This window comes from Jaculus jaculus, chromosome 13 (assembly GCF_020740685.1).
Source record: "Jaculus jaculus isolate mJacJac1 chromosome 13, mJacJac1.mat.Y.cur, whole genome shotgun sequence".
NCBI lineage: Eukaryota > Metazoa > Chordata > Mammalia > Rodentia > Dipodidae > Jaculus > Jaculus jaculus.
Window position 1 is genome coordinate 25,363,583 of NC_059114.1, and position 288,358 is coordinate 25,651,940.

At 42.3% G+C, this 288,358-nt stretch overlaps 2 protein-coding genes, 1 non-coding gene and 2 pseudogenes across 6 annotated transcripts; 2 read left to right on the forward strand and 3 right to left on the reverse strand.

Moving 5' to 3' along the window:
* Window positions 1-20,816: 20,816 nt before the first annotated feature.
* On the reverse strand, window positions 20,817-22,432 carry LOC123454047 (annotated as a pseudogene).
* A 24,353-nt stretch (window positions 22,433-46,785) lies between these two features.
* Ift81 (intraflagellar transport 81) lies at window positions 46,786-191,597 on the reverse strand. Of its 3 annotated transcripts, XM_045133103.1 has the most exons (20): window positions 191,492-191,597; window positions 190,771-190,877; window positions 186,209-186,374; window positions 185,497-185,600; window positions 183,900-184,080; window positions 171,587-171,676; window positions 167,098-167,163; window positions 166,676-166,786; window positions 162,856-162,940; window positions 156,221-156,384; window positions 154,650-154,745; window positions 147,769-147,915; window positions 102,100-102,249; window positions 89,191-89,319; window positions 87,174-87,263; window positions 68,510-68,596; window positions 67,283-67,354; window positions 67,120-67,205; window positions 61,188-61,233; window positions 46,786-47,442 (listed from the first exon to the last, which is right to left on the reverse strand). In XM_045133103.1, exons 3-20 carry the CDS (start codon window positions 186,350-186,352, stop codon window positions 47,260-47,262), a joined length of 2,031 nt encoding a protein of 676 aa, XP_044989038.1. In that variant the 5' UTR covers window positions 186,353-186,374; window positions 190,771-190,877; window positions 191,492-191,597; the 3' UTR covers window positions 46,786-47,259. The 3 variants fall into 3 exon arrangements, with proteins under 3 accessions (XP_044989038.1, XP_044989041.1, XP_044989039.1); XM_045133106.1 differs by lacking the exon at window positions 68,510-68,596; XM_045133104.1 differs by lacking the exon at window positions 191,492-191,597 and having other exon boundaries at window positions 190,771-191,001.
* On the reverse strand, window positions 160,728-162,659 carry LOC123454167 (annotated as a pseudogene).
* Window positions 191,598-210,942: 19,345 nt separating the features above from the next.
* LOC123454373 lies at window positions 210,943-211,075 on the forward strand. The gene has a single exon (XR_006633339.1). It is a non-coding gene; the product is annotated as a small nucleolar RNA SNORA9 (small nucleolar RNA).
* A 15,664-nt stretch (window positions 211,076-226,739) lies between these two features.
* Window positions 226,740-267,486, forward strand: P2rx7 (purinergic receptor P2X 7). Of its 2 annotated transcripts, XM_004671000.2 has the most exons (13): window positions 226,740-226,864; window positions 234,404-234,572; window positions 235,901-235,969; window positions 240,767-240,839; window positions 242,759-242,855; window positions 247,120-247,200; window positions 248,652-248,781; window positions 249,702-249,838; window positions 254,766-254,856; window positions 259,543-259,608; window positions 259,694-259,843; window positions 262,283-262,384; window positions 265,671-267,486. In XM_004671000.2, the coding sequence occupies exons 1-13, from the start codon at window positions 226,740-226,742 to the stop codon at window positions 266,166-266,168; spliced, it is 1,788 nt and encodes a 595-aa protein (XP_004671057.2). In that variant the 3' UTR covers window positions 266,169-267,486. The 2 variants fall into 2 exon arrangements, with proteins under 2 accessions (XP_004671057.2, XP_044988694.1); XM_045132759.1 differs by lacking the exon at window positions 234,404-234,572 and having other exon boundaries at window positions 226,779-226,864.
* The last annotated feature ends 20,872 nt before the right edge of the window (window positions 267,487-288,358 follow it).

Below are 288,358 nucleotides of genomic sequence, written 5' to 3' on the forward strand. Positions count from 1 at the left end.
CCTAATCTTTATTATTTCTTCCCATCTACTTATTTTTGGTTTGCCTTGTTCTTTTTTTCAAGGCTTTAACATGAAGCATTAGGTTGTTTACTTGCAACCTTTCTAATTTCTTAATAAAGGCACTTAAATCTATAAATTTACCTCTTAGGACTGCCTTCATTGTGTCCTAAAGGTTTTGGTATGTTGTGTTCTCACTATCATTTGACACTATGAATTTATTTCCTTCCTGATTTCTTCATTGACCCATTTATCATTTAGTAGTGTATTGTTTAGTGTCCATGATTTTGTGTATGATCTATAGCTTTTCTTGCTATTGATTTGCAGTTTGATTCCATTGTGGTCAGATAGAATGCAAGGAATTATTTCAGTTTTCCTGTATTTGTTAAGATTTGCTTTGTGTCCTAATATATGGTCTATTTTAGAGAACGTTCCATGTGCTGCTGAAAAGAATGTATATTCTGCAGCATTTGGATGAAATGTCCTCTGTACATCTGTTAGGTTCATTTGTTCTATGACCTCATTTAGTCCAGATGCCTCTCTGTTTATTTTTTGCTGGGATGACCTGTCAATTGATGAGAGTGGGATGCTGAAATCACCCATTACCACTGTGTTTGGTGTTATCTGTGACCTTAGTTCTAATAGCATTTGTTTGATGAAGTTGGGAGCCCCATGTTAGGTGCATATATGTTTAGGATTGTAATGTCCTCCTGTTGGAGTGTGTCTTTAATCAATATGAAGTGACGCTCCTTATCTTTCCTAACTAATGTTTTACTGAAGTCTACCTTGTCAGAAATTAGGATAGCAACTCCTGCTTGTTTTCTAGCCCATTTGCTTGAAACACTGTTTTCCAACCTTTCACCCTAAGATAGTATCCATCCTTTGTAGAAAGGCAAGTTTCTTGGAGGCAACAAATTGAAGGATCCAGCTTTTTAACCCAGTCTGCAAACCTATGTCTTTTGGTTGGGGCATTGAGGCCATTGATATTAAGAAGTATTACTGAAAGGTGTGTATTTATTTTTGCCTTTTTTTTTTTTTGGTAGTTCTTCCAGTTTTACCTTTGCTTTCTTATATTAACTAGTATTTGATATGGTTTGCTTTTTTTCCCCAGGTTCCTTATTTATGTGCTTTTGTTTTTTTTCAGCATGGAGGATTATTTCAAATATTTTCTGTAGAGCTGGTTTTGTCTTCAAATATTCTTTTAGCTTGCTTTTGTTGTGAAATGTCCTTATGTCTCTATTTTTTTTTTTTTGTTTTGTTTTTTTGAGGTAGGGTTTCACTCTAGCCCAGACTGACCTGGAATTCACTATAGAGTCTCAGGGTGGCCTTAAAAGCACGGCGATCCTCCTACCTCTGCCTCCTAAGTGCTGGGACTTAAGGTGTGTGCCACCATGCCCAGCTTCTCTGTCTATTTGAATGGATAGCTTTGCAGCATAAAGTAACCTTGGTTGACAGTTGTTATCTTTCAGAACTTGGAATACATTACTCCAAGCCCTTCTGGCTTTGAAAGTTTGTGTTGAGTAATTTGGTGAGATCTGATGGGCTTACCTTTGTAGGTAACTTGATTTTTCTCTCTAACTTCTTTCAATATTTTTTCTTGGTTTGTATGTTTGGTAGTTTAATTATAATATGGCAAGGAGAGGTTCTTTCCAGGTTTTGTCTGGTTGGTGTTCTAAAGGATTCCTGTATCTGCATTGGCACCTCTTTCCCAATTTGGGGGACATTTTCTTCTATGATTTTGTTGAAAACGTCTACTATGCCTTTGGAGTGAAATTCTCCTCCTTCTACTATACCGTGAATTGTTATGTTTGATCTTTTCATAGTGTCCAGAATATCTTGAAATTCCCATTCATACTTTCCTATTAGTTTGTCTTTCTGTTTGTTGGACTGTATTAGATCTGCCACCTGGTCTTCTAGCTTAGATATTCTGTCCTCTCCTTCATCCATATAACTGGTGAGATTTTCTACAGAGTTTTTTTTATTTCATTGACTGTGTTTTTCATTACTAGTAATTCTGACTGGTTTTTCTTTATGGTTTCTATTTCCTTATTTATGTCTTGTATTGACCTCTTTATTTCATTAAATTGGTTTCCTGTGTCTTCTTTGATTCCTTTGATTTCTTCTTTGACTTATTTGAGCATTTTGTAATCATTATTTTGAAATCTTTCACAGGCATTTCCTCTAAATCATTCTCACTGGAGGTCACTTCTGATGCATTAATACTTTTTGGTGGATTTATATTGTCTTGATTTTTGGTGTTTCTTGTGTTATAATATACATATTTTTGCATCTTGTATTAACTTGATGCTTGAATTTTCTTTTTTTTTTTTTTGAGGTAGGGTCTCACTGTAGCCCAGGCTATCCTGGAATTCACTAAGGAGTCTCAGGGTGGCCTTGCACTCACAGCAACCCTCCTATCTCTGCCTCCTGAGTGCTAGGATTAAAGGTGTGTGCCACCACACCTGGCTCAGATTTTCTAGTTAGCTGCAGCATTATTAGTTGTATCAATCATTTTGATGTTATATATCTTCAGGGTAGGAGCTTAGTGTGCTATGTGTGGCTCTTAAGACTCTCAGAGTATCTATAAAAGTGACCCTAAGTGTTGGGTTTGCCTGCTATGAGAGTATTCAAGTAGGCTGAGTGGAACACAATACAGGTAGATTCTAAAATTTAATTAAACAATGTACACATTCATTGAAAAACAGCACAGAATATTTATGCAAGAGTAGGTATTATGACAACCAGATCCTCTAACAAAGTCTCTGTCCCTTAGGGTATGTGGTGCTCCACACCCTTAATCCTGTCAATTATGAGGTTAACATTTCTGGTCTGTTGAGGGTTCCAAGTTGGCTTGTGACCAAGTGAGACCCTTCCCTAATGAACAACAGAAGAGGAAACAAAGCCACTATAAATCAGGAAGCAACAAATAACAAGCTCAAAATATAGCTTATTTAAGAATGGCAAATCTGACCATCCATCAGATTTAACATATAATTTATCCTGATATGGAAGGTGCAATTAGCGCTTCCAACTCAAGCCTATATACCAGGCTTATTTGGTGGGTACTGACCTGGTGTAATCCCAGTTACCTTTTGGGATGATTTTGGTCTCAGTTATGCTGTGCTCCTGTTGGGTCCCTCTTTGGTGCACTGTGGGTTCAAGTAGGCTGGCTGGGTCATTGGATTGCTGCTCTGGTAGCCGGTGCTGGGTGCTGTGATCTTCCTTCCCTGGTCTCTGGTGCTTGCTGGTGCTTGCACTTGCGTGGGGAGAGGAGTCTGTGGATGGTGGTTCTAGTTCTCCCTCTGGTTCATGTGATCCTCTACCTTGTGATTTGCTCCTCTGTTATTCCCTGAGGTTCTCCACGTTTCTTGAGTTTGGGAAGAGCTGTGGTGTGAGTGGAGAATCCCCTCACCTGGTTTTTCCTGCGGCCCCAGCCGAGCCTTGTAACTGCGGCCCCACGGACTTGGTGTGTCCTCTGCTGGAGACGCTTCTGCCTGCCTATGTGGGCTCTGGATACTCTGGATCCCTCATACTTCTCTGATACCATTGGTAATTTCTTATACACCTCACTTTTTAGTAGAAGAGTGTATTTCGCTGTATTTTTTTTTTGCTTTTTCCCCCCCTGGGCTCCTGTGGCATGGTTCCTATGCCACCATCTTAACCAGAAGCTAGAGAAAATATTTGTAAAGCATATGTTATTCAAATGACTTATCTACAGCATAAAGACCTCTTATAGCTCACAATAAAAAAGACAATTCTGGGGGCTGGAGAGATGGCTTAGCGGTTAAGATGCTTGCCTGTGAAGCCAAAGGACCCAGGTTTGCTTCCTCAGAACCCACGTAAACCAGATGCACATGGTAGTGCATGTGCCAGGAGTTCATTTGCATTTTTACTCTCTGTTTAATAAATAATAAAATAAAATAAAACATAAAAGTAAAGCTGGGGCTGGGTATGGTGGGGTATGCCTTTAATTCCAGCACTTGTGAAGCAAAGGTTGGAGGATTGCTGTGAGTTCGAGGCCACTCTGAGACTACATAGTGAATTCCAGGTCAGCCTGGGCTAAAGTGAGACTCTACATCAGAAAAAACAAAAACAGAAAACTCAAGGGCTGGGGAGATGGCTCAGCAGTTAAAGGCACTATCTTCCAAAGCCTGACAGCCTGGGTTCTATTTCCCAGTGCCCCTGGAAAGCCAGATGCACAAAGTAGTGCATGCATCTGGAGTTTGTAGCAGAAAGAGGACCTGGTCTACCCATTTTTGCTTACTGTCTCTTTCTTTTAATGCCTGCAAATAGATAATTATTTAAGAATACAATTTAAAACATTTGACAAAGAGTCTAAGTAGACATTTAAAAATATATTTATTTATTTATTTGTTTGTTTATCTTGGTTTCTTGAGATAGGGTTTCACTCTACCTCAGGCTGACCTGGAATTCACTATGTAGTCTCAGGGTGGTCTCGAATTTATGGCTATCCTCCTACCTCTGCCTCTTGAGTACTGGGATTAAGGCATGTGCCACCATGCCCAGTTTAAAAAATATTTTTATTTATTTATAAGCAGAGAGAGAGATAGAAGAGAGACAGACTGAGAGAATGGGCTGCCAAGGCCTCCAACCACTGCAAATGAACTCCAGATGCATGCATCACTGTGCATTTGGCTTTATGTAGGTACTGGGCAATGGAACTCAGGTTGTTTGACTTTGTAGGCAAGTGCCTTAAGTGCTGAGCCATCTCTCCAGCCCCCTAAGTAGACATTTCTACAAAGAAGATATGCAAATGGCCAATAAGCACAGGAAGACTAATTCTCAGGGGAATGCAAATCAGAAACACAATGGAACAAATTCCTAGGTTGTCTATAAAAAAAAGATGGATAGTCACAAGTGTTGGCTACTGCAATCCCAGCATTTAGGAGGTAGAGGCAGGAGGATTAGGAGTCCAAGGTCAGTTTAAGGCCAACTTGGGCTAAATAAAACTTGTCCCCCCCAAAATTTTTAAAAACTAGGTGCTGGGGAGAAGGTTCAGTGGCTAAAGCACTCACTACTCAGTCCTGAGTCCCCACGTTTGATACTGCGAAGACCCAGTGTAAAAAGGTTCTATAATCCCAGCATTCAACTGGCAAGACAGAGGCAGAGATGAGATAATTTCCTGGAAGCTTCCAGCAAGCAAAGCAAAAAACACCAGAAGAGCAAGACCAAGCAACTCTGCCTCAAGCCGAGCACAGTGGTGCTCGCCTTTAACCCCAGCACTCAGGAGGGCTGCCGTGAGTTCAAAGCCAGGCTGGCCTACGTAGTGAACTTCAGAGTGAGACCCTGCCTCAAAAGAAGGAGTAGAAGCTGGGCATGGTGGTGCACGCCACTGAAATTGAACTCCAGATGCTTGTGCCACCTAGTGGGCATATGTGACCTTGAGCTTGCCTCACCTTTGTGCATCTGGCATATGTGGGATCTGGAGAGTTGAACATGGGCCATTGGGCTTCACAGGCAAATGCCTTAATCACTAAGCCATCTCTCCAGCCCTGGCTTCAGGTTTGATTCCCCAGGATCTGTGTGAAGCTGGTTACACAAAGTGGCACATGAATCTGGAATTGCAGTGGCAAGAGGCCATGGAGCGTATATTCACTCTCTGTCTGCCTCTTTCTCTCCCTCAAGTAAACAAATAAATTAAAAAGTAATATAGGCTGGGTGTGGTGGCCCCCACCTCCAGCCCTGGGGAGGCAGAGGTAGGAGGATCACTGTGTGTCTGTGGCCAGCCTGAGAGTACACAGTGAATTCCAGGTCAGCCTGGGCTAGAGGGAGACCCCACCTCAAACAACGACAAGCAGTGTAACTGGGGCTGGAGAAATGTTTCACTGGCTAAAGTGCTTGCCTGCAAAGCCTGACAGCCTGGGTTCAATTCCCCAGTAGCCATGTAAAGCCAGATGCACAAAGTGGATCACATGTCTGTAGAAGGGCCTGGAGTGCCTATTCTCTCTCTCCTACTACTAATTCCTCCCCCCAACAATAATTTTTGTTTGTTTGTTTGCTTGCTTTTCAAAGTAGGGTCTCCCTCTAGCCCAGGTTGACCTGGAATTCACTCTGTCGTCTCAGGGTGGCCTCAAACTCATGGCGATCCTCCTACCTCTGCCTCCCAAGTGCTGGGATTAAAGGTGTCAGCCAACATGCCTGGACCTAAAAATATTTTCTTTTAACGTTGTATAACTAAGCTGGGCACAGTGGCACATGCTTTAAATCCCAGTACTTGGGAGGCAGAGGTAGGAGGATCGCCGAGAGTTTGAGGCTACCCTAAGACGACAGAGTGAATTCTAGGTCAGCCTGAGCTAGAATGAGACCCTACCTTGGGAAACAAACAAACAAACAAAAAGTACTATAACCAGGGCTGGAGAGATGGCTCAGTAGTTAATGCATTTATTACAAAGACTAATGACCTGAGTTCAAGTCTGCAGGACCCACATAAAGCCAGATACACAAAGCGGCACACGCATCTGGACTTTGTTTGCAGTAGCTAGAGGCCCTGTTGTGCCCATTCTCTTTCTCTGTGCTGGGTGTGGTGGTGTACATCTTAAATCCCAGCCCTTGAGAGGCAGTGAAAGGCGGATTGCTGTGAGTCTGAGGCCAGCCTGGGACTACATAGTAAATTCCAGGTCAGCCTGGGCTAGAGCGAGACCCTACTTCAAACGAACAAACAAACAACAAAAACAAAAAAGTAGTATAACAATACAATGGAATATTCAGTCATAAAAAGGAACGACATAGGAAGGACAGACAGTCTTACATCTTGCTGCATGAAAGACATGGATAATGAGGTTCTTGGGGTCAACATTCTAAGTGAAATAAGCTAGTCAGAAAAAGACAAATGCTAAACCATTCCACTTATACGAGGCACAACTAAATTCATACATACAGACAGAGGCTATCATCATGGAAGGACAGAAAGGGGGTTTGTTACTCAATGGCTACAGAGTTTCAGTTCTGCAGGATGGGACATTCTAGAGATTGTTTACACTGTTCAGTTTACTGAGGTAGATTTACCAGTGATTTGTGGGGATGGGGAGCTGGCTCAACAGAAAAAACACTTGCCCCAAAAGCAGGAGAACCTGAGTTTGGCAAGCAACAAAAAGGCTGAGTGGGTGTGTTGGCCCATCTGCAATCCTAGCATCCTGGGGGAAACTGGCTAACTAGGTTAGTGGAGTCAGTGAGCTGTGGAGACACCTTGCCTCAGTAAACCAAGTGGAGAGCAATTGAGGAGGACTCAGAGCCTGGGGATATGGCACAGGGGATAGTGTGTGTGCCTAGCATGCATGAAGCCCTGAGTTCAAGTCTCTTCACATAAAACAGTGCATGCCTTTAATCCCAGCACTTGGGAGGCAGAGGTAGGAGGATCACCATGACTTTGAGGCCACCCTGAGACTACATACTGAATTCCAGGTCATCTTGGGCTAAAGGGAGACCCTACCTGGCAAAAGAAAGACACACAGAGAGAATATGAGAATTTATAGAGGCAGAAAGTAAGCTAATGGTTGCCTAGGACTGTGGGACCTGGGATAGATGGGGAGCTACTATTAATAGACACTAAAATAGATTAAATACATAAAAGATTTATTCTGTGGAGGGCCAAGGACATGGCTCAGTTGGTAAAGTGTGTGCCATGTAAGCAGGAAGACCTGAGTTCAGCTCTCACTACCCACATAAGATGCTGGGTATGCTGGAATGTACCAGCAATCCCAAGCCTAATTGGTGAGCTCCGGGCCAATGACAGACCCTGTCCCAATGGATGTGGATGACACGCGGGCCTGGTTTATCTGAGGATGACGCCAGAGGTTGTTCTCTGGCTTCCACACGCACCTGCACACATGTGTACCTTGTTTCCACGCAAACATAGAAATACGCTACAATTTTTTACTTTTGGGGCTGGAAAGATGGCTTAGCAGTTAAGGTGCTTGCCTGTGAAGCTTAAGGACCCAGGTTCAACTGTCCAGATCCCACATAAGCCAAACTCACAAAGGTAAGGTAAGCACAAGGTTGCACATGCCCACTAGGTGACTCAAACATCTGGAGTTCAATTGCAGTGACTGAGGCCCTGGTATGCCAATTCTCTCTCCCTCTGTCTCTGTCTCTCTCTCTCTAAAATAAAAAAAAACAACTTTTGGGTGCTAGGGATTGAATGCAAAAATGTTTAAATAGACATAAAAATGATAGGGGTTGGAGAGATAGTTTAGTGGTTCAGGCACTTGACTGGGAAGCCTAATGACCCTATTTCAGTTCCCTAGTATCCATGTAAAGCCAGATGCACAAAGTGGCACATGTGTGTGGAGTTTGCAGTGGCTGGAGGCCCTGGAGTGCCCATTCTCTCTGTCTCTCCTAGTTCCCTTTGCTTGCAAATAAATAAACATAAAATTAAAAAAAAATAAAAAAATGATAGTCAAATGGGCAGTACCTAGTCCTCAAAGGGAACTCTTTAAAAAAATATTATTTATTTATTTATTTCAGAGAGGTAGAGAGAGAGAGAGAGAGAGAGACAGAGAGAGAGAGAGAGAGAGAGAGAGAGAGAGAGAGAGAGAGGGAGAGGGAGAGAGGGCACATGAATGGGGCAACAGGGCCTCCAGCCACTGCAAACGAACTCCAGATGCATGTACCACCTTGTGCATCTGGCTTACATAGGTCCTGGGGAATTGAACCAAGGTCCTTTGGCTTTTTAGGCAAGCACCTTAACTGCTAAGCCATCTCTCCCACCCTTAAAAGGGAACTCTTACACCTGTTCTTATGTGGGTGAATCTTGAAGACATTATACTAAGTAAGCCAGACTGAAAAAGACAAATGATTCTACAATCATGAGGTACACATGTAATCAGCATCAGAGAAAACAGAAAGGTGAATGCCAGAGGGAAGCACAATGGAAAGTTGTTCAATAGATACCAAATTTTGTTTTTGCAACATGAAAATGCCTTGGAGATCTGAAGTACAATAAGAAGCCTATGGTTAATAAGGCTGAGCAGTATACTTAAATGGTTAAGATGGGCTGGAGAGATGGCTTAGTGATTAAGCACTTGCCTGTGAAGTCTAAGGATCCTGGTTCGATTCCCCAGTACCCATGTAAGCAAGATGCACAAGGGGCACATGCGTCCGGGGTTCGTTTGCAGTGGCTCTCCAGTCCTGATTCTCTCTCTCTCTGCCTCTTTCTCTGTCTGTCGCTCTCAAATAAATAAATAAAAATAAAAAATAGCAGCTCCAGGTTGAATGAGAGACTCTCTCAAGGAAATACACAGATGAATATTAGAGGAAGGACATCTCATATTCTCCTCTGGCCTCCACATCTGCATGCACCACACACATCACATACCATGCCACACATACTACACACACACACTTCAAAAATTGGCTAAGATATTGTATGTGGTGGCTCCTGCCTATAATCCCAGCATTTGGGAGGCTGACTGCCACAAGTGTGAGGCCAGTCTGGGTTATGTTATGTTTTTGGTACAGAGAATAGTTATTTAGTTAAAAGTCTTACTAATAATTTCATTTTTATTGTCATGATGATGGACATGGAAAGAATTTTCAAATTTGACAAACTTGTTAGATGTCTTTTTCTTCCTTCCTTCCTTCCTTCCTTCCTTCCTTCCTTCCTTCCTTCCTTCCTTCCTTCCTTCCTTCTTTCCTTCCTTCCTTCCTTCCTTTCTTCTTTCTTTCTTCCTTCCTTTTTTTTTTCTTGTTTTTTTGAGGTAAGGTCTCACTCTAGCCCAGGCTGACCTGGAATTCACTATGGAGTCTCAGGCTGTCCTTGAACTCATGGCAATCCTCCTACCTCTGCCTCCTGAGTGCTGGGATTAAAGAAGTGCGCCACCATGCCAGCATGCTTCTTTCTTTTTTAAACTACTGATAGAATAATGAAAACAGACCACTTGGTTTAATTTTGCAATTATTTTAACTTCCTGATTCTTGCTGGATTATGCAATTCACTGGGTTACAAATGGAAAAAGGAAAAGTTTAAGTGCCAGCCTATTATTTTATGGCATTGCATTAAAGAGGAAGGAGAGATGTTCCCACCTACATGACAACTTTTTCTGTTTTGAAATAGGATATCTGTAGTCCAGGCTGGCCTTGCATTCACTAAGTAGTGCAGGCTCAAACTCAAGACATTTCTCCCTCTCCAGGCGCCTGAGTGCCGTATAGTGTGCACCATCATGTTTGGCTCTACATGAAGGTTTTATGAAAACATATTTTTGTTTTGTTTTGTTTTGAGGTAGGGTCATGCTCTAGCCCAGGCTGACCTAGAATTCACTATGTAGTCTCAGGCTGGCCTTGAACTCATGGCGATTCTCTTACTTCTGCATCCTGAGTGCTGGGATTAACGGCGTGCACCACCACACCTGGCTGAAAACATATTTTTACGTAAATTTGAACTTGGGGGAATTGCAGCTAGACCAGCAATCTTTACTAAGATCTGTAAGCCTATGCCTTTTGTTTGTTTTTGTTTTTCAAGGTAGGGTCTCATTCTAGCCCAGGCTGACCTGGAATTCACTATGTAGTCTCAGGGTGGCCTCGAACTCACGGTCATCCGCCTACCTCGGCCTCCCGAAGTTGGGATGAAAGATGTGTGCCACCACGCCTGGCAGCCTATGCCTTTTAAATATTCACATGTATTCTTATTTGAATAGGTCTTAAATACACAAGCTTGCTGTTTCAACAAATCTAAAACGTCAAAGAATCTATCTTGAGTAATATACTACATCTTGAGTAATACACAAAATTCTACAGAGATTTAAAAAACTGTTGCCTTAACTTGACAATGTAACTATTTCTTGAAACTGATCCTGACATTTGATCAAGATATACTGAAAGGACATGACTTTGACTGGCTGACCCTTTGTTCAGTCATGTTAACAGGTGTTCTCCAAGCTTCAGCATATTCCAATCCTGGCTTCACTAATCTGTTTTGCACATGGATGTATAGGTATAACGATGACCTTTGAGAATGTATGTAAACACATATATAAATTACAGAAAATGTGTGCATTATATTTTAAAAAGTATTTTATTGTTATTTATTTATTTGAGAGAGTGAGAGAGAGAGAGAGAGGGAGAGGATGAGCTCACTAGTACCTCCAGCCACTGTAAACAAACTCCAGATGTGTGCACCACCTTGTGCATCTGGCTTATGTGGATTCTAGGGAATCGAACATGGGTCCTTTGGCTTTGCAGGTGAAGCACCTTAACTGCTAAATCATCCCTCCAGCCCATGTATGTATTCTTTTTTGAGCTACAGGTTCTTCTACACTCCATGCTAGGCAGGGACCCCATGCTTTACCTCTACCTAGGCATTTGGCTCCTACTTTGAGATCTGGTAGTGAAAGGAGAGTGTCAGGATCCAGGGTTCGATTCCCTAGTCACCCACATAAAGCCTGACAGCAGCAAGAGACCCTGGCGTTTATGTGCATGTATGTGCATACATACATGTGCAAATAAATAAATTTTTAAAAGCATTTTATATTTTTATTGAATTAATTTATTTGAGAGAGAGAGGAATATAAAGAGAATGGATATTCCATGCTCTCTAGCCACTGTAAATAAACTCCAGACACATGCACCACCTTTGCATCTGGCTTTACATGGGCATTGGAAAATAGAACATGGGTCCTAAGGCTTTGCAGGCAAGTGCTTTAACTGCTGATCTATCTCTCCAGCCCAACAAAACATTTTAAAAAGTGTTTAGAGTGGTGCTCTAAGTAGCTGAATTATAACCTCTTTTCCTTTGGTGCTAGGGATTGAATTTAGAGTCTCACACATGCCAAGCATGTGTTTTATCACTGAAATACACTCTCAGCCCTATAATCTCATTTGAAGTTCTATTAAAAATATTTTTGTTTCTTGGCTGGGTGTGGTGGTGCACGCCTTTAATCCCAGCACGCGGGAGGCAGAGGTAGGAGGATCACCATGAGTTCGAGGCCACCCTGAGACTACTTAGTGAATTTCAGGTCAGCCTGAACTAGAGTGAAACCCTACCTCGAAAAACAAAAACAAAAACAACAGAAAAATTTTTTTTTGTTTCCATTTATTTGGGAGAGAGAGAGAGAGAGAGAGAGAGAGAGAGGGAGAGAGATAGAGAGAGAGAGAGGGAACGAGAGAGGGGCAAATAGAGAGAGAATGTGTGTGCCAGGGCCTCCTGCAAGTGAACTGCAGATGCATGTACCACAATGTGCATCTGGCTTACATGGATCCTGGGAATTAAACCTGGCTCCATTGGCTTTGCAGGCAAGTGCCTTAACTGTTGAACCATCTCTCCAGCCCAATAATCTCATTTTTTAAAATGTATATTAAAAACTTCCTATGGGGCTGGAGGAATGGCTTAGTGGTTAAGGTGTTTGCCTGCAAAGCCAAAGGACCCAGGTTCCATTCCTCAGGACCCATGTTAGCCAGATGCACAAGGTAGTGCATACATCTGGAGTTCGTTTGCAGTGGCTGGAGGCCCTGGCATGCCCATTCTCTCTCTCTCCCTACCTCCCCTTTCTCTCTGTCAAATAAATGAATTAATTAAAATAACATATTTTAAAAACTCCTATGCCTACCTTAATTATTTGTTAAGATAATTTTCATAGAAAGAAGAGGCAAAGTTGCAAACAATTTGAATGTAAAGTGTCCCCATAGAATCATGTGTTTGAGTACTTAGTCCCCATTTGGTGGCACTATTTGGGAAGGTTATAGAACCTTTTGGGGTTGAAGGCCTTGCTGGGGGAAAGGTGTCACTGGGGCCTGACCTTGAGGTGTTCCAGCCTCCCTCTCTACCTCACTTCTGCCAATTTGATGATGTAACACCAGCTTCCTGTTCCTGCCATACTTTCCCTGACATGATGAAACTTCCCCTCTAAACTGTAAGGCTAGAGGCTGGAGAGATGGCTTAGTGATTAAAGGCACTTGTTTGAAGACCTGATGGCCCAGGGTTCAAATCCCCAGTTCCCACATAGAGCCAGACATGCATTTGGAGTTCATTTGCAGTGGTAAAAAGCCCGGGTGTGTTCATGATCACTCACTCTTTCTCTGAAATAAGTAAAAACATAAAAATCTGTATGCCCAAATAAACTCCATAAACTACCTCTGCTCAGGTATTTGTCCCAACAATGAGAAAACTAATTACAGGAGGTGATTTTAGTTTTTTATTTTTTATTTTTATGAGGTAAGGTCTTGCTCTAGCCCAAGCTGACCTGGAATTCACTATGTAGTCTCAGGGTGGCCTCAAAGTCATGGTGATCCTCCTACCTCTGCTTCCCAAGTGCTGGGATTAAAGGTGTGCTCCACCATGCCTGGTTTAGGAGGTGATTGAAAAAAACAAACAAACATTTTATTTGAGAGAGTGAAAAAGACAGACAGAAAGAGTGAGTATGGGCACACCAGGACTTCCTGCCACTGCAAACAAGCTCCAATGCATTTAGTTTTGCATGGGCACTGGGGAGTCAGACCCAGGGCATCAGTGTTTGCAAGCAAGTGCACTTAACCACTGAGCCATCTCTCCAGCCCCCACAGGAGGTAAATTTTACTTCAGGAGCACTTAAAATTTCTACAATGATTGTTAAGGATGTGCTTTCAGCTAGAGAAAAATGTTACATGAGAAATTTAAAATGAACCATAACAGCTTGACTTCACTTAAAATTTAAAAAACATGGGCTAAAGGTACAAGCCAGGGTACACTTGGGGAATAGGAAAATGATTCTGGGAAGGGCACTGGAAAGCAGATGGTTGAACGTTTTGAAGTGGTGACATGTTTAAGCACTGTCTATTGGTGTATAATGATCAGTGCTGTCCTTAGGAGCTTGACTTCCTTGTGGAACATTAATGAAATGAGATTCGCTACATTTAGAGAGTTACAAATGATCATGCAAGAAAGACTCCTAAGAGATGGCTTAGCGGTTAAGTCGTTTGCCTGCAAAGCCGAAGGATCCCAGTTTGACTCTCCAGGACCCATGTAAGGCAGATGTACAAAAGGGTGTACATGTCTGGAGTTCATTTGCAGTGGCTGAAGGCCCTGGCGTGCCCATTCTCTCTCTCTCTCTGTCTCTCAGCCTCTTTCTCTCTCTCAAATAAATAAATAAATAAAATTTTAAAATATTTTTTAAAAAGAAAGACTACTGTCATGTGCTAGGTGGGGGTTATTGTGAATGTGTGTGACGAGCAGTTAGGCAGTAAGCCAGCGATTTGTTTTATTGAATGGGTGGTATTCTTATACTAATACAAAGATCCAGCATTTACTCTTTGTTTCTAATTTTAGATCATTTCTACCAACATTTTTAAAAATTGTATGTAACATTTTTGGATTTGTGAAAAAAGTTGATAATTCCAAAGGAATTTAGCTGAGGAAGAGAATATTTTAAAGGGATATTTTTGTTGGGAGACCTTTTTATAACTTTATATAATTTCCTATATTTAAACAAATCCGCAAACGAAATCAAAGCCAGTGTTTCACTGCTTGCTTTCTCTTGATAGTAGAAAAAGAGGTTTCATTATAATGCTAGGTTGCCAAGAGTAGCCAAAGCCCTCAAAGACACCACTTGCCAGTGGCTTGGCTGTGTCAAACAAATGTTCAGCTTTTATTCTGACACTTCTTGAGGAACTTGATTGAAACTATATATGTCTAGATAACACTCAGCAAAGTGCCCTTCTTACATTTGTTTCAAGATATATTTGGAAACAAGAGAGATGACCTTGGACTCAGCTGCTTTTCCAAGTTAGGACTTACTTCTCTCTGGGTCTACAGAACAATCCCCCAACATTGAAACTCCAACAAATGGAAAAACATTTTAGTTACTCTGTAAGTCCTGTGGTGGAGGACATTTTCCCCAAGCAATATGTTCTGCTTCTAAAGGAGTGATATATTTAGCCCACAAACTCTACATTAGCTTTCTAACCATCTCCTTCAAATACATTTAGGAACACATTGACTTTTCATCAGAGCTTCTTTTGTCATCCAATTGAACTGTCCTTGTTTTTTTTTTTTAATATCCTTATTGTCTAAGAAATAAAAACATGAATAAATATAAAAACTACAGTTAACCCTTCACCTCTGATTGATTGCTGGCATTCCGAATGTGATTTGAAGCCAGGGTTCACTGTAGCTTGATGTAAGAGCTAAAAGGAGCTTGGAGGCGTTGGCTTTCCGTTCTAAGGTTATTGCCACCTGTCCAGATGACAATAGATGTCCTGCTGTTCCAGCCTCAAGCCTGAATGCCAAAGCTAGCTTCCAGTTGGGTCTATAGTTAGCCCATGGAGATGGGTGGTTTTAACTGTCACTCCAGTGGTATCCTTGTAGTTACTGTTTTACATATTTTGAAAACTTCACCCACTCCATTTTTAATTGGTCGTCATGGTCACAGGACAAGACTTAGGTGACCTTTTTGATAATGTTCCTATACTTTTAAGCAAATAATTATACTGTGATTATTGCCCCACATATCATGAGGGCTAGTAACATTTTCTATTTTTATATAGTTTCCTAACATGTTACAGGCAATCAGAGAGCATTTATAGAGATGATTATGTTGTTAGCAACCGTCTCCAGCATGAGCAATACATTGATGCCCAATAACTGCTGTTGCAATATGCACACCCATACCACACATGGAAATAAGCATACCATTTTATGATACTTTAAAGATAGCTTATTCTCAAGAATTCATTGTTATTTGATTTGGAATCAAATGTTCCATCAATTATAAGCCACAGGATGAATGATCTCGACCAGATAGAAAGTCCATGAAATTTAAGATGAGTGCTGCCTAAAACATTAAGTACTTTTCAATGTGACCCTTCCCATCTGATTACCCTGATCAGAACTTTGTTTTTTTTTGGGGTTTTTTAAAAAAATTTTTTTGTTTATATTTATTTGAGAGCAACAGAGAGAAGGAGACAGAGAGAGAGAGAGAGAGAGAGAGAGAGAGAGAGAGAGAGAGAGAGAGAGAATGGGTGTGCCAGGGCTTCCAGCCACTGCAAATGAACTCCAGACACGTGCGCCCCCTTGTGCATCTGGCTAACGTGGGTCCTGGAGAATCAAGCCTCGAACCTGGGTCCTTAGGCTTCATAGGCAAGCGCTTAACCGCTAAGCCATCTCTCCATCCCTGTCTTGGGTTTTTGAGGTTTAGTCTCTCTCTAGCCAAAGCTGACTTGGAATTCACTATATAGTCTCAGGCTGGCCTTGAACTCACAGCGATCCTCCTACCTCAGCTTCCTGAGTGCTGGAATTAAAGGCATACAACCACCATGTCCAGCTCCTGATCTTTTATTTTTAATTGCTATATATTGTGGTGCTAGCATTACTTTGTAGTTTCCTGACTCAAAAACTGAAAACTTTTGTTTTTAATCTGGCATTTTCTCCTTTTTAGAAACAGGTTTTGCATGGGTGTGGCTGTCCTGTGTACATTTCCATTATTTTATTGATGCTGAACTAGACCAATTGCTGAAGTCACCACACAGCCCTAATTAAGTAAATAAGAGCTCGTGGTGCCCGAGTGGATTGATTTTTACAGGATAAAGCAGTTAAGTTTGCTTTTCCTGGTACAAGAGTCTCCTCTGATTGCATAACTTTTGAACTCTGATTTTAAAGATACGGAAGAGAAAATAAAGAGATGTTCCTAAGAGCTGTGGTGCATAGAGGAAATTTTTCATAAGGAAACTGTCTCAACAGAAAGGCTAATTTTAAGTAATAGAAAAATTAAATGTGGGGCCGGAGAGATGGCTCAGCAGTTGAAGGCACTTGCTTGTAAAGCTTGATGGCCCAGGTTCAATTCCCCAGCACCCATGTAAAGCCAGATACACAAGGATAAGCACGTGACTGGAGTTCACTTGCATCAGCAAGAGGCTCTGGCATACTCATTCTTTCTGTCTTCTCTTCTCCTCTCTTTACCTTCCCTTCCCTCCTTCCTTTCCTCCTCTTATCTCCTCACTCTCTTTTTTCTCTTTCTCCTTTTCTAAATAAAATTTATTATTTTATTTAAATTATTTTGTTTATTTTTATTTATTTATTTGAGAGTGACAGAGAGACAGAAAGCAGCAGTTGGCAAGAGAGATAGAATGGGCATGCCAGGGCCTCCAGCCATTGCAAATGAACTTCAGATGCGTGTGCCCCCTTGTGCATCTGGCTATCGTGGGTCCTGGGAAATTGAACCTGGGTCTTTTGGCTTTGCAGCCAAATGCCTTAACTACTAAGCCATCCTTCCACCCTCCCAAAATATTTTTAAATATTTATTTATTCATTTTGGTTTTTCAAGGTAGGGTCTTGCTCTAGCCCAGGCTGACCTGGAGTTTACTATGTAGTCTCAAGGTGGTCTCAAACTCATGGCAATCCTCCTACCTCTGCCTCCCAAGTGCTGGGATTAAAGATGTGTGCTACCATGCCTGGCCAAGTGTATTTTTTTAAAATAATTTTTTGTTTACTTTTATTTATTTATTTGAGTGCGACAGACAGACAGACAGAAAGAAAGAGGCAGATATATATACAGAGAGAATGGGCACACCAGGGCCTCTAGCCACTGCAAACGAACTCCAAATGCATGCACCTTCTTGTGCATCTGGCTTACGTGGGTCCTAGGGAATTGAGCCTCGAACTGGGGTCCTTAGGCATCACAGGCAAACGCTTAACCTCTAAGCCATCTCTCCAGTCCAAAAGTGTTTTTTTTTTTTAATTTAAATTTTATTTTTTTTTATGAGGTAGGGTTTCACTTTAGCTCAGGCTGACCTGGAATTAACTATGTAGTTTCAGGGTGGCCTCGAACTCACGGCGATCCTCCTACCTCTGCCTCCCGAGTACTGGGATTAAAGGCGTGCGCCACCATGCCCAGCTCCAGAAGTGTTTTTTTGTTTTGTTTTGTTTTGTTTTTTGGTTTTTCGAGGTAGGGTCTCACTCTGGTCCAGGCTGACCTGGAATTAACTCTGTAGTCTCAGGGTGGCCTTGAACTCATGGCGATCCTCCTACCTCTGCCTCCCGAGTGCTAGGATTAAAGGCATGCGCCACCACGCCCGGCCAGAAGTGTTTTTTTAACCATTCTTTTTACTTCTTCTTTTTCTTGGAGGTAGTAGGGATTGAACTCCAGATCTTGTGTATACTAGGCAAATGCTCTAGCACTGAGCTACATGCCTAGCTTTCCTCATCCTTCTGAAAAACACACAGGGCTGTGGTTGTAGCTAAGTGAGAGAGAACATGCTTTGTATGTTCAAGGCCCTGAGTTCCATCCTCAGCAATACAATAAAGTAAAAACATGTATATAACTTTATTTTTAAATATTTATATACTTGCAAGCAGAGGAGGAGAGAAAATGCATGCATGTATGAATGGATGAGAGGGAGAAATGGGTGCACCAGGGCGTCTTACCACTGCAAAGGAACTCCATACACATGTACCACTTCATGCATCTGGCTTTACATGGGTATTGGGGATTCAAACCCAGGCCATCAAGACTTGCAAGCAAGCATCCACTGAGCCATGTCTCTAGCTCTGTATGCACAACTTTGAAGCTAAGGGTCAGAACACACCTGCGTGCTTTGTGCTCATTAAGTTTGTCAGCATGTTTCAGGGTCCCTTTCTCCAACTCGCTCTTCTTATACTTTCAGATACTCTCGGCTAAATAGGTATTATCAGTGTTCAATAGTTCTTATTGCTTGAGAACAAGTATCTCTTTCAACTTTTGTAAAGTTGGAAAGATTCCCAGCCACTACAGATTAATATGCTTCTCTAAACTCTTTTTATCTGTGCCTTCCCTAAATGGAATTTAAATCTAGCCATCTGCAGATTTATATAGAATCTCATTTATCCAAATATTTGCAGCCCATCCACTCAAAACTTTCTTATTTTTCTTATCATGACTATATATCTTACCTCAGTCTTTGTGTTACAAAGTCCACATATGTTTATTTAAGGAGGCAGACTTAACAGCTCATTTAAAAATCTTTTCTTCCCTAACCCTCTCCATCTTTTCTATTCTCACAATTTTCCTCCGTGTGTACCAGGTCACTCTGATTATACACACATTTTATTACCAAACCTGTTTAATTTTGGAGCATCTTTCAGAAATATTTACTTTACCTGAAATAACACACAGATGACAAAGTTGATGACATACGCCTGTAATATGTTGTCATCATATTGAAAAGGCATTACACCTGAAGAAGCAGGATTTCCAGTTTGAGACCAACCTGGGCTACATGCATATGGAGTTTGTTTTTGCAGTGGCTGGAGGCTCTGGTGTGTTCATTCTCTTTCTCTTCTTGCAAATAAATAAAAAAAAATATATATTTTTTTCAATGAAGATGTTTTATTTAGCTTTCTTTTATAAATGAAAGTTACTAAGTCTTTATTAAAATACATTAACAGTATGTCTTCAATCTAACACCTTTAAAAAAATATATATTTTATTTGAGACAGACAAGAAAGAATATGGACACACCAGAGCCCTGCCACTGTAAACAAACTCCAGACATGAATGTCATTTTCTGCATCTGGCTTTACATATGTACTGGGGAATTGAACCCAGGCCATCAGGCTTTGCAAACAGGTGCCTTTGGCTGCTAAGCCATCTCTCTGGCCCAAATCTGAGTTTTAAAAAGAGTTTAAATGTAAGCATCAGCAACTAGAATTTTAAGTATCTGGAAGTTGTGGGAAAGCTCTAAAGCAATTTTAAAATCTATTTGGAGCCGGATATGGTAAGGCATGTCTGTAAACCTAGTACCTGGGTCAAGGCAGGATGAGGAGTTTAAGGCCAGCCTGGGCTACGACAGAACAACAGGTCAATCGGCACATGACCCTGTCTCCAAACAAATGTCAACCTGATTGATTTATAAACACTCCTGACATTGTTCTGGGTCCCTAACTTAACTGTGTCACCTCTAAGGAAAGACATTTAATTTTACAGTTCATTTCTTTGGGCTCAAACATCCTGCTTTTACAGGTCAGGAGACATACCCAGACCAGAATCCTCATGGTGTCTGCTGTGATGGGATAGCTGATGATGTAGACAAGAGCAAAGAACTACAGGACAAGAGGGAATAAAGACCAAAAATAATAACTTAAGTGCTGGCTGTGGTGGCGCACGCCTTTAACCCCAGCACTCGGGAGACAGAGGGAGGAGGAACACCAGGAGTTCGAGGCCACCTTAAAACTATATAGTGAATTCCATGTCAGCCTGAGCTAGAGTGAACCCCTACATCAAAAATAATAAGTGTGATGGAGAATGGAATTTCAAAGGGGAAAGGGGGGAGAGGGAATTGCCATGGGATATTTTTTTATAATCATGGAAAATGTTAATAAAAATTTAAAAAAATAATAAGTGACCTTTACTATACACGTGCATATGAACAAGAATAGTATGGGGATATGTGACCAGCTGAGCATGTTAAGGAACAAGGACTAAGGCCTGAAGCCGGTCTCAACAGTTGATAATGCAGCAAACAGAAACCTTTCTACAATCAACAGGAACAGTTGTGTAAGTGTGTAAAGTTGTGCGTACTTGCGGCTCTTGAACTTGAAGACTAATATGTGTAAAATGTACTTGCCCTGTGAATTATATTCAAAACACACCTAAACTAAAAAATCTTAGGGCCAGGCGTGGTGGCGCACACCTTTATCCCAGCACTCGGGAGGCAGAGGAAGGAGGATCACCGTGAGTTCAAGGCCACCCTGAGACTCCACAGTGAATTTCAGGTCAGCCTAAGCAAGAGTGAGACCCTACATCGGGCGAAAAAAAAAAAATTTACATACTTAGAAATGACCACCTTAAAAATACAGGATAATAAATGGTACAACAGTAGTATTAAGTAAAAGTAACAAAGCAAGTTATGTCCTGATGGAACAAAAGCATAGCTCTTCTCAAATACTAGAAACAAACTCATTTTTTTCTTGGTCTTGAAAAATTGTTTTCCAAATAGCTAGGAAAAATGGATGCCTTCTGCATTGAATCCATGTAGCAATCTGATAAAGTCATCGATGTCCATGGAACGGGCCCGCTTTCACTAAAACCTGTGCTGGTTAGGATCTGCTGTATTTTATCTGCTATGCTGAAATCTTCGGGTACTGTAGTATTGTTCATTGAACAGTGAATTCTGTAATTTTTTTCCAACAGCTGTTGTACTGCACTTGATTTGAACGCAGCAGAAAGTGTCTTGTTCTTCCGAACAAAAGTGATTCTTACTAAACCATCCCATTCCTGAAAATTGATAGGTGGCGGTGGGTTCTTTGGTTCTATCCTTACAACAGTGGACTCCACCTTGGGTGGTGGTCTGAAATTATTCTTCCCAACCTTCATTAGATGGCCCACTCGTGCCAGCAGCTGTGTATTAATCGAGAGTCTGCAGTATAATTTATCTCCAGGTTTTGCAACTAGGCGGAGAGCAAATTCTCTTTGAAACATAAGTACAGCACATCTGAAAAAAGGTCGGTGCAGCAACAGCTTGAAGACAAAAGGTGAAGAGATCTGATAAGGCAAATTTGCCACACAAGCATCAAAGAACGGCAAGTCCGATTTCAGCACATCTCCCACCATTACTTGAAGTTTGCTTGCCAGAGAAGTGCCCTGAACTCTTTTGTGAAGCTCAGCCACCAGCCTTGGATCAAGTTCACAGGCAACTACCTTTTTTGCTTTTTCCAATAATTTTACAGTCATGTTGCCAGTTCCAGGCCCAACTTCCAGCACCACATCAGTTGGTCTTAAAGCAGCCTCCCGCACGCTGCTCCCGCCGCTCCCAGCGCGGGCCGCTCGCCCCGGACTTGACCTTGGGCATCTCCGAAGAGTGGACAGTGAGCACCTCCAAGTGACAGAGCCCGGGACGCGGCCTCCTAGCACGTGCCCTAAATAAAAATATTTTAAAAAAGATTACATTGCTTTCATACTGTATAGGAAATATACATCTAATAGAACTCTACCTTTTTTTTTTTTGGCTTTTTGAAGTAGGGTTTTGCTCTAGCCCAGGCTGACGTGGATTGAATTCACTACGTAGTCTCAGGCTGGCCTCGAACTCACAGCAGTCCTCCTACCTCTGCCTCCTGAGTGCTGAAATTAAAAGCATGTGCCACCACACCTGGCTGAACTCTGCCTTTTATAATGAAACTTTATTTATTTATTTAATTATTTGTAAGAGGAGAGAGGGAGAGAGAAAGATGCATGGGCCACCTTATGCCTCTGGCTTAGGTGGTACTGGTGAATCAAACTGGAGTCCTTAGGCTTTGCCAGCAAGTGCCTTAACCACTGAGCCCTCTCTCCAACCCAAATGAAACTGCTGATATCATGAAATATTGGTTACCTCCAGAAATTCTGAGGTATGTCTGCTAACTGCTTTGTTGGTTACATCTCTTATCTTGATGAGTAGACCTCACATTTTCTGTCACTCTCCAGAGCAACAATAGGGCAGGACTTGGGGGAGATGGGCAGTGAAAACTCCCTTCTACGTGTTCACTCCTGCAGTTCACCATCCTAATTCTAATCCTCATTCATCCTTCCAAACCTAGATCAAATCCTACCTCACTGATGAAGCCTCCTTGACTTTTCCTTCATCTTTACATCTTCCCTAGATCCCTGATTTTGGTTTGTCTTTTCTCTTCACTCTTTCCCTCCTTACTTCAACCCTCCCAGACAGGGTCTTATTTTGTTGTCCAATTGAACTTCTAGGCTCAAGGGAATCCTCTTTGTTTCAGCTTCCTCAGAACTGTGACAATAGATGTGCCAGGCCAGATCCCCTCCCCCCTTTTTTTGAGGAAGGGCTTCACTCTAGCCCAGGCTGACCTGGAATTCACTGTGTAGTCTCAGAGTGGCCTTGAACTCAAAGTGATCCTACCTCTGCCTCCTGAGTGCTGGGATTAAAGGCGTGCATCACCACACCTGGCCACCTGTTTTATTATTATTGTTTTTATGGATGTGTGTGTGTTCATGTTCATGTGTGGGGGACAGAGGACAACCTCAAGAGTTGTTCCTTGGAAACACCATTTACCTTTTTAAAAATTTTTTGGTTTTTCGAGGTAGGGTCTCACTCTAGCTCAGGCTGACCTGGAATTCACTATGTAGTCTCAGGGCATCCTTGAACTCATGGTGATCCTCCTACCCCTGCCTCCCGAGTGCTGGAATTAAAGGCGTGTGTCACCATGCCTGGCTCTTAGCCATTTTTTTTCTTTTTAAACATATTTTTAGTTATTTATTTGCAAGGGAGGAAGGAGGAGAGAGAGAATGGGTGCACTAGGGCCTATACCACTGCAAATGAACTCCAGATGCATATGCCACTTTGTGCACTTGGCTTTAAGTGGGTACTGGGGAGTTGAACCTGGGTTGTTTGGCTTTGTAGGCAAGTGCCTTAGCTGATGAGCCATCTCTCCAGTCCCCACCATTTACCTTTTCTGAGACAGGGTTTCTCATTGGCTTGGAGCATGCTAGATTGGCTGGCCAGTGGACAGGGATCCACCCATCTCTGCCTCTCCACTACTAGGGTTACAAGGGTGCTCACCCTATCTAGCATTTTAAAATTACTTTTATTGACCACTTCCATAATTGTAAACAATAACCTATGGCAATTCCCTCCCTTCCCCCACTTTCCCCTTTGAGCTCCATTCTTCATCATATCCCCTCCCCATCTCAATCAGTCTTTTATTTTGATGTCATGATCTTTTCTTCCTATGATGATGGTCTTGTGTAGGTAGTGTCAGGCACTGTGAGGTCATGGATATCCAGGCCATTTTGTGACTGGAGGAGCATGTTGTAAGGAGTCCTACCCTTTCTTTGGCTCTTACATTCTTTCTGCCACCTCTTCCGCATTAGTCCCTGAGCCTTGGAAGGTGTGATAGAGATATTGCAGTGCTGAGCACTTCTCTGTCACTTCTTCTCAGCACCATGGTGCCTTCTGAGTCATCCTAAGGTCATTGACATCTGAAAAGAGAAGCTTCTCTAAGCAAAAGTGAGAGTAGCATTAGTATATGGGTATGACCACTAAGAGAAGTGCTTACTGGGCAGTTTGGTGAGCATAGTACATACATTTAGCCAGACACCAGCAGATGTCACACCCCTCGGGCTCATGACTACCCCTGTTGTAGGTTTTCAGTATCAGGGATGTATTCCCTCCCATGGAGCAGTCCTCTAGTCCAGTTATAGAGTGATTAGTTTTCCCCATAATGCACATGCCACTATTGCACCCTGGCTGGCCAAATTTAAGGCTTGAAATGTCCACTGTTGAGGATCTCCACTGGCGATTTCTCTCTCCCCCATTGAACTGCATGCAGAATGGCATCTTCTAGCTTTCTGTCAGCTAGTCTACATGGAGGTGGAGGAGGTTTTCAGCTCAGCTCCAGCAGGATTTCAAGTGACCTTGCAGCCCAAGTATGTGGAGTCTTTAGCAATAGGGTCTTACCATCTACTCCTGGTGGGGAACCAAGAGCCTCAGCAATGGCCTGTAATGCTTTGGGAGCATCAGGGACCTCCCTGGCCAACAGGTCACTGGAAGGTATACCATCCCTGGCACTGAAAATTTTCTAGCAACAATCTACAGCTCCAGGAGTGTTCCATTGTCCAAAAAAGTAGGTTACCATATGACTTATTTATATCCTCTTTGATTTTGATTAGCCCTCTCTTCATCTTTCCTTTACTCAATCTCTTCTCCTGACCTCACTTAAGCCTTTTCACCCCCATTAATCTGTTCTTTTACTTACCTATATATAATACCATCCTATTAAGTCCCCCTCCCTCCTTTTCTATTCCCTTCATATCCCCTTTCTAGCTTACTGGCCTCTGCTACTGAGTTTTATTCCTACTCTCATAGAAGTCCAATCATTTGTAGCTAGGATTCACATATGGGAAAGAATATGTGCCATTTGGCTTTTCTGGGCCTGGGTTACCACACTAAGTATTATTCTTTCCAGATCCATCTATTTTCCTCCAAATTTCATTTTTCTTTACTGCTGAATAGAAGTCCATTGTGTAAATGTACCACATCTTCATTATCCACTCATCAGTTAAGGGACATCTAGGCTGGTTCCATTTCCTAGCTATTGTAAATACAGTGACAATAAACATGGCTGAGCAAGTATCTCTAAGGTAGTGAGATGAGTCCTTAGGATATATGCCTAGGAGTGCTGCAGCTGAGTCATATGGCAAATCTATTTTTAGCTGTCTCAGGAACCTCCACACTGATTTCCACAATGGCTGGACCAGATTACATTCCTCCCAACAGTGTAGAAGGGTTCCTCTTTTTCTTCCTCCTCGCTAGCATTTATGGTCATTTGTTTTCATGATGGTAGCCAATCTGACAGGAGTGAGATAGAACTACCAAGCATTTTTATGTGGGTTATGGGGATTGGATTCAGGTCTTCAAGGCAAGCATTTTACTGATGGAGCTGCCTCCCTGGTTCTAAATGCCATTTTTCCCCGTTTCTTCTTTCTTTTCTTTTTCCTTCTTTCTTTACCTTAATTTCTTTTTCTTTCTTTCTTTTCTTCTTTCTCCCTTCCTTCCCTCCCTTCTCCCTTCCTTTCCTCTTTCTTTCTTTCTTCTTCTTCTTTTTTTTTTTTTTTCCTGAGGCAGGGCCTCACTCTAGCCCAGGCTGACCTGGAATTTACTATATAATCTCAGGCTGGCCTTGAACTCACAGCAATCCTCCTACTTCTGCCTCCCAAGTGCTGGGATTAAAGGCATGTGCTACTATGCCCAGCTTTCTTTCTTACTTTTTAAAATTTTTGTGAGGCAGGTCTTACACTAGCATGGGCTAACCTCAAACTCACAGCAATTCTCCTACCTCAGCCTCTTGAGTGCTGGGATTAAAGGCATGAGCCACTAAGCCCAGCATGATTTTTTTTTTAACGTGTGTGTGTGTGTGGACATCCCTTGCTGCTATAAACACCTGGGCAGCAGACTTTGCAAGCATATACCTTTAACTGTTGAGCCATTTCCCCAAGATCCCTTTTCTTTATTTTTGTGAAAAAATAAAAAATATATTTATTTGTGAGGGGAGAGAGAATATGAATGGGCACATCAGAGTTTCTTGGCACTGCAAATAACTACAACCAGTTCTAGCTGGCTTATAAGCAAGTGCCTTTAACAGCCCAGATCCCTGTCTTGATTCACCTTGTACAGCACCACAGTAGTTAGCACTGGGTTATTATGTTTCAGTGTTTATGTTGCTTAGTGTATTTTAAGTTGGGTAAATGACAGCAGTCACATGTGCCTTTTTATGTAGTGTAGCTGAGTGCTGAGCATACCAACCAAAATAACCCTCTGTTTGTGGGGAATATGTTCAAGACCCTCAGTGGATATCTGAAACCAAAGATAGAACTAAGCCCTATTTATATAATATGCTGTAGATTTTCCTAGATATATATTCCACTATCTGGGTAAAGATTCACTTACAAACTTGACACAGTAAAAGATTAACTGTTGCGCCCCTCCCGCCAGCAGGAAGACCGACAACAGGATTCTTCTCAAGCACACTTTATTGGGAGCTCCTAGCTGATAGAGAGAAGAACCCCGACCCTACGGAGCGCCAAGCTTATATACTTGTGGTCATGTAGATGTGAAGCGTTGTCTGATTGGCTTAAGTCTCATCAGACGACTTTGCATCACCCAATCGGGATAGGTGAGCAGCCATGTTAGGATAACGTCATATGCTCATGTGCAAACGATTAGGATGCAAAAGCAGTAAACAAGCTGATGCAGCAAAGCCTGACGAAGCCAGCGCGGCTCCCAACAATTAACAGCTGTAACTAATAATAAAATACAATTACAAATATACCATAATAAGGGTTATTTGAAACTTATGAATTAGTTCTGAAAATTTCCACTTATTTTTGGACTACATTGACTGAAGGTAACTGAAACATCAGAAAGCAAAAGTGTATATAAAGAGGGACTGCTGTACAGAGAAGAGGTTAGCACATAGTAGGCGCTCCTTCCTCTCCCTTGTTTACTATAGAACTTAGTCACACTAATATTTTTTAAAAAAATTATTTATTTATTTGGATAGAGGGAGGTAGAGAGAGTGTGTGTGCAAGTGAGTGAATATGGGCATGGTAGGGCCTTTTGCCACTGCAAACAAACTACAGACACATGTGCCACTTTGTGCATCTGGCTTTATGTGGGTTCTAGGGAATCAAACCTGGGCCTGATCAGGGTTCACAAACAAGTGCCTTTAACCACTGAGCAATCTCTCCAGCCCCTACTAAGACTTTTCAAAAAAAAATTATATATTTGTGCTTGTGCTGTATTTGGACATACCGGGATCTCTTTCTGCTGCAAAGCTGCAAATGAACGCATGCAACACTTTTTGTTGTCTGGCTTTGCATGGGTTGAGGAGTTGAATCCCAGGCCAGCAGACTTTGCAAATGTCTTTAACTGCTGAGCCATTTCCCAAGCCCCTGAACACATCATATTCTTTGACCTCTTTGAACATATTTATAATTATTCTTTTGAACTCTTTCTCAGGCATTTCCTCTAACTCTTTCTCACTGGAGGACATTTCTGATGCATTAATACTTTTAGGTGGATTTATATCGTCTTGCTTTTTAGTGTTTCTTGTGTTATAATGTATATATTTTTGCATCTTGGATTAAGTAAATGCTTGGATTTTCTAGCTAGCTGTGTATTCTTAGCTGTATCAATTGATTTGATGTAATATATTTTCAGGGTAGGAGCTTAAGGTGTTAGGTGTGGCTCTTAAGACTCTCAGAGTATCTACAAAGATGTTCTTAGGGGTTGAGTTTCCCTGCTATAGGAGTAGTCAAGCAGGCTGAGTGGAATAAAATACAGGTAGATTCTAAAATTTAACTAAACACTGTACACATTCAATCAAAAACAGCCCCGAGTATGTATGCAAGAGTACTTATTATAATGACCAGATCCTCTATCGACAAAGAGGTTTAGATTTCTGGTCTGTTGAGGGATCCAAGTCAGCTTGTGACCAAGTGAGAACCTTCCCTGGTGCAATCCCAGTTACCTTGGGTGATTTTGGTCTCAGTCAAGTTGCTGCCTGGGTCGTCGGGCTGCTGTTCTGATTTCTGGAGCTGGGCACTTGCTTTTCCTATGGGGCAAACTGAGCCGCTGCTGCTGCCTCTGCTGCTGCTGTAGCTGCCACTGCTGGAGCCACCACTGCTACTGAAGCTGCTGCTGCTGTGTCCACTGCCGCTGCTCCCCCTGAAGCTGCTGCTGCCGAGTCTGCCGCTGCTGCCACTCCTGGGTCTGCTGCTACTGGGGTCGCTGTTACCGGTGCTGGAGCCACTGATGTTGCTGCCGAACTCTGCTCCTGCTTGGGTCCCGTTGTCAGCCCAAGTTGGCGTGGCCGGGTCCCGGGCCGCTGCTCTGTTCACTGGAGCTGGGTTCAGGTGGTGGGCAAGGGGAGGGAGCCGCGGCTGCTCTGGTTGTCTCGCTGTTCCACGTGTTCTTCTACCTCACAGTCTGCGCCTCCGCTGCTCGCTGCTGCTCTCCCCTCACGTTTCCCGAGTTGCGGAGAGCGTGGTGTGAGGGGAAAATCCCGCACCTGGCTTTTCCTGCGGCTCGAGCCGAGTCTGGCGGTTTTCTGTTGCGCCGCGGCCGCGGCAGTTGGCCAAGCTGCCGGAGCCGCTTTTCCCGCCTGTGCAGGCTCTGGATGCTCTGGATCTCTTCTACTTCCCCGCTGCCACTTCAATTTCCTATACACCTCACTTTTTAGTAAAAGTGTGTATTTTGCTGAGTTTTTTTGGTCTTTCCCCTCCCCCCCAGGCTGCTTTGGCGTGGTACCTACGCCGCCATCTTAACCGGAAGAGCCTGAACACATCATATTCTTAAATGCCTTTTATGTCTTCTATTTTCTTATGCCCATCAAAATCTCAACTCATCCTTGCAAATCAAGTCTCACTTCACTTTTCTGTTTTTGTTTTTGAGACAAGGCCTCTTGTAGCTCAGGGTGGCCTCCAACTCCTTATGTAGCCAAGGATACCTTTGAATTTGTAGTCTTCCTATTTCTAACTTCCAAGTCCTGGGATTACAGGTGGTATGCATCACCATGCTCAGTTCACATGGTGCTGTGGATCAAACCTGAGCTTTGTGCATACTAGGTAAACACCCTACCAACTGAACTACAGCCCCAAGCTTCACCTCTTCTATTAATCTTCCCTCAGCTCACTTCAAAATTAGCTACATACATAACTTATGTTTGTATTTTTTAAATGTATATGTGGGTGTGTGTGCACATGTGTGTGAGGGCTAGCTGTTCATGTAGAATGTCTTCCTCAGCCACTAACCATCTTATTTTTTTAAAATGATCTCTCACTGAGATTCAAATGTCACAAATGGGGCTGGACAAGCTAACCAGCAGACTCTAGCAGAGGCCCTCATGCTTCCATGCAAGCACTTTACCCATGGAGTCATCTTCCCAGCTCCAAGAACACTTAGTTTTGTTTTACATAATATTTGAATTTTTCAGACTGTGAGGCTTTTTTTTTTTTTTTGAGGTAGGGTCTCACTCTGGCCCAGGCTGACCTGGAACTCACACTGTAGAATCAGGGTGGCCTTGAACTCACAGCAATCCTCCTACCTCTGCCTCCCGAGTGCTGGGATTAAAGACGTGTGCCACCATGCCCGGCTTAGACTGTGAGGTTTTTGAGAGCAAAACCTAGGCCATAATGATTTTATGATTTTGTGTTTCATGTTCTAGCAGTGTCCCCTCACATACAGTATGTGAATAAATGAGTTTCCTTTTAATTTCATTCTCTGATCAATAAAGTAATAGCTTGTGAATTTCTTTTAGAAAGAACTATCTCGTAGCATTTTCATGGAGAAAGGCAAGAAACATCTATAAAAACTTTCTTTTTTTTTAAATTTTATTAACATTTTCCATAATTATAAAATATATCCCATGGTAATTTCCTCCCTCCCCACCCCCACACTTTCCCGTTTGAAATTCCATTCTCCATCATGTTACCTCCCCATTACAATCATTGTAATTACATATATACAATATCAACCTATTAAGTATCCTACTCCCTTCCTTTCTCCACCCTTTATGTCTCCTTTTCAACTTACTGGCCTCTGCTACTAAGTATTTTCATTCTCACGCAGAAGCCCAGTCATCTGTAGCTAGGATCCACATATGAGAGAGAACATGTGGCGCTTGGCTTTCTGGGCCTGGGTTACCTGACTTAGTATAATACTTTCCAGGTCCATCCATTTTTCTGCAAATTTCATAACTTCATTTTTCTTTACCGCTGAGTAGAACTCCATTGTATAAATGTACCACATCTTCATTATCCACTCATCTGTTGAGGGACATCTAGGCTGGTTCCATTTCCCAGCTATTATAAATTGAGCAGCAATAAACATGGTTGAGCATGTACTTCTAAGGAAATGAGATGAGTCCTTTGGATATATGCCTAGGAGCGCTATAGCTGGGTCATATGGTAGATCAATCTCTAGCTGTTTTAGGAACCTCCACACTGTTTTCCACAATGGCTGGACCAGATTGCATTCCCACCAGCAGTGCAGAAGGGTTCCTTTTTTTCCACATCCCCGCCAATATTTATGATCATTTGTTTATAAAAACTTTCAATAGAATTTAGATTCAAACATATTTTTGTAGTCTTCCTATCTTATTACATCCCAATTTTTATATTTCATTGTAGCATTATTTGTAAAGTAAAAAGTTAGATTAATTCTTTTTTTAAAATTTTTATTAACATTTTCCATGATTATAAAAAAAATCCATGGTAATTCCCTCCCTCCCCCCCCCCATTTTCCCCTTTGAAATTCCATTGTCTATCATATTACCTCCCCATCGCAATCATTGTACTTACATATATACAATATCAACCTATTAAGTACCCTCCTCCCTTCCTTTCTCTTCCCTTTATATCTCCTTTTTAACTTACTGGCCTCTGCTACTAAGTATTTTCCTTCTCACACAGAAGCCCGATCATCTGTAGCTAGGATCCACATATGAGAGAGAACATGTGGCACTTGGCTTTCTGGGCCTGGGTTACCTCACTTAGTATAATCCTTTCCAGATCCATCCATTTTTCTGCAAATTTCATAACTTCATTTTTCTTTACCGCTGAGTAGAACTCCATTGTATAAATGTGCCACATCTTCATTATCCACTCATCAGTTGAGGGACGTCTAGGCTGGTTCCATTTCCCAGATATTATAAATTGAGCAGCAATAAACACAAGCACGTACTTGTTGAGCATGTACTTCTAAGGAAATGAGATGATTCCTTTGGATATATGCCTAGGAGTGCTATAGCTGGGTCATATGGTAGATCAATCTTTAGCTGTTTTAGAAACCTCCACACTGATTTCCACAATGGCTGGACCAGATTGCATTCCCACCAGCGTGTAGAAGGGTTCCTTTTTTTTTCCACATCCCTGCCAACATTTATGATAATTTGTTTTCATGATGGTGGCCAATCTGACAGGAGTGAGATGGAATCTCAATGTAGTTTTAATGTGCATTTCCCTGATGACTAGTGACGTAGAACATTTTTTTAGATGCTTATATGCCATTCGTATTTCTTCCTTTGAGAATGCTCTATTTAGCTCCATAGCCCATTTTTTGATTGGCTTGTTTGATTCCTTATTAGTTAACTTTTTGAGTTCTTTGTATATCCTAGATATTAAGCCTCTATCAGATATATAGCTGGCGAAAATTTTTTTTCCCATTCTGTAGGTTGCCTCTTTGCTTTTTTCACTGTGTCCTTTGCAGTGCAAAATCTTTGTAATTTCATGAGGTCCCAGTGATTAATCTGTGGTTTTATTGCCTGAGCAATTGGGGTTGTATTCAGAAAGTCTTTGCCAAGACCAATATGTTGAAGAGTTTCTCCTACTTTTTCCTCTAGCAGTTTCAGAGTTTCAGGTCTGATGTGAAGGTCTTTAATCCATTTGGACTTAATTCTTGTGCATGGAGAGAGAGAAGAATCTATTTTCATCCTTCTTCAGATATATATCCAGTTTTCCCAACACCATTTGCTGAAAAGGCTGTCCTTTCTCCAATGAGTATTTTTGGCATTTTTTTTTTTTTTTTTTGGTTTTTCGAGGTAGGGTCTCACTCTGGTCCAGGCTGACCTGGAATTAACTCTGTCATCTCAGGGTGGCCTTGAACTCATGGCAATTCTCCTACCTCTGCCTCCCGAGTGCTGGGATTAAAGGCGTGCGCCACCACGCCCAGCTTTATTTTTGGCATTTTTATCGGATATCAGGTGGCTATAGCCACTTGGGCTTACATCTGAGTCCTCTATTCTGTTCCACTGATCTACATGTCTGTCTTTGTGCCAGTACCACGCTGTTTTTGTTACTATGGCTCTGTAGTATAGGTTAAAATCAGGTATGGTGATACCACCAGCCTTATTTTTGTTGCTCAGTATTATTTTAGATATTCGAAGTTTTTGTGATTCCAAATGAATTTTTGGATTGTTTTTTCTATTTCCATGAAGAATGCCTTTGGAATTTTGATAGGGATTGCATTAAATGTGTAGATTGCTTTAGGTAAGATTGCCATTTTCACAATATTGTATCTTCCAATCCTGGAACAAGGGATGTTTCTCCACTTTCTAGTGTCTTCTGCAATTTCTCGCATGAGTGTTTTAAAGTTCTCATTGTAGAGATTCTTTACTTCCTTGGTTAGGTTTATTCCAAGGTACTTTATTTTTTTGGATGCAATTGTGAATGGGAATGATTCTCTGATTTCATCCTCTGTGTGTTTGTTGTTAGCATATATGAAGGCTACTGATTTCTGTGTATTTATTTTGTATCCTGCTACATGGCTGTAGGTTTTGATCAGCTCTAACAGTTTGCTAGTAGAGTCTTTCTGGCTTTGAAAGTTTGTGTTGAATAATCTGCTGTAATCCTGATGGGCTTGCCTTTGTAGGTAACTTGATTTTTCTCTCTAACTGCTTTCAATATTTTTTCTTTGGTTTGTGTGTTTGGAAGTTTGATTATAATATGGCGAGGAGAGGTTCTTTCCAGGTTTTGTCTGTCTGGTGTTTTAAAGGTTTCCTGTATCTGCATTGGTACCCCTTTCCCAATTTGGGGGAAATTTTCTTCTATGATTTTGTTGAAGACACCTACTATGCCTTTGGAGTGGAATTCTTTTCCTTCTACTATGCCCTGAATTCTTATATTTGATCTTTTCATAGTGTCCTGAATATCTTGAAATTCTCACTCATACTTTTCTATAAGTTTGTCTTTCTCTTTGTTGGACTGTATTAGATCTGCCACCTGGTCTTCTAGCTTAGATATTCTATTCTATCCTTCATCCATTCTACTGGTGAGATTTTCTACAGAGTTTTTTATTTCATTAAATGTGTTCTTCATTGCTAGTAATTCTGACTGGTTTTTCTTTATTATTTCTATTTCCTTATTTATGTCTTGTATTGCCTTCTTTATTTCATTAAATTGGTGTCCTGTGTCTTCTTTGATTCCTTTGATTTCCTCTTTGATTCTTTGATTCCTTTGATTTGTTCTTTGACCTCTTTGAACATATTTACAATCATTCGTTTGAAATCTTTCTCAGGCATTTCCTCTAAGTCGTTCTCACTGGAGGTCATTTCTGATGCATTAATACTTTTAGGTGGATTTATATCGTCTTGCTTTTTAGTGTTTCTTGTGTTATAATGTATATGTATTTTATATTTATATTTATATTATATTTAAATTTTTATATTTTCCTTGGATTAAGTTAATGCTTGGATTTCCTAGCTAGCTGGGTATTCTTAGCTGTATCAATTGATTTGATGTTATAAATTTTCAGGGTAGGAGCTTAAGGTGTTAGGTGTGGCTCTTAAGACTCTCAGAGTATCTACAAAGGTGGTTGTAGGGGTTGAGTTTCCCTGCTATGGGAGTATTCAAGTAGGCTGAGTGGAATAAAATACAGGTAGATTCTAAAAGTTAACTAAACACTGTACACAGTCAATCAAAAACAGCCCCAAGTATGTATGCAAGAGTAGTTATTATAACAACCAGATCCTCTATCAACAAAGAGGTTAAGATTTCTGGTCTGTTGAGGGATCCAAGTCAGCTTGTGACCAAGTGAGACCCTTCCCTGGCGCAATCCCAGTTACCTTGGATGATTTTGGTCTCAGTCAAGTTGCTGCCTGGGTCGTTGGGCTGCTGTTCTGATTTCTGGAGCTGGGTACTGGCTTTTCCTGCGGGGCAAACCGAGCCTGGCAAGTGTGGCCCTGCAGATCAGCACACCTGCTGTTGGAACTGCTGCTGCTCTAGCTGCCCCTGCTGGGTCTGTCACCGCTGCTGCTGAAGCTGCTGCTTCTAGGTCCACGGCTGCTGCTGCCTCTGAAGCTGCCGCTGCTGGGTCTGCCACTGCTGCTGCTACTGGATCTGCTGCTGCTGGGGCCACTGTTACTGGTACCGGAGCTGCTGATGTTGCTGCCGGACCCTGCTCCTGCTTGGGTCCCACTGTTGGCTCAAGTTGGCGTGGCCAGGTCCTGGGACCGCTGCTCTGTTTGCTGGAGCTGGGCTCAGGCAGTGGGGGAGTGGAGGGAGCCATAGCTGCTCTGGTTCTCTCACTGTTCCACATTTCTTTTACCTCGTGTTCTGCTCCTCTGTTGCTCACTCACTGCCACTCTCCCTTCACGTTTCCTGAGTTGCGGAGAGCGCGGTGTGAGGGGAAGCGCCCACACCTGGATTTTGCTGTGGCTCAAGTTGAGCCTGGTGGCTTTCTGGTGCGCCACCGCCGTTGGCGGAGCTGCCGGGGCCGCTTTTGCCAGCTTGTGTGGGCTCTGGATGCTCTGGATCTCTTCTACTTCTCCGCTGCCGCTTCAATTTCCTATACACCTCACTTTTTAGTAAAAGTGTATATTTTGTTGAGTTTTTTTGGTCTCCCCCCCCCGGCCCCCCACCCCAGGCTTCTTTGGCGTGGTACCTACGCCACCATCTTAACCCTCAAGTTTCTAGATTAATTCTAATATCCAGAAATATAATTTTAACACTTTAACAAAGACAGATTTAAAAGATAATTTGTGCAGAACTTGTTTTCTCTGTATCTGAAACTATGTTATTACTTTCATGCATTTATTTGGCATCAATTTTTGTTGTTGTTGTTTTGTTATTTGAAGTAGAGTCTTGCTCCAGCCCAGGCTGACTGAATTCATTATGTGGTCTCAGGGTGGCCTTGAAATCATGGTGATCCTCCTACCTCTGCCTCCCGAGTGCTGGGATTAAAGGTGTGTGCCATCATACCTGACTTGGACTTTAGTTTTTAGTATATTTTCCTTCAGTGATTGGTAGAACTTTCAATCACTTATGGAGTTCATTCTTCAGATATAGCAAGCAAACACAGTTTTCAAAGAGCAGCATTAAATGTAATTAATGCATACTATGGTTCCTAAATATAAATAAACCAGCTTATAAAAATACACTTGTATATACAAAAGGGTTGCATGGCAATACAGTTTAGAGTCTCTACTGCAGGCATTATCTGTGTAGTATTATAGAAGACTCAGCTTAAAGACCCTTACCAATCAAATGGGAATACTGATACCTACTTCAGAGGGTTACCATAACAATTATATTGGTTATGAGCTGGAGAGATGGCTTAGCGATTAAGGTACTTGCCTGTGAAACCTAAGGACCCAGATTTGGTTCCCCAGTGCCCATGTGAGCCAGATGCATAAGGTGGCACACGTGTCTGGAGTTTGTTTGCAGTGGCTAGAGGTCACTGATTTCTCTGTCTCTTGTGCAAATTTTTTTTTTATTTTAAAATTTTTTAAAATAACAACTTCCATGATTATAAAAAAATACCCCATGGTGATACCCTCCCTCCCCCCACTTACCCCTTTGAAACTCCACTCTCCATCATACCCCTTCCCCATCTCAATCAGTCTCTTTTACTTTTGATGTCATGATCTTTTCCTCCTCTTATGATGGTCTTGTGTAGGTAGTGTCAGGCACTATGAGGTCATGGATATCCAGGCCATTTTATGTCTGGAGGGAACACATTGTAAGGAGTCCTACCCTTCCGTTGGCTCTTACATTCTTTCTACCACCTCTTCCGCATTAGACCCTGAGCCTTGGAAGGTGTGATCGAGATGTTACTCAGTACTCCAGTCACTTCTTTCCAGCACTATGACACCTTCTGAGTCATCCCAAGGTTACTGCCATCTGAAAAGAGAAGATTCCCTACCCAAAGTGAGAGTAGTGTTAATATAAGGGCATAAATATTAAGAGAAGTGCTTACTGGGCAGTTTGATAAGCATAGTATATACATTTATCCAGACATTAGCAGATGTTACACCCCTAGGGCTCATGACTACCTGTTTTAAGTTTTCAGTATCAGGGATGTGTTCCCCCCCCCCCCCATGGAGCGGGCCTCCAGTCCAGTTGGAGGGAAGTTGGTTTCCACCATGACAGACCTGCCACTATTGCACCCATTGGCTCATTTGGCCTGACTGGCCAATTATAAGGCTTGCAGTGTCCACTGTTGAGAATCTTCACTGGTGGTATCTCTTTCTCCCATTGGACTACATGTAGAATGGCTTCTTCCAGCTTTCTGTCAGCTGGTCTACATGGAGGAGGTTATCAGCTCACTTCCAGCAGGATTTCTCAGTGACCTTGCAGCCCAAGTATGTGGGGTCTTCAGCAATAGGTCTTACCATCTATTCCTGGTGGGAAGCCAAGGGCCTCGGCAATGGTCTATGTTTTGGGGACATCAGGGACCTCCCTGGCCAACAACTCATTGGAGGTATCCCATCCCTGGCACTGAAAATTGGCTCCTGAGTGTTCCATTGTCTGATACCAGAGGATTCCATATGATTTAGCAAATAAATATTTTAAACAAACTTAAAAGAAAAAGAATTACACCGGCTCCTGCACAAGCTCTCAACACACAGTGCCTGATATATTCTGAGTGTTTAGTCATGTGTCAATGACTTTCTTCATGATTACAGAGATATAGAATATATATTTGGTTTTTCGAGGTAGGGTTTCACTCTAGCCCAGGCTGACCTGGAATTAACTATGTAGTCACAGGGTGGCCACGAATTCATAGTGATCCTCCTACCTCTGCCTCCTAAGTGCTGGAATTAAAAGCATGCGCCACCATACCCAGCTGAAAAAATATTTTTTTTAAATATATATTTTTAAAATTATTTATTTATTTATTTGAGAGCGACAGACACAGAGAGAAAGACAGATAGAGGGAGAGAGGGAGAGAGAGATAATGGGCGCGCCAGGGCTTCCAGCCTCTGCAAACAAACTCCAGACGCGTGCACCCCCTTGTGCATCTGGCTAACATGGGACCTGGGGAACCGAGCCTTGAACCAGGGTTCTTAGCTTCACAGGCAAGCGCTTAACTGCTAAGCCATCTCTCCAGCCCATGAAAAAATATTTTTTAATGTTACTTTTTTTTGAGGTAGGGTCTCACTCTAGCCCAGCCAAGCAGTCTCAGAATGGCCTCAAACTCATGGTGATCCTCCTACTTCCACCTCTGCAGTGCTGGGATTAAAGGCGTGTGCCACCATGCCCAGCTGTTACTTTCTATAGTGGATGTTTAAAAAATGTTTTATTTATTTATTTATGAGAGAGAGAGAGAGAGAGAGAGAGAGAGAGAGAGAGAGGGAGAGAGGAGAGAGTGAATCAGTTCACCAGGGCCTCTAGCCACTGCAAATGAACTCCAGACCCATGAGCCACCTTATGCATCTGGTTTTACACAGGTACTAGGAAATCGAACCTGGGTCCTTAGGCTTTGCAGGCAAATGCCTTAACCACTGAGCAATCTCTGAAGTCCTGTAGTTGATGTTTTAACAAAGTTCTTCCTCAGTGAGTTGCTAGGCCTTCCAACTGTGGACTAATGCGGTCATGCTCTTTAACAATGGCACAGGCTCCCCCATGAGGAGTGAGCTGTTTACTCTATTGAGGCTGTAATTTGGTCCAAGCACTCCAGGCTGATTTTTGCACTGGAGAGAGGCCGGGAGAGTGAGCTTCTGCTAACAAATGATTATGTCAGTTGTTCTGACACTCTAAGAGGCTCCAAATCCTATGATTATTCTCATGTGCAGTGTTAGGTAGCTGCCTTGTCAGGAACTTGCTGTTACAACCCCAACTGAACTGGAAACTTGAGACCTTCACTGAAAAACAGAAATCTTTTTTTCTTCCTGTGCTCTTAATAGTGAATTTCCATAGCAGTAAACCCAGCTCTGTGACTCAAGCTCTCAGCAGTTTCTAGAAAGGAAATTGTGAAATTATCAGTTGACCAAGAAAGTACTTCCAGTTTGCCAAAAGAGGGAGCTTGGGAGCAGAAAGCACTTGGTAGAGGCCTCTCAAAAGCAACTTATTTGGATTGTGTGTTTTACTTTTTGGGTTCTTTAGTATGGAAGGGATGAGAGTAACAATAGTCAACTTTCTACTTTTGAAGATTGTCTTAAGACAGGGGAGCCAAACATCAAAACCCCACAGATCACTTTGAATGATCCTCCCCAGACAAAACACTCAGCTCACGCCAGCCCGCCACACACCAAACAGCTCTAATTAGGATGCTCTTTAAAGGGGTGGGGAGGAAGAGCTCCGCCAGTATGACTAGAGAAATACATATGTAATAAAAGTACAACTTTCTTTTCTGGCTGCCATGCACTGTGTGAAGAAGAGGAATGTATGTGGGATCTTGGTGTCACCTTCCCACAACCATGGAGAAACCATTAATATAACCAAGCTTAAGGAAAACTAGTCGGCAGAGTGCCACATTACCCACTCTCTGGGCCAAGCACTCCTCCCTGCCAAGCAAGAGGCATGATGTAAGCACCTAGAACCTGTTGTGGAAATAAGCCTTTTATTCACACTTATTAGTCACCAGTGTTGGGTGCATGTCTATGTAAGACAAGAGTTCTTTTTAGACATAAACCTCCACAGTAATTTTTCTTTTTTCCTTTTTTTGTTTTTTGGTTTTTCAAGGTAGGGTCTCGCTCTAGTCCAGGCTGGCCTGGAATTCATTATGTAGTCTCAGGGTGGCCTCGAGCTCATGGTAATCCTCCTACCTCTGCCTCCTGAGTGCTGGGATTAAAGGCGAGCGTCACCATACCCAGCCTTTTTTTTTTTTTTTTTGAGGTAGAGTTTCACTGTAGTCCAGGCTGACCTGAAATTCACTATGTAGTCTCAGGGTGGCCTCAAACTCATGGTGATCCTCCTACCTCTGCCTCCCGAGTTCTGGGATTAAAGACGTGTACCACCATATTCAGTTTTTTTTTTTTTTTTTTTTTTTTTGCCTCAGCCCTATTTTTATTTTTATTATTTTTTCAATTTTTTAAAACAACTTCCATGATTATAAAAATATCCTATGGTAATCCTGCCCCCCATTTTCCCCTTTGAAATTCCATTCTCTATCATATCCCCTTATTTAAAAATTTTATATATTTATTTGGGAGAGAGATAGGGGCAGAGACACAGAGAGAGGGAGAGAATGGGTGCACCATGACCTCCAGCCACTGCAAACCAACTCCAGACACATGCGTCACCTTGTGCATATGGCTAACATGGGTCCTGGGGAATCAAACCTGAGTCCTTAGGCTTCGCAGGCAAGTGCCTTAACTGCTAGGCTATCTCTTTAGCTCCCCCCCCCCCATTTTTTTGAGGTAGGGTCTCACTGTAGCCCAGGCTGACCTGGAATTCACTATGTTGTCTCAGGATGGTCTTGAATTTATGGCGATCCTCCTACCTTTGTGGGATTAAAGGTATGCGCCTCCATGCTTGGCTCATTCTGCGTTTAAACTTAAAAAATTAAAAAAATTCAATTCCAAAGAATTTTGTTAACATATATTTTTAGTTCTAGTGCATACTTAGCCTCTTATTTTACTCAAATTACAAAAAAAAGAAAGAAAGAAAAAGCCCTAGCTCTGAATCATCATGGCATTAAAATTAAGAAACAGGGCTGGAGAGATGGCTAAGTAGCTAAGGCACTTGCCTGTGAAGCCTAAGAATTCATGTTTGACTCTCTAGGCTCCACGTAAGCCAAATGTACAAAGTGATGCAAGTGCACAAGGCTGCACATGTGCACAAGGGGCGCACACATCTGGAGTTTGATTGCAGTGGCTGGAGGCCCTGGCATTCCAATGATCTCTCTCACACTCTTGCATCAAAAAGAAAAAAAAAAAAAACCCATAAAACTTAAAAAAAGAAAGCTTAAGTTTTTCTAAAAAATGTATAAATGTCATAATTGCTGTGGTGGGACCAAGCATTCAAAACATATGAGTTGGGTGGGGAGATGACTCAGTGGGTAAAGTCACTTGTTTGGGGTTTGGTTCCCAGTACCCACATCAAGCCCTAAATCTGCCCAAACAACACATCGCTTCCAGTAAGGCTCCACCTCTCATATTGCCATCAGTTGGGAGTCAAGCATTCAGAACACATGAGTTTATTATGGCGGACATATGATTCAAACCACCACATAAATGGCCCACAATTTCTGGTTTTATTTCCATATACTTTTCAAAAGATTCTCTGGCATATTCCCCAAACCAGGAAAATATGACCTTGAAGTCAGCTGTTAACATATTGTAACAGAAAGTACATCATCCTACTAAGAAAGTCTTCTTATAAAGGATAACCTTTAACATTGGATTGTTTCCTGAGCCAATAGTGACCAAGAGGAGAGTTGTGGCTAACACAGTGAGCCCCAGGCAGGTTGGCAATACCAAGCCCTAACAGAAAGAGATCCCTGAGCTCTGAGGCAGATTTCCCACACTGCATTCTTCTCCTTTATTTGGGTCATCATGTGAAAGATAAATTATTTTCTAAAACGATTAAGTACTCTCATCAATTAGCCAGCTAGAGTATTAATTCTGAAGGAAAAATATAATAAGCGCTTCTTCCCTAAGTGCCAGCTGTCAAAAACTGTCAAGAGTTAGTCAAAGCTTTTTAATGTTCCAATCAAATCTCGGAGCGAGTGGAAAGTCACTGCATGAAACCCATTAAGCTGCATAACTAAATGTCCAACATTACATAAAAACTATAAATAACTTGTACTTGTAGATTCTTTCAATTTGCTTTTCTTGAAGAAATAATGTTCTGCTTCGGTTAATAAGATAACTTTGGACCTGCACTTATGTTTAGTCTCCATACTCTTTTATTACAGCATAGAGATACCAAGTCAAATAATAAATCACAATCCTAGGCTTAACTGGTAGTGTGTTATTAACAATTAAATTTTTTATTAAAATTTTTTTGTTTATTTTTATTTATTTGAGAGCGACAGACAAAGAGGCAGAGAGACACAGAGAGAGAATGGGCACGCCAGTGCTTCCAGCCACTGCAAACGAACTCCAGACGTGTGTGCCCCTTGTGCATCTGGCTAACATGGGTCCTGGGGAATTGAGCCTCGAACTGGGGTCCTTAGGCTTCACAGGCAAGCGCTTAACCGATAAGCCATCTCTCCAGCCCAAATTTATTTTTTTGAGGTACAGTCTCCCTCTTGCTCAGACTGACCTAGAATTCACTATGTAGTCTCAGGGTGGCCTTGGACTCACAGCAATCCTCCTACTTCTGCCTCCCAAGTGCTTGTATTAAATGCATGTGCCTCCATGCCTGACCTTAAAATTTTTAGTTATTTACAGAGAGAGAGAGAGGGGGGTGGGGGAGAGAAGGAGAATGGGCACACTAGGGCCTTTAGCCACTGCAAATGAACCCCAGATGCATGTGCCACTTTGTGCATCTGATTTTTTGTAGAGTACTGGGAAATCGAACCTGGGTTGTTTGGTTTCACAGGTAAATGTCTTAACTGTCGAGTAATCACTCCCCCTCCCCCACCGTGTATGTGTATGGGTGTATAAGGCTAGGTCTTATTCTAGCCCAGGCTGGCCTTGAACTCATGTTGATCATCTTACTTTAGCTTCCTAAGTGCTGAGATTAAAGGCATACAGCACTGTGTTTGGCAGCCACCCACCTTTTTTGAAATGGTCTACACATTGGCCTGGAACTCACCAAGTAGACTAGACTGGCTGGTATCCATCTGCCTCTGCAATGCTAGGATTATAAACATGTGGCAGCATACCTAGCATTTTTAGAATTATGGGTTCTAACTGGGCATGGTGGCACATGCCTTTCATCACAGCACTCTCGAGGCAGAGGTAGGAGGATCACCATGAGTTCAAGGCTGGCCTGGAACTACATAACAAATGCCAAGTTAGCCTGGGCTAGAGTGAAACCCTACCTGGAAACAAACAAACAAAATACAATAAGACCATGGTTCTAAGGATACAACTCATGTTCTCACGCTTGTAAGACAAACACTTTACCAACTGCTCTATGTCTCAATCTGATGTTAATAAATTTTTTTGTTTTTTGAAGTAGGGCCTCACTTTAGCCCAGGCTGATCTGGAATTCACTCTGTCATCTCATGCTGGCCTCAAACTCATGGTGATCCTCCTATCTCTGCCTCCCAAATGCCAAGGCATGTGCTACCATGCCTGGCTCTGATATTAATAATTTTGAAACTTAAGTGGAGCACCAAATATAGTGGAGGGCTAAAAAAGAAGTGAAATCAATCACTATGCTTAATAATCTTGTAAGTTGACTTTCCTTTGGGGGAATAAAATGCTCTTTCTATAAAAGGAATCTAGTCATTCAAATTTGCAAAGGAATTCATATTCTGGTTAGTGGTTTAAATATACGAAGCCTGCAGCTACTACTGCACACGCATCATCTACTTCAGTGTAGAAAATGATTACTGAGTTAAGAAGGGTTTGTTCCTACAAGCTAAACAGTCTTTCTGCTTCTAGCTTCTGGCTGATCTACTGTCTAAAGGCATGAATGAGAAGGCAGTTGCTGACACTTGCCCAGGTACGAGGGTAAGAAAGAAGAGGACCAGATTCAAATCACTCATATACTGAAGTGCTCCAGATTTTCTTTTACACACACACACACACACACACACACACACACACACACACACACAGAGATGGGGGGAGGGAGGGAGGGAGAGAAAGAGAAGGGGAGAGAAAACTATGGGCAAACGAGGGTCTCTTGCTGCAAATGAGCTCTAGACACATGCACCATTTTGAGCATTTGGCTTTACATGAGTTACTGGGGAATCTAACAAAGACCTAAAGGATTTGCAAGCAAGTACGTTGGACCACTGGGCCATCCCCTAAGATCCCAACTTTTCTTTAAAAAGACTTAAAAGAACTTCTTTCTATACTTTCCTACTAAGCCCAGTTCTTCTTTGATCTGGTGATTCCTCTTCTTCCTAAAGCTCCTAGAATTACCAATAATCTCTATGCTAGTGGGGTTATTACCAATAAAGAAGCTTTCAAACAAATATCAAGAGTAGATAACATTTAGGACAGAGATCCAAGTTTGTGGGGCTGGGGAGATGGTTCAGAGGTTAAAAGCACTTGCTTACAAAATCTGATGACCTAGGTTCAATTCCTTAATACCCATGTAAATCATGCACAAAGTGGCACATGCATCTGTAGTTCATTTGTAGTGACAAAAGGCTGTGTCATGTCCCTTCTCTCTCTCCCCCCTAGTAAATAAAAAAGGGATCCAAGCTTATGTATTTTTACACAACAAAAATTTCCTTCATTAAAAATCTTGAGAGGGGATAAAGAGATGGTTCAGCTAGTAAAATGCTTGCTGTACAAAACATGAAGATCTGAGTTTGTCTCCCTAGTACCTATGTAAAAGTCAGGAATGGCAGCATGCAACTGCAATCCCAGCACTTGGGAGGCTGAGACAAGAAGATCTCTGGGGCCTGTTGGCTAGCTTGCCTAGCTAAATCAGTGCATCTTGAGACCCTGTGTCAAGAAATAAGGTGAGAAGTGATTGAGCAAGACATCTGATGTTGGCTTCTGGTCTCTATATGCATACACATATGTGCATACACACACTTGCACCCACCTACATATGGACATGCATACACACACGCACATGTATCCATACATCCAAAATTTTTTTTTCATTTTTTTGAGGTAGGGTCTCGCTCTAACTCAGGCTGACCTGGAATTCACTATGTAGTCTCAGGCTGGCCTTTGAACTCATAGCAATCCTCCTACCTTGGCTTCCTAAGTGTTGAGATTAAAGGCATGCACCACCACACCTCCAATTTTTTTTATTAACAACTTCTATGATTATAAAAAATATCCCATGGTAATACCCTCCCTCCTCCCACTTTCGCCTTTGAAATTCCATTCTCCATCATATCCCATTCCCTTCTCAATCAGTCTCTCTTTTATTTTGATGTCATGATCTTTTCCTCCTCTTATGATGGTCTTGTGTACATAGTATCAGGCACTATGAAGTCATAGATATCCAGGCCATTTTATGTCTGGAGGGAGCACGTTGTAAAGAGTCCTACCCTTCCATTGGCTCTTACATTCTTTCTGCCACCTCTTCTGCATTAGACCCCAAGCCTTGGAAGGTGTGATCGAGATGTTACTCAGTACTCCAGTCACTTCTTTCCAGCACCATGACACCTTCTGAGTCATCCCAAGGTCACTGCCATCTGAAAAGAGAAGATTCTCTACCCAAAGTGAGAGTAGTGTTAATATAAGGGCATAAATATTAAGAGAAGTGCTTACTGGGCAGTTTGATAAGCATAGTATATACATTTATCCAGACATCAGCAGATGTTACACCCCTAGGGCTCATGACTACCCCTGTTTTAAGTTTTCAGGACCAGGGATGTATTTCCTCTCATGGAGTGGGCCTCCAGTCCAATTCTAGGGCAGTTGGTTTCCACCATGACAGACCTGCCACTATTGCACCCATTGGCTCATTTGGCCTGGCTGGCCAATTATAAGTCTTGCAGTGTCCACTGTTGAGTACCCCCAATTTGTTTTTTAGGGAAGGTAATAAGAACTACCCTGAGATGGGGCTAGAGAGATGGCTCAGTGGACTAAACACCTGTCACTCAAGCCAGGTACTGAGTATTGAAGTTCACTCCCAAGACCCCATGTAAAAAGCTAGAAGCTGGGCGGAAGAGCTGGATCAGTGGTTAAGTAAGCTTCCTGAGTAAGCATGATGAGGGACTTGATTTCCAGATTCCATGTAAAATATCTGGGCATGACCACACACACCTACAACCCCAATCCCACAGGGAATAGAGACCTGAAAAATCTTCAGAGCCCCGCAAGCTCTGGAATTAGTGAAAGGGGATTCCTGCTCAAACACCATCAGGATGAACAGTGATGGAGCAATGGAGCAGTTTACCTGATGTTCTACTATGTCCTCTGGAGGCAAGTGACCCCCACCATAGGTAGGCACCACAAGGACACATTTCTGTGCACATATCATACACACAAGCAAAAAAAAAAAAAAAAAGAAAAAAAAAAAAGAAAAAAGAAAAAGCCAGACGCCTAAGCAGGCTTCTATAGTGCTAGCCCACTGACCAGGAGATAGGAAGGGGAGGCATAATTTTCCACAACCCTGGAGAATCAAAGTGAGTATAGTAGTCAGCTCTAACAGTAAGAAAGAAGCTACCTGGAACATGGGGGCAATGAGGAATGATCTGGAAAGTTATCCTCTGACCTCTACATGAAACCATGGCATGTATCACCCATATTCACATTATGAGCACCTCCCCCCTGAACTAGTCTAAAATGGACATAGTAATAACTAAAATTCAAGTTTTCAAATCTAAAGACAAGATATTTTAAAAAACAGGTTGCAACCAAAATGAAATAAAGGATGTGTGAGTTTAAAAACATTAAGGAAAATCAAAGAAATCTTCAAACATACTGTCTAAATGAAACAGAGGCTGAAAGCACTTTAATTCCTGAATTTTATTTGGAATCTTGTTCTAACTTTTTAGTATATGATAGCATCTACATTCCATGAAAATTTTTATAATAACAGTTCCCAAGACAATCAGATGACATTAGTAAATCTATATTAGATTTAGAGAAAATATTATTTAGAGAAAATAAATAACAATCTGTTATTATCAGAATGTGAATACTTATTTTAAAAGAAAAAATTGACACAACCATATGATTTAAAATGAATTTGCCACAATATATGCAACAAGCTTTATTTGTTTTTAAATTCTATAAATAGAACAAATATATTTTCAAAATATTAAATTAGCTTTTAACAAAAGAAAAAGAAACTGAAGTAAACTTGTGGGAATTGTTGAACTTCTGATAAATGTTTCTTCAAAATAAGAGATATTAGTTCCTAAAAGATTCCTCTAAAGTTAAAAAAATTAAGAAAAACATTAATCCATTGAGTTATTACATTTTTGAAAAAAATTACATGTTTCTTAATAGATATATGTTTTACATTTAAAATTTCATTTAAAACTCAGGAGATACCACTGATGTCTAAACAATAAAAGCTTCATTTTAAAAAATTCTTGCTGGAGCCAGGTGTGGTAGCACATGCCTTTAATCCCAGCACTCTGGAGGCAGAGGTAGGAGGATCACCATGATTTTGAGGCCACCCTGAGACTACATCGTGAATTCTAGGTCAGCTTGAGCTAGAGTGAGACCCTATCTGAAAAAAAAAAAAGAACACAAAACAAAACAAAACAAATTCTTGCAGGGCATGGTGGCACACACCTTTAATCTCGGCACTCCAGAGAGGACCGCCCCCACCCTCAGACCACATAGTGAATTTCATGTCAGCCTGGGTTAGAGTGAAACCCTACTTTGAAAAACAAACAAAACAAACAATAATTATTTAAAACCCAAGTCTACCTTAAATTTATTTATTCTTGCACATGTGGTATAGTGTGTGTGTGTGTGTGTGGTATGCATGTATATATGAAGATACACTCACAGGTGCATGGAGGCCAAAGGACTACATTGGGTGTCTTCTTCTATATACTCACCCAGATCTTTTTTTTTTCCTTTACTTTCCTCTTTCTCCCCCCTCCCCCCACCCACAGGTAGGGTTTCACTCTCGCCCAGGCTGACCTGGAATTCACTATGCAGTCTCAGGGTGGTCTTGGACTCTTGGTGATCCTCCTACTTCTGCCTCCCAAGTGCTGGATTAAAGGCATGCACCATACCCGGCTCCACAATATTTTCTTTAGATGGAACCTCTCTCTGAGGAGAGCTGTGGTTTTCCCTAGCCCCAGTGATTCTCCTGTTTCTTCTCCCTATGGGACTAGGGTTACAGACTGCATCCAGCTCTTTATGTGAGCCCCTGGGGAACCCAGGTGGTCTCAGGCCCTCATGCATGTATTAAGTGCTCCCCTGAGTAAACTTCTTAGACTAGTTTCAACTTTATTGTCCAAGAAAACATTTTGAAGAATGGCTAATCTGAAATAGCAAGGTTATACAAATCACTTTCAAGAAAGGAACTACACTATGGGGCTGTGATTACAGCTAGCTACATCAACTCAACCCCAGCTGATGACAGAGATTCAGAGTACCAGCCGGTCCTCTCCATCCTCTTGAATTACCTGACCAATGGAAATTTGGCTTTGCAGTTTCAGAAAGCACTGTTTTTTACATTCCATCAATTGTTCTAAATCATGCCACATTTTTGCTTGTTTCATATTTGGACCGTGACTTTCTCGTACAGCCTTTTGTTTTTCCCGGAGTTTCTATCATAAAAAAAAATCAAGAATAATAAAATCTTGGTTATAAAAATTTATTTCCATTACTAAGGCAGATGAATATAGTGTGTTTTGTATACTTTATGAGACACAATTAAGTAACTATGTTTTTTTAATGTCAAACTTAGATTATAATGGCAGATAATTCAAGATGGTGTAGGTCCTAAGTGAAAAAGTAATTATGAAGCAGATTCTTTCTACCTGTCCTGAAATGGACATGTGTGTGAGTGAAAAAATACTTTTTGCTTTAATCCATGGAGATCTGGGGTCTAATTGTTATTGAAGAATATCTTAGATCATCCTGATTGACAGGGATGGTAAGGTGAATGAGAAAATGTATTGAAAAGTGATATTGTTCAAATTTTCTGACTTTACCTCTAAGAACTTTGGATGCTGGACAAATTAGTTAACTTGTATATGTTAAAATTCCTCATCTGAAAACTGATAAGCACAGCACCTGCTTTTTAGGAATGCTGTTTGTTATGAAGGCTCTGCTTGAGAAGATTAATAGGCCACTGCCTTACCAGATTATTACATGTTTTATACATATATGGAAATGCCACACTGTATTCCACAAATGTATACAATTAGTATGTGTCAATTAAAAAATTTATTATGGGGCTGGAGAGATGGCTTAGCGGTTAAGCGCTTGCCTGTGAAGCCTAAGGACCCCGGTTCAAGGCTTGGTTCCCCAGGTCCCATGTTAGCCAGATGCACAAGGGGGCGCACGCATCTGGAGTTCGTTTGCAGAGGCTGGAAGCCCTGGCTCGCCCATTCTCTCTCTCCCTCTATCTGTCTTTCTCTCTGTGTCTGTTGCTGTCAAATAAATAAATTTAAAAAAAATTTATTATGGGTGCTGGAGAGATGGCTTAGTGGTTAAGGCACTTGCCTGCGAAGTCAAAGGACCCAGGTTTAATTCCCCAGGACCCACATAAGCCAGATGCACAAGATGGTGCATGTGTTTGGAGTTTATCTGCAGTGACTGAAGGCCCTGGTGCACCCATTTTCTCTCTATCTGCCTCTTTCTCTCTCTCAACAAATAAAATAAAATAAAAAGTTTAAAAGACATCTTTAAGAAACCAGATACACAGTGACACATGCCCTGGAGTCCATTTGTAGTGGCTAGAGACCCTGGTGTATTCTCTCTCTCAAATGAATAAACAAATAAAATATAAAAAAAATAAAAGACTAAGGGACTAGAGGGATGGTTCAGTGGTTAAAGGCATTTGCTTGCAAAGCTTGACAGCATGGGTCCAATTCCCCAGTACCCATGTAAAGCCAGATGCCCAAAGTGGTGCATGTGCCTGCAGTTTGTTTGCAGTAGCAGGAAGCCCTGGTATGCCCATATTCTCTCTCTTTCAAATAACTAATTAAAATATTAAAAAATTAAAAAACTAAGATTGAGAAAGTTAATTAAATTTAAAGTGCATGTGAAACAACCCTAGGTTGAAAGGAATAAAAACATGTATAAGGAAGGAAAGAAATGATGAGTCAGCAAAGTAGAATAGTCTTATAGTGTAGAATGTAGATTTTAGAAGGTGAAAGATCTGAGTTTTGGGCTAGAGAGATAGTTCAGTAGTTAACTGAGCTTCCTGTACAAGCATGAGAGCCTGAGATTGCTTGAGTTTGAATTTCCAAAACGTACATAAACAGCTAGGAATGTCTGTAATCCTGGTCCTGTGGAAAGCAGAGACCAGAGAATTGCTGGGGCTCATGAATGGCAAGCTTTAGAACTAGTAAGAGATTCCATTGCAAGGAGAAACAGGTAGGTGAGTGATGGAGCAGGACACCCAACGTTCTCTAGCTGTTAAAGGTGAGGCCATGGGGTACCACAGGTGAGTGCATGGGGTACTGCAACAGCATATATATGAGATCATACACCACATACACTACATACACACACCATACCATACATATACAATGCATACACAAAAGTCTGAATTTTCACTTTAACACTAATTATTTTAAGAAAGGTAATTAAAATCTCTAGACGTCAGTCTCCTCAATTGTCAGCTAATAAGGGTGGTTTTCCTATTCAAAAAGAGCCCATTGGTACAAGAGTGGCATGACTATTACAGGGTAACTGCTTTCTGATTGGATCTGAGGCCTGCTCCACAGGAGGGAATTCATGCCTTGTAAACCTGATCAAAAGCTTGTGACTAGGGAGATCACAGGCCCTAAAGGTGAAGATATTACTGTTGTTTTGCTAAATGGATGGCTGTACCTGTCTAGCTCACTTCTAAATATTTGTTTACGTCAATAAATTAGTGCTGCTCTCAGCCTTGGATAGAAAAACTTCATTTTGCAGTGGGCAGGGGTTAGCAGGGTTACTGCAAAGACTCGTAAGTGACCAAAGTGCTGAGAAAAAGTGACTGATGAATGCTCACAGGAGGCATCTCTTTCACTTCCTCTAAGTCTCAGGAAACATTGTGGAAGAGGGGATGGAAAAACTGAAGAGCTGGAAGATGGGGAGGAGTGCTATGGAATGTAGTCTTCCAAATGCTGTTGCATTGAGGGACTCACAGCAGCTGCACAAGACTGGGTCAGCTGACATGCAGTGTTAGGGGTGGGGCTCAAGAGGATCTATTCCACCTTGAGGAGCTGTAGTCAGTTAACGATTGCTGAGTGAGGGAGAGATATTTTCTTTGGTGGTAAAGCCACTGAAGAGAGTTGCCCATGCTCTGGTAAATAACCCCTCACCCATGCTCATGCAAGTGAACCTTAGTTCAACCAAGTGGGTCACAAGGAGAAAACTGTCAAAGTAAAATAAAAGAGTAGCTGAAAAGAAGGAGTTCCATGGCAGATGAGCATGATCAAAATATATTATTTTATGCAGATATAAAATCATAAATAAAAATTTAAAAACTATCTTCCTTGGCAACCCTAGTTAAATTCAGTAGGTCACATCAATATACACAAAAGATATAAAAGTAGAAGAACTTGTTGGGAATAAGAAGGGGTATTCCCTGGCCTGACTGTCTTCTAGGTTTTTTCCCCCTTTCCCATTACAAGCCACTGTGCCATAAGACACATGGCTGCAGTGCCAACTCCTGCCCTGGACCCCGCCCATCCTGCAGCACAGGCCTAGACCTCACCACCAGCTAGAGTCTGTGGGTCACTGGCCACCTACATGAACGGGAAACTGAAAATGTTCCAGCCAAGCCCCAAGCCTAGGTGTTTGACTGGAAAGGTTTTTTCAATAGGTCTGGGTCCCAACAACATGCCTCCTCCCTCCCTATGGAGCTGAGGCCTGTGGTTATGTCAACTGGGTCCAGGAGATAACCTTACTGTCTCTCAGAACAATAATGGACACAATGGGAAAGACATGCCTTATGGTTCTCATTAACTGCTATGATTTTCTGCTAAAGTGCTCTATGACAAATATATCTTTATATAACTAAATCATTTATTCATGCAGGTATTATAGACAGAAAAATGAGCTAGGTCCAATGTCACAGGCCTATTATCCTAGCTACTTGGGAAGCTGAGACAGGAGGATCACCAATCGAAGGTTCCAATGTGATAGGATGTCTCTGCATTTTTTTTTAAATTTTTTATTTATTTATTTGAGAGTGACAGACACAGAGAGAAAGACAGATAGAGGGAGAGAGAGAGAATGGGCATGCCAGGGCTTCCAGCCTCTGCAAACGAACTCCAGACGCGTGTGCCCCCTTGTGCATCTGGCTAACGTGGGACCTGGGGAACCGAGCCTCGAACTGGGGTCCTTAGGCTTCACAGGCAAGCGCTTAACCGCTAAGCCATCTCTCCAGCCCTGTCTCTGCATTTTTAAACCATGTGACTTTTAAAGTGCTTGGTAAAAATAAGTATATAATTTTAATTTGAACTGTGCCTGATATTTCCTCTTTTGTTTGCGTTTTCAACAAATAAGATGTTGTTTATAGAAACCTTTTGGTTTCTCCATTCATCTAAATAGGGGTACAGTGGAAGGATGGTGGAAAGAGGGTATAAGGTAATGGGAGATTATGATAAAAATAATTTATATACATGTATAAAAATTATCAATGTAATTAAAATTAAAAAGTGTATGTTTTCTGGGTTGGAGAGATGGCTCAGCAGTTAAGGTACTTGCCCAATAACTGGGGGTCAATTCCCCAGTACCCACATAAAGCCAGATGCACAAAGGGTGCATGCATCTGGAGCTTTTTTGCTAGAGGCCCTGGCATGCCCATTCTATCTTCTCTTTTTCTCTGTTTGTAAATAAATAAAAATGTATTTATATAAAAAAAGGAGAAAAAAGTATATGTTTTCTAAGATTATTTTTCCACATGGTAATAGTTGATAAACTATTATATGTTCTCCATGCTATTATTATTATGTTATATTTTACCCATGTGTGTGTTATGCATGTCCACATGATAAAATCAAAATAAATTCCTCACAGGGAAGACCTAGTAATTTTTAAAAAGGTATATACCCGAGTTGGGCATGATGGCACACGCCTTTAATCCCAGCACTTGGGAGGCAGAGGTAGGAGGATCATCATTAAGTCTGAGGGCAACCTGAGACCACATAATGAATTCCAGGTCAGCTTGAGTTAGTGAGACCCTACCTCAAAACAACAACAACGAAGTATGTACCATATAATAGGCCAAAATCCTTATCAGAATTATATTTTTAATATTTATTTGTGAGCAGAGAAGAGAGAGGGAGGAAGAGAAGGAGAGAGAGAGAGAGAGAGAGGGAGGGAGGGAGGGAGGGAGGGAGGGAGGGAGATATCAAACGAGTGAGTACAGGACTAGAGAGATGAACAGCAGTTAAAGGTGCTTGCTTGGGTTGGACAGAGTACACATCAGGACCCCCTTGCTGATGAAAATGAACTCCAGGTGCATGTACCACTTCATTTTGTACATCTGGCCTTATATGAGAAGTGACTCCAGGTCAGCAAGGCTTTGCAAGTAAGTGGCTTTTTTTTTTCCCTAGCCCCCAGAATTATGTTTTGTTACTAACAGCTGGATTCCACCTGTTAAAACTGATTTATTGACTATAATTATAAATAGGAGAAAAATATTTTCAATGAATTACAAAAATACACTTTGGTTCTATATTATGGGAAATTGAGGAAAGCTGACTAAAAGGAGTCAGTGTAAAATCAGAGACAATGAGGGGGAAAGAAGGAAATAACAGTATATAAATATGAACACAGTGTGACAGAAATACCTATACCAACTGACACTTGCATGTGAGAAAAATCACCAAAGGGGGCCATAAAAATAAGCAAGCACCTAGAAGCAGACTGCACAAGAACATTCTCATCTTTTCCTCTTTTAGTCTATGGTTGATCTTCTGTTGGTCTCAGTACAAATGAAAGTGCTGCTGGTGGTGCTTGCCCAAATAAGAAGATAAACTAAGCTGAGGGCAAGATTCAAACCACTGATTAAATACTGCCTATCCCAGTCAAAGATGATGGAAAAAAAAGCTAACAGCAAACAGCAAGAGAATTATGCAAGAAAATTTTAAAGATACAGTCAGCCATTTTTTAAAAAAATTATTTATTGGGCTAGAGAGATGGCTTAGCAGTTAAGTGCTTGCCTGTGAAGCTGAAGGACCCTGGTTTGAGGCTCGATTCCCCAGGACCCACATTAACCAGATGCACAAGGTGGTGCACGCATCTGGAGTTTGTTTGCAGTGGCTGGAGGAGGTCCTGGAGCACCCATCCCTTCTCTCTCTCTATCTGCCTCTTTCTCTCTGTGTCCGTCTGTTACTCTCAAATAAATAAATAAAAATAAAAATAAATTATTTATTTGAGAGACAAACAAAGGCAGAGAGGGAAGGAGGGAGGGAGGGAGAGAGAGAATATGAATGAATGAATCTGGGGCACCAGGGCCTTCAGCTGCTGCAAACAAACTCCAGATGCATGTGCCACCTTGTGCATCAGGCTTATGTGGGTCCTGGGGAATTGAACTTGGGTCCTGGAGAATTGAACTTGGGTCCCCTGGCTTTGCTGGCAAGCACCTTAACCGGTAAGCCATCTCTCCAGCCCAAGTCAACCATTTTTTTAAAAAAATATTTTATTCATTTATTTGAGAGTGAGAGAAAAGAGGAGACAGAGAGAGCAAGATAGAGAATGGGTGTGCCAGGGCTGGAAGCCCTGCAAATGAACTTCAGATTCATGTGCCACTTTGTACATCTGGCTTATGTGGGTCCTGGAGAATTGAACCTGCAGCCTCTAGCTTTGCAGGCAAGTGCCTTAACTGCTGAGCCATATCTCCAGCCCAAGTCAACCATTTCTGATGCAATACAAAGAACTTATGCTTAGCATGTATAAATGTGTTATAAAGTAATATATCATATAGCAAATATTTTTATCCCCATTAAAACAAAAGTATTTAGAAGGACAATTAAACCACACTAGGAATTTTAAGAGTTCAAGAGTTGTATGAGAAGCTGGGCGTGGTAGCACACACCTTTAATCCCAGCATTTAGGAGGCAGAATTATGTGGACTGCCATGAGTTCGAGGCCAGCCTGAGACTAGTGAATTTCAAGTCAGGCTCGGTTAGAGTGAGACCCTACCCCAAAGGAAAAAAAAGGTGTTTGACTTTTAGATATAGCTTTTATTCTATCATTGGGATCATTTTCTTATCAAAAATCTTAAAAACTTATAAAATCTATTTACATAGCAAAGACAGGATGTGTGGGTACTATCTATGGCAGAAATACTTAATTTACTTTATAGCCTTATGTGTTTGAAATATTTAGTAATTATGAATATAGCTGACTCTATATTTTAAAGTTTACTGTATTTAAAAGTGTTTTCCCCTTTTTGAAGTAGGAGCTCATTCTAGCCCAAGTGGTGGTCCAAGTTGGCCTTGAATTCACAGCAATCCTCCTACCTCTGCATCCCAAGGGCTGGGATTAAAGACTTTACCACCACACCTGGCTGTATTTTTTAAAATTTTATTTATTTATTTATTTGACAGGGAAAGAGGGAGAGAGGAAGGGAGATGGAGAGAAAGAGAGAGAGAGAATGGGAGTTCTTACAGTGGCCTCCAGCCACTGTAAACGAATTCTGGACACATGTACATCTGGCTAATGTGGGTCCTGGGAAACCGAACCTGTGTCCGTCAGCTTTGCAGGCAAATGCCTTAACTGCTAAGCCATCCCTCCAGCTCTGTATTTTAACATATATTTATTTTGTGTATAGCTACAACATACAAAAAAAGAAAACACTACAAATTTCATTTTTTTTTTTTTTTAAGAGTTGGACGTTACCAGGCTATGCTGACCTGGAGGTCTTAAACACATCACTTAAAGGGCTAGCTTTACTCTATTTGCCTTGGAAGCTTAGATTTATTCTTTTTCTAAAATTCATTTTATTTATTTATTTATTAAGAGAGAAAGAAAGAGAGGGAGAGAGAGAATGGGTGTACCAGATTCTTCAGCTACTGCAAATGAACTCCAGATGCATGTGTCTCCTTGAACATCTGGTTTTATGTGGGTACTAGGGAATCAAACATGGGTGTTTTGGCTTTGCTGGTACGTACCTTAACCATTAAGCTATCTCACCAGCCAGCTCTATTCTTTTTTTTTTTTTTTTTTTTGGTTTTCCAAGGTAGGGTCTTGCTCTAGCTTAGGCTGACCTGGAATTCACTATGTAGTCTCAGGGTGGCCTTGAACTCATGGGGATCCTCCTACCTCTGCCTCCCGAGTGCTGAGTGCTGGGATTAAAGGCATGTGCTACCCCCCCCCCAGCTATTTTTTTAAAAACTTTAATTAATTTATTTGAGAGAGTGAGAAAGGGAAAGATGGAGAGACAGAGAGAGAGAATATGGGCCTCTAGATACTGCAAACGAATTCCAGACACATGCACCACCTTGTGCATCTGGCTTATGTGGGTCCTGTGGAATTGAACTGGGGTCCTTTGGCTTTGCAGGCAAATGCCTTAACTGCTAAGCCATCCCTACACCCCAAATCTATTTTTTAAAAATTTATATTTAAGCCGGGCGTGGTGGCGCACGCCTTTAATCCCAGCACTCGGGAGGCAGAGGTAGGAGGATCGCCATGAGTTCAAGGCCACCCTGAGATGAAAGAGTTAATTCCAGGTCAGCCTGGACCAGAGTGAGACCCTACCTCAAAAAACCAAAAAAAAAAAAAAAAATTTATATTTATTTATTTGCAAGCAGAGAGAGAGAAAGAGACAGAGACAGAGAGAGGGAGAGAGAGAGAGAGAGAGAGAGAGAGAGAGAGAGAGAGAGAGAGAGAGAGAGGGGGAGAGGGAGAGAGAGAGAGAGAGAGAGAGAATGGGCATGCCAGGGCCTCCAGCTGCTGCAAACAAACTCCAGACACATGTGCCCCTTGTGCATTTGGCTTACGTGGGTCTTGAAGAATTGAACCTGGGTCCTTTGGCTTTGCAGGCAAATACCTTAACTGTTTAAGCCATCTCTCCAGCAGCCCCCCGACCCCAGGTCTATTCTTAAAGAGACAGGTTTAGTTAAGAAGCTTGCTTCCTTCCTTCCTTCCTTCCTTCCTTCCTTCCTTCCTTCCTTCCTTCCTTCCTTCCTTCCTTCCTCCCTCCCTCCCTCCCTCCCTCCCTCCCTCCCTCCCTCCCTCCCTCCCTCCCTCCCTCCCTCCCTCCCTCCCTCCCTCCCTTTCTTTCTTTCTTTCTTTCTTTCTTTCTTTCTTTTTAAAAAAAGATTTATTTATTTTGAGGTAGGGTCTTGCTTTAGTCCAGGCTGACATGGAATTCACTATGTAGCCTCAGGGTGTCTTTGAATTCATGGTGATCCTCCCACTTCTGTCTCCCAAGTGCTGGGATTAAAGGCGTGTGCCACCAAGCCTGGCTTATTTTTAGAGACACAGAGAGAAGGAAAGAGAGAGAGAGAGAGAGAGAGAGAGAGAGAGAGAGGGAGAGAGAGAGAGGGAGGGGGAGAGGGGGGGAGAGAGGGAGAGAGAGAGAGCGCGAGAGCGAGAGCAAGAAAGAAAGAAAGAAAGAAAGAAAGAAAGAAAGAAAGAAAGAAAGAAAGAAAGAAAGAAAGAAAGAAAGAGAGAAAGGGTATGCAAAAGAAAGAAAGAAAGGGTATGCCAAGGCCTCTAGCAACTGCAAAGGAACCCCAGACACATGCACCACTGTGTTCATCTGGTTGACATGGGACTTGGAGAATTGAACCTGGGTCCTTAGGCTTCACAGGCAAGCACCTTAACTGCTAAGCCATCTCTCCAACCAAGAAGCTTCATTTCTTAAATTATACAAACTGATTGGTGAATCAGCTAGTCCATGACTCACTCTGCTTAGAAATATGTGGTCAGACTATTGCTAACACTCTAAGACTGTATGTAAGGAAGATGTTACATTGGAAGGGGAAGATTTCTTCTGTGGCACTGCAGATTAAAACTGAGACCTCATAATGCTGAGCTGCATCCCACTCTCTTTCCTGCCTCAGCCTCCCAAGGGCTTGGATCACAGGCACATGACACTGCACCCGGCTGTTGAGCCCCTTTAAAGGAATCCTGGTAGATGACTTCAGTAGTTTCTTTATTCTGATATGACAAAGGTTCTAGACTCATTCTGTACATTTGCTGTCCCAAAGAATCAATTCATCATTCTGAAAGCCAGTATATCAGTGAATCAAGCAGTGATTGTGCCTTTCTTATGAACTTACAAATGGCACCATAGTTTATAAGAGCTATTGCTCTTTTTACAATTATTCCAGCCAATAAATGACAAAGGAACAACATATTTAGAATGTCACTAACTCACTAGCTCTAGTAAATTAGGATTTGGTGTTTATCAATGGCTGCCTACGTCACAAAAAGAAAGCCTCTAGAGAGAAGTATATACTACCACCATAAAGTATTCTGGCCAAAAAATTAAAACAATTAGCTTCTAGCTCTATACACCAATTTACATGGCTTATATGGGGACAGAAGAACATGGTAATTGATACCACAGCAATATCATCAACAAAGTTCAAAATATTAAAAATCCACAGGACAAATGACCACTTTTTTCTTCTAACAAATAAATAAAGAAAAAATAATTAATCTGGAGAAAACCCTTAAAGATTTATCAACTAATAATAATACATGGACTCTTACTAGGATCCTGATTCAAATACATATACCATTGAAAAACAAAGAGACAAGCTGGACGTGGTGGCACATGCCTTTAATCCCAGCACTCAGGAGGCTGAGGTAAGAGGATCACTGTGAATCTGAGGGCAACCTGAGACTACATAGTGAATTCCAGGTCAGCCTGAGCTAGAGTGAAACCCTACCTCGAAAAACAAACAAACAAACAAACAAACAAAAAAACAAAAAAAAAAGAGAGAAAGAAAAGAAAAAAACAAAGAGACAAGTGGTAAAGTCTGAACACTGGGTATTGGATAATATACAATTATTATTATTTTTTTATATGAAAATCATATTATGATATTCAGAAAATATTATAGACATATTAAAGTATGGCCAGACAAAATAATTTGGCATTAGGTAATGAATCAGAATACATATAATTAAGACTGGGGATGAATTTAATTATTGAAGGTAAGGTGACAGGTCCATTATGCTATTTTCTTTCCTTCTTGTTTTTTGAGGTAAGGTCTTACTGTAGGCTCAGGCTGACCTGGAATTCACTATGTAGTCTCAGGGTGGCCTCAAACTCACAGCAATCCTCCTACCTCTGCTTCCTAAGTGCTGGGATTAAAGGTGTGTGCCACCACACCCAACTCTTTATTTTCTTTATTTTTTAATATAATTTTGAAATTTCTTTCCCCCCCGCAAACTGGAGAATGTATCTGTTTATAATTTAGCAGCTAACTCCCTTTTCTTTTTTGGTTGGGTTTTCAAGGTAGGGTCTCGCTCTAGCCCAGGCTGACCTGGAATACACTATGTACTCTTAGGTGGCCTTGAACTCACTGTGATTCTCCTACCTCTGCCTCCCAAGTGCTGGGATTAAAGCATGCACCACCACACTCGGCTCCATTTTTTTTTTTTTTTTGAAATTCACTTTCAGGGCTGGAGAAATGGCTCAATGGTTAAGGCGCTTGCCTGCAAACCAAAGAACCCTGGTTCAATTCTCCAGTACCCATGTAAGCCAGACACACCAACAGCTAAACCAATAGCTGAACTGTACAAATACCCTAAGACTGAAACAAAGCAAGAAAGTCATTAAAAAATGTTCTTTAAGAATAGATAAAGAGGACTAGAGAGATGGCTTTGTGGTTAAGGCGCATGCCTATGAAGCCTAAGGACCCAGGTTTGATTCTCCAGGTCCCACGTCTGAATTAGTCAAATTCTCGTTGCCAGGTCCCACGTAAGACAGATATACATGGTGGTACATGCATCTGGAGTTCATTTGCAGTGGCTAGAGGCCCTGTCATGCCCAATCTCTCTCTCTGTCTGTCTGTCTCTCTCTCTAATAAATAAATAAATCTTTCAAAAAAAAAAGATAAACTTTGGCTGGGTGCACACCTTAAATCCTAGCATTCAGGAGGCAGAGATAGAAGGATTGCTGTGAGTTTAAGGCCTGAGAGACTACACCGTGAATTCTAGGTCAGCCTGAGCTACAATGAAACCCCACTTAAAAAAAAATGAACAGTTAAGCTTTGATAGATTTACATAGAAAGACAAATTTCTAAATTGTAGCTCAAAAATATTTATAGTCAAATCAGATACAAATTGTGGTCTGAATGAAAAATATGGGGTAGGCTCATGTGTTTGAACACTTGATTCCCTGCAAAAGTGATGTTATTTGGGTTATTTGGGAAGTCTGGAACCTATAGGAGATGGTGGAGCCTTGCAGCACCACCATACCTGGCTTTCATCATCATCATCATCATCATCATCATCATCATTATTATTATTTTTAGTATTTATTTATTTGCACATAGAGACCGAGAGAAAAAAGAGACAGAAAGATAAACAATGGGCATTCCAGGGCCTCTAGCCACTACAAGCAAACTAGATGCATGCAACACTTTGTGCATTTGGTTTTACATTTGGTACTGGGGAATTAAACCCAGGTTGTTAGGCTTTACAGGCAAGCACCTTAACTGGTGAACCACCTCTACAGCTCTCTCATTATTTTTATTTTTTAAAATTTTATTTATTTGAGAAAGAGAGAGAGAATAAATATGGATGTGTCAGAGTTATCTGCCACTGCAAACAAACTCCAGATGCATATGCCACTTTGTGCATCTGACTTTATGTGGATACTGGGGAATTGAACCCAAGCCATTAGGATTTCCGAGAAATCACCTTTTACTGACGAGCCATCTCTTCAGACCCAATTTCATTATTTCAGTTATTACAGTGACAGAAATCTGACTTACATGTAAGATTTTTTTCAATTATTTGTATTAAATAAACCAATGTTTACAAAGGCTTAGATTAGTGCCTGGGTCATAGTAAAAACTTTGTGTTTATTAAATAAATTTATACATGAAAACTGGGTAGTACAGAACATTATCATGAACTCTGTTATTTTAAGTTGAGTGAGGACTGGGGTGTTAACTCTGTAGTAGTATAGTTGCCTAGTATGCACAAAGCCCTAGGCTCAATTTCTAGTAAAACACAATCACCCACCAGGGGTTCTTGACACAAATGCCAGACATTTGTGCCACTTTCTGTATCTGGCTTATGAGGGTAACTTGGGAATTGAACCTGGGTCAGCAGGTTTGCAAGCAAGTGCCTTTAACTACTGAGCAATCTTCCTAGACCCCAGCCTTTTTTTTTTTTTTTTTTTTTTCCGAGGTAGGGTCTCACTCTAGCCCAGGCTGACCTGGAATTCATATGTAGTCTCAGGGTGGCCTTGAACTCACAGCAATCCTCCTACCTCTGCCTCCCAAGTGCTGGGATTAAAGGCGTGTGCCACCACGCCTGGCTCTAAATTCTTTTTTTAAAATTAATTTTATTTATTTATTTATTTATTTGAGAGCGATAGAGAAAGAGGCAGAGAGAGAGAGAGAGACAGAGAGAGAGAGATAGAGAGAGAATGGGTGCACCAGGGCCTCCAGCCACTGCAAACGAACTCTAGATGTGTGTACCCCCTTGTGCATCTGGCTAATGTGGGTCCTGGGGTATTGAGCCTTGAACTGGGGTGCGTAGGCTTCACAGGGAAGCGCTTAACCACTAAGCCATCTCTCCAGCCTCCGGCTCTAAATTCTTAAGAAAGGGTATTTACCTTTTAAAGGAATTAATTATCCCCTAAACTGTAAAAATCCCCTAAACTGTAAAGAATAATCCCTAAATTTAAAAAAATTATAATGTCATATTCATAAACTAAAAGCCTGAATTAAAAACATTTAAAAATGAATAAGGGCTAGAGGGATGGCATAGTGGTTAAGATATTTTCCTGCAAAGCCAAAGGACCCAGATTCCATTCCCTAGGAGCCCCATAAGCCAGATGCACAAGGGGGCGTACGCTTTTGGAGTTCGTTTGCAGTGGTTGGAGGCCCTAGTGTGCATATTCTCTCTCTCTCTCCCTCTTTCTCTGTTAACTGTGTCTCTCTGTGTGTGTGTGTGTGTGTGTGTGTGTGTGTGTGTGTGTGTGTGTATGTATGTATGTACGTATGTATATATATATGTATTGGTTTTTTGAGGTAGGGTCTGACTGTAGGCCAGGCTGACCTGGAATTTACTCTGTAGTTTCAGGGTGGCCTCGAACTCATGGCGATTCTCCTACCTGTGCCACCTGAGTGCTGGGATTAAAGGCATGCACCACCATGCCTGGCAAATAAAATATTTTTTAAAATGAAAAAAAATGAATAATTCTTACCTTTCCAAGGTTTTCTTGTTCAGTAATGTTTTTTGTATACTGTTCCCTAGAGAGGCAACAAAGTGATTTAGTTTCAATTAATTCAAATGATTTAATCAGACATTTAAATTACAAATTAACATATATATCTCAACATATTAGGCAATGTAATTTAGGCTGTTAGGATCAGAATATAACCCATCATTAAGTATTCTTTCTTTCCTCATGTTAGTCAGTTCTTCTGGTAAATAGTAATTTAAGGGGGGGAGGCAAAACAATCCATATGAAATTAAGTTAAAGGAATTAAGCGGTTAAGTACTATTTCTAGTTAATTTGCCCTTAAAACAATGGCAACCAGTGTGCTTAAATTATCTTTGTATTTGAATAAGTTTAAAGGAAGGAGGTGGGATGTACACTTTAAATAAACACTGAGTAGTATCTAATTCTGTAGTTCTACTTCTGGAAACTCATCATCCATAAAACCTCCCATAACCTAATGGACATAAAAGCAAAGCAGACTATTCACTTCATTAATGCACAGCATTGTGAAAATTTGCAAACTAATGCATATCTGGAGAAAAGTTTAAATAAATTACAGTACATTCATTTAAAAGAATAATACAGAACTGTCAAAAAGAATAAGGTAAATCTATTAATGCCAAAATAAAAAAATTAGATAAATTATTAAGATAAACTAATCTTATTTCTTTATATTTTTATGGTATTTATTTATTTGAGAGACAACAAGACAGAAAGAGATGCAGATAGAGAATGGGCATGCCAGGACCTTTATCCACTGCAAATGAACTCCAGATGCATGTGCCACCTTGTGCATCTGGCTTAAGTGGGTACTGGGTAAATAAACTCTGGTCCTTAGGCTTTACAGGAACGTACCGTAACCATTGAGCTATCTCTCCAGCACAAGCTTATGTTTACACACACACTGTGTGTGTGTGTGTGTGTGTATATATAACTATGGGGCTGGGGATGTAGCTCAGTGGCAGTATGCTAATCTTAGCCTGGCATGTGTTTTTACCAAGTACTTGATTTGTGCCAATTATTCCCTGAGTTTCAAGCAGAAATTAGACCTGGGCATAGTAGCACACACCTTTAATTCCAGCATTTGGGAGGCAAAGGTAGGAGGATGGCAGTGAGTTCAAGGCCACCCTGAGACTACATTGTGAATTCCAGGTCAGCCTGGGGTACAGCAAGGCTCTCCCTCAAAGACAAAAACAAAAAAAGAAACAAATAGAAATCAAGACAGGACAGGCCTTTGCCCTCCATGGACTCATGCAATATAATAGCAAAAGTACTGCTGCATATGTTATTTTTACTGAGGTGGCTTGCCCAAGGCCACACTAGGAAGCAGGCTAGAATAGCCTTATGAGTCCTTCTCTAGTACTTTGAACAAAAGTATGCTGCCTCTTTGAATCAAATTAAAATTATAAAACATTCTTTCTCAGCCATTGTAGTTCCTTATACCTTTTTGCTTACTGGAAAAAACTGTAGAAGTTGAAAATGGAATGACAATACGATATTGTGTTTTTGCCAGCACATGCCTTTAATCCCAGCACTGGGGGAGAGGGGCAGAGGTAGGAGGATTGCTGTGAGTTCAAGGCCAACCTGAGACTATATAGTAAATTCCAGATCAGCCTGGGCTAGAAGTGAGACCCTACCTCAAAACACCCCCCCCCCCAAAAAAAAGATATTGTGTCTAATAATACTTTAATACTCATTTATTCTTTTAAAAACATATTTTATTTTATTTATTTTTTGTGGGGGGGGGGTTGAGGTGGGGTCTTACTCTAATCCAGGCTGACACTATAAAGTCTCAAGGTGGCCTCAAACTCATGGTGATCCTCCTACCTCTTCCTCCTGAGTGCTGGATTAAAGGCGTGCACCACCATGGCCAGCTTATTTATATTTATTTGACAGAGAAAGAGGGGGAAAGAGAGAGAGAGGGAGGGAGGGAGGGAGAGAGAGAGAGAGAGAGAGAGAGAGAGAGAGAGAGAGAGAGAGAGAGAGAGCGAGTGAGAATGTGCATGCCAGGGCCTCCAGCTACTGCAGATGAACTCCAGATGCATGCATCCCTTTGTGCATCTGGCTAACGTGGGTCCTGGGGAATTGAACCTGGGTCCTTTCTTGCAGGCAAATGGCTTAACTGCTAAGCCACCCCTCTAGGACTCATTCTTTCTGTAATATATTTTATTTATTTATTTATTTATTTGAGAAAGTGAGAGAAAGACAGAGAGGGAGAGACACAGAGAATGGGCATGCCAGGGCCTCCAGCCACTGCAAATGAACTCCAGACACATGTGCCACGTTGTGCATCTGGCTCACGTGGGTACTGGGGGATTGAAACTGGGTCCCTTAGCTTTGCAGGCAAACACCTTAACTCCTAAGCCATCTCTCCAGCCCTTTAATAATATTTTAAACATATATCAGTAAATTTAGAATATAATCAGGCTGGGTGTGGTGGTACATGCATTTAATCCCAGAACTTGGAAGGCAGAGGCAGACCCTACCTTGAAAAAAAAAAAAGCCCTAAACAATATAATCAATGTGATTTTTGTGGGGAGGTGGTTTGAGGTAGGGTCTCACTCTCTTGCCCAGACTGACCTGGAATTTACTATGTAGTCTTAGGGTGGCCTCAAATAGTGATCCACCTACTTCTGCCTCCCAACTGCTAGAATTAAAGGTGTGTGCCAACACCTGGCTATCAATATGACTTTATTATTCATTCATAGCACAGTATTTTTCAAAGGAAAACTAGGGGAATATGAAGGCTTATAATGAGTTTTTGAGGGGATGTGTTTTTAGGCAGGTCTCACTCTAGCCTAGGCTAACCTAGAACTTACTCTGTAGTCCCAGGCTGGTCTTGAACTCACAAAGGTTCTCCAACATTAGCCTCACAAGTGCTGGGATTAAAGAACTGAGCCACCACATCCTGATTATAATTTTTTTTGTTTTGTTTTTTTTGTTTTTTCAAGGTAGGGTCTCACTCTGGCCCAGACTGACCTGGAATTCACTGTGAAGTCTCAGGGTGGCCTTGAACTCACAGTGATCCTTCTAGCTCTGCCTCCTGAATGCTGGGAATAAAGGCGTGTGCCACCACGCTCAGTTTTTGATTATAATTAAAAAAAAATTATTTTCAAGGAGAGAGAGAGAGAGAGAGAGAGAGGGAGAGAGAGAGAGAGAGAGAATTGGAACACCAGAGCCTCTAGCCGCTGCAAACAATCTCCAGATGCATGCACTTTGTGTATCCGGCTTTACATACGTACTGGAAAACAGAACCTGGGTTGTCACGCTTTGCAGGTGAGCATCTTAACTGCTGAGCTATCTCTCCAGCCCCAGAAATGATCAGATAGTTGGGCGTGGTGCATGCCTTTAATTCCAGCAATTGGGAGGCAGAGGCAGAAGGGCTGTCATGAGTTCAAGGTCACCCTGAGTCTACAAAGTAAATTCCAGGTCAGCCTGGGCTCGAACAAGACCCTACCTCAACAAATAAAAACAAAACAAAACAAAACAAATACCAAAAAAACAGCATAAAAGAGCAAATAATAGTCTCTCCCATTTATATTTGACAACTTTGGAAGAAATGAACTTCTCAAAGTATTTTTCAAGAACAAAATCAACTCTTCTTATTTCTTACCATATACAATAAAAATTTATATGAGCAAAGTTTACATTCAGTGAGAAAATCAGAATAATGATATTTTAGTTTAATATGTGAGAGTATTATTAGAAATAGGATCATTTATTTATAGGATATTTTCAGTTGATTGCATTTCAGTGTTTAAAATACAGGACTCTGCAAGACTATATTTTCTAGATTCTTTTTTATAACATTAATGCATATGCTACTTGAAATTTCCATTGCAGCCTCAAATAAATGTGGTCCTACACTTTGAATTCAAAGCCATTTGAACTGTGTTGGTGGGCAAAGAAAGCATATTTTTCATTATTGTACCTTATTATAGTGAGCATGTCAGCTACAAATGTATTTTAAGGCAGGATTTGATTTATTATAGTACGCCACAGCTAGGGCTATAAAAAGTCACCATATAAGGACTAAGCAGTATTTACACACACTTCTCATTTTGAAAGCTGGTATATTGCAATTGGATGCTTTCTAACTGAAATCCAGTTATCATACTACATAATTAGCAAATGATGGAAATCCCAGTCATGTGGGACTTTAAAAAGAGACCAATGCTAATGTTTAGAAAAAAGCATATATAAAAGTATACATAGCTGAGCGTGTTAGCATGCACCTTTCATCCCAGCACTTGTGAGGTAGAGGTAGGAGGCTTGCCACAAGTTTGAGGTCACCTTGAGACTACATGGTAAATTCCAGGTCAGCCTGGGCTAGAGCAAGACCCTACCTTGAAAAACAAAACAAAACAAAACAAAAAAGGTATACATAGTCATAGTCCTGGGGAGGAGAGGAGATGAGGAGTTATTGACTAATGGTTATACAAATTTCTGTTTGGGATGATGAAACACTTTCAAAACAGTGATGATGGCTGGGTGAGGTGCTGCACGCCTTTAATCCCAGCACTTGGGAGGCAGAGGTAGGAGGATCACCACAAGTTCGAGGCTAACCTGAGACTACATAGTGAATTCCAGGTCAGCTTGAGCTAGAGTGAAACTCTACCTTGAAAACCAAAACCAAAAACAAACAAAAAAAAGTGATGATGGTTCACAGCCTTATGAATGTAACCAATGCCACTGAATTGTATGCTTAAAAATGACTAAAGTGGCAATTTTTTCTTTGGGAAGGCCTCACTCTAGCCCAGGCGGACCTGGAATTCACTATGTAGTCTCAGGCTTGCTAAGAACTCACAGTGATCCTCCTATCTTGGCTTTCTGAGTACTGGGATTAAAGATGTGCCACCATACCCAGCAGAGAAAGAGAGAGAGAGAGGGAGGGAGGGAATATGAATAAATGAATATGGGCATGCCAGGCCTCTAGCTGTTGTGAATGAACTCTAGACGCATGTGCCTTAACCATTGAGCAATCCCTCCAGCCTTTAAGTGGCAAATTTTATGTTATCTGTTTTGTCCATGTGGTAAGCATATATATGTATGTACTTACTACATGAAAAAAAGCAAAACTGTACATATTCTTTTTTTTTGGTTTTTCTTGCTCTAGCCCAGGCTGACCTGGAATTCACTATGTTGTCTCAGTGTGGCCTCAAACTCACAGCAATCCTTCTACCTCTGCCTCCTGAGTGCTGGGATCAAAAGCGTGTGCCACCATACCCAGTTTATATATTCTTTTTTTTTAAAAAAATTTTATTTACTTGTAAGCAAGGAGAGATAGAGAGAAGAGAGGCAGAGAGAATGGGTGTGCCAGGGCCTCCAGCCACTAAACACCAAATGCACGCACCACTTTGTGCATCTGGCTTTATGTGGGTACTGGAGAATTGAATCTTGGTTGTTAGGCTTTGCTGGCAAGCACCTTAATGGCCAAGCCATCTCTCCAGGCCAAATTTATGTGTTCTTAATGAAACTGTATGTATACTTAATTAGCTGGGCTACAATATCCAGAAAATATTTAATAAGAATTAGTCCTGGGCTGGAGAGATGGCTTAGCGGTTAAGTGCTTGCCTGTGAAGCCTAAGGACCCCGGTTCGAGGCTCAGTTCCCCAGGTCCCACGTTAGCCAGATGCACAAGGGGGCGCACGCATCTGGAGTTCGTTTGCAGAGGCTGGAAGCCCTGGTGCGCCCACTCTCTCTCTCTCCCTCTATCTGTCTTTCTCTCTGTGTCTGTCGCTCTCAAATAAATAAATAAATAAATAAAAGTTAAAAAAAAAAGAATTAGTCCTAAATAACATCTTAACATCTGTTAATTTAAATGCTCTAAATTTATATTATGATTGTACCCTATTTGTAAAACTTCTATAAATGAAAAAGTAAGTAAATCAATATGAAAAATGGTATTACTTGCCTAATTGCTTTCCTTTTTTCTTGTTGGTCAGAAGAAACATACGCCTTCATCTCATCAGTAGCACGACGAAGCTGAACTTCCAGGATCTAAATGGAAGGATAAGTTTCAGAGAAGTATACAGACAAAAATCTCAGAAGTTTCTGATCTACTTTCTTTGCCTTACCTTAATCATACAATTTGTATAATGATATTTACTCTCTTCTTGAAGACATTCTTCACGGAGTCCTCTAACTTCCTATAATACATAATTGTAAATAGGCAAGAAATTATTGAAAAGATAATCCACTCAGAGAGATTAGTTTTAAATGTACAACTATGAATTGACATCCCAGTCATGTCCTTGGCTATGACTCCAAGTTGTTTACTTCAACAGAACAGGGCATAATCTTCTTTGGAGACTACTCATATTGTAAACCCCACAGGTTCAGTGTTTCTGGTATATGTTAAGTTCTACTATGTGTACAGCATCTCCTAAAAGCTGAGGACACAGCAATGAACAAGACACACAGGTTCTTACTTTCATTCAAGTAGAGGAGATGGGCACACACAAGCAAACAGTAATGAAGGATATTTCATATAGGAACAAGTCCTATGAAGAAAACTAAGCATAGAATGAATGTGAGGGAGAGATATGGTGGCCAGGTTGGGAGGAAGGTGGAAAAGTGAAATAGTGATCACAGAAGACCTCTAGGAGAAGCTTTTAGGCTGAGACCTGTGTCATGAAAACAGAGGAGGGCAAATACTTGGGGCCAGAGTACTCTAGACAGAAAGAAGAGCACATGCAAAATCCTGAAGGTAGCAATGAGCTTGTCTAGTCTGGAGTTCAAACAGGAGTGCAGCACACAGATATGAAGTTGATGAGGCAGTGGAGCCTGGAAGATCAATGGGGAGGTTAAAATTTTAAGTGCAGTGGGAAACCAATAAAGGGTGGTCTAAATTTTAAGTCAGGTTTTGTTGGCTGCTCTATGGAGAATAAAACAGGAAGATATATGAGTGGAAGCAGAAAAGTAGGCAGAAGGTTACTGTGGGAGTCTGGGCAAGAGATGAGGATCTTAAGACTTTGGTGGTAGTGATACAGATGGAAAAATTCAGGTGTATACAAAGTTTAAAGAAATAAAGATCTCTGGAGCTTTGAGGCAGGCTAAGAGATGATGTTAACACTGAGGTAGTAAAAATGTGCACACCAGCTGGGCGTGGTGGTGCACGCCTTTAATCCCAGCACTCGGGAGGCAGAGGTAGGAGGATCGCTGAGAGTTCAAGGCCACCCTGAGACTACATAGTGAATTCCAGGTCAGCGTGAGCCAGTGTGAGACCCTACCTTGAAAAAAAAAAAAAAAAGTGTGCACTGGCAGTTTTTGTTAAATCATTATAATAGAAACCCTCTTCTTACCTGTTCTAATTTTGACCTATTGCTTTCGAGGCCTGCTGCACAGCTATCATACTGTGATTTCTTTTCATCACATTCCTGGGTTAATTCCTAGTATGAAAAGGGCAAATGATTAAGTGAAAAACAAAGACATAAAATGTGGCTCTGAAACAATGTGTGCCCTTGTCAGTCTTGTAACTTAACTCTAAGCTTCTTGGCATACTTAAAGGTTATTTATACAATAATAGGACATTTGAGAATTATGACAGACGGAGATGCTGATAAGGAATAACAGCTACCATGTACTGAGCTATGTGCCAGGCTCTTTCTTAGAAGCTAGGGATATAGCATTCTCCTCAAATAACATTCAGCGGTACACAGGTAGACAGGAGTACACAAGACACTCACAGACCTACTCCAGGCTTTGCAGTGGGGACAACTTCCTGGAGAAACTGATATCTAGACTAAGCATGAAGGATTAGTAAGAATGGCTAGAGGAAAGGTGAACAAGTGGCAAGGGGCATTTTCTAAAAAGGAACACTGTATAGAGGATTGGAAACAAGAGCAAACAAGGACAATTATGCACCATACAAGTAATTCATTATGCTGGAGTGGGTCTGGGAAGTATGAGAGGTGAAGGAAGACTTCAGCAGGGGCCACATTAGAAGAACTTTGTGAACCATGTGAGGGCATTTGAACTGGGCCCTTGACAATAACTAAATCTCACAACAATGTCCCGAAGGAGATATCACTACCTCCATACAATGCTTGGAGAACATTCAGGAAAGCCAGGTACCTTGCCAAAGATTATACTGCTGAAAAGGGGTGTAGTTGGAATTTGAATTCAGGCTATTTTAGTAGTTTCAAAGTTTATTGTAATATAATATTATTCTTAATGAATAATCTGAAAATCTGATGCAAATATTTTAAAATGCTAAAAGTATCTGCAAATGGTTGATAAGGGAAAACAAACATTCTTTTAGATCCAGAACTGAGTTGAATTCTCCAGGAAGTAAGAGGAATCATCAGGGCTAGACAAGGTAACACAGTGGTTCCCTTGGGAAAGGAGATAGGGGAAGTTAGACTTGGTAACAAGGACTTTAATGACCAGGCTAAGCCAAACAAACAAACAAACAAAACAAAACAAAACAAAAAAACTCCAACCCCCAAGGCTTTTGCAAAGTGGGAAGTTAGAACTCTAAACTGCTTTCAACCTAAGAACTTGGAAGTAAAGGTTAACAGTAGTTTGAGCTTGGTGTCTCACAGGACAGTCTCCTTGGAAACAGGAGAGTTAACCATAGATAAGTAATGTGTGGAACTACTATGGGCTGTGGTGATTAGAACAGTGTCAAGATTGTGGGAAAGGGGAGCTATAGCTTTTATCTATCACAATGAGCTACATACAAGTACCTGTGTCTTTCAGGGGTAACAGCTGTTTATTACCTAAGTGTGAGAAGGGGACACAACTGCTTTGGACATATAAAGCTGGGGAGCCTCTCTCAATGATGCAAGGTGTATACAGGTGGTGAAAACTTTTTTGGCATGTGAGTCTGATGGTCTAGTTGATCAGAATGCACTTAGGCAGTTGTAACAAAAGAAGGCAGGACTCTGGCAGGTTTGATGTTTAGATTTCCCTACCTATATAGTCTAGGAATCCCCAAGCTGAGACATTAGCTCAAAATTAGCTCCTAGCTTGTGACAATTCTAAAACACTAGTCAGGGGCTGGGAAGATGGCTCATCAGTTAAAGGTGCTTGCTTACAAAGCCTGTTGACCCAGAGTTCAATTCCCAAGCTGCCTACATAAGTCAGATGAGTGTCTGGTTACTTGTTGCAGAAGCAAGAGGTCCTGGCATGCTCCCACACATGTGCAAATAAATAAAAATTAAAAAAATTAATAAAACACCAGTCAGAATAACTGTAAAGCCATTATTAGGGGCATATTCTGTACCCAACTGCCAGGATTCAAGAGACAAAACCCACTGGGCATGGTGGTACATGTCTGTAACATCAGCATTCAGAAGGTGGAGGCTGGAGGATCATAGGCTCAAGGTCATCCTCAGCTACATGATGATTTCGAGACCAGCCTGGTATATAAGAGACCCCATCTCCAAAAAGAAAAAAAAGACAAAAAGGGAAATCGAATTTCAGGAAGGAAACTGCATGTACAAGGCAGGGGAAGTATAGCCCATGCAGCAATGGTGAGAACTACTAAGTACTGGGTAAATCTAAATAGGAAATGACTATGCAAGTAGTAATTATAATAGTAACAATCACCTCAACTATTATTTTTAGGGAGGTAGAAATAAGAAGGAAAAGAAATGCCAGAGACTAACAACATACATGTAAAGCAGGAGTGTTAAATCATTCTAATGAAAGTCTGGTGTGGTGGTGCACGCCTTTAATCCTAGCACTTAGGATCGCTATAAGTTGAAGGCCATCCCGAGACTACATAGTGAATTCCAGGTCAGCTTGAGTGAGGGAGAGGGAGAGGGAGAGGGAGAGGGAGAGGGAGAGGGAGAGGGAGAGGGAGAGGGAGAGGGAGAGGGAGAGGGAGAGGGAGAGGGAGAGGGAGAGGGAGAGGGAGAGGGAGAGGGAATGAGAATGGGTGCGTTAGGGCCTCCTAACCACTGTAAACAAACTCCAGACCCATGGGACACCTTGTGCATACAGCATTATGTGGGCACTGGGGAACTGAACTTAGGTCCTTTGGCTTTGCCAGAAAGTGTCTTAACTGTGAAGCCATCTTGTTGGGCCTTGAAAGACCCGGATACGAGGCCTAGTGGAACTTCCTGAGCCTAGCTAAAGTTTGGCGATCTGCCTCTGGCCAGCTATGACTCAGCAAGACTCCTAATGGCCTCTGGCCTGTTACTTCCGCATAGGAGTTGGAATTCCCATGTGCATGCATGCGCTTATAACCAATCATTTCAAAAGTCACAGTATACTATTGGTCATTACCTCTCCCACCATCCTAGAATCCCCACCCTCATTCTCAATACTATATAAGCAACTATCTGTAACAATAAAGTGAGTTCCTGCTTTGACAAGACTCCCGGCTTGGTGGTGTGTTCCTGGCCATTGACACTCATCCTCCTCGTCAACCCCTTGGGAGGAACCAGCGGGCCTAGTCCTTCCTCAGCACTACCTGCTGGGGGAGCCCGGCAGTCTGGCGCCCAATGTGGGGCTACAGGAACCTGGCAGACTGGTGCTCCAGAGGAATTCTCATTGAGGAGGTCAGTCGGTGTGCGTGTGTGGGTGAGTGTACCCTCATAAATTATGAGGCAGTCTTCGTATTTGATGTGCTAAACTTTGCTTCTATAACCTGTACTTGCTTGTCAGCATCTCTTTGTTCTTTTTCTCTTTCCTTTCACTTTCAGTTCGCCGGCAAGCTGCATCTGTATTTCTGAACTGGTCATATGTCCTAGTGGACACACCTTATGGGCAGACCTGGAGGAGACTCAAGGCATATTGTCCCTTCATTTGAGTGAGGATTCCGAATCTGCTGGGGAGACCTGCTCCCATCCATACCGTGTTTGGTATCATTGAGCTGTCCCCTAAGGACACAGATTCGTCTGGCCATCATGGATCTAAATCTGAGCTTAATTCTACAGCATGTTTATCTATCTTTTGGGTCCTCGTGTTTGTGTTATATTCATGTGTTTCTGGGTTGCTATTGCCCTAATTTTATGGACATTTCTCTCTCGACTTTATAATATGAGACAGTCTACCTCTAAATCCAATCCTCCTTAGAATCTCTCAGGGCACTCCTAAAGAGTAGAGGGCTTGATTTGATTGATAATCAGGCTTGATAGACCTGGGATTGCCTTCTTAAGCTGGTGCCATGGCTGCTGGAAGGAAATCTCTTTGATTGGGACACTTGGGATAGGGTAGAGGCCCTTGTTCATTGGGCACATGTGGAGAAGTATCAGATACCCACCTTAGGGGACCTCTCTACGATCTTGGCCATTAAGGGCTGCTTCCCTCCAAGGCCAACCAAACAAAAACAAAAGACAAAGGAAAAATATAGTATATAGCCTGATCTGGCTACTCCTCCTGGAGATACTGCTTTAAAAGCCCCAGAAAAGGGTGGATTCTTATACCCCTCACTTGATCCCTTTGGGAGTGCTCCCTGGCCTTCTGGGGGACCTCCTCCACCTCCTCCATTGACTAATCCTTTCTGGACCCCCTTGGCCTCTCCTTCATATTCGGCCGCCAAGCTGCCAGAAAATAAAGCTACATTTTTATTTCCCGTCAATCTAAATCCTGGGGCAATTGCCCTGCTGCCTGGTATCTGTGGGAAGCTCAGGATCTTAAGGAGCTTAAAAAGACGGTCTCGGAGGATGGACCTAACTCCCCTTGGGCTGAGACCCTGTTACAGGGACTTGCCCATCAACCTTGCACAACCCAAGATTGGAAAAATCTAATCAGGGCTGTCTTGTTGAGTCCCCTATACATTAAATGATGTGCCTTTTTAAAAGATGAGTGCCATACACAGGCAGAGAAAAACCAAAGTCAACAGCCCCCTGTGCTGATAACTTTTAGGATGCTCTCCGGTACCTCTGATCAATATGCTACAGGCATTCAACAGGCAGCTATACCTGACCCGTATAGGGACCAGGTCAGGACACTGGGCTTGGCGGCATGGAAAAGGCTTGATGAGGGACACTCTGAACCCACCCCCCCTCTTATGGGTATTACTCAAAAACCATCTGAGGACTTGGCTACATTTATAGATAGGGTGTAAAAAAGTCTCCAAAGAAAATTTCCCCCAGGAGCATTATGGGATCAGTTTCCTAAAATGTTGGTCTGGGAAGGATATGATGGCTGATCACCACCTCGCCTGTGTGGGTCTCAAGGACAACTCCATGAGTAGATGGACTGTAGCCACCAAGGATGTTGGCACTATCTCCCATCAGGCTAGGGCCATGGCTGCCGCCCTTCAGGAAAATAAACAGAGAGATTTGGCTACTACGATCTGTGCATTACAGTTAAATCCTAAAAAATCAACATGTTTTGGGTGTGGGGATGAGGGCCATTTTAAAAAGGAGTGCCCCAACAAGACAAAGCCTTCCCCGCCCTCTGGGGGGATGACCAATGCCCCTCACACCTGCTGCCCTAAATGCAAGAAGGGGTTTCATTGGGCTAGGGAGTGTCAGTTAAGTTTGACATACAGGGAAAGCCTTTAAACTCCTCCCGGGGCTCCCCCCAGCCCTGTTAAATAAAGGAAAAGAGACCATCAAAGCCCACTGGACCATCCCTCTGGTCCCCGGCCTTAGACCCAAAATTATTTTAAATATTGGCAATAAAATATTCAAACTTCTCATCAACACTGGAGCGGTCCGAATGGTCCTGAGAAAGGAGGAAGTGCCCCCCTCCTGGCAGATTGTGCCTGGCACTCCCCTACTGGGAGTTGGCAGGCAGTCCACCTCCTGGGAGACTGCCACGTGGCTCCCTTGGACTGACCCAAGTGGGGGCAGGGAAGAAGTCTGCCCTCTCGTGGTGACTGGACTCACTGCTAACTTACTGGGGCAAGACATCCTTGGAGATGCCAAGGCTTTCATCACTACTGACCATAAGGACTTTTATAATGACTTGTTAGATGAAGAAGAATATCAACAACAGTTTGAGGAAGGGAGAGAATGCCATCCCAATTATAGAGATGACCCTTACTTTGAGACAAAAGTACTCCAATGAACACCCCTAATTCTAAGGGCCACTGCCCAGCCCCCCCCATTTAAAATCCAGTGGAGACTGGGGAATCCTATATGGGTTGAACAATGGCCTCTCCCCTCTTCTAAGTTACACCAACTCCACATACTTATTGATCAATAGTTGGAGGCCGGCATATCCGTCCCTCCACTAGTCCCTGGAACTCTCCTGTCTTTGTCATAAAAAAGTCTAATGGGTCCTGGATATTTTTACATGATTTAAGGAAGATCAATGAATGCATGATCCCCTTTGGAACCCCCCCTGAGGGGACTCCCATGGATCCCAGCTATTCCCAATATAAACCATACTACTATCATTGACATTAAAGATTGCTTCTTCTCTCTCCCTCTCCATCCAGGAGACATGGAAAAATTTGCATTCTCTGTACCTGCTGTTAATTTTTGTGCCCAGATAGGAGATTTGAGTGGACTGTCTTACCTCAGGGCATGGCTAATAGCCCATCCATTTGTCAATTACCTATCATCCATTTTCTCTTCTCTTATCAATCTCTCCAATACTCTGTTTTATATTTACATGGATGATATTATCCTTGGGTGCCTAGATTCCTCCATACTCCAGGACCTTAGCCATCAATGTCTAAGTATCCTTCATATTAACAGCTTTAAAGTAGCTCCTGAGAAAGTTCAAACTGTCCCTCCCTTTAAGATCTTGGGCTCGATCCTTACCCTAGATACAGTTTCACCTGTTAAACCACAACTTCATATTCAGGATTCTTACACCTTGCCTCAACTCCAGAAGCTCTTGGGAGAAATTAACTGGATGAGGCCCTGGATACCTATAACCACTGAGGAATTATCCCCCTTGTTTGATCTACTAAGGGGCCTTGACCTTTCATCTCAAGTAACCCTAGCACCTGGGCAGAGACAAGTCCTCTATAGAGTCCAGAAGGCCATAGATAACTCTAATCTCAAACGATTCAACCCTGATCTCACTCTTTCCCTCTACCTTTTCCCTGGGGAGACCCTGACCACTGCCCTGTTGGCTCAAAAGGGCAAGCCTATTCAGTGGATTCACCTCGTGATCAGTAGGGCCCCTAGGTCTATTCTTTTTTTTTTTTAAATTTTTTATTTATTTATTTGAGAGTGACAGACACAGAGAGAAAGACAGATAGAGGGAGAGAGAGAATGGGCACACCAGGGCTTCCAGCCTCTGCAAACGAACTCCAGACACGTGTGCCCCCTTGTGCATCTGGCTAACGTAGGACCTGGGGAAGCGAGCCTCGAACCGGGGTCCTTAGGCTTCACAGGCAAGCGCTTAACCGCTACGCCATCTCTCCAGCCCACTAGGTCTATTCTTTAAGTAACCAAGTAGCTGATTGCATCATTAAAGGAAGGGAAACTGCCATTAGACTCTTTGGTATTGAGCCTCACTCCATTTTTAACCCGTATAAGATAACTGATTTCATTTGGCTCCAAAGAAATAATGCAAAAGTTGCTATGGCACTTGAAGGGTTCCTGAGTACCATCAACTGCCATTATGGCCCTCAGAAGTGGATGAGCTCTTTTTCCAGGTTGGAGTGGAGACCCCCCCAGGCTTTTTCTACCCCAACCCAAGCCTGACTAGATATAACCAAACACTTAAATCACAATTACAAAAACAAAAGGGAGAATCACTACCCCCCATGATCAGCTAAAGAAAGCATTATTCACCTTAACTATTTTAAATTTTTCTAGAAATGAAAAAATGTCTCCATTCCAAAAACATTGGTCATCCTCTGTCATATACAGCTTGATTAAGGTCTGATGGAGAGACCCATTGACTGGGGCCTGGAGAGGACCAGACCCACTCCTCACAGCAGGGAGAAGGTTTGGATGCATTTTCCCTCAAGATGAAAAAAGACCCATTTGGATACCAGCGGGGGACCTAAAATATTTACCCCAGCAAGGGGACACTGATAATCACCCCTCCAGGGAGTGTTTCACCCCTGAGGATTGTTCCTCTGTTTTTTTTCCCCTGAAACGACTGGAGATGTGGATGCTACTGCTCTTCCTGATGCTGGTGACATTCACTCCACCCAGGGATGAAGGGTTTGGAAACCCACATGACACCAGAGATATCTTGGCCAAACAGATGGGAAAACCTTGTGAATGTCAGGGAGGAACACATAAAACACTTCCTTTTAACGAATGCTGTTTTTATGCCAAGAGATTGGGAATCATTCAAGACAAAATCAAAAGACTTCCAGAAAACCTGGAGAAGAGACAGCGGGACCTCCAGGACAACCCACTGTGAACGGGCCTACATGGCTTCTTACCTTACCTCCTCCCTCTACTTGGGCCCCTCCTTCTCCTTCTCCTCACTGTTGGGCCTTGTGTAATTAACAAAATTACACAATTCATTCACCAGTGGCTAGAGGTAATAAAAATCCATCAGGTTGAGATACATTATCACAGGCTGGAAACTCAGGAATTAAGTTCCTCAGATGACCCACTGCCACCTCCTCTGCCCTCCATGTGATTGATGATCTCAGACTGACTGAGACAGCCTAAGACAGGCCATGGAGTGGGCTTTCAGCGAGCTAAACACCTGGTACCCCCAGTGATGGGTAAGATCCCCAGAGGGGCCAACCTAAGACAGGTGCCATGGTGACTAATGCTTTTACAAAAACAAAAGGGGGAGATGCTGGGCCTTGAAAGACCCAGATGCAAGGCCTAGTGGAACTTCCTGAGCCTAGCTAAAGTTTGGCGATCTGCCTCTGGCGAGCTATGACTCAGCAAGACGCCTAATAGCCTGTTACTTCCACATAGGAGTTAGAATTCCCGTGCGTGTGCTTAGAACCAACCATTTCAAAAGTTGCAGTATAATATTGGCCCTTACCTCTCCCCCATCCTAGAATCCCCACCCTCGTTCCTCAACACTATATAGGCAACCGCCTGTAACAATAAAGTGAGTTCCTGCTTTGACAAGACTCCTGGCTTGATGGTGTGTTCCTGGCCGTCAACACTCATCCTCCTCCTCAACTCCTTGGGAGGAACCAGCAGACCTGGTTCTTCCTCAGCACTACCTGCCAGGGGAGCCTGGCACCATCTCTCCAGCCCAGAAGTGTTAAATCATTCTAAAGTTCCTGTATTGCTGAAAATTGCTAATTTACTTAGTTTTTTCTTCTTCTTCTTCTTTTTTTTTTTTTTTTTTTTGAGGTAAGGTCTTATTGTACCCCAAGCTGACCTGGAATTCACTATGTAATTTCAGGCTGGCCTCAAACTCACAGTGATCCTTCTAGGATTAAAGGTGTGCACCACCACACCTGGCCACTTCAGGTTTTTTATTTGTTTGGTTTTATGAGGTAGGATTTTGCTCTAGCCCAGGCTAACCTGGAATTCACTATATAGTCTCAGGGTAGCCTCAAACTCACGGCGGTCTTCCCACCTCTGCCTCCCGAGTGCTGGCATTAAAGGTGTGCACCACCACATCTGGCTTATTTTTATTTTTTTGATGCAAAGTCTCACTAGCCCAGGCTGTCCTGGAATTCACTTTGTAGCACAAGTTGGCCTTGAACTCAGTGATCCTCCTATCTCAACCTCCTGAGTGCTGGGATAAAAGGTGTGAGCCACCACACCCAGATGTCTGATTGGCTTTGGACTTTGATTAGTGAAGATGTATGTTAAAACCTAAGAGGAGCACTCTGGAGGCAGAGGTAGGAGGATCGCCATGAGTTCGAGGCCACCCTGAGACTACATAGTGAATTCCAGGTCAGCCTGAGCTAGTGTGAAACCCTACCTCAAAAAACAAAACAAAACAAAACCCTAATAGGATCCAGATTACTGTTTTCCACCCTTTGATGCCCTCCCCGCCCTCCCCATCCATCCTATTGTCTAGTCCATGAGGTGCATGCTGGGTATGTAAGGTATCTTGGGTAGATTCAGGTTAGGTGTTGTAGATGAGTGAGACTATGTGTCGATTTTTTTTTCTGTGATTGGGTAAGTTCACTGAGAATGATTTGTTCCAGGTTCAACCATTTTTCCTCAAATTTCTTTGTGTTGTTTTTTCTTACTGCTGTATTCCATTACTGCTGTGTTCCATTGTGTAGATATACCACATCTTCATTATCCATTCTTCTAATGATGGACATCTGGGTTGATTCCAGCTTTTAGCTATTACGAATTGAGCCGCTACAAACATGGTTGAGCAAATCTCTCTGGCCTGTGGTTTGAAGGTTTTAGGGTAGATGCCCAGTAAGGGTATAACTGGGTCTGTTGGTATTTCTATAGTCAGCTTTTTCAGGAGTCTCCATATTGCTTTCCAAAGTGGTTGTACCATCCTACATTCCCACCAAAAGTGGATGAGTGTTCCTGCTTCTCCACATCCTCGCCAGCATTTATTTTCATTTGATTTTTTGATGTTGGCTATCCTTATTGGGGTAAGGTGGAATCTCATAGTTGTTTTAATTTGCATTTCTCTGATGATTAGGGATGATGAACATTTTTTTAAGTGTGTGTTTGCCATTTGTATATCTTCCTTTGTGAATTGCCTGTTCAACTCTGCACCCCATTTTGTGAGTGGGGTACCATAAAATTCTAACTTCCTAAAAGACAGAGCAAATGGCTGAACCTTCACTAGACCCTTACAAGGAAACACCTGAACCACAAGACACCGGAGAGGGTAGGATCAAGACTAACCTAAATCTTCTACATCTTCCTTCCCTCCCTCTCCCCCTCTCCCCTCTCTCTCTCTCTCCTCTCTAACTCTTGTATATTAGTTATGTTTTTCCTCAATTTCTTAGTGGGCACTGACCTGTAACCCCCACTTCCAGCTTGGGGCTACCATCCACAATGAGCTTTTGATAACAGAAACCTACAAGGTTTCCCAAAACAATGACAGACTTCTGTCAGAGTACTTGATGACCCACCAAAGGCCAGTGGTAAGACCCTATTGCTGAAGACTCCATACGCAGCTGACATGTAAAATGGAATGGTATGGCTGGAAGCCAGGAGAGAGTCAAGTCCCCAGACAGTCAGCGTGTCTAGTGCCAGTAGGTGCTACATGGGCGACTGGGGGAAATGACCAATATCTGTCCAAGCAACTCATTGTCTAACCTAATTAGCAACAAATAACCTGATGTGATGCCCACACAAGTGCAATACTGGCACACAGCTATGGTGGGGAACCAACTGCTCTTGATTTGGCTAACTGATCCCCTCAGTGGTACGAGACCCATAGCTGGAGCTGGGAAACAAGTCAGAACCATACCCAAACATAAGCCCACTCTCCAATATCAAGCTACCATCAATCATGGGGTACAAGAGGGCCTACACCTATCAGACTCTCTATAAAAAAGTAATTGTTATCTCAATTTTCTAGGTGCTAACTTACTCTCCCTTGGAGAAACTGCTTCTCTTTTTCAGATAGATGCAGATCCTAAGGAGAGAGCTGCCCCAACATACCTCAAAAGGGGCCCAACTGAAGCTAAGGACAATTGGCGAAACAAGCAAGGGTGATGTTTTCCTGATGAACCGGATACCAACACAAAGGAGAAAGAGACCAACACAGAGAAAAATCAACTCCTACCAAATCAGAGAGCCAGAGCCTCAGAGGCCCCCAACACCTCAGCACTGAAGCAGACCAAAAATGAACCCAACGTGGCTCAGGGAAATTTTGCGGAAGACGGGGCAGAAAGAATGTCAGAGTCACATGTTGGGTCATGATATGCAGAGACACTTATTGTACCAATAACTGTGGGCTAACTCTACAATGCACGACCCATTTACATCAATAAGGAGGGTCCAATGGGAGGGGGTAGATCATGGATGAGCCTAAACAATGGTACCAAACTGCCTGTATTTGCTGAAAAGAAAACTAATAAATTAAATTAAAAAAAACCCTAATAGGAAATTGTATCACAATTGAAGCAGAAGTTGTAAAAGGACATGAAGAAGAAAAGAAAGGAAAAATAGGATTGCATAATGGAAGATAGAAAAGAAATTAAAGAAAATGTACAGGAAATAGGACATACAAGAGAAAAATTCAAAGACATTAATAATCAGAGGATATGCAAATGGGACTAAATTACCCATTCACAGATCTTTAAAATGGCTGCATAGAGCCATGCCCACTCAATCCAGGTACATGCTAAGACAAGTACAGAACAAAAATCCAAACACAGAAAGCTGAAAGGAAACACATAAATAGATGTACCAAAAAATAAGAATGAGCTTCCTAGACAAAAGTATTACCAAGAGCAAAGAGAGTTAAAGCATAGAGGTAAAACAAAATTTGCTGGATGTGGTGGTGCATGCCTTTAATCCTAGTACTCAGGAGGCAGAGGCAGGAGGATACCTGAGAGTTTGAGGCCAGCCTAAAATTACAGAGTAAGTTCCACATCAAGCTGGGTAAGAGTAAGAACCTACCTCAAAAAACCAAAAAAAGAAAAAAAAAGTTGAGGCATCATTTAAGTTCAAGAATCCGAGGCCAGTCTGGGAAATAGAACAAGACTCTCTCTCAAACGACAATAAATTTAATTGAAAAAAAAAATAGTTTTTAGGGTTTGGGATGTTAAGTGGCAGAGCATTTGCCTAGCATGCCTGATACTGTCCCTAATATTATAAGAGAAAAAAAATTTTTTTTGAAAGTCCAGGTATGTGGTAGAATGCTTTTGTCTAGCTTGGAAAAGTTCTGGCTTCCATCTCTAGCACTATAAAACGAATTACTGACTGACTGACTAAGTAAATAAATAAATGGGAGAAAATTGGACCATTAGGAGAAAAAAACTTCAACACAAAGGGTGAACAAAAAACAGCTACAGTGTTATATATGGACAATGAGGAACTGGAAGGAAACTGAGGTTACAAAGTACACTAAACCAGAAAATAAGAGGGGCCATGAAACAGAACAGAAATAGTGGTGAAAATCTAGCTGGTGACAGAAACAGTAAGAAGCCATAGATTCAGTGGAAAGAACTTGCTCTGCCATTTGCCATCTATGTAGTTTTAGAGAAGTCCTTAGTCTCTATGACTTTACTTCCTTATTTCCATCAAGCAGAGTCCCTACCTCACTGGGCTGTTATGAAGCCTAAATAAGTAATATAAGAATATATGGTGCATAACCAGTGCTTAATAAATATTATTAGTCTCAAATTCAGTTCTGTTCCCTGGACCAAAATGCTCTGGTTATAGTGTCTGTCTACATGTTCCAGAAAATGCTATGGCTCTGGTTCCTAGATTTACATGACAGTACATTTTCTTTATTATCCTAAGTATCCTTTCAATAACTCCTCATTTAAAACTTAAATGGAGCAGTGTATGCCTTTAATCCCAGTACTTAGGAAGCTGAGGTAGGAGGATCACTGTGAGTTCAAGGCCACCCTGAGACTACATAGTCAATTCCAGGTCAGCCTGGGCTGGAGTGAGACCCTACCTCGAAAAATCAAAAAACAACAACAACAAAAAACAAACAAACAAAAAATTAAGTGGATTTAACTAAAACTATAAATATATTTATTAGCTTACATAGACATAGGGTCCTTTATGTACAGAATCCTATCATCTACAAATAATGATACCTTGATCTCTTCCTTTCCAATTTTTATCTCTTTTATGTGTATCTCTTGCCTTATTGCTATAGCTAAGGCTTCCTGTACTATATCATATAAAAGTGGGAGCTGGGCGTGGAGGTGCATGCCTTTAATCCCAGCACTCGGGAGGCAGAGATAGGAGGATCATCATGAGTTTGAGGCCATCCTGAGACTACACAGTGAATTCCAGGTCAGCCTGAGCTAGAGTGATACCCTACCTCAAAAAATCAAAAATAAATAAATAAAATAAAGTAAAAGTGGGGACAGTGGATACCCTTGTCTTGTTCCTTATTTTAGTGGAAAAGCTTCAAGTTTTTCCCCATTTAGTATATAGGAAGGCTACTGATTTCCATGTGTTTATTTTGTATCCTGCTAAGTTGTTTAAGTGTTTATGAGCTTTAAGAGTTTGCTGGTAGAGTCTTTAGGGTCCATTATGTAAAGAATCTTATCTGCAAATAACGATAATTTGATCTCTTACTTTGCGATTTCTATTCCTTTTATGTGTGTCTCTTGCTATAACTAAGACTTCCAGTACTATATGAAATATAAGTAGGGACAGTGGACACTCCTGTGTTGTTCCTGATTTTAGTGGCAAAGCTTCAAGTTTTTCCTCATTTAGTATTATGTTGGCTATAGGTTTGTCATAAATAACCTTTGTTATGTTGAGATATGTTCTTTCTATTTCCAGTTTCTGTAGGGCTTTTATCATGAAGGGATGCTGGATTTTTTTCAAATGCCTTTTCTGTGTCTATTGAGATGATGTGATTTTTGTTCTTTAGTCCATTTACACAGTGTATTAATTTTGTCAATTTACATATGTTGAACCATCCCTGCATCTCTGGGATAAAGCTTACTTGGTTGGGTCAAGAGACTGTTGATATAAAGAGTTATTATTGAAAGGTTTGTATTTATTATTGTCATTGTTTTTTTGTTAACTTTTTATTTTATCTTATTTGTTTTGAGAACAAGAGCAAGTCACACACAGAGAGAGGTAGATACAGATACAGATACAGAGAGAGAGAGACAGAGACAGACACAGAGAGAGAGGGAGAGAAAGATTGAAAGAGAATGGATATGCCGGATCTTCAGCCGCTGTAAACAAACTCCAGATGCATGTATCACCTTGTGCATCTGGCTTTTGTGGGTTCTGGGGAATAGAACTTCAGTCCTTTGGCTTTGTAGGGAAGTACCTTAACTGCTAAGCCATCTCTCCAGCCCTCTTCTTGCCATTCTTCCTGTTTTGAGGTTGTTCTGATTTCTCCTTTAAAAATTCTTGTATTAACTATTATTTGAGTATGGTTTATTTTTTCCTGGTTCCTTACATGTGTGCTTTTCTTTCTCTTCAAGTATTTTCTGTACATCTGGTTTCATGTTCATATATTCCTTTAGTCTGTTTATGTTGTGGAATGTCCTTATATCTCTATCTACTTGGATAGATAGCTTTGCTGAATAAAGTAATCTTGGTTGACATTTGTTATCTTTCAGTACTTGGAATACATCATTCCAAGCCCTTCTGGCTTTTAAAGTTTGTATTGAAGACTTACCTTTGTATGTAACTTGATTTTTCTCACTACTTTTAATATATTTTCTTTGGTTTGTGTGTTTTGTAGTTTAATTATAATATGATGGTGAGAGGTTCTTTCCTGATTTGTCTGTTTGGCATTCTACAAGCTTCCTGTATCTGCATTGGCATCTCTTTCCCTATTTGGAGGAAGTTTTCTTGATTTTTATTGAGAATACCTGATATGACTCTGGAGTGATATTCTTCTCCTTCTACTATGCTCTGAATTCTTATGTTTGACCTCTTCATAGTGTCCTGAGTGTCTTGAAATTCTCATTCATGCCTTCCTATTAGTTTGTCTTTCTCTTTGTTGGATTGTATATTAGATCTACCATTTGGTCTTCCAGTTTAGATATTCCATCCTTTCCTTGATCCATTCTACTGGTGAGACTTTCTACAGAATTTTCTATTTGACTTACTCTGTTTTTCATTTCCAATATTTCTGATTGGTATTTTTCATTATTTCTATTTCCTTACTCATGTCTTATATTAACCTCCTTATTTCATTAAGTTGGTTTCCTGTGTTCTTCTTCAGCAGTTTTTTTTTCCTTTGGTTCCTTTGACTTATTTGAGTATAGATATAATAAATTTTCTGAAATCTTTGCCAGGCATTTCATCTTAAACAGTCTCACTGGGGGTCATTTCTGATGGAATTATAATTTTTGGTGGGATTGCATTATTTTCTTCTTTTGTTGTTGTTGTTTTTGAGGTAGGGGCTCACTCTAATCCAGGCTGACTTGGAATTCACTATGTAGTCTCAGGGTGGTCTTGAACTCACAGTGATCCTCCTACCTCTGCCTCTCAAGTGCTGGGATTACAGGCGTGCACCACCATGCCTAGCAATGCTTGGGTTTTCTAATTATCTACAGTGTTCTTAGCTGTGTAAATCTGACTTTATATATCTTCAGAGTAGGGGTGTAAGGTGCCAAGTGTATCTCTTATACTCCAAGAAAACAGCAGGAGTGACCATAGGTGTTGAGTTTGCCTGCTATTCAAGTATTCTAGTAAACTAGGTGGAGTAATTTACTGGTAGATTCTAAATTCAACTGAGCAGTATACACATTTAATCAAAACTAGCATGGAGCATTTATGTAGTAGTAGGGATTAAAACAAACATAAACTAATAAAGCCAAAGTCCCTAAAGGTTTGTGTTAACCCACACCCTTACTCCTGTCAATTGGGAGGTTGAGATTTCTGGTCTGAAATGGCTTCCAGGTCAGCCTGAGTCCTAGTCAGACCCTGCCTCCAGTAATGACAGAAGGAAAAAACAAAGGCCCTATGAATCTGGAAACATCAAAGGCAACAATAGTCAACCCCAAAATACAGCTTATTTAGGAATGGTAAAGCCAACCAAGAATATGTAACACATAACCTGCCCTGACATGGAAACAGATATCAGAACTTTCAGTGTAGGTCTATGTACCTGCCTTTGTGTAAGTAGGCCCTATTACCTCTTGGGATGGCTTCCAATCTCACCAATGCTGAGTGCCCACCTCCATCCTTGTCTGCTGCACTGTGGATCTGGTTTCTGATTGGCTGTGCTGGATGCCATAAGGCTGGGGGTGAGTGAGTTCTGTAGAGGTTCATGGCCCTGACAGTTGGGGGATGGGAAGCTATATAAGATGCATGGAGTTGTACTGGAGCTGCACAGCTGGTGCCATTTGTGTTCTCCTTTAACAGATGCTCAGCTGGTTCCTGCTGTCTTCTTCAGGTTTCTTGATTTTGCATGGAGCCTGATGTGAATGGAAAGTCCCTCTGCTGGGTTTCTGCTCCTGCAGTTCTGTGGTGGCCAGGCAGGCAGATGTGGACCATGGCCGCTGGTGCCTTGGTGGAGTTCTGGCCAGTTTCCTCCTTTCTGAAAGCTCTTAGTTTCTCCTTCCCTGCTATATTTGATAATAATTTATATACCTTTACTTTTCAGTGGAAGGGTGTATTTTGTTGTTTTTCTGCTTATTTTCCTCCCTAGGTTGCTCTGGCGTGGTTATAGCATGCTGCTATCTTACCCGGAAGTTGAAAGATCCATTTTCTCTCCTTCTCTCTCTCTCTTTTTTTTGGGGGGTGGGCAGGGTTTGAGGTAGTGTTTCACTCTAGCCCAGACTGACCTGGTATTCGCTGAGTACTCTCAGGCTGGCCTTGAACTCATGGCGATTCACCCACCTCTGCCTCCCAAGTACTGGGATTAAAGGCATATGTCCCCACACCTGTCCTTTTTTTTTTAAGATACCATTCCATGAAGTCCAGGCTGGCCTCAAACTTGATATGCAGCTGAGGATGTCTTTGAATCCTCCTACCTCCACCTTCCACGTGCTAGAATTATGGGTGTGTAATATCATGTCTGGTTTATGCAGTACTGGGATGAAATCAGGGCTCTCACATACTAGGTAGGCATTGTACCAATGAAGCAACCTATCCTGCCCTGTTTTGTTTTTTTTTTTTTTTTCGAGGTAGGGTCTCACTCTAGCTCAGGCTGACCTGCAATTCATTATGTAGTCTCAGGGTGGCCTTGAACTCACAGTGATCCTCCTACCTCTGCCTCCTAAGTGCTGGGATTAAAGGCATGAGCCACCACGTATGGTTGCCCTGTTTTTTAAAAATTAATTTTATTCATGAGAGAGAGAGAGAGAGAATGAATATAAATGAGAATGATGGGCACACCAGGGCCTTTAGCTGCTGTAAAAAAAACCTTCAGATGCATGTGTCACTTTGTGCACTTTGTGCATCTTAGCTTACGTGGGTCTTAGGAACTCGAACCTTAATCCTTTGACTTTGCAGGCAAAATCCTTAACCATTAAGCCATCACTCCAGCCCCCTTATTATGGTTTTTAATATTTGTTTTCCAAGTGGTTGAACTTAACATGCTGGATCCATTTCACTTCTTATAGTAGAAGTCCCAGAGAGCGGGTACTTTGTTTCTCCTCCTCTGTGATAGCAGTAATGTGTAAAGGAATGAGCAGTTTAAGACAAGTCAGGCTCCAACTCACTTCTCTTGTCTATTTGGATAAGCCACTAAACATATTTCAGAATTCTTGGTATTTTCTAGGAAAATTATTATTTGAAAATCTGTATGATTTCCTATTCTGTGTTTCAGACTCTAATTCTGACAGATGGCATTCATGAACTAGAAAGTTCCATCCTCAGGCACCTGCAGCATAGTTCATAAATTTACTAATTATCACGGCGATCCTCCTACCTCTGCCTCCCAAACGCTGGGATTAAAGGTGTGCGCCACCACGCCTAGCTAGAAAATCCTTTTTTTTTGAAGCAATGATTACAATTAGTATCCAATAAAAGACACTTTGTACTCATCATACCATATTACAATTTTCTCCTTATCATGCCTTCCAGCAAAGCAAGCTCCTTAATCTAAGGTTGACTTGTCACCATTTGGGCACTTTGGGCCTTTATTTAGCCACAGAAGGATGTTCACATTCACAGCTCTCATATGCATATGATTTAAAGGAAACATATCATCTGGTTTTTTAATTTTTTTTTTTTTTTTTTTTTTCTTTTTCAAGGTAGGGTCTCACTCTGGTCCAGGCTGACCTGGAATTAACTCTGTAGTCTCAGGGTGGCCTTGAACTCACGGCGATCCTCCTACCTCTGCCTCCCAATTGCTGGGATTAAAGGCATGCGCCACCACGCCCGGCTTGGTTTTTTAATTTTAATTCAGATTCCTTCTTTTTCATTTCCCACCACCCACTAGTTTATAACAAGATCAATAGCAGAAATTCAATAAAACTCTTTGCAGGTCACAGTATTACTCTCTTTTGCAGAATCATATCAATGTAGTAAAAATAATTTGCTTCTTATCATTACCCAGTGAAATATTTAGTAGTCTAGTATATCTGAGTAAGATAGAACACTAAAAATACCATAAAATCAAATCACTTACTTGATATTTCTGACGCAACTGTCGTAATTCTTTTATAACTGGGCCTAGAGCTGACTTCTTTTCTGATATCAGAGAATTCAGTTTTTTTACCTGTCATTGAAGTCAAAAACATGCATCTCAAAAAACTTCAAAATTCAAAAGAATTGCATGCATAACATTAATTGTTACAGTTAAATAGTAAAACAACAACAACAACAAAGTATAAATTACTTCAGTGACAATGGAAAAGGGATTCCGTAAATTCTGATTCCTTAGCAAGATGGAATACCACTTAATGATTCAAAATGTCAATATTAAGAATGTAGCCATGTGTGGTGGCACACGTCTTTAATCCCAGCACACAGGAGGAAGAGGTAGGAGGATTGCTGTGAGTTTGAGGGCACTCTGAGGCTACCTAGTGAATTCCAGGTTAGACTGGGCTAGAATGAGACCCTACCTTGAAAAACCAAAAAAAAAAAAAAAAAGGAATGTAAACCAGGGCAGTGAGATGGCTCAATGGTTAAAGGCGCTTGTTTGTAAAGCCTGATACCTGAGTTTGATTCTCTAGTACCCATGTATAGTCAGATGCACAAAATGGTGCATGCATCTGGGATATGTTTGCAGTGACAAGAGGCCCTGGCATGCCTATTCTCTCTGTCTCTTTCTCTCTCCTCCTTCTCTTCCTCCTTCTTCCTCTTCTTCCTCCTTCTCCTCCCCCTTCTTTTTTTTTAGTTTCTCGAGGTAGGGTCTCACTCTTGCTCAGGCTGACCTGGAATTCACTATGTAGTCTCAGGGTGGCCTCGAACTCACAGTGATCCTCCTACCTCTGCCTCCTGAATGCTGGGATTAAAGGCGTGCGCCACCATGCCCAGCTTCTGTCTGCCTCTTTCTACCTTTCAAATAAATAAACAAAAGTATTTTGAAAAGATTGTAAACCATTATGGGAAAATGTTTATAAGTTAATACTGAATGAAACAATTATAAAGTTTATCTGTAGATAACTACAATCTGATGTATATGTGTATATATAAATATAATTATGTAGGTTATATAAAATATATACAGATATGGATTGAATGATATTCAAAATACCTAATATGAATGGTATCAGTAATGACCATTAGTCAGAATAGTTACTAGTACAGATGAGCAGGGTTCTGGAGGCCCCCCTCCATACTAAATGCTCATTTTTTTTTTTTTTTTTGAGGTAGGGTCTCACTCTAGCCCAGGCTGACCTGGAATTCACTCTGTATTCTCAGGGTGACCTCGAACTCATGGAGATCCTCCTACCTCTGCCTCCTGAGTGCTGGGATTAAAGGCATGCGCTACCACGCCTGGCTAAATGCTCATCATTTTAGGAGTTAGATTTTGGTAAAATCCAGAAAACTCTTGGATAATGCCCAGAATAGACAGGGTAGTCTGTAAAATACCAACAAACAGAGAAAGATTTCAATGTTATAATGCCTGATGAAAATTGTAGCAGTACATTCTTGCTAGAAAGCAGATCTGAATATAGAAAGATACTAAGAACAGACACAAACTAAATAATTTTATTATTAGGCTGGTATGATTTATAAAAGTCTTACTTTTGTCATAAATACTTATTTAAATGTTATGTAAGTTCTATACACCTAAAACCACAAAATGTACACTGTTTAACCTAAATAAACAGAATGGAAAAATTCAAGAGATTAAAAAAATAGATGAAAGCAGACAGAGTAAACAATGAGCATAAGTGAACATTTGAGGGGGCTGGAGAGATGACTTAGTGGTTAAGGTGCTTTCCTGTAAAGCCTAAGGACCCAGGTTTGACTCCCCAGTACCCATGTGAGCCAGATACACATGGTGCTGCATGCGTCTGAAGTTCCTTTGCAGTGGCTATAGGCCCTGGCAAACCCAGTTTCTCTCTCTCCTCCCCTCTCAAATAAATAAAAAAAATATTATAAAATAAGTACACATTTGAATGTCTCACTGAAAATGAAACACAAAACACTTGAGTTCTAATAAAAGAAAACAACTAAAAAGAAAGTGTTATCACCATTTCAGACATGTCATCTAATGTCCGTCCTTTTATTTCATCAACTTCACTCTTCAGTGCTGACACCCTTTCTAGCTCTTCTTGGGTGTAGCTATATCCAGATACACCCTGTTTCTCTTCAATAGTTTGCTGTAAGTAAGAAATAAAAAGGCCATAAACTTGGTGTTGATATCTTGCTGGTTCCAACATGAAGTATGTGGACTTCATATTTCTAAAAAGCTGTGGATAACACGAATTTGTTTAGAATCACAAAGGGCAAGCGTCATTGAATTCATTTCATTCAAATATATGCTTCTTTCTGTGTTATAACTCTAAATTCGATTTTACTGCCATCTTCAGATGCACAGGAAGTATTTCTAACTTTAGACACTAGAATAAAGCTATTTACTTAGCACAGAACCTAAATAACTTGATGCACTCAATAAATATTTGATGAATAGTCACAAGTAACAGGTTGTATCATTCACTCATCTGGTATTTATTACATGTTTAGCTGTGCTGACCGCAGTTCTAGGTCCCAGTATATAGTAATGAACAAAAAAAGAATGAAAAAAAAATCTCTTCTATCACAGAGCTTACTTCTAATGGGAACAACTAAGCAATATGCAAATAAGTAAAGTACATATAGTTGGAGGTGGGAATAGGGCTGAAAATTTAAATCACAAGGTTGTTAGGAGTGTTCCTGAAATAACACCTGAGCAAAGCTCTGAAGGAAGTAAGGATGTGAAGGAAGGAAGTAAGGTCTGGCAGTGGAGTAGAAACAGCAGAGGTCAACTGATAGAAAACTACAGAATGTAGTGTCCTAGATGACAAGTAAAGAAAAATTTTACAGGAAGGAGTGGTCAACTATGTTAAAAGGAGGAATAAGAAAAGGACTAAGGGGTTGGAGAAATGGCTCAATGGTTGAGGCACTTGCCTGCAAGCCTAATGACCTGGTACCCATGTAAAGCCAGACTCACAAAGTGGTGCATGTGTCTGGAGTTTGTTTGCAGAGGCTAGAGGCTCTAGTTACCCATTTTCTCTTTTTCTGTCTCTCTCTGCTTGCAAATAAAATAAAATATTTAAAAAAAGGACTGAGATCATTAGCCTGCTCTGGGGGGTGCATGTGTGTAGTGAGTAGGCTGGAGCTTCCCATTCTTTTCCCACCTCCCAGTTCCCTGGTCCCAGTATCCTGCTGCTGGATTGGGGCTGCCTGGACCCTGCATGCATGCTGCTGAAGCAGGCCCTTTGCTCCACCTTCCTGACTGAAGGGCCCTGGGTCCTCAACTCCCGGATCCCATGCATGGGGGTGCGTGAGTAGGCCAGAGCTCCTGGTTTGTTTTCCACCTTCCAGTTCTCTGGTCCCAGTACCACTGCTCCCGGCCTGGGGCAGCGTGGACCCTGTGTGCATGCTGAGGAAGCAGGCCTTTTGCTCCACCTACTGATTAACCTGCCCCTGGGTCCTTAACTCCGGCATTCCCTGCTCTGGAGGATGCATACATGGAGTAAATAGGACAGAACTCTAGGTTTGTTCCTCACCTCCCAGTTTCCTGGTTCTGGTAACCCTGCTGCTGGCTTGAGGTAGCCTGGTCCCTGCATGTGTGCTGCAGAAGGAGGCCCTTTGGTCTAGCTTCCTGACTGACTGGCCCTTGGGTACCCAAATCCCAGTTCCCCTGAGCCAGAGGGTGCATGGGCCATTGTGGGAGCTGGCCTCTTGCTCCTGGCTCTCCAGATTCCATGCTCCTGGTTGCCCTGTGCTGAAGAGTTCACATAAGTGGAGTAGGCCTGAGCTCCCAGTTCTCTACCTCCCAGTTCCCCAGTGACCCTTGATGAACTTGCAATCTCTACAATTTGCACATCTTCAGTTATAACCCCATTCTACATCAATCTGGTTCACATTTAAAGCAGCACACTCACTGAAGATCCTACAATGACAAATGCTTACTTCCTCATCAATAAAATAAGACTTTTACCCAAGTGGGTAGACCACAATGCAAAGACACCAATGAAAGTCAGAAAAACTGAGATATCTCCAAGGATACCTAGTCCCACCATTGAAGCCATCCAATGAAAACAGAGAGAAAACAACAAAAGTTGAATCCAAAAGTGAAAGCACAATAAGGTATGTGACCCTAATCAAGAAAATTGCTAAACTATCAAAATAACAACTGCATAAATGAAATTGATCAGAATTGTCTCTTAGAGCACACAGCTTTTGTCAATAGGCTTAAGTTAACTGAAGAAAACCAGAGAAGTCTCAAAAGATATATAAATGAATTGAAGATGAGCCATTAAATAGAGGATCTCAATAACAAGCTAATTAAGCTTAATGAAGACACAATCAAATACAAGAATGAGTTAAATGAAGCATCAAGAAAATCAGACCTAAGGCTGGGTGTGGTAGCACATGCCTTTAATCTCAGCACTAGGGAGACAGAGGTAGGAGGATTACTATGAGTTCAGGGCCAGCCTGAGACTACACAGTGAATTCCAGGTCAGCCTGGATTAGAGCGAGATTCTACCCTGAAAAAAAAAAAAAAAAAGCTGGGCATGGTGGTGCATGCCTTTAATCCCAGCACTTGGGAGGCAGAGGTAGGAGGATCACCCTGAGTTCAGGCTACCCTGAGACTACACAGTGAATCCCAGGTCAGCCTGGGCCAGAGTAAGACCCTACCTTGAAAAACCAAACAAACAAAAAAACCCCCAAAATTTAGATTTTGAACTGAATTTGTACTTCAAAACAGAGATGGACATGATGCAAACAACAGCAATAACAACAACAAAACAACAGAAAACCAAAATCAAATCATGCTTTTAAAAACCTCTCTAGGGCTGAAGAAATGGCTTAGCAGTTAAGGTGCTTGCCTGAGAAGCCTAAGAACCCATTTTACTCTCCAAATCCCAATTTAGCACAGAGGTAAGGCAAGCGCAAGGTTGTACATGCCCAACCTAGTAGGTGGTTTAAGTGTCTAGAGTTCCATTGCAGTGGCCAAGGCCCTGACACGCCAATTCACTATCTCTCCTCTCTCTTTATCTCTCTCTAAAATTAAAAAAAAAAAGAGAGAGCATAAAAATCTCTCTTAGAACCCCTGACTTAACAGAGTCACTCATGTAGAGAACAGAACCTCTGCAATGGAAGAAAGGACAGAGGAAATTGACTGGGAGTTGAAAAACTTTGCTAAGTTCAAAAAAATCATGTGAGCCAAACACAAATGAATTGTAGGATACCCTAAAATGACTAAACATCCTGATCATGGGCATACCAGAAGGGGAAGAATTCAAGGCCAGAGGCACAGAGAACACAGTCAACAAAATTATTGAAGAAAAATTTCCCAATCTTGCAAAGAGAGGCCCATCTAGCTACAGGAAGCTCTCAGCACACCAGACAGGATCAAAGAAGAAACTCTCCAAGGCACATCATATTTAAAACTATTAACAGGGCTGGAGTGATGGCTTAGCAGTTTAAGGTGCTGGCTTACGAAGTCTAAGGACCCAGGTTTGATTCTCCAGGTCCGACGTAAGACAGATGCACATGGTGGTGCATGCGTCTGGAGTTTGTGTGCAGTGGCTAGAGGCCCTGGCATGCCCATTCTCACTCACTCACTCTCTCTCCCTCTATCTCTAATAAGTAAATAAAAATAAATAAAATAAAACTATTAACAATGAAAACAAAGAGAGAGTGCTAAAAGCAGCAAGAAAGAAATAACTCACTACATTTGAAGGCAATCCAATCAGAATTACCTCGGATTTCTCAGTGGAAACTCTGAAAGTCAGAAGGGGCTGGAATGGAACATTCCAAAGTCTAAACTATGGCTTCTAACCCAAACTACTGTACCGAGTGAAAGTATCCCTCATAATAGATGGTGAAAGAAAAACATTCCATCAAAAAGTCAGCTCCATGATTCTATGAACACAAAGACAAATTTACAGGGAATAATTCTCCAGGGAATAATCTACACAGAAGAGTCAAACAACCAATTTCAAGAGCCAACAAGAAGATGATCACAATAACCAAAACCAGAGCAGGTTCAAAAAAGTACAAAGTCCAAGAAAGTACCAAACTTCATCAAGCACCCCATCATGGCAGGGATTAAACTGAACCTCATGGTTATAACCTTAAATATTAAAGATCTTAACTTACCCATCAAAAGATACTGGGTAACAGGGTGGATCAGGAAAATGGACCCTTCTATTTCTGTCTTCAAGAAATCTACCTTACCACTAAAGACAGATCCCTACCTCCTCTGGGTGAAAAGATGGGAAATGATGTTCTAAGCAAATGGAAAGAAGAAACAAGCAGGTGCTGCTATATTAATATCTGATAAAATAGACTTCAAACCAAAATAAATCAAAAAGGAAAAGGAGGCCACTTCTTACTCATCAAGGGAATGGCCCAACATGAGGACATCACAATCATAAATCTCAATGCATCAAACACAGGTGTACCACAGTTTATAAACCAAACCTACTTGGCAACAAAACAGAAATAAACACCAGCACCATCACAGTTGGGGACTGCAATACTCCACTATTACCAACAGACAGATCATCTAAGCATAAAATCAACAGGGAAATAACAGAGCTCAACAACACCACAGATCAACTAGACCTAACAGACATCTACAGAACATTCCACCCCAATTCTACAGAATACACACTCTTCTGAGCAGCTCATAGAACCTTCTCCAAAATGGATCATATGTTAGGCCATAAAGCATGCCTTCATAGATTCAGAAAATTGATGTAACTTCCTGCATCATATCAGATCACAGTGCTTTAAAGCAGAAATTAACAACAAGAGACACATCAGGAATTCCACCAGCTCCTAGAGACTGAACAACACTCTTTTATTTATTTGGTTTTTTTTTTTTTTTTTTTTTTTTTTTTGGTTTTTCAAGGTAGGGTCTCACTCTGGTCCAGGCTGACCTGTAATTAACTATGTAGTCTCAGGGTGGCCTCGAACTCATGGTGATCTTCCTACCTCTGCCTCCCAAGTGCTGGGATTAAAGGCATGCGCCACCACACCTGGCTTTGAACAACACTCTTTTAAACAATGAGTGGGTTGTACAAGAAATCAAAGAAATTATAAAATTTCTATAATTGAATGATAATGAAAACACAACTTACCAAAACTTATGGGATACAATGAAGGCAGTCCATAGCACTAAATGCCTTCATAACAAAGAAGGAGAGATCCCAAATCAATAATCTAACCATCTACCTAAAGAAGAATCTAACACTAAGAGCACTAGACAGAAAGAAATAATCAAGATCAGAGGAGAAATTAATGAATTGGAAACTAAGAAAACTGATAAAATAAAGAGCCAGTTCTTTGTAAAAATAAACAAAGGCCGGGCATGGTGGCACATGCCTTTAATCCCAGCACTTGAGAGGCAGAGGTAGGAGGAATGGCATGAATTCGAGGCCACTCTGAGAACACATAGTGAATTCTAAGTCAGCCTGGCCCAGACTGAGACCCTACCTCAAAAAACAAACAAATAAACAAAAATAAAAACAAAAAAAACCTTGGCCAATTTGATTAAAAAAGAGAGAAGTCTCAAATTAAAAAATCAGAAATGAAAAGGGAGAGGTCACAGCAGACATCAATAAAATTCAAGAATCATTAGGACAAACTTCCAAAACCTCTACTCCACAAAACTGGATACAGAAGAAATGGATGAATTCCTAGATACATATCACCTACCAAAACTAAACTCATAGCAGATTAATTACCTAAACAACAAACCTATCACACTCATCGAGACTGAAAAGGTAATCAAAAACCTCCTCCAGAAGAAAAGTCCAAGACTGGATGGCTTCTCAGCTGAATTCTATCAAACCTTCACTGAAGTCCTGAAACCAGTTTTTCCTCAAGCTGTTTCATATCATTAGAGAGCAGGAAATCCTCTCCAACTCTTTTATGAAGCTAGCATCACCCTAATACCAAAACCTGACAGAGATACAACAAGAAAAAACAAAACAAAACAAAACAAAACTTTAGGTCTATGTTCCTGATGAACTTAAATGCAAAGATCGTGAACAAAATCCTCACAAACTGAATTCAACAACATATAAAAACAATTATCCACCTCGATCAAGCAGGATTCATCCCAGGTATGCAGAGATGGTTTAACATACAAAAATCAGTCAACATGGACTGGAGAGATGGCATAGTGGTTAAGTGCTTGCCCGTGAAGCCTACGGACTCTGGTTCAAGGATTGATTCCTCTGGACCCACGTAAGCCAGATGCACAAGGGGGTGCATGTGTCTGGAGTTTGTTTGCAGTGGCTGAAGGCCCTGGCATGCCCATTCTCTCTATATATCGATATCTATCTACCTACCTACCTACCTACCTATCTATTGAGGGAGATATCTGCCTCTTTGTTTGTCTGCCACTCTCAAATAAAAATAAAAACAAAACAAAACAAAACAAACCAGTGAATATATTACACCACATAAATAAACTTACTCACAAGAAACACATGATAATTTAAATAGATGCAAAGAGGGTCTTTGACAAAATACAACATCATTTCATGATCAAAATGCTAGAGAGAATAGGCATGGATGGCTTATATCTCAACACAATAAAAGCTATATACATACATATATAAAGCATCTAAAATCCAAATAATACTTAATGGGGAAAGACTCAAGGAGTTCTCATTGAGATCAGGAATAAGACAGGAGTGCCCATTCTTACCACTGTTCTTCAACATAGCACTAGAAGTCCTACCCAAGTAATAATAAGATAGGAGAAGGAAATTAAATAGATACAAACTGGAAAGGAACAAGTCAAATTAGTCTGATTTGCAGATGATATGATCCTATACCTAACTGACCCAAAAGTCTCCACCTCAAAACTTCTAAAGGTGACTAATTCCTTCAGTAAAGTGGCAGGATACAAAATCAACACACAAAAATCAGTAGCCTTTCTATATGCAAAGGACAAACATACAGAGAAAGAAATCAGTGAGGCTGTCCCATTATTAATAACCAAAAAAATTAAATACCTTGGAATAACACCAACCAGTTATATGAAAGACCTATATCTATATAATGAAAACATTAAAACACTCAAGAAAAAGACTGAGGAGGACTTGAGAAGATGGAAAGCCCTCCCATGCTCCTGGATAGGTAGAATTAATATTGTGAAAATGGCAATTTTACCAAAAGCAGAAAGATTTAATTCAAGACCAATAAAAATTCTAGCATCATTCTTCACAGAGATAGAAAAAAATGATCTCAAAATTCATATGGAATGGCAGCAGGCCTTGGATATCCAATCATATCCTCAGCAAAACAAACACCTCTGGAGGTATTACCATACCTGATCTAAAATTATGTTACAAAGCCTCAATAATAAAAAACAGCATGGTACTGGCATAAAAACAGAATTATACATCAATGGAACAGAATTGAAGACCTGGACCTTAGGTCAAGCAGCTACAGTTTACTTATCTTTGATAAAGGTGCCAATGATGTAGATTGGAGAAAAGACAGCATCTTCAACAAATGGTTCTGGACCAACTGGATAACCACATGTAGAAAAATGAAACTAGACCCACTCATCTCACCATACACAAAAAAATCAACTCTAAATGAGTTAAAGACCTCAGTATAAGACGTGAAACTCTTCAACTACTAGAAGAAAAAGTAGGAGGGACTCTCCACCATATAAGAGTGGGGAAGCCCAGGAAATTAAACAAACTCTCAACCAGTGGGATCTCATGAAGCGAAAACTCTTTTGCACAGACATACATACCACAAGCAGAGCCAATAGATTACCTACAGAATGGGAGAAAATTTTCGCCAGCTATACCAGTGACAGAGGCCTAATATTTAGTATCTCCAAAGAACTCAAAAAACTAAATAAGAAAATCAAACAACTCACTCAAAAAATGGGGTAGGGAACTGAATAGGAAGTTCTCAGAGGAAGAAATACAAATGGCTAACACACACTTAAGAAAATGTTCAACATTCCTAACCACCAAGAAAATGAAAATTAAAACTATGAGATTCTACCGCACTCCAGTAAGGATGGCAATCATTAAAAAAAAATCAAATGACAGCAAATGATGTTGAGGATGTGGGGAAAGAGGAACCCAATTCACTGTTGGTGGGAATGCAAACTTATTAAACCACTATAGAAATAAATATGGAGATTACTGAAAAAGGTGAATATAGAACAGACTAAGCTATTCCCTACTGGGCATTTACCTTAAATGCTCCATGCTTCACTACAGAGATATTTGCTTAACCATGTTTATAGCTGCTCAATTCATAATAGCTAAGAACTGGAATCAACCTAGGTGCCCATCACTGGACGAATGGGTAATGAAGTTGTGGTACACAGACACACAATGGAATTCTACTCAGCAATGAAATTTGTAGGAAAATGAATGGACTTACAACAGATCATACTCAGCAAACAAACACAACTACAGAAAGACAAATGGGGCATGTTCTTACTCATCTGCATTTCCTAACCTGGATTAGCATGAGTTGCTGGCATACCAGATAGGCTACTTGAGGCCTGGACAAAAGGGATGGAAAGGTTTGGGGGGCAGGGTAAGGGGAGGCTGGGGGAAAATACAAACCCAAAATGAACTGGTACCATAGAAACCTTTCTCCTTGAAGGTAGACTAAAAGATATAACACTCAACAGGACTATAGGGGAAGTACCCAAAAAGAAGTGTCATGGAGAGGTTAGGATAAAGCCTAATTTTAAAAAATTTTGGTTCTGACTTATAACTTGCAGTACTAGAAGCAGGTGCTATCCACATTGAGCCACTGATTGGAAAGACCTACAAAGTCCCCAAAACAAGACAGGCTTTTGTCAAAGCACGTGATTTCCTGTCTAAGTTGAAGACACCACATGCTGCCAACACAGAACATGGAGAGACCTGACTGGAATCGGGAAGAGAAACAGTCTCCAGATAGTTAGCCTGTCTAATGCTGGAAAGTGCTATATGATCTATTGGGGGAAAGTGGCCAACAACAGTGTGCACAAGCAGGGGTCTAAGCTACTCAGAAGCAACCAGCCTGACAAGTACATACCAGTGTAATGGTGGCACACAGCTTTTATGGGTAAGCAATGGCTTTCTGACTGGCTAAGAGATCTGCTCAGTGGAAAAAAACAAAAACAAAAACAAAATCAAAAACAAAAAACATATGTGGAACTGGGATCCAGGTCAGAATCCTATGGAGAAAAAGACTATGCTCTCCAATGTCAAGCTCCCACTAGACTTTGGCTAAAAGTGGGGCTACATCCATCAAACTCTCCCTAAATTAATAACATTTATCCACTTTAACCTATGCCGACTTTACTCTCCATTAGAGAACTTGTTTTTCTTTTTCAAAAGGCAGTGAGAAGCTGGGCATGGTGGTGCATGCCTTTAATCCCAGCACTCGGGAGGCACAGGTAGAGGAGGATTGCCATGAGTTTGAGGCCACCCTGAGACTATAGACTACATAGTGAATTCCAGGTCAGCCTGAGCTAGAGTGAGACCCTACCTCAAAAACATAAAAAACAAACAAAAAAAGGTAGTGAGACCCAAGGAAAGAAAGCACCCCTAGCATTTAAGTTAAGGCCCAGGCAAAACCACAGAGCAAGTAGGGAGACAAGTAAGAGTGCTGCTTCCATGATGACCCTGACAATGCCAGGGTGAAGGAGACAGATGCTGAGGATACTCAATACATACCAAAGCAGAGATCCAGAGGCTCCTAAGAGCTCATCACTGAAGTAGACTTAAAACACACCCACCACAGCTCAGGGAATTTTGTGGAAGAGAGGGCAGAAAGATTGTAAGAGTTACAGGTTGGGATGTCATGCCCAGAGGCACTGCTTCCCCCTAATAACTGATTGCTGCTCCCACAACACATAACCCACAACCCAATGGGGAATACCAGCAACCCCACTGAGGAGGGGCCCCTGTAGAATGGGGGCAGGGAGGAGAGAAAAGATGGCACCAACATATGCTATATCCATACAAATTATGCTCTTAATAAAAAAAAATTTAAAAAAAATCAACGAGAAGTTGGAGATATTACAAGTACCTGGAATCTATAAAATAGAACTGAATAAAATTCAAGGACCCATACATAAAAAGTGATATTAAGAATTTAATAAATAGGACTGGGGAGATGGCTCAGCAATTAATGGCACTTGTTTGGAAAGTCTGACAGCCTGAGGTTTAATTTCCTATCCAGGTAAAGCCAGATGCACAATGTGTCTGGAGTTCATCTGTAGTGGCAAGAGGTCCTGAAATACTCAGGCTCTGGCTACACCCATCCTCTCTCTTAAAATTATGTACGTATGTATGCATGTACGCATGCATGCTTGTATTGGTTTTTTGAGGTAGGGTCTTGCTCTAGTCCGGGCTGACCTGGAATTCACTATGTAGTCTCCCAGGCTGGCCTTGAACTCACTGTGATCCTCCTACCTTGGCTTCCCAAGTGCTGGGATTAAAGGCATATGCAACCATGCCTGGCAAATAAAAGATATCTAAAAATAAAGTGCTTTTAATGCCCAAAGGTAATAGCTACAAAGCCAAAGGAATCACAATAGAAATTAGAAACTAATTTGATGTGAACAGTAATATAGTTACTACTATCAACTTTGTTTTATATTTCATTTTTATTTATTTATTGGGGGGAGAGAGGGAGAGAGAGGGAGAAAGCAGAAGAGAGAGGGAGAGGATGAGTGCATTAGTGGGTGTGGGCCTCTAGCCACCACAAATGAAGCATCTGCCACCATGTGCATCTGGTATATGTGGGTACTGGGGGATTGAACCTAGGCCTTTTAGGCTTTGCAGGCAAGTGCCTTCACTCCTAAGCCGTCTCTCCAGTCTTATATCAACTTTTAATTGGTGTTGGGAGAATCCATGTTTGGTGTACAGTGAAATTTTAGTTTTAAGTTCTTTTTTAATGTTATAAAATATTATGTTAATGCATTCGGGAGACATGGGAGGGGGTATGCCAGAACTGATAGCCACTGCAAATGAACTCCGGACACATGTGCCACTTTGTGCATCTGGCTTTACGTGGGTAATGGGGAATCAAATCTGGGTCCTTTGGCTTTGCTGGCAAGTGCCTTAGCCACTAAGCCAGCTTTCCAGCCCTTAATTTCCTTCTTTCTTTTTTGAATAATGATTTATTTATTTATTTATTTATTTATTTATTTATTTATTTATTTGAGAGAGAGAAACAATAGGAGAGAGGGGGCAGATAGATAAAGACAGAATGGGTGCACCAGGGCTCCAGCCACTACAAGTATACTCAAGATGAATGTGCCACCTTGTGCAACTGGCTTATGTGAGTCCTGGGGAATTGAAGATGGATCCTTTGGCTTTTCAGGCAAGCGCCTTAGCTGCTAAGCTATCTTTCCAACCCTTAAATTCATTTTGTAAAAATATTTTTGTGCTGGAGAGATGGCTCAATGGTTAAAGGTGCTTACTTGCAAAGCCTTCCAGCTTGGGTTCATTTGCAGTGGTAGGAGGCCCTGGCATGTCCATTCTAACTCTCTCTCTCCCACAAGTAAGTAAATAAAAACATATATATTTCTTATATATAAAACACACACATATATATGTATAATATATATATGTATATATTCCTTATATATTTTTATTTACTTACTTGAGAAAGAGGTGGGGGGGGGGGAGGGAAAATATGGGCATTCCAGAGCTTCTTGTACTGTAAATGAACTCTAGACACATACATCCACTTGTGTGTCTGGCTTTACTTGGGTACTGAGGAACTGAACTAAAGCCAGAAGGCCAAAGCAAGCAAGTGCTTTTAACCACTAAGTCATTTCTCCAGTCTCTCAAGTCTTTAATTCCCTAGAAGCAAACTATTCACTAACATGAGACTGAAAAGTTCATATGGCTAGCTAAGGGTAAAATGTCACTGACCTCTATCCCCCAGGACTGGCAGCTGGTTCATAAGCAGTATCCTGATGAAACAGCTTCCCCGAGGGTGAAAGGAGGAAAAAGTCAAAGTAGGAGGAGTGCAGGAACCTAGCATGCACAGAACAGCTTTGCTGTGGGCTCTGTTTTGAGTGGCACATAAGGAAGAAGCTGCAAGCCAACTTCCACAGAACACTTTTCCTGCATCCTGCTTCCCATAGCTCCCTGCAAGGGCTGGCTTTGCCCATGAGAGAGAAATACTTTATAGTCACTCTCTTGCTATGATAATACTCATATTAACTAGCTAACTAAAAGAAAAACCTACTTGACTTTCAAATTCTATTAATAGCCCAAAATTAGCACACACATTTAAAAAAAATTTTTTTTTAATTTATTTATTTGAGAGTGACAGACACAGAGAGAAAGACAGATAGAGAGAGAGAGAGAGAGAATGGGTGTGCCAGGGCTTCCAGCCTCTGCAAACGAACTCCAGATGCGTGTGCCCCCTTGTGCATCTGGCTAACGTGGGACCTGGGGAACCGAGCCTCGAACCGCGGTCCTTAGGCTTCATAGGCAAGCGCTTAACCACTAAGCCATCTCTCCAGCCCAAGCACACACATTTTTAAAAGGCAGTTCTCCTTATTGTTACTTTAAAAATAAATGAATCAGGGCTGGAGGGGTAGCTTAGCAGTTAAGGCGTTTGCCTGCAAAGCCAAAGGACTCAGATTTGATTCCCGAGGGCCTATGTTAGCCAGATGCACAAGGGGACACAGTGTCTAGAGTTTGTTTGCAGTGGCTGGAGGCCCTGGCACACCCATTCTCTCTCTCCTCCTCTTTCTCTGTCAAATAAATTATTAAAAAAAAATGAATCAGCTTGTATGACATCTCTGTAATTAATCAGAGAAAATTAAAAATTTTATGATTTTCCAGTAAAAATTATTTCTTTACTATAAAGCTGCATGCAACCCATAAACCTCATGGCATTTGTAGTTTTTGTGACCCAAGATAAAACCATATTACCAGTTGATGTTGAATAGTTTCCTGACGTTGCTTAAGAAGTTCTTCTGTTCTCTGCAAGAGACCAAATTCTGCTTTAAATTCAGATATTATCTGATGCTTCTTTTTGAAAACTGTATTCTTGCTTCGAAGTTTACTGACATATCGCTTAAACTGTAAAAAAAAATCACAATATGAAATATAATGAGATAAATATCAAAGTACCATACACAAAAACAACGTATTAGGAAGTGATGCTTAACTTACCAACATATGTGTAACAAGTATATAATAACCTAGTTTTCTTAGAAAATTTGGAGAGACTAACTGCTCAATTAAATATTATATGTACATTTTAATTTTTGGATTTGCTCACTTACAATATTGTGAATCCTTACATAAAAACTTTAAATTTTACAAACCATAAAAGTGGCAAGGTTTGAAAAAGGAGGAGAGAGGAGCTAATGACTACAACTCAGGCTCTGGGTTCACATGGTGGAGCTCATGCACTATTGTACTCTTTACTCAGTAGCGCACTGGACTCACTGGGTCTAATACAGACGATCAGGTTCATCAAGAGAGACTATTTATCTCTTCAGAAATGGACTGGCTGTTCCCCTAAGAAGTACCTGACACACTGGGAATTACTCTTCCTAAAATTTAACTAGTTATGAATGTTCTGTGTCAGCAGAAGCTCACAGTCAATTAATTCCTCCACAAACCTACTCGTGATAATCAAACTATGACTACTCTAATGGAAAGATCTTATTATTGAGGAATACCAACTACAGCCTGGAGAGCCAAACAAAATAAACATAATTTAAAGAAATCACTGTGGGGCTGGAGGGATGGCTTAGTGGTTAAGGTGGTTGCTTACAAAGCCAAAGGACCCAGGTTCAATTCCCCAGGGCCCACATTAGCCAGATGCATAAGGGGGTGCATGTATCTGGAGTTTGTTTGCAGTGGTTGGAGGCCCTGGCGTACTCATTCTCTCTCTCTCTTCCTCTTTCTCTGGCAAACCAATAAATAAATAAATAAAAATAAAATATTTAAAGAAGAAATCACTGTGACAAATATGATTATATACCAGGCACTGTGGTACAAGTCCTCTATTCATCAAGCTTCAGGAATAGTTGGGGAAATAAACAATGAATTGAGTTTACAATGCTGAATATTATGAACTGAAGAGGTCCTAAGAACAAAAGGTAGTATTTGAACCCAGGTTGAGATAAAGATAGGAAGGTAACCAATGGGATTAGAGGAGGTATTTTTTTGTTTGTTTGTTTTTGTTTTTAGAGGTAGAGTCTCACTCTACCCAAGGCTGACCTGGAATTCATATGTAGTCCCAGGCTGGCCTTGAACTCATGGTGATCCTCCTGCCTCTGCTTCTCGAGTGCTGGGATTAAAGGCATGCACCACCCCACATTGCAGGAGGTGGGTTTTATACCAAGCTTCTTGTAATAAGTCCTATTTAAGCCAAAATGATGGAGTGGGAAATATTAGAGGAGGGAGACAGTGACAGAAAAGAGCACCCCAGATAGCAGGAAAAGCATGTGTGCAGGCACTAGTTTAATAAAAGTATTTCTCTATGGGAGAAGCAAATGCTAGATATGAATGTGAGAAATGTGAGTTTGAGGCCACCCTGAGACTACATAGTGAATTCCAGGTCAGCATGGGCTATAGTGAGACCCTACCTTGAAAAACCAAAAAAAATTTACTTTCTGTTCTTTATCATTAGTATAGTAACTCATTTTTTTTCTGTATAAGTTTTTTCTGCCCCAGCTGTCCTTTTAAATACATTATAATGAAATTTTCTATAGTAAGAACTAGCCTACTTTATTGAAATACATTACTACAAAACAACAAAAAAAGACACCATATTATACAACATGGGACAATTAATTGAACCTTACCTATTTAATCCAGTGCTTCATTTTTTTTTTTTTTTTGGAGGTAGGGTCTCCTCTAGCCCAGGCTGAACTAGAACTCATGGTGATACTTTTACCTCTTACCTTTAATTCTTTTTTAAAATTTTTTTGTTTATTTTATATATTTATTTGAGAGTGACAGAGAGAAAGAGGCAGATAGAGATAGAGAGAGCGAGAATGGGTGTGCCAGGGCCTCCAGCCATTGCAAACGAGCTCCAGATGCATGCGCCCCTTTATGCGTCTGGCTAACGTGGGTCCTGGGGAATCGAGCCTCGAACCAGGGTCCTTAGACTTCACAGGCAAGCGCTTAACCATGAAGCCATCTCCCCAGCCCTCTTACCTTTAATTCTAGTGCTAGAATTAAAACTCACTCTAGTCCCAGGCTGCCCCAGAACTCATGGTGATCCTCTTACCTCTTACCTTTAATTCTTTAATTCTAGTGCTAGAATTAAAAGTGTATGCCTCCCCTCCCGGCCATGTTTTATTTTGTTTAAAAAAAATTTTTTTTTTTAAATTTGAGAGCGACAGACACAGAGAGAAAGACAGATAGAGGGAGAGAGAGAGAATGGGTGCGCCAGGGCTTCCAGCCTCTGCAAACGAACTCCAGACGCGTGCGCCCCCTTGTGCATCTGGCTAACGTGGGACCTGGGGAACCGAGCCTCGAACCGGGGTCCTTAGGCTTCACAGGCAAGTGCTTAACCGCTAAGCCATCTCTCCAGCCCTTGTTTTTAAAATTTTATTTTGGTTTCTCTTTTCTTTTTCTTTTGTTTTTCTGAGGTATGGTCTCACTATGGCTCAGGCTGACCCGGAATTCACTATTTAGTCTCAGGATGGCCTCAAACTCATAAGTACTAGGATTAAGCAAGTGCCTTAACAGATGAGGCATATCTACAGCCCCCAATTTCTTAAAAAAAATTATGTGTGTGAATTATGTGTGGTGTGGTATGCTGTATACTGCACATGCACATGTGTATGCAAAAGTGTGCAGAGGCCAGAGGAGAACCTTGGGTGTCCTTCCTCTATCATGCATCTGCCTATTTCCTTAAGATAGAAGCTGCTCCCACAGGACTGAGGTTACCAATGTGTGAGGTCATGCCCAGCTATTCATCCTGTCCTCTCAGGCCCTCAGGCTTGCAGCAAACTTTCTTCTCTGCTAAGCCATCTCCCCAACACCTAAAACTTATTTATTGTTTTCAAGGTAGGGTCTCTCTCTAGCCCAGGCTGACCTGGGATTAGTCTTATGGTGACCTCAAGCTCTCAGTGATCCTCCTATTTCTGCCTCCCAAGTGCTGGGATTAAAGGCGTGTGCTACCATGCCCAGCCTAAAATTTATTATTTATCTATTTTTGTTTTTTTGAGGTGAGGTCTCACTCCAGTTCAGGCTAACCTGGAATTCACTATGTAGTCTCAGGGTGGCCTTGAACCCACAGCGATCCTCCTACCTCTGCCTCCCAAGTGCTGGGATTAAAAGCATGTGCCACCATGCCCAACCTAAAATGTGTTTATGAGACTCAAGCCAGTAACTTAAACATCTATTTGTACAATCAAACAGTCTAAGATAATGTAATCAAATGATGTACTAATATAAAATTTACATGTGGAGAAATGATGGTAGTAAAATATTAAACATTTTTGTTTTCCATAATGAAACCCCATGTTTCTATAAGAGCAGAAAACTTTGCATGTACAGTGAGAACACTGCATTTATAATGAACAATAGTCTTAAATCTGAGCCCTTATGTTTGAGACAAAAATGGCTGGTGTAGCCTGGTATGATGGAAGGCAGATGCAGTATCAATTGTCCGTGCTGCATAATCAGAACCAAGGCTAGAATGAACTCTCAATGTAACACAAGCTATATCTGAAACACCTCAGATTTATTATATATTTGATTTTTAATTAATTTTTAGGTGATTATTTATTTATTTGCAAGGAGAGAGACAGACAGAGAATGGATATGCCAAGGCCTCTAGCCACTGCAAGTGAACTCCAGATGAATGTACCCCTTTATATGGCTTACATGGGTCATGGGGAATTGAACCGAGGTCCTTTGGCTCTGCAGGCAAACGCCTTAACTGCAAAGCTATCTCTCCAGCCCCTTGAATTAATTTTTTGTCACTGCATGCTCAAAACCTTTTACTAGTGCCAAATGTTTTTTGCAACCTCACATTCAGTTGTGCCACCTCCTATGGGGTAGCCCCATGTAGTTTAAGAAGCTGAGTTTTAGAAGAAAGAAGATCAAACTATATTTATTTCCTTCCTTCTTACCTTCCCTCTCTGCCCTCCTACTTTCCTTCACTTGTTGATTTATTTTTAAATATTTTATTTATTTGCGAGAGAGAAAGAGAGAGAGAATGGGCACACCACGGCCTCTAGCCATTGCAAATGAACTCTAGACGCATGTGTCACCTTGTATGTCTGGCTTACATGGGTGCTGGGAAATTGAACCTGAGTCCTCAGGCCTCACAGGCAAGTGCCTTAACCTCTAAGCCATCTCTCCAGCCCCACTTGCTTATTATTTGGAGATAGCATCTCTATGAATAGTCCAGGTTAGTCTTGACTTCAATATGATCCTCCTGCCTCAGCCTCCTGAATGCTTGGATTACAGGTGTGTAACATCATATACTTGGCTCAAAAAAATGCTTTTTTTTTTTGAGACAAAGTCTCCTGTACCCCATTCTACTCCTAAACTGATTGTCTTGGCTCTATCTCCTAAGTGACAGGATTATAGGTATGCACCACCACATGCTTAGCTTCCAGATACTTTTTTCCATCTATGTTTAAGTTAGTCTTATTACTCAGGAATCCAGCCCTATATGGTAAAATTTTCTCAAAGCTGCTGTATTACAGAAACTGCTCTACATTTTTAAGTCAATATACATGGAGTTTAATAACTTGCTAATTTTACTTTTAAAGAATAAATGTGTAAGCCCAATATAACCACAGACTCAGAATCCCTAGAGTAACTAACTATACATTCTATTAAAAGTGTCCTGGGCAAAATGCCCAAAGCGAAATCAACCCCGTTCATCTGCTATCCTCTGCTAATATCTAGGCCAATTTCCCTTCTCCATCTTACTGTGCTCCAGAACTATTTTTTAAAGCTACAAAGCTACACATGCTTTTGGTGAAAGGGCAATCTTACAAATTACTCAGTGTATTCTATGAGGACTGGTTATTATTTTGCATTCATTACACACCCTACCTAGGGGAAGGGTGCTAACCAGGGTCAGATTAGCCACAGTTACACACAATAAAGCAATAGGTGGCCACCAGAGCATTTAAGGACTCTACTGCCCCCAACTAATTTAAAAGAAACACATCATTGGTGCTTTTCTTCCATTGGAAATGTCTTCTAATCATTTAAATCTTAGATTATTTCTGATTTTTGTTTGTTTGTTTGTTTTTTTGTTTTTTCGAGGTAGGGTCTCACTCTGGTCCAGGCTGACCTGGAATTAACTCTGTCATTTCAGGGTGGCCTTGAACTCATGGCAATCCTCCTACCTCTGCCTCCCGAGTGCTGGGATTAAAGGCGTGCGCCACCACGCCCGGCTCAGATTATTTCTGATTTTTAAATATCATTCAACATAGAACTTGACAGACATGTTGAATCTTCAGACACACTTTTTTTTTTTTTTTTTAAAGGTAGGGTGTTGTTCTAGCTTAGGATGACTTGGAATTCACTATTGTAGTCAGGCTGGCCTTTAACCAACAGCAATCCTCCTACCTCTGCCTCTCAGGTGCTGAGATTAAAGACGTGTGCCACCATGCCCAACATTTTTTTTTTTAAAGGGAGGGCCTCACTTTGTAGCCCAGGCTGTTACTTAACTTGAGATCTTCTTGCTTTCTGAGTGTTGGGATTACAGGTGTTTGGCACTGTGTTTGGCTCAACACACCCAATAATATTTGTAGGACATTTTTCCAGAAATGCTCAAAAGAAACACTGGTTTCTGATATTCTGTCAATCTGCACTTCAAAAGGCTACTTATAATTTATAATAATTTTATAATCAATGTGATAAGCAAGCAATATAGTTTCAACTTGCATTTCTTTATGGAAGCCTTGTTTTCTTTCCAGGTAGGGTTTCACTTTAGCTCAGGCTAACCTGGAATTTACTATGTAGTCTCAGGCTGGCCTCAAACTTATGGCGATCCTCCTACCTCCACCTCCTGAGTGCTGAGATTAAAGGTGTGCACCAACATGCCCGGCCCAAGAAACCTTATTTTTCATTAAAATTTTTTTTAAAAATAGTTAATTAATTATTTATTTGAGAAAGAAAGAGAAAGGGTCAGATAGAGAATGGGCTCACTGAGGCCTCCAGCCATTGGAAACGCATTCTAGATGACTTTGCCACCTTGTGCATCTGGCTTATGTAGGTACTGGGAATTGAACCTGGGTCCTTAAGCTTCACTGGCAAGCTCCTTAACTGCTAACCCATGTCTCCAGTCCCTGTTTTTAAAGTACTTTTATTTAGTGAAGAGAGAGAGGGAGAATGTGAGTATGAGTGACAGTATGGGTGTGCCAGGGCTTCCTGTCACTGCAAATGAACCCCAGATGCATGTGCCACTTTGTGCATCTGGCTTTATGTAGGTACTGGAGAATTAAACCTAGGCCATAAGGCTTTGCAAGCAAGTGCCTTTAACTGCTAAGCCATTTCTGCAGCCCACTTTTAAATTTTTTTTATTCTGTATCTAAAGAGATTAAAAAAATATTTGCTTATCTTTGGACTACTTTTTCATTTGGATGTTTGAATTTTTCCTATTCACCTGTAACAATAGTTCTCAAACTTGTTGATTTTAGGAACCTGTAAGTAATCTTTTTTTAAAAAATTATTTATTAGAGAGAGAAACATAAGCACTAAAGGTGCAGGTGTGGGCTGGGGAGGTGAGAACATAGTGTGTAGAAGAATAAGCCAGAATAATTGGTACATTGGCTAAAGTGAGCAACAAAGACAATCCAGCCATGGGGCACATGCCTGTCATTCTAGTACTCAGAGGCTGAGTTTAGGAGTGTGAGTTTGAGGCCAGCCTGGGCTACATAGCAAAATACTATCTCAAGATAAAACACAGCATGAAAAGAAAATCAGGGCTGAGAATGTAGCTCAGTTGGTGTAATGCTTGCTTAGCATGTATGAAGCTTTAAGTATGATCCCCAGAACACTGTATAGGCTGGGAGTGGTGGTGCATACCTTTAATCCTAGCACTTGGGAGGATGAGATAGGAGGATCACCTTGAGTTTGAAGCCAGCCTGGGCTACAAAGTGAGTTCCAGGTTGGCCTGAGCTAGAGTAAGAACCTACTTTGAAAAACAGAACAAAAGGAAACAAAGCAGGTCATGGTGGCGCATGCCTTTAATCCCAGCACTTGGGACACAGAGGTAGGAGGACTGCTATGAGTTTGAGGACACCCTGAGACGACACCATGAATTTCAGGTCAGCCTGGGCTAGAGTGAGACCCTACCTCAAAAAACTAAAAACTGAACCAAAGCAAAACAAAATGAAAAACTGTGTATGGGGTATGTATCTGCAATCTCAGAATCGAGGAATGGAGGCAGTAGGATCAAGTTCAGTCATCTTCATTTATATAGTGAATTTGAGGGCAGTATGGGCTATATAAAACCCTGTATATAAAAATAAAAGAAAATAAAAGAAAAAGTGGGGCTGGAGGGATAGCTTAGTGGTTAGACGGACCCAGGTTTGATTCCCCAGCACCCACATAAAGCCAGATGCACATGGTGGCACCAGCATCTGGAGCTTGTTTACAGTGGTTTGAGGTCCTATCGTGCCCATTCTCTGTTTCTCAAATAAATAAAAACTTAAAAAAAAAATGTGGCAGTGCATGGTATTACACACCTTTCATCCCAGCATTCGGGAGGCAGAGGTAGAAGGATTGCTGTGAATTTGAGCCACCACATGCAGTTTATCTACTTATTTTTTAACTGAAGGAACTAGCCACTGTAGAGAATTTGCTACCAGAGATGAATTACAAGAATATAGTGTATAAAGTTTAGAAAGAAAGTTTTAAATTTTTATTTATTTATTTAGATAAGTCTCATGTAGCCTGAGCTGGCTTCACATTCCTTAGGTAGCTATGGCTGTCCTTAAATTCCTGATCTTCCTGCCTTCAAAAAGTGCTGGGAAGCCGGTTGTAGTGGCGCACGCCTTTAATCCCAGCACTCGGGCGGCAGAGGTAGGAGGATCGCTGTGAGTTCAAGGGCACCCTGAGACTAAATAGTGAATTCCAGGTCAGCCTGGACTAGAGTGAAACTCCACCTGGAAAACCTAAAAAAAAAAGTACTGGGATTTTAAGTTTTTGATACCATGCTTGGTTAAAATTCTCATTTTTGCACATACGATAGTGCTACCTTTGTGGAGATATTAAAAATTTAAACAATTATAATAAATAAGAGAATCTCACAAGTTTTCTGGAGATAAAAATCAGTAGCAAAAATTGCATTTTTGTATGCAAACAGTTTATAATTGTTGAAAATAATGAGTTTACCTCAAAATCTCAGTTTCTTTCTCTAAGTCAAGTGCCTGGCTAGATATCATAAATAACATGTTCCCATATTTTGTTTGCTTGTTTTTTAAAGGTGCCATTTTCCACAGTGTAAAAATTAGATGTCCTATTAATATGTTCCTATAGGGCTAAGGAGATGGCTCAGGGGGTGAAGTACTTAACATAGAAGCATGAGGATCTGAGTTCAGATTCCCACACCCATGTGAATGCCAGGAATGCTGGTGTGCATTTGTAATCCCAGAGCTGGGAAGGCAGAAACAGGACCCCCTGGGCTTAATACCTACCTAGTCTAACTGAACTGTTGAGCTTCCACCGGCAAAAATGAAGAGTAATTGAGAAAGGTACCTAATATTGACCTTTGGCTTCCATATATATGCTTGCACCCATATGAACATGTGTGTACATTTGCACACATTATATACACATACATGTAAAAAAGAAAATGAAAGTAATAAATGTTCCTATGCCCAAGTGAATCAAATGCTGTATTTGTTTTAGCAACCCCTTGTAAAATGTTATTTAGTAACATGGTATTACCACTTATTACTTTGCAAGTATCCTAGGGCTGGAGAGATGGCTTAGTGGTTAAGGTGCTTGCCTGAAAAGCTTAAGGACCTAGGTTTGATTGCCAGCACACATGTAAGCCAGATGCACAAGGTGGCACATGTGTCTGGAGTTCATTTGCAGTGGCTGGAGGCCCTGGCATGGTCATTCTGTCTGTCTCTTCCTCTATCATAAATAAATAAATATATAAACAAACAACTACACAAAATTAGAAGTATCTTAGTGATCCAGAAGAGGAAAAAAACTTCATAGGTAACTAGGAAAGGGTCCTTGAAGGTCAGAAAGATTTCTCCATATGTTCAGTGACTCCTTGGCAGCAATTTTGTTGAGTGCCCTTCCTTGGGAATGTAATTGGTAAAGTGAACATTAGGGTCAAAACAGAAAAGCTGAAAATTCCAGAACAGAAGAGTTAGAGGACTTGTAGCTGGGTATGAGATAGTCAAGGTGAGGAGAACAGGGCTCTGAGAAAAACAAATAAGCCAGCCCTGTCCCCCCTTGTTCTTCACCCTTGATTCTGGGTTGTTTCTCCTTGGAAAAGCCTGCAGGTGGGCACTGACTCCTCTCTCACCCAGTCACCAAGACAAAGATGAACAAAGGACTTGATTAGTTCTCTGGTTTGGAAAGCAGACACATGAACACCTCAGTGACAACAGATGATTATGCCAGAACTATACTTCTCCATTGCTCAATCTCAGTCATTGTAAAGATCGATTTATATCTCTAGCCCAAGGCCTTACAAACACCAAGACAATGAAACTCACTGGCAGCCCACTTTCTGGAGGTTCCTCTCCATTGCAGAGGGCATTTTACTTAAATTTCTTTGGCTTTCAATAAACTTACTCTATATACTTGCTTTGTTTCTGTAATTAAAAAAATTATTTATTTATTGGGGGGGGAACAGATAGAAAGAGAGAATGGGCATGCCAGGGCCTCTAGACACTGCAAATGAACTCCAGATGTATGCGCTACCATGTGAACCTAGCTTATGTGGGTTCTGGGGAATTGAACCCAGATCCTTAACTTCACAGGCAAGTGCTTTAACTGCTAAGCTATCTCTCCAGACACTTATTTATAAGAGAGAGAGAGAGAAAGAGAATGGGTGTGCCAGGGCCTCTAGTCACTGCAAAACCACTCCAGACTCATGTGCCACCCTGTGCATCTGGCTTACATGGGTCCTGGGGAATTGAACCTGGGTCCTTGGGCTTTGCAGGGCAACACTAACTGCTAAGCCTTTTCTCCAGGCCTTGTTTTATTTTTATACTCATAGACTCTTCAGTTAACTTTTAGCAACTGAAAATCAAAGGGTGGTGCGTTCTGTTTCTTGTAATTTACCTCTGCTAATAATAATAACAATTAATTAGGGAAAATTAAAAAAAAATATTTACTTGCAAGGAGAGTGGGGCATGGGGAAGAAACAGGCACTGCTATAAATGAACTCCACATGCATGTACCACTTTGTGCATCTAGTTCTTCTTGGGTACTGGGATATTGAAACTATATCTATCAAGCTAAGCAAGCAAGCATCTTAACCACTGAGCCATCTCTCTAGTCTGGCAAATTATTTTATTTGGATGGCTGTTATTAACAAGGGACCACAGGGCTGGGGAGATGGCTCAGTGGTTAAGGTGCGTGGCTACAAAGTTAAAGGACCCAGGTTCAATTCCCCAGTACCCACATAAAGTCTTTAAAAAAACTGGGAAGTGGGGCTGGAGAGATGGTTTAGTGGTTAAGGCATTTGTCTGTGAAGCCAAAGGACCCAGGTTCAATTCCCCAAGACCCATGTAAGCCAGATGCACAAGGGGCACATGTGTCTGGAGTTTGTTTGCAGTGGCTACAGGCCCTGGCATGCCCATTCTCTCTCTGTCTCTCTCTTCTCTATCTCTCTTGCTCTCTGCTTGCAAATAAATAAGTAAAAATTGAAAATTAAAAAAAAAATAAACTGGGAAGGAGGAGGTGTAGTGGGAGTGAAAGGGGATTAAGAGAGGGTAATGGGGGTGAATATAATCAAAATGCATCATACACATACATAAAATAAAAACATTTCAAGGGTGTATATATACATATATGTGTATACACACACACACACACCACACAATTCTTTTTGAGGTAGGGTCACACTCTAACCTAGTATGACCTGGAGTTCACTGTGCAGTCTCAGGCTGGCCTTGAACTCAGGGTGATCTTACTACCTGGGATTAATGGTGTGCTCCACCATACCAGACATACTCACATATTCTCTCTCCACACACACATACTCACATACTCTCTCTCTCTCCAGTGTGTGTGTGTGTGTGTGTGTGTGTGTTTGCTTTTGTATTTTGAGGTAAGTTCTCACTTTAGCTCACGCTGACCTGGAATTCACTATGTAGTCTCAGGCTGGCCTTGAACTCATGGCGATCTTCCTACCTCTGCCTCCCAAGTGCTGGGATTAAAGGTGTGCACCACTACACCCGGCCTAAAAATATTTTTTTAAATGATTATTTGAGAAGAGAGAAGGAGAGGGAGAAAGAGTGAGTATGGGTGTACCAGGGTCTCCTCCTGTTGCAAACTCCAGACACATAAGCAACTTTGTATGTCTAACTTTATGTGGGTACTAGGGAATTAAACCCAAGCAGTTAGGCTATGCAAACAAGCACCTTTAACTACTGAGCCATCACTCCAGCCCATATAAATAATCTTTTTTTTTGTTTTGTTTTTTTGAGGTAAGGTCTCACTCTAGCCCAGGCTGACCTGAAATTCACTATGGAGTCTCAGGGTGGCCTTGAACTCATGGCAATCCTCCTACCTCTGCCCCTCAAGTGCTGGGATTAAAGGTGTGCACCATCATGCATGGCTCCATAAAAATAATATTAAATGAATACTTTTAAAAGGATTTCAGTCACTGAAGTTTTTTAAAAAAATTATTGTTTATTTATTTGACACACAGAGAGAGAGAATGAGAATGGGCATGACAGGGCCTCTAGCCACTGCAGATGAACTCCAGAAGTGTGTACCCGCTTGTGCATCTGGCTAACGTGGGTCTTGGGGAATGGAACCTGGGTACTTTGGCTTTGTAGGCAAATGCCTTAACTGATGAGCTATCCTTCCAGCCCATCACTAAATTTTTTTAAGGTTTTTTTTTTTTTTTTTTTTTTTTGGTTTTGGTTTTCCAAGGTAGGGTTTCACTCTAGTCCAGGCAGACCTGGAATTCTCTATGTAGTCTCAGGGTGGCCTCAAACTCATGGTGATCCTCCTATCTCTGCTTCCCAAGTACTGGGATTAAAGGTGTGCGCCACCATGTCAGGCTTAAAGATTTTGTGTTTTAAAAGATTATTTTATTTATTTGCAAGCAGAGAGAGAGAAGACAGAGAGAAAATGGGCACACCAGGGCCTCTAGCCACAAACTCCAGATGCATGTGCCCTCTTTAGGCATCTGGCTTATATGGGTATTGGGGAATTGAACCTGGGTCCTTTGATTTGCAGGCAAATACCTTAACTGCTAAGCCATCTCTCCAGTCCCCCGCCCCACATCAGTGAAATTTTTAAAGGAACTTTGAAATAATTTTAAAGAAAAATAGTTCCAAAATAGATATTTACAAAATCATTTAAAAAGGAACAATTTAAAAAATAATTGTAAAGAAAATCTTTCTAAATCAATTAATCATTTTAAAGGAGAAAAGGAAAAAAAGGCGTAAGAGATAAGCAACAAATTCTTGTAAGATTAAAAGGTTCTCAGTGTGCAACATACCAGGCGAAACAAATGTGTTATCAAAGTGAAATGCAAAGTCAGCTATGGGGAAGGACAGCCCATTATAGCAGCCATTACTGATTATTTGTGCCAATATACATTTATAATCTAGGTCTGTCATTTATGAAAGAGTACCCATTACTCTTGATGCTCAGATCAATAAGAATAATGCTTTATGGTTTCTGCCTAACAGTGCTGACTGAGTACTCAATTGTGTGGAATGCTAATCTTGATCTCTGTACCCATTTGGTTTGGGTAGTAGAATAATGATTTATACTGCTAGCTTCTTAGGAACAATATTACAGACTCAGCTCCTTTGTGAAAAGGAATTTGGCAGATGTTTTTTCTCCTTTTATCTACTTAATGTGTTTTAGAACCTTTTATAGTAATGATCAAAATCTGGGCTTGTGGGCTGGAGAGATAGGCTAATGGTTAAGGCACTTGCTTATGAAGCCTAAGGCTCCATGTTCTACTCTCCAGATCTCACATAAGCCAGATGTACAAAGGTGAGGCAAGCAGAAGGTCGCACATGCACACTAGGTGGCACAAATATCTGGAATTTGATTTCAGTGGCTGAGGCCCTGGCATGCCAATTGTCTTTCTCTAAATTAAAAAAAAGAAAAAAGTCTGGGCTTGCTCATTTCCCCACTGCATTTAAACTTACTGTGAATTCAAATGAATTACTAGATTCTAGACACCACTATGGATCTTTACGTGAAAACAAGAATCTGCTACCAAAGATTTCTAGTTAAGATGGAGGCATAGGAATGATGCCAAAGCAACGTAGGAGAGAAAAAGAAAAAAAAAACAAACCCAGCAAAATACACTCATCTACTAAAAAGTGAGGTGTATAAGAAATTACCAACAGCCGCAGCCAAGTAGGAGCGATCCAGAGACCACGTAAGCAGGCAGCAGCAGCTCCAGCAGCCATGGCAGCACAAGGTCTGTGGGGACACTGCTACAAGGCTCAGCTTGAGTTGCAGAAAAAGCCAAGTGAGGGGGTTTTCCACTCACACCAGAGCTCTTCACAAATTCAAGAAACATGAAGGGGGCTGGAGAAATGGCTTAGCGGTTAAGCACTTGCCTGTGAAGCCTAAGGACCCCAGTTTGAGGCTCAATTCTCCAGGACCCACATTAGCCTGATGCTCAAGGGGGCGCATGCATCTGGAGTTCCTTTGCAGTGGCTGGAGGCCCTGGCGTGCCCATTCTTTCTCTCTCTGTCACTCTCAAATAAAAAATGATCAAAAAAGTTTAAAAAAAAAAAAAGAAACATGAAGGGAGGACCACAGTGAACAACAGAGGAGCAGATCATGAGGTAGAGGATTATGTGGACAAGATCATGAGGTAGATCACGTGGGCCAGCAGGAGAACTAGAGTCACCATCCACAGCCTCCCCCACCACCAGAGCAAGCGCCAGCAAGCACGCAAGCACAAGACCAGGGGAAGGGAGCTCAGATGAGCACTCAGCACTGGCGACCAGAGCAGCAATCCAACAACCCAGCTAGCCTGCTTGAATCTACAGTGCACCACAGAGGGACCTAGCAGGAGCACAGCATAACTAAGACCAAAATCATCCCAAAAGGTAACTGGGATTACACCAGGGAAGGGTCTCACTTGGTTACAAGCTGACTTGGAAGTCTCAACAAACAAGAAATCTTAACCTCCTAGTTGACAGGATTAAGAGTGTGGGGTACCACATACCCTAAGGGGTAGTGACTTTGTTAGAGGATCAGGTTGTCATAACACCTACTCTTGCATAAATACTCTGTGCTGTTTTTCATTGAATATGTACATTGTTTAGTTAAATTTTAGAATCTACCTGTATTTTGTTCCACTCAGCCTACTTGATACTCTCATAGCAGGCAAACCCAACACAGGGTCACTTTTGTAGATACTCTGAGAGTCTTGAGAGCCACACCTAGCACCTTAAGCTCCTACCCTGAAGATATATAGATACATCTAATAATACTGCAGCTAACTAAAAAATCCAAGCATTAAATTAATCCAAGATGCAAAAATATGTAATTATAACACAAAACACCAAAAATCAAGACAATATAAATCCACCAAAAAGTATTAATGCATCAGAAATGACCTCTAGTGAGAACGAGTTAGAGGAAATGCCTGAGAAAGATTTCAAAAGAATGATTATAAATATGTTCAAAGAAGTCAAAGAGGAAATCAAAGGAATGAAAGAGAAAATAAAAGGAATCAAAGAAGACACAGGACACCAATTTAATGAAATAAAGAGGTCAATATAAGACATAAATAAGGAAACAGAAATAATAAAGAAAAACCAGTCAGCATTACTAGCAATGAAGAACACAGTCAATGAAATAAAAAACTCTATAGAAAATCTCACCGGTAGAATGGATGAAGGAGAGGACAGGATATCTAAACTAGAAGACCAGGTGGCAGATCTAATACAGTCCAACAAGGAGAAAGACAAACTAATAGAAACTATGAGTGGGAATTTCAAGATATTTGGGATACTATAAAAAGACCAAAAATAAGAATTCAGGGCAGAGTAGAAGGAGAAGAATTTCACTCCAAAGGCAGAGTAGGCATCTTCAACAAAATCATAGAAGAAAACATCCCCCAAATTGGGAAAGAGGTGCCAATGCAGATATAGGAATCCTTTAGAACACCAACCAGACAAAACCTGGAAAGAACCTCTCCTTGCCATATTATAATTAAAACTACCAAACATACAAACCAAAGAAAAAACACTGAAAGCAGTTAGAGAGAAATATCAAGTTACCTACAAAGGAAAGCCCATCAGGATCACAACAGATTACTCAACACAAACGTTAAAGGTCAGAAGGGCTTGTAATGATATATTCCAAGTTCTGTAAGATAACAACTGTCAACCAAGGTTACTTTATCCAGAAAACCTATCCATTCAAAGAGATGAAGAAATAAAGAAATTCCACAATAAAATCAGCCTAAAGGAATATTTGAAGATAAAACCAGCTCTACAGAAAATACTTGAAAGAATCCTCCATGCTGAAGAGAAAGAAAAGCACACATATAAGGAACCTGGAAAAAACAAACAATACTCAAATACTAGTTAACACAAGAGAACAAAGGTAAAACCTGAAGAACTATAAAAAATGGCAAAAATAAATACACACCTTTCAATAATATCTCTTAATATCAATGACCTCAATGGCCCAACCAAAAGACATAGGTTTGCAGACTGGGTTAAAAAGCAGGATCCCTTCTAAAATAATACTGAGCAACAAAAATAAGGCTGGTAGTATCACCATACCTGATTTTAACCTATACTACAGAGCCATAGTAACAAAAACAGCGTGGTACTGGCACAAAAACAGACATGTAGATCAGTGGAACAGAACAGAGGACCCAGATGTAAGCCCAAGTAGCTACAGCCACTTGATATTCGATAAAAATGCCAAAAATACTCATTGGAGCAAAGACAGCCTCTTCAGCAAATGGTGTTGGGAAAACTGGATATATATCTGTAGAAGGATGAAAATAGATTCTTCTCTCTCTCCATGCACAAGAATTAAGTCCAAATGGATTAAAGACCTTTACATCAGACCTGAAACTCTGAAACTGCTGGAGGAAAAAGTAGGGGAAACCCTTCAACAAGTTGGTCTTGGCAAAGACTTTCTGAATACAACCCCAATTGCTCAGGCAATAAAACCACAGATTAATCACTGGGACCTCACGAAATTACAAAGATTTTGCTCTGCAAAGGACATAGTGAAAAAAAGCAAAGAGGCAACCTACAGAATGGGAAAAAATCTTTGCCAGCTATATATCTGATAGAGGCTTAATATCTAGGATATACAAAGAACTCAAAAAGTTAAATAATAAGGAATCAAACAAGCCAATCAAAAAATGGGCTATGGAGCTAAATAGAGCATTCTCAAAGGAAGAAATATGAATGGCATATAAGCACCTAAAAAAATGTTCCACGTCACTAGCCATCAGGGAAATGCAGATTAAAACTACATTGAGATTCCATCTCACTCCTGTCAGATTGGCCACCATCATGAAAACAAATTATCATAAATGTTGGCAGGGATGTGGAAAAACAGGAACCCTTCTACACTGCTGGTGGGAATGCAATCTGATCCAGCCATTGTGGAAATCAGTGTGGAGGGTCCTAAAACAGCTAAAGATTGATCTACCATATGACCCAGCTATAGCACTCCTAGGCATATATCCAAAGGACTCATCTCATTTCCTTAGAAATATGTGCTCAACCATGTTTATTGCTGCTCAATTTATAATATCTGGGAAATGGAACCAGCCTAAATGTCCCTCAACTGATGAGTGGATAATGAAGATGTGGCACATTTATACAATGGAGTTCTACTCAGCGGTAAAGAAAAATGAAGTTCTGAAATTTGCAGAAAAATGGATGGACCTGGAAAGGATTATACTAAGTCAGGTAACCCAGGCCCAGAAAGCCAAGTGCCACATGTTCTCTCTCATATGTGGATACTAGCTACAGATGACTGGGCTTGTGCGTGAGAATGAAAATACTTAGTAGCAGAGGCCAGTAATTTAAAAAGGAGTCATAAAGGGAAGAGAAAGGAAGGGAGGAGGGTACTTAATAGGTTGATATTGTATATATGTAAGTACAATGATTGTGATGGGGAGGTAATATGATGGAGAATGGAATTTCAAAGGGGAAAGTGGGGGGGGGGGTTGGGAGGGAGGGAATTACCATGGGATATTTTTTATAATCATGGAAAATGCTAATAAAAATTTTAAAAATTTAAAAAAAAATTTAAAAAATTAAAAAAAAAGCAAGATCCTTCAATTTGTTATCTCTAAGAAACTCATCTTTCTACAAAGGATGGATACTATCTTAGGGTGAAAGGTTGGAAAACGGTGTTTCAAGCAAATGGGCCTAGAAAACAAGCACGGGTAGCTATCCTAATATCTGACAGGAAGACTTCAGTCTAACATCAGTCAGTAAAGATAAGGAAGGTCACTTTATAAATTAAATTAAAGGCACACTCCACGAGGACATTACCTAACATGGGGGCTCCCAACTTCATCAAACAAACACTATTATAACTAAGGTCACAGATAACACCAAACACAGTTGTAGTGGGTGACTTCAACACCCCACTCTCATCAATTGACAGGTCATCCTGGCAAAAAATAGAGAGGCATCTGGATTAAATGAAGGCATAGAACAAATGGACCTAGCAGATATTTATAGGACATTTCATGCAAATGCTACAGAATATACATTCTTTTCAGCAGCACATGGAACATTCTCTAAAATAGACCATATATTAGGACACAAAGCAAATCTTAACAAATACAGGAGAATTTAAATTATTCCTTGCATCCTATCTGACCACAATGGAATCAAACTGCAAATCAATAGCAAGAAAAGCTGTAGATCATACACAAAATCATGGAAACTAAACAATGCACTACTAAATGATGAATGGGTCAATGAAGAAATCAGGAAGGAAATAAAAAAATTCATAGTCAAATGATAATGAGAACACAACATACCAAAATCTTTGGGACTAAATGAAGGCAGTCCTCAGAGGGAAATTTATAGCTTTAAATTCCTGTATTAAGAAATTAGTAAGGTCTTTTCTCCCATCCCCCAATAATGAAAATCCTCCTTGTCATTTAAGACCATTCATCTCCATGACACACCTCTTTTCATCCTGAGTGTACCATAGGTTTATTTGGGAGGTCACCACTATGTTTTAACAGAGACTGCCTTCTCAGAATGTCTGATGAGTGCCCTGCGAATGATCAGTGTCTTCACCCCTCCATTGCATTCTCTCAGGGCTCACTGCAATCCATATAACATGAGCTACACATGAAATCCTCAAAACGGATTGTTCAGGCAAGAATGTTACAGGTCTCACCTTGTCACACAATCTTAGTAGCTTATTTGACAAATATGAAATAAATACAGTGATGGTGACTCACACTTACTGGGAACTTATTATATGTGTAGACCTAGGCAAGTAGTTCATATGGCACTAAGATAGGTGACTGAACTTGTCCACAGCCAGATGGATTTAGGAATTAGAAGGAAATGTCTACTGTTTTATTTTCCTTTTTTTTTTTTGTTGATGTACTACATCTTGTAATAAATGTAGGTTGGCTTTTTTCTAATTTGCATATATTATTTTTGATGCTCTGTATGAAATATAAAGATTTTTACCAAGAAACAAACAACAAAAACAAAGAAATTAGTAAGGTCTTGGCTGGGCATGGTGGCGCATGCCTTTAATCCCAGCAATCCGGAGGCAGAGGTAGGAGGATTGCCATGAGTTCGAGTCCACCCTGAGACTCCATAGTGCATTCCAGGTCAGCCTGGGCTATAGTGAGACCCTACCTTGAAAAGCCAAAAAAAAAAAAACAAAAAAACAAAAATTAATTAGTAAGTCTCAAGTAAATGACCTAATGCTTCAGGTTAAAGCCTTGGAAAAAGAACAACAAGGCAAACCAAAAATCAGTAGATGGGAAGAAATAATAAAAATTAGGGCAGACATTAATGAAAAAGGAAGCAAAAAACAATCCAAGGAATCAATGAAAAAAAGACTGGTTCTTTGAAAGGATAAACAAGATTGATAAACCCTTAGAAAATCTGACCAAAATAAAGAGGGAAGAGACACAAATTAATAAAAATTAGAGATGAAAAGGGCACCATACAACAGATACCAGAGAAATTCAAAAAATCATAGGGACATACATATTATAAAACCATATACTCCACTAAGTATGAAAATCTGAAATAAATGGAAGACTTCCTTCATGTATATGACCTACCTAAATTAAATAAAGATGAGATTAATCACTTAAATACACCTATAACAAGTATGGAGATCCAAGCAGTTATCAAAAATCTCCCAACTAAAAATAGTCCAGGCCCAGATGGATTCACTGGTGAATGTTACCAGACCTTCAGAGAAGAATTAACCACCATTGCTTCTTAAGCTTTCCATACAATAGAAAAAGAAGGAATCCTACCAAACTCTTTCTATGAAGCCAGCATCACCCTGATACCAAAACCAAGGCAAAGATAAAACAAAAAAAATGAAAGTTACAGACCAATCTCTGTCATGAACATGTATGCAAAAATTCCCAACAAAATATTGGCAAAAAGAATACAAGAATAGATCAGAAAGATCATTCACCCTGCCCAAGTAGACTTTATTCCAGAGATGCAGGGATGGTTCAAGATATGCAAATTGATAAATGTGATACATTATATAAATAGACTGAGGGACAAAAATCACATGATCATCTCATTAGATGCAGAGAAAGTATTTGACAAAATCCAACCTCCCTTCATGATAAAAGTCCTACAGAGACTGGGAATAGAAGGAACATATCAATATAATAGAGGCTATTTATGACAAGCCTACAGCCAACATATTACTAAATGGGGAAAAATTAGAAGCTTTTCCACCAAAATCAGGAACAAGACAAGGGTGTCCACTGTCCCTACTTTTATCTAATACAGTACTGGAAGTCTTAGCCATAGCAATAATGCAAGAGACGTGCATGAAAGGGATACAAATTGGAAAGGAAGAGATCAAGTTATCATTATTTGCAGATAACAAGATTCTATACATAAAGGACCCTAAAGACTCTACCATCAAATTGTTAGAGCTGATAAACACCTATAGCCATCTAGCAGGATACAAAATAAACACACAGAAATCAGTAGTATATGCTAACAACAAACACATAGAGGATGAAATCAGAGAATCACTCCTATTCACAATTGTATCGGAAAAATAAATAAATAAAGTACATTGGAACAAACCTAACTAAGGAAGTGAAGGATCTCTTCAATGAAAACTTTAAAACACTCAAGTGAAAAATTGCAGAAGACACTAGGAAATAGAAAAACATCCCTTGTTCCTGGATTGGAAGAATCAATATTATGAAAATGGCAATCTTACCAAAAGCAATCTGCACATTTAATGCAATCCCAGTCATAATTCCAATTGCATTCTACACAGAAATAGAAAAAACAATCCAAAAATTCATTTGGAATCACAAAAAATCTGGAATATCTAAAACAATACTAAGCAACAAACATAAGGCTGGTGGTATCACCATACCTGATTTTAACCTATACTACAGAGCCATAGTAACAAAAACAGCATGGTACTGGCACAAAAGCAGACATGTAGATCAATGGAACAGAACAGAGGACCCAGATGTAAGTCCAGGCTGCTATAGCCACCTGATATTTGATAAAATGCCAAAAATACTCATTGGAGAAAAGACAAACTCTTTACCAAATGGTGCTTGGAAAAGTGGATATGTATTTTAGAAGGATAAAAATAGATTCTTCTCTCTCTGCTTGTACAAAAATTAAGTCCAAATGGATTAAAGACCTTAATATCTGACTTGAAACTTTGAAAATGCTAGAGGAAGAATTAGGGGAATCCCTTTAACATATTGATCTTGGCAAAGACAGTCTGAATATAACGCCAATTGCTGAGGCAATGAAACCACAGATTAACCACTAGGACCTCATGAAATTACAAAGATTTTGTATGGCATAGAACACTGTGACTAAAGCAAAGAGGCAATATACAGAATGGAAAAAAAAAATCTTTGCCAACTATACAACTGATTGAGGATTAATATCTAGGATATACAAAGAACTCAAAAAATTTAATAATAAGAAATCAAACATGCCAATTAAAAAATAGGCTATGGAACTAAATAGAGAGGTCTCAAAAGAAGAAATACACATGGCATATAAGCATCTAAAAAAATGTTCTACATCCCTAGTCATCAGGGAAATGCAGATTAAAACTACATTGAGATGCCATCTCACTCCTGTCAGATTGGCTACCATCATGAAAACAAATGACCATAAATGCTGCTGAGGATGAGGAAAAAGAAGACCCCCCCTTGTACATGTTGGTGGGAATGCAATCTGGGCCAGCCATTGTGGAAATCAGCGTGGAAGGCCCTAAGACAGCTAAAAATAGATCTACCATATGACCCAGCTATAGCACTCCTAGGCATATATCCTAAGGACTCATCTCATTACCTTAGCGATACTTGCTCAACCATGTTTATTGCCGCTCAATTCACAATAGCTGGGAGACGGAACCAGCCTAGATGTCCCTCAACTGATGAGTGGATAATGAAGATATGGCACATTTATACAATGGAGTTCTACTCAGCGGTAAAGAAAAATGAAGTTATGAAATTTGCAGGAAAATGGAAGGATCTGGAAAGGATTTTACTAAGTGAGGTAACCCAGGCCCAGAAAGCAAAGGGTCGTATGTTCTCTCTCATATGTGGATCCTAGCTACAAATGATTGGACTTCTGTGTGAGTAGGAAGAAAACTCAGTAGCAAAGGCCAGTAAAGTAGAAAAGATATAAAAGGAAGAGAAAGTAAGGGAGGGCAGTACTTAGTAGGCCAGTATTGTATATATATATAAGTAGAGAAGTAGATTAATGGGGGTGAAAAGGCCCAAAGTGAAGTCAGGGGAATAGACTGAGTAATGGAAAGGTGGAGGGAGGACTAAGCAAAATCTAAAAGGATATAAATAAATCATATGGAATCCTACTTTTTGGATAATGAAACACTGAGGAGCCATAGATTGTTCTTAGAAAATTTTCAGTGTATGGGATAACTTGCAGTGAGTTGTTGGCCAGGGAGGAGCCTGATGGCTCCTGAACATTATAGGCCATTGCCAATGCCCTTGGTTTCCCACCAGGAACAGATGGTAAGACCCTATTGCTGAAGACTCCACATACTTGGGCCCAAGGCCACTGAGATATCCTGCTGGAACTGACCTGATAACCTCCTCCCTGTAGACCAGCTGACAGAAAGCTATAAGAAGCCATTCTGCATGCAGTTCAACGGAGGAGAGAGAAATCACCAGTGAAGATACTCAACAAGCAAGCCTTATATTTGGCCAGCCAGGCCAAATGAGCCAATGGGTGCAATAGTGGCACATCTATCATGGTGGAAACCAACTGCCCTCTAATTAGGCTGGAGGCCCACTCCATGGGAGGGAATATATCCCTGATACTGAAAACTTAAAACAGGGTAGTCATGAGCCCTAGTGGTACAATGTCTGCTGCTGTCTGGCTAAATGTATATACTATGTCTCTCAAACTGCCCAATAAGCACTTCTTTTAATGTTCATACCCTTATATTAATGCCACTCTCACTTTGGGTAGAGAATCTTCTCTTTTCAGATGGCAGTGACCTTGGGATGACTCAGAATGCATCTTGGTGCTAGAAAGAAGTGACAGGAGTGCTCATTACTGCAATATCTCTATCACACCTTCCATGGCTCAGGGTCTATTGCAGAAAAGGTGGCAGAGAGAATGTAAGAGCCAAAGGAAGGTTAGGACTCTGTACAACGTGCTCCCTCCAGAGATAAAATGGCCTGGATATCCATGACCTCACAGTGCCTGACACTACCTACATAAGACCATCATTATAGGAGGAAAAGATCATGACATCAAAATAAAAGAGAGATAGATTCAGAGGGGCAGGGAATATGATGGAGAATGGAATTTCCAAAGGGAAAGTGGGGGGAGGGAGGGCATTACCATGGGATATATTTTATAATCATGGATGTTGTTAATAAAAAAAATTGAAAAGAAAAAAACAATCTGCTATCACTTCAAATTTTGTATCTCAATATCTAGCATAGAAATTATTTTAAAAAGAATTAGGCAATCATATAATAAGTATCATATTTGTGAACCACACCCACACATATCTCTACATACACACACACACACAACTATACAACTATAGAGACAAGATTAACTTCAGTTTCCAATTTTCTACTTAGAGCAATTGGATCTTACTTTTGTCCTCAAACCCTGTTAGTCCAATATCAATGGTGTTTTCCATGTCTTAATTTAATTACACCTTTTCAGTTGTTTTGCCAAAGAATTTGTAAATAATACATACAAATGGGTTTGAGGGAATTAGGAGATGAGCTAGCTACCAGTTGTTCAAAAGTAGCATCAGCGTGTCCAAAGGCTGCATATTTTTCCCAATTTGTGTCTGAGTTGTGTGTTCTGTCTAAAATCAGACTTGCAGAAAACCCAAAAAAGCTCTTTTTATGCTATACTTCATCAAATTATGTGCATTCTCTGAAGTCTAGTCTCAGAGCTGCTCTCTGTTTTAAGGAGAAAAAAAAAAAACATTTCAAAGCAACCTTTGTTTTCTTCTAAAATGACAGTCTTTTCAAAGCACTCAACATAGCTAGTGCTATATAAACACATAAAAATACTACTGTAACCTTTCCCAACTGTATTACATGTATAACTTTAAATCAGAAAATCTTAGCCATCCAAGCATGAATAATATAATTATGTACACATGGCAGAAGCTAGTTAGCTGCTCCTTCTTTTGGGAGAGTCTATAATAAGCACTATGATATATGCTAGTAGAAATCTGTCTTAGATGAAGCTGGTGGCCAAGGACTATCTATCCATCTTGAAACACAGTTAACCACACTCTCGAAGGTCTCTGTGTGCTTCTATTATAAATCAGATCATCACCACACAGCTGTTACTATTGCTGAGTGTTTCAGCTGCTTCCCAAATAGGTAATGCTCGAAAATACAGGGAAATTTTTAAATTTGCAGTTAAATTGTGACACTATCTAGACTGCATGCAAAATATATGACTTCTATTATGGTGAGCTGAGCCAAGCTTATTTGATTCTGTTTTGTTCCATCTCTTGAGATTCTAGGGCCTCAGGTCCTGCCACAAAGAGTACAATGTGATTGGAAAGGTTCTAAAAATACCCCATGTTTCCTAGGCTCCACTGGGAAGGGTGGATGATTCAATTACAAGTGTCAAAATTTGATTCCCCATTTTTTGGAAACTGACAGCTGCGGCAAATCTTGCCAGGGTTCCCTTATCTTCATTGCACTTCTCTTTGAAGTATTTCAAGATGATTTCATAATCTTTCCAATTTAGCTCTAGGATTTCTGCTGGTAGTTGGAGAATGAATTGGTTGGGCATTTCAAAAGCTGCTTGTTAATATTATTTGACTAAGCACATTTTCCAAGTTGCTATTACTGCAAAACAGCTGATTTTCTAACAGTTAGGGGAGAAAAACACAATGGGGTACATGACCACACACCAAACCTGTTAATGCATGAATACAATCTTTTTTTTTTTTTTTTTTTTTTTTTTGAGGTAGGGTCTCACTCTAGCCCAGGCTGACCTGGAATTCACTATGGAGTCTCAGGGTGGCCTCAAACTCACAGCGATCCTCCTGTCTCTGCCTCCCAGGTGTTGGGATTAAAGGCGTGTGCCACCACGCCTGGCTATGAATACAGTCTTTACCAGGGTTCATTATCTGCTATTGAAAAAAAAAAAAAATCCTACTCTGGGAAAGGATACCAGTGTGGCAGCATGGTTTTTTTTTTTTTTAAACAAAACAAAACAGTATTAAGCCTTCAGAGATACTACTGGCTGCTATATGGCAAGACAATAAGAGGTTCAGGCTTTGGTCTTTGCTCTGCCATCAACACAAAGTCTTTGAGTTTAGATTATCGATGAAATGGCAAAAATAACATCCAAAGAATTGGCTAGAGGCTGGTAGATAAAGTTAAATTTGTAGGCAGGTGTGTAAAAATAACTACATGATGAAGTAAACATCTGTGGTTAGGATGAAAAGTTACACATAATTAATCTTTTCATCAATTGAACTTGGTAAAGAAGTGCCAAGACATTTTAATATTAATTTTCTGTTAAAAATATATATACCTTTATTCAAAGTACCCAGTATGCTGTAAATGGTGGTATTCCGCTACCATCATAGAGGTTATTGGTTCTTAGGGAAGACAAAAACTGAACAAGTATCCATAAGAATGCCATATATTCTTGCATGCAAGAAAAAGTGAGCCAGGTGTGGCAATGCACACCTATACTCCCAGCACTTGAGAAGCAAAGGCAGAGGCAGGAGGACTGTCATGAGTTTGAGGCCAGCCTGAGACTACATGATGAATTCTAGGGCAGTGTGGACTAGGGTGAGTCCATACCTTGAAAACAAAACAAAAAACAAAACAAAACAAAAAAAGTGCTATGAGAGTGAGTGCACTCCAGCAGGACCAGGGGGAGCGAAGCAAGGGATGGAAAAACAGGATTAGGGACCTCAGGCCATGAGTCACCAATTAAGCCCAATATTTTTCTACTATGTTTAAAGAAGCATATGTTGTATAGTAAATACCTCTGAATTGAAAATATTATTCCTTTCTGGAAAGAAAGAGGGCCTCAAGACGTCTGAGAGAGCTGAAAGTTAAAAGAGCACATGACCATCCCCAAGGTTAGAGGAACAGTAAACAACTGTTGTGACTTTGAATAATATGTAGTAATTTTCTTGAATTGAAACATACCTCTCCCCTAAAGGGAAAAGTTCAGGAGACTCAGGAGGTCAAGTCTGCCAGAGCCATAACTTAAAAGACCCCTCCCCAAGGATATAAAAGGGTAAACAACTGCTTGGGGGCAGACTCTGACCAGCCCAGCTGCCTGCAAGCCTTGTAGTGTACTTCAGAAAGGCAGCTTCTGCAAGTCTTCGCTTATGCTGGGGTGGAGTTGTTGGTGATGCAGCTGCCTTTGCATCAGTTGCCCATGGTCCTGTAAGCAACCCCTCACCCTTCTCCGTACATAACCCAATCATACTTTGGTCTGTCACAGGTGCCCTAAGTTTCACAGGAGAGCATATTAATGGCAGCAACCTTTTATTGATATAATCATGACTGTTGTCTCCAATTGTTGTAGCAACCTTCATACTGCTGGGATAAAGCACCAGATCAAAAGCAGCTGATGGAAGCAAAGTATTTATTTTTTGCTGACAGTCTTGAGGGGAAGCTGCATGATGGCAAGGAAAGCATGGTATGAGCAGAAGCTGGACATCACTTCTGCCACAGCAGATGGCAAACAGCAAGGGAGTGAGCTAAATTCTGGTTCCCCACGGGGGAGTTGGCTATAATACCCCTAGGAATACACCTCCTCCGGCAGGGCTTTACCTTTCAAAACACCATCAGCTGGGAACCAAGCATTCAAAACACACGAGTTTATGGGGGACTTTTAATTCAAACCACTACACTAATCACACCAAGTTTTATGCAAATAAGGTATTTCTACATGAAAAAAAACTTTTAAATAGTCCAAAAATAGGGAAAACCAAGATTATTTATCAGTAAGATCCTGATTTAGTACGTGAAGTTGTTTGAACTCAGAAGGGTGATAATTTACACTTACAGCTTGATTCTAAGATACAGCCACATGAGGATTCTATTAAAATCTAACATTAACTTCAAATTAAAAATTGGTTTCCGGGCTGGAGAGATGGCTTAGCGGTTAAGCGCTTGCCTGTGAAGCCTAAGGGCCCCGGTTCGAGGCTCGGTTCCCCAGGTCCCACGTTAGCCACATGCACAAGGGGGCGCATGCGTCTGGAGTTCGTTTGCAGAGGCTGGAAGCCCTGGCGCGCCCATTCTCTCTCTCTCCCTCTATCTGTCTTTCTCTCTGTGTCTGTCGCTCTCAAATAAATAAAAAAAAAAATTTAATTAAAAAAAATTTGGTTTCCCTTATAGGTGATAGAATATTAAAAAAAATCACACATGGCAATTAACAACCCCATAGTCTTGGTCAGTGATTCATAATAAATATCCAGAAATTATAGATTCTTAGTGCTAGAAGGAACTCTATTATATAATCCAGTGACTTTCACATTTTTTTTTAATGCGAGAAAGTATGTGTGCACAAAAGAGAGAGAACTGAATTGGTGTGTCAGGGCCTCCAGCCACTGTAATTGATGCATGTGCCACCTTGTATGCATGTGTGACCTGGTGTGTGTGCATCACTTTGTGCATCTGTAATTCATGGGATTTGGAGAGTAGAACATGGGTCCTTAGGCTTTGCACACAAGCGCTGTAACTGCTACGCCATCTCTTCAGCCCCATTTTGGTTTGTTTGAGCTCTAGCCCAGGCTGACCTGGAATTTACTATGCAATCTCAGAATGGACTCAAACTCACAGTGATCCTCTGACCTTATTCTTCTGAGTGTTGGGATTAAAGGCTTGTGCAACCACATCTGACTCTAAAACCTCTCTCTCTTTCTCTCTCTTTTTTTTTTTTTTTGGTTTTTCGAGGTAGGGTGTCACTCTAGCTCAGGCTGTCCTGGAATTCACTATGTAGTCTCAGGGTGGCCTTGAACTCACGGTGATCCTCCTACCTCTGCCTCCCAAGTGCTGGGATTAAAGGGGTGCACCACCACGCCTGGCCTCTCTCTGGGTTTTTGAGGTAGGGTCTTGTTCTAGGCCAGGCTCATCTGGAATAGTCTCAGTCTGACCTCAAACTCACAGTAATCCTCATATCTCAGCCTCCAAAGTACAAGAATTAAAGGCATATGCCACCACACTTGGCTCTCAAAACACATGTTAAAATTATTTATTGGGCTGGAGAGATGGCTTAGCGGTTATACGCTTGCCTGTGAAGCCTAAGGACCCCGGTTCGAGGCTCGGTTCCCCAGGTCCCACGTTAGCCAGATGCACAAGGGGGCGCATGCGTCTGGAGTTTGTTTGCAGAGGCTGGAAGCCCTGGTGCGCCCATTCTCTCTCTCCCCCTCTATCTGTCTTTCTCTCTGTGTCTGTCGCTCTCAAATAAATAAATAAAAAATTAAAAAAAATATTTATTTACTTGCAAGGGAAGAGAGAAAGAGAGAGAAACAGAGAGAGACAATATGAGAAAGAGAATATGAATGGGGTCACCAGGGCCTCTAGCTGCTGTAAATTAACTCCAGATGTATACATCACTTAGTGCATCTGGCTTTACATGGGTACTGGGTAACTGAACCTGGATCCTTTGGCTTTGCAAGCAAGGGCCTTAACCACTGAACAATCTCTCCAGCATCTCTTAACTCATTGTTTTAGGCAATCCCAACAGACTGGCCTTTTTTAATGTGAGAGGATGAGAACTCGAGCAAGAAAAAGAGAACAAGAAAGAACTGGTGTGCCAGGGCCTCCAGCCACTCTAATTGAACTCCAGATGCTTGTGCTACCTTGTGTGCATGTGTGACCTTGCACAGTTGCATCACCTTGTGTATCTTGCTTACGTGGGACCTGGAGAATGGAATATGAGCCCTTAGGTTTTGCAGGGAAGTGCCTTAGCTGCTAAGCTATCTTTCCAGTCCTCAAGCCATTTATTTTGTCTTTTTTTGGTTTTCAAGGTAGGCTCTCACTCTAGCCCAGGCTGACCTGGAATTCACAATGTAATCTCAGTATGCCCTTGAACTCACAGCGATGCTCCTACCTCTGTCTCCTGAGTTCTGGGATTAAAGGCATGTGCCCCATGCCTGGCCCACAAGCCTGTTTAAAAAAAATTGTTTTGTTTAATTGAGAGAGAAAGACACAGATAGAATGGGTGAGCCACGGCCTCCAGCCACTACAAACGAACTCCAGATGCATTCCCTATCTTGTGCATGTGGCTTACATGGGGCCTGGAGGATTGAAGCTAGGTCCTTTGGCTTTGCAGGAAACACTTTAACTGCTAAGCTATTCCTCCAGCCCCTTCAAACCATGTTTTAGAGAGAGAGGGAGGGGGGAGGGAGAGGAAGGGAGGGAGGAGAGGGGGTTGAGAATTGGTATGCCAGGGTCTGGGAGGAACACACTGTAAGGAGTCCTACCCTTCCTTTGGCCCTTACATTCTTTCTGACACATCTTCAGCAATAGACCCTGAGCCTTGGAAGGTGTGATAGATATATTACAGTAATGAGCACTCCTGTCACTTCTTTCCAGTACCATGATGCCTTCTAAGTCATCCCCAGGTCACTTCCATCTGAAAAGAGAAGCTTCTCTACCAAAAGTGAGAGTAGCAGTAATATAAGGGTATGAACATTAGGAGAAGTGCTTACTGGGCAGTTTGATAACCATAGTATATACATTTAATCAGACAGCAACAGACGTTACACCCCTAGGGCTCATGACTACCCTTGTTTTAAGTTTTCAGTATCAGGGATGTATTCCTTCCATGGAGCGGACCTCCAGTCCAATTACAGGGCGGTTAGTTTCCATGATAGATGTGCCACTATTGCACCTGTTGGCTCACTTGGCCTGACTGGCCAAATATAAGGCTTGCAGTATCCACTGCTGAGTATCTTCACTGGTGTTTTCTCTTTCTCCCATTGAACTGCATGTAAAATGGCTTCTTCCTGCTTTCTGTCAGCTGGTCTACAGGGAAGAGGTTATCAGGTTATCAGAAAAGTTCCAGCAGGATTTCTCAGTGGCCTTGTAGCCCAAGTATGTGGAGTCTTCAGCCATAGGGTCATACCATCTATTCCTGGTGGGAAACCAAGGACCTCGGCAATAGCCTATAATGTTTTGGGGGCAACAGGGACCTCACTGGCCAACAACTCACTGCAAGTTATCCCATACATGGCACTGAAAATTTTCTAGCAACAATCCATGGCTCCTGAGTGTTCCATTGTCCCAAAAAGTAGGATTCCATATGATTTACTTATATCCTCTTAGATTTTGATTAACCCTCCCTCCACCTTTCCATTACTCAATCTATTCCCCTGACTTCACTTTGGGCCTGAAACCCCATTAATCTATTTCTCTACTTACATATATACAATACCATCCTCTTATGTACTCCTCTCCCTTACTTTCTTTCCCTTTTATATCTTTTCTACTTTACTGGCCTTTGCTACTGAGTTTTCTTCCTACTCACACAGAAGTCCAATCATCTGTAGCTAGGATCCACATATGAGAGAGAACATATGACCCTTTGCTTTCTGGGCCTGGGTTACCTCACTTAGTAAAATCCTTTCCAGATCCTTCCATTTTCCTGCAAATTTCATAACTTCATTTTTCTTTACCGCTGAGTAGAACTCCATTGTATAAATGTGCCATATCTTCATTATCCACTCATCAGTTGAGGGACATCTAGGCTGGTTCCGTCTCCCAGCTATTGTGAATTGAGCGGCAATAAACATGGTTGAGCAAGTATCGTTAAGATAATGAGATGAGTCCTTAGGATATATGCCTAGGAGTGCTATAGCTGGGTCATATGGTAGATCTATTTTTAGCTGTCTTAGGGCCTTCCACATTGATTTCCACAATGGCTGGCCCAGATTACATTCCCACCAACATGTACAAGGGGGGTCTTCTTTTTCCTCATCCTCAGCAGCATTTATGGTCATTTGTTTTCATGATGGTAGCCAATCTGACAGGAGTGAGATGGCATCTCAACGTAGTTTTAATCTGCATTTCCCTGATGATTAGGGATGTAGAACATTTTTTTAGATGTTTATATGCCATGTCTTTTGAGATCTCTCTATTTAGTTCCATAGCCCATTTTTTAATTGGCATGTTTGATTTCTTATTAAATTTTTTGAGTTTTTTGTATATGCTAGATATTAATACTCTACCAGATGTATAGCTGGCAAAGATTTTTTTTTTCCATTCTGTATGTTGCCTCTTTGCTTTATTCACAGTGTCCTCTGCTGTACAAAATCTGTGCAATTTCATGAGGTCCCAGTGGTTAATCTGTGGTTTTATTGCCTGAGCAAATGGGGTTATATTCAGACTGTCTTTGCCAAGACCAATATGTTGAAGGGTTTCCCCTAATTTTTCACCTAGCAGTTTCAGAGTTTACGATCTGATATTAAGATCTTTAATCCATTTGGATTTAATTCTTGTGCATGGAGAGAGAGAAGAATCTATTTTCATCCTCCTACACATACATATCCAGTTTTCCCAGGACCATTTACTGAAGAGGTCATCTTTTCTCCAATGAGTATTTTTGGCATTTTTATCTAATATCAGGTGGCTATAGCTACCCGGACCTACATCTGGGTCCTCCATTATGTTCCATTGATCTACATGTCTGCTTTTGTGCCAGTACCATGCTGTTTTTGTTACTATGGCTCTGTAGTATAGGTTAAAACCATGTATGGTGATACCACCAGCCTTATTTTTGTTGCTCAGTATTGTTTTAGATATTTGAGATGTTTTGTGCTTCCAAACGAATTTTTGGATTGTTTTTCTATTTCTGTGTAGAATGCAATTGGAATTTTGACGGGGATTGCATTAAATGTGCAGATTGCCATTTTCACAATATTGATTCTTCCAATCCAGGAACAAGGGATGTTTTTCCATTTCCTAGTGTCTTCTGCAATTTCTTGCTTCAGTGTTTACCAGCTCTAACAGTTTGCTGGTAGAGTCTTTAGGGTAATTTATGTATAGAATCATGTCATCTTCAAATAATGATAACTTGATCTCTTCCTTTCCAATTTGTATCCCTTTTATGTGCATCTCTTGCCTTATTGCTATGGCTAAGACTTCCAGTACTATATTAAATAAAAGTGGAGACAGTGGATACCCTTGTCTTGTTCCTGATTTTAGTGGAAAAGCTTCCAGTTTTCCCCCATTTAGTAATATGTTGGCTGTAGGCTTGTCATAAATAGCCTCTAATATATTGAGATATGTTCCTTCTATTCCCAGTCTCTGTAGGACTTTTATCATAAGGGAGTTTGGATTTTGTCAAATGCTTTTTCTGCAGCTAATGAGATGATCATGTGATTTTTGTCCTTCAGTCCATTTATATAATGTATTACATTTATCGATTTCTGTATGTTGATCCATCCCTGCATCTATGGACTAAAGCTTACTTGGTTAGGGTGAATGATCTTTTGGACATATTTCTTGTATTCTGTTTGCCAATATTTTGTTGAGAATTTTTGCATCTATGTTCATGATGGAGATTGGTTTGTAATCTTTTTTTGTTCTATTTTTGTCTGGTTTTGGTGTCAGGGTGATGCTGGCTTCATAGGAGTTTGGTAGGATTCCTTCTTTTTCTATTTTATGGAACAGCTTGAGAAGCAATGGTGTTAGTTCTTCCCTGAAGGTATGGTAAAATTCACTATGAATCCAACTGGGCCTGGACTTTTTTTAGTTGGGAGATTTTCTTTTTTTAAATTTTTTATTTGAGAGCGACAGACACAGAGAGAAAGACAGATAGAGGGAGAGAGAGAGAACGGGCGCGCCAGGGCTTCCAGCCTCTGCAAACGAACTCCAGATGCGTGCGCCCCCTTGTGCATCTGGCTAACGTGGGACCTGGGGAACCGAGCCTCGAACTGGGGTCCTTAGGCTTCACAGGCAAGCGCTTAACCGCTAAGCCATCTCTCCAGCCCTAGTTGGGAGATTTTTGATAACTGCTTGGATCTCCATACTTGTTATAGGTCTATTTAAGTGATTACTCTCATTTTTATCTAATTTAGGTAGGTCATAAATCAAGGAAATCATCCATTTCTTTTAGATTTTCATATTTACAGGAGTATATGTTTTTATAGTATTACCCTATCATTTTTTGAATTTCTCTGGTATCTGTTGTGATGGTGCCCCTTTCGTCTCTAATTTTATTAACTTGTGTCTCCTCTCTCTTTCTTTTGGCCAGATTTGCTAAGTGTTTATCAATCTTATTTATCCTTTCAAAGAACCAACTCTTTGTTTCATTGATTCTTTGAATTTATTTTATTTTATTTTTTACTTTTCTTCAGCATGGAGGATCCTTTCAAGTATTTTCCATAGAGCTGGTTTTGTCTTCAAATACTCCTTTAGCCTGCTTTAGTTGTGGAATGTCCTGATTTCTCTATTTGAATGGAAAACTTTGCAGCATAAAGTAACCTCTGTTGACAGTTGTTATCTTTCGGAACTTGGAATACGTCACTCCAAGCCCTTCTGGCTTTGAAAGTTTGTGTTGAGTAATCTGCTGTAATCCTGATGGGCTTGTCTTTGTAGGTAACTTGATTTTTCTCTCTAACTGCTTTCAGTATGTTTTGTTTTGTGTGTTTGATAGCTTGATTATAATATGGTGAGGAGATGTTCTTTCCAGGTTTTGTCTGGTTGGTGTTCTAAAGGATTCCTGTATCTGCATTGGCACCTCTTTCCCATTTTGGGGGATGTTTTCTTCTATAATTTTGTTGAAGATGCCTACTATGCCTTTGGAGTGAAATTCTTCTCCTTCTACTCTGCCCTGAATTCTTATTTTTGATCTTTTTATAGTATCCCAAATATCTTGAAATTCCCATTCATACTTTCTATTAGTTTGTCTTTCTCCTTGTTGGACTGTATTAGATCTGCCACCTGGTCTTCTAGTTTAGATATCCTGTCCTCTCCTTCATCCATTCTACTGGTGAGATTTTCTACAGAGATTTTATTTCATTAACTGTGTTCTTCATTGCTAGTTGTTCTGACTGGTTTTTCTTTATTATTACTATTTCCTTATTTATGTCTTGTATTGACCTCTTTATTTCATTAAATTGGTGTCCTGTGTCTTCTTTGATTCCTTTTATTTTCTCTTTCATTCCTTTGATTTCCTCTTTGATTTCTTTGAACATATTTATAATCATTCTTTTGAAATCTTTCTCAGGCATTTCCTCTAACTCGTTCTCACTGGAGGTCATTTTTGATGCATTAATACTTTTTGGTGGATTTATATTATCTTGATTTTTGATGTTTTTCTATTATAATGTATATATTTTTGCATCTTAGATTAATTTAATGCTTGGATTTTCTAGTTAGCTGAGTATTATTAGATGTATCAATCAATTGGATGTTATATGTCTTCAGGGTAGGAGCTTAAGGTGCTAGGTGTGGCTCTCAAGACTCTGAGTATCTACAAAAGTGACCCTAAGTGTTGGGTTTGCCTGCTATGAGAGTATTCAAGTAGGCTGAGTGGAACAAAATACAGGTAGATTCTAAAATTTAACTAAACAATGTACACTTTCAAGAAAAACAGCACAGATTATTTATACAAGAGTAGTTATTATGACAACCAGATCCTCTAACTGTCCCTTAGGGTTTGTCGTGCCCCACACCCCTAATCCTGACAACAAGGAGGTTAAAATTTCTGGTTTATTGAGGGTTCCATGTCAGCTTGTGGCCAAGTGAGACCCTTCCCTAATGTATAATAAAAGAGGAAACAAAGCCACTATAAATCAAGAAGCAACAAATAACAAGCCCAAAATACAGCTTAAGAATGGCAAATCTGACCATCCATCAGATTTAACATATTTATCCTGATATGGAAGGTGCAATTAGCACTTCCAGTTCAGGCCTATATGCCAGGTTTATTAAGTGGGTACTGATGTGGTGCAATCCCAGTTACTTTTTGGGATGATTTTGGTCTCAGTTATGCTGCGCTCCTGCTTGGGTCCCTCTTTGTTGCACTGTGGGTTCAAGTAGGCTAGTTGGGTCATTGGATCACTGCTCTAGTTGCCAGTACTGGGTGCTGTAATCTCCCTTCTGCTGGTCTCTGGTGCTTGCTGGCGCTTGCACTTGCGGTGGGGGGGGGGGATGCTGGTGACGGTGGCTCTAGTTCTCTCTCTGGTCCATATGATCCTCTACCTTGTGATCTGCTCCTCTGTTGTTCACTGTGGTTCTTCATGTTTCTTGAGTTTGGGAAGAGCTCCTGTGTGAGTGGAAAATCCCCTCACCTGCCTTTTCCTGAAGCTCAAGCCAAACCTAGCAGCTGTGACCCTGTGGACCTGGTGCCCGCCACTGCTGCTCGAGTCGCTTCTGCCTGCCTATGTGGGCTCTGGATCTCTCCTACTTCTCTGCTGCCATTTTCTTATACACCTCACTTTTTAGTACAGAAGTGTATTTTGCTGGATTTTTATTTTATTTTTTTTTTGGCTTTTTCTTCCCTAGGCTGCTTTGGCATGGTTCCTACACCACCATCTTAACTGGAAGCCCTCTTTTTTTTATTTATTTTTTTTGAGGCAATTGTGAGTGGGAGTAATTCCCTTATTTCATCCTCAGCACATTTTTTTGTTAGTGTACAGAAAGGCTACTGATTTCTGTTTGTTTATTTTGTATCCTGCTACATTGTTAGCGTGTTTATCAACTCTAACAGTTTGCTGGTAGAATCCTTAGGGTCCTTTATGTAAAGAGCCATATCTGCAAAAAAAGATAATTTGATATCTTCCTTTCCAATTTGTATTCCTTTTATGTGTGTCTCTTGCCTTATTACTATAATTGCTATACCTAAGACTTCCAGTACTACATTAAATACAAGTGGGGACAGTGGACACCCTTACTTTGTTCCTGATTTTAGTGGCACAGTTACAAGTTTTTCCCTGTTTAGTATTATGTTGGCTGTAAGTTTGTCAAAAATAGCCTTTATTATGTTAAGATATGTTCCTTCTATTCCCAGTTTCTGTAGGACTTCTTTTTTTTTTTTTTTTTTTTTTTGAGGTAGGGTCTCACTATAGCCCAGGCGACCTGGAATTTCACTATGGAGTCCCAGGGTGGCCTTGAACTCATGGTGATCCTCCTATCTCTGCCTCCTGAGTGCTGGGAGTAAAGGTGTGCGCCACCTTGCCCGGCTTCTGTAGGCCTTTTATCATGAAGAAATATTAGATTTTGTCAAATGCCTCTTCTGCATCTATTGAAATGATCATGTTTTTTGTTTGTTTGTTTCTTTTTTGAGGTAGGGTTTCACGCTAGTCCAGGCTGACCAGGAATTTACTATGTAGTCTCAGAGTGGCCTCAAACTCATGGTGATCCTCTGCTTCCTGAGTACTGGGATAAAGGCTTGTGCCACCTTGCCTGGCTTGATATTTGTCCTTTAGTCGATTTATATGTATATTATGTTCATCTATTTGTGTATGTTGAATCATCCCTGCATCTCTGGGATAAAGCCTATTTGGTCAGGGTAAATGATATTTTGGATAATCTTACATTCTGTTTGACAATATTTTATTGAGAATTTTTGCATCTGTGTTCATGAGGGACAGTGGTATGCAATTTTCTTCTTTTGTTCTGTCTTTGTCTGATTTTGGTATCAGGGTGATGCTGGCTTTGTAGAAGGAGTTTGATAGAACTTCTTTTTCTATTTTATGGCAAAGTTTGAGAAGCAGTGGTGTTAGTTCTTCTGTGAAGGTCTGGTAAAATTCACTATGAATCCATCTGGGCCTGGACATTTTTTAGTTGGGAGATTTTTGATAACTGCTTGGATCTCCATACTTGTTATAGGTCTATTAAAGTGGTTAAATCTCATCCTGATTCAGTTTTAATAGGTCATATAAATCAAGGATATCATTCATTTCTTTCAGATTTTCAAACTTAGTGGAATATATGTTCTTAAAGTACGTCCTTATGATTTTCTGAATTTCTTTGATATCTGTTGTAATGGTGTCTTTTTCACCTCTAGTTTTATTGATTTGTGTCTGTTCTTCTTCTTCTTCCCCTGCCCTCACCCCCTGAGGTAGGGTCTCAATCTAGCTCAGGCTGACCTGGAATTCACTATGTAGTCTCCGGGCAGCCTCAAACTCACAGTGATCCTCCTGCCTCTGCCTCCCAAGTGGGGAGATTAAAGGTGTGCACCACCATGCCTGGACTTTCTTCTTTTAAATATTTTTTATTTATTTGACAGATAAAAAAGGAGGGGGGAGTGGGCACACCAGGAGTTCCAGTCACTGCAAACGAACTCCAGATGCATGTGCCCCCTTGTGCATCTGGCTCATGTGGGTCCTTTACCCTTTTGTATTTGCAATTATTTGAGCATGGTTTATTTTTTCCTGTTTCATTATGTATGTGCTTTTCTTTCTCTTCAGCATGGAGGATCCTTACAAGTATTTTCTGTAGAACTGGTTTACTGTTCACATATCCCTTCAACTTGTTTTTGTTGCAGAATGTCCATATTCCTTCATCAATTTGGATCGATAGCTTTTTAGGATAAAGTAATCTTGGTTGATAGTTGTTATCTTTCAGAACTTGGGATAGATCATTCCAAGCCCTTCTGGCCTTTAAAAGTTTGTGTTGAATAATTTGCTCTTATCCTGAGGGGCTTGCCTTTGTATGAGACTTGATTTTTCTAACTGCTTTCAGTATATTTTCTTTGCCTTGTGTGTTCTGTAGTTTAATTATAATAGGATGATTAGAGGTTCTTTCCTGATTTTGTCTGTTTGGCCTTCTAGAGGCTTCCTTTATGTGTATTGACATCTCGTTCCCTATTTGGGGGGTTTTCTTCTATGATTTTATTGAAAATACCTTTGGAGTGATATTCTTCTCCCTCTACTATGCCCTGAATTCTTGGTGTTTTTTTTTTTTTTCCTTTCCGAGGTAGGGTCTCACTCTGGCTCAGGCTGACCTGGAATTCACTATGTAGTCTCAGGGTGGCTTCGAACTCTTGGCGATCCTCCTACCTCTGCCTCCCGAGTGCTGGGATTAAAGACGCGTGCGCCACCACACCCGGCTGCCCTGAATTCTTATGTTTGATCTCTTCATAGTGTCCTAAATGTCTTGAAATTCCCATTCATGCCTTCCTATTAGTTTGTCTTTCTTTTTGTGGTACTGTATTAGATCTGGTCTTCTACTTTAGATATTCTGTTCTCCCCTTTATCCATTCTATTGGTAAGATTTTCTACAGAGTTTTCTGTTGTTGGTTTCCTGTGTTCTCTTGGGATTCCTTCAGGAGTTTGCTTTCTTCTTTGATTATTTTCATTGATTTCTTTGAACATCAATATAGTACTTTTTTTTTAATTTGCCTGGCATTTCATCTAAAACAGTTTCACTGAAGCCCTTCTCTGATGAATGTATAATTTTTGGTGGGATTGTACTGTCTTGATTTTTTGTGTTTGTCTTTCTCTTTGTTGGACTGTATGAGATCCACCATTTGGTCTTCTAGTTTAGATATTTTGTCCTCTCCTTGTTCCATTCTACTGATGAGACTTTCTATAGTTTTCTATTTGACTGTTTTTCATTTTTAATATTTCTTATTGGTATTTTTTTCATTATTTCTATTTCCTTACTCATGTCTTGTATTGAACTTCTTATTTTATTCAGTTGGTTTCCTGTGTTAGGTGTTTGTTTTCTTCTTTGACTCCTATGACTTGAGTATAGATATCATCATATTTTTTAGAAAACTTTGCCTGGCATTTCATCTAAAATAGTCTCACTGGGGGTCATTTCTAATGGATTTATAATTTTTGGTGGGATTGTGCTGTCTTGCTTTTTTTTTCCTTTTTTTTTTTTTTTCCTTCGAGGTAGGGTCTCATTCTAGTCCAGGCTGACCTGGAATTCACTATGTAGTCTCAGGGTGGTCTTGAACTCACAGTGATCCTCCTACCTCTGCCTCCCAAGTGCTGGGATTACAGGTGTGCACCACCATGCCTAGCAATGCTTGGGTTTTCTAATTATCTACAGTGTTCTTAGCTGTGTAAATCTGACTTTATATATCTTCAGGGTAGGGGTATAAGGTGACAAGAGTATCTCTTATACTACAAGAAAACAGCAGGAGTGACCCTAGGTGTTGAGTTTGCCTGCTATTCAAGTATTCTAGTAAATTCAGTGGAGTAATTTACTGGTAGATTCTAAATTCAACTGAGCAGTACACACATTCAATCAAAACCAGCACAAAGTATTTATGTAGTACTGGGGATTAAAACAAACAGATAATCTAATAAAGCCAAAGTCCCTAAGGGTTTGTTTTACCCTATACCCTTACTCCTGTCAATTGGGAGGTTGGAATTTTTGGTTTGAAATGGCTTCCAGGTCAGCCTGGGGCTGAGTCAGACCCTGCCCCCAGTAATGACAGAATAAAAAAACAAAGGCCCTATGAATCTGGAAACATCAAAGGTAACAACAGTCAACCCCAAAATATAGCTTATTTGAGAATGGCAAAGCCAACCAAGAATATGTAACATATAATCTACCCTGATATAAAAAGAGAGATTAGCACTTCCTGTGTAGGCCTATGTACCTGCCTTTGTGTAAGTAGGCCTTGTTACCTTTTGGGGATCGCTTCCATCTTACCAATGCTGAGTGCCCACCTTGATCACTCTCTGTTGTGCTGAGGATCTGGTGCTCTGATTGGCTGTGCTGGATGCCCTGCTGCCAGGGGCTGGAGGTTGGGGCATGAGAGACTTTGCAGGCTGTCTATAGTTGTACCAGAGCTGCTCAGTTGGTCCTGTTTGTGATCTCCTTCAGCAGCTGCTCAGCTGGTTTCTGCTATTTTCTTCTTCAGGTTTCTTAACTTTGCAAAGAGACTGATGTGAGCAGAAAATCTCTCCACTCGGTTTATCCTCCTGCAGCTCTGGGCTGCATGGGAGCAAGGAAGAGCTGTTGGCAGGTTTCTCGCTGGTTTCTTCCTTTCTAGAAGATCTGAGTCTCTCCTTCTCTGCTATGGTTGATAATAACTTATACACTTTCACCTTTTGGTAGAACATTGCTGTTTGTCTGCTTATTTCCTTCCCTAGGCTGCTTTGGTGTGGCCAATATGCTGCCATCTTACCCAGAAATCATTAATAATTTTTAAAAAAATACATATATTATGATATGGCTATTTTTTTTTCAAGGTAGGGTGTCACTCTAGCCCAGGTTGATCTGAAATTCACTATGTACACAGAATGGCCTTGAACTCATGGTGATCCTCCTCCCTCTGCCTCCTGAGTGCTGTGATTAAAGGTGTGCGCCACCATGCCTAGCTAATATGGCTTAATTTTTTTTTAATTAGTTAATTTATTTTGAGAGAGAGAAAGCAAGAGAGGCAGACAGAGAATGGGGATGCCAGGGACTCTAGCCACTGTATATGAACCAGGTGAGCTATGTCACCTGGTGCATCTAGCTTATGTGTATACTGGGGAATTGAACCTGGTTCCTTAGGCTTTGCAGGCAATTGCCTTGGCCACTAAGACACCTCTCCAGCCCCAAAATATTTTTATTTATTTGCAAGCAGAGAGAGAGAGAGAGAGAAAAGAGACAGAGACTATCTATATACCAGGGCCTTTAGCCAGTATAAATGGACTGCAGATACATGCACCACTTTGTGCATCTGGCTTTATGTGGGTACTGGGGAACTGAACTGGGTTTGTTTGGCTTTGCAGGCAAGTGCTTAAATCGCTGGCCCATCATCTCTCTATCTCTAAAAATTATTATTATTATTATTTTTTGTTTTTTCGAGGTAGGGTCTCACTCTAGCCCAGGCTGACCTGGATTTCACTATGGAGTCTTAGGGTGGCCTTGAACTCACGGTGATCCTCCTACTTCTGCCTCCCAAGTGCTGGGATTAAAGGCATGTACCACCACGCCCGGCTAAAAATTATTATTTTAAAAAAGGCAAAAAGGCTGGGTCTGGTGGCACACACCTTCAATTCCAACAGTTGGAAGGCATAAGTAATGCCTCTAACTACTGAACCATCTCCCCAATCCAGACAGTACTTTTATTTTTGAGAGGAGTCTCATGTAGCCTAGACTAGCCTTGGACTTGCTATGTAGGGAAAGATGGTCTTGAACTTCTGGTCTTCTTGTTTCTTCCCAAGTGCTGGAATTATGTATGTGTGCCACCATGCCTGATTTATGGATGCTGGTGGTCAAACCTAGGGCTCTGTGTATGCTAGGCAAGCACTCTACCCCAGCTGAGTTACTTTTTCAGTATAGATATCAAATTTTAATATTTAATTTTATTTATTTCTTGTCTGTTTTTTGTTTTCTCAAGGTAGGGCCTCACTAATTTTATTTATTTCTTTATTCATTTATTTTGAGACATGGTCTCACTCTGTAGCTCAGGCTAGCCTTGAACTCACAAACTTCCTAATACAATTCCATCAAGGGATAATCAAGAGATTTTATGTTACAATTCTCATAATGTAATTTTCTCTGGAACTGCTATCACAGACACACCCATAGGTTTGCTTCACTAATCTCCTAGATCTTTCTTCTTTCCTTCCTTCTATCTTTCTTTCTCTCTCTCTTTCTTTCTCTTCTTTTTTTGAGGTAGAGTCTCATTCTGGCCCAGGCTGACCTGGAATTAACTTTGTAGTCTCAGGGTGGTCTCGAACTTACAGAGATGCTACCTCTGCCTCCCAAGGGCTGTGATTAAAGGTGAGTGCGCCACCATGCCTGGCTTCTAGGTTTTTCTTAATCTAATCAAGTTAACAACCAAAATTAATTATTTTCAAGGTTAAGTGCACAAGCATGAGGGCTTGAGGGGTCCTCAGACCACCTGAGTTTAAAACTCCAGAACCCACATAAACAGGTAGGCATGGCCATATATGTATGTAACCCCAGTCCTGTGGGGAGCAGACCAGGGAATTGCTGGGGCTTACACACAGCAAGCTCTAGAATCAACAGGAGACTCGTACAAGGAAAAAAAATTAGGCAGGTGAGAAATGGAGGGTCATACTTGATATTTTTCTCTGGCCACCACAAATAAGCCTATAGGGTAGGTACATCAGGCAAGAGCATCTGGTAATATCACTACGTGCACATACATACACCACACATACTATGCACATGCACAAGTTCATTTATATGATTGTATAACTATTACTAAACATATAAAGACAAAGCACACAGTAACTGCTCAGTGAATGGCTGCTAAAATAATTCCAGCACTATCTTATCCCATCTTGAATCTAGGTTACTTATCCCTAAGCAGACCCTAGTTTTTAAAATTTTTATTTACTTGAGAGGGAGAAAGAGGCAGGTAGATAGGGAGAGGAAGAGGGAGAGATAGAAAGAGAGAGAGAGAAAATGGGCATGCCAAGGCTTGCAGTCTCTGCAGACAAACTGCAGATGCTCTTGTGCATCAGGCTCATGTGGGTCCTAGGGAACGGAACCTAGGTTCTTTGGCTTTAAAGGCAAGTGCCTTAACCACTGAGAAATCTTTCCAGTCCATAGACACTATTTCATATTTATTTCTATTGAATTGCTACAGTCTGAAAAATACTGGTTTCAAATATTATGTTGATAACTATAGTTGTAACTTTCAAATTCTCCATTTAAGTGACAACAAAACCATAAAAATATCAGGAGCAACATACTGGAGTTTATCATAAGGCCAGTGCTAAGAACTTCACAGATACTAGTGCAATTAGTCTTCAAAGTAAATCTTTATCTTTATAAAGCATTATCCTGGTAATGTTCACAATTTAGAGTGGTATATAAAGAGATAAAGAGGGCTGGAGACATGGCTCAGTGGTTAAGGCACTTTCCTGCAAAGCCCAAGGGACCCAGCCCCCAGCCCAATTCCCTGTACCCATGTAAAGCCAGATGCACAAGGTAGCACATGCGTCAGGAGTTCATTTGCAGTGGCTAGAGGCCATGGTATGACCATTCTCTCTCTAATAAATAAATATTCTAAAAAAAGACAAAGAAACTTGCCCAGTCACCCAGATGATGAGTGGCAGGCCAAGATCTGCACTCAAATGACTGAATCTTAGCCTCTCCAGCCATTGCCATTTGCACATGTACTAGCCCACACTCATGTGAATGATGACTTCAGGTGCCAGATGCTATGTGTTGATGAAGCCTTCGAGTTTTCCAGAGCTTTGCTATCCATTATTGCTTGTGCTTTTCTAAGACAATAAAGAGCAATCATCATGCTTTACGATGGACACCCTTGGAAAAGTTAAGCAATTTGTTAAAGATCAACAAACATGTACAGGATGTGGATACCAGTTATTAGCTGGGCAGTGCTATTATTTCCCTGAGCCTCATCTAACTGCATAAGTATAAAAATGACAATAAAGCCAGGCATGGTGGCACTTGCTTTTAATCTCAACAGTTCAGAGGCTAAGGTAGGAGGATCACTGTGAGTTGAGGGCAGCCTGAGATTACATAGCATATTCCAGGTAAGCCTGGACTAGAGTGAGACCCTACCTTGACCCCCCCCCCAAAAAAGGTAATACTTCCCCAAGAAGCAAAGAAGCACATGTAAAGCATCTAGCACAGAGCTTTGTATAGAAAGTACACCCTCCCTCACTCCGCATGTGAGTCCTGGCATGACATTCTTCCCAAACACTGTATATTTTTTTTCTGGTTTTCTTATTGTTATTATTTGTTTTTGTCCTAACTGGCCTGAAACTCAGTCCAGGTTGGCCTCAGATTTGTGGCAATCCCTGACACCATGCTCAACTCTAACCCACTGTTTGTTTGTTTATTTATTTATTTATTTTTTCAAGTTAGGGTTTCACTCTAGCCCAGGCTGACCTGGAATTCACTATGTAGTCTCAGGGTGACCTCGAACTCATGGTGATCCTCCTACCTCTGCCTCCCGAGTAATGGGATTAAAGGCATACGCCACCAAGCCTGGCTCTTTAAAAATAATTATTTATGTATTTATTTGAGAGAAAGAGAGAGAGACAGAAAGAAAATGGGTGTTCCAGGGCCTCTAGCCACTGAAAGAACTCCAGATGCATGTGCCATCTTGTGCATATGGCTTACATGAATTGGGAAACTGAACCTGGGTCCTTTGGTTTTTAGGGCAAGCACCTTACCTGTTAAGCCATCCCTCTATCCCCCACTGCTTTTTTTCTTTTCTTCTCTTTTCTCTCTCTCTCTTTCTTTCTTTTTTTGGTTTTTCAAATTTTCAAGGTAGGATGTCACTCTAGCCCAGGCTAACTTGGAATTTACTATGTAGTCTCAGGGCACACTCCAACTCACGGTGATCCTCCTATCTCTGCCTCCCGAGTGCTGGAATTAAAGTCATGCTTGATACCATGCCTGGCCCCACTGTTTCTTAATACCCTCTCAGCCAACTTCCTTAACAGATAAGTGAAAAAATATAGGACTTTTTGATGATTACCATGCAGTGCCAAATCAGAATCCTAGTGAAGTCCAGTTATCTTACATAATTTTAAGTGTAACAAGCTTCCTCCTTTCTGTCCATATGGCCTATCATCTAACAAAGTTGAAAATAAAATTGATCTACCAAGACTTGTTCTTTATAAAATTATGCATAATGTTCCCCAATACCTTCTGTTCTTTTAGGTAACTGCCAAATAATTTACTTGATTTGTTCTAGTTTTGATCAAGTATCACTTAGAAATTAAGTTGGCCTTATAATCTTCAAAGTTACCTTTTTCCACTTAAAATATTCTTTTTTTCTGTCACTAGATACTTCTATTCATCATGGCCTCTCAAAACTAAAGGCTAATTTGGCATTGGGCTCTTTTCTCTCATATTTGCTTAGACAGAACATCTAAGTGAACTTGAAGCACAGTTCATGCCCATGTGGCCATGCAATTAGGAATACCTGTCACTGGACAGCAGTTTTTAAAGAAAAAAGTACTAGGAAGTGGCATGCATTTTGTACAGCAAAACTGCTGCATATATGACTAATGTTTTCCTTTCCTGGGTAGCAAAGATGTCATCAAGCCATGCTTTTAGCTTCCAAGTATCACTAAAAATACTTTTGCCTTAAATCAATTTGCAAGTAGATGTTAAAAACCAGAGGAATTTTTGTTATTATAATGACAGGGCTTCAGTGTAGTCCAGGCTGACCTCAATATGTAGCCTTAGACTAGCCTCAGACTCACAGTGATCTTCTGTGTCAGCCTCTCAAGTGCTGGGATTATAGCCATGAGTTACCATTGCTTGGTTCCCAAGAACTTTTTCAACAAACTGCTACCTTTCTAAATGAACTACTTCTACAAACTTAAAGGCAATATGGAAGGTTGCAAGCAGAAGCACTAGAGAAAAAATGGGACCATGGGAACAACTCATTTGTATTTACCACAGTGAAGGTACACCACCAAGTTTTCACAGTATGAACTCAGTAACATTTCAAAGCCCAAAATGAAGTTAGGACATGAACAGCTGCTCAGGTTTCTAAAAATTCAAAACCTGTAAGAGTTAGTAGAATACAGGCAAGGCTTACGAATCCAAATGTGTTCTGTCACTTGAACTGGTTATAAGTTACAAAGCACAAGGAAAATACTTAACTCTATGTAGTCATTTACCATACTTGGCTTTATCCATTCAAATACTCTTGATCTAACTTTATAAAAGGAGATGAAGAATTATGTTTTTTTTGTTTTTTTATGTTTTGCTGTGACTTCAGCCATCAATAATCAATATTATTTATCTTACTAATCTCATGAGTGACAGAAACTAAAAGTCAAATATGTTAATGATTTCAAACAAAATCTAACAGTCTTAACCTTGACCAATGAGATGCCACAACTTACTTCGTCGCCCTTCAAAACCTCAGTGCCATCAAATTCTCGGGTCTGATTTGTCTTTGTTGACACTTCTCTCTCTAGGCTGGCTAACTTCTCCTTGGCTTCCTGGAGTTCTTCAGCTTTGGCTTCTTTTTTACGAGAGATGATGGATGCCTAGTTGAGTGTGAATATAAAACAAGACAATTGCCTTTTTGTTATAAAATTACCTAGCTTTCAGATTTTACCAAGGTAAAATTTTCTGTATTAGTTTCGCTTTCCCTGGTCAACACTGACTGTCATACTATCCATCTTTATCAGTTATATATTTAGTTATATACACAATGTATATTAAATATCAAACTAAACATATGGAAGACAAAAGCCCTGAAAATATAGATACAGCAATCAGAGAACAAAAATGCACTAATAAAATTATTTAAGTCTTCTCAAGTAATACTTAAATACTAATGAAAATACTTCCTAAGGAAGTACACAGAAGTTAACATTAAGTTTGTATTTTTTTTTTAAATTTTTTATTTATTTATTTGAGAGCGACAGACACAGAGAGAAAGACAGATAGAGGGAGAGAGAGAGAATGGGCGCGCCAGGGCTTCCAGCCTCTGCAAACGAACTCCAGACGCGTGCGCCCCCTTGTGCATCTGGCTAACGTGGGACCTGGGGAACCGAGCCTTGAACCGGGGTCCTTAGGCTTCACAGGCAAGCGCTTAACCGCTAAGCCGTCTCTCCAGCCCGAAGTTTGTATTGTTTTTATGCATGGTTGGTGGGTCTCCCTCATTGGAAGGAAACAAAAATGTCATGTTTTCAGAATGACAACAAAGTTCATTTTACTAAATTCAATACTCATACTTTTACAATGAAAGGCTAAAGTATCTATTATACTTGAAACATTCTAATAAATAAAATGCAGGTTCAAAATCAAACATCTGACTCATCAGCATTAAGTAAATGTTTACACAGTCCAAATGTTTGCTTGTAGCACTTGTATTAACTAATAACTCTTAAGGGATTTCCTTAGATGAATCATACCAATTCATGAGAAACACCAGTCACATTAACTTATTAAGCTAAATGGTATAAATATTGTATTAAGAAATGACAGGAGATGGGTAATCTCTAGTGCAAACCCTTTAGAAATTCTATTTTCTTTCCTGTATAACAAAAGACAAGTAATGAAGGAATGTTTCCCTGTATAAGAATTCCACCTTAAAAGGTGGGTGCTGCAGAGAAGGCTTAGTGGATAAAGCACTGGCCATGCAAGCATGAAGACCACAGTGCAGAAACCCAGTACCCAAGTAAGGCCAGACACATAGAATGGTACATGTATCTGGAGTTCATTTGCAGGGGCGGGAAGCTCTGAGACATATTTATTTCTCTCTCTAAATTAAATAAATAAAAAAGCATAGCAAAATTCGTCAAAAGGTATAATGAAAGACAAGCCCTTGCAAGCTAACTTTCATTTCTAAAAATGTATACTGCTTTTAACTCATTAAAAATGTTAAATGGGGGCTGGAGAAATGGCTTAGCAGTTAAGGTGCTTGTCTGTGAAGCCTAAGGACTCATGTTCGACTCTCTAGGTCCCATGTAAGCCAGATGAACAAGGTAATACAAGTGTGCAAGGTTGCAAATGCACATAAGGTGGCACACATGTCTGGAGTTTGATTACAGTGGCTGCAGGCCCTGGCATGCAATTTCCCTTTCTCTCTCTCTCTCTCATAAAAATAAATGATAAATAGGGCTGGAGAAATGGCTTAGCAGTTAAGGCACTTGCTGAAAAGGACCAAGGTTTGACTCCCCAGAACCCATGTAAGTAAGACACACAAGGTGGCACATGTGCAAAAGGTGGCGTTTGTATTTGGAGTTCAATTACAGTGGCTAGCGCCTGGTCATGCCAATTCTCTCTCTCATAGTAAATAAATAAATAAATTTAAAAAATGATAAATACTGGCTGGGTGTGATGGCACATGGCTTTATCCCAGCACTAGGGAGGCAGGGGTAGGAGGACTGTTGTGAGTTCCAGGCCAGCCTGAGATTCCATGATGAATTCCATGTCAGCCTGAGCTAGAGAAGACTCCACTTTGAAAAACCAAAATAAACAAATAAAAATTATGTATGGGGCTGGAGAGATGGCTTAGCGGTTAAGTGCTTGCCTATGAAGCCTAGGGACCCTGGTTCAAGGCTCGGTTCCCCAGGACCCATGTTAGCCATCTGTACAAGGGGGTGCACGCATCTGGAGTTCATTTGCAGTGGCTGGAAGCCCTGGTGCGCCCATTCTCTCTCTCCCTCTGCCTCTTTCTCTGTCACTCTCAAATAAATAAAGAAAAAAAAATTTTTTAAAATTATGTATGGATGTATGTATGTTGGGGCTGAGCATGGGAGTTACTTGTCAGGGCTAGAAACCACACAATTCGAGGGCAGCAGCCTGGAAGGGGACAAACCAGCAGAAGGTCAGCTGCAAGAAGGGCTGCATGTCATTGTGAGATGGGGCTGAATGCAAGAGGCTAGACATGATTCCAGGGTGTCTACTTAGAAGGGGAAAAACCAGAGGAAGGTCAGCAGCAAGCAATCAACCAACTTGGATTCAACTTTTCACACCCACTTTGTAAGTCCCTCCTCCAAAATAATTATCTGAAAAAGGGTGAGCCAGAGGGAAACTGTGTATGGGCCCCAGCCCCTAGGAGAAGCAGGGAGCTCATCTCATTCCAAAAATGCAGATAGCAAATAAGACTGAAGAAAATAAAAAAACAGCCAATTTAGATACCAGGAAAGCTAAGCCTCCCAAGGACTTACCCAAATTTGCTGGGAGGTGGCACATACAAAGTAGATCCTGCTGAGACTCAAGAGAATCCACCTCAACTTAGTGGATAGTCTTCAATACCACACCCACCTTAATCAATTTAGATCAGGCCACCAAACAGAGTATACAAGAGCTGCTATTGCTACATGCTCAGTGAGACAATTGATCTCCAGAGGGGCAGACTCGGACACATAGCACACAACAAAGAACACCCAGCAAAGGGATCCCCACCAAGATTACCTGGTCCCACAGTGGAAGCCTCTAATGAAAGCTTAGAGAAACCCAAGACATAAAAGCCCAAAATGAAATCTCAACAAGCATTTTAAACAAACTTACTGAGATGATGAACAAATGGCTGGTTGATTAAAAGAATAATTAAATAGGAACTCCAAGAATGGCTGAAGGAAATGGAAGAAAATTGGCAAGAAAAAAAAATCAAATTACAAAATAAAGGTTGACTCAAAAAATTAGAAGGCAACAAAAAGAACTCAAAGGATGGATGAAGATGATCAACAAGAACAATTCAACTGGCGGCTGAAGGAAATCAAAAAGAATTAGGAAACGGTACTCCATAGCTGATTTAATAATATCAAAGAAAATCAAAAAGGTCAGGTTGGGCATGGTGGCACATGCTTTAATCCCAGCCTCGGGATGTTGAGGTAAAGAATCACCAAGAGTTCAAGGCCACCCTGAGTCTACAGAATTTTACATGCCAGCCTGGGATAGAGCAAGACACTACCTCAAAAAAAAAAAAAAAAAAAAAAAATTGAGAGAAAGATCAGAAAGCTGAGGAGAATCAACAAACAAATGAGCTCATGGGCTGATGTAACAAGCTCAAGTACATATCCAAATGCAGGAATGATCTTCAAGAGAAAATAAAAAGTTCAAATCAAGAAATGGAAATAGGCCAGGCATGGTGGGATGTGGTGGTGCATGCCTTTAATCCCAGTACTCGGGAGGCAGAGGTAGGAGGATCACCGTGAGTTCAAGGCCACCCTGGGATTACATAGTGAATTCCAGGTTAGCCTGGAATAGAGTGACACTCTACCTCAAAAAACAAACAAACAAAGAAAAAAAGAAATGGAAATGAACCAGGTGTGGTGGCTCATGCCTTTAATCCCAGCACTTGGGAGGCCAAGGCTCCAGGAGTATTGCCATGAGTATGAGGCCACCCTGAGACTACATAGTGAATTCCAGGTTAGCCTAGGCTACAGCGAAAAACTACTTCAAAAAACTAAAAAGAAAAAAGGAAAGAAATGCTGAAGAAAAAAAATAACCCCCTTAAAAGACTCCCAAGAAAGCCTCACCAACAGATTAACAGATCACATGAAGGACAGAATTTTGGAACTTGAGGACAAGATAGAAGAATTACACTGGAACTCCAAATATATTGTCAAGTTCAAGAAAACCACATATTTAGTTCATAGGCATATAGGAAGGGGAATAAATAAAGGCCAAGGGCATAGAGAACATCTTCAACAAAATTATTGAAGAAAAATTTCTCCCTGATGCGCCCAAAACATTATAGGCCATTGCCAAGGCCCTTGGTTTCCCACCAGGAATAGATGGTAAGACCCTATTGCTGAAGATTCCATATACTTGGGCTGCAAGGCCACTGAGAAATCTTTCTGGATCTGAGCTAATAACCTCCTCCATGTAGGCCAGATGATAGAAAGCTGGAAGAAGCCATTCTGCATGCAGTTCAATGGGAGAAAGAGAAATCGCCACAGAAGATACTCAACAGTGAACAATGTGAACCTTATATTTTGCCAGCTAGGCCAAATGAACCAACAGGTGCAATAGTGGCACATCTGTTATGGGGGAAACCAACTGCCCTCTAATTGGACTGGAGGCCCGCTCCATGGAAAGGAAATACATCCCTGACACTGAAAACTTAAAACAGGGGTAGTCATAAGCCCTAGGGGTGTAACAACTGCTGTTTGGCCAAATGTATATACTATGCTTATCAAACTGCCCAGTAAGCACTTCTGTTAATGTTCATACCCTTATGTTAATGCTACTCTCACTTTTGGTTGAGAATCTTCTCTTTTCAGATGGCAGTGACCTTGGGATGACTCAGAAGGTATCATGGTAATGGAAAGAAATGACTGCAGTGCTCATTACTGCAATATCTGTATCACACCTTCCAAGGCTCAGGGTCTAATGCGGAAGAGGTGGTAGAAAGAATGTAAGAGCCAAAGGAAGGGCAGGACTCCATACAACATGCTCCCTCCAGACACAAAATGGCCTGGATATCCATGGCTTCACAGTGCCTGACACTACCTGCATAAGACCATCATAAGAGGAGGAAAAGATCAAGACATCAACAGTAAAGAGAGACTGATTGAGATGGGGAGGCGGTATGATGGAGAATGGAGTTTCAAAGGGGTAAGTGGGGGGAGGGAGGGCAACACCATGGGGTATTTTTTTATAATCATGGAAGTTGTTAATAAAAAAATTAAATTAAAAAAATAAATAATAAGAAAGAAAAAGAAAAATTTCCCAACCTTACAAAATGGAGACCAACCCAGACACAGAAGGTGCACACAACACTAAATAGACAGGACCAGAGAAGAGGCACCCCGTGGTACATAATAATCAAAACACTAAACATAGAAAATAAGAAAAGAGTGCTAAAAGCTGTAAGAGGAAAAACAGCTCATTACACAGAGGTAAGCTCATTAGAATTGCCTCAGATTTTTCTATGGGAACTTTTAAAGCCAGAAGAGCTCAGAATGGAGTATTTCAAAAGCTAAATGAAAAAAATAAAATAAAATAAAAAGCTAAATGACCATACCTTCTAACCCAAATTACTGTGCCCAACAAATTATCCCTCATAATAGGAGGTTAAACAAAAAACTTTCATGATATAAACCTTCTGCATGATGACATGAGCACCTCATACTGCATGGAATACTCCACATTCAGAAGATGAACCAACATGCACATGAAGAGAGAAAAAGAAACAATCAAACTAGAATGGACATAAAAGCATACAAAGACCAAAAAAACACCAAACTCCACAAAATCTTCAACATGACAGGGATTTACTCACACCTTACAATTAATACTCTGAACATTAATGAACTTAACTCTCTAATCAAAAGACACAGGTTAACAGGCTGGATCCAAAAGCTAGACCCATTCATTTGCTGTCTACAAAAAACTCACCTCACAATTACAAATAAACACCACCTTAGGGTGAAAGGACAGAAAAAGATATACCAAGCAAATGGAAATAAAAAACAAGCAGGAGTCGCTGTACTGATTTATGACAAAACAGACTTTAAAATAAATCAAAATTGGTAAAAAGGCTATTTTATACTCATTAAAGAAACAATATAAGAAGAGGATATTATCATCATAAACTTCTATGTACCAAACATGGGAGTACCTTTTATAAAGCAAAATTTGTTAGACAATAAAACAGACATAAATCCCAAAATAGTAATAGTAGGAGACTTGAATACCACACTATCATCAGCAGATAGATCCTCCAAGCAGAAAATAAGCAGAAAAACAAGGGAGCTAATCAGGGAACATTGTAGAAGAGTGGGTGGGAAGACTGTAAGAGCCACAGAATGGGTAGGCATAACCTGAAGCTTGGACTTTCCCCACTCTACCCCAAAGGGACTGACTGAGGCCTTCCTAAACCTACAGTAAATATCATAACTCACTGAGGAGAACCCTCATGGTAACAGGTGCTGGAGCAAGGGGACAAAAGAGTATAGCCTGTTGTAATATATATAAAATAAAATAAATGATAAACATTTTGACTTGTACCACCTAATTTTGACATTTAAAAGATGAAATAACAAAAACATAGAAACACAAGCAGCCCTACCACCACAAACGGCAGATGCTAAGGAGATTAAGCATTATCAACGTATTACGTTTCAAACTTGAATTGACGTCTTTTATTGCTTCTCCACTAATTCTTTGTTATAATCTGCAGATTAACAGTGACAGAGGATATTTACTCTTTATTTCCTTCTAACTTTAAAACTATAAATAACACAGTCAGTAGCTGTAATGAAGCCATTCACACATTAGATTACAGATTTAAATGTGCTAGCCAAAAGAGTGGTCTTACCTGTTGCCTGTACAGTGACAGCTTGACTTTAATTGGCTCATTTCTCATCATTTTCTTTTCAGTCAACTGACTGATCTCTGAGTTTATTTCATTGATCTAAAATAATATGAAAGTGAAAAAATTTAAATTTTCCCTATGAGAGCCCGATTAGTGGCACACATCTGTAATTCTAGCACTTAGAAGGCGGAAGCAGGAAAAGCTTGACTTTGAGGCCAGCCGGGGCTACAAAGTGAAATCCTGCCTAAAAAAAAAAAAAAAATCAAACGGGTTGGGGAAATGGCTCGGTGGTTGAAAGTACTTGCTTACAAAGCCTGACAGCTCAGATTCAATTCCCCGATACCCACATAAAGCCAGATGCACAAAGTGGCACATGTGCCTGGAGTTCATTTGAAGTGGCAATAGGCCCTGGCACACTTATATTCTCTCTCTCTCTGTGTCTGAAACAAATATTTAAACATAAACAACAATCAGCCTGGACTAGAGTGAAACTCTGCCTCAAAAAACATAAAACAACTTCTCTCTATGATTATGCAAACTAAGCAAATTAGAGATATTATGCCAAACTCAAGCTGTGAATTTACAGTTCCTTCCATCAGTAACTAGATGGGAAGAATAGTTCCATTAATGTTATAGATATATTATTATGATATACTCTTAAAAATAAATTAGAAGGGCTGGAGAGATGGTTTAGCAGTTAAGGTGCTTGCCTGCGAAGCCTAAGGACCCACATTTGTCTCTCTAGATCCCACATTAGCCAAATGCAAAAAGGTGAGGCAAGTGCAAGGTTGCACATGCCCACTATGTGGCACAAGTGTCTGGAATTCAATTTCAGTGGCTGAGGCCCTGGTGTGCCAATACTATCTCTCCCCCTCTCTAAAATAAAAATAAATAAATAATATAAATTTTAAAATAATTTAGAAGCTGGGGAGATGGCTCAGTGGTTAAAAGTGCTTGCTTGCAAAGCCTGCTGGTATGTGGTTCAATCCCCAAGCACCATATAAATAAAGGGGGATGCAGGGCTGGAGAATTGCTTGGTGCTTAAGGCAAAGCCAAAGGACCAAGTTTCAATTCCCCACGACCCATGTAAGCCAGATGCATAAGGTGCTGCATGCATCTGGAATTTGTTTTCAGCTGCTAGAGGCCCTGGCACACCCATTCTCCCTCTCTCTATCAGCCTCTTTCTCTCTATCCCTCTCAAATAAATATTATTTTAAAAAGAAATGTTAGTGTTAAATGAAAAATTACCACATTATGGTTGGAAACAAAACTTGAATATTTAAATATTATAAAGTTTGACATCAGAATAATTATGAAGACACAGACCCATAAGCCAATTCTTATATATTAATTTAAATATTTAAGTTATTTCATTGTCCTAATCAGTAGACTAGGTTTTTATAACCCTGTATGGATTAAGTAATAACACAATATTCCAAAATTCCTCACAAAGACAGCTCATCAGAAGAGCTAGCAATTCTTAATATAGGTTAGCTTTAGAGTCATAAACAGCAGCTACACAAGACTAGAGATGAGATAAAATTGGGAGCTATAAAAAGGCAATTATCACTTACTTTAGTTTCAAGTTCAAGAAGATCAGAATGGCCCATGGCAGGTTCCGAAACTACTTTTTGTAAAAAATGCAATTCCTTTTTCTTGTTCTCTAATTCTTTGGGAAACTTTTCAGTTACCATATATGAATTAAATTTTATCTCCTCCTCTAGTCTCTTCAATAAACCTTTAAAAAAATGAAGTGGATATTTAAACCCAAAAGAGTATGTGCTATGAGATTCTCACACATAGGAGGGCATATCTGTTCTAAATACTTTGTATAATATCTATATAATAGTAATATTCATAAGTAACAATATATAATACTATACTGAAATATTTTATGTTAATTAGAATGATTGTAAAAACAATATTCATGGAAGGATATTTAGATAATTATAGAAAAATTATGTTATGATCTTTCCAGCTTCACAAGCTAATTCTTCAGTTTTCTAAAATATGCAAAAGTAACATTTGTAAAATCATATACATCTCTGTGTCCCATTTTGTTTTTTAAGTATTTAAGAAGTCAACAAACCAAATGACAACACAAATAAAATCTAGCTCAGCTACTCTCTTACTTCATGCTTTCATTTTATTTTTATAATACTACTATTTTTTTTAAATTTTTATTTATTTATTTATTTGAGAGCGACAGACACAGAAAGACAGATAAAGGGAGAGAAAGAGAATAGGCGCGCCAGGGCTTCCAGCCTCTGAAAACGAACTCCAGATGCGTGCGTCCCCTTGTGCATCTGGCTAACGTGGGACCTGGGGAACCGAGCCTCGAACCGGGGTCCTTAGGCTTCACAGGCAAGCGCTTAACTGCTAAGCCATCTCTCCAGTCCAATACTACTATTTTTAAAAGGATTTTTTTTTTAAAGGAGAAATGTTTTATTTATTTATTTGAGAGCGACAGACACAGAGAGAAAGACAGATAGAGGGACAGAGAGAGAATGGGCACGCCAGGGCTTCCAGCCTCTGCAAACGAACTCCAGACGCATGCGCCCCCTTGTGCATCTGGCTAACGTGGGACCTGGGGAACCAAGCCTCGAACCGGGGTCCTTAGGCTTCACAGGCAAGTGCTTAACCGCTAAGCCATCTCTCCAGCCCAATACTACTATTTTTAAAAGGATTTTATTTTTATTTATTTACTTATTAGAGACAGAGGGAGTGAGAATGGGTGCACCAGAGCCTCTAGCCATTGCAAACAAACTCCAGATGCATGCACCACCATGTGCATCTGGCTTACATGGGACTTGGAGAACTGAACCAGGGTCCTTAGGCTTTGCAGGCATGTGCCTTAGCTGCTAAACCATCTCTCCAGCCCAATACTATTTTTGTTTTTGAAGTACGGTCTTACTCTAGCCTAGGCTGACCTGGAATAATTATGTAATCTCAAGCTAGTCTCGAACTCACGGTAATCCTCCTAAAGTGTGCACCACTACACTCAGTTACAATACTTCTGTTTGCGGGGGGGGAGGGGGAGGAGAGGCCAGGGCATGCCTTTAATTCCAGCACTTGGGAGGCAAAGGTAGGAGGATCACTGTGAGTTTGAGGCCACCCTGAGACCACATACTGAATTCCAGGTCAGCTTAGGCTAGAACAAGAACCTACCTTGAAAAAAAAAAAGCCGTTGATACAATTTATAATCCTAATACTTTATAAATAGTAACATATTATATTGTGTCAGCTTCAAACCAATGAAGACATTGCTAAGATACAACAATTTAAAATCTGGAAAAAGAGAAATAAAGTATCTACTTCTATGTTTTAGATCTGGTAGCTTTTATTTTTAAACGTATTAGTTTATAGCTAAGTGATAATTTAAATATTTTAAGACTTAATGGTTTCCTTATTTTGGCAGATGCTTAACTGTGTACACAGAGATTTTCAGTGAATAATGGTTTTGTTATAAATTCCCAGGCCAGAGAACTTTTTACAGTTTATTTCAAATCTTTCCATTACACATTTACAAATTCTGGCTTGACTTTTTAAACGATGTGTTTCCGGCTTGAGTAATCTTCATATGAAGATTGCATAATAAATTGGACCTAAAGCCTTAAAATTATTTTTAGTCTTGCTGTGCTAATAGAGCATGCAAAGTTTTATTAATGGCAAATTCACAAGTTTTCCATTTATTCCTCCAGTCTCCCCCTCTACCTGTTTTTTCAGGATTGTTGAAGGGAAGAGAAGGGAACGTGTTTAATGAATCACACAGTACACTCAGGCATTCATTCCAAGCCAGTTTCCCATTAACTCTACATCCTGGCTTCTCTGACCATTAGGTGACTAGTCCTTTCATCTTCGGGTTTTTAAACACATTTCATGTAATTAGAGATGCACAGAATCAAAGCCTAATATGTTTTTTTAAGTAGAATAATTTTATTTGAGAGAGAGAGAGAACAAGAACGTGAATATGGGCATGCCAGGGCTTTTTACCACTGCAAACAAACTCCAAACGGATGTGCCACCTTGTGCATCTGGCCCTATGTAGGTACTGGGGAATTGAACCTGGGAGCTCAGGCTTTGCAAGCAAGTGCCTTTAATCACTGAACAATTTCTCCAGCCCCCTAAAATGTTTTTTGCAATGTAATATTCTTATATACCTTTTCTACTTTAACAAGATTTCAAAAATACAAACTAGCCTTGCCAGTGACATAAAGCACACCAGTGATTACCTGGAGAGGGGGAGGGGGACAGGGTAGAAGTGAAACATTACAAAGGGCCACCAAGAAACATTTGTGGGCTGGAGAGATGGCTTGGCAGTTAAGGCACTTGCCTGCTAAGCCAAAGGATCCAGGTTTGATTCCCCAGTACCCATATGCACAAGTTGGCGCATGGGTCTGAAATTTATTTGCAATGCCTGGAGGCCCTAGTGCATCCATTCTCTCTCTTTCCTTCTTCCTGCCTCTCTGTCTGCCTCTTTCTCTCCTTTTCAAATAAATAAAATATTAACAAAATACTGTACTGGTTTCTTGAATATTTTTTACTTGCAAGCAAAGAGAGAGACAGAGATGGACAAAGAGAAGAAAAGATGCTTTGAGTCCTCTGGCAACTGCAATCAATTTCTAGATACATTCACCACTTTGTTCATCTGGCTTACGTGGGTACTGAGAATCAAACCCAGATCATCAGGCTTTGTAAGCAAGCACCTTTAAATGCTGAGCAATCTCTTCAATTCTGTACTGGTTTCTTAAATGCCAATTATACATAACATACTTCCTTAATTTTTTTTTTTTTTTGCTTTGCTTTTAACCAGATGGATGGACATTTATTATAAAAGTTGGGTTTTCCTCCCTTCCTGTGTTTTGTAGCTTCCATTTACATCAGCAAGTGAACAAAAAAGTGATAAAAAAATCTACATGATTAAGTAACAATTCATCAACACATCATCTGTTGGAGAATAAGGCAAGAAGGGGAAAAATATCCTTTAATCCAATGCAAATTAAGTATTCCCTCAAAATTGCACATTTTCCTCCTACTTCGGTCACATATTAAAAAAAAAAAATTAGGCCGGGCATGGTGGCACATGCCTTTAATCCCAGCACTCGGCAGGCAGAGGTAGGAGGATCGCCGTGAGTTCAAGGCCACCCTGAGACTACAGAGTTTATTCCAGGTCAGCCTGGACCACAGTGAGACCCTACCTCGAAAAACCAAAAAAAAAAAAAAAAAAAAAAAAAAAATTAGGGCTGGAGAGATGGCTTAGTGGTTAAGTGCTTGCCTGTGAAGCCTAAGGACCCTGGTTTGAGGCTTGATTCCCGAGGACCCACATTAGCCAGCTGCACAAAGGGGCAGACACGTGTGGAGTTCGTTTGCAGTGGCTGGAAGCCCTGGTGTGCCCATTCTGTCTCTCTCTGTCGCTCTCAAATAAATAAGAACTAAAAATTTTTATTTATTTATTTACTTGAAAGCAAGAGAGAAAGAGAGAGAGGAAAAGGAAGAGGCAGATAGAGAGAATGGGTACACCAGGGCCTTCAACCACTGAAAATGAACTCCAGATGCATGTGCCCCTTTGTGTATATGGCTTACGTGGGTCCTGAGGAATTGAACACGGGTCCTTAGGCTTTGAAGGCAAGAGCCTTAATTGCTAAGCCATCTCTCCAGCTCTGTTTGCATATTTTAAAATACATATACAGAATGGCATTAATATATTAATATAGAATTCACAGTCTTGAAGACATATTCTCTAGTCTTCTAAAGATGATATGCCTTGGGCCCTAGTAATCCATTAACATGATTCAATGCCACATGTAGGACAAAATGTTTTTTCCCCTTTTTTTTCTAATTTGAGTTTTCTGTTGAGGTAACTCCAGGAACCCAGTTGTAACAGATCTCAATTCCTCCAAGAACAGAACCAAACAGAGTAGCTTCTGAGAGCACTTTCTACTGGCCACTGTCTCAGGTGGCTGGCAGTAGGGATGAGGCCTGAGAAGCCGAGGTTACATGGGTGCTCTGAGACAACCCCTAAACAGGGGGAATTTAAAAACCAGTAGTCCTCATGGATCTCTTATTGTTCTTTCCCGAGGGTTATTTACTTAATATGTGAGATTGCCCACTGTGCATGAGAGAGACTATTTCCCTCACTATTAAGCATGAGATAAACAGAATTGTACAACTTGTCATGAGAATGAAAAAGTAGAAAACCCACATCCATCCTAAGTTGTCTTGGATCAAAGACACCAAATACTGGCCTACAGCAGCACCAATGCTCCCAGTTCTAGCCACAATTCCTGTGACTGTTGCCAGTGCCTCACTGCTCTCTGGGATCAGCTCTTGATGGCCCAGGTCTGCAGAAATCACCAAGCTAATCATATAGGAGGGTCCACCAATAAAAAAAACCCCGTAACGGTCATCAGAAGTGCATTGATGGACTTGTTGTTTGGAGAGCCTATGATTCCTCCAACTCAAGTAAAAGGGCAACCAGAAGGAGGAGTAATTCACTAGCTTCAGGCAGGAGTAGGCTAGTGAGTACCATATGACGCCAAAAAGGCAGCAGGCCTGGTAAAAGCTTACTGCCTTCACTTGGGGAGCAGTGCTGTCCTTTTAGGTTGAATAATTAGGCTCATATTCATCTTCATTTTCAGCATCATTAAGGAGCGGCCAGTGTGAATCTTCTAAGTTTTCTTCTGCCTCAATACCTGGAGACCAATTTCCTCTGGTGATACTAGCAGCCCGAAGAGGACGATCCCACCAGCAGACTACACCCATGCAGTCACCAGAAAGGCATACTCGCCATAGTCTTCCGGATCTCCTCCTCAGCCTGACTGTGAAGTCTGGGCAGTTGAATGAGCTATATCATTTCTTCTGTTAGACACCCGCAGCAGTTCGGCACTCTGGCCGCACCGTTTTGCTCGCTCACTCTCCTGCTCTGCTAGGTTGCACTCCCTGTCACCACCTCATCCTCCTAGCCCCAGCCAGCACTTCCAGGCACTCTGTTTTTTTGAGGTGGGATCCTGCTCTAGCCCAGGCTGACCTGGAATTTACTAAGTTCTCTCAGGCTGACTCTTTGATTTTTAAGCTGTAATCTATTAATAAATATATCATCATCTTAAATGTGTCACAAATTGAAAATACCATGATAAATTGTAAATGGTAGCTCCCTCATATAATCCCAGCACTGGAAAGTTGAGTCAGATAGACCACCATGAGTTCAAGGCCAGCATGGTCTACATAGTGAGTTCAGGACAGCCTAGGCAACAGAGTAAGACCCTGTCTCAAAACAACAACAACAACAACAAAATACTGAGCACAATGGCGCATGCCTTTAATCCCAGCACTTGGGAGGCAGAGGTAGGAGGATTGCCGTGAGTTCAAGGCCACCCTGGGACTACAAAGTGAATTCCAGATCAGCCTGAGCTAGAGTGAGACCCTACCTCAAAAAAAAAAAAAACAAAAAAAAACACAGACTGGAGAGGTGACTGATTTAGTGGTTAAGGTGCTTGCCTGTGAAGCCTAAGGACTCAGGTTCAACTTCCCAGAACCCACATAAACCAGATGTACAAGGTGATACATGTGCACAAGGTTGTGCATGTGCACAAGGTGGCACATGCATCTGGAGTTCAACTGTAGTGGCTGGATGCCCAGGAGTACCAGTTCTCTCTCACACACACTCATTCTTTCTCATAAATAAAATAAACAAATTTTCAAAATCACTAAAAATGTAAGATATATATCAACTGCAAAAACTACATTAGAAAAAAATCAAGTGTTTAGAATTAATAAAATACTGTATTATCTTTTAATAGCTTGAGATACAATTTACATGCTACAAAAAAGAAATGTGCCATCAATATCTAGCTTCTACATGCACATGTGTGTGCCCACATAAACATGCATACACACATACCACACACACATGGTAAAAAAATCCAACATGAAAATCCACTGATGCCTTCAATGGGACTCCCATTCACCAGCTAGGTGATGATGTTCCAAAATGCTGAGAAAATTAACTTTCATTAATACATCTGAAGATAATTAATTCCCATTAAAAGTTCAGGAATCTATGGAAGTTGTCCAACAATTTTTTTAATCCAGGAATTGAACATGCACATACTTTACACAAACATTCATGCACATACATTCTGACACACACAAAATGTCAGGAATATTCCAATTTCTTTCTAATAATCTATGTGACATAACTTCCACTTACTTTCAGGCTTTGTATCTGCTGTGGCATGGCGCATACTTTTCAGCTGGTTTTGCACTCTTTGCAATCTTTGCACTGCATGGAACAGCTTCAAGAATAATTACATTACTTAGTCTACTGAAACTTGATGCTCATATAGGCAAGCAATGGAAAATACATAAAATTCTTATACTATACAATAAACAATTAAGAACCAAGAAAATAACATTGCCAGGTGCGGTGGCTAATACCTACAATCATAACATGTGGGAGACTAAGGTTTCACAGCAAGTTTCAGGTCAGCCTGGGCTAGAGTGAGAATCTGCCTTTAGAAAAGAACTATATTAGACTAAAAATGTAACTACTTCAACATTTTTTCTGGTAAATTTTAAAAAGCTTTCAGAAATTTTTTTCTTCAGCTATTTGTTGAATGTAGTAACAAAGAACAATGTTTTTAAAAGACATATATACATCAGGCTTTTCTTGTGTAACATGGTTTTCTTATTCCAAGGAAATGTTAACATTCTCACAATGATGTCTGAGAATCACAAACTGGTGCTACATAACCATGCAAGGTTTAGGAAATGAAGCTTACTACTGCAGTAAAACTGTCATTATGCCAAGTCAAGCTCTGGTGTAGTTAAAAATCTAAACTGCCAGTTTAGGCTAGCCTTAAACTTGATATGTAGCTGAGAATGATCTTAAAACTTCTAATCTTCTTGTCTGCACCTCCCAAGTGCTGGGTTTAAGGCACGTACCACCATGTCTGGCTTTATGTGGTCCTGGAGATCAAACCCAGGGGTTAATGCATACTAGACAAGTCAACTAATTGAGTCAAATCCTTAGCCCCGAAATATACTTCAAATATGCCCAGATTTTTGTTTTGTTTTAAAAAATATTTTATTTAAGCTGGGTATGGTGCTATACACCTTTAATTACAGCACTTGGGAGTCAGAGATAGGAGGATAGCTGTGAGTTCGAGGCTACCCTGGGACTACATAGTGAATTCCGGGTCAGCCTAGGCTAGAGTGAGACCCTACCTAAAAAAACCAAAAACCATATATATACATATTTGAGAGAGAGAAGGAAGCAAATGGAGACAGAAATAAGAAAATGGGCAACTACAAACAAACTCCAGATGCATACACCATTTTGTACAACTGGCTTTATGTGGGTAGTGGGGAATTGAACCTGGGTCCTTTGGCTTTGCAGGCAAGTGCCTTAACTGTTAATCCATCTCTCCAGCCCTCCACCCACATTTAAATTTTTTATTTATTTATTTATTTCAGAGAGACAGACAGAGAGGGAAAGAGGCAGAGAGAGAGAGAGAGAGAGAGAATGGGTGCGCCAGGGCTTTCAGCCACTGCAAACAAACTCCAGACGCGTGCACCCCCTTGTTCATCTGGCTAACATGGGTCCTGGGGAACCGAGCCTCAAATCGGGGCCCTTAGGCTTCACAGGCAAGTGCTTAACCGCTAAGCCATCTCTCCAGTCCCCCTTTACCCAAATTTTAAGACAGATTTTCAATAGATAAAAGCAATACTTTCAGGGCTGGGGACATGGATTAATGGTTAAAGGTAATTGCTCTGTAAGCCTGTTGATCAGAGTTTGGATTCCTAGCATCCACTTAAAGACTGATACAAAGTGCTACATGTGTCTGGTAATACCTATGGCAATAGAAGATGGAATCAGGAGAATCCCAAGCTTGGGGGCCAGCTTAGTCTGGCCTTCCTGGCAGCAAAATAATAGTGACCCTGTCTGAAACAAGGTAGAAGGGGAAGACCAACATTCTGAGGTTGTCCTATGAGCCCCACATGTGTGCTGTGGCACACACAATAACACAAACAACACATATAAATATATAAGAAAAAAAGTAATACTTTCAGATTGAATAATTATTTCTTTAAGGTGAAGTTCAAAAACATAAAGTGGGCTGGATGTGGTGGTGCATGCCTTTAATCCCAGCAATTACTCAAGAGGCCAAAGTAGGAGGATCACCAGGAGTTTAAGGATAGCTTAAGACTACATACATAATGAATTCCAGGTCAGCCTAGATTAGAGAGAACCTACCTCAAAAAACAAAATAAACAACAACAACAACAAAAACAGAGTGGAGGCTTGAGACATAGCTCAGCAGTTAAAGGTGCTTGCTTGCAAAGCCTGCCAGCCTGGGTTTGATTCCCCAGTATCCACATAATACCAGATGCTCAAAGTGGCACACGTGATTAGAATTCATTTGTACTGGCAAGAGGCCCTGGTGTACTCATACTGCCTATCTGTTTCTCTTTCTCTCATATAAAAACAAATATATTAAAAATATAAACAGAATATAAGGGACTGGGCACAGTGCATGCCTTTAATCCAAGCACTGGGGATGCTGAAGTAGAAGGATCACCAGTTTGAGGCCAGCTTGTGGCTAAAGAATGAGTTCCAGATCAGCCTATACTATAGTGAAAAAACATAAAACAAAACAAAAAACATGGAATATGGGAAATGTTGAACTTTTTCATGATTTGCTTATTTGCCACTTGAATAAAAGGTACAGGGGGACTAGTGGAAGAAAAAGGATGTTCTTATAGTGTCAGAATCTAAAGATGCTTTTTAGTGATCCCATAAGTTTTGTTGGCAGTTAATCTTACTGTTTCACAATGCAATAAATCTATAACAACCCAAAACACCATGTACAGATACATATATAGTATGGAACATAAAACAAGGTATTGTTACTGTTGATTCTACAAAATACTCCCAACTAAGAGCAATAGGGTGCAAGAGAGATGGCTCAATGGTTAAAGGTGTTTGCTTGCAAAATTTTATGGCCCAAGTTTGATTCCTTAGTACCCAGGTAAGGCCAGATGTACAAAGTGGTGCATGTGTCTGGAGTTCTTTTGCAGTTGCAGGAGGCCCTGGTATACCAAAACTTTTGTCTGTCTCTCAAATAAATAAAAAAAAATATGTTTTTTTAAAAAAAGGGGCAGTCTGGAACCAGGCCTACTTGCACAGAATGAGGCAGGAGGACTGAAAGTTTAAGGTCAGCGTGGGTTACAGAGTGATTTCAAGTCCAGCCTGGGTCACATAGTGAGGTCTTGTCTCAAAATAAAAATAAAAAGAGGGGCTGGAGAGATGGCGTAGTGGTTAAGTGTTTGCCTGTGAAGCTTAAGGACCCTGATTCGAGGCTGGATTCCCCAGTACCCACGTAAGCCAGATGCACAAAGTGGTGCAAGCATCTGGAGTTTGTTTGCAGTGGCTGGAGGCTCTGATGTACCCATTCTTTCTCTCTCCCTCTCTCTGCCTCTTTCTCTCTCTGTGTGTCTGTCGCTCTCAAATAAATAAATAAAAATATACAAAAAAATAAAAAGAGGACAGGAGATATAGTTCAATGGTTCTTGCCTACAGTATGTGAGGCCCCTAGTTCTATCCATAGTATTACCCTCCATGCAAAAGAAAAAAGAAAAGAAGGAAGGAAGAAAAGGAAGGAGGGAGGGAAAGAACACTCTGGCTTAGGGAGATATCAGTGGTGGAGCACTTGCTTAGCATGTACAAGGCTCCTAGCTTCAGTCCATCATATGACCAAAAGGACATGTGAAATTCTAAAATTAATTTTCTTTATATTTGAATTATCAAAAGAAGCTATTTCTAGCCGGGCATGGTGGCGCATGCCTTTAATCCCAGCACTCGGGAGGCAGAGGTAGGAGGATCGCTGTGAGTTCAAGGCCACCCTGAGACTACATAGTGAATTCCAGGTCAGCCTGAGCCAGAGTGAGACCCTACCTTGAAAAACCAAAAAAAAAAAAAAAAAAAAGCTATTTCTTTTATCCTTGGAGGACAAAATTTATGTGGATACCTGATTCTTTTGCTCCTGTTTTTGTTGTGCAAGAAATTCTTCTCTCTCTTTTTCAACTCGAAGTTGCCTTGCTATTTTAAGCATTCGCTGATGATTTTGAACTGTCTCCACCTACAATAAGGGAATAAGTAGTACACGTTACTGTCAGATTTGAGAATGACATTGGCAGGTCACATGACTCAGGCATCCGCTTATCATTTCCTTTGGTAAACAGTTCTCCCTAGAGGTGACAGCAAAGCTATAGACCTACAGGTGCTTAAAAGCTTTGAGCTACAGCCTGAGAAGATTCCCTTTCCCTCAGTGTTACTTGAGTCCACCACAGATGGACATCCATGCCTGACCTAACCTTTATGTACATCCTTAAATCTCTGCCAGGCCTTGGGACTTCAGACTAATGTCTACAGGGCTGATTCTTGACTTACCCTTTTCTTTAAGCGTTCAACTCTTTTAATGAGCTGATCCTTTTCTTCTTCCATTGCACTGATATCCTAAAAAGTAGCAGAGAGAACATTAAAATCATTCTTGGTCTTTAGTAATCAGATTAGGTTCATATGGCTATGTGTCTGCCATTTCATAATTTATTTACAACCAGAGCAGCAGGGAACAAAGATCCTCTTTTGGATAAAGAGCATTTTCTATTTTCCCTCCTGGGTTCTTCATGCAGGTTAACTTTTTCTAGCAGTGTGGTGTTCATCTAGAAAGGAACTAAAGCAGGTTAGGACACAGCAACATAGAGCTGCCAACCAGCACACTTGTGTTCTGATTCAAATATGGGTACATGATTTTTCAAAATCCTATCTGGAAAGAGTACAGGTCTAAGTTCATGAATAACAGCTGCTGACATCCCATCTGCTCTGTTAAACACCAAGCCAGATATTCTCCCAATTTTCCATCAAAATTATTATTATTATTTGAGGTAGCGTTTCACTCTAGCCCAGGCTGACTTGGAATTCCCTATGTAGTCTCAGGGTGGCCTTGAACTCATGGCAATCTTCCTTCCTCTGCCTACCAAGTCCTGGGATTAAAGGCATAGGCCACCACGCCTGTCTCCTACAAAATTATTATTTTTTTTAAAAATTTTTTTTAATTTATTTGAGAGCGACAGACACAGAGAGAAAGACAGATAGAGAGAGAGAGAGAGAATGGGCGCGCCAGGGCTTCCAGCCTCTGCAAATGAACTCCAGATGCGTGCGCCCCCTTGTGCATCTGGCTAACGTGGGACCTGGGGAACTGAGCCTGGAACCAGGGTCCTTAGACTTCACAGGCAAGCGCTTAACCGCTAAGCCGTCTCTCCAGCCCCTCCAAAATTATTTTTAAGGTGATATTGTTCTCAAGACATAAAATTGTGTCTGGTTTTGTCAATTAACCAATTCCTTCCCTGAAAAGAAAGATTTTAAAAAATCAATTACCTTTCTTTAAGCTAGCTCTATAGTATTTTGTGATGAAAATCCTTCCTAAACCTAAAAAAAAACTAATATAGTAATACTATAGTTCAAATCTACATGGCAGCCAGTTTTGGTAGAGTTTGAGGAAATGGGAACACTTATTCAACTACCAGTAGTATTGTATTAAAGAATAATATAAGTCCTGCTGGGCATGATAGCACACACCTTTAATCCTAGTACTTGGGAGGCAGAGGTAGGAGGATCACCATGAGTTTGAGATCATCCTGAGATGACATGAGTTTCAGGTCAGCCTGGGCTAGAGCCAGACCCTATCTCAAAAAAAAAAAAATAAATAAATAAAAGAAAGGAAAAAAAAAAAGAATAATATAAGAAGTCCTGGGCTGGGAGATGGCTGGATTTGACTCACCAGTACTCACATAAATCTAGACATAATATGGCACATGTATATGGAATTTATTTATAGCAACAGGATGCCCTGACACACATACTCTCTCTCAAGTAAAAAAAAAAAAAAGGGCTGGAGAGATGGCTTAGTGGTTAAACGCTTGCCTGTGAAGCCTAAGGACCCTGGTTCGAGGCTCGGTTCCCCAGGTCCCACGTTAGCCAGATGCACAAGGGGGCGCATGCGTCTGGAGTTCGTTTTCAGAGGCTGGAAGCCCTGGCGCACCCATTCTGTCTCTTTCCCTCTATCTGTCTTTCTTTCTGTGCCTGTCGCTTTCAAATAAATAAATAAATAAATGATATCATCATAATAATAAATTTAAAAAATGTTTTTTTGAAAATGAATATAAGAAGTCCTTAAAAATCAATGTATATCCTTTCTGGGCAAGTAACTCTACATTTGGAGATTTGTTCTACTAAAATATTCATAAGAGTCACAGACACTTCTATAAAAATTCTCACTGGTATCAATTATAGCTAAAATTTAAAACAATTTAAATGAGAATTGTTAAATAAACTATATTATAATACAATAAAAGTCATTATGCAGAAGAGTGTTTAATGGAGTTTAACAAAGTCATGATATGGCATTATTTGAATGAAGCAAATTATAACATTTATACATAGTTCAATTCCAAGAAAAATGTCAATAATAGGTATCTTTTAGAGTATGAATTATGAGCAAATTATTTTCTATTTTTCTTGTAGTTTCTGACTTTACCACAAAGAATATAAGAATATTTTGTTAATCATGAATGAAATTAAAATTCAAATGCTGGGTTCTTTTATCCTTTTGCTTTATTCATAAGACATATGAATAAAGAACAGGAAGAGGGCTGGAGAGATGGCTTAGTGGTTAAGGTACTTGCTTGCAAAGCCAAAGGACCCAGGTTCAATTCCCCAGGACCCACATAAACCAGATGCACAAGATGGCGCATGCATCTGAAGTTCATTTGCAGTGGTTGGAGGCCCTGGTGAGCCCATCCTCTCTCTCTCTCTCTTTCTGTCTGCCTTTCCCTGTCGCTTTCAAATAAGAAATAAATAAATAAATAAAAACAATTTAAAAAAATAAGAGGAGATGGAGGCACCAATTACTTATTGGTCTTTCTCATTTATTGAATTCATCTTCCATTTCTAATATTCAATAAACTGCTAGAGAACCTATCAAGTGCCAAGCACTATGACAAGCATTAGGAATATAGTGGTGAAGAAGACAGTCTTTACCTTCATAGGGCCTAAAGGTACTTAGGAAGAAAGACTTTCTAAAAAATATTTTTGGTCTGGTTTTTGTTTGTTTGTTTTCTGTTTTTGTTTTTTTCCAAGGTAGGATCCAACTCTGGCCCAGGGTGACCAGGAATTCACTACATAGACTCAGGGTGGCCATGAACTCATGGTGATACTCCTACCTCTGCTTCCTGAGTGCTGGGATTAAAGTTGTATGCCACCATGGCTGGCCTAAAAACTTTTTTATTTATTTAAGAGAGAAAGAGAAAATGGGTATACCAGGGCCTCTTACTCCTGCAAACTCCAGATGCATGTGCCAATTTGTGCATCTAGCATTATGTGTATACTGGGGAACTGAATATGTGTACACTAGGCCGATAGGCTTTTTGAAGAGCAAGTGATCTTTCCAGCCCAGAAGACAAACTTTATTAAGGTCAATGAGTGTCATGACACCACCATATCCACATGCCCACAAGGCATTATGGCAATAATGTAGGGTACTGTGGATCTGAATTTCAGTCCTCACACTTACACAGCAAATTCTTTATCCACTGAGTGCTTTATCCTCAGTCCCAGAAATTCTATTTCTAAAAATTTATTCTAAAGAAACAATCACAGATATGCAAAAACCATATGGAAGATAATCATAACATCATTTGTAATAATAAAATGAAGATTAAAAACTAAAAATGGTGCTGGAGAAACGGTTAAGATACTTGCCCATAAAGCCTAACAACCTGTTTGATTCCCCAGTATATATGTAAAGTCAGGTGCAAAGTGGTATATGTGTCTGGGGTTCATTTATAGTGGCTGGAGGCCCTGGTGCACCCATTTTGTCTCCCACCCCCCCCCCTCTCTGCTTGGTGTGGTAGTGTTCACCTTTAATCTTAGCACCCAGGAGCTGAGGTAGTGGGAGTTCAAGACAACCCTGAGACTACATAGTGAATTCCAGGTAAGCCTGGGCTATAGTGAGATGCTACCTCAAAAAAATAAAAAACTGAAAATGGTAAAAGAAGCCATACTACACAGTACAATTGGTCATTACAATTATTTTAGAAAGATAACAATGATGATACTTTCATAAAACAATAATTAAAAAGGAAGGTGCAGGTAATTACATATTATGTAAATCATAGTACTTTTCTTCGTTCTTATCTGCATTTTATGTATCATATATATAAGACATAATTATCAAATAAAGATTCAAAATGTAATCTTTTTAAATCCTTGCTAGTGATCTATATAATACATTTGAATTCACTAAGAATTTACTCTGGGCTTGTTAATTTCTTCAATTAAAAAAACTGTCAAAGGGCTAGAGTGATGGCTTACTGTTAAGACGCTTGCCTACAAAGCCAAAGGACCCAGGTTCGATTCCCCAGTACTCATGTAAAAAAGCCAGATGCACAAAGTGGCACATGTACCTGGAGTTCATTTGCAGCGGCTAGAGGCTCTGGTGCACCCATTCTCTCTCTCTCTCTCTCTCTCTCTCAAATAACAAGTAAAATATTTAAGAAAAACTGTCAAAGGTCCTGCAAAAGAAAAGCTGCCATTTTCTATCAATAGTCTCTCTCTTTTTTTTTTTTTTTTTTTGATTTTTTGAAGTAGGGTCTCACTCTGGCCCAGGCTGACCTGGAATTCACTATGTAGTGTCAGGGTGGCCTCCAACTCATGGCGATCCTCCTACCTCTGCCTCCCAATGCTGGGATTAAAAACGTGTGCCACCATGCCTGGCTCTACCAATAGTCTCTATATAGTTAACACTGATACTGAATTAGCTAAAAACAAAAAAGCTGAATCCAATATTACTCAAATCCAAACAAGTATATTTTTTCTTTACCCTTCTTATTTCTGCTGTAGAAAATCCAGATGTCTTGAGATGCTCACATTCCTTATGCAATGTTTTAAAGGTTTCCATCAGCTCTTCATACTAAAAGAATAAGTTCATAAATTATATACTGTTGACCAGTTATAGTAGCACTTTCTTAATCAGGTTACCTATTAATTTGGAGTGATGAAATCACTACCAAAGACATTCTTGGGCTGGAGAGATAGATTGCCTGCAAAGCCCAAGGACCCACATTTGACTTCCCAGATCCCATGTAAGCCAGATGCTCAAGGTGACTGATGTGCAAGGTTGCATTTGTGCATAAGATGGCACACGTATATGGAGTTTGACTGCAGTGGCTAGAGGCCCTGGCGTGCCAATTCTCTCATTAAAAAAAAAAAGACCAGGGCTGGATAGATGGCTTAATGTTTAAGGCGCTTGCCTGCAAAGACCAAGGACCTATGTTCGACTCTCCAGGTCCCATGTAAGCCAGATGCACAAGTCCCTCATGTGCATAAGGTGGCACACACATCTGAAGTTCGAATGAAGTAGCTGGAGGTCCTGGCATGCCAATTCTCTCTCTCTCTCATTAAAAAAAAATTACAAAGCTGGATGTGGTGGCGCACACCTTTAATCCCAGCACTTGAAAGGCAGAGGTAGGAGAGTCATCATGAGTTTGAGGCCACCTTGAGACTACACAGTGAATTCCAGGTCAGCCTGGGCTACAGTGAGACCCTACCTCAAAAACAAACAACCAATGTGTGTGCACACATACACACAAGCACACATGCCAATGCACACATGCAAATATTCTATTTGACTGTGCTTGGTTCTAGTTACTACAAAGTACTAATAAATGGAGACTGGGCTGGAGAGATGGCTTAGTGGTTAAGGTGTTAAGGTGTTTACCTGCAAAACCAAAGGATCCCAGTTCGACTTTCCAGGACCCACATTAGCCAGATGCACAAGGGAGTTCATGCATCTGGAGTTTGTTTGCAGTGGCTGGAGGCCCTGGCATGCCCATTCTCTCTCTCTCTCTCTCTCCCTCCCTCCCTCCTTCTCTCTCAAATAAATAAATAAATATTTTTAAAAAATTAAAAGGTTGTAAAGCAAAAAAAAACAAAACAAAAAAACTACCAACACATTTGTGGGCTGAAGAGATGGCTCAGTGGTTAAGGCGCTTTCCTGCAAAGCCTAACGACCTGGGCTCAATTTCCCAGTACCCACACAAAGTCAGATGCACAAATTGGCACATGCATCTGGAGTTCATTTGCAGTGGTTGGAGATCCTGCCATACCCATTCTCTCTGCCTCTTTTTTTCTACTTGCAAATAAAATAAAGGTCATTTTAAAATAAACAGGGCTGGAGAGATGACTCAGCAGTTCAAACACTTGCCTGTAAAGCCTAATGACCCAAGATTGATTCCCAGTACCCACATAAACCAGAGGCACAAGTTGGCACACGCATCTGGAGTTTGTTTGCAGTGGCTAGAGGCCCTGGAATACCCATACTAACTCTCTCACTCACTCACTCACTCTCTCGCTCTCCTTGAAAATAAATAAATAAAATATTTTTATGAGCTGGGCATGGTGGCGCACACCTTTAATCCCAGCACTCAGGAGGCAGAGGTAGGAGAATCGCCATGAGTTTAAGGCCAGAAACTACAGAGTTAATTCCAGGACAGAGCTAGAGTGAGACCCTACTTCGAAAAACCACCAAAAAAATAAAATTAAAAAATTACAAACCCCACATTGTTGCAGCCAAGTTCACATTGCTGGCAGACATCACCAGACCAAGAGCAGCTTTTGGGGAAAAAAGGGATTATTTTGGCTTACAGACCTCAGGGGATACTCTAGGATGGCAGGGAAAATGAGAACATGAGCAGAGGGTGGACATCACTTCCTGGCTAACATCAAGTGGACAACAGGAACAGCAGAGTGTGCCAAACACTGGCAGGGAAAACTGGCTATAACATCCATAAGCCTGCCCCCAACAATACACTGCCTCCAGGAGGCATTAGTTCCCAAATCTCCATCAGCTGGGAACCTAGCATTCAGAACACTGAAGTTTATGGGGGACACATAAATCAAACCACAACACACAATCTTGGGGCTGGAGAGATAGATTAGCAGTTAAGGCTCTTGCCTGCAAAGCCTAAGGACCTAGGTTCCATTCCCCAGAGCCCATGTAAGCCAGATGCATATGTTGGCATATGCATCTAGAATTCATTTGCAGTGGTAGAAATCCTGGTGTGCTCATTCTGTCTCATAAATAAATAAAAATAAAATATTTTTAAATTATATTTTTTAAAAAAAACTTAGTGGGGGAGGGCTAAAAAGGGAAAAACACATTCTTTGTGTTTGTGTGTGGGGTATCATGTGTGATATATGCACATGTGTGTGGATAGATGCACATGCCCCATGTGCATACATGTGGAAGCCAGAAGAGAACAGATGTCCTCTTATTGATCATATGTGTGAGTGGGATCTCTCCCTCAACTCTCAAGAGTTGCTATCCACAAACCAGCCCCAAAGTTTTTCCAGTCTTAAACCCTTCCCCCTATGGAGTGGGATTAGGGATGTGCATAGTCATGTCCAGCTTTTATTTTTTATTTATTTATTTTTGTTGTTGTTCATTTTTATTTATTGAAAGTGACAGAGAGAGAGAGAGAGAGAGAGAGAGATAGATAGGTAGAGAGAGAGAGAGAATGGGCACGCCAGGGCTTCTAGCCACTGCAAATGAACTCCAGATGTGTGCGCCCTCTTGTGCATCTGGCTAACGTGGGTCCTGGGGAATCGAGCCTCGAACCGGGGTCCTTAGGCTTCACAGGCAAGCACTTAACCGCTAAGCCATCTCTCCAATCCTCATGTCCAGCTTTTTATGTGGGTTCTGGGGAGTAGAATTTGGTAGTTGCCAGCCTGAGAGGCCCTCATCTTATTAACCACTGAGCCAGATCCCCAGCCCTAGAACACTCTTTAGGAGCCAGATGTGGTAGTCCATGACTATAATCCTAGCCCCTGGAAGGCTGAAGCAAAAGGATCAAGTCCAAGGTCAGCCTAGGCTACTTATTGAAGCAAAATTAAAATTCTCAGCCCGGTGTGGTGGCGCACGCCCTTAATCCCAGCACTCTGGAGGCAGAGGTAGAAGGATTGCTGTGAGTTTGAGGCCACCCTGAGACTACATAGTGAACTCCACGTCTGCCTAGGCTAGAGTGAAACCCTACCTCAAAAAACAAAAACAAACAAAAACTCTCACATTCTTAAATATTTATATAGCATATAAAAAATAGATTTGTATAGTCTTGTCAATAAATATTTCTCTAGCTCTGTTTCTGGTTACTTTCCTATCTCAAAATCCATTCTCTAGTTATGTTGACCTTCCAGTCTCTAGTTTATTTCATATTCCCACCTCCAGTCTACCTATCCTATTCTCTCTGAGAACACTTTACAACTTCCTTGCTCTTAACCTGGATAACTTTGGTTCATCCCATAGGTCTCAGCATCAACATCTCTCTTCCCAGAGAAGCCTGATGTGGCCCTGCGTCTATCAGAGTAGATACCATAACTATCTAGTTACTTGTCTGTCTCCCTACAGTAGACAATGAGATCCAGGAGAGCAAGAATCATATTCACTGTGTACACCTTTGTATCCCCAGAACCTGTCACAGTGTGTAATCTACATAAACATTCAATAAACAGCAGTCAAATGAATTGAAAAATCCCAATTATTACTCAAATTGTTTAAAGGTATAGCTCAGGGGTAGAACATGTGCCTAGCATGCACAATGCCCTATGTTCAAATACATCACACACACACTAAAGTATTTAGAAAAATATCAGGAAATAATTTTTTTTTTTTTTTGGTTTTTTGAGGTAGAGTTTCACTATAGCCCAGGCTGACCTGGAATTCACTATGGAGTCTCGGGGTGGCCTCGAACTCATGGCGGTCCTCCTACCTCTGCCTCCTGAGTGCTGGGATTAAAGGTGTGCATCACTACACCTGGCTAAGGAAATTAGTATTTTTAAAATATTTTTCATTTATTTGAAATAGGCAGGGAGAGAGAGAGAGACTGAGAAACAGGATGGGCATGCCAGGGCCTCCAGCTGCTGCAAATAAATTTCAGACACATGCATCCCCTTGTGTATCTGGCTTACATGGGTTCTAGGGAATTGAATCTGGGTCCTTTGGTTTTGTAGGCAAGTGCCTTGACCGCTAAGCCATCTCTCCAGGCTGAAATTTTTGATCATTATCCTACAAATCTATGAATTACTCTAATACTATTCAGAAAGATCCAACATGCAATTTTTATTAGTGATTTTGTTAAATGACTGGCTATATATTTAAATATATATATATTTCAGACATGCTTCAAAACCTGTCTTTGTTACCATTATCCTTTCATTAGCTGAGAATATTTACTATAAGTTATTAATAAACTTCCTCCAGAGAAATTACAAATTGGAAATTAGGATTTATCAAATTTACGAATGGGAGACTACAGAGAGGAGAAAATATTTTCACACTTATACTTCTTTATTTCTTACATTATGTAAAAATATTCAAGAACAGAAACTAGATGGTCTCTCTAATCAGCTTCTCACATTGCAGCTATGACATTTAAAAAAATATTTTATTTATTTATTTGAGAGAGAGAGATGGAGAGAGACAGAGAATGGGAGTGTTAGAACCTTTAACCACTACAAACAAATTCTAGCTGCATGTGCCACTGTACAATTGGCTTATGTGGGTGCTGAGGAATGGAACCTGGGTTCTTTGGCTTTGCAGGCAAGTGCCTTGACTGCTAAATCATCTCCAGCCCAACATTTTTTTTTAAGATTTATTTACTGATTTATTGGAGACAGACAGAGAGAATGAATGAGTGCACCAGAGCCTCCCGCCACTGCAAACATACTCCAGATGCATGTACCACCTTGTGCATCTGGCTTAGTGGGATCTGGAGAATCAAACCTAGATCATTAGACTTTGCAAGCATGTGCCTTAACTGCTAAATCATCTCTCTAGCCCAGCCCAACATTTTAAAATATATATATTTTTGTTAATTTATTTGAGAAAGATAGGGGCAGATAGAGAAACAGAGAGAGAATGGGTGCACCAGGGCCTCTAGCAACAGCAAACAAACTCCAGACACATACCACCTTGTGCATCTGTCTTTATGTGGGTATTGGGGAACTGAACCCACGTACTTAGGTTTTGCAGGCAAGTACCTTAACCACTGAGCCATCTCTCCAGACTTGCTATGACATTTAACAAACTTATTTGCATAAACATTATAAATACTAGCCATGTGCCTTTAATCCTAGTGTTCGGGAGGCTGTGGTAGGAGAATTTGTATGAGTTCAAGGCCAAACTGAGCCATAGAGTAAGTTTCAGGTCAATCTGGGCTAGAATGAGACCCTGCCTCAAAAAAAAAAAAAAAGCTTCCAGTTTATATGGCAGCATAGGAACCATGCCAAAGCAGTTTCAGGGAGAAAACAAAACAAAACAAAACAAAACAAAACACCCAGAAAAATACACTCTTCTACTAAAAAGTTAGGTATATAAGAAATTACCAACTGCAGCAGAGAAGTAGGAGAGATCCAGAGCATCCAGAGCCCACATAGGCAGAAGTGGCTCTAGCAGAGGAGGCACCAGGTCTGCAAGCCCACAGCTGCAAGGCTCGGCCTGAGCCACAGGAAAAGCTAGGTGAGGGGATTCTCCACTCACACCAGAGCTCCTCACAAACTCAAGGAATGTGAAGGGGGCAGGGCAGGGAAGAATAGAGGAGTAGCTCCTGAGGAAGACGATCGCGAGGACCAGTGGGAAAACATCATCCACAATCCACAGCCTCCAGCACCAGCAACCAGGCAACCCAGCCAGCCTACCTGAACCCATAGCGCAGCAAAGAGGAACCCAAGAAGGAGCGAACTCAGACCAAAATCATCCCAAAAGGTAACTGGGAATACACCAAATCAGTACCCGCCAAATATGCCTGGTATATACGTTTGAATTGGAAGTGCTAATTGCACCTTCCGTATCAGGATAAGTTATATGTTAAATCTGATGGATGGTCAGATTTGCCATTTTTTTTCTTTTGTTTTTTGAGGTAGAGTCTTGCTCTAGCACAGGCTGACCTGGAATTCACTCTGTATTGTCAGGCTGGCCTTGAACTCATGGCAATCCTACCTCTGCCTCCCAAGTGCTGGGATTAAAGGTGTGTACCACCATACCCGGCTGGATTTGCCATTCTTAAATAAGCTGTATTTTACACTTGTCATTTGTTGCTTCCTGATTTATAGCACCTCTTCTGTTGTTCATTTAAGAAGGGTGTCACTTGGACACAAGCTGACTTGGAACCCTCAACAGACAAAAAATCTTAGCCTCCTAGTTGACAGGATTAAGGGTGTGGGGCAACACACATCCTAAGGGACTGTGACGTTGTTAGAGGATCTGGTTGTCATAATATCTACTTTTACATAAATAATCTATGCTATTTTTCATTGAATGTGTACGTTGTTTAGTTAAATTTTAGAATCCTCCTGTATTTTGTTCCACTCAGCCTACTTAAATACTCTCATAGCAGGCAAACCCAACACTTAGGGTCACTTCTGTAGATACTCTGAGAGTAGTAAGAGCCACACCTTGCACCTTAAGCTCCTACCCTGAAGATAAATAACATCAGATTGATTGATACATCTAAAAATACTGCAGCTAATTAGAAAATCCAAGCACTAGATTAATCCAAGATGCAAAAATATATACATTGTAACACAAGAAACACCAAAAATCAAGACAATATAAATCCACCAAAAAGTATTAATGCATCAGAAATGACCTCCAGTGAGAATGAGTTAGAGGAAATGCCTGAGAAACATTTCAAAAGAATGATTATAAATATGCTCAAACAAGTCAAAGAGGAAATTAAAGGAATCAAAGAAGACACAGGAAACCAATTTAATGAAATAAAGAGGTCACTACAAGACATAAATAAGGAAATACAAATAATAAAGAAAAACCAGTCAGAATTACTAGCAATGAAGAACACAGTTAATGAAATTAAAAAAAAAAAAAAAAAAACTCTGAAGAAAATCTCACCAGTAGAATGGATGAAGGAGAAGGCAAAATATCTAAACTAGAAGACCAGGTGGCAGATCTAATACAGTCCAACAAAGAGAAGGACAAACTAATAGAAAGTATGAATGGGAATTTCAAGGAAAATTTAAACAATTCCTTGCATTCTATCTGACCACAATGGAATCAAACTATAAATCAATAGCAAGAAAAGCTATAGAGCATACACAAAAACCATGGAAACTAAACAATACACTACTAAATGGTGAATGGGTCAATGAAGACAACAAGAGGGAAATCAAAAAATTCACAGATTCAAATGATAATGAGAACACAACATACCAAAACCTTTGGAACACAATGAAGGCAGTCCTAAGAGAGAAATTTATAGCTTTGAGTACCTATATTAACAAATTAGAATCTGGGCGTGGTGGTGCACGCCTTTAATCCCAGCACTCGGGAGGCAGAGGTAGGAGGATCACTGTGAGTTTGAGAGCACCCTGATAATACAGAGTGAATTCTAGGTCAGCCTGGGCTAGGGTGAGACCCTACCTTGAAGAAACAAAAAAAAAAAAAAAAAAAAGAAAAGAAAAAGAAAAAGAAAGAAAGAAAAAAGAAATTAGAAAGGTCTCAAGCAAACCAACTAATGCTTCACCTTAAACTGCTGGAAAAAGAAGAACAAAGTAAACCAAAAATCACTATACAGGAAGAAATAATAAAGATTAGTTAAAAAAATAGGAACAAAAAAAAAATCCAAAAAAAAAAATCAATGAAACAGAGTTGGTTCTTTGAAAGATTACACAAGATTGATAAATCCTTAGCAAATCTGACCAAAAGAGAGAGAGACACAAATTAATAAAATTAGAGATGAAAAAGGCACCATCACAACAGATATCAGAGAAATTATAAAAATCATAGAGACATACTATAAGAACATATACTCCACTAAGTTTGAAAATCTAAAAGAAATGGATGATTTCCTTGATTTATATGACCTACCTAAATTAAATAAAGATGAGATTAACCACTTGAATAGACCTATAACAAGTACGTTGATCCAAGCAGTTATCAAAAATCTCCCAATTAAAAAAAAGTCCAGGCCCAGATGGATTTACTGGTGAATTTTACCATACCTTCAGGGAAGAACTAACACCAATGCTACTTAAATTTTTCCATAAAATAGAAAAAGAAGGAATCCTACCAAACTCTTACAAAGTCAGCATTACCCTGATACCAAAACCAAGGCAAAGATAGAACAAAAAAAAGATTACAGACTAACCTCCCTCATGAACATACATTGGCAAACAGAATACAAGAATATATCAGAAAGATCATTCACCCCAACCAAGCAGGCTTTATTCCAGGGAGGCAGGGATGGTTCAACATATGAAAAGTGATAAATGTAATAAATTATATAAATGGACTGAGGGGCAAAAATCACATTATCATCTCATTAGTTGCAGAGAAAGCATTTGACAAAATCCAACATCCTTTCATGATGAATGTCCTACAGCGACTGGGAATAGAAGGAACATATCTCAATATAATAAATGCTATTTATGACAAGCATACAGCCAACATATTACTAAATGGGGAAAACTGGAAGCTTTTCCACTAAAATCAGGAACAAGACAAGGGTGTCCAATGTCCCTACTTTTATTTAATATAGTACTGGAAGTCTTAGCCATAGCAATAAGGCAAGAGATGCACATAAAAGGGATACAAATTGGAAAGGAAGAGATCAAGTTATCATTATTTGCAGATGACATGATTCTATACATAAAGGACCCTAAAGACTCTACCAGCAAACTGTTAGAGCTGATAAACACCTACACCCATGTAGCAGGATACAAAATAAGTACATAAAAATCAGTAGCCTTCCTATATGCTAACAACACACAGAGAATGAAATCAGAGAATCACTCCCATTCACAATCACATAAAAAAAATTACCTTAGAATAAACCTAAGGAAGTGAAGGATCTCTACAATGAAAACTTTAAAACATTCAAGTGGGAAATTGCAGAAAACACTAGAAATGGAAAGACATCCCTTGTTCCTGGATTGGAAGAATAAATATTGTGAAAATGGCAATCTTACCAAAAGCAATCTACACATTTTAATGCAATCGCCATCAAAATTCCAGTGGTATTCTTCAGGGAAATAGAAAAACAATCCAAAAATTCATTTGGAAGCACACACACACAAAAAAATCTAGAATATCTAAAACAATACTGAGCAACAAAAATAAGGCTGGTGTTATCACCATACCTGATTTTAACCTATACTACAGAGCCATAGTAACAAAAACAGCATGGTACTAGCACAAAAGCAGACATGTAGATCGATGGAACCCAATAGAGGACCCAGATGTAAGTCCAGTAGCTTTAGCCACCTCATATTCGATAAAAATTCCAAAAACACTTACTGGGGAAAAGATAGCCTCTTCAGCAAATGGTGCTGGGCAAACTGGATATGTATCTGTAGAAGGATGAAAATAGATCCTTCTCTCTCTCCATGCACAGGAATTAAGTCCAAATGGATTATAAAGATCTTAGTATCAGATCTGAAACTCTAAGACTGCTAGGGGAAAAAGTGGGGGAACCCCTTAAACATAGTGGTCTTGGCAAAGACTTTCTGAATATAAGCCTAATTGCTCAGGAAATAAAAGCACAGATTAACCACTGGGACCTCATGAAATTACAAAGATTTTGTACATCAAAGGACACTGTGAATAAAGCAAAGAGGCAACACACAAAATGGGAAAAAGTCTTTGCCAGCTATACATCTGATAGAGGATTAATATCTACGTAAAAAAAAACCAAAAAAATTAAATAATAAGAAATCAAACAAGCCAATTAAAAAATAGGCTATGGAACTAAATAGAGAGTTCTCAAAGAAGAAAAACACATGGCATATAAGCATCTAAAAAAATGTTCTACATCCCTAGTCATCAGGGAAATGCAGATTAAAATTATGTTGAGATGCCATCTCACTCCTGTCAGATTGGCTACCATCATGAAAACAAATGGCCATAAATGCTGCTGAGGATTCAGAAAAAGAAGACCCCCCTTGTAAATGTTGGTGGGAATGCAATCTGGTCCTGCCATTGTGGAAATCAGTGTGGAGGTTCCTAAAACAGCTAAAAATAGTTCTACTATATGACCCAACTATAGCACTCCTAGGCATATATCCTAAGGACTCATCTCATTACCTTAGAGATACTTGCTCAACCATGTTTATTGCTACTCTATTCACAATAGCTGGAAAATGGGACCAGCCTAGATGCCCCTTAACTGATGAGTGTTAATGAAGATATAGCACATTTATACAACGGAGTTCTACTCAGTGGTAAAGAAAAATGAAGTGATGAAATTTGCAGGAAAATGGATGGATCTGGGAAGAATTATACTTAGTGAGGTAACCCAGGCCCAGAAAGCCAAACATCTCACAATCTCTCTCATGTGTGGATCCTAGCTATAAATGATTGGACTTCTGTGTGAATAGGAAGAAATCTCAGTAGCAGAGGCCAGTAAGCTAGAAAGGAGATATAAAGGGAATAGAAAGAAATGGAAGAGGGTACTTAATAGGATGGTATTATATATATGTAAGTAGAAGAACAGATTAATGGGGGTGAAAAGGCCTAAGTGAGGCCAGGGGAAGAAATTGAGTAAAGGAAAGATGGAGGTAGGGCTAATCAAAATCTAAGAGGATATAAATAAATCATATGGAATCCTACTTTTTTGGACAATGGAACACTCAGAAGCCATAGATTGTTGCTAGAAAATTTTCAGTGCCAGGGATGGGATACCTTCCAGTGAGGTATTGGCCAGGGAGGTCCCTGATGCCCCCAAAACATTACAGGCCACTGCCAAGGCCCTTGGTTTCCCACCAGGAACAGATGATAAGACCCTATTACTGAAGACTCCACATACTTGGGCTGCAAGTGCACTGAGAAATCCTGTTGGAACTGAGCTGAAAACCTCTTCCATGTAGATCAGTAGACAGAAAGCTGGAAGAAGCCATTCTGCATGCAGTTCAATGGGAGAGAGAGAAATCACCAGTGAAGATACTCAACAGTGGACACTGCAAGCCTTATATTTTGCCAGCCAGGCAAAATGAGCCAGTGGGTGCAATAGTGGCACGTCTGTCATGGTGGAATACAACTGCCTTCTAATTGGACTAGAGGTCCACTCCATGGGAAGGAATACATCCCTAATACGAAAACTTAAAACAGGGGTAGTCATGAGTCCTAGGGATGCAACATCTGCTACTGTCTGGCTAAATGTATATACTATGCTCATCAAACTGCCCAGTAAGCACTTCTTCTCTTAATGTTCATACCCATATATTAATGCTACTCTCACTTTGGGTAGAGAACCGTCTCTTTTCAGATGGCAGTGACCTTGGGATGAGTCAGAAAGCATCATGGTGCTGGGAAGAAATGACAAAGGAGTGTACAGTACTGAAATAGCTCTATCACATCTTCCAAGGCTCAGGGTCCATTGTAGGGGCTTCCATGTTCCAAATGGCCCTGAACAGTATCTATTTCTACTACTTATCCTGGTATAAATATTATGATAGCCTGTCTCTCTAATTTGGATGACAAATCGTATATAATCACCTTACTAATCAGTAAAGCGCTCTGTAGGTTCAAGCCTGTTATCTACCCATAAGCACTTAGTAAAAATATGTTTTTCTTCTTTCAAGGTAGGGTCTTGCTCTAGCCCAGGCTGACCTGGAATTCACTCTGTAGTCTCAGGGTGGCCTTGAACTCATGGCAATCCTACCTTAGCCTCCCAAGTGTTGGGATTAAAGGTGTGTGCCAGTAAAAACACATTTTAATGTCTTAAATCCAGAGTTTTCATTCCCTATTCTTACAATCCTATTATTATCACGGTATTTGTGTGCCAAAGTTATTATTTTAAGCCGGGCGTAGTGGTGCATGCCTTTAATCCCAGCACTCAGGAGGGAGAGGTAGGAGGACCGCCGTGAGTTCGAGGCCACCCTGAGACTACAGAGTGAATTCCAGGTCAGCCTAGACTACAGTGAAACTCTATCTTGAAAAACCAAAAAAAAAAAAAAAAGTTTATCATTTTAAGACATGATTAATGCTGGCCATTAGCTGATACAATTTTTTCCTTTTCTGGTGCCACTTAGAACTATAGAAATAGTAAAGGATGATTAATATGTACACAGATATGTGCACTATCGGTATCCTGAAACCTATTAGATAGTTTCATTTATGTATTGTGTACCTGTTTATTGGTATCAGCCACAGTTTCATCCTGAAGAAACTCACTTGGTACCTCAAGCTTTATTAAAAAACGAGCAAGGTATGCCCTTTTCTTCAGTTCATTACTCCTCTGAAGAAGCCAGTGGAGCACTGGGTAAATTACAGGCTTACTTCCAATCACCAAACCCTGGCGAAACGTACTCCTAAAAAAGAAAAACACATATATACACAAATATTATAAGTACAGCTAGAAAAGAAATATACTTTATTCAACATTTGATTTATAATGTCCTGATTATTTTCTTTTTTTTTTTTTTTTTGGTTTTTCGAGGTAGAGTCTCACTCTGGTCCAGGCTGACCTGGAATTAACTCTGTCATCTCAGGGTGGCCTTGAACTCATGGTGATCCTCCTACCTCTGCCTCCCGAGTGCTGGGATTAAAGGCGTGCGCCACCACGCCCGGCTTCCTGATTATTTTCTATAAATATTTTTAAAAGACTTAAGACTAAGGTCAATCACATTAATAGAAAATTAGGTCCTCAGAATATTATTGGAGTATCCAAGAAGTTATGTAGAAATTTTTAGTAGTGTTAACTTTAATACTTCATTAGCTGGCAATGTTTAAGTTGTTTTTATCTGGAATGACAGATAAAGTATAAAATGATATTTTCTTGACATTGTGGTTATAGAGGAAAGACCTGTCCCATTTAAGATTTCTCCATGGTATGGCTGGGAGGTGGTTCAGTGACTAAAGGAGCTTGCTTGTAAAGAATGAAGACCTGGGTTTGACTCCCTAGTACTCACATAAAGCCAGATGCTTGGTGACATATGTATCTATAGTTTGTAGTGGCAAGAGATCCTGGCATACCCATACTTACACACACACTCTCTCTCCTTGCAAATAAATCAAAAAATTTTTATAAAGACTTCTTCATGATAAAGTAATATTAGAAGAGTCAAGTAGTCAAGTGTTGTGGCACGCATCTTTAATCCTAGCACTGGGGGGGAGGGCTTAGGTAGGAGGATCGTAATGAGTTCTAAGTCAGCCTGGGCTATGGTGAGACCCTGCTTCAAAAACATACTAAAAAACAAAAACAGGGCTAGAGATTGCTTAGTGGTTAAGGTACTTGCCTGCAAAGTCTAAGGATCCAGGTTCGATTCCCTAGTGAGCTAGATGCACAAAATGGCACATGTGTGTGGGGTTCATTTGCACTGGCTAGAGGTCCTGGCACATCCATTTTCTCTCTTTCTCTATATGCCTCTTTCTCTCCCTTTCTCTCTCTCTCTCATAGAAAAAAGGGTATGCCAGGGCCTCTAGCCACTGCAAACAAGTCCACATGCATGCACCACCTTGAGCTTACATGTGTACTGGGGAATAGAACCTGGGTCCCTAAGTTTTGCAGGCAAGTACCTTAACTGCTAAGCCATCTCTCCAGCCCAAATAAATATTTTTTAAAAAACCAAAATAACAAACAAAGAATTAACACTATTTTGAAATTCTCTGATGTCCTAAGGCCATCAAATGAGATAGGGAGGCAAGGTGTTGCCTGGAAAAACCAACAGTAGTGTATGAAGCTCTGGGAATTAAAGCATTTTTTAAATATATGAGCAGATTCTTACATGTCCGTAGCATTTCCTGGAGGTTTGTATTTAAGGATACCGAGAAGGCTCAACATTCGTTTGGCTGTCTGTTCTGGCATCTCCTCTCTGATATCAACAACTTGCTAATAAAGAAATTGAGAAATATGTCATTGTTGTAGATATACCAGAGAGTAATATTTAAACTCATTGAAAAAACTATTTTGCTAGAGCAAAACAGGTATAATGGTCTCTTCATAAAACAGATTAAGTACAGGGGGCCCCAGATTCCAAGTGAGCGAGCTCACAAGTCAGATCAGGAATCATACTTAGAATGACAAGTTTTTAAAAAAGACCATAGAGAAAAAGAACAGTGCATGAAAGGCATGAACTAACCTGTAAAACAATGAAACCCTTTATAAAAGTATTTTATTCCAGGATTAAATCTATTTGTGTCTGGAAGTAGAGAAATAATGCCTCAAATAAGGTACAAATAGATAATCTAGGCTTAGTAGAGGAACCTTAAAGATCACTTACTATGACTTTACAATCATGGCCAATAAAGCCCAGAGAGGGCTATTTGCCCCCGACTCATAGCTATGGAGAGGCAGAGACTGGTTGTCCTGCCACACTTTTCATTACAAAGACAGAGATAACTTGGTTTTTACCCTCCTCGCGCCTTCATACTCTCTCATCTTTCCTCCTCTTAATCTAATAAAGTCTAAAAAAAAAAAAGTAGAGAAAACAAACATACCTTTGGGTCAATCTCAGCCAGAACATCATTGAGAATTTGTAGTAGTTGCATTGGTTCCAGGGAATCAAATGTGATTAAATTATAGTTCTTCTTAAAAGGGTCCTTATTAAGACAATCCACGATGAATTTGATTTGATCACTCATAATTAAGTCTAATAGCTTAAAGCTAAACAATAAAACAACGGGGGGAAAGTGTTGAGAGAACCAATCAGAATTAAGTTCATAGGCATAGGCATGAAAAGTGTAACTCTGCACGATATACAAGATACTGCAAAGATGGATGTTGATTTTATTATTATATATTGTTATTTACTATCACATGATTTTGTATATGCATCAACTGTGACAGCAATGACCTGAACCGGACAAATGAAGAGTAATTTCTATTTACATTAATACCTCTCCTAAACAGTTGCAGCTTTTATGTATCCTGGGCTTAAACATGTGGTTGCAGACATGTTAATTTGTTTTAAATTATCAAACCACATTTAAAACATTAGATTTTTAATTAAAATCAAGATTTTTGTTCCTCTTGAAAACCAGATCTGGTAACCCTGAGCTCACATTTGTGCTTGGGCCCAGCCAGAGGAAGCTGCCTGCACATCTCCGCCTGGGCATGTTCTCCAGTGTTTTTCTATTCCATTCTCCACCCATTTCTATTATTGGCACAGAGCCTCTGCCACCCCAAGTAATTCAGGCCTTCATTTCCTTTTGCCCTCAAAGAAGAAAAAGCCTCCAGCTTTCTGGTCTCCTCTCTCCATCTCAAATCATTTGAAGACTTCTCAATGCATATGGAACAAAACCATTTTATAATCTAGTTCAACTCAAATTTTCTCAATTTCCCTCCAAATTGTAACCTTTCACCCTTTCAGTGCAGTTACCGCTTATGTAGTTTCCCCACGTGGGTACCTTCAATTAATGCTGTTTTCTCTGTCTAGGATAGCTGCTCTCCCTTTCCTTACCTCCAGAGCTGTGCAAATCTCAACCATCGTACAAGTTCTTTATGAAGCAGCCCTCTGCAGCAGAGCAGCAACCTGTTGGCCACACTTTATCTGTACTGACCTCCTAGGGCTACTTTTTTCTTATTCTAGTTCTTTATATACATAGTAACTTTTTTCTCTTCAAAACTGTAGATTTCTTGATGATAAAATATGGCCATTTTTTTTTTGTTTTGTTTTTTTGAGGTAGGGTCTCACTTTAGCTCAGGCTGACCTGGAATTCTCTATGTAGTCTCAGGGTGGTCTCAAACTCACAGCGATCCTCCTATCTCTGCCTCCCAAGTGCTGGGATTAAAGGCGTGTGCCACCACACCCAGCTCCAATTCCATTTTTGAACATGCACTGTGTCTAAAGGATTGACTTATTGCATGAGGCCAAATGAAAATGTTTATAGGTTTTAGGGTGGAAGAACAAAACAAAATAAAAGCCTAAAGTCTAAAGGAAATGAGACTGGTGGTAAGAAAGTTTGTAACTTTTAAGTATTGACTATTTGGGGCTGGAAAGATAGTTTAGCAGTTAAGGTATCTGTTTGCAAAGCCAAAGAACCCAGGTTTAGTTCCTCAGTACCCTTGTAAAGCCACATGCACAGGGTGGTGCAAGTGTCTGGAGTTTCTTTGCATCTGGCTTATGTAGATACCAGGGAAATCAACCCCCATGGGTCCTTAGGCTTTGTAGGCCTGAGAGAGAGAGAGAAAGAAATAAAGGAAGGGAGAGAGAGAATGGGCATGGCAGGGCCTGTAGCCACTGCAAACTAACTACAGATGCATGCGCCACTTTGTGCATCTGGCTTATGTGGGTACAAAGGAATAAAATCTAGGTCCTTAGGCTTCACAGGCAAGTGCCTTAACTGCCAAGCCATCTCTCCAGCCCCTGAAATAAATTTTAAAAAAATATTTTTATTTATTTATTTGAGAAAGATACATAGAGATATGGAGGGAGGGAGGGGGAGAGAATGGGTGTGCCAGGGCCTCCAGCCACTGCAAACAAACTCCAGATGTGTGTGCCCCCTTGTGCATCTGGCTTACATGGGTCCTAGGGAATTGAACCTGGGTCCTTTGGCTTCACAGGCAAGTGCCTTAACCACCAAGCCATCTCTCTAGCCCTGAAAGAAGTTTTTAATCAGGTGAATATAAAGTATACTTAGAAAACATCAAAACGTAAGGATTTTACAATTTATTCATAATAACAAAACTGATTGAGTAATTGAAATTGTTTTCTGTAAGTCAAAAGATGAGATGTGACTACAGGTCAGTCTGTGCTAGTAAGACCTTGCCTCAAAACAAACAAGGGCTGGAGAGATGGTTACTGGTTAAGGCACTTGCTTGCAAAGCCAAAGGATGCAGGTTCAATACCCCAGGACCCATGTAAGCCAGATGCACAAGGTGGTGCCTGTGTGTGGAGTTCCTCTACAATGGCTGGAGGCCCTGGTGTGCCCATACCAAGTAAACAAACAAAGTCAAAAGAGGATAGCATAACCAAATATGAGGTTTCCAACCTTTATATAAACCTTTATGTAAGTTCTTAAAAATCTTCAAAGTGTAAGTCCCCTTCCCCCACCCAACACACACTGGATGGAGATAGTTTGTTCTGTAAATGCACTGTAGTTCTAGTTTATCTGAACAGAGGTACCAAGACATAGGAAACCATGCAAGACCAACCACAGCCTTTTTACTATTGTTGAGCTTTGAAGGTATTTCAGGATTACTAAGCTTCAACCTAACAGATGAAGAGCATGAGGCTTAGGGATGTTTTATACATTATTTCATACAATCTCAAAATTGAAACTAGATTTTAAAAAGATACAGAGTTTAGTAGTGCATCTCTTTTTTTTTTTTTTTTTGGTTTTTCGAGGTAGGGTCTCACTCTGGTCCAGGCTGACCTGGAATTAACTCTGTCATCTCAGGGTGGCCTTGAACTCATGGCAATCCTCCTACCTCTGCCTCCCGAGTGCTGGGATTAAAGGCGTGCGCCACCACGCCCAGGTAGTAGTGCATCTCTTTAATTCCAGCACTTGGGAGGCAGAAGTAGGAGAACTGTTTTGAGTTCAAGGCCAACCTGGGCTACAGTGAGACCCTGCCTTGAACCCCACCTCCCCCAAAAAAGATAAAGTTTAACTACCAGTTAAAGAGTAATAACCAGAGCCAAGATTTATCTGTTTACTATGTTATGTACAGTAATGTATTACCTGTTTTGATTCTGATAGTAGCCCAGTGTGAAGAGTATGATTACCATTCTCATTTTGTAGCTTGGGAAAGTAAGATTGGAGAGATTAAGTATAATTTGCCCAAGATAATCCAGCCAAACAGTGTAGTCAGGACTGAGACCCAGGCTTGTGTCTGTTCACGTGCCCTTTACTCCAACTTGGCTAAGTGCTGAACTGTGCTTCTTCATCTGTGTTTCCTCACTCCAGGCTTGACATATACAATTTGTTCAGTAACTGTTTGCAAAATGAATGGACCAATAAACCTATACTTTCTTGAACAGCTGACACTCTTTACGATAAGCAAATGGGTTTGCAGTGGCTGAGCCAGAACCATGTCTGAATCTGCTAACATCTAGCCTTTCCATGAAACAGAAAGCTTAGTACATAATAGATGTGAGCCAAGGAAGGCTTACTGCCCTCCTTCTGTCTTTATCATGACTCTGAACGCTTTTGTCTTGAGACAGGAATCTATGTAGCCCAAGTTGGCCTTGAATTCAAGATCTCCCTCCTTCAGCCGTTCAAATGGTGGGATGACAGGTATGCGTCAATGTGCCTGAAGCACCATGGTCATTTTATGAAAATTAATGTACACAGTAAAACTCTATTATCAAATTTTCCTCAAAGGCTCGACAGCCTGATTGGTGCCTCTAAGTCTGATGTTGTGTAGGCAGCTGGAAAGTTCTTTCTGGATATAGTGACTTTTACCTTTTCTTGTTTGGTTTTTCAAGGTAGGGTCTCACGCAAGACCAGGCTGAGCTGGAACTCATGGTGACCCTACCTCTGCCTCCTTAGTGCTGGGATTAAAGGTATGTGCCATTATCTGGAAGGAGCGATTAGACAGATGATAGGCCACTCTAAAACTTTTTGCCTGCAAACGCCAGATGCATGCACCATTTTGTGCATCTGGCTTTATGTGGGTATTGGAGGCATTCAGGCTTTGCAAGCAAGTGCCTTTAATCGCTGATCCATGTCCCCAGGCCACACTTTTTTTTTTTTTTTAAGTTGTGGCTTGAAACTAAATTCTGAGACATACTGGGGTTTGTGGGCCAGATAATTTGGAATTGTTTAAAAAAAAAAAGTGTGGATTTGGGTTCAAACTAAATAAAGCCTAAAAACAAATACCCTTGCTGTACTAATTTCTAGTTCTTACTGATGAAAACTAATTAAATGGGCACTAGCTTGTGATGCCTTCTCCCCTTAGATAAATTGAATGCTTTTCTCACCTGACAATACTAATACACAGTTTTCTGAAGTCAGAGGGTTTTTTTTTGTTTTTTTGAGGGCGTGGCTCACTGAGTTTGATCAGGGTGCTTACAGGAGCACGGGTGAGGGGTTATTTACAGGAGCATGGTCAAACTTACCAAGGCTACACCACTGAAGAAAATCTCTCTCCCTTCTCCAACCACCATAAACTCAACTGTCTACAGGTCTTCCGGGAGGGGCGGGGCTCCCAGGTGCAAGTTTCCGGCTGTCACAGGTTTAAAAAAAAAAAAAGTTTTGTTTTGTTTTTTTAAATAAGCGTCCACCTCATAACCTTCACATCCACTAGACATGTACTTAACTTCCAATGATCCAGAAAATACCACTAGGTCTTTTGTTTCTCCTCTTTCAAAAACACAAAACCCAAGCGAGCATCCGCAGGCGCGAGGAGGCACGCGGGGCTGGCCCGGGGCCTGGCGCTCGAGGAGCCCGCGCCGGCCCGGGGAGCGGTCGGTGCCCGGCGGCCGCAGCCGCACCACCCCCGCGGGGCCGGGCAGGAATCAGAACGCGGACGGGCGTCTCATCTGGCAAAAGTCGGGACGGGACGCGACTGGCCCGGTCTCAGCTTGGCGGGACGCGGACCCGCAGCCTCCCCGGACTTCCAGGAATAAGGTCCCGAGCCGAGGGGACCCAGAACGACCCCAGACCGGCGCAGGCCCGGAGCGGGGCCGCCGAGGCCCGGCCGCCGACGGGGACGGTGGGGTAGGGCACGACCGCTACGACCCTTCCTCTCGCCGGGCGCCGCAGCGCGGCCCATCGGGCGCCAGTTCCCTCCTGCTTCGGGGTTCGGGGGAGTTTCCGACCGCGAGTTGGCGAGGTTACCTCAAATTCTCCTCACGAAACCACTTCCCCGCCCCCACCCCAGGGAGGCACTCGGCGCCGGCGGGCTCCTAGAGACCGCTCCTTAGCAACGGTTGCTGGGCTGTGGTGCGTCACTTCCGGCGGGTCCGGGCACGCGCACTGCCTCCCCCCTCCCCCGCGGTGAGGAAGCTGCCGGAAACGCCTGGGCGGGTGGCTCGGGGTGGTCGCGGCCGCCGGTGGCCTGTGGGGCTGTCCCCCGGGCGTCGGCAGTCACCTCCCTGCAGTTAGCGGTTTACACAGTACTCACCGTGGCTAGTTTATGCTACGTACACATGGCATTTCATTAATTCACTTGACCAACTTGAGCGATGACTTCTTTGAAGCACGGCTTGGCTTCACATTTAGGTTTTCGCCATATGCATCTCCAAATCAGGCTGAACATAGGAACCATTACAGAGTGGCAGGATTAAAAGACACGCATCATCTAGACGGCTTCTGTGTCACGTTACTGGACCACTTTGTACTGGGAGTTCATTTTTTTGTTGTTGTTGTTTAGACAACATTTTAATTTTAATAGCATATGAATATAATATATATATAACTTCAGTATAACTACTTCTTCCTATACACAATTGCTGTTATACAAATTATGTATTTATACACTATAAGCCCATCAAATAACCAGTTATTAAATCATGCTAGGAGAAGACTGACACTGTCACATTCTCCCATGCAGTTGCTTTTGCCAGTGTTCTGTTTCTTTGTATGGATTTGAATTCCTGCTTTGTGTTCTTTCATTTCATTCCAATGATATCTTTTAGTATTTTTTTCAATAGATCAGGTCTACTAACATGAATTATCCTTTTTCTTTTTCTTTTTTTGAAGTATAGTTTCTCTCTAGCTCAGGCTGACCTGGAATTCACTCTGTAGTCTCAGGGTGGCCTTAAACTCACAGTGATCCACCTACCTCTGCCTCCCTAGTGCTCGGATTAAAGGCCACACCCAGTGAATTATTTATTTTATTTATTTATTTATTTATTTTTGTTTTTTTGAAGTAGGGTCTCAAGTTCAGGCTGACCTGGAATTCACTATGTAGTCTTAGGGTAGCCTTAAACTCATGGCGGTCCTCCTACCTCTGCCTGGGAGTTCATTTTTTAAGGCTTTTTATTTTTTTAATCTGCTGCGAGTCTTAAAAAAAAAAAAAAAACTGGTTTAAAGCCCCTTTTGGACTGGCTGTGGTGGCATACGCCTTTGATTCCAGGCACAGTTAGGAGCACTGCTGTGAGTTAGGCCAGCCTAGGACTACTGAGTGAATACCATGTCAGTCTGGGTTACATTGAGACCCTACCTGCTGGTGGTGGGGCTTTGTCCTCTGAGGGGATATCTTTGTATACATGCAGAAAAAAATCAAGTTGTCTTTTATAGAAGATCTTTGTCCTAGATCACTGATGAGGTTTGGAAGTGGCTGGAACAGAGTCCAAATTGCACTAGCTGCCTTAGTTGAAAAGTATTTTGAAACTATCTCTATTACGCTAGCAACCACTATACTAGTGATATCAGCTGGCAATGAGGCAGAGAGAGACTGACAGACTGGGTCCCTTCCTGTGGTGCTCAGACATATCCACCCTATGATTCCTTTAAGATAACGCAATGCAGTGTGATGGATTCATTGAAGAGCCTAAGGAGAAATTCTTAGCAAGGATTTCACAATGGAGGCATCACCAATTCTATCTCAAGTCAAGCCACTTGGGGTAAAGTGCGTTTCCCCGAGATGGTAGGTCAAGTCTTTCATGGACACCCTCTGTGATGTCTTTTGGCTGCACTGTATTTGAGATTTCAAAAATATATTTTTTATTTATTTATTTGAGAGAGAGAGAGAGAATGGGCACGCCAGGGCCACCAGCCACTGCAAACTCCAGATGCATGTGCCCCCTTGTGCATCTGGCTTACATGGGTCCTAGAGAGTCACACTGGGATCCTTTGGCTTTGCAGGCAAACGCCTTAACCGCTAAGCAATCTCTCCAGCCCCTGTATTTGAGATTTTAATAGATGGAGGGTATCTCTAATATATGTGACAGCAGTTCCGAAAGCTTTCTTTTCCTCTTCCTTCTTGTGCTGAGGATCAAACCTTGAGGTAGGGTTTCACTCTAGTCCAGGCTGACCTGAAGTTCATCATGTAGTCTCAGACTGGCCTTGAACTCATAGCAATCCTCCTACCTCTGCCTCCCAAGTGCTGGGATTAAAGGTGTGTGCTTCCACACCCGGCTCCAGAGCATTTTTATTACCCTAAAAAGAAACTCTGTATTGTTTTGCCATCACCTCCTAGTTTTCAATGTCACCCCTCATTCTAACCACTAATTTACTTTCTGTTAGTGGATTTGCCTCATCTGAATGTCTCATACAAATGGGATCATTAAACTTGTATCCTGACTGCTTTTACTCGGTGCAGTGTTTTTACGGCTTATCTATGGTACAGCATGCATTGGAGTCCATTCCTCCTTATGGCCAAATAATGTTCCATTGTGAGGATAGACCACATTTGTTTAATCCATATGTTTGTTGGTGGACATTTGGGTTGTGTCTACTTTTTGGCTATTAGAAACAGTGCCGCTATGAACACTGATGTATATAGTTTTGTCTTCTTGTAGATAAATATTCTGCAAGTTCATTCAGGTGAGTTGTCCCTTCCAACCAACTTATTTAACAGTGTGGATACTGCAGGACCATCCACAATTTTGAACCTCTCATCCAGTTCTTTAGAGGGGGAAAATCACTCCTGATAAGGAGTATTTTCCAAAATTTATTTGCTATAAGATAAATGAGATGAGGGATTATTCTTTTGTATAATTGTGAAGTTTAATGATATTATTACCATCAGATATGGCTTGATCTAGGAATTCAGTAATGTCATCTTTTTTTTTTTTTCTAGGTAAATTCTTGCTATAGCCCAGGCTCACCTGGAATTCACCATGTGAAGTCTCAGGCTGGCTTCAAACTCACAGTGATCCGTGTACCTCAGCGTCCTGAATGCTAGGATTAAATGCATGTACCACAATGCCCAGAAATGTCATCTCTTAAAAATTAAATTTATTTATTTGCTTGCACAGAACACATGTGTGCACATGTCAGGCCTTCTTGTTCTGGGCTACTTTTTGCATCTGGCTTACATGGATGTTTGGAGAATTGAACTTGGGTCGGTAAGCTTTTGCAAGTAAGTGTCTTTCATTTCTAAGCCATCTATCTGCCCAGCCACATTAATTCCATCTTGACATTCTTCCTTCTCTGGCTCTCTGGCTCCTCCCTGTTTTCCTGTGATTTGCTACTAGTGACAACTGTGGAAGGAAAAGGTTTACTCCAGTAGTTTCAGCAAACTCCTGAGGCAGACTCTTATTGGTACAAAGTGTGTCAGACCTTTAAATTTTTTTTTAAATTATTTTGGTCATATTTTATTTTGAGAGAGTCTTGCTAAGTTGCTAAGGCCCAAGTTGGCCTTGAACTTTTCATCCTCCTGCCTCAGCACCCTAAGTAACTGGCATTAAAGGTGTGCACTGCTATGCCATGCTCAAACCACTTGTTTTTATTTGTTTATTTTTTCAAGTCAGGCTTTCACTTTGGCCCAGGCTGACCTGGAATTCACTATGTAGTTTCAGGGTGGTCTCGAATTCACAGCAATCCACCTACCTCTGCCTCCCAAGTGCTGGGATTAAAGACATGAGCCACCATGCCTGGCCAGACCACTTTTTTTTTTTTTTTAAGACAGAGTCATAATATATAGCCCAGGCTGGCCTGGTAATCACCATGTGGCCCATGCTGACCTTGAACTTGCAGTCCTGTGTCTACTGTGTGAGTACACAGGTCTGTGCTACCATGCCTGGCACCAAACAGCAGGAAGCACTTTACACACTGAGCCATCTCCCCAGCTCTCAAAGCATTCTTGAATCGACTTCTGCGACTCTGGTGCTTCAGTAGTAGAGTGGGTGAGGTGGCTTCTCAGAAGGGAGAGCCAAATTTGTTAGCAGAGGAAGAGATGTTGGGCCAACAAGAACAACAGGTATCCCATATAGTGGGTCCTGGAAGGCTGTGACATCTTGAAAGCTGTGCCAAAAAAAAAAAAATATATATATATAGATAGATAGATAGATAGATAGATAGATAGATAGATAGATAAAAGAGGAAGAAATGCACCTCTGCTGATTGTGTAAACCACCTGCATGGATGAGAACCTGCTTCTTCCTCCTCCACTAAGTGAACTGTCCTGGCGTCTGAGCCAAGGAAGTCCTTGAGTTGACAGCAGAGACCCCAGGACCCACAGAAATCTGAAGGATGCCACAAACACAATGTCTGCAGCCCTATCTCCCCTCAGAACTTCCAAACAAGAACTTTCCTATGCAGAATCCAGGGAAGCTGAGCCAGTTTTCTGTTTTTGGTATTAAATTTAGACCTTTCATCCTGACCACAAGATATTTCTGGATCCTGCATGAGCATTCAGTGAATGCCAGTTTCCAAGATGCTATCCCATCTTGGGCAGCTTCACACGCTGCCCATGTTATCTCATCCCTTTAAGACTGGGAAGAATGACCCAGATGCAGGAGCACACTCGGAAGTGGGTTATTCCATTCTCTATTAATTGTCATTTAATGCCTTTGCCATCTAGGTTACTTGGAGAGAAAAAGACATGAAATTTAAATGGAAAGCCCAATTGAGGTTTGCAGATATCCTAAGCTGGCTCTACTCTGGCAATTGAATCTTGTGGGTACATTTTGTAGCAGAATGTGCTTTCTTAAAAGGAAAAAAGATAAATAATATGTGAACCATTCAGCTAAATGGATGTGAGTCCAGAGGTTTTATTAAATGCATGCCTGGTATTGCATTTTTGTCAAATAGGAGTTTTTTTTTTTTTTTAAATAGATCTTGTGCTTGTAAAGACGTGAAATCACCAGTGAAATTAATGGGCTATAAAGTTTAGCCAGAAATATATTGCAGTTCATTGTGACTCTTCAGTTATGAGTTTAGATTGAAATGCAGGCTGCAGCAAACATTCTTATGGGGCTCCACATCACCGTGACATCACTTGCTATATATCAGGAGCTTTGGCAAATACCTCACATATATCTTCATGTGTGTGTGTTCCTGTTTCCTTCCTCTGGAAGCTATTTCCATTGCCTGGCCTTTTGCAGGCTGCAAATCTGAAGCTGTACTTCCCATAGCAGTGTTGTACTTCCTGCAGAAGCTGTACGGTCTTTGGGGGAGACTGCACTGGTCCTCGGGGGGTGGGAGGGCAGGAGCCTGGGGAGATGGCCAAGCACTTGTTGCACAAGACCGAGTACCTAAGTTCAGAAGCTCAGACACATGACAGGCTTTTGTAGCCCCAGCACCTGGATGGTGGGATGGGAGGTAGTAAATTTCTCAGAAGCTTACAGACCAGCCTTAAAAAAAAATTGATAAAATGGGCCAGTGCCTTTAATCCCGGCACTTGGGAGGCAGAGGTAGGAGGATTGCCTGGGCCAGAGTGAGACCCTACCTTGAAAAACAAAAACAAAACAAAACAAAACAACAAAAAAAAAAGAAAGAAAGAAAAAGAAAAGCAAAATAAAATAAAATAATGGGCTGGGAAGATGGCTTAGCAGTTTTCAAGGTGCTTGCCTGTGAAGCCTAAGGACCCATGTTCAACTCCCCAGATCCCATGTAAGCCAGATGCACAAGTGATACATGTACAAAGTTGCACATATGCACAAGGCACACGTGTGCACAAGCTGGCACAAACATCTGGAGTTCAATCGCAGTGGCTAGAGGCCTTGGCACACCAATTTTCTCTTTTTCATGAAAAAAATAAAATGACTAATACTGCTTAAAGCCTTGATCCCAGGTGTTTCTTACTATACTGGGTAGTGGGTAATGCAGATAGGCATAACTCACAAAACTGCCAAAAATAAGTGACTATCGTGTGGTTGGCCTCAAACAGGACACCAAAACCACCCCCTTCCAAGGCTCAGGGAACCTCATGGAAAAGGTGGTGACGAGAATATAAGAGGAGAGGATGGGGTGGAGGGCAGCAAAATGGTGTCTTCTGGTTAAAACATGGCTGTTAGACTCATGAACTCATAGCTCATGAGATTCAGCCTGTCATCCACACTTCATCATCAGTGAGGGAAGGATACACAAGAGCCCAGACCTCCCAGAGTGGCTCATGGCGGCTAATGGTTGAAAGGAGAAGGGGAGTCAGGTTCATCAGTGGTATAGCCACTGGTAAGTTGCCCATTCCACAGACAACAACCGTCCACCCATGATTATGCAAGCAGCCCTAATGTAACTCACTACGTATAATAAACAAAAAGAAAAGACATGAAAGTAAGATGAGAAGAAGGGTGTTGATGGGAGGGGAGGGGATCAAAATACACTATATATATGTATGAAAATGGAAAAAAGATTTAAAAGGTGAGGAGAAGAGAACTTCAAGTGTATGAGCAAAGACAAGCGATACCAAGAAGCACCCCAGGAAAGAGACACAAGTTGGCACACCCAGAGCAGCCCTTGAGAAGGTGGAAATAACTCAAGGAGGCCGCCCCATGGATCCTGTGGCTTCCAGTCTGGTTAGAGCTTTCTTCATCGCAAGCCTCCCATGAAAGCATTGGTGGAAGGGCCTGCAGTCTGAGCTGATGACTGATCAAGCAGTCAGTAGCGTGGTTCCTCAAAGCTGCTTTTTTTTCCCTGTATAAGAGCCCAAGGACTTGGAACCCCTCAGCATGTGTGTGAATGGAAGATGCTCACTCATGAGCTGGCATTTACCTCCAATCCAGAAGATGGAGGCTCATAGTGGGATTTCAGAACTGGGGAGATGGCTCGGTCGGTAAAATGCTTACCACACAATGAGGGCCTGAATTCAGACCCCCAGCACTCACATAAAGCCAGGCACAGAGGAAAGTGTCCACAATCCCAGCATTCAGGAGGCTCCCTAGGGCCTGCTGACCAGCTACTCTAGCCAAATCCATAGAGCTTATCAGCGCTATATTCCACGAAAGACGCTGTGCCAAAAAATAAGGCAGAGAGCAGCTGAATAAGACACGCAATACCAACCTCTGGCCTCCACACGCTTTGCACACATATACATGACCCGACATACACACACTCACATACATACATTCACACATAAGCATGCAATAACTTGCATATGCATGCAAAAAGTTGGATATCAAGGGATTATAAAATAATGTTATTTTTCTTGCCAATTTGAGTCAGCAGTCTCTCCAAGGTAAAGATGCTCCACTCTGGGCAATTGGAGAATGTGACAAAGGACCATGTGTACAAGTTGTGGACAGGATTTAGGTGGACTGACAAAAGACCAGCAGCAGATTGCTAGTGCCGCCCCTGAGCCAGAAGTGGGAATGGAGCTGCCTAAGGGCTGCCTGCTTGGGGCCTGTGGATGTAGCCAGTCCTGACCCCACACTCCTCCCACCCACCTGCATATCTCCTGTCTGGTCTCCCATTGGCTGAACCCAGACCTAAAGGGGTGGGCTGGAGAGATGGCTCAGCAGTTGAGGTACTTGCCTGCAAAGCCTAACAACCTGGATTCTCCAGTACCTACGAAAAGCCAGATATACAAGGTGGTGCATGCATCTGGAGTCCGTTTTCAGTGGCTGGAGGCCCTGGCCTGCCCATTCTCTCTATCTTCTCTTTGCTTGCAAACAAATAAATAAAAATATTTTTTAAAAAGCCAAATAGGAAGAAAGAGGTTCATCCCTGTAGCTCAGCCTCTCTGGGCTGCAGAGGAAAGGGGACTGGAGGGTCAGGCAGCTTTCCTGGAGATTGAATTCTGCAGTCAAAATGATGGTCACTAGGGCTAGGCAGATTGTACAGTGGTTAAAGGCACCTGTTTACACAGTGGTGATCGTAAGGCTTTGCAAGGTCAGTCCATCCACCTTTATGGCATTTTTATGATCAAGGAAGTCAAGACCTGGAGAGTTAACAGTCACACAGCTGATAGCTGGCTGAGCCAAAATTTAGACACAAATCTACCTGATCCCAAAGCAATTTTTACCAACTCGCTAAACTGTCTAAGCAGAGTCTGAAAGAAGAGCCACAGCCCAAGAGGAGGCAAAGGAACTGTGCACGAGAGAATAGGTATCAATGCTGTGGGGCTTTCGCTACCTTTGGGAGCTCTGAGTCGGTCTTTCTCCCTCTGGCTTGGCTCTGTCTCTGTCTTTCTTTCTCTCTCTCTGTCTCGTTCTTGTTTCTGGGACAGGATCTCATATGCAGCCCAGGCTGACCTAGAACTAATGATCTTCCTGCCACTACCTCCCAAGAGCTGGATTATAGGTATTTGCCACCAAACTCACCTCCATCAACCTGTTCTTTTCTGTTAATCATGTTAATTGTGTGGTTCTGAAATCTAAGCCTGTGGAAAGATGGCGATTAAAAGGGGCACTGAAAAATGTAAAGCACCTAAATGTATGTGTTCTTTATAAGAGGCTACCTTGCTTAAAAGCTGTTGCATATTATTTTAATAAAAAAAATCCAAGCACATACCACAGAATAAAGCAAAGGAAGATGGAGCAAAAATACTTGTCTAGTGATGGGAAAAATATATATTTTCATTTCAGATGCTTTTTTTTCCTCTTCTTTTTCCTCGGCTGAATGGTGTATTTATAGAATTCAGGGGGAGTATTTAAGGGTAACCGGCAGTGGAGCTATGTTTTGGGCCATCAGAAAGCTCAGAGTCATGCAGGGAAAGGTTGATGAGAGGGAATGAGAAAAGGCCAAGAACAACAGGACACAAACAGGCTTTGTCCTTCATGTTGCCAAGACCTTCTCATCCTCCTGGGCTGATGACGTCAAGTCAAGGTCTGTGATCATGCCATAGATGGAAGCCTAGAATCCAAGTGATAGGCAAGTGGATGAAATGACAAACAGATCATGGTGCATGTCACAGACTGTGAGGCTGCCACAAAAAGAACGGAAGCACTGGGGGCCAGGGGATGGTTCCGCGGATAAAGCACTTGCTACACGAGGGTGACGACCTGAGTTTGGCTCTCCAGAGCCCATGCCATGCCAGATGCTGTAGCACAAGCATCTAGAATCCCAGCGCTCCTATGCTGAGAAGGGAGGCAGAGACGGGAGAATCCTTGAATAAACCACCAGCCTGGTATATGCAGCAGTAAACAAGAGACCCTACCTCAAACAAGGTGGAAGGCAAGGACCAGAACCCAGGGTTGTCTTCTGACCTCCACATGTGTACTGTGTCATGTGTGCATGGACACACACACACACACACACACACACACACACACACACAAAGATTAAAGAAAAGTGCTGGGCATGGTGACATATGCCTTTAATCCTGGCACTCAGGAGGCAGAGGTAGGAGGATTGCTATGAGTTCTAGGCCAGCATGGGACTACAGAGTGGGTTCCAGGTCAGCCTGGACTAAGGTGAGACCCTACCTACAAAACAACAGCAATAATAACAACAACGACAACAAAACAAGCCAGTGCATGCCTTTAATCTCAGCACTTGGGAGGCTAAGGTAGGAGGATTGCCATGAGTTTGAGGCGAGCTACCTTGAAGAATAAACAACAACAACAAAGATTAAAGAAAATTGAAGTACTGGAACATGCTATACCACGGATGAGCCGTAAGGACATTGTGTTGAGGGAAAGACGCTTATCCCAAAAGGACACATATTGAGTAGCTGCAATGATGTGAAATTTCTAGAATAGGCAAATGCATTGAGACAGAAGCACACACTGGTACTTGTCAGGGGCCTTGTAAAAATGCAGAGGAAGTACTTAATAGACACAGAACTTCCTTTTGAGTGATGAAACTGTTCTAGAAACAGGTGGTGGCAGTTGTACAAGATCATGAATATACTTAGGCCATCAAATTATTCCCTTTTAAAATGGTTGACTTGGGAATGGGATGTAGCACAGTGAAGAGTACTTTCCAAGCAAGTACAAGGCTCTGAAGCACTACAAAACATAAAAATAATAAATTGGTTCGCTTTATGTTATGGAAGCCTCAACTCCACTTATTAGAAAAGAAAGAAAAGGTGAGCAGTCAAGACCTTGAGAGGCCAGAAAGTCCACCTCCACTCTCCCAAGCTGTCTTTGCTCTCTGCAGCCTAAGTCCCAGGGGTTGTGTGGACAAGCTGTATTTCATTACTGTTGCTCCTTCTCTTGCACCCCCCTAACTACTGGCTTCCTTTAATTTCCTCAAATATACCAAACTTGTCTTAGCCTGTACCAACCCCAGGACCTTTGCACAGCTATTCTTTCTACTTGGTTGTTCTTTCCCTGGCTCTTCACAATCCAGGCTCATTCTACCCTTTCAAACTTCAGCTCAAGTGTTTCACAGACCATTTCTGGCTCTTTTACCTAATAATCCCATCAGTGATTCTCTGTCATTATGCATACTGTTGGTCATAGGCTCAGTTTTGTGGCTCTTTTTTTTTAAAAAAATATTTTATTTATTTGGCCGGGCATAGTGGTGGTGCCCACCTTTAATCCCAGCACTTGGGAGGTAGAGGTAAGAGCATTGTCATGAGTTCAAGGCCAGCCTGAGACTCCATAAATTCCAGGTCAGCCTGGGCTACAGCGAAACCCTACCTTGAAAAATCAAAAAATAGGGGCTGGAGAGATTGCTTAGTGGTTAAGGTGCTTGCCTGCAAAGCCAAAAGACCCAGGTTTGATTCCCCAGAACCCATGTAAGCCAGATGCACAAGGGGACACATGCATCTGGAGTTCATTTGCAGTGCCGGAGGCCCTGGCATTCCCATTCTGTCTCTCTCTCTCTCTCTCTCTCTCTGCCCATTTCTCTGTCAAATAAACAAATTAAATTATATATATATTCTCAAGGAAAGGTAGGGAGGGAGAGAGGGGAAAGGAGGAAAGAAGGGAGGGAGGATGAGAATATGGGCTCACCAGGGCCTCTAGCCACTGCAGGTGAACTCCAAGTTCATGTACCACTTAGTACATCTTGGCTTTAAATGGGTACTAGGAAATCAAACCTGGGCCATTAGGCATTGTAGGCAAGCACCTTAACCACTGAGAAATCTATCCATCCCCTTAGAATTTTTCATAGCTCTTTGCACTCTGAATCTTGCTCTTTACATGTCTCATCTAGTAGGGAGAGAAACTTTCTGAAGGTGGGGACCTTGTTCACTGCCTTATTCCAACACCTAAAAGAACCCAGAGCATAATTGGTGCTACATAAATACCCATTGAATCAGTTACCATTTCATGGGTGCTGACAACTGAAAAGTAGTAGTTCATCTAATTCTCAACACATGCTTGGTCACCTACTATGTGCCAGCACTTTTCTAGCTAGCTGTGTCTGCAACAACAGGGAACAAAACAGACTATATATCCTACCTCACCAAGTGTGTTTTCACTAGGGCAACACCACACAGGTGCACCAATATTATTTTGATAGAAAGGGAAACTGACAATCAGTGAGGTCATCAGGCCCCTTGCCCAGGATCACACAGCTTTTGAGTTCACTCAGATACCTGGATCTTCTTACCCTATGGTGGATGTTGAATCTTGCCAGAAGATGGGCTTTGGTGGCTACAGATCTCAGTTCCTGCCATTGCTTCTCAGAAGCATCAAACTTGCCTTTCTGGGAATCAGACCCAGGGCAGTGGGAACAGGAAAATCTCATGACCTCAGAATCCCAACCCACCCCCCCCCAACTCCACAATGATGTCTCACACCTGGAGTGTTGCAGATTTGAACCACGGAGCTCACTCACCCCTGTCTTATCGGCATGTGACATCCCCAAGTGCCTGGGGCCTGCAGGCCAGGCAAAGAACGCAGCTTGAGTAAAAATAAACCCACAGCATTCCTTGGCAGCCCCCTGCCCCTTCCCGCTTGCAGCCGGCCATCCGGGCAGCAGAGGCTGCCAGAGCAGGCAGAGGGAGGGTGAGAGGGTGGAGGAAGCAAGTGCCTCTGTTGTCCAACCCTGAGAAAGAGAAGGAGAGAGAGAGAGAGGGAGAGAAGGAGGGAGAGAGACATCACCTTATATGGGAACATGCGCAGACAATATGTGGCAATGGCTTTGAGGGCAACAGAGGTCAGATACCAGACAGATGGAAGAAATTAAACATGGGACAGAGCAGATTCTGGGCCCAGAAAACAGTTCTTGTTTCACAGCGAGGCTTCACAAAGCCCAGCTTGGTTTCCTTTTTTGCCTAAACTGAGCAAGACATGCATCCTAAACTTGAGGCGACTTTGGTCCTGGCTCCCTGCTCCATGGCTTGGCTGGCAGACATCTCAGGTTTTTGCAACAGATCTCTTGTTACAAATCACAAGGAAAAGACCAGGTCAGCTCTACTTCTCTTGTTTCCAGTATTTCTCCAAAGCATATAAAGTAGTGATTAATGAGTAAATATTTCATTGCTCATTTAGTCATCCATTCAACAAATACTGAAGATTAGTTGTGCCTTGGGCATTGAACCAGAGACTAGAAAGACATCTATAGTAGCTAGAAAGAAGATACTGCTGCTGAGTTATACTCATAGACTGTTGATTTGTACTCTTTTGATAAATATTTCAACAATTAATCATTTATTTTTAGAATATTTTCAGCATTTGTTTGTGAGGGGAGAGAAAATGAGTGCAGGTGCACCAGAGCTTCTTGCCACTGCAAATGAATTCCAGATGTATGTGCCTCTTTGTACATCTGTCTTTACATCAGTGCTAAGGAATCAAACCTAAGCTGGCAGACTTTGCAAGCAGGTGCCTTTAACCACTGAGATATCTTTAACACCCCCTGTGTTCATCATTAATGATAGAGAACATTAGTCTAGAATCATCTGGTCTCTGTCATCGTGGACTTTACAGGTAGGTGTGGGAGGCAGAGGTGACAGACCTAAGCAAATGGCCCCGAGGTTCTGAGGATAGCTCTTTGAGTCACTACTGTTATTATCACCACTGAACACGAGACTTTGCTTCCTCCCTGTGGGCATGAAGCTGGATAAGTCAGCCATGGAGTGCTGCTTCGTGCACTGCTGAATGTTTAGCAGTAGCTCTGACCTCTGCTAGATGTCAGGAAGGTCTCCTAGTCATAACAACAAGATGTCTCTGTCTTATGCAAATGGGGCAGGGGAGGGAGGCAAAGTCACTCCTGGCTAAGAATACTTGATTTAGTGGATGGGGGGAAAAAGAAGGTGGGTAAGAGACTTCCTAAAAGTCATGCCATAGGTGAGTAGAACTCACCCCTGACTTTCCCTGTGGTTCTAACCATTATAACATGAAACTATTTCCTTGAACTTGCAACAGATCTATTGAGGGATGGGAGTATTAGCTACTTTTCTTGTTACAAATCTCCTGGTAAGAAGCAACTTAAGGGAGGAAGGGCTTGTTTCCGTTGCAGTTGAAGGGATACAGTGCATCATGGTGGGGGAAGGCATGACAAAGAATGTGAGGCAACGCTGCGGCGGGAGTCAGGAAGCAGAGAGGACAGGAAGTAGGGTCAGGCCATCAAACCTCAAGGCCTGACCCCCTGACTCACTGCTTCCTGCAAGGTGCTACTTCCTAAGGGTTCTGTGACCTTCCAAAAGACCCCAGTTGGGAACAAGCATTCAAACACATGAGCCTTTGGGGGGACGTTTTGCATTCAAGTCCCAACACAAACCTTCATACTGAGTTGCAGGACTGACACCAAGGTAAGGAATGCTGGCAGGAAGGGGTGGTCGGTAGAACGAAGAGAGGAATGGAGAAGGACGGAGCCTCTGACCACAGCACACCAGGACCACTGAGGCCACCTGCTGGGGTCTGAGCACAAGGCACAAGTAAAAGGGGCCTCACATCACGCAGCAGTGGGCTGCCCAGGCCTCTACTGGGCTTGGTCCCCATTCTAGGGACATGTGACTTTAATGTGGAGGATCCAGAGGGGCAGAGGCAGGAACTGTAGATGACCATGCTTTCAGAAGCAGACGCCCGGGAGAATATAAGCGATTCCATACCAAGCACTGCCCAACAGTTATACTCACCACAAGGGAGAGGTTAAAAACGTGCCAGCGGGAGCAGACGGGCGGGGGTGCAGCTTAGTAGCATGCGCTCCTGGTGTGCATGAAAGCCTGGGTTTGATCTCCAACACTGCAAGGAGAAACCAGCAATGTGTGGAGGTAGGTGGGGAGGAAGGGGTCAGTGCACAAAGCCAGACAGAATCCTTTAGGCAGAAGTGTTCTGTCCCTTGCTCTGAGTCATCTTCAAGCCAGGCCTAACCTGTGTCCATGATCAGTAGAGGACCACCTTCAGGGACCTCTTGTTCATAGCTTGTGAATATGGGCTCTCTGTGAGCCTTGGTTTTCCCACCTGCATGATGGGGAAGCCCACACTGATCCATGGGCCTATATGAGCACTGAATAAATATATGTGGGAATGAATGGAATTGTTGGACACCTCTCTTTCAGAAAAGGATAGATGGATCCTGTTCAGCTCTCATGTTCTTGGTGTGTTTTTTTTTTTTTTTTACAATTTTTTTAAAATTCTTCAGCTAAGACAGCAAGAGATGATTTATTGTACACATTTAGTTATACTTGGCCACAACTGAGAACAGAACTGATCCAGAATGCCACAGGTCCAGGGCAAAGGGTCATAGTTTTAAGCAAGGCAGGTAGGTCAGAGGTGGTCTTGGCTCTCACACAGTGTACGTGATGGTGAAAGATCCCCGTGCATTGAGACAAAGGCATTGACGGTGGCATGCTGTCCAACAGTACGCAGCACCCCAGCCCTAGCGCTCCTCCTTTCTGCTCCTGACGCTTCAGTGGTGCACATACTGGCTCACTTGGGTTTCTTGCCTCATCTTTCTTCTTTGTGCTTCATTTTGCACATTCGCTTTTTCCTCGACTTTGCTCTTGTGGCACCAAAGTTTCCAAAAAGCTAACCTTAAGGCAGAACATGTATTATTATTTTATTTATTAGAATTGGCACGCAAGGGCCTCAGCCATTGCAGTTGAACTCCAGAGGCATGCACCACCTAGTGGGCACGTGCAACCTTGTGCTTGCCTCACCTTTGTGTGTCTGGCTTACGTGGGATCTGGAGAGTCAAACATGGGTCCTTAGGCTTTGCAGGTAAGCACCTTAACCACTAAGCCATTTCTCCAGCCCTTATTTTTATTTTTATTTATTTTTGTTTACCAAGGTAGGGTCTCACTGTAGCTCAGGCTGACCTGGAATTCACTATGTCGTCTCAGGCTAGCCTTGAACTTACAGTGATCCTCCTACCTCTGCCTCCTGAGTGCTGGGATTAAAGGCGTGCGCCAGCACGCCCAGCAAGAACAAACATGCTTTAATTTAGACATTTTATATTAAAATTTTAGATATCTGGGCTGGGAAGATGGCTCTATGGTTAAAGGCACTTGCTTGCAAACTCTGACATTCTGTGCCTTCGTTCAATTCCTCAGTAACCACATAAAGCCAGGTACACAAAGAGATGCATGTATCTGGAGTTTGTTTATAGTGGCAGGAGGCCCTGGAATACCCATTCTCTCTCTCCCTGAAAATAAATAAATAAATATATCTAAATATCTGAGCTGCCTTGGAACCTTAGAAAACGCAGCCAGGCTGTGAGGTGCACTGTGCACTGTCTGGGGCTGGGGAACGGCTGCTTGCTTCTAGTGCACGTGCACTGCCCCATTAGCCACAGTGTCCAACACTCCCCATTGTCTCCGATCCTAAGACCAGTCCCTGTTCCTGGTAATCACCACGTGTGTGTTGCTTTGGTTTTTTATTTAAGAAATATTTATTTAATTTGTTGATTTGAGAGAGAGAGAGAGAGCAAGATAATGAGGTGAATAGAGAGAGAGAGAAAGAGAGGGAGGGAGAGAGAACGGGCATGCCAGACACATGCGCCCCCTTGTGCATCTGGTTTACCTTGGTGCTGGGGAAGTAAACCTGGGTCCTTCAGCTTCCCAGGCAAGTTTCTTAACTGCTAAGCCATCTTTCCAGTCCCTGATTCTTTTTTTTTTTTTGAGGCAGAGTCTCGAGAGGTCCACAAGGGTCTTGAACTCTGTATAGCAGAGGATGCCTGGAGCTTTTGGTCTTCTTGCTTCTACCTCCTGAGTGCTGGGATTACATGCCTGTACCATCCCACCCAGTTTATAAGATGCTGGGGATGGAACCCAGGGTTTTGTGCATGCTAGGCAAGCACTCTACCAACTGAGCCACATCCCTAGCCTCTTGTGTTGCCATTTTTCTTAGAGTGCTATTTCTTTGTCTCATGTACTTAGCAAAGAGGAAAGGCAAGGGTAGATAAAAATCCTGGGATCTTTCTTATCCCTTCCCACCTCAGTTCCTCCCATGGCCATTCAGCTCTTTCTGTATCTGTGTTTACCTCTTAGTTTGCCATCCTTCTAAGCCCTTCTGGATTTCCTTCTTAAAATTATCTCTGACATTTCATAGAAATCCCTCACATTTTTATTTCTTTTCACATTCATGAGCCACTGTCAGTTATAGAAGATTAATCACTTCTTCCAACTCCTCCACAAATTACCTATTATTTCACCTATTTTATATTCTTTAAAAAAATTTTTTTGAGGTAGGGTCTCACCTGGAATTCACTATGTAGTCTGAGGGTGGCCTTGAACTCATGGTGATCCCCCTGCTTCTGCCTCCCAAGTGCTTGGATTAAAGGTGTGAGCCACCATGCCCGGCTCACCTATTTTATTTTTAAAAGATATTTATTTATTTGAGAGAGAAACAGTAAAATAGGCAAACAGATAAACTGAATATGACTACACTGCAAAATGAACTCCATATGCATGTGCCACTTTGTGCATTGAATTCAGGGTTTTGTGCATGCTAAGCAAGCACTCTACCAACAGAGCTGAACCCCAACCTGAACTTCACTTCTGTGGCATTATACTCCCTGTGGCTCCTGGAGGCGGCTCCCAGCCCCAAGCCCTGCCCCAGAGGGAGAATCCTTATGAATTCATCCAGCTAGTTCTCAACCTCAGCACTGTGAACCTTTTGGAGCAATTTGTTAGGGAGCTGTCTTGTTCATTTTGGGTGTCTGGTCTCTAGATGTCAGTAGCATACTTCCCTCCCCCCAAATGTGACAACCAAAAATGTTCCAGGCATTAGTGAAGGTCACTTGGGGGTACAAGCAGCCTTAGTGGAGAACTGCTGTTCTAAGCGTCATGACTATCCGTTGCTTTGGCTACTTAGTGATTGGCTTTCTGGCCAATGAGAAGTGAGAGCGAACGAGCTGGGGAGGATAGCTCCTGTTCAAAAGAGACAGACATGGGACACTCATGGCTGCTCCCCTCAGGGTGTCACATTACTCCCGTGTGAAGTCAGAACAAGGGGCGTGCAAGCCAGGGCCCAGGGGTCTGGGCTGAGGAGGGAAGCTGGAGAAACTGCTGCTGGTTTTGGGTGGCTGTAAAGAACTACTTTGCAGTTTGCTTGTTGTGTCAAAGTGGCTTATATTTAAAGTCGTGCTTTTCTGTGACACTGTCTTATCCAACTTGGCAGTCTGTGGAAGACAGCACACACAGAACAAATGGCCAGCAGCGAGTGACCGAGCGGTTCATGGGTAGGTATCAGAATCTGGAACTGGCAGCAGGAAGGTCTTCTGAGAGTCCCTTTTGAGAGCCACTGTTGATCAAAAGCTATTCCAGCTTCTGAAGGACTGCTAGTGACTGGTGTGGTGCTGAGACAGAGAAAGGGACTTCGGCAACCCTTCTGCAAGCAAGGGCTAACATTTGTCCTAGACCCCATTATGCTTGCTCGCATCAAAACTTCTGCAGGGTGGGCTGGAGAGATTGCTTAGTGGTTACAGTACTTGCCTGCAAAGCCTAACAACTCAGGTTTGATTCCCCAGTGCCCACATAAGGCCAGCTACACAGAGTGACCCATGCATCTGAAGTTTGTTTGCAGTGTCTAGAGGCCCTGGCATGCCTGTGTTCATATTCTCTCTTTCTCTCTCTCTCTGTCTCTCCCCTTGCAAATAAGTAAATAAGATAAATTTTTAAAAAGAAGAAAATAAGAAGAGGCTCTTAGTAGAGGCTTCTGGAGTAAAGAGGAGGGCTGGGGAACTGTTGAAGAGGTCTGGGGAGATGACTCAGTGGTTAAAGGTGTTTGCTATGCAAGCCTGCTGACCTGAGTTTGATTCTCCGGCACTCACATAAAGCCAGATGCAAAGTGGTGCCTATGTTTGTAATCCTACCTCACCTCACACCTCCAGCAGTGGAAGGCAGAGCCAGAAAAAATCCAGAAGCCCTCAAGCAGCAACAGCTGCTGCAAGAGAGGCCCTGTCTCCAAAGAAGGTTGAAGGTGACGAGAAACACACTGAGGTTGTCAACTGGTCTCCACATGTGTGCAGTGGCACACGTACTCACACACATTCATAAACATGCAAAATAATAGAAAAAAGCTGCTGCAGAACACCAAACTGTATCTGTTCAGCTAATCTTTCTGAGAGCCTACTAAACAGCCTAAATGATTAAGCCAATTAAAATTCAGAAAATGCTGAAGGACACTGAGAAATCAAGCTAGAACTAAGCTGGAAGTTTCCTGATGACTTGCTGTCATAGTGCTGGAAAGTGCTGTGCAGGCTGCTCGGGGGAAAAGTGGACTCTGCAAGCTGCACAGTTGGCCAGCCAGACAACAGTGGTGTGTCTGCTGTGGCAGTAACCAGTTGCTCTCAGATTAGATTTGACACTGATGCATTAGAGGGAAATCCTTCCTGGTACTGAAAATCTAGTCAAAAACCTGTGGCTGGAAAGTTCCGAAGCCCTGGGGGTAAGTTACTGCTGCTGTTTGTTTTAATGGATATATCACACTCACAAAATGGTCCTCTAAATACTTATGCTGTTTCTTTTTGTTGTTGTTGTTTATTTTTATTTACTTATTTATTTGATAGTGACAGAGAGAGAAAGAGACACAGAGAGAGAGAGAGAGAGAGAGTGAATGGGCGCGCCAGGGCCTCCAGACACTGCAAACGAACTCCAGACGCATGTGCCCCTAGTGCATCTGGCTAACGTGGGTCCTGGGGAATTCGAGCCTCGAACCGGGGTCCTTAGGCTTCACAGGCAAGTGCTTAACTGCTAAGCCATCTCTCCAGCCTAGCTGTTTCTTATATATTAGTATTACTCTCACTTTTTATTAGAGAAGCTTTTCTTTTCAGATGGTGGTGACTACTGGGGAGACACAAAGCTCATCAATGCACCGTGAGAGCTGAGTGCTCAGCACTAAATGAGATATCTTTATCACCCCCCAAGGCTCAGGATCCATTGCTGAAGAGCGGGCAGAAAAAATGTAAGGGCCAAAGGATGAAGACAAGGGCTTTGGAGCGCTGTCTCTCAGACACAAAGTGGTCTCATTCACAGCCTCACAGTGGCCACCATGACCTGGATAAAACCTGCATAACATTGGGCCCATCAGCATGTTGTAAAGGATGGAGAAAAAGACAAAAAGAAAAAAAAAAAAAGGCATCAAAATAGAAGAGGGACTAGCTGGAAAGAAGAAAGGGCTCCGTAGCAAGCCCCCAGCATGCTTGGTCTGCAGTGACCTTGTGCTTTCCTACGGTGCTTGCTAGAGCAGCTTTTAAGATGGTTTGAGGCCTTGCTCTGCTCACTGCCAAACAAGGTTATAGAAATTTCAGACAATGGAAAAAAAAGAAAAAGAAAGAAAGGGTTCAGTGGAGAGAGGATGGAGGAAGAGGGACAAAAGAGAATAATGGGGAAGATTCTAAAAACATTGTGGTGATGGACTTTTCAAAACAAGTGCTAGCCCAGTGGGGTGGTGCACTCCTGTAATCCCAGCACTCAGGAGCCAGAGGTAGGTGGATTGCCCTGAGTTCGAGGCCAGCCTAGGACTACATAGTGAATTCCAGGTCAATCTGGGCTAGAGTGAGCCCCTACCTTGAAAAATCTTCTCCAACCCTCCCCTCAAAGACAGGGCTAAACTAAATGGTGTAACTTCTAGAAGTCTGAGATGAGGATTTTTAAATATTGGGGATCATAACCATAAAGCAGGTAAGAAATTATTGATGCTGTGCAGCCCAGACATGCAGCAATGTGCTCCTGCTAGCCAAGTGGTCTGAATTGAGGATGTGCTGTGACCAAAATTTCGAGTCTGTTGTTTGTACACGGCTTTGGTTAAGTTGCTTATGCTTCTGAGACTCTAAATTTTCATGTGTACACTGTGGAAAGGTCTTGTTCTGACTAGACACTGAAGGTAAGATGAGATTCTTTGAGAAACGGTGACATACATCACTAATATTTCAGCAGTTTTCCTGCCAGGCAAGAGCAGTGTAGTGAATGTTGGTGCATTGCTGTCCTCTGCTGGTTATAATTGGTACCACCATTGGCTCCAATGGGATCCTGGTCCTCTTGGGACACTGAAGCATGGAAAGAGAAAGGGACTTGTCTAAGGTCACAGAACTATCTTTGGACAGAGTGGAATCTTTTAAAACATATTTAAATATTTATTTATTTATTTACAAACAGAGAGACATAGAAGAGAGACCAGAGAGAGAGAGAAGAGAATGGGCATGCTGGGACCTCTAGCTGCTACAGATAAGCTCCAAGTGCATGTGCCACTTTGTGCATCTGGCTTTACCGGGGTGCTGGAGAATTGAGCCTGGGTTGTTAGGATTTTCAGGAAAACATCTTAAGTGCTGAGCCATCTCTCTAGCTCCAAAGTGGAATCTTGAATTTGGGATGACTGACTTTGATCTTTCTGGAATCAGAAAAAGTAAAGGGCTGGAATCTCACTCATTACAGTCAATCTCTTTTGTTTTGTTTTGTTCTGTTCTGTTCAAGGCAGGGTCTCACTCTAGCCTAGGTTTACTTGGAACTCAATCTTGTAGCCCAAGCTGGCCTCAATTTTTTGTTGTTCCTCCTACCTCAGCCTCCTGAGTGCTGGGATTAAAGGCATATGCCACCACGCCTGGCTTCACAGTCAATCTTGTTAGGCCTACAAGGGGTCTTCTAAATAGTCTAATTGAGATTTTTCTCTCCCTCCCTTTAGCACGCAAACTGATTTGATTTCTTGTTCTACTATTTATACCAGGATCAGGATATCTGCCCATGGCCTTAGAGCCCTCCATTCTGGTGGGTGTGAGGTGCTTTACAAAACTTAGCTTGGATCCTTCTCATAAAAGTAGGCAAGAGGGCTGGACAGATGGCTTAGCCAGTAAGGCGTTTGCTCATAGAGCCAAAGGACCAAGGTTTGATTCCCCAGAACCCAAGTAAGCCAGATGCACAAGATGGTGCATCTGTCTGGAGTTTGTTTTCAGCAGCTGGAGGCCCTGGCATGCCTAATCTTTCTCTCTCGCGCTCTCTCTCTCTCTTAAATAAATAAAAAAAAATATTTTAAAAAATGTAGCCAGGCATGGTGGCTTGTGCCTTTAATCCCAGCACTCAGAAAGCAGAGGTAGGAGGATCACCATGAATTCGAGGCCACCCTGAGACTACAGAGTGAATTCCAGGTCAGCTTGGGCCAGAGTGAGACCCTACCTTGAAAAACAAAACAAAACAAAACAAAAAAATTGCCCAGGAAACAGAAGCTCAGAGGGGTCAAAACTCTGCCTGTATTAGTTATTTTATTGTTACTTTGACCAACCACACACATGACCAGAGGCAACTTAAGGAAGGAAGGATTTATTTCAGTTTACAGTTTAAAGTTTACAGTTTGTGGCAGGGCCATGGGTGGTCACATTCAGTATGCACTGCGGTAGCAGAGAGTGGTGAGGTTTTGTGTTCAGTGTGCTTTCTCCTTTTCATCCAGTCCAGGACCTCAGCCAGTGGAATGAATGGTGCTGCTCACAGTTAAAGTAGGTCTTTTCACCTCAATTAACCTCATCAAAATCATCCCTCACAGGCATGCCCAGAGGCTTGTTTCCTCAGTAATTCTAGTTGGCAATCGGCAATCAATATAAACCATCAGAAGCCCATCTCTTATCAGCTTGATACCCTCTCTCTCTCTCTCTGTGTGTGTGTGTGTATGTGTATGAACATCACATACTAAGACATGTGGAAGTCAGAGGATAGCCTTGGAGTGTTGGTTCTCTGTTTCTACATAGTTTGAGATAGGGTCTCGCTTGTTGTTTTGCCACTGAGAGAGCCAGTCCAGTTGGCCTGCTGGCTTTGCAATTCTCCCGGCTCCTTCTCCCTTACCATAGGCAGGTTAGGATTACAGATGTGTGCACCGCTTTGTAACTAACTTTATGGGGTCCTAGGGATCAAACTGAGTTGGCAGGCTTGCAGAGCAAGCACCTTTAACTCCCGAGTCATCTCCTCAGCTCCCAAACATATCATTTATTTTATTTTAATTTATTTATTTGACAGAGAAAGAGGGGAGAGAGAAAGAGAATGGGTGTTCCAGGGCTTCCAGCCACTGCAAACAAACTCCAGATGCATGCACCCCCTTGGGCATCTGGCTAATGTGGTTCCTGGGGAATCGAACCAGGGTCCTTTGGCTTTGCAGGCAAACGCCTTAACTGTAATCACCCCTCCAGCCCCCAAACATATCATTTTTGTCATAACTCTCCAACCTTGTCCCCACGGGTTCATGGCAGTCTCATGATGCAAAATGCATTTAGCCCAACTTCTAAAATCCCCATATTTCTTTAACAGTTCTTTTAAAAAATATTTTATTTGTTTATTTAAGAGAGAGAGAGAGAGAGAGAGAGAGAGAGAGAGAGAGAGAGAGAGAATGGGCACACCAGGCCCTCCAACCACTGCAAACGAACTCTAGACACTTGTGCCACTGTGTGCATTTGGCTTACATGGGTCCTGGGGGATTGAACCTGGGTCCTTTGGCTTTGCAAGCAAGCATCTTAACTGCTAAGCCATCTCACCAGCCCTTCTTTAACAGTTCTAACACTGTTTAAAACTATCCGTGCAAGCCAGGCATGGTGGTTCAGAGAGGATGCACTCGTTCTGCTGTGGATCCGGGACAGCTTTGCGGAGCTTGTGAAATCAGTGACCTCTGAGGTGTCAGGGCCCAGCACATTTATGCAGACATGGCCTTAGAGCTGAAATAGAACAATCATTCCAGTACCGGAGCACAGACCAGTGGCAGAGCTCTTGCCTGGCCTGTGTAGCAGGTACAAGGCTTCTGAATCCATCACCAGCAAGCACCCTCCACCACAACAAAGCAAAAGAAAAGCAATAGTTCACACTAAGGACTTAACTTTCAATATTATGGGCAATTGCCAAGGCCTTTGGTTGCCAGCAGAACTGGATGGTAAGACCCTGATTGTACCACCACACCCAGCTTATATGCTTTTGTTGGAAATATGATTCCTGGGGTGGACAGGTGGCTTAGTGGTTAAGCACTTTCCTGTGAAGCCTAAGGACCCTGGTTCGAGGTTCAATTCCCCAGAACCCACGTATGCCAGATGCACAAGGGGGTGCATGTGTCTGGAGTTCATTTTCAGTGGCTGGAAGCCCTGGCACACCCATTCTCTCTCTCTCTGCCTCTTTCTCTGTCTGTCACTCTCAAATAAATAAATAAAAATAAACAAAAGTTAAAAATAAAAGAAACTGTGATTCCTCCAGGCCTTTGTCTCTTCGCTCCCATTCATCTAAATATTTTGGTGTGCTTGTGTCTTGCATGAGTACATACGGTGCCACGGCGGGCTTGTGGAGGTCAGTGGACAGCCCCAGGCACGGCCTTGCTTTCTTGCTGCCTCGTTTCAGGGAAGCTCTCTTTTCCATTGCTCCACTCACAAGCTTTCATGAAATTATCCTGTCTCTAAAGAGCCTCCCTTCTAACCATAGGCACACTGGGATTACAGAAGACTGTCACAACTCTTGGCCTTTATGTGGGTTCTGAGGATCTGAAATCGGGTACTCAGAGTTGGGTAATAACCACTGTATCCGTTGATATACCCAACTTTGAACTTCTAATCCTCCTACCTCCACTTTCTAAGTGCTGAGTTTATATGCTTGGGACACCTTACCCAGGTCTGTAGTACTAGGGATGGGATCCAAGGCTTCATGCATGCTACATAAGCACTCTACCCACTGAGCTACACCCCCAGTCCCATCTCAATTATATTCTTCTTGGAGATGTTCTGGCCTCTAGCCAGCCAATCATTTGGCTTTGGGGGTAGATAGTCACCTTGGTCCAACATGCCATGGATAAGGATACAGAAGTCTGCTGATTTCAGCTTGAGCTAGAAGAGGAAATTGGGCATGCCCCCCCGCAAAAAGCCTATTAATCTTTGCAACAATTGAATATTTAAATATTAGGATTTTGAACTTGGGTGTGGAGTGGTCCCTGCCTTTGTCTTCTGAAAACTTATCACCTTCACCATCATTGCCATCCTTGTAGCTGCAGCTCACCCAACACTATGAGTCTCAGGCATGTTGCTCACACTTAGCAGTCTCACAAGTCCCTTCATGAACATTCGGCAATCTGAGCTGTCCTCTGTGTATGCCAAGCCCCAGGGCATTTGGGATGTTAAGACATTCACTTGGGGGAAAGAAGTACGCTGTTACTCAGCTTGCACTTCAGCAGAGACACGAGGGGTAGGTGGAGCTGCAAGGGAAGGTAAGAAACAGGGTAGGCAGATGCTAAGTGGGAGACTGTTACAGGCATAAGGGAAATGGGGGTGGGTATAAATAGAGAGAATGCAAGCACCAAGGGAAATTTGATTTGAGTGGCTACAATGATAGAGGGACAGTGAGAAGTGCTTTGATGAAAGCAATGGGTGGAGAAATTATCAATCAAGCACCTTTAACCTCTGAGCCATCTTGCTACCCTGAGAGGGGAAATTTTCAAATCCTAGGCTCTACCACTATGTCCCCCCACTCTTTCAAAAGGGGGGGGGAAGAACCAAGGGATTCTCATCACCTGTTTTCTTGAGGGCCCCAGAGATCCTGAGCTAAGCCCCTCTGACCTAACTTCTTGTTTGCTTGTCCTGCTTTTTCCTGTGGTGCCTTTCTGTGCTCCAGCCTGGGGACACAGTTCCAACCTATTTCATTGGCTCCTCTGTTTGGCCTGGCACTCTTGAGTGGGCTCAGACTCTTTCAATGGATGCCATGTCACAGCACAGGCCCAAGCAACTCAGCGTCATTGGCATGAAGGTGCTGTCCATTTGGGGAGTGTACGGAAGGAGGCTGAATTTTAGTGAAGGGTGTTTGATTGTTAGGAATATAGTCACAGTATGTCCCACAAGAAGGCTTACTATTCACATGCTTAGAGGGAATCTCCTGGAAAAATGAGAAGCTGCGGCTGGATCAGGCTTCTTGGAATGCATGATGGGGAGCAAGCCTGTGATGGAAACTAATCCAGGGAGACTTGGAGCTCCTAGGTCTTCACACAGCAGCCTCTCCCATCCCTTCCCGACTGCCCTCCTCGCTCCTCTGAATTTCCATCTATTCAGAACAACTTTATTCTGTGCACCCCCCACCCCTTGTTTTCTGTAGCGGAATGCCTGTCTGGAATGAAGGGGAAGGCTTTTATCTCTGCGTCTGTGAAGAATGACTCATTAATGCCAAGAAGGGGCTTCCTCCCTCAGCGTGAGGTTTGCAGCTGAGAGGAAGAAGAAGCCGTAGGCGCACGTGGATGTTCTGGTAGATTAAATAAAAAACAAAAGTAACACTTGTTTCCTCAAAAGCTTAAATACAGAATTCCCATATGATTCAGTAACTCTGCAGGTGGTTACATAGACCCAAAATAATTGAAAGCAGGAGCTGTCTCATACTTTTTTTTTTCTTTCTTTTTTCAAGGTAGGGTCTCACTCTAGCTCTGGCTGACCTGGAATTCACTATGTAGTCTCAGGGTGGCCTTGAACTCATGGCGATCCTCCTACCTCTGCCTCCCAAATGCTGGGATTAAAGGCGTGCGCCACCACACCCAGCCTGTCTCATACTTTAATACCAGCATTCAGGAGGCTGCAACGGGTGGATGACTTCAGGTTTGAGGCCAGTCTGAGCTTCATAGTGAGTTTAAGGGCCAGCTTGAACTACAGAGTGAGACCCTGACTCAAGAAACAAACAACAAAAGGGTTGAAAGCAGGGGCCTGGGGAGATGGACCAGTAGGTAAGAGCACGTGCTGCACAAGTCTGAGGACCTGAGTTCAATCCCAGCCCCATGTAAAAGCTGAGCATGGCCACACGTGCCGGTAACCACAGCACGAGAGAGGCAGAGACATGAAGACCGCTGGGGCTTGCTGGTCGACCAGTCTAACTGAAAAGAAACTGTGAGCTTCTAGTTCAGTGAAAGACGGTAGAAGAGTGACAGGGAAATACACTTCATGTTCCCCTTTGGCCTCTGCACATGTGTGCATGGTACACACACGTACATACTAACCACAGAATTCAAAGCAGGGACATGTACAGAAATATATATATGCCATTGTTCATAGCAGTATTATTCACAATAGCCCTCACCCCCCAAGGTGGAAGTAGTTAAAACTTGCTATGTCATAATGAAGTAAGAAGAGCTCACCAGGTACCAAGCGGATGCCAGCACCGTGCTCCTGGACTTCCCGCCTCCAAGACTGTGAGCTAAACGTGCTTATTTATAAATTACCTTATCTCAGGCATTTTGCTATTACATCAGAAAATGGACTAAGACATGTTTGTTGGTGATGTTTGCTTAATGTTAAAAGTAATTCTAGGTGGGCTGGAGAGATGGCTTAGCAGTTAAGGCACTTGCCTCCACAGCCAAAGGACCCAGGTTCAATTCCCCAGGACCCACATAAGCCACATGCACAAGGGGTGCATGCATCCAGAGTTCCTTCACAGTGGCTAAAGGCCCTAGCGTGCCCCTTCTCTCTGTCTGTCCCTCGAATAAATAAAATATTTAAAAAAGTAATTCAAAGCTTGGAGAGATGGTTCTGCAGTCAAGGCACTTGCCTGCAAAGTCTAACTACCTGGGTTTGATTCCCCTAGTACCCACGTTAAACCAGATGCACAGAGTGACATTTGCAGTAGCAGGAGGTCCTGGCACATACACACACACTCTCTCTTTCTCTCTCACTGTCTGCAAACGAATAAAAAAAGTAATTCAAGCTACAAACCTGAAGTCCCAGCACTTGGGAGGTGGAAGGAAAATCAGGAGTTCAAATTGGTCATCAGATCATAGTGAGTTCAAGGCTAGCCTGGGCTACATGAGACTATGCCTCAAAAACTAAATAAAATGATGTTCTTGATGATTAAAAAGTAAATAAATAACTAAAGTGAATATTTATAATAATTCAAATGGAAAATTTTCCATTATGTGTAGATTACCGCCAACTGTAGTGAACCATGCTGGAACATGACACACCGGAGGGACAGTAAGAGACTTGCGTCATCGCTGCAAAGACACGTCAGTGTTGACACAGACACTGAGCTTAAGGAGGAAGAACTGAACACCAGCCAGGAGAGGCTTACGTGGTGACGTCATCAGTGAGTTATTTCCAAAGGCTACCCAGCTGTCTGTTTGCCTTTCTCCTTGCTGCACAATGCGCGTGATCCAGACGGAAAGAAGACTCGGTAGCTGATCCCGTTCACTTCTGGGTTCATCCTGGGTCCAGCGGTGAAATGCCTGGTCAAATTTTGACACGTTCAAGTACCACAACGGCCCCTCACTCGACTCCCCTCCCCTTCATTTTAAAGGCTTCCATCCTAGCCTGCGTGGCTGCTTATCTTTGTGTTTGATGCTGTCTGGTCTGTGCTGTTCTATCCGTTTCCTGTCTTACTTACTGTGCTGCCTTACTTACCCAGCCCGTCACTGCTCTTACTATTTCCTATGGCCACTGACTTATTTGCATCAGTTCTTCCCATGGCTTCTGGGGCACAGTGACTCGTGTTCTTCTTGCCCTCCACATACCTCTGCTCAGTCTGCAAGCTGGTGTCCTCCTTTGGGTCACTGTCCATTCTGTCTGGACAGACCCACTTCCTCCACGGTTGCTTCCAGACTTTGTTACACACATAAGGCCAAATGAAGTTAGATGACACACACACACACACACACACACACACACGCCCCTCACTCACTAAAGGATTTGGGGTCCAGTAGTTTACTTGGGAAGTTCCACCAGGAAGTGGTATGGGGAAGAGGGACAGTGCATGATACTGGCCTCAGTAAAGAGAAGATCACTGCTAGAAGGCATCCAGGTTCACTCCCCCTTGGGACTCTGGGAGATGGCCTAGACATGCCTCAGAATTGTTCCTCTCAAGAGAGGGGAGTTTGGTATTTAACCACTAGTCCCCCAGGCTTGAGGCCTCTGTTCTGAGAGCCACTCCCTGGCTCTCACTTTCTTTTCTTCCTCTCTTTAGGAAGGCTGCCAAGTTTGTTTTGTGGCCTCTTCCACAGCAATATCTCATAAATGGCTAAACCAATCAGATTCACTCCCCTTGGATTCTGGAATTAGGTGGTAAGTCTGAACTTGCACTTGAACTGACAGCCTGGTTGGGTCATGGCCTCAAAGAAGCAGGAAAATGGGTGATTATAGAGACACGCAGTGGGTGTCCAGAGAGACAAACAGAGGGAACAAACCAGAGTTCAGGCAAATATAGCAACCTCAGCACAGGGCAGTTTAGCTTCTGCTTCTCCGATAGATCCTCATGAGATGGGCTATGCTTCCTCTACGCTCACAGCTATCAAGAAACACTGCAGCCGACTTTATTGTTCAAAACAACAACAACAAAACCCACCACCACAAACAAAACAGAGCCCCCCTTTCTTTCTCTCTTTCTTTCTTTCTTTCTTTCTTTCTTTCTTTCTTTCTTTCTTTCTTTCTTTCTTTCTTTCTTCCCTCCTTCCTTCCTTCCTTCCTTCCTTCCTTCCTTCCTTCCTTCCTTCCTTCCTTCCTTCCTTCCTTCCTTTCTTTCTTTCTTCCTTTCTTTTTGAACTCACAGCGATCCTCCTACCCCTGTCTCCCAAGTGCCCAGATTCCTTTTTCTGCTGAAGAAACTTGGCCTGTAGTAACCTGTAACCAGAAACACATACACACGCACACACAAACACATTCTCCTTTTCTTTCTTTCTTCTTCTTCTTTTTTTTTTTTGGTTTTTCGAGGTAGGGTCTCACTCTAGCCCAGGCTGACCTGGAATTCACTATGTAGTCTTGGTGGCAATGAACTCACTGTGATCCTCCTACCTCTGCCTCCCGAGTTCTGGGATTAAAGGCGTGTACCACCACACCTGGCTCACCCTTCAAAAGTCACCTTTCAAAACCCCTAACCCCTGTTCAGCTCACAACCTGGCTCCCCACCACACAGAGAGACAGATGGCCATTACCCACGTTCCACTCCAACCATCTTATTCCCTTGGCTCTTACCTCTCTTTTCCCTCAAAGCCAAGCCTAGAGGAAGAGGGGTCTGTTTGCTGCATCCACTCTCTCTCCTCTCCTTAGTCCTTACTCGAAGGACTGTTTTGAGGGACTGTGATTTTGGAGATGTGATTTGAAGTGTCTTTGGGATATTCAGGTCTGGAAGTTCATGGCTGCACAGGTGTGGAGCTCAGAAGGCAGGACTGATCTGGAGGTGGAGATTCAGCACAGAAAAGTACGTGCAGAAGAAATTCAGATGGAAGAAAGAGGCCAAGCCTGTTGTCAAACTGACCGTTTCCCCTAGTTCCTTTCCCAGAGACCATCTTCCCACCCTTCTGGATGTGATAGTGTCATGGGCCTGGAACCTGTGCAGTCACTTCTACCCATGCTTGAAAGAGACCCGAGCTTGACTTAATGCTTTGTTTTATTGACATTGTCTTGAAATTCATTGGATTAGGGGACTACCCATTTTCATTTTACACTGTGCCTCAGGAATTTTGTAGTAGGCCCTGTTTTAGCTACAGGTATTACCAAGTATTTATAATGTACATGTATGCCCATCCTATCTCTTTTTTTTTTTTACTTATTTTTATTTATTTATTTGAGAGTCACAGACAGCGAAAGAGGCAGAGGGAGAGAGAGAGAGAGAAAGAGAAAGAGAGAGAGACAGAGAGAATGGGCACACCAGGGCCTCCAGCTACTGCAAACGAACTCCAGATGCAGGCACCACCTTGTGCTTATGTGGATCCTGGGGACTCGAGCCTCGAACCTGGGTCTTTAGGCTTCAAAGGCAAAAGTTTAACTGCTAAGCCATCTCTCCAGAGCCTATCTCTTTTTTAAAATTTATTTTTTTATTGACAACTTCCGTAATTATAAACAATATCCCATGGTAATCCCCCTGCCCCCACTTTCCCCTTTGAAACTCCACTCTCCATCCTATCCCCTCCCCCTCTCAATCAGTCTCTCTTTTATTCTGATGTCATCATTTCCTCTTATTATGATGTTCTTCTGTAGGTAGAGTCAGGCACTGTGAGGTCATGGACATCCAGGCCATTTTGTGTCTGGAGGAGCACATTGTAAGGAATCCTACCCTTCCTTTGGCTCTTGCATTCTTTCTGCCACCTCTTTCTCAATAGACTGTAAGCTTTGGAAGGTGTGATAGAGATATTTTAGTGCTGAGCACTCCTCTGTCACTTCTTCTCAGCACCATGATACCTTCTGAGTCATCCCAAGGTCACTGTCATCTGAAAAGAGAAGCTTCTCTAACCAAAAGTGAGAGTGGCATTAATATATAGGTATGAACATTAAGAGAAGTGCTTATCAGGCAGTTTGATGAACATAGTATATACATTTAGCCAGATGCCGGCAGACATTATACCCTAGGGCTCATGACTACCCCTGTTGTAGGTTTTCAGTATTAGGGATGCATTCCTTCCCATGGAGTGGGCCTCCAGTCCAATTAGAGGGCAGTTGGTTTCCCCCATAACAGACATGTCACTATTGTACCTGTTGGCTCATTTGGCCTGGCTGGCCAAACTTAAGGCTTGCAGTGTCCACCGTGGAGTATCTTCACTGGTGATTTCTCTCTCACCCATTGAACTGTATGCAGAATGGCTTCTTCCAGCTTTCTGTCTACTGGTCTACATGTAGGAGGTTTTCAGCTCAGCTCCAGCAGGATTTCTCAGTAACCTCGCAGCCCAAGTATGTGGAGTCTTCAGCAATAGGGTCTTACCATCTATTCCCGGTGGGAAACCAAAGGCCTTGGCAATGGCCTATAATGTTTTGGGGGCATCCGGGACCTCCCTGGTGCAAAACTCACTGGAAGTTATCCCATCCCTGACACCGAAAATTTTCTAGTAACAATCTATGGCTTCTGAGTGTTCCATTGTCCAAAAAAGTTGGTTTCCATATGACTTATTTATATCCTCTTTGATTTTGATTAGCCCTCCCTCCACCTTTCCTTTACTCAATCTCTTCCCCTGACCTCACTTAGGCCTTTTCACCCCCATTAATCTATTCTTCCACTCCTCCTATCTCTTTTGGTTTTAGTATTGGGTGGTTTATATTTTATTTATTTATCTATTTTTGTGGTACTAGGAATTGAACCCAAGGTCTTGCACATGTTGGACAAGCACTGCACCACTGCACCATGTTCGAGCCCCAACATTTGGTGATTCCTAAAACAATGTAGGGGCTGGGGAGGCGGCTCAGTTAGTAAAGCACTTGCTGCACAAGTGTGAGGACCTGCGTTCAGATCCCCACAACCCATGAAGATGCTGGTCGGGTGTGGCAGCCTGCTTGTAATCTCATAGCTAACCAACTCTTTTGTTGCTGTTTTCTACCTGCTGTGGCAGAGGTGATGCCTAGCCTCTGCTTGTGCCATGCTTTCTCCTACCATCGTGAAGCTTCCCCTTAAGACTGTAAGCAAAATTAACCCTTTTCTCCCATCAGCTCTTTTTGGTCAGGTGTTTTGTCCTAGCAATGAGAAGGTAACTACAACACCACACACGCACACACGTATGTGGACATAATTGCACAGGGAGAAGATGCAATAGTCGTTAACACTATTCACTACATATTTCTGCTTCTCCGTTTCTTGATACGCAGGAGATGTATAGCGGGATTGGAATTCCTGGCTCCCTACTGGTTGGTGGGACCAAATGACTAACTTTGGCCAGTGAGTGACAAGTAGTAGGGAGGGCATTGTTTCTAGGATATAGCATTTAATTGATTCTATGAAAACTCCAGGGCTCTCATTTAATAATTCAAGACCAGCTGGTTGTGGTGTCAGGCACCTTTAGTACCAGCACTCAGGAGGCAGAGATAAGAGGATTGTTGTGAATTTGAGGCTAGTCTGGGGCTACAGAGTGAGTTCCAGGTCAGCCTGGGGCTAGAGTGAGACCTTACCTCAAAACAGCAACAATGGCAACAAAAAGAATTCAATGGCTCTTCCATTAGTCTTGGTCTCTGGGTAACCTGTATGGACATGTAGTATGGGTGAGAAATAAATCATGATTTTAAGCCATGGAAATTTAAAGGTGTTTTCTTATTGCAGCACACTCTATCCTGTGTTTACTGATCAAAACATAAAAGTGCTGATAATTTCTAGAAATGACATTTATGGGGAGACGAGAGTCAAAGATTGACAAAGTATTCACAGATGGAGGGGCTGGGGATGTAGCTCAGTTGGTAGAGGGCTTGTCTTGCATGCGTGCAGCCCTGGTTTCATCTCCAGCGCCACGTACATTCAGGTATGGTGGTGTGCACCTATATTATTTCAGCACTGCTGGTGGAGACAGGAGGATCACAAGTTCAAGGTCATCCTCAGCTATATAGTGAGTTTGAGATCAGCTTGGGCTACATGAGACCCTGTCTTAAAAAAAAAGTCATAGAGTTAAAAACGAGAAATTAGGACACGACTTGGGACCCACAGGAATCATAGAAATCAAGATGAGAAATTTCTCCAAGTAGAGAATGGTCATGGTTGAATGCATCCAAGAGGTCAAGCAAAATAAGGAATAAATATTGGTTCAGGAAGCCTGGTGACTGAGAGGTTGTTGGTAAACTCAAGGAGAACAGCGTCCCTTGAGTGGTGATGGGGTGAAATAGTGGAGAGAGGGCTGTAGAAGTGAGGGAAGAGCGTGAAGGATCGGGAAAGAGTTCAGTAGGTGAGCCCTTCAGCAGGTGGCAGCAAGGGCAAAGCTAGAGTGATTTGCATATTCTGGACATTTCTCATAAATGGCACGATGAGGTGCGGCTCCTTCCACTCATCATGCTGTTCTCAGGGCTCATCCATTTTGCAGCATGCGACCATTCATTCCCGTTGTATGGATGGACCCCATTCTGTTGATTCATTCATCAGTTGATGGGCATTTGAATTACTTGCGAATTCACTGCTGCATGGATTAGTTCCTGGTGCTCTTGTGAATGGATGAACAAATGGCAGGAACAGAACTGTCCAAAGCCACAGAGTTGTGACCGTGTAAAGCCAGGATTGGAAACCAGGCAGCTAGCTAGTCCTAACCATCAGGCTTTGCTGTCCTAATGGGAGCCCTGTCCATCTGTTCTTTTTACGTATCAGAGTCTTGGCAAAGTGATGACATACTCAAGGGGACAAACTAATAGCAAGGCCCTTTTCAAAGGTGTGGACAGAATTAAGAGAAAACACTAAGAGATCGTATACTGCCTGGGGCTGGCAACAATGGGGAGACCTTGCTTACCACTCCAGCCTAAAGGACAAAGCCGCAGTCTCACCAGTAAACAACAGAGCAGCTCAGGCCTGGGAGACTATTATCCAGCCTCTCGGCTCTCCAGGCTCCTGAATAGGAGCACTGACAGCTCATAGGGGGGAGAAAGTACAAATGAGCTCAAGTTGGAAATGTGAAGATCTGCCTGGCCACTAATCGGGCTGGCAAAAACAGAAATGGATGACATTGGCGGCAAAGATAAGAGAGAACAATATTTTTCTGTAGCCATGAGGTGATAATACCCCTTAGTGATTGTTGCTTTTTTTTTTTTCTTCTCATTGCAAAACACTGTCCTCTAAAGTCACAGACTATCAGAAACTTTACTATCTGCAATTGTACAAACAGGAATGAAATATTCCTCTCTTGCCTGGAGGATCTAAGTCACCTTGACCCAGAGAAGCAGCTTAAATCTGCAGGTTGGCGTAAAGCTGCAGATAAAGGGACACCTCTTCTGAGGTCGATCTTGGCTGTACTGCTGTGAAGGAAACAGGGTGCTAGGTGCTCTTTGCGATCTGTAGTTGAGGCTGACTATTTTATACAAGCCTGCTTTTCTTTGAGCCTATCAAAACAGGCATACAAGCCTAGCATGCTGGTGCATGCCTGTGATTCCAGCATTTGGGATATAGAGGTGGAAGGACCAAGTTCAAGGCCAGCCTCAGTGACTTAGCAAGTTTGAGGCCTGTCTTGGTTACATGAGACTGTCTCAAAAAGAAAAAGAAAGGAAGGAAAGGAAAAACAGGATTTTTTTTTTTTGGTTGAAAAACAGGATTTTATTCCAACTGCTCCTTAGTCGGGACCCTCCAAGGACCCCATCTTTTCTCATCTGTGGTGATGCTTGGTCTTCTCTGGTTTCCTTGTTTGGTCAAGAAAGCTAGTCTTGTTGGACTTCAGCTTTGTTCTTGGTGGTCTGGAGCTGACTAGGCTAGATCATGGGTGGACTTCCCAGGGCACAGAACAGGGTGGAATCTGGAGGGTCAAGTGAGAAATCAAGTGCTCCACGCCCCGCAATGAATCTTATTCAGTCACCATCATCTGCCACCAGCATATTGGCAGGGCTGGAGGAAGGAGAAGTACAGACTTTCATTCCCCTCATGTTTCTTCATATCTGAGCTGGACAGAGGGCTGTAGAAATGAATCAGCCCAGTGTGGTGGTGCGCACTTGTTATCTTAGCATTGGGGGTGGAGGTAGGAGGATCATGAGTTCAAGACCAGCCAGAGCTACATAGCAAATTGTAGGCCAGCCTGGGCTCCATGAGACTCTATCTCAAAAAAAAAACAAAAAAACCATAAAGCAAAACTAAACAAAATAAAAATGACACAAAGCCAAAGTACAACAAACAAACACATAACCCTAAAGCAATCTCAGTGGGGCTTGGGGCTATGGGAGCATCTCAGTTCTTGAGTCACAGAGGAAGTACCCAGGCTCATGACATTTGAAGGGCTGTCCTTTTCTCCCGGTTGAGATGAGTTCAAAAAAGTGAAAGAAGAAGCGAAAAAGGGAATTCTAAAAATGCCTGTTTTCTGAACACCATCTTTATGCAGGCGTCTGGGGGAGGCCAGCGGGGGCAGGGTCAGCTGCCAGTCAGGCCTGCAGGACTTGGTTCTTCTTGTTTATTCCACTCACATCTGGGCAGCTGCCAGGGCCCGCCCCACTGCAGTCATGGGAGGAGCTCAATGTTATAGGCTCCTGCTAAGAATCAGTACGTTTTATTCTCCTCTTCCTGGTGGGGGGGGGGGGGGGCTTGCTGTGGTCTAGCCTGGGAGTGCGGAGCCCAAGTCCAGCCTGATCAGAAAGTGGGCCTGTCACCATGCCAGCATGCTTCAGCTGGAGTGATGTCTTACAGTATGAGACAAACAAAATCATCCGGATCCAGAGCACCAATTATGGCACCATTAAGTGGGTCTTGCACATGATCGTCTTTTCCTACGTTAGGTAAGTGGGGCGTGGGATGTGCCAACTCTGCAGACTAAATGGTGTGGTAAAAACCCCAGGGTGCTGCTTCAGGTGCACATGCTGAATTCCATGTGGTTTTCAAGTCTGAGAAGCTCTGGCAAGAGGAAGCCACCGCCGCTGCAGCAGAAGGAAGCCACAGCAAAACCAAGCAGAGACATGGCTGCTGACCGATGTGACACCATTGGGGACAGCAAGCAAGCAGTTAAAATGATATGGGGCTGGGAAGCTGGTTCAGTGGATAAGCACTCACCATGCAAGTGTGAGGACTGAAGTTTGGATTCCCAGAACCCATGTAAAATGCACTGTGGCCCACTTGTAATCTCAGAGCTGGGGAGGCAGAGATTCATCCGCTGAGGCACGTTGGCTGGCTAGACTTGCTGAATCAGTGAGCTCTGGGTTCAAGTGACAGATTCTATCTCAATAAATAAGGGAGAGAGTGACTGAGGAAGACACACAGCATGTATAAGCACATGTGCCCACACACATGTTGTGGTGGTTTGAATTAGGTGTCCCCCCCTAAACTCATGTGGAGACCCCAGCCAAAACTATGGAATGGTTGCCAAGGAGAGCTGCTAGCCTGGGACGAATTATTCCTGGGATGTTAGCAGCCCAGCTGGAGGGGCAGAACTGAAACTCCAGAGACTTCATCTCTGGTCAGAAATGTCAGAGCTCCAGGATTTGACATTTTCCCTGTTTGTTTTAGATCTTGCTTTGGTTCGGTCTTCCCTTGTAATGCCATCTTTTGAAACAGGAATGTTTACTCTGTGCCATTATGTCTTTTTGGTTTTAAAGCTCACAGTTAAGAGACCTTGGACTATGGGGATGTTTCAACAGTGTTGGAAGTGATAAGAGTTCTGGGAATATTTTTTAAAAAATTGTTTTATTTATTTATTTGAGAGAGAAAAATAGGGGGTGAGGGGGAAGAGAGGGAGAGAGAGAATGAGCACACCAGGGCCTCTAGCCACTGCAACTGAACTACAGATGCATGTGCCCCCTTGTGCATCTGGCTTATGTGGATCCTGGGGAATTGAACCTAGGTCCTTTGGCTTTTCAGGCAAGCCCCTTAACCATGAAGCCATCTCTTCAGCCCTTTAAAAAGTTTATTTTAGGGAACTTTTAAAGTTGGACCGAATGCATTGTAATTTACATCATGGATGGTATCAGTTTATGGGGGCCAGGGGAAGAATGTGGTGGTTTGAATTAGGTGTCCCCCATAAACCCATGTGGTTTGAATGCTAGAGCCTCAGCTGATGGTAATTTGGGAGGTAGAGCCTTGCTGGAGGAGGTGTGTTGTTGGGAGTAGCTGTAGGGGTGTTGGAGCCAGCTCTCCTTTGCCAGAACTTGGCTCATTGTCTTGGGGATGTTTTGTCATGGGCAAAGAGATGATGTCTAGCCTCTACTACACACATGCAAACATGCATATATACATACGCCACTAAAGAAAACATAGCTACCACCATCTGCAACATCCTTTTATTCATGTCTAGCAGTAAACTGTTCAATCTGAAACACATAATTTCACAAGAAAAAAAAAAATCTAAGCACCAATCCCTGTAGCTTTATGAGAGGCTGCCTGGGTGGCCACGTTTTTTCCATGCCCATGTGCAATGGCAGAAGCTTCTCCGTGGATTAGCACACACATGGGGTTCCGGAGTCCACTCCAGCCTAACCTTTTGAGCTGTTAACACAGCACTGGAGTGAGGATTACTCACAGGACTGCATGAGTGCCAGCTGGCTGGTGAGTCCAGTGCCTGAGAAGGGAGGCCAAGCGACACTGCAGAGACCAGCAGGGCCCAGATTGAGCATAGCCTTGAGCTTTGTTCTGAGAGTGCTGGGAAAACATGAAGAGTTAACCACTGCTACGTACCACTGGGTGAATGTTCACACACAGAAGACATGAAGAGTTTATGTAGGGTCTAGACCATTCTGCTTCAACTGCATTGACACCTATGGAGTATTGGTGAATGCTTAGCATCTAACAGGTTTTGTCCTCATGGCTAAGCCTATTTGATTGTAATAAAAAGTTCCTATGATTGTGTCCTTTGTTTAGTGTGTGTGCGCACATGTGTGTGTGTGTGGGCCAGAGGACAATCTTGGGTGTCAGCCTCAGGAATACTGTCCACGTTTTCTTGAGCTGGGATCTCTCCTTGGCCCAGAGCTCACCAATTAGGCTAGACTGGCTCACCAGCAAGCCCCAGGGAACCTCCTGCCTCCACCTCTCCAATGCTGGGATTACAGGCAGATGCCTCCATGCTTGGCATTTTTATATGGTTACTGGGGATCAAACTGAGGTCCTTATGCTTATGAGGCAGGCACATTACTGATTGAACTATCTCACAACCCCATAATACTACAAGTTTGCTCATGAAGTGATCCATCAGTTTGAATAGGCTGACTATGTTTAGGGAATTCCCCATCTTGTGAGAGGATTTCCAGTGTATGTCATAACTTAATTTTCCAGCTCGCTTGGTGACTGGTCCTGACCATTCCCAGATTTACTCCCTGTGATGGTTTATCTTCATTGTCAACTTGACTGGATTTGGACTCACCAAGGAGACATACCTCTGGGTGTGTCTGTGAAGGTGTTTGCAGAGAGGTTTATCTGAGGAGGGAAAATCCACCCTGAATATGGGCGGCATCAGATTGAGTATAAAGGGGAAGGCAAGTTGAGCCTCAGCATTCATCTCTGTCTGCTTTCTGATTGCAGATGCATGTGACCAGCTGCCCTAAGCCCTGCTATCTGATGTAACAAATACATACTTACTTGATTCACTTATAGTTCTGGAAGCTAGACATCAGCATCACTGAGCTGAAATGAAGCATCAGTAGGGCCGTAATCCTTCCAGAGCTCCCAGGGAGAATCTGTTCTTTGCTTTCTCCAGCTTCTAGTGGCTGCTTGTGTCTTTTGTTTTGTGGCCCCGTCACTCCAGTCTTCAAGGCCAGTGTCTTCCATTCTGTCTCTGCTCTGTCTTCACAATGCCTTGTCTTCTGAGTGTGCATCAAACCTCCCTCTGCCTCTAAATAAACGTGGTAATGGCTTGGGGGCACCTGGGAAGATAATTCCGGGGTCTTAAGTACTCAGAGCATAGGATAGGAGCCCAGCTCTGGGCGAGCACATTCTGCCCTTGTGACTGGCAGGATTTTGAAATGGCTTCATGCACCCTGAGCATGAAGAACAGCACTTCCTACCTGTATACTGTTCAAGCCGACCACATCTTTGGCCTTGTCAGAGTTTATATGAATTACTTAACAGCCTTTAAAAGTCTCTTTGGTTAGGTAACCTGCCCAAGGTCACACAGCTAGTCAGAGGCTGAGCCACGATGGGACTTGACCATCTCAGTCAGAGTCTGTGCTCTGGGAAGAGAGTGAAGGCAACAGGGCCAAGGCGGGTGAGACTGTGGTGTTGGGTCCTCCAGCTGAGAATTGATGGCAACCTGGATTGAGGAGGTGACAGTGGCTGAGGAGAAGATAGATGGTGTTGAGTAATAACAGGAAGATAAACCAATGTGCTTTGCTTCTTTGTTTAGTTGGTTGGTTTTTATTTATTTTTATTTGGTTATTTGAGAAAGTTAGAGAGAGAAAGAGGGGAGGGGGGAATGGGCATGCCAGGGCTTCCAGCCACTGCAAATGGACTGCAGATGCATGTGCCACCCTGTGCATCTGGCTTACATGGGTCCTGAGGAAAACCTGGGTCCTTTGGTTTTGTAGGCAAGTGCCTTAACCACTAAGCCATCTCTTCAGCCCTCCTTTTTTTTTTTTTTTTGAGTCAGGATCTCACTCTAGCCCAGGCTGACCTGGAACTCACTCTGCAGCCCAGGCTGGCCTCAAGCTCTTGGTGATCCTCCTACCTCAGCCTCCAGAGTCCTGGGCATACAGGTGCGTACCACCATTTTAGGCTCAAACAAAAGTATTTATAACTGAGTGGGTAGATGAGGGGGGAAGGAGGTAGAATGGGTCAAGCAGTGTGTTGTATTTCTGACTTGAGAAACAGATGGAAAATTGGTGGAACAATGGGAAATTCAAGAGAAAATGCAAGTTGGGGTGAAGGATGAATTCAGAGATTAAGACATTAAGTTAGACATACAAATGTGCATTTTGAATTGGTTATTGGATATATGGGTCCAGAACTATAATGTAGATTATATACCACCAGCCTATAGGTGGTTATTAGGACTGTGGACATAGCCACAACTGACCAGCAAGAGGCAAGATGGATGAAAGCAAGAGACCTGGGACTGACCCTTAGGAGCATTAACCTTTAAGCAGCAGGGGACACAGAAGCCCCCAAAGGACTCCAGGAGGGTGGGATGCACAGAGATCCAAGGAAGCCAGGAGAATGCGATTCCTAGAGGCCAATGGAAGGAGGAGGGGAAGTGGTCCACGGGCAGCAGAGTCAACTGTGGTGCCTCTGGCATGTCTGCTGGATTCAGTGATGGTGACTTGGCAAGGAGAGAGTTGGAGAACTGGTGGTGGTGGTGGTGGGGGGAGCCAGACTGGAGTGGGCGGAGGAGTGAATGGAGCTGTGGAAGTGGATGTGGTGACTCACTCTTTCAAAGATTCAGCTCCAGGGGAGGAGAGAGGCACCAAGTGTGGAAGAAGCGTGTGGGATGGAGGGAGGGTTTATTTTTAAGATGACAAATGCAGTTTAGATGCAGATGGAAAAGGATTGGTGCAGGGGGAGGCCGGCAGGATAAATGGAGATCCACAGTACCACCATCACCGTGGTCCCGGTCATCGCCATTATCACCAACTAGCAACCACAGGGAAAGCTTGCTACATCCTGGGACTGCTCTAATGGTTAGGCCTTTCTTTCCTAGCCCTGTGTCTTTTGCCTTCAGTTGCATTTCCACCCTGTGCCCCTCTCCATCAAGCGACTTTACACTGCTGATATGTCTATCCTTGTCCCCACGCTGGAATCTCATTGTGCTGCCCATATTCTTTACCATCTCAACTGTGCACATGAGGCTGTGCTCTTATCTGTCAAAACTCCTGAAAGAAGCCAGGCGTGGTGGTGCACGTCTTTAATCCTAGTACTCGGGAGTAGAAGTAGGAGGATCACCATGAGTTCGAGGCCACCCTGAGACTACAGAGTGAATTCCAGGTCAGCCTGAGTAGAGTGAGACCCTACCTTGAAAAAAACCAAATAAACAAATAAACAAACAACCAAAAACTCCTGAAAGAGGTGGTGTACATACTCTGGCTTTGCTGGTAGGAGCAGGAAATGGTGCAAATTTCTGCTGTCCGACACAAGCGTGTATGCCCTTTGACCTGACATTTAATCTCAGGAGCTAGTGCCTTTGCTGGGAGGAGATGCTGTCAGCCCCAAGATCTGGGCTTAGGTGGGAATTAAAGAGCTGTGAAGACAGCTCACCCTCAGAGCTCTCCTTTTACTTTAGTTAGCTTAGAACTCGGGTGCTCTAAGGGACATACAGACTTTGCTGAGAGGCACTTCCTTTCTGCAGAGCTCTGAGAACCTTTTCACCATGCCGAGAGGGGGCCAGTTATGTGAGCATCAGTCTGTGAAAGTTCTTGAGATTCACAGCATATGGATTGGGACTCTGAAGAACACCTTCATGGTGGGCACTTGCCTTGATATCTGGTGAGTCAGGCAAGAGCCAGTTTTAGGGTCCTGCAGCCCAGCCTCCTTCTGCAGCTCCACCCTACCTCTGCTCCTCAAGTGTACACCCTTTCCTTTGGCCAGCCTGACCTGCAAGGACTTGGAGTGGCCCTGCCTGTTCCCATATCAGTTTTCTTCTACCTGTCAGACTCCCCACCTCTGAGTTTACCCATTCTTCCAGGCCATGCTAGATCCTTAGCACCCTGTTTGCTTTGTCTGAAACTGAATGCATAGATTTGTAGCTTCTTAGCACTGAATAGTTGTAGGGATTAGGGACCAATGGGTTATAGCCTCTTTCTGGGACCAAAATTATGGCCAAGAGAGGTGATCTGGCTTCTGGGTCACCAAGCAAGATCAAGAGTGCAGAACAGGTAGCTTCACCCTGGAAAGGTGGCTCAGAGGTTAAAGGCATTTGCTTGCAAGGCCTGATGGCCTGGATTTAATCACCACAATGCATGTCAAGCCATATCCACAAAGTGATGCATGTGTCTGGAGTTCGTTTGCAGTGGCAGGAAGCCCTAGTTTAGCCATTCCCTTTAATGGATAACAGATCAGAACTGAACTTCCCAAAGGGCAGCCAAGTGTTGCTCTGGGAGAATGCTGCAACGTTCAACTCGAGAAGACATTGCATGTGTTGTGTATGTGCTGTGAGGCTGGTGTGAGAGGGATGAGTGAACAGGTGTCACTGAATTTGCCTAAAGCACTCTGCCTCTATGGATTTCCCTCAACTAGGTATTTCATATAAGTGGAATAACCTTTGTGCTTCACTCAGCAGACACCAGTGATCAGAACTTCCTCCCTTTTGATGGCTGAAGAATATTCCATTGTATGGACAGACCACAACACCTGTCCCTCCATTCGTCTATTACTGCATATCTGTATTACTCCCACCTTTTGGCTATTGTGAGCAGTGCTGCTTGAGTGTAGACTGTTGTTGTAGATGGCAGCTTGCTTCCATGTTCATCAAGCAAGCAGCTCTAGTCAACTCATTTTCACTGCTGTAGGATGAATACACCCTTGCAGTGTTTGGGAACATAGGCTCTTTCCAGTTCTTCCTCTTAGAAACAACACTGCAAATCCTTCTTGCATACAGCTCCATGGGCACATGTATGGGGATTTCTCAGGGGCAGATGCCCAAGGGCTTTGTTGCGGGAACCTGGGGATGCTCTTCCTGGCACCAAATGGGAACTGTCTTTTCATGAGCTTTCTGGTGGCCTCACTCCTGACTGCGCATTAGAGCCACAGAGGGCTCCCCGGCCCTGTCTGGGTTACAGTCACAGGGATGGGACTTGAAAGCTCCCGGAATGATCTTTATCATTCAGCTGGCACTGTGTCTTGGTTCTCTCTGTCTGGCTCATAGAGGGGGGCTCTTGACTTGGACTTCTTGTGTCCTGGGAAGACTACAAAGGGGCTGGGCAGTGAGAAGGAACTGAACCAACAGCTGCTGAATGAGTAAATGAAACAAAGCCTTAATTGTTCAGGGCAACAGGATTCAAGGAAACAGGGAATCCTGTTTCTTGTTGGAAATAAAAGGCAGACAGAGCCTTGGAGAAGAAGATGTTGATGTGTAACTGAGCCCCAGACAAAGCTACCAGAAGTTGCAAACCTGTCCACTAAACCTAAGTCTACATTCAGCAATACTAAAGCAGAGGGCTGAGGGCTACAGTTTTCCAGAAGCAAGTGGTCTGTAGGCGGGAGTCAGATGCGAGGTCAGGCGTTTGCCTTTGTGGCCCGCGAGGCAGGCCCAGCGGCTGGTCCCGGTCTGCAGAGGAGGACAGGGAATCAGAAGAGCAGACCGTATGGCAGGAGCAGCTTGTGAAGATGCCACCTTCTGAGTCGGCAGCACAAACCACTACCCTGGTTTGTGAGAAAACCACTGAGCCTTTCTGTCTGTCCCTTAGCTTCGCTTTGGTGAGTGACAAGCTGTACCAGCGTAAAGAGCCTGTCATCAGCTCAGTTCACACCAAGGTCAAAGGGATAGCAGAGGTGAGCCAGGAGGTCACAGAGGGCGGGCTGAAGAAGTTGGTGCAGAGTGTCTTCGACACCGCAGACTACACCTTCCCTCTCCAGGTGAGTCCCTGGCTGCTGTACTCTCTGCCTGGTTGTCAACCCTGAGACTTAGAGAAACATTTGCCCAAGACCAGGGGTGTAACTCAGTTGGTGGGGCACCTGCTTAGCATGCACGAAGCCCTGGGTTCTATCCCCAGCACTGCATGAAATGGACATGGTGGAGTATGTCCTGCACTCAGGAGGTAGAGGCAGGAAGACGAGAAGTTCAAGGTCATCCTTGGCTACATAGCAAGGTAGAGGCTAGACTGTGATAAATGAGAACGTGTTGAGAGAAAAGAGAGAGAGAGAGTGAGAGAGAGAGAGAGAGAGGGAGAGAAGGAGAGAAACATTGGCCTTATTTTAAAAGCTCTGAACGATCCCAATTGAGGAAACCTAAAAATTGCCAAACTGGGTCGGATCCAGCAGCTCAAAGACGCACCTCTGCTATATCAAGTCTTCCCAGGCTGCTGAAAATAGCAGCATGTCCCAATGCATTTCAGACATGATCTGATTCACTCACACTGATATATACATAGCTTTGAAAGCAGGGCTCCTACGTCAGCAGGTCTGCCTGGATTCAGAAGGGCAGAGAGCTTGCCACTCAGAGAGCATCAGCCCTTCTTCGTCAGCTGCAGCCTTTTATCATCAAAAAAGGTCAAGAGATTGTTCCTGGGTCTTTATACAGAAAAGATGTAGGTGACAAAGAGGAAAGCTGTGGGTCACAGAAAAGGGCATGCCACTGGCTCAGTTGGCAAGCAGAGTGAATGAAAGTAGGGCTACCAAAAAGGAGAAACGAGAGAAGGGCTGAGGATACCAAGGAGCAGATGGGGGTGGGAGGGACAAAAGGGTCCATTTGCAGCCCTGGGGTGCCAGAGCACTTGTCAAAAAGCACTTCAAGCCCAAGCTGCTGTTTGTATTTCTAAAAGCAGGGCATTAAGAGCCAGCAATTGTCCAGGTGGAGGAAATCTGTGGTCCTTCCATTAAGCCCTGGAAAATCTGAACAACCTTCATGGGGTACCCCCTACGCCCCACCTCTGCCTCCCCAGGTATCCAGAGTCTCAATTGAATAGGATTTTACTGTGTCAGAAAAATGACAAGGCTGCTTTTGAGGCTGGATTGTGAAATGACTCCACTATTTGAACACTCATTTCTTCCTGTGAGCCCAGAGGGACGGCTCATGCAGCTTTGATATTAGGCCTCCGGCATGGTCTCCATTGCCTGCAGCTCTGGATTTCTAGAAGCTTAGAAGAGTGAAAGGGTTTGCCCCCAGGCACTTAGCAACCCATTTTATGATGCTCAAGTAGCTCTGTTGTCCAAGGCCCCACCTTTCCTCTCCTTTTTCTCCACAGGGGAACTCATTCTTTGTGATGACAAATTTTCTCAAGACAGAAGGCCAAGAACAGGGCCTATGTCCTGAGGTAAGGGGTCACACAGACAATAAGCATTCCTGGAGCTAACAGATCTGTTTCTAGCTGAGCACCAGGGGCCTGAGCAGACTGGACCCTTGCTCTTTCTGTCGTTGGGTCTCTGGGTAGCTCAGGACATGATTTTTGACATTTGCATGACTACTTTACATTTCACTGGAGCCTTGCAATTTTAGGAGGAAAACAGCATCTCAGTCCCCATTTACAGGTCACAACAAAGACTCAGAGAGGCTAAGTGACTTCTCCGTGGATAACACAGCTTGCTGTGGGCGACTTAGGCCTAGGAACTGGGTATGCTCATTCTCAAGCCTCTCCTGCCAGAGCTCGCTGTAAAGTGTCCATAGACCAGGCTCTGGGCAGCATTGTCAAACAGCTCAAGTTGTTCATCCCACTTCTTAGAGTGGCACCCTGAATATCAGTTGCAGAAAGCCCTCTCCTCATCCCTGCTCAGTTTTGCCCTCTGCATGCCCTTGACCTTTCCTACCTCTTTCTCATAATCTTTCTTCCCTGTCAAACCTCACAGACTTTGTGCTGTTAAGATTGAAACTGTTCCTGAAATGACAGTAGATTACTCTGTTGGGGACACTGATAGCCTAGAGAGTAATTCCACGGGGGTTTAGTGTTGTGCCCGTCCCGCCAGCAGGAAGAACAACAACAACAGGATTCTTCTCAAGCACACTTTATTAGGAGCTCCAAGCTGAAAGAGAGAAGGACCCCGACCCTATGGAGCACCAAGTTTATATACTTGTAGTCATGTGGTTGTGCAGCGTCATCTGATTGGCTAAAGTCTTGTCGGATGACTTTGCATCACCCAATCGGGATAGGTGAGCGGCCGTATTGGAATAACGTCATATGCTCATGCGCAGACAATCAGGATACAAAAGCAGTAAACAAGCTGACATGGCAAAGCCTGACGAAGCCAGCGCAGCTTCCCACAGTTTAGCCTATACTACAAGTTGGCCTGGGGAGGCCTAACTGGACATTTGTCTCCCTTCTTTGCATGTTATCCCCCATTCTATCTCTGGTCACTCCAGTAAATATGGCCAAGCCTTAGTTGTATACCATCATGCTTGTGCTTGTTCCCGTTACTCAGACTCCCCCTGGTGGGTTTCACATAGCCTTGTTTAATTCTCACCGGTCCACAATGGACAGAGCTCAGCCAGATGGCTCTTCTGCTAATTTCTCTTATTCCTCACAGGGCCACTGTCATTCAGCATGGCTGGAGGCTCAAAATACAAAGCAACCTAAAAAAAAAAAAATGAAAAAGAAAGAGATAAAGAGAAAGAATGAGGATAGGTGTGCCAAGGCTTCTTGTGGCTGCAAATGATCTCCAAATACATGCACCACTTTGTACATCTGGCTTTTATGTAGATACTGCAGAATTGAACCCAGGCCAGCAAGCTTTGTAAGCAAGTGCCTTTAACTACTAAGACATCTCTCCAGTCCAGACTTATTTATTTATTTTTCTTATTTCTTGGTTTGTTTGAGGCAGGATTTTACTCCAGCACCAGCTGATCTTGAACTCACTCTGTAGTCCAGGCTGGTCTTGAACTCATGGCAATCTTTCTATCTCAGCTTCTTAAGTGTTGGGGTTATAGGCATGAGAGATGACAGCCATCCCAAACAACTATTATTTCCATAAAGTCTTGAGATTTTTCCTCTTATCAGAGTCTGTCCACATGTTCTGTTGAGCCGAGGAGCTAAACGTTCTTAAGCAAGTCAGGGGGTGCCAGAGCCAAACTTCAGAAGGTTCTAGGGCTTCTTAAGGCCTTGTCTGGAGCTGGCTGGGTTACTTCTACTACCTTGTGTTGGTTCACAGCACAGATCCAACTCCTAAAGGGGAAACATCCCACCTCCTGCTGAGAGAGTCACTAAAATGGCTTCAATCCTGCAGGAGTCACAAAACTAAGGTTATTATTGTTGACACTGATTTAATTTTAGAATTTGTTTTAGAGATAAAAATATAATTGGCCAGGCATAGTGGTACACACTTTTGTTTTTGTTTTTTTGAGGAAAGGTCTTGCTCTAGCCCAGGCTGACCTGGAATTTACTATGTAGTCTCAGGGTAGCCTTGAACTCACAGTGATCCTCCTACCTCTGCCTCCCAAGTGCTGGGATTAAAGGCTTGTGCCACCATACCTGGCCCTGGTGCACACTTTTAATCTCAGCACTCAGGAGGCAGAAATAGGAGGATTCCTGTGAGTTTGAGGCCAACCTAGAACTACAGAGTGAGTTCCAGGTCAGCCTGGGCTAGTATGAGACCCTATCTCAAAAAAAAAAAAAAAAAAAAGGCAAGAAAAATAGAATTGCTTTGTCTTTTTATCTGAGTCTTTCCAGTTGATAATGAAGTTCACATAAGTGTCCATGAACCACATTCACTTTCACTTGATGTTCATTCATGATCATCAAGACCATTATGTGTTAAGCAGGTAGCCAGGATACAAAATAGAATCCTTACTTTACCATCAAAGGTTTTGATATTTTACCTTATAAGACACAAGGGGAAGAAATCATGGGTGTGGTAGGTGATAGAAAGAAGGCAACCCCCCCCCAAAAAAAAGGCATGAAAGAGTTTGAAAACTATCAGAGCCATTGACTTAAGCAAGTACATATGCTAAACCCTCTTTTTCTGTAACTTATTTCATCTTCACAGCAATCATATAATACAGATCTGCTTGTCCTCCTTCTACACAGGAGGAAAATGAGAGAGGTAATGTGACTTGGTCAAAGTCATGAAGCCAGAGAAGAAGCTGCTCTCACATAGTCCAGCATACGTGGACCCAAGACTTGGGTCCTTGCCCTGGGACACAGAGACTGTTCTCATGCTTATGTCATATTCTGGCATCCCTGAGAATGGCTGTTAAGCCACAAGTCAGCTCAGATGGTAAAGTGCTTGTTACTCAAACACAGGATCAGGGTTTGATTTCCAAAACCCACATGAAAAGCCAGGTGTGGTGGTATGGACCTGCAGTCCTGGCACTAGGGAGTTAGATGTAGGTGGATCCCCAGAGCTCACTAGCTAGCCATTCTAGCTTAATTGGTGAGCTTCTGGCCAATGAGAGACCCTGTCTTGAAAAAATAGTGAATAGGGGCTGGGGACATAGCTCACCAGTTAAACGTGCTTGCTTGTAAAGCCTGATGGCTAGAGTTTGAGTGCTCCATAATCACATAAAGCCAGATGCACAAAATGGTGCATACATCTGGAGTTTGTTTGCAGTTGCAAGGGGCCCTAGTGCAACCATGCTTTCCCATCAATAACTGAAGTGTTTCTAAGGAACAACACCCAAGGTTGTCCCCTGGCCTCCACACGCATATACACATATGTGTACAGGCCTGAAGATGCACAAACACAAATTGGAAAAAGAAAATGGGAAATCTCATGTGCGTAAGCCAAGCCATCTCATTTCTCTGTTACTTGTTCTGTCCTTTGGCCCTGAGACACAGCTGACCTCATTTTCTCGGGCCAGGACAGTGCCTGTGGTATTCCTTGCTTCCACACCACCACTGCCACCTTGGCAGCTGTCTGCATCACTCAGTTCTGTAGCTGCAGGCGCACTGGGACTGTGCCACCTGCTCTCCACCCCGAAAGCCATCCCTGAAAGACCTTTCGAGCTGCATTGACATCTACTATCTGTATCTTTTTATTTTTATATTTTTATGAGAGAGAGAACGAGTGAGAGTGAGCAAGAAAGAGATATAAGTGGTGTACCAGGGCCTCTAGCCACTGCAGCCAAACTCCAGACGCATGTGACACCTTGTATGCATGTGTGACCTTGTGCATATGTGCCACCTTGTGTGTCTGACTTACATTGGTTCTGGGCAGTCAAGCTTGGGTCCTTAGGTTTTGCAGGCAAGCACCTTAACTGCTAAGCCATCTCTCCCACCCCATTTGTATTTTTTTAAAAATTATTATGAAGCCAGGCATGGTGGTGCATGCCTTTAATCTCAACACTTGGGAGGCAGAGATAGGAGGATCACTGTGAGTTTGAGGCTACCCTAAGACTATGTAGTGAATTCCAGGTCAGCCTGGGCTAGAGTGAGACCCCACCTTGAAAAACCAAAACCCAAACCCAAACTAAAACAAAAACAAAAAAAAAAAAAAATTGAAAGATTTATTTTTAGAGACTAGACACAGAAAGTAGAAAAGCTCCAGGCTGAATTAGGAGCCCCTCTGCCCAGATAGGAGTGGTCCGCAGGGAAAAATATCTATTTATATCTTTCTTTATTCTTCTTTTTAGTGGAGACATAATTCATATACTATAAACCCTATGACCTCAGGTATATAATTCAGTGAAGTATAGTCTTTTTGTAACATTATGCAGCCATCCCCCCTGCTATGAAACTCCAGAACATTTCCATAGCCCCCCAAAAAACTTTGACTCCCAAGGAAATTCTGTCCCCATTAGCAGTCAGTCTGCATTCTTGCTTCCCCACAACCACTGGCCACTTCCAGTCTGCTTTCTGTCCCTATAGACTTGCTGATTTTTTGGCACAATTCTAATTAATGGAATCATATGGTCCATGGCCTCTCTGTCTGGATTCCTTCACTATGCTTCAGTTCAGTTCTGAAGGCCTGTCGTGTTAGTACTTGGCTGAACAAGATTCCATGTGTGAATGTATCTCCTTTTGTTTGTCCATTTACCCACCAGTGGGCATTTGGTCTCTACTCATGTTTGGCTATTGCGAGTGTTGCTGGGGCGGGCGGGATTTTGTGTGCACATAGATGTTGACTTCTCTGTATCATAGTGCCTCTCAATGATCACTCCTCATTCTCTGTCCATCTTCCTGCAGTTTCCAACCCCCCGGACACTCTGTTCCTCTGACCGGAGTTGTAGAAAGGGCTGGATGGACCCACAAAGCAAAGGTACATTCTTGTGTCTTCCTTGAGTCCTTGAGGGTAAATGGCCTGGCATCTGGGTGACATTCATGATGCCTGGTTGGGGTGTCCTTAGCTTCTGGCTTTCCATCGCCAGTGTCTGTCCTCATTTTCTCAGTGAGAGAAGCTCCACACAACCTGGCACATTCAGGGTTTAATTGCTGGAAGAATCCTCTGGTCCATTGACTCATCTCAGTATTCTACTTTCTCTCTGAATGTCCCCCAGCTTGGGAGAGCATGAATTTGAACCTCTAGGGTCATGGAGACAAAACCCATATTGACCTGTAGACAACCTTTTATTTTTCATTTTTTCTTTCTTTTGTTCTTTTTTATGTGGAGGGGAACAGTACTGTAGATTGAACGTAGGGCCTTGTTCAGGCTAGGCAAGTTGTCTACCACTGAGCCAGAGCCATAGCCCTGAAGAATAACCTTATCTCACATTTTAACTTAGACAGACATATGACAGAGTGCTGGCCTAACATGCATGAAGACCTGGGTTCAATCCCCAGCACTTTATAACTGTGTGTGATAGTACACATCTGTAAACCCAGCACTCAAGATGTGGAGGTATGAAGAGCAGGAGTTCAAGGCTATCCCAAGCTACATACCAAGTTTGAGGCCAGCCTGGGATACATGAGACCCTGTCTCAAAGAGAGAGAGAGAGAGAGAGAGAGAGAGAGAGAGAGAGAGAGGAATGAAAATCCATGAATGGTGGTGCAAACACTTACAAAGGTACATAAGTGTTGTGTTCTGGTCTAGAACATGTATGTTAGTTAGCATAGAGAACATGTTAATGTGGCTTGCCTACATCCATTTTTCCTCTTGCTGACACTTCAGGATGATGCCCCAAGTACATCCAATGGCTTTGCACTCACTGTGGGAAGTCTGTGTACCCCTGGAGGGACTCAGATGTGCTAGTCAGAAGTCATGCTGTAGCACATATGTTCAGAGTTCACCTTTCCTACAACGTCCTTACTAAGACACTAAAGGACCAGGAGACACCCACGTCTTTTTTGCCCTCGATTTCCTCTCTAAAGGGTTAGTGCCCAGGGCCTTGTTTTGCTGGGGGTGGATGTACAGTGGGATGGAACTTAAAGAAGAACACAGACTCTCAATTGGAACTGAATCCTGTGTGAGTCCTAGAGAAGTTCTTCTCCCTGGTTGCTCACACCATGAGTCCTGAGAAGTTCCTCTTCCTGTCTTCTCACACTGTGAATCCTGAGAAGTTCCTCTCCCTGTTTGCTCACACCATGAGTCCTTGGAAGTACCTCTTCTTGTCTGCTCATACTGTGAGTCCTGAGAAAATCATCTCCCTGTCTGCTCACATTGTGAGCCCTGAGAAGTTCCTCTTTCTGGTCTGCTCATACCATGAGTCCTGAAAAGTTCCTCTCCCTATCTGCTCACACCATGAGTCCTGGGAAGTTCCTCTTCTCGTCTGCTCACACTTTGAGTCCTGAGAAGCACCTCTCCCTGTCTGTTCACACCGTGACTTCTGAGAAGTTCTTCTTCCTGTCTGCTCACACCGTGACTCCTGAGACATTCCTCTGTCTGGTCTGCTCACACAGTGAGTCCTGAGAAGTTCCTCTCCCTCTCTGCTCACACTGTGAGTCCTGAGACAGTCCCCTCCCTGTCTGCTCACACTGTGAGTCCTAAGAAGATCCTCTCTCTATTCTGCTCACACTGTGAGTCCTGAGAAGTTCCTATTCCCTGTTGGCTCACACCATGAGTACTGGGAAGTTCCTCTTTTTGTCTGCTCACACTGTGAGTTCTGAGAAGTTCCTCTCCCTGTCTGCTCATACTGCAAGTCCTGAGAAGGTCCTCTTCTGTTCTGCTCACACTGTGAATCCCGAGAAGTTCCTTTCTCTGTCTGCTCACACTGTACTTCTTCAATTCCTTGGCCCCGATAGGAATCCAGACTGGCAAGTGCATAACATACAAAGGGAACAAGAAGACCTGTGAGGTCTCTGCCTGGTGCCCCATTGAGGAGGTGGAAGAGGCCCCCAGGTGAGTTACATGGGGGAGGCAGACACAGTGGTTCTCAGCAATGACCAGGTGAGGGTTTTGCTGAGCAGCACAGCCTTGGTGACCTGTGTCCCAGGTATACTCCTTGACACAAATGGATGTCTCTGGGAAGGTAGTGCTAGTTGTTAACATGCTAACATGTTAACATATTCTGAACCAGCTGCTATGTAGCTATGTCCTGGATCCCCTTATGTGCCCATGATATCCCAGCTATTATAGAACCCTTTCTGAGAGCCACAGCATGCCAGTGCTCATGGTGATTAAGAGCAGAAAGAAGGAAGCCAGGTGTGGTGGTACATGCCTTTAATCCTAGCACTTGGGAGGCAGAGGTAGGAGAATTGCCATGAGTTTGAGGCTACCATGAGACTACATAGTGAATTCCAGGTTAGCCTGGACCCTACCTTGTGAAACCCTACCTTGAAAAACTTAAAAAAAAAAAAAAAAAGAGCAGAAAGAAGGGAGCTGGGAGATAGCTTAGCTGGTGAAGTAAGTGCCTGCCTTGCAAGCAAGAGGACCTGAATTTTATCCCCCAAACCCATGCTGTAGCATGCTGGAATCCCGGAGCTGAGGAGTGGAGACAGGCAGATCCCTGGGACTCTTGCCAGTCAGTGTAGACTAATTAGGAGAGTTCCAGGCCAATGAGAGTTATCTTCTGGACTCCATATGCATGGGTACCCACACGTATGAACAAGCACATACATGCACACAACCCCATACAAAAGTAGGTAGAGGAAAGATGGAAGGGAGAGAGAGAGAAATGGAGGGAAGAGGACATGGACATGTTTTTCAAATTAAATACATGACATAACAGATTTAGCGGTACCTTGTATCAGTTTTTCTCTTTTGTAAACTTTTTTTTATTACACCTTCCATAATTATGGATAATAAACTATGATAATTCCTTTCCCTCTTCCACTTTCCCCTTTACAAATCCATTCTCCATTATGTCTCCTCCCCTTTAAGTTAGTCTCTCTCTCTATTTGGGGTGGGGGTTGAGGTAGGGTCTTTTTCTAGCCCAGGCTAACTTGGAATTCACTATGTAGTCTCAGGGTAGCCTCGAACTCACAGTGATCCTCCTGTTTCTACCTCTGAGTACTGGGATTAAGGGCACGGGCCACTATGCCTGGTTTTAGTCTGTCTTTTATTTTGATATTGTCATCTATTCTTCCTATTATGATGGTCTTGTGTAGGTAGTGTCAGGCCCTGCAAGGTCATGGATATCCAGTCCATTTTGTGTCTGGAAGACTGTATTGTAAGCAGTCCTACCATTTTTTTTATTTTTATTTTTTGGCTTTTACATTCTTTCTGCCACCTCTTCCTCAATGGACCCTGAGCCTTGGAAGGTGTGATAGAGATATTTCAGTGCTGAGCACTCCTCTGTCACTTCATCTCAGCACTATGGTGATTTTTGAATCATTTCAAGGCTACTGCCATCCGAACAAAGAAGCTTCTCTAACCCAAAAGTGAGGGTAGCATTAATATACAGGGATGACATTAAGAGAAGTGCTTACTGGGCACTCTGGTGAACCTAATATGTGCATTAGCCAGACATCAGCCGGCGTTACTCAGTTTTTCTCTTTAACATATAAGGTCAGGTTAAAAATCCTGGAAACCACAAGGGCTGATGCATTTCAACAGAGAACAAGAAGACTAGGATCAAATTCCTGCCTCTAACACTTCTTTGCTGGGTGACTTTGGGCAAGTAGTCTAACCTTCCTGAGTAGCAGTCTCCTCATCTGTAAAATAAGAGTGATAATTGTGCCTATGTCAGAGGGCTCTTTTAAGAATTGAGATGGTATTTATGGAATTATACAGTGTCATATGTTTACACACACACACACACACACACGTGCCCCTAGAAATATGGTGATTCCACACCAGCTCTGTCCAACAGAATCTTTTGTAATGATGGGACAGTTTTGGGCCCATTTTGTCCAGCCCAGGAGCCACTAACTATCTGTGGTTGCTGAGTGTGTGAAATGAAGCTACTACACCTGAACAACTGAATTTTAATTTAATTTTAATGTTAAGGGCCACATATGCCTTTTGGCCACTCCGACAGACATGACTTAGGGCTACCCCACTAGCTTGTGTAAGACAAGGAAAAGCACTCCATGCTGACATGCTGGAGGCTTAAGACAAGGCTCCCCCAGAATCAGGGTGATGCAGTGCACAGCACTGCCCTGTCTAGCCCTCAGCTCTCAGCCCAAGTTCATTTCTAGGTCAGGAAGTTTCTTTGTCAAAGAAGTTTCTGCGCAGACATGAGTGGGCTGCCAGCCTGCACCTACACCCAAACACTGCTTGGCTCCACCCCAGGCCTTCTCGGGTGGCTGTGGTTTACAGTTTCAGCTTTGCCACCTATCACTCAGTATATACTAGGAATTAGGTTGTAAATAAGATTTTTTTGATGCAAATGACAGAAAACCAACTTTATTAAACTTTTAGGAGAAGACAGGGTATCATTTTTTTTGGATTAAAAAAAATACTTTTATTTATTTACTTGAAAGGGGTTGGAGGGAGAGTATGAGCATGCTAGGGCCCTTACCACTACAAAGCAACTCCAGATGCATGTGCCACTTTGTGCGTCTGACTTTATGTGGGTTCTGGGGAATTGAACCCAGACTGTCGGGCTTTGCAAACAAGCACTTTAACCCCTGAGCAGTCTCTCCAGCCCTTGCTTGTGATTAAAAAAATTTTTTTATTTCAGTTCTTCTTGTAGAAAGAGAGAATGAGCATGCCAGGGCCTCTAGCCATGACAAGCCAACTCCAGATGCATGCGCCATCTTTTGCAACTGGCTTATGTGGGTACTGGGGAATTGAACCTGGGCCCTTAAGCTTTGCAGGCAAATGCCATAACTGCTAGGCCATTGCTCCAGCCCGGCTTGTGTTTTTGACTGTAGTGAATGAGGCATGCAGGGCTTCTGGCTTCAGGCAAGGCGTGATCCAATCTTCAGGTGATGTCAGTAAGACTCTTCCTTCTTCTTCTCCCTTAGTCATTCTCTCTTCTATTTTGGCTTTCCTCACATGGTGATCGAGAGGAGACAAGAATTGCCCTAACCTTCCCACTAACAAATCCCAACAAAAGTGAGTTTCTTTTTCCCAGTTGTTTCCAAAAAAGCCCTGGAATATTCTCATCAGCATGACTAAGTCACATGGCCGCCTGTGAACCAGTTGCCATGGTCAAGGGGAATGGACGGCCTTGGGTCACATGGAGGTAGCATTGTTCCCACCCGGAAGAAAGCTTGGCTGTTCCAGAAGGAGGTGCTGCCAGGACGAGGGACACAGATGCTGGACAGGCAAAACCCAAATTGTTCATGACAGCTGTGTCACAGCAGGGCCAAAGCCAGGTTCTAGAAGTGCCGTGACAAGACAGAGGCAATGCTGGTGACTCCTTCCACATATCTTCTACCCTTGCCTGCTGTTGCTGGGGGGACCAGGAAATAGGGTCTCAGCGTTAGCTTTTCACTCCCAGCCAGCTTCCTCTGCCTATGACACTGTTGCCTGCAAAAGGGCAAAAATGCTGACTGTCTTGTTCATCACTGTAGTCAGTACCTGGCTCTGTGCCCAGGACCATAGAGATTTGTTAATGGAAGGGTGGGTGGATGGATGGTGGATGGACCTCCTGTGGCCTGGAATTTGGGCTCCTTAACTCATGGAGAATTGAATGCTATTCAGAGCCCTGGTGAATGGCTGACACACCCACACCCAACCATCTGTGTGTGGCTCTGTGCCAAAGGCTGGCCATACCAAGACAAAATTATTGTCCAGTCTTGCAGGAGCTGCAAATCTACCGGGGAAGCCACACAAGAGCTCACGGGAGCTAGCTGGCACCCACTCAAAGCTGATTCTGCTCACTCATTCACAATTTCAAGTTCAGTCATGGCCTACTAGGAACTAGACACCATGGTGAGAGTACTTACCATGGCAATCAGCAAACGCTACATACGAGGCTCTCTTTCTCTTAAAGAGCTAGTTGTTAAACATTCATCAATACACTACTCCACATAGCTAAACATATGATTATATCAGAGCATCAGGAGTGACAACCATGCCATGGGGGGATCTCAAGAAAGGAGAAACTTACTCTCAAAGATGCCAGAGGCCCCGTGGAGAATTTGGAAGATTTTGTCCAATAAGTTGCTGGATCCTTTGCTTCTCTATTAATTTCAGTGACTAAAATGCAAAGCCTCTTGTGGCATGCCTCTCTCTGTTCCCAAGGTCACTGATCCCCACTCCTCTCTCCCAGGCCTGCACTCTTGAGCAGTGCTGAAAACTTCACAGTACTCATCAAGAACAACATTGACTTCCCGGGACACAACTATACCACGTAAGTGTCCAGAATGGCTGTATGTATCAGTTGTTTATGGCTGTGTAACAAATGGCCCCAAGCCCAGGAAGCATGAAATTACAGAACCTTATTCTCGTCCTCATTTCATGGGTTAGGAATCTGGAAGGTTTCATCCGGTGTTCTGGCTCAGGGTCATGGGGTCACTATCAAGCCCAGATCTACTGTCCCTCTCAGCGTCACTGGGCCTACTGTGACTGTTGGCAGGAGGGCTCCATTCTCCACCATGTACACTTAGACTCAGAACATCTTGAGTGTCCTTATGCCAGGGCAGCTGGCTTCCCTATAGCAGGTGATCTGAGCGAGCTGATGAGCAAGGGTAACCAAGATGGAAACCACAGTTTTTAGAAGTGACACCTTGCCATTTCTGCCATATGCTATTGGCCATTCAAACTGTTGCTCTCCTCTCCTGGTACCACATGATCTCTCCACAGGGGCCCCCAGGAGACAGAGTTGCTGCCGCACCACTCCAATGAGAGATGGAGTAGTTAGGTGGTGTCGAGCTCAGTGATGTTCCATTGGGAGCTTAACACCAGCCACAAAGTGGGTATTTACCCTATAGTAATCAGTAAGCACTATGTATTAGGTCTCCTTTTCCCCCTAGAGAGTTTTTGTTTGTGTTTTTGAACTTTTAAATTATTTATTTACGTTAGAGAGAGAGAGAGCAAGACAGATAGAGAGAGAATAGGTGCACCAGAGCCTTTAAGCCACTGCAAATGGACTCCAGACATATGCACCACTTTATGCATCTGGTTTATGTGGGTACCAGAGAATCGAACCTGGGTCCTCAGGCTTCACAGGCAAGTGCCTTAACTGCTAAGCCACCTCTCTAGCCCTATTTTTTTAAACTTTTTTTTTTTTTGGTTTTTCGAGGTAGGGTCCCACTTTAGCTCAGGCGGACCTGGAATTCTCTATGTAGTCTCAGGGTGGCCTCGAACTTATGGTGATCCTCCTACCTCTGCCTCCTGAGTGCTGGGATTAAAGGCATGCACCACCATGCTCTGCTTTTAAACTTTTTTTTCTCTTTTTTTTAAAATTTTTTTTATTTAAAAAAAATTTTTATTAACATTTTCCATGATTATAAAAAAAGTATCCCATGGTAATTCCCTCCCTCCCCCCTGACACTTTCCCCTTTGAAATTCCATTCTCCATCATATTACCTCCCTATCTCAATCATTGTACTTATATATATACAATATCAACCTATTAAGTACCCTCCTCCCTTCCTTTCTCTTCCTAAACTTTTTTTTGAGACAGCATCTCACTGTGTAGCCCTTGTCGGTCTGGAGCTTGCTACATAGACCAGATTGGCCTTGAACTTGTGGCTACCTTCCTACTTCTGCCTCCCGAGTGCTGGGATTCTAGGCATGCAACACCATGGCAGGCTTTGGAGGAAGTTGCTAACCGGTGTGTTTACTTCCCATTCTGCACAGGAGAAACATCTTGCCAGGCCTGAACATCTCTTGTACCTTTCATAAGACTCAGAGTCCGCAGTGTCCCATCTTCCGACTGGGTGACATCTTCCGGGAAACAGGAGACAGCTTTTCAGACGTAGCCATTCAGGTTGTTGATGCGTTTGTATGGTGGTGTGTGTACTGGGGGATGGAGGATGTCAAATTGTCAAGAGGATGACAGGCTGAGTCTGAAAATCGTGGCTCACATTTGTTGGGCATGGTGCCAGGGACTCCATCTACATTCCTTCACTGAGTTCCCCAGTGCTCTGAGGGAGCCACTTAGTGCATCAGTTTCCTGTAGTGAATGACCACAAACAGGGCAGAGGAAAACAAAACACGGGTTTCTTCTCTCTGGAGGTACGAAGTCCAGGATTCCTTTCACTGAGCTGAAATCCAAGCGCCAGCAGGACGCACGCCCTCTGGAGGCTCCAGGGGAGAATGCATGTGCTTGCCACTTCCACCAGGCCCCTGCGCTCCTGCGTGTTTTGATTCTCAGCCCTTTTCCTCCGTCAGAATCAGCAGCCAAGCATCTTGCTTCAGTGGTCACAGTGACCAGCCAATGACTGGTCCCAATATGCAGCCCATGCTGATCTAGAACTCTCCATCCACTTGTGCCAGCCTCTTGAGTTCTGAGTTTTTAGGGGCAGCCTATAGGCACCCAGCCTCCCTGTAAACAGCTGGGTGTGGTCACACACACCTGAAACCCCAGTCTGGAGGGAGATAGAGATAGAGAATTCCTGGAGTTCCTGAAAAGGACAGCTCTGGATTCAGTGAGAGAGTCCACCAGAAGAGAAAAAATGGAAGAGCTATTAGTTATCCCTTAAGCACATTCTCCTCTGGCCTTTACATGTATGTGCTTGGGGCATGTGTATATCTGCGTACGCCACACATATTACACCACACAACCCCCCCCCCCCAAACCACACACAAAGAAAAGCAATCTTTCCTGAAGTTAGAAGGCTATGCAGGCCAGTGTTGGGCATAACACATGCCCGGCAGACTTAGCAGCTTCTCCTGTTGACTCCTCAGGGAGGAATCATGGGCATTGAGATCTACTGGGACTGTAACCTGGACAGTTGGTCTCATCACTGCCGCCCCAAATACAGCTTCCGTCGCCTGGACGACAAGACCATGAATGATTCCTTATACCCTGGCTACAACTTCAGGTAAGAGCACTCTATATGGCAATGGGCAGACATCAGTAAACAAGAGTCAAAGTTGCCACTTCAATACAGTGTATATCCTAATAGGGGTGAACAGACGAAAAATTTAAGTAAATGAAACTTTGCTGCTACTCAACATCATTAGTCATCAGGGAAATGCAAAATCAAACCACAGCAAGGTCCAGCTACTCACTGGCTAAAGTTTAAAAGACAAGGAGCAAAAGTGATCAGAGCTCTCCTGCTTTCCTGGGGGAGTGTAATGGTTTATGATCATGCTAGAGCACTGTGGGGAAGCTTCCCTGAATGTTAAACATCTGCCCTCTAATCCAGAAACCCCTCAATCCCATTCTTTTATTTACTCAAGATAAATGAAAGTGTATGTCCACAAAAGGTGACAGACACCTTTAATCCCAGCACTTGGGAGGCAGAGGCAGGAGGACAAACCCGGTCTTGCTACAAGGCAAGTTCGAGGCCAGCATGAGCTACCCAAAATCTCACCAAAAAAAAAACAAAAACAAAAACAAAAACGAACCAAATATTTGTACACATAGCAGTCTTGTTTGTAGTAGCAAAGACATCCAATGACTCAAATATCTAGCAATAGATGAAGTGTGATAGATTCATTCAATAAAAGGCTACTTAGTATAAATAAAAAAGGAACACGGTGCCAGTACATGTATAACCCTGGAGGAGTTGGTTTTACAGACATTCTCTTGGGAGAAAAGAAGCCTAAGTAAGTGGACGCAACATGCGGTCATTTAGGTGAAGTTTAAGAGTAGCAAGACTCACCTGTGATGGCAGAAAACAGAACAGTGGGGCTGGGAGAGGACTCGGTGGGTAAAGATGCCTGCTCTGCAAGCCTGCCCACTGGGGTTTGCATCCCAGGACACATGCAGCTGGACAGAGAGCTCTCGAGCAATGGGAGGCAGAGTCAGGGCTACCCCAGCTTAATGAAAAACTGCACCTGACAAGGTCTGATCCCTGGAGATGCATGTGCACGTCGAAATTTGAGAAGTGTTGGTCTAGATGCTATGGTCTGTCTGTCTCCTCACCTTTTGTCTTTATAACTAGGTTGCCAGATTCTGGGAGAATGCATAAAATAAGATATTATCCTAGCTACTCAGGAGGCCGAGAGAGAAGGGGCAGAAGTTCAAAGCCTGGTAGGGCTACAGAGTGGCTCAGGTCAGCCTGGGCAACTTCGTGAGAGCCTATCTCAAAATACGAAGATGGGCATTCTGTTGCATGTCTGTCATCCCAGCAATTGGGAGACAAGGGATTCAGAAGTTCAAGGCCAGAGTCTCAGCTACATCATGAGTTCCAATAGGAGTCCAGTCTTGGGTATTAAAAAATTAAGTAAATAAAATTGTTTACAAGACTAAAAACAATGCTGAGCATCTAGTCCACTGGTCGAGCACATGTTTGTTCGTCTTCCTTGTTCATGTTAGGCTACAGAGCCAGTTCTTGGTACAGCAAAACAAAAACCGAAACTCGGCTGCTTAACCTGCATGCCATCCCTCTCACTGACGTCCAGAGGGGTCTGTGCAAATGATCAGGTTCCTTTATATTTTACCCTGAGCCAGCATCAGAAACTGGCAGGTAGCTTTTAATAGTATTTTCTAACTTTTGTTTGCTTTTTTAGTGACTCTTTAATGTTGTAAAAATTGTGATATTCTCACATAAAAATCTGGACTTCCTGTTGTTATTTATGGGGAAAAAAAAATTAACAACTCTGGGTCTGTTTTTCACATAGCAGCCATTGACTGGAGCTGAGAAGTCCCCTGGAGACGGGGCATGTGGTTTTTACTCTGTCACTATCTCACCACTCTTTTATGGCCTTATATGTGGCCTGCTTTGCTTATGTCTGTTATAGGTCTGGCTCCAATGGGTGGCTGAGTTTGCAACCCTGGCCGCTTCCGTATCAGACTAACTGGTGCATCTTGCCTCCTCTGGGTCAGTGGAGTTTCATCCAGGGCTCAGCAGCTTCCCACTTAGGTAACTTGTGGACTGTCCATTCTGCTCTGCTGAGTAGGCTATTAGTGAGAAAGCCAGGACAGAATGAGTGGTCCCCTGAGTGTTCTTCTGGGCTGGTTTTGTGGTTGTTGTGTATTTTTAAAATTTTTTTGGTTTCTCAAGGCTTGCTCTAGCCCAGGCTGACCTGGAATTCACTATGTAGTCTCAGGGTGGCCTTGAACTCACGGAGATCCTCCTACCTCTGCCTCCCTAGAGCTGGGATTAAAGGTGTGTGCCACCATGCGTGGCACTGTGTATGTTTTTAAGCAGTGAGCATGCAGGGCACTATACCAAGCAGACATAAGCAAGCATCAGAGCTAAGCCTGGGAACATTGGCTCCTCATGAGATCTGAGCTTTCTGAAGCCGGAGGGGTTATGATGGCTGCTTTCTTTTAGCATCAGGGCATTTATTGTTGAATGGCCAGAAGAAACTCATGGCCAAAAATAAATTGTGATGAGCAGATAAGTTACTTTTAAATAGCTCCCCCAAAAGAGGAGAAAATCACAAGCTATTTGAGAAAATGAAACTTTCTAACACATAATAAGTTAAAGAAGTTTACATTACATAATTTATCCTCAAAATAAGTTCACTAAAAATATTCTCAGGTTATTTACATCGCATGTGAAGTAGGGGTGCCCAATGCAACACATGTGAGTGTGTATTAGTCTTCTGTGGCTGCTATGACAGATTGCCACAGATGGCTTTAAACAACAGATATGTTTTCAGAGAGGTCAGAAGTCTGAAATCAAGGTGTCAGCAGGCCCACACTCCTGAAGACTTAAAGGACACCCTCTCTTGCACCTTCTAGCTTCTGGTGGCTCCAGGTTTCCCTTAACTTGTGGCTGAACCACTCCAATCTCTGCCTTCACAACATGTGGCTGAACCACTCCAATCTCTGCCTTCAAATGGGCTTCTCCACTGTATCTCTGGGTGTATATTCCTATCACATTGCAGCTTGCTAGAGGACTCAGTGGGTAAAGTGCTTCCTGCACAAAGATGAGAACCTGAGTTCAGATCTCCAGCACCGACATAAAAGCCATCACAGCAGTGTGTGCCTGTGATCCTGGGACTGGAGAGACAGAGAAAGGAGGATTTCTGGGGTGTTTTGGCCAGGTAGTCTAGCCAAATTGGTGAGTTCCAAGATCAGTGAAAGACCCTGCCTCAAAAAAAAAAAAAAAATAAGGTGGAGGGCTGGCTCAGTGGTTATGAGGATGTTTGCTTGCAAAACCTCTGGCCTGGATTCGGTCTCCCAGTACCTATGTAGAGCCAGGTGCACAAAGTAGCATACGCACCTTGAGCTCATTTGCAGCAGCAGGGGTCCTGGTGTTTCCGTACTCCAGCTCTCTCTTCCTTCACAAGTGAATAGATGAAAAATTACAACAAAGAATAAGGGGGAGAGTGTCTGAGGAAGACAGCTGAAAAAGATATCAACCTCTGGCCTCCTCACACGTGCACACACATGCACACACAAGCAAGTGCACATACACAAACATGTACACACATGTACCATACACACACAAAGACATAATCAGATTGCTTGAAGTGATTTTTGTTGTTGCTGTTTTTTTTTTTTTTTCCAAGTTAGTATCTCGCTCTAGTCCAGGCTGACCTGGGATTCACCATGTAGTCTCAGGCTAGCCTCAAACTCATGGCGATCCTCCTACCTCTGCCTCCTGAGTGCTGGGATTAAAGGCTTTGCTTAATGTCAATCCCATATTGCTTAAAATTTTGTTCATTTTCTTTTGCTTTAAGACTTTTTTGTTTTTCCAAGATAGGGTTTCACTCTAGTCTAGGCTGACCTGGAATTCACTCTGTAGTCTCAGACTGGCTTCAAACTCACGGTGATTCTCCTACCTCTGCCTCCCAAATGCTGGGATTAAAGGTGTGTGTCGCCACGCCCAACTTGTTTTAAAATTTTTTATTGACAGCTTCCCTTCCACACGTATAAACAATAAACCATAATAATTCCCCTCACTCCCATTGTCCCCCTCTCAAGTCCACCCTTCATCTAATCCCCTTCCCCATTCCAGTTAGTCCCTCTTTTGTTTTATGTCATCAGTTTCATATGAAACTAAAGGCCAATTAAAAGTATTTTTATTGGGGCTGGAGAGATGGTTTAGCAGTTAAGGCATTTGCCTGTGAAGACAGAGGACCCAGGTTCAATTCCCCAGGACTCAAGTAAGCCAGATGCACAAGGTGGTACATGCATCTGGAGTTTGTTTGCAGTGGCTGGAAGCCCTGGCGTGCCCATTCTTTCTCTAACTGCCTCTCTCTCTCTCAAAAAGAAAAGTTTTTAAAATATTTAGCTATTTATTTCTTTGCAGGGAAGAGAGAGAGAGAGAGAGAGAGAGAGAGAGACAGAGAGAATGGGCAAGTCAGGGCCTCCAGCCATGGCAAACAAACTCTAGATTCTTGTGCCACCTTGTGTATCTGATTTTATTTTATTTTATTTTATTTATTTTATTTTATTTTATTTTATTTTATTTTGTGGTAGGGTCTCGTTGTAGCCCGTACTGACCTGGAATTCACTCTGGAGTCTCAGGGTGGCCTTGAACTCACAGCAACCTTCCTACCTCTGCCTCCCAAATGCTGGGATTAAAAACGTGAGTCACCATTGGCTTTATGTGGGCACTGGAGAATTGAATTCAGGTCCATAGGCTTTGCAGGCAAATGCCTTAACCATTAAGCCACTTCTTCAGCCATAAAAGACAATTTCTGATGGACCTGTCATGATGGCAGCAGAGGAGGTGTCTGGGCAGTTATCTTTGGTTTCACATGGCTGGAGAGGACTGTGTTGTTTCCTTTGCCTACTGTGGAAACCTCAGGCTGGCTGAACTGGCTTCTTGTGGGCTTTTCTCTCCAGAGCACACCAGCAACTTCACAGAAAACTCTGTAAACAAGATCCTTTTCCTCTCACAGATACGCCAAGTACTATAAGGAAAACAATGTTGAAAAACGGACGCTAATCAAAGTCTTTGGGATCCGTTTTGACATCCTGGTGTTCGGCACTGTAAGTCTCTCCTTCCATTCCTGGCGCAGCAATCTATGACTGTCCCAACTATCACGGTAGTGAGTGAGTGCCTGATGGCTCTGTGCGTTTCACTGTGGGATGAGAGGATAAAAAGCCATCTGAGAAATATGAAATGAGATGGAGGAAAAATTATAATCTTCAACCTTTACTTGTTTGTTTTGTTTTGAGATGGTCTGTTGCCATTTAGACCAACTGCCTTCAAATTCTAGAGCTTTCTGCTTCATCCTCCCAAGTGCTAGAATAACGGTGGGCACCACCATGACCAGCTCTAATGCTGAACTTTTTTTATATTTTGAGGCAAGATCTCACTTTAAATTTATTTTCAGTTATTTATTTATTAGAGATGAGAGAGAGAGAGTTATTTATTTATTCGAGATGAGACAGAGAGAGAGACAGAGACAGAGAGAGAGAGAGAATGGGCATACCAGGGCTTCTAGTCACTGCAAACGAACTCCAGATGCATGTGCTACTATGTGCATCTGGCTTACATGGGGCCTAGAGAATCCTTAGGTCCTGAAGCTTCGCAGGCAAGCACCTTAACCACTAAGCCATCTCTCCAGCCCAAGGTCTCACTTTAGTCCAGGCTGATCTTCAGCTCACTCTGTACCTCAGACTGGTCCCAAGCTCATAGCAATACTGCCATCTTGGCCTCCCAAGTGCTAGGATAAAAGGCTTGAGCCACCATACCCAGCTTAATATTCAACTTGAAAAACACTCTGATAAAAAGATAGATGCAGGGCTGGAGAGATGGCTTAGCGGTTAAGTGCTTGCCTGTGAAGCCTAAGGACCCCGGTTCGAGGCTCGGTTCCCCAGGTCCCACGTTAGCCAGATGCACAAGGAGGCGCACGCGTCTGGAGTTCGTTTGCAGAGGCTGGAAGCCCTGGCGCGCCCATTCTCTCTCTCTCCCTCTACCTGTCTTTCTCTCTGTGTCTGTCGCTCTCAAATAAATAAATTAAAAAAAAAAAAGATAGATGCACACAAAGAGAAATAGACAGTGGGAGAAAGGGAGGGAGGGAAGTCCTGGGAGGAAAGAAAGACGAGGAGATGGGGGGATGTAGGGAGGGAGGAACAGTTGGGGAGGTTGCTCAGTGGATAAGTGCTTGTTGTGCAACTCGTAGCACTTGAGTTTGGATCCCCAGGCCCCAAGTCAAAGGCATAAACTGTGGAGCACTTCTGTAATCCCAGTCCTAAAAGAGGAGAATTTCCCAGAAGCTTGCAAAGGGAGTGATGAAAAACAATTGAAACCCGTCCTCAAAAGAGGTAGAAGGCAGGGATGGACCCACAGTGGTCCTATGGCATCAATATGGTGCCATGGCACACAGAAACACTAAATAACCATAAATAAAACCTTTTTTCTGTTTTAAAAATGTTTTTATTTGTGAGGAGAGAGAATACAGGCAAACTAGGACCTCTTGCCACTACAAACAAACTCCAGATATAGGCACCCCTTTGTGCATCTGGTTTTATGTGAGCACTTGTGAATCAAACCTGGACCTGCGGTGCAAACAAGTGACTTTTACCACTGAGCAACCTTTCCAGCCCCTTTTAAAGGTTTTTTGAAGCAGGGTCTCATTCTAGCAAAGGTTGACCTGAAACTCTTTCTGTATACCAGGCTGGTCTTGAACTCATAGTGATCTTACTATCTTAGTCTCCTCTTGAGTGCTGGGATAAAAAGGATGTGCTACATACCTAGCTATAAAACAATTATTATTATTATTATTTTTGAGATAAGGTCTTGCCATAGCCCAGGCTGACCTGGAATTCACTATGTAGTCTCAGGCTGACCTCAAATTCACAGTGATTCTCCCACCTCAGCCTTCTGAGGGCTGGGATTAAACACATGTAACACCATGCCTGTTTTTTTTTTTTCTTTTTGTGGGGGTGGGGTTGAGATAGGGTCTCACTCTAGCCTAGGCTGGCCTGAAATTCACTATGTAGTCTCAGGGTGGCCTCGAATTCACAGTGATCCTTCTATCTCGGCCTCCTGAGTGCTAGAATTAAAGGTGTGCACCACCATGCCTGGCCTTTTTTCTTTTTTTTAATAAAAAAGAATGAAGCCAGGCATGGTGGTACACTCCTTTAATCCCATTAATCCCAGAACTCAGGAGGCAGAGGTAGGAGGATTGCCCTGAGTTTGAGGCCACCTTGAGACTACTGAGTGAATTCCAGGTCAGCCTGTGCTAGAATGAGACCCAACCTCCAAAAACAAAACAAACAAAAACAAAACAACAATAACAACAAAAAAGAATGATCCAGGCATGGTGGTGCATTCCTTTAATCTCAGCACTTGGGGGGCAGAGGTAGAAGGATCACTGTGAGTTTGAGGCCAGCCTGGGACTAGAGAGTGAGTTCCAGGTTAACCTGAGCTACAGTGAGACCCTACCTTGAAAAAAAACAAAACAACAACCCAAAACAAAAAGAGTAAGAAGTCTGTTGCATTTGCCCCTCTCTGCCTGTGTGGGGCCCTCTGCCTCCTCTCTATAACGCCGGGTCTGTGTCACAGAGAAATCATGTCTGGGGTTCCTGTCAGGCCTGGCATCAACATGGGATGTTTGGCAGCTTCTGCTGGGACCGCCTGGTTTACATGGACACCAAGCCTGCCTACCAAAACCTGATCCAGTCAACACATCTGGACAAGCCGGAACAGAATCCTGCCATGAGCAAGAACCGGCTCATGAGCAAGAACCTGTTCATTCAGGAATGCTGGAATGAGATTATGGGAGGGAAAGGTACGCCACTCCTCCCAGCCTCAGGCAGTGAGCCATTGGTGACTTCCTAGAGGCCAGAAGAAGGGGACTGGCAGCTCCCATCTAGAGCCTGAGAGCCAGGATGCTCCAGTTCTATTAGAAGACAGCCTGTAAGAATATGCCCAACGCCTTGCAAAGCCCCATTCAGTTAATGAAGAGCTGGATTCCTGTTTCTGTTTCCTGCAACTGTCATTGGCCAGGGTCACCACTGATGCCAAGACTTCCGCCTTGACTACAGGGCGGTGTCCAGACTGAACGGGGAGCCAGTGTGACTGTGGACAGTTGTCTATGTCTGTTCCAGCATCATACTGCATTTGCCCAGCCTGTCCCAGGGTGTGACGCCCAGAAGACACCACAGAAGGATAAACACCGCTGCACCCGGGGCTGTCCTGAAACAAACCTTCCTACTTCCACGTGGACACTGCAGCTGTCTTGCATTTGTGCACTGGGAGATGCCAGTGCGGGAGTGAACGCTCAAAGCCACTCCCAGAGGGAGCTTCTGGGGATCAGGCAGTAGAGGCTGGTGGGCGTGGCTGTCTCTCAGCGCTTTTAGATATTGTTGCCCTGTTCCAAGCTGAAATGTACAAGCAGTTAGCATCAGAGTCTTCTAGTAGTTGCGTAGTCCAGAACTTTCCTTGTCCGCATTGGAGGTGGCAGAACATGGAGCTCTAGAGTGAATGAGGAAGCCCCAATATGAGGTGTGAGGAAACGCTGGCAGCCTCTCTCTCCAGGATCTCTTTCTAGCCGGCAAACATTAGTCAGTGTGGGGCGCATTCAGTTCCCATTTGTGTATTTAGAATAGTGAATGACTAATAAACGAACAATGTTTTATAATTTAAAAAATCCAGGCGTGGTGGCACATACTGTGAATTCAAGGCCAGCCTGGTACTACAAAGAGAGTTCCAAGTCAGTCTGGGCTAGAGTAAGACTCTATCTTAAAAAAACAAAGAAAGAAAGAAAGAAAGAATGAAACCCTTTGCAAAATATTTTGTAACAATACAACTCAAATGGACGCTTTTGCTTCACATAACTGAAAAGCCCAGGCATGATTTCAGCTATCAGATATGGCTGGATCCAAGTGTTCAAACGGGGTCACCAGGAATCTGCCTCTTCATCTCTTCGCCCAGTTTGACACTGTCCTCAGCACTGACCATCTCTCCATGGTGGCATCAGAGAGCTCCTGTTCCCTTACCGGGTTAGCAACCTCAGTGAACAAAGAACTGTTTGCCAGAAGTTTCGGTGGAGGCCTCGGGCAGAAGCCACCACTCAGCTTCGTATGGGCCACACGGCCCGGCGCTGCAGCAGTCACAGCGGCTGGGGCAGGCCACACTCTCCATGGCTGGCTGTGGGCCAGGGGCAGGAGAGCAAGCCTGTCTCCCAGACTGCGTGGACTGAGGATGAAGAGACAGGGCCCTCCACAAGAAAACTGGAGTGCTGCCTCAGAAGATGGAAGGAGAGGATGCCAGGCGTGAGAAATTCAACACGTGCCCAGACTACCCTGCTTAGCAGCATGTGGTCAGTGTCGCATGGCAGCGCAGCAAACAAGGAAATGCAGCTGGGAATGGACAGGCCCTTGAGAATGGATGCTCAGGACAGCGTCGCGTAGACAGACAGACAGTCCAGACACTCCCTGCTGCCCAAGTAATGTCATCCCGCCTCTGCATAGCTTGCTTGACACCCTAGCCTCATACAGAACACCACCTCAGGGATTATCCCTTTAGTGGCCATGTGTGCTTAAAATTTCTAGATGGCAGAAGCAGGACACGTGAGATCTTGCAGCCTCCATCTGAGACAGTAAGCATGTAGTTGGAGTACATCTCAGTACCAGTGTGAGGCTCTGTGCCCTGCTGGAGCCAGAAATGACAGCAGAGAGCTGCCCTGCAGTTCAACTGAATTACTTTTCCCACTCTGGTTTCAGGGAGGAAAATTTGACATCATCCAGCTGGTCGTGTACATTGGATCCACCCTTTCCTACTTTGGTTTGGTAAGAGATTGTCTTTCCCATGCTTGAAGAAAATGATTTGGCCAAAAGCAGTTCAGCACGGTGACACCTGTCTACCTTTCCCCAGGCAACTGTGTTCATCGACTTCCTCATCAACACGTACTCGAGCACTTTCTGTCGCTCCCGCATTTATCCCTGTTGCAAATGCTGTGAGCCTTGCGCAGTCAACGAGTATTACCACAGGAAGAAGTGTGAGTCGATCGTGGAGCCGAAGCCGGTGAGGCATGCCGCTCTGTGGGACACCCCAACACCTATCGACTCCTTCACATGGCTGAAATGTCCAACATGTAGACCAGAACCACAGGTTTCATTCCAGAGAGGACAGCCATCTCTCTGCTGTCTCCTTTGGTGTCTAGGAATAGTAGCCACACAGATGGAGAAGACAGATGTGTAGGGAAGACAATTTTCATGGTCTAGCTTTTGTCACTCTTTGAAATGGCACAGCCTCCCCAAACAGAATAATGACTTTGGGGAACAATTTGGCAGTGACTGACATTAAACAGGACATACTTTATAGCCTGGGATTTCTACTTCTCTATGCCTGCCCTAGAGAATCCCTCATAAGACACCCACACAGATGTTCGATGCAGCAAGCCTGTTCAATTATTAATAATAAAGGAGGCTTGAGGTGTAGCTCAGTGCTAGACTGCTCACCTAGCATAGATGAGGTTTTAGGTTCAATCCCTAGCACCAGCGAGAAAGAAGAAATGATTGTCAGCAGGAAGAACCAGCATCTGTGCAGTGTCTACTGGGTGCTGATAAGTTGCAGGAGAGAGCCCCAGACACTCACTGGGAACAGAGGGACCAGGTGGGACAGCACATGCCTGAATCTCATAATCTCAGCACCCAGGATGCTAAAGCGGAAGACCAAGAGTTCCAGTGAGATTTTGGAGAGACAGAGAGAGAGGGGGAGAGAGAGAGGGGGGGGGGAGGGAGAGAGGGAGAACAATAACATCATACAGGTAGAAAGCCGGATATAATGACTCATGCCTGTAATCCCAGGACTTGGAAGGTTGAGGCAGGAGGATTGTCTGAAGTTCAAGGCCAGCCTGGGCAACAAGATCAGATCTATCTCAAAAAATATCACGCATGCATGCACACAAATCAAACAGTCAACACAGCTAGTGAGTGGAAGAGCTGAGATTCCACTGTAGGTAAGCTGGCCCCTAGAGAATCCACATCCTGACCACTCAGCTGTGGTCTGCCAAGACAGACACCTGAGATACTTGGTTGAGAGGAAAAGAGCAAATAAAAGAACAATATGCATGTTATGATTTATATGTTAGAAAATAAGTGTATACATAATCTAATGTATGTATTCTCTACATATATGTTTTATGCATGTAGATCTGTACATGCATACATGGGTGTGGGTGAATCCATGTATACAGAAGATCCTGAACACCCTGAAGTGCTAACAGTGGGTTCTGGCAAGAGTCCAAGGTAGGGAACTAGGCTCAGGGAGTTCAGCCTCGTCTGTATTGTGCTTTTTAATTTGGATCTTATAAAGCAGGTAGATCAACTCCACTTACCTCCATGACTGTATTGTTTTTTTTTTTTTAAATATTTTTTTGTTGTTGTTCATTTTTTATTTATTTATTTGAGAGCGACAGACACAGAGAGAAAGACAGATAGAGGGAGAGGGAGAGAATGGGCGTGCCAGGGCTTCCAGCCTCTGCAAACGAACTCCAGACGCGTGCACCCCCTTGTGCATCTGGCTAACGTGGGACCTGGGGAACTGAGCCTTGAACCGGGGTCCTTAGGCTTCACAGGCAAGCGCTTAACCGCTAAGCCATCTCTCCAGCCCACTGTATTGTTTTTTAAGGTAGGGTCTCACTGTAGCCCAGGCTGACCTGGAATTCACTATGGAGTCTCAGGCTGGCCTTGAACTCACAGTGATCCTCCTACCTCTGCCTCCCGAGTACTGGGATTAAAGGCGTGCACCACCACGCCTAGCATGCTCCATGACTTTCTCCCAAAGACAAAAGTGTGGGACCTGAAAACATCGAGGTTCCTTTGTTTCTCAGTCCTCCAAGAGCATTTCTGTCTCTCTAGCAGTTGAACACACAGGCCAGTGTGTACTGTTGATTTGTTCACAATGGAACTAGATGTTCAGGTAGGACAGGCATGGGGACACTTGTCTGTATACCAGTACCGAGGAGACTGAGGCAGGAGGATGCCAAACTTAAGGTCACCCTGACTGCAAACTGAGGCCGTTAAAGGAAAAAAAAAAAAAAAAAAAGGAAAAGGAGGAGGAAGGGGGTAAGAGAAAGAGGAAAAATAACCTTTGAAACTAAAAACAATCATTTCATGGCCTAGGGTGGGATGGATTTAAGTTTCAATACCATAACTTTGCTGAGATTCTGAATGTAGGAAAGCAACATTGAGGAAAGACAGCCACGCACGGTCATACCACACTCAGGCTGTACCAGTGGGCACTGGGATGCAGGCAGGCTAGCTCTACGAGGTCAGGCAAGTGGGCTTCCATTTCTCATTTACCCTTAGACTCCGAACGCAGACATTCTCAGTTAGCAAACGTTTGGGGTTAGCTTGCTTGCCATTTGATAAATGAGATTAACTTTGGGATCTGTTTGGATAGGCAATTCTTGATAATGCTGTACAAAAACAGAAAAGCTTTTAAGTCTTCTTTTCCTAGACATTAAAGTATGTGTCCTTTGTGGATGAGCCCCACATCTGGATGGTGGACCAGCGGCTGCTTGGGAAAAGTCTGCAAGTTGTCAAGGGCCAAGAAGTCCCAGTAAGTTTAAATATTTAGTCTTTTTGAAGTTGTTTTACATAGGAGCACGGCTATGAAAATCACAGTTCATGAATTGCAGCACAGAGAACTTGCTCATGGACCCTGCATCACCCTCATATGTCCTCCGTTGAGTGAGTGACTGTTGCCACTCAGTATCATGGCAGTAATTCATTCTCCCTGTTGTACGATTTCCACTTTATACATGTCCCAGGCATACCGCGGTGGTAAACATACGGCGCGCTCATGAGTGTGCCTGGGAGCCGGGCTGCAGGCCTGTGTTTGATTCTAGGAGACACTGGCGGCTGTGCTCCCTAGGGGCCATGCTCATTTACTCCAGGACTCCTGGCTCCTGAGCATCTTGTAGCTGTCCTGGCTTTCTAAACCTGCCATTACCAGTGACCACAACCAGTGGCTTAAAACGACAAAAGTGGGCTGGAGAGAAGGCTGGGGGGCTAAAGACGCTTACTTGTAAAGCCTGAAGGCTGGGTCTCATTACCCTAGTGCCCATGTAAAGCCAGAGGTACCAAGTGGAGCAAAAGTCTGGAGTGGTAAAAGCCCCAGTGCGCCCAATCCCTTTCTCTCTAAATAAATAAATGAATAACAATTTAAGGTCTGGAGACGTGGCTTAGTGGTTAAGGCATTTGCCTGAAAAGCCTGAGGACCCAGGTTCGATCCCCCAGTACCCACATAAGCCAGATGCACAAGGTGGCCCATCCCTGGAGTTTGTTTGCAGTGGCTGGAGGCCCTGGCACACCTACCCATTCTCTTTGTTTGGGCCCCTTACTCTCACATTAAAAAAAATAAAGACAGTCCATTGAGCTTGCCTCAAAAAATAAATTTCAAAATCCAGCAAAAGTTTATTCTGCTTGAGAAGAAAGGCAAGATAATGAAGTGAAAGTGTGCAGGGCACTATGAGCCCTTGGGAAAGACTCCTGCCTCTTCTCAGCATCTGGTGGTCAGGACACTAGCAAGCCCCAGCAGGGCGCCACAAGGAAGTGACATCACAGGCCTCTCTGGCTCTGTGTCTGTCATGGGAGACAGCTTTTTAGTTTCAATATTCACTACAGTATGTGTAGTAGTTTAAGAATGCTTTATCAAATTTTTTTGTTTGTTTTTCGAGGTAGGGTCTCACTCTAGCCCAGGCTGACCTGGAATTCACTCTGTAGTCTCAGGGTGGCCTCGAACTCACGGCGATCCTCCTACCTCTGCCTCCCGAGTGCTGGGATTAAGGCATGTGCCACCACGCCTGGCTTATCAATTTTTATTTATTTTTATTTTTTGGTTTTTGAGGTAGGGTCTCTCTCTGTGGTCCAGGCTGACCTGGAATTAACTATGTACTCTCAGGGTGGCCTTGAACTCATGGAGATCTACCTACCTCTACTTCCTGTGAGCTGGGGCTTTATCGATTTTTTTAAAAAAAAAAATCCCTTCAGTGCCTCCTTTGTGAAGATAATTTTATCACAAATATATATGCAATCATAATATAATGGTTTTTTCCTACTTGGTTTGAAACGATCTGTGAGGTTTTCTTTTCTTAGGGGTACTGAGGCTTGATCCGAGGGAAGCACTATACAACTGAACTCTTTGGACTTTATTTTGGGACAAAGTCTTGCTAAGTTGCTAGGACAAGCCAAAACTTCTGATCCTCCTGTCTCAGTCTCCCAAGTTGCTGGACTTTATAGACTGGTTTTCAAATATTATGACAACATTTCTTTCTCTTTTAAAAAAATACTTTGTGTGGACATGTATGTGTGTGTGCATGCACCAGGGTTTCTTACTGATGCTCACAAATGCCAGCTGCTGTTTTCGTGCATCTGGATTGATCTCATACCGAGGAATGAAACCCAGGCCATCAGGCTTTACCAGCAAGCACCTTTAACTGCTGAGCCGTCTCTCCAGCTCCAAGTTTCAATGTTAAGGTGACGTGCTATTCTTTCTATTGTTGCTGGATCAGATTCTCTAATATTTGTGATTTTACATGTCACCTTGAGAGAAACTGACCAAAATTCTTCCATTCTTAGAATGCCTTTGTGGAGTTTGGGTAGAAGGTGAAATATATAGCCTGGCATTGTGGTCCATACCCATAATTTTAACACTTGGGAGGTAGAGGCAGGAGAATCAGAAGTTCATATCAGGCCTTGGCAATATAGCAAGTTCAAGGTCAGCCTAGACTACATGAGAACTTGCCTCAAACAGAGAGAGAGAGAGAGAGAGAGAGAGAGAGAGAGAGAGAGAGAGAGAAAGAGAAAAGCTGGGTGTGGTGATACATGCCTTTAATCCCAGCACTGGGCAAGCAGAGGTAGGAGGATTGCTGAGTTCAAGGCCACCCTGAATCTACATAGAGAATTTCAGGTGAGCCTGGGCTAGAGTGAGACCCTACCTTGAAAAACAAAACAAAACAACAACAAAAAAAGAAACCAGGGCTGGAGAGATGGCTTAGCGGTTAAGCGCTTGCCTGTGAAGCCTAAGGACCCCGGTTCGAGGCTCAGTTCCCCAGGTCCCACGTTAGCCAGATGCACAAGGGGGTGCATGCATCTGGAGTTCGTTTGCAGAGGCTGGGAGCCCTGGCGCACCCATTCTCTCTCTCTCCGTCTTTCTCTCTGTGTCTGTCTCTCTCAAATAAATAAAAATTAAAAAAAAAAAAAAAAGAAACCACAAAAGTGGGGTGAACTATCTAGTGTTTGCGAATGTGCACATGATAAAATATAAACTTGCGCACTTAAACCATCCTCAGTGTACAACTCAGTGAGATTCAGCATATCACAGTCCTGCGGAGTCTCCTCTAACTGCGGCACCGCTCCTACACAGCACACCGTCCTGCTGTGCTGAGAGGGACTGTGCAGCGGGGAGACGCCCGCTAGTGCAGCCAGGGCAAGGGGCCGTTCAGGGCTCAGTTGATGGCCGGGTTTCCTTTTTTTTTTTTTTTTTAAATTTATTGCTTTTATTTCTTTATTTATTATTATTTGAGGAAGACAGAGAAAGAGGCAGATAGGTAGAGAGAGAATGGGCATTCCAGGGCCTCCTGCCACGGCAAACAAACTCCAGGTGCATGTGATGGCCGGATTTCCTGAATTTCATTTTGCAGCCATGTAAAGTGGAGGCAAGCATATATATCACCCGGGAGTCTTCAAAGACTGGATGATAACTGCATGCCCAGTCTTGATACACACATCTAATAGTGGCACGGAGGTGATATTACATGTGATTCTAGAAATTCCTAAAGCTACAGATTCTAGAGGTCCAAGGGTTGTCATTGTTGATGGCTCTGGAAACTTGGCTTTTTCAGAGACCCCCGATGGACTTCACAGACCTGCCCAAGCTGCCCTTATTTCTCCACAACCCACCCCCCATTCCTGGACAGCCAGAGGAGATGCAGCCGCTTCGGGGAGAGGTGACCCCCAGGCCGAAGGGCAGTCCTGGCTGGTGCCAGTGTGGCAGCTGCCTCCCGTCCCAGCTCCCCGAGCGCTGCAGGTGCCTGGAGGAACTGTGCTGCCGCAGGAAGCCGGGGCCGTGCATCACCACTTCCGAGCTCTTCAGGAAGCTCGTGCTCTCCAGACAAGCCCTGCAGCTCCTCCTGCTCTACCAGGAGCCCTTGCTGGCCCTGCAGACAGAGGCCACCAACCACCTGCTGCGACACTGTGCCTACAGATGCTACACGACCTGGCGCTTTGGCTCCCGGGATATAGCTGACTTTGCCATCCTGCCCAGCTGCTGCCGCTGGCAGATCCGGAGGGAATTCCCAAAGACTGAGGGGCAGTACAGTGGCTTCAAGAGCCCGTACTGACATTCCGGGGCCACAGCCGTCACACGCAAGTCATCATGGCCCACAGGGGAGCCTCGCCTGCAAAGACCTGTGTCAGATTTCTAGCCGAAGGGAAGTACAGCTCCTCTCTGTCAGCTCTTGTGTTTAGACCAACCAGCCAGCACCAAACCCTCTCCATATGGAAAAGAGCCAGATTCCAATTCCAACTTCCCTCTGTGCCCAGGAGGTTGTGCCACCCAGGCCTGTAATGTCTGGACCTGGGTCTCCTCATTGCCCAAGCTGCTTTTCAGAGCTCGTAAGGGGAGAGTGTGACAGTGGCTGTGACTGGTCTTGTAATAGACAGAGCTGTATGAGAAACAACATCCCTCATTACAGGTGACACTAGACTAATTTCTAACTGAGAACAGCCCCTTGGGTCCTGGATGGAGAATAAAGTACAGGTAGCTACAAATTCTTTGACACTAGACTGCCAAGGCTCAAGGGTGTTGCCTCCTCTGAGTGTGGGCTGCTCTGCTGGCATTGTCTAATAGTGGATGTGATGCTGTATATATCTTAGGATCCTAGGGGGCTGGTGGCTTTACTTCCTGTCCTCAGAACTCCTGCTGGGACGAACCCAACACCCAGGTAACTAACTGTCCACTGCCATGCTGAGCGGAAGGCCGGCCAGCTCCATGGAGCAGAACTGTCCAATCAGCCACCAGCTCTCCTGCCTCCAAGCCCAGCCACCCCACAAGGCAGGCAAGCAACCCTCTGGGGAGCCCAGATTCTGCTAATGTATGACAGGAATTGCCCAACATGCCCCAAGGAAGAACTGCCTGATCAACCCAGAGAAATAATCTCTATCTTCAGCACCAAGTCTGGGGCTGTTTAGTTCACACAGTAGGTAACTGGGACAAAGAGCAAGCCCGATACTTGAGGTACAGACCCAGCCGCCACCTTCTTTGAATCTAAGGTCCTTCCTGAGCTTGGTCTGTACCTGGAGCCTGTGCAGAGTTAGGTCTCTATTGCGTACTTAGAGGAGGACTCACCTTGCCAGCCCAGGATGCCCATAAATCTAACCAAATATCTTTCAGTTCTCATTGCTGTCCTATGGCTGAAAGAATACTGTGGCCCGAAACCAGAAAAGGCCACGTTGGAGCCTGTAGCATCCTGCATTTTGCAGTCAGTATGAATGGATGCCACTTTTCAAAAAGTCTGTTGACACACCCCTGTAGTCTTCACACCCAGGAGGCTAAGGCAGGAGGAATGAGAGTTCAAGACCAGTCTGGGCTAAAAAGCAAGACCCAGCCTCAAAAAAAAAAAACATGTCACCTCCACCCTTCACACTTTCTCTATACCTCCTAAGGACTGAGACAGTTTGTTTGGGGCCCACAGTTTTTATTAATGCCAACAAAGGGGCTGGCGGGGCTAGAGCAAGCCAAATGAGAAAGGAGCTTTGAACCATCTAGAAAGACAAAGAGAGCTTTTATTTATTTATTTTTTAAGTGGGGGCAGGGGAAATCAAAAGAGGAGAATGGGTGCACCAGGACCCTAGCCACCGCAAATGAACTCCAGATGCATGTGCCACTCTGTGCATCTGGCTTTACATGGGTTTATAATAAGGAGTCAATCTTGGGTCATTAGGCTTTGCAGGCAAGTGCCTTAGCCACTGAGCCATCTCTCCAGCCTGGGAGAGAGCTTTGGTCTTCTTGTGGGGAAGTAGGGAGGGGAAGGGTTTGTTCTCCACATTGTGGGGTGTCAGGACCATGCTGTAGGATGCATCCACTTCACATGGGGGTGGCAGTCATGCAGGAGCCATACCATCCCTAGCCTTTCTAAAGTGGACTTGAGTTGCTTTGCTTCTTTGTAGAATGGCCTAAGCAGGCCAGACACAGATCAAGCCCCGTCTTGTGTCATAAGCACAGTGCAATGCCCTCTCTGGGTACAGGTCTAAAGGCAAGACACTGTCACCTTGGTGTGCCACCAACACAAGTGTAATTCTCCTTCAGTTTTCCTCTTTCCTGTGTCAGCGCAAACAAAGGCGATCTCAAAGCAGAGTGGGGAAGTGGCATAGCCCCAGTGGTCCTAAGTGTGATCGCGCCCCCGCCCCCACCCCCGCCCAGTCTCCCATGGTTGCTGACACCAGCAGACTAGAAGTCGGGGATCAAGGCAGACTCAGCTCTCCCGCCTCCCCACACTGAGATTCCCTCGGTGCTCAAAGCCCACTGTAGCTCCTGATCTTCTTTGCTGCACTGCTTGAGTGGCCTACAGATGATCAGAGACTGACCTTTTTCTCTCCTAGTCAAAGGCCTTTCTGTTTAAGACTGCACGTACCAGGTTAGAGTGCCGTTATGCTTGCTCTCTGTTCTATCACCATTTCTTGCTCCAGATAAGGAAATTATAATTACTACACTGGCATGGGCTATTTAAAGAGTGTTACAAGCCAAGTGAGTTCAAGGTCAAGCTCCCCTTTGTCTCAGACCCAAGCAGATTTACAAGCTCCTTAAAGTTCTTAGCTACTGGGAAACCAAGTGTTGAGATTAAGGATTTTAAATTTTCTATTAAAAGGTTTTCATATCTGAAAATACTGTACTTCTGTTTTAATAGTCAACTTTTGTTCTGCTCATGCTAACTCTGCCAAACGGTCATTAACTGCGTGGCGGTGTGGCATCAGCTGGCAAGCCTCCACATCTGAGAGCTTCACAGAAGAGAGAGGAGTGAACAAGCCCACCAGGGCCTCTTGACACTACAAACTCCAGGATGCATGTGCATCTGCATCCATGTGGGCACTGAGGAATCAAGCATGGGCAAGTCAAGCTTTGCAAGAAAGTGCCTTTAACTTTAAGCAATCTCTCCAGCCCAAGAGCAAAGTTGTTTTTTTTTTTTAAATATATTTTTTATTTATGTGAGAGAGAGAGAGAGAGAGAAAGGGAGGGAGGGAGAGAGAATGAGCCCATGAGGGTCTCTAGCCACTGCAAATGAACTCCAGATGCATGTTGCCACCTTGGCCATCTGGCTTTACATGAGTATCGGGGAATTGAACCTGGGTCCTTTGGCTTTTCAGGCAAGCACCTTATCCACTAAGCCATCTCTCCAGCCCAAGAGAAAGTTTTTTTTTTTTTTTTTTTTTCTGAGACAAGCCCAACAGACTACCTTTTTTTAAGCGAGAGTAGGAGAGAATGAGAAAAAGAATTAGCATGCTAGGGCCTCCAGCTACTGCAATCACACTCCAGATGCACACGCCCCTTGTGCACATGTGCAACCTTGTGTGCTTGCATTACTGTGCATCCGGCTTATGTGGGACCTGGAGAGTCAAACCTGAGTCCTTAAGTTTCTCAGGAAAGTGTCTTAACTGCTGAGCCATTTCTCTAGCCCAAGAGCAAAGTTTTGATTGCTTCCCATTCCCAGTTTATTTCACCTTATAGAGCACTTTACTCATGACTGAAAGTGATTTTCTTGGGGCTGGATACATAGCACTGCAGTTAAGGCACTTGGCTGCAAAGCCTAACAACCTGGGTTTGAATTCCCAGTATCCACGGAAAGCCAGATACACAAAATGGCACATACATTTGGAGTCCATTTGTAGCAGCTAGAGGCCCTGGTGGGCCTATTCTCTCAGTCTGTCTCTCTCTTATCTCTCTCTATTTGCAAAGAAATAATAAATAAAATATTGAAAAAAACAAAGTGATTTTCCCAACAATTAATTGTGCATAGCATTATATTATTTTGTTTTATTTTATTGTATTGATTTGCAAACACACACACACACACACATACACACACACACACACACACACTGGGGGGTGGGGGGGAATATGCCAGGGCCTCCAATAGACTGATGTGTTCATGACCTCACAGTCTACCATTAACCTCCATAAGACCTGTATAATACAAAGCCCATCCATCTGTTCTCAGGAATAATGGAGGAGACACAAGATCAAAATAGATGGGAGGCTAGCTGGAACGAGATGAATTTCAGAGGACAGGGAAACGGACAAAGAAGGGTGGTTACGATGGGATTATGATTCAAATACATTGGATAAACAAAAACAAAAAAACTTAAAAAAATTGTAGACTTTGATAATCATGAATAAAGCCAAAAGGACACTGTGTTTCCAAAATGGTAATGTTAAAATAGAGAAACACAGGGCTGGAGAGATGGCTTCATGGTTAAGGTACTTGCCTGCAAAGCCTAAAGACCCAGATTCAATTCTCCAGTACCCATGTAAACCAGATGAACAAGGTGGCACATTCATATGGAGTTTGTTTGCAGTGGCTAGAGGCCATAGTGAGCCCATTCTTTCTCTCTCTTTACCTTTCTCTCTCTTTTCCTCTAAAATATTCTAAAATATTTTTTAGAATAGAGAAACACAAAAGACGAAGCTCGGTGTTATAGTTCCAGTGTACTTACACAGTGAAATCTATTAGCCACTGACATGTCACAAGCGTCTGGGCAAGCTAGCACGTGTACGCATTTGTGTGTAGTACAATTGCCTGTCAGCCATTCTGCAGTCAACCATCCCTGCAGTTGTTCGACACCAAACGACAGTGCTATTCTATGGGGTGCTCTGTCTCATTGTCACTGAGTTAACATTGGTTTGGGAGGCAGTGGTGTAAGGGAATGGTCATGTGTGGTCAGTATCCTCCCCTTGAAGAAGATGGCTACAGTAGTTACTAAGCAAAAGACATCTGATGGCTTCCTTGGGCACAAAGCTCTCTTGAACAGAGAGAAAAGGCTATGCCTGAAGCAATGTGGAAGGCAAGACCAACTCTTGAAGTTCTCCCTTGAGCTCCACATGAACACTGGCACACATGCTGACATGAACACACACACACACACTCGGTCCTGTGCATTTTCACTACATTAACATGGCAGTGTTTCTCTGGTTACCTCAGTCTCCCATTGTAAGAGGACACTCGTGAGCCAGGTTTCAGCATAGCAAGGGGACTCCACGTAGTTACTGCAGTCTGCCGTGGAGGACACACATCTTGACTTTGCAGAAATATTAGAAATTCCTGAGCAACCTGAGGGAATTCTTTATAAATATATGGATTTGAACATAGGACCTGAAATATGCTAAGTGACCAAGGTGAAATCATATTCATGACAAAGGAAAAAATGAACCTGAAAATGTCTGAAAACATTAAGCTGACCTTGACCTTGACCTCTGCACTGTGTCCATCAAATCCTCCAATCCAGTATGTTCAGCCAAGGAGTAGGTGTGAGGAAACTGAGCAGTTCAGGTATTTTCTAGTACTTGCTTCCACCCCATTGTATAGCATTTCAGAGGTTATCTGGCTGACTTACATGGAACAGAATTAATCACGTCAGTAGTAGGGTTGTTTGATGTTGAAAGATGGTATTTAAGTCTTGCAGGGTTTAGGCAAAACAATTTCAAATTCCATTATAAAAACAAAAGTCCTGACTTTTGATTGATGATATTTGCTAGGAGATTCTGAAGAGAAAAGAGACAAAAAATAAACACAACCCACTTTCCCACACATTCATGCCAAATTCTTGTGGGAAGAAATCATTATTAACTCTCGGAAGGGTTACTTTGTTTCGGGGGTCTTGGTGAAGTTTCTCTTTGAATGTTTGTATATTTTCCTGGCTAAAAACATAAACATGATAGAAATCCAAGGGACAAAAATAACAATACAATTTAAATAAATAGAATAAAATAAAAATAGCAAACATTTTAATTAAAATGGCTAAGATTTCCTAAGGAAAACTTTGATCCAGTGATCCTGGCTGAACAGAAAAATCCTAAATACCCATATAAACTTGCTATTCAGTGGAGAGCAACTTGTGTTATGCTTCGTTTAGCTTCTAGTTCACACGACTAAAATTGTCTCGATAAACACTTTGTTCTCAACTTCACACTCCCTCCTTTCCCTGCAAATGAGACATTTTCCCATATTCCTGTTTTGCTGGTTGTTCTCTAACTGTAGATCTGGATCACATCACAAAATTTTCTTGCTGCCAGTCCCAACAATGAAACATACTTAAAAGCAACCACCCATTTGTCTGGACTCCCTGGATCCCACAACTTTAATTCTGCTTTTTAGAAAAGCTTCTATATGTTGAGCCTCAATTCCTGTATTACCTTTGTCAAACTTTTCATAAATGCTTGGACTCTTGCCTACTCTCTAAAACCTTTCTGCTAACCCTGCTCACTGTTTTGCTCTCTAACCTCCCTTCCCTTGTAAATAGTTCCATGCTTACTTCTATAATTGCTAATTTCATTCTCAACTTTGACTCCTTGCTATCACTAGGAGCACAGCTCCATTCACTTATTAAGATACAGTCCTTAGCTGCAGAGATGGTTTAGCGGTTAAGGCACTTGCCTGTGAAGCCTAAGGATCCATGTTAGACTCTCCAGGTCCCACATAGCCGGCCGCCCAAGGTGACACAAGCATGCAAGGTCACACATGAGCACAAGGTGGCGCACACTTCTGGAGTTCAATTATAGAGGCTGGAGGCCCTGACGCTCCAATTCTCTCTCTCTCTCTCTCTTGCGTGAAAATAAGGCTTGCCTCAAAAAAGACTGTCCTACACAGAGAAAAGTAATAAAGAACACTGGCTTTAGATGTAAAAAGAAGCAAGCTTAAATCTTGTTTGTACCATTCACTATTAGCACAGAACTCCATTCACCATCTATGAATTTCAGGTTTTACGTATGAACAAACTTTTGCACAGAATGTTAAATAACGATGAAGGAAAAGAGATTAGAAGCAAGATTGTCTTCTTTTGCAGGTAGTCAGTCAGGGACACAAATCTAAAGAAACATAGATGTTAACCCCTGGTGAGATTAGATGACAACTCCAGGGTGACTCAGGATGGAGATCAGGACCAGCCTCCTGGATCTTTCTCCTGCTAGAAGAATCTGGCATGGGCTTTTAGCCCCTTTGCTTCTGGACTCTTTCTGACTCCACTCTCTTTCCTGATGCACCAACTAATCAACCTTCTCAGTATATCTATTCCAACTGGATACCTAATTTACATCTCCAAGGTTCTAAAACAGAAACCCAGTGCGAGTTACCATGAGGGTTAACTCCTTTGGAACCCACCCAGATTGGGACTTTTCTGATGTGCTTTCTGCTTTATTTTCCTAAAATAAATCTTTATTAACTTACCCCTCTGTGTGTCTACACTTACTAATTCTTTTTTTCAGTTGAAAGACAAGAGCTGAACAGCCACTGGCTTGTGGACTTCTAATGATCTTGAGTGTCTGGCATTCTAACCACTGAGCTACACCCTTGCCTAGAGCTCAGAGGGACTCCATTGCTCTCACAACCAATAATGCATTTTCTAAGTCCCACTAAGATCTGAAGAAGTAAGTTATTTAGCTTCTTAAGGTAGATAACTTGCAGGTAACTATAACCATATGTAATATTTGAAACTATCAAAAACTGTGAGTGTCTGTCAGCAAAGATAAGAGCTATTAGCATGGCTGCCGAATTTTAAAGTCACAAACATAAGGCTTCCTGAGGTCTGAAGGAATCCACCAGTGCCTCTGGCATTGGAAACTGCTTCTGTACTGACTATTTTTTTTTTGGTATGGACACTGCATCTGTCTTTCCTTGTCTCCCAGGCCAACCCCGATCCTGGCCTGCTCTCTAGTGCTGATTCTCTCTTTAATCTGGCTTTCTGCTGGTGCCTCCTGTCTCTTTGTTGCAAGTCTAAATAAGGATATTTTAAATTTCCAGTAAAATAATTTCTGTCCTGGACTTGGCCCATCTTAGATATCTAAAACCTCTGGCTCAGGCCACATGTAAGTGTGCTATTCTGTGAAAAACATTTGATTGTGTAATGGGGTGCTAGATGTTCAGGAAAGTCCTGGAACCCTGAACCCTGGGTTCATGTTAAATTTTAATCAAAGAATTGAATGAAATAAGACTAAAAGGATAATTATTACATTATTATTACAAAGGAAGGAAGATGAATATGCCTGCATGGTTTGAGAGGCCATCTGATGGGCCTGGAGAAACTGAGCAGAGGACAGAAAAGAAAGTATGACAAACTCCTGCCCTGTGGAGAGCAGGAGGGGCAAGGAGCCCATGTGGAAAGTAGGGGTTAGGGGGTGCTCACCTCGGCTTGGCACCACCAGGCTGAGCTGAGGAAGAACTCATCAGAAGTGATGAACAGGCTACCAAGAAAAAAAAATCTTGTCCCCTTGCAGGCATCTATTTATAACCTTCTAGTGGTTGGTCCTTCTGGCTCAGGTGACCAGAGAGAGACAGCGATTGGTTTGGGCTAGGGGCTGTCTCAGGAAGAGTGTAGCCATGATGCAAATTTTGGGAGCTGAACTTGACCAACTACAATGTTAAGGCTAGGTTTAAACCCTAAGAGAGACCTCCCTCCCTCGAGGGGCTCAGGTTCTTTGTGGAAGAACACATCTGGGAAAGAGATAAGGAGTCAGATCCTACTTTAATCTCTAGCAAAATGGAGACTGCTAGGTTAGGCCCAAAGAGATCCCTGTTTCTTACTTTGAGGGCCCAGTCACCCTAACTGCCTAACAAAGCTCTCTGACTCCCTCTCAGCTGTTAACACTGTAATTGTCAGAAGTGTTTTTACAAACAGAAGAAGTGGCAAATTAAACACGACGGCTGCCCTCACTGATAGCCTGAGCACAAACCCCAGGAAAATGGCCATAGATACTGAGGATACTCAAGACTCATTGAAGAAGAAATCCAGAGGTTGGATACTTAATATTCCATACTAAAGGAGACTTCTAACAAACACACCAAGGCTCAGAGAACGTTGTGGAAGAGGAAGGGGAAAGAATGGAAGAGTCACAGTTTGTGAAGAAATGTCCTGAAGCATGTCTCTGCCCCCATGGAAAATAATTGATGCATTCATGACCTCATGGTGAAGAACAGTATCACCTCTGAGGAGGGACCTCAGTGGAATGAGGTCAGGGAAGAGAAGACATAAGATTATAGCCTAATGGGAGTATGACTAACATGCTATTTCTTTATGCAATAAATTTTGTAATTAAAATTTTTTATAATTAAGTTTTTTTAGCACACACATACATAACATGTCAAAGGCCAAAGTAAATAAAACAACATTATTTTCAGATAGTACTCCGTTTACAAATATCATGCAAGAATATTTAAGGTAAGTCTGTATACTATATCATTAACAGTAATTTGGGAAATATAAATTAAATTTATACTTGGTATTTTAAACGTCATTTTGGAAGCAAAACTATTTTGTTTTGTCTTTTTTGTCTAGGGGAAGACTACTAAGAGTAAGTGAACACTAGAAAGCTTAGCAGGATTGTTACCTTGAATATTTGTAATGTCATTCATAATGCAAAGGCATTTCTTTACTGCCATGTATGAATAGTAGAAAATAAAGTTACATTAAGTTCTTAGGCGAATTCAAAGCTTCATCAGAGAAACTTCTTGTCCTGTTCTTCCTATAAGTTCTACAATGTTTATAACATTAGTTAGGAAAGATAAGGTTGTTTTATATTGATTAAAGGAACACACCAACAGGAGGACATTGCAATTCTAAACATATATGCACCTAACATGGGGGCTCCCAATTTCATCAAACAAATATTATCAGAACTAAAGTCATAGGTAACACCAAGTATAGTTGTAGTGGGTGACTTCAACACTCCACCCTCATCAATTGATAGGTCACCCTGACAACAAAAAACAGAGAAGGATCTGGATTAAATGAATCCATAGAACAAGTGGACCTAACAGATATCTACATAACATTCCATCCAAATGCAGTAGCACATGGAACATTCTCTAAAATAGACCATATATTAGGACACAAAGCAAATCTTAACAAATACAGGAAAATTGAAATCATTCCTTGCACTCTATCTGATCACAATGGGATTAAACTACAAATCATCAGCAAGAAAAACTATACAGTATACACAAAATCATGGAAACTAAAGAATGTACTACTAAATGATGAATAGGTTAGTGAAGAAATCAATAAGGAAATCAAACAATTCATAGGATCAAATGATAATGAGAACACAACATACCAAAACCTTTGGGTCACAATGAAGGCATCCTAAGAGGGAATTTATAGCTTTAAGTGCCTATATTAAGAATTTAGAAAAGTCGCAAGTAAACAACTTAAGGCTTCATCTTAAGGACTTGGAAAAAAAAAAAAAAAAAAAGAACAAGGCAAACCAAAAATTAGTAGATGGGAAGAAACAGTAAAGATTAGGGCAGAAATTAATGAGATACAAACCAATAAAACAACACAAAGAATCCATGAAACAAAGAGTTGGTTCTTTGAAAGGATAAACAAGATTGATAAACCTTTAGCAAATCTGACCAAAAGAGAGAAGAGACACAAATCAATAAAATTAGAGATGATACCAAAGAAATTCAGAAAATCATAAGGACATTCTCTAAGAACATATACTCCACTAAATTTGAAAATCTGAAAGAAATTGATGATTTCCTTGATTTATATGACCTACTAAAATTAAATCAAGATGAAGTGTGGAGCATTTAGGGTAAATGCCCAGTAAGGGAAAAACTGGGTCTGTTGGTAGTTCTATGGTCATCTTTTTTGGTAATCTCCATATTGACTTCCATAGTGGTTGTACAAGTTTACATTCCTACCAACAGGGAATGAGGGTTCCTTTTTCCCCACATCCTTGCCCAACATTTGTTGTCACTTACTGTTTTTAAATTTGTTTTCACTTTTTATTTTATTTTATTGAGCGAGAGAGAGACAGAGACAGAGCATGCCAGGGCCTCAGCCACTGCAGTTGAACTCCAGATGCTTTCACCACCTAGTGGGCATGTGTGACCTTGTGCTTGCCTCAACTTTGTGCATCTGGCTTACGTGGGATCTGGAGAGTCCATCATGGGTCCTTAGGCTTTGTAGGCAAGAACCTTAACTGTTAAGCCATCTCTCCAGCCTTCATTTGATTTTCTAATGATTTCTATCCTTACTGGAGTAAGGTAGAATCTCATAGTTATTTTAATTTGCATTTTGCTAATGGTTAGGAATATTGAGCATTTTTAAATTTTTATTTATTTATTTGAGAGTGGCAGAAAGAGAAAGAGGGAAAGAGAAAGAGAGAGAATGGGCATGCCAGGGCCTCCAGCCACTACAAATGAACCTTGTACATCTGGCTAATGTGGGTCCTGGGGAATCAAGCCTTGTACTGGGGTCATTAGGCTTCACTGGCAAGCACTTAACTGCTAAGCCATCTATCTCTTCAGCCCAGTGTTGAACATTTTTTAGTGTGTGTTAGCCATTTGTATTTCTCCCTCTGTGAACTCCCTATTCAGTTCTTTACCCCCTTTTGAGTGGGTTGTTTTTTTTTATCGTTTAGTTTTTTTGAGTTCTTTGTAGATTCTAGATATTTGGCCTCTGTCAGCTGGAAAAAATCCCATTCTGTGGGTAATCTATTGGCTCTGCTTATGGCATGTTTGTGCAAAAGCTTTTTAGCTTCATGAGATCCCATTGGTTGAGGGATTGTTTAATTTCCTGGGCTACTGGGGTATTGTTCAGGAAGTCCTTCCCCACTCTTATGTTATGGAGAGTTCCTCCTATTTTTTTTCTTCCAGTAGTTGAAGAGTTTCAGGTCTCATATTGAGGTCTTTAATCCATTTGGACTTCATTTTTGTGTGTGGTGAGATGAGTGGGTCCAGTTTCATTTTTCTACACTTGGTTATCCAGTTTGTCCAGCATCATTTGTTGAAGATGCTGTCTTTCCCCCAATCTACACTATTGGTACCTTTGTCAAAGATCAAGTAGCTGTGGTTACTTGACCTAAGGTCCGGGTCTTCAGTTCTGTTCCATTGATCTATATGTCTGCTTTTATGCCAGTACAGTGCTGTTTTTGTTACTATGGTTTTGTAATATAGCTTTAGATTGGGTATGGTGATACCTCCAGAGGTGCTTCTTTTTTTTTTTTTAATTTTTTTTAATTTATTTATTTGAGAGCGACAGACACAGAGAGAAAGACAGATAGAGGGAGAGAGAGAATGGGCGCGCCAGGGCCTCCAGCCTCTGCAAACGAACTCCAGACGCGTGCGCCCCCTTGTGCATCTGGCTAACGTGGGACCTGGGGAACCGAGCCTCGAACCGAGGTCCTTAGGCTTCACAGGCAAGCGCTTAGCCGCTAAGCCATTTCTCCAGCCCCAGAGGTGTTTCTTTTGCTGAGGGTATGATTGGATATCCGAGGCCTGCTGCCATTCCTCAGGCTCTGTGAGTACGCCCTTTCCCTGAGGCTGAGGGAAGAGCATCTGTGAGGTAATCCCAACACAGGGAGCTCCAAGCAGCCATGGGAAGGAATATTGTCCACTGTGCTAGGACGGGACTTCATGGTGGTACAGGTGCCTTGGGGCCTCCACACTCTGTGATTCTCCGCCAATGACTGAAGCATCCAAGTGTTAATCCCAACACAGGGTGCTCCAAGCAGCTGAGGGGAGGAGGTCACCCACACTTGGTAGTATGGGTGCTTTGGGGGCTCCACATTGCTGTCAGTAGCCCCCTTAAACTCATGGGTTCCCCAGACTAGTTTGGGTGTAATTGTACTTTGATTTTCCACCTGTGTGCTGTCTGAGATGAATAGACATGTGCTTGTGTCTCCACAGGGAAAAAGTGTCACTTAACCATGGGTATGAGTGGGTTCGGTTGTTTGTGCAGGTACAGGTGTGTGAGTGTGTGTACATGTGCACACGTAAGGCCAAAAGACAGTCTTGGGTGTCATTTCTCAGGATTCCGCTCCCTCTTTTTTTTTTTTGATGACGTATGTATGTATTTTTGCTTGTGTGTGTGTAATGTAGTAATGTAGTGAGTGCGTGTGGCGTATGCACATGTATGTGGTCTTGGGGTGCCCAATATACTCACCTGCAGCAGGGTCATTTGTCTCCACGTGATCTAGTTTTGAGCCCAAGTCTCTGTTTATTGATTCCGGAGCTTGCGGTGCTCTGAAGATTCCCAGAACTTGGCTCCCCTGTGGTTCTGGGGCTCCAGGCACACAGGCTCCTGTCTTATGTGGGCTCTGGCCCTCTCAGGTTCTCATGCTTACACAGGAAGTGAACTTAACTGGCTACTTTTTTTTTTTTCAAGGTAGGGTCTCACTCTAGCTCAGGCTAACCTGGAATCAGTCTCAGGGTGGCCTCAAACTCACGGCAAGCCTCTCCAGTGCTAAGATTAAAGGCGTGCGTCACCATGCCCGGCTGTGGCTACTTTTATTTTGAGACAGTCTATCTTTAGTCTGGTGCTCAAGCTCACATATTGGGCTAAAATGGCCAGCTCCAAAGCCCCAGGGATCCCCCTGTTTTGGCCTCTCCTGAATGGTATTAAGAGTGTGCTGCAGCCACATCCATGACTTTTATGTGTGGGTTCTGGGGATCAAATTCAGTTCTGCATTATTGAAAAGCAAGCAGAGTGGCCAGGCGTGGTGGTGCACACCTTTAATTCCAGGATCTGGGAGGCAGACTAGGAGGATCACCATGAATTTGAGGCTACCTTGAGACTACATAGTGAATTCCAGGTTAGCCTGGGCTAGAGTGAGACCTTATCATGAAAAAACAAAACCAAAAAAAAAAAAGGAAAAGGAAAGAAAGAAAAAGAAAAGCAAGCTCTGTCCCTTTTTCTTTTGTGAATCAAAAAATTTAAATTTATTTTATTTTTATAAAAGGTTGAACGCTACACCCTCTCACTGCCTACATCCCCACTCCTCTTTCCCCGAGGGCCCTCATCCATGAGGCTGTTGTGTTCACTGTGGGCTCATGAGGAATACTGTGCCTCAGTCCTTCCACCTGCCCCTCTTCCACAATGTTCTCTGAGCCATGGTGGGTCTGTTAGCAGTCTGATTTAGTGTTGAGTTTTCTGTGGTGTCTGGGCTTCTGCTTTGGTGGGTTTGATTGGCCATGTTGTCTATCGCCATCTCCCTGGTGCTGGTTGTCAAGCTAGCAGCGAGAGCTGCATTTGTGGTTCTGCCTCCTGTGCTGTGTCACTGGGGCCCTAGGTGATATGGTAGATGTTGTCCCCCTTTTTTGTGTGAAGCATTTTATTTTATACCCAGGCTGGCCTTAAAATCATGTAGGTCCTCTAGCCTGGATCATGTGACCTTCCCAGCTAGCCATCCTATCCAGTATAGAGATTAAAGATTTATGCCACTGTATTGGCTTAAAAAAATTGTTTGAATGGGAGAAAGAGAAATCACCAGTGAAGATACTCAACAGTGGACACTGCAAGCCTTATATTTGGACAGCCAGGCTAAATGAGCCAACGGGTACAATAGTGGCACGTCTGTCATGGTGGAAACCAACTGCCCTCCAGTTGTACTGGAGGCCCACTCCATGGGAGGGAATACATCCCTGATACTGAAAACTTAAAACAGGGGTAGTCATGAGCCCTAGGGGCATAACATCTGCTGTTGTCTGGCTAAATGTATATACTGTGCTTATCAAACTGCCCAGTAAGCACTTCTCTTAATGTTCATACCCATATATTACTGCTACTCTCACTTTTGGTAGAGAATCTTCTCTTTTCAGATGGCAGTGACCTTGGGATGACTCAGAAGGTATCATGGTGCTGAGAAGAAGTGACCCGAGTGCTCAGTACTGCAATATGTCTTTCACACCTTCCAAGGCTCAGGGTCTAATGTGGAAGAGGTGGAAGAAAGAATGTAAGAGCCAAAGGAAGGGTTGGACTCCTTACAATGTGCTCCCCCCAGACACAAAATGGCCTGGATATCCATGACCTCACAGTGCCTGACACTAACTACACAAGGCCATCATAAGAGGAGGAAAAGATCATGACATCAAAATAAAAGAGAGACTGATTGAGATGGGGAGGGGATATGATGGAGAATGGAGTAAAGGGTAAAGTGGGGGGGAGGGGGGTATTACCATGGGATATTTTTTATAATCATGGAAGTTGTTAATAAAAATTTGGAAAAAAATTGTTTGAATTTTTCCCAGTTCTCTTTTTCCTTCTTTATTCTCCTCCACCACTGGAGATAGTTTCTTGACAAAAGCTATATTCCCAGTCCTGTCATTGTTAGCAAGGCTGGCCATCCTGTCATCTTGGAGCTAATGTGGGTCTTTACATCTCTTTCCTCCTCCCTCTGTCTCTCGAGTAGTTGGCATTACAGGTCTGACCTAAAACCAACTTTAATTTTAGTATGTTTTAGCTTTTACGATGGGTGTCAAGTTGTGAGATATCCATGTGTCTGCACTCACTCTTTGACTCAGTGTTATGTTGAATAGAATCCCTGGTGTCGATTTGGTGTGATTCATTCCTGGCCAATGCATACACTGTGTGCTGGTGTATTCGTGTCCTGTGGTGCATGGTCCACCCCTCTGTTCATGGGCATTTGTGTTGTTTCAGATTTTTGGTGGCCACCCAATGGTAGTATATGTACATGTCCCTAGAACACATTTAAAACAACCTCTCAGGTGTAACTTGAGGAGTAGAGTTCTCACACTGGTGATCCTCCTGCTCCCACCTCCCACATAGCCTGGAGCACCACACCTCTCCAAGGAGCCCACTTTCATGTTTTAGATTGTGAGGTAGGCTCTCACTCCAGCCCAGGCTGACCTGGAATTCACTATGGAGTCTCAGGTGGACTCACACTCACAGCGATCCTCCTACCTCTGCCTCCCGAGTGCTGGGATTAAAGGCATGCGCCACCATGCCTGGCTTCCCATCTTCATTTTTAATTGTAGTAGTGTTTACCTAAATTAATAAGACTTTGAAAGTTAATATTGTGCTGTGTGGAATATTTGCACATGCACTTGATCCCATGTAGTTAACTTGGTCAGAATTGTGCCCAGTTGGTTTGTTGCTCAAGTTTTTCCTTCTGAGCGCATATACAATCTATCATGCCATGCACATCCTACAGTAGATTAACCCTCTCTGTTTACTTTAGGTATTTGTGGTGTTCTTAGACTTTGGTATTGTGAAGAATGCTGTTATGACTACAGTAATTGTAACTGGAACACGTGTTACATTTTTCAGGAGTGTATTTAGGTGTATGTGGTGGATCAGAGAGCATATGACTGTCTTCTTCAGTTGTAGACCAAGTGTGTCTCTCCCCAAAGTGCATATGACAGTCTTTTAAAATACATTTTTTAATTTATTTATGAGAGAGAGGGAGAGAGAGAATGGACATGCCCTGGCTCCAGACACATTGCCACCTTGTGCATCTGGCTTAGGTGGGTACTGGCAAATGAACTCCAGATGCATGTGTCATCTTGTCCATCTAGCCTTACACGGGTACTGGGGAATCAGTCCCAGGTGCCTCACCTGCTGAACCGTCGCTCCAGCCCACCAAAACTCATTTTTAAATATTTTGTGTATTTATTTATTTATTTATTTATTAGAGAGAGAAAGAGGCAAATAAAGAGATGGGCACTCCAGGCCCTCTAGTCACTTGCAAGAAAAACTCCAGAGGCATGCATTACCATGTGCATTTGGCTTAGATAGGGTCTGGGGAGTTGAGTCTGAGTTCTTAGGCTTCACAGTAAGTGTCTTAACTGCTAAGCCATCCCTCCAGTCCCATTTTAAAAATTATTTTAAAAAATATTTAATGCATTTATTTATTAGAGAGAGAAAGAGCCAAGCCTCTCTCTCTCTCTCTCTCTCTCTCTCTCTCTCTCTCTCTCTCTCTCTTTCTCTTTTTCTTAGAGACAGCAAGAGTGCGCGCTGGAGAGGATTGGCATGCCAGGGCTTCAGCCACTGTAATCAAACTCCAGATTCTTGCGCCACCTAGTGCACATGCATGACCTTGCACTTGCTTCACCTTTCTGCCTCTGGCTTAGTGGGATCTAGAGAGTTGAACATGAGCCCTTGGGCTTTGCAGACAAGCACCTTAACTACTAAGCCATCTCTCCAGCCCCCAAGACTCATTTTTAATTTTAGTATTTACTTTTTAAAATCATGGTGTTTAGTAATATGGAATAATTGCATATGCTTATGGGATGCTATCTTGTGTGTGTGTGTGTGTGTGTTGAGGCAGGGTCAATGTCTAGCATAAGCTGACCTAGAAGTCACTCTCTAGCCCAGGTTGTTCTCAAACTCATGGTCATCCCCCTACCTCAGTCGCTCCAGTGCTGGGATTATAGGTGCTTCCCAGGTAGCCAGTATTACAGACCGACAGGCTCTACTTAAGACTAAAAACCAACTTTTAAGTTTTGTAATTTTTAATTTTTACAATGAATGTGAAATTGTGTGTGATGTTAGCATGTATACTTGTTTACACAATGTAATCTTTCTTATTTTTTCTAGACATCCCACTCTAACTCAGGCTGATTGAGAACTTACTCTGTAGCCTAGGGTGGCATCAAACTCATAGCTACCCCCCTACCTTGGCCTCCCCAGTGCTGGAATTATAGGTGTGAGCCACCAGGCCCAGCTATGCAATGTTATCATGCATAGCACGATTACCCTTGAGTCACAGTGCTGAAATGTATTCCCTTTCAATGCGTGTCCACTGTGCTCCTGTGTGCATACCCTACATTAGCTCAGGCCACACTCTTCAGTTCATGGGTGTTTTGGTGTTGTCAGATTTTTGGTGTCATAGCTAATGGAATGATGACTGTATATAACTGTCCTTAAGACACACATAATAATTTCTCAGGGACATATGTAAGTGTAGAATTAATGGGCCTGAGTTGCTGAGGCTCTTGGTTTCCCACCAGGAATAGATGGTAAGACCCTATTACTGAAGACTCCACATACTTGGGCTGCAAGGTCACAGAGAAATCCTGCTGGAGCTGAGCTGACTGAAAACCTTCTCTGTGTAGACCAGCTGACAGAAAGCTGGAAAAAGCTACCCTTCATGCAGTTCAATGGGAGAGGGAGTAATCACCAGTGAAGATTCTCAACACTGGACATTGAAAACCTTAAATTTGTCCAGCCAGACCAAATGAGCCAATAGGTGCAATAGTGGCATGTCTGTTATGGGGAAAACCAACTGCTCTCTATTCTGACTGGAGGCCTGCTCCATGGGAGAGAATACAACCCTGATATGGAAAACCTACGACAGGGGTAGTCATGAGCCCTAGGGATGTAACATCTGCTGGTGTCTGGCTAAGTGTATATACTATGCTCACCAAACTGCCCAGTAAGCATTTCTCTTAATGTTCATTATGTTCATTAATGCCACTCTCACTTTTGGTTAGAGAATCTTCTCTTTTCAGATTGCAGTGACCTTGGTGTGACTCAGAAGGTACCATGGTGTTGAGAAGAAGTGACAGAGGAGTGCTCAGCACTGAAATATCTCTATCACACCTTCCAAGGCTCAGGGTCCATTGTGGAAGAGGTGGCAGAAAGAATGTAAGAGCCAAAGGAAGAGTAGGGCTCCTTACAACGTGCTCCTCCAGACACAAAATGGCCTGGATATCCATGACCTCACAGTGCCTGACACTACCTGCACAAGACCATCATAATGGGAAGAAAGATCATGACATCAAAATAAAAGACAGACTGATTGAGAGGGGGAGGGGATATGATGGAGAGTGGCATTTCAAAGGGGAAAGAGGGGAGGGGGCAATTACCATGGGTTATTGTCTACAATTATGAAAGTGGTCAATAAAAAAAATTAAATTAAAAAAAAAGAATTAATGGGCCTGAGAGTATGTGACTGTTACACTTCATAATATAGGATTGAAACAGTTTTTAAGGTGATTTTATCTATTCCCACCAAACCAATGTGCAAAAGATTCTGTTGATCTGTATTCTTCTTGTTGTTGTTGCTTTTTTCAAGGTAGGGTCTCACTGTATGATCTGTATTCTTGTTAACACTGGATATTATCAGATTTTAACAGTATGCTAAGTAATGAGCATTGATTTTTCTTATTTATTTTTTTTCAAGACAGGATCGCTCTTTAGCCCAGGTTGATTTGGAATTTATTCTGTAGTCCAGGCTGGCCTTGAACTCCAGGTGATCCTCCTACCTCAGTTTCTGAAATGCTGGAATTAAAAGCATAAATCACTATGCTAAGTTCTATGGTATTTTTTAAAGAATTGGGATTGTGGTATTGGTTTTTAATTGTCTTAATAATGATATTGAACAACCTTTTTATCCTCTGTTTTTTTTTAATTTTTTATTTATTTATTTGAGAGCGATAGACACAGAGAGAAAGACAGATAGTGGGAGAGAGACAGAATGGGCGCGCCAGGGCTTCCAGCCTCTGCAAACGAACTCCAGACGCGTGCGCCCCCTTGTGCATCTGGCTAACGTGGGACCTGGAGAACCGAGCCTCGAACCAGGGTCCTTAGGCTTCACAGGCAAGCGCTTAACCGCTAAGCCATCTCTCCAGCCCTTTCCTCTGTTTTTGAGAACATGTTTGCACATTCTCTTGAAGGGAGTTCAGTTGCTCTTAGACTCTTGACTGAGTAACAGTTCTCCTAGATGGGGGAAGGATCTGCTCTCTTTGGACTCCGTTTCTACTAGACATAACTTGAAGCTTCAGGAGGAATATACATGGAGCAGTGAAGGGGAAGGGAGATCCAGCTGTCTAGGTCACAGGGATGAGCTCTGGTGATTGATGTCATGAAAGATGCCACAGGGAGATGTCCTTCTTATCTTTTTTTTCATGATAGCTCTGCACTGTGTGTCCTACGCTAGACCAGAACTCTGTGCCCACTTTCCTTACTCTCTAGTGCTGGAATTATAGTGTGCAACATCTGTCAATGGTTGAACTTTTATTTTTATTTTATTTTTTGATATGATGTTCCTATGAACTCAGGATAGCCTAGCATATGATATGTGTTCTAGCCTGTCCTGAACTCATGATCCTCCACCTACACATGCTGGGATTGTATATATAGGGAAGCAGGAATCATTTTCTATTTCTTCTTTTTTTCTATCTCTTTTTGGCAGAGTGTCTAATTAGATTACTAAGCTGGTTTGAAGACCTACTCCTGGCCTCCAGAGTGTAGTACTCTTGCCTCATCCTCTTGAGTAGCTGGAATCACTTTGAAAATGTTCACATACACATATGTACACATATATGCATATATATGTATATATATATATACATATATGTACATATGGGATACATACATGTGTGTGCATACATATTCTGGTGGTTTAAATCCTTTCCCTGAAAAAAAAATACAGATTCATCATTGTCCTCGGGGAGCAGTCGACTTTATCAGTCCCCCACATTTCTGGGACAGTTGGCAGTGTCTGTAGTCATCTTTGTTGTTCCAGGTGCTGCATGGTAAGTCGGAGTGAGGATACTGCTGAATGCCCCCCATGTGCAGCCAGGTCCCCAAAACAGAACATCAGAGAACTCAAAATACCACGACTGCCCAGGGGCAAGAAGCCCCAAGAGAAAGTTTACACAAAAAGAACAACTTTTGAAATTTGGTAGGAATTTCATGATTCTACAGATTAATTTGGTTAAAGCTAGGGGAATGTGTGAATTGTGTCTTTCATTAGCACATAGAAATTGTGCATATTAATGGATTCCACATGTGATTTCTATACATGTATTTGGTGTACATGGACCCTATCTAATCACTGTTACATTTTAAGCTTTTATTTTTCTCTATTTTCCATTTTTCATTTCTTTGATATTTTCACTTATTTGCGTTTTTTTCCCCTTCTTTCTATGTTTTCTAATTTTTTTGAGATGAATTTTCATTTAGCTCAGGTTGGCCTTGAACTTGCTTTTTAACAGAGGATGACCTTGAACTTCTTTTTTCATTTTTTAAACAAATCTGTTTTTAAATTTATTTTACTTATGAGAGAGAGAGAGAGAGAGAGAGAGAGAGAGAGGGAGGGAGGGAAGGAGAGAGGGAGGGAGGGAGAGAGAGAATGTGCATGCCAGGGTCTTCAGCTGCTCCAAACCAACTTGAGACACATGCGCCACCTTGTGCATCTGGCTTATGTGGATCCTGGGGAATTGAACCTGGGTCCTTTGGCTTTGCAGGCAAGAGTCTTAACTGCTAAGCAACTTCTCAAGCACTTTTTTCTTTTAAAGATTTATTTTAAAAAATTGTTGCGTGTGTTTTATGTGTATGGTATGTGGTTATGTGTGTGACGGCGGGCATGCACGTGCCATGGTTTACATTGGGAGGTCAGCAAGTGACTTTCTGGAGTTGATCATTGCCTTCCACTTCATTAGAGGCAGTCTGTCATTATTCAGGCTTTTACGTGGGATCTGGGTATCTGAACTCAAGTACTCAAGAGAGTTACAGACAAATGTGTCATCCACTGAGCTATCTCCCCAGCCCCACTGACGACCTTGAACTTCTGATTCTTCTGCCTCCAGCTCCGCAGCGCTGACATCACAGAGGTGCCCTACTATGCCCAGCTTCATTAGGTGCTGTGCACTGAAGCCAACCATAGTGCATGCTGGGCAAGCACCCTGCCTCCGGAGCTACATCCCCAGCCCTGTGTGCTCTGTCTTCTAAGGCTGAATGCTTAGCTGACTTATTGGGAACCTTTTCCATATTCTTCTATTTGAGTGTCTAGGGTCACAAAAGTTAAGGTACAAAGCATTGTCATAGTAACATCTGGAAAGTAATCACCCACTGTGGGTGGGTTTGGGGATCTGAACTCAGGAGCCCACACTTACATGGCAAATGCTTTATTCCCTAATCCATCTACCCAGCCCATCCTCCTACTTTTTGTGCCTGCTTTTCTTTCTTTTTTTTTTTTTCATGTCTCCCTTTTCTAGGGATTTCATATAGGCAAGAACTATAAGTTTATTGCTCTGTTTTACTTTAAAAATATTAAAAAAATTTTTATTTTATTTATTTATTTAGTTATTGGTTTTTTGAGGTAGGGTCTCGCTCTAGCCCAGGTTGACCTGGAATTCACTATGTAGTCTCAGGGTGGCCTTGGATTCACAATGATCCTCCTCCTACCTCTGCCTCCCTAGTGCTGGGATTAAAGGTGTACACCACCACACCTGGCTTTATTTTATTTGAGAGAGCGAAAGAGAGAGAATGGGCACACCAGGGCCTTCATCTACTGTAAACAAACTCCAGATGCATGCGCCACCTAGTGCATCTGGTTGATGTGGGTCCTGAGGAATTGAATCTGGGTCCTTTGGCTTTGCAGGCAAACACCTTAACCACAAAGCCATCTCTACAGTCCTAATTTTTTTATTTATTCATTTATTTATTTGCAAGTAGGGAGAGACAGAAGAGAGCCAAAGCCAGAGAGAGAAAGAGAGAGAGAGAATATGAATATGAGCACCCCAGAGCCTCCAGCCACTGTAAATGAACTGCAGATGCATGTGCTACTTTGTGC

What these genes read in the sequence shown, in the direction of transcription:
- Ift81 (XM_045133103.1), bottom strand. Translation starts at nt 186,352, where the DNA reads ATGAGTGATCAAATCAAATTCATCGTGGATTGTCTTAATAAGGACCCT. An exon ending in AACAGGAGCAAAAGAATCAG is followed by an intron (nt 162,941 to 166,675) that starts GTATCCACATAA and finishes TTATTCTTGAAG; the next exon opens with CTGTTCCATGCAGTGCAAAG. An exon ending in AACAAGAAAACCTTGGAAAG is followed by an intron (nt 47,443 to 61,187) that starts GTAAGAATTATT and finishes TTTTTATGATAG; the next exon opens with AAACTCCGGGAAAAACAAAA.
- P2rx7 (XM_004671000.2), top strand. Translation starts at nt 226,740, where the DNA reads ATGCCAGCATGCTTCAGCTGGAGTGATGTCTTACAGTATGAGACAAAC. An exon ending in ACTACACCTTCCCTCTCCAG is followed by an intron (nt 234,573 to 235,900) that starts GTGAGTCCCTGG and finishes TTTTCTCCACAG; the next exon opens with GGGAACTCATTCTTTGTGAT. An exon ending in TTTCAGACGTAGCCATTCAG is followed by an intron (nt 248,782 to 249,701) that starts GTTGTTGATGCG and finishes TTGACTCCTCAG; the next exon opens with GGAGGAATCATGGGCATTGA.